This window comes from Halichoerus grypus, chromosome 5, assembly GCF_964656455.1.
Source record: "Halichoerus grypus chromosome 5, mHalGry1.hap1.1, whole genome shotgun sequence".
Classification (NCBI taxonomy): Eukaryota; Metazoa; Chordata; class Mammalia; order Carnivora; family Phocidae; genus Halichoerus; species Halichoerus grypus.
Window position 1 is genome coordinate 118,308,544 of NC_135716.1, and position 274,094 is coordinate 118,582,637.

Sequence of the window (274,094 nt, forward strand, 5' to 3'; positions counted from 1 at the left end):
CTTGCTTGGCCGAGAGCCTAATTCTCCCTCTCCCTCTGTCCCTCCCCCCACCCCCCACTTGTGCTCTCTCTCTCTCTCTCTCTCTCAAATAAAGTCTTAAAAAAAAAAGAATCTGGTTCTCAAGAACACAGTGGATGAAAGGGTTAGAATATCTCATCAGTATTCGCTTGCTTTATCCCACATTAGAGTCTCAGAATAACAATACTGACGCTATCACCACCAATTATGATTACTGAAAATAGTTACACTTTTTTTGAAATGTTATCCTTAGTCTCCTTGTTGTTGTTTTTTTTAGAATAGTTGCTTTATACCTATGTTGTCACACCATGACATGCGATGACATGCCATGCTCTCTTCGTATCAGCCCGCAATCAGTCTCAATTCAACAGCGAACAACATCTTCAGTTCTTAACCACCAGTCAATACTTCAAAATCCCTGGAATCACTTTGGCTGTCTCAGGAAGGGCTCAGGGGAACAATATTCTCTGCTTTCTTGCATGTTGATAACAGGTTGTGCTTTTTATACTTGAAAGTCATTTTGCTGGATATAATATTCTTGACTCATTTTCTTTCTCTGAGCGTCTAGAATATGTCATTATTCAAATTTCTATGGCATAAAGTGTTGCTGTTGAAAAGTCTGAAGACAATCTCTTTTCATTCCTTTTTAAGGCACTTGCTCTTTTTGCCTAGATGTCCAAAGGCTTTTTTCTTTTCCTTTAAAATCCAGTAATTTTACATGCCATGTTGGTCATCTTGGGTTGATAGTGTCAGTTACATGGTATCCTCTTTCATGATATACTTTCAAATCTTTTTTTTTCAAGAATTTTTTTCTCGAATTATAGTTTTTAGTATTCTCTTGCAGTGTTTTTTTCCTTTGGTGGCTCTTATTATCTGTACAGATCTTTTTTGCCTGTTTTAAGTATTTGTACTTTCTCTCCTTAATATCTTTTTGATTTTTAACATGTTCCTCTTTTTCACCTTCAACTTCTCTTAAGACATATTTATTGTGTTTATTTTCTTCTGTGTTCTTCCTAGTTCAGACTTCATATCTAAAATAACATTTTCTTTCATTCTTCATACTAAGTTCTTGAGTTCTGTCATCTCATTTCTGTGTTTTACTAAATCTAATTTATGCTGTTTTCTCATGTATCTTCTTTTCTGGATGTGTTTTAGCTTGTTTTGAAATAATAGGCTATTGATTTAATTTATTTTAAAGGCACTGTCTTTCTTGTGTCCTTTATTGACTGCTGGGTGTAATTCTGTTCCTTACTCTCTTTGTAATTATAACACCTTTCTTTGGGATTTGATCTTGATTCCTTTCTGTGGCTCATTTTTATTTAATATTCATTCAAGATAGCTTTTCTAACACCACAGAGCTCCCTCTTCTGTTTACTTGGTTTTTGTGTGTGTAGGGTTTAGAAAATGTGAAGGTTTGTTTTCTAGGATCTCCACAGTTTCCTTCCACAACTTTTATCTGTACCTCTCTTTCCTTTATCTCTCTTCTCTGTGTCCTGCTCAACTTTGATTCCACGTCTGAAAGGGTCTCCTCAGAATGAGTCCCTGTCCTAGGAAACCATTGAAAAGTTTGGAGCAAAAAAAGTGACACCATCTAACTTAGGTTTTACAAGGATCCCTCTGGCTGTTCCGCGGATGGAGACAGCAGGGAGAAAGCCCGAGGTAAAGAGGGAGGCCCGTTAGGAAGCGATCGTACTACCAGTATTGACAAATTGTATGCACGAGGAAAGCGAGACACAGATGGTTACAAGGTTTCCTCTGCTCTCCCAGAGTAGAGCGTTACTACCGTCCCTACGCCAAAATGGCACAGAGTGAAGGAGCAATTACCATTCGCTTATATGGAAAAAATTTTTGAGCGTCCCCAGACCCCAAAAATAACCTCTCTTAGGCTTTTCTGATACTTCAGGACACATCTTGCTAACAGATGCACGAAATAAATTGAGATAAAGCACAGATGCTCTCAGTTCAGAGCTGAGCCGCTGAGCATAGCTCCTGGGGAAGGAGTTTGGGGGCCGCTCTGCTTGTGGGGGGTTGGGGGGTGGGGATGAGGGTGGGGGGTTGGGGGATGGGGGTGGGGTTGAGGGGTGTGGGTGGGGTGAGGTTGGGGGGTGGGGGGTTGAGGGGTGGGGGTGGGGTGAGGGTGGGGGTTGGGGGTGGGGACACGCTGCCTCTGGGACAGCCCGCTGCAACATCCCCACTTAATGCTGCTTCCACTTTTCACTTTGTAACCTAAACGCGAGGATACTCTTCTGCTTTCTTTCAGTTAGCAGAAGCAGGTGCTAATGTAGGTCTTTCCCCAAAGCAAAGTGGTGTCATGTGACCTTTCAAAAAGCAGGGCATGCTCCTATAACTTTCCCTAGCCTCACAGCTGGTAAGCAGCGGACTAGACATTCAGACCCAGGCATTTCAACTTCAGAATCTGTAGTAGACAGTTGCCATCTGAGGCTGTCCCCCATGTTTCAGACCTCCTCTATAATTTTCATAGTTTTCCACATTATAAGCCCCAAAGCAGCATTTCCCAGATTCCCTTGGGGCTACAGAGCAAAGGCATGTAACTTGGGTTACACTCATCAGATGCACTCAGGTTTAGCAAATAATACGGGATGGTGCCTAGTTAAAATTTTCATTTGTTATTTTTTTTATTGAGATGTAATTAACTTACCATAAAATTCACCCCTGTAAAGTACAGTAGCACTTTATAATGCAGTAGTTTTCAGTATATTCATCATGTATGTGACCACCACCACTATCTAATTTTAGAATATTTTCATCACCCCCAGAAGAAACCCCATGCCCACTAGCAGTCATGTTCCATTCTCCCCTTCCTCCAGCCCCTGGCAGCACTAATCTCCTTTCTGTCTTCATGGATTTGCCAATTTGGACATTTCATGTTAATTATATAATATGTGGCCTTTTGTGTCTGGCTTCTTTTCACCTTAAGCAGAATGTTTTTAAGGTAGGTTCATGTTACAGCATGAATCAGCACTTCGTTCCTTTTTATGGCTGATAATATTCCATTGTATGGATATACCAAATTGTGTTTATACATTCATCAGTTGATAGACATTCGGGTTGTTTTTACTGATTGGCTATTAAGAATAATGCTACTATGCTGGATGCCTGGGTGGCTCAGTTGGTTAAGGGTCTGCCTTCGGCTCAGGTCATGATCCCAAGGTCCTGGGATCGAGCCCCGCATCGGGCTCCCTGCTCAGCGGGGAGCCTGCTCCTTCCTCTGCCTGCTGTCCCCCCTGCTTGTGTCCCCTCTCTCTCTCTAGCAAATGAATAAATAAAATCTTTAGAAAAAAAAAGAATAATGCTACTATGGACCTTCATGGGCAAATTTTTGTGTATTCACATGATTTTATCTCTCTTAAGTTAGATTTGAATTTCAGATAAATAATGAATAATATTTTAATATAAATATGGTTCAAATATTGCATGTGACAAACATATTTTAAAACCATTTGCTATTTCTCTAAATTCAAATATGGAATTCCATATCTTATTTGTCAAACTTACCCAAGGGAGGCTTGGATAAAGAAATGAGAAAAATGAGGCAATGTTAACAGCGAATTCTATCAAATAATTAAGAAAGAAATGATACTAATTCTACAGAATATCTTCTAGATAATTGAATCCCAATTCATTTTCTAAGGCCGGCGGCATTCAGGCAAAGACATTATGAGCAAAGAAAACACTGGGCCAATATCCCTCATATAAGCATAGATGTGAAAGTCCTCCACAAAAAATATTTTAAAATTGAATCCAAAAATACATTCAGAGGATAGTAGATGATAACAAGCCCTTGGATTCCTCAGTCTAAGCCCTGCTCGCCCCCTCCCCCCACCCCCGACAAGGACAGCCCTGGAAGCACCTCTCTGGAATTCAAGAGTATCCAGGATGCATGTTTCCAAAATCACTATTCTAGCGTTCAAATTCTGCCCATAGATCAAGCTACAGAGAGTGACATACTGAGATGGATTATTTTGTTTCTTTGTAGAATTCTTTTTTTTTTTTTCAGAATTAGTATTTTAAGATACCCTATCATAAATGGTGGTGTGAAAATCATAAATATACATAGGATGTACACATTTCAGTAGGACTATATCAAGGGTCTTATCCATGACATTTCAAGTTTGTAGGAGATTCAAAATCAAGGAAGACTATATTCTTCTCTGGAATATTAAGTTTTCCTTTTACATTATCTTATGGAACATTCTAAATCCTGTAATCAATTGGATTTTTCACCTTCTTTACCACTAGAAATACTAGAGCCAGATTTGTGGCTCATCTCTAGCAAATAGAAAAAGACATGGTTAATATTTTGTGTGCTAATCTTACCTTTGGCTTTGCTGTCCTCTTAACCTTAAGAGTGTCCTAGTAAATTTTTTTTTTCAAAATACATAATCTATAACATATGTATGTAAGATGTTCCAAATCCCTTGTAGAACACACGCTTCTCGTTCTGTGGGTAGACCAGCCAAGGTTTCTTTACTGGGTATGCTGATGACAGCAACTTGCAGGATACTTGACAGCCTAGATGCAGAAAACTATATGATATTTTAAATTACTATTTGAAGGGGAAAAAAAAACGATGTGTGATGTGATTGAATTCCAGAATTAGAATGTCAGGCTTCCAGCACAGAATTATATCTTGGAGCTCCCTGCTTGATTTCAAAGTAGGTACCCTTTCTCTTGGTTGATTACAAATTAATGGCAAATTCTGGTCCGTCTGGAATTTGCCATTTGAGCAAATTTTGAGGGGGGTGGGAATTTCAATAAGTACAGTTTTCCTGGACCTTTCATGTGTCTCTGTTAACTGTTCCTTAAGGCCAGGAGTGATACGATTATTGTGAAGAGGTAGCTATGGGTTTTGTACCTTGTTTACATTTTTTAAAGAGAAAAGAATAACCTCAGGGATTTGGCAAAGCCACAAAGGTTCATCCCATTTTTCCCAGAGTCAGTCTGCTTTAAAAAATAAACAAAAAATATAAACCCTGTAATGGTTAATACTATATGTCAACTTGGAGGATGCTTTCAGATGTTTAAAATTGGTGAACTTTTGAAAGCAGACTGCCCTCCTTAATAGCATGGGGCCTCATCCAATCAGCTGAAAGGCTGAATAAAACAAAAGACCAACCACCTGAAGCAAAAGGGAATTCTCCAGGCTGCCAGCCTGGACTGCAATGACGCATCAGCTCTCCCGGGCCTGCCAGCCCAGAGTGCAGGTTTCAGGCTCACCGGCCTCCATAATTACATGAGCCAATTCCTCGTAATAAATCTCCTTTTCTACATATACATGTATCTTATTTGTTCTCTTTCTCTGGAGAATCTTGAATAAGACAAACCCACAAACAAACCAACCAAAGTAGTGTTCCTACTTCAGAAATATGGAGTTAATGAATTCTACTTTTTGTCAATAAAACTGTGAGATATAGCACATATGGATCTATTTTTCATTTTGAGAGAAGAGAAAAATAAATTCTTTCGACATACTTGCAAGACTCCACATGCTTTCAGAATAATCTCCCGGAAATATTACTTGAAATACCACTGCAAAGAAAACATGCAAGGTTTGTTTAAATAGCATGTCAGAGATTATGTTTGGTTGTAAGGAGTTGAAACCTCTAAAGACAGCGGCTGGGGCCTATACAAAGGATGTATAAGGCCACCAGGGACGCAGGCTCCTCTGAGCCTCAGTGCCCCGCCACCTTCAGTGTGTGACTGTCTTGCTCATGAAGATGATGATAGTTTTACAGCTTCATACTAGAGAAGGGGTAAGGTGAAGGGCTAAAACTGCCTAAACCACTTCCTTTGAAGAGCTTTCTAGGGGAAGTGGCTCTGTCAGTTAAGCGTCTAACTCTTGACCTGGCTCAGGTCATGATCTCAGCAGGGTCATGATCTTAGGGTTGTGAGATCCAGCCCCACAGTGGGCTGTGTTCTCAGCGGGGGGTCTGCTTCAAATTCTCTCTCTCCCTCTTCCCCTCTCCCAGCTTATGTGTGTGCGCACTCTCTCTCTCTCTAAAATAAATAAAGAAAATCTTAAAAAAAAAAAAAAAAGCTTTCTAGAAGCCCTGCCTAGCAATTCTGCTTACAACTCTAGCCTTAAGCTAAAACTATGTGTCTTCCTCACTGTTAGTTACACAGGAAATGCAGTTGGGCTTGTCGTCACCTTGAACAAAATTGGGAATCTCTTGGTCATAAAGAAGGGGAGAACAGATACTAGTAGGCAGTAGGAGTATCTGCTACTCATAATTATGCTCAGGAACTATGAAGTAGTTTCTGGGATTTGAATTTGAATCTGGGAAGTAGATTCTGAGTTTGGGTGTCCCTGTGCCCTCTGAGGGCCAGGAGGAAATTAGCTAAGAAAAAAGTTCAGCTTTTGTCAATTCCCTGGTTACCTTCCTGTGGACATATCAGTCCTGAGAACACTCTTTAGGAGAACTGAAATGTCACCTTAAGCCATCAGAGAATCAGTGTTCTGTTCCTTGCTTCAGGGTGCCCCAGAAGGAGATGGCTAGGAGTGAGATGATGTGGGGTGGGGTGAAGTTCGCTTCCTTGGCATAGATGTGGGATCCAGGTTGGGGAGCCAATGGATATACTCTGGAAAATTTCTGAACTCTCTAATTTTTTCTATTTTCATCTTAGTGATCCAAGAAGAAATTATTTTGTATATTATATCAATAAAACTTCTATGAAAATATGTAATTGAACATTTTAATAGAATCAGACATTACTTAAGGAAGCATTTCTCAGCTTGGAGTTTGCAGGGACGTTTTTAGGGGCTGTGGCGCCATTTTCCTTCAAGATTCTGGACAGTACTAAAGTTTGAGCAACCTGCTCCAGTGGTTTTGAGCAAAGGCCTTTGAAGAAGGACCCACCTGGCATTGCTACTGTCCGTTGGCAGCTTAGTGCAGGCAGTGTGCTTGGAAGTGATGCTGAGACACCCAATCCTGGTGCTAAGGGTCAAGCCCTTCACAAAACGCTGAGTCAACAGGGACTTTAAGAGAACTAGTGATGGGAGTAGGTCCTGTACCAGGCATTTGGGGAGCTCCTGTCATTAGCAGAGGGAGCTGCCTGGGACATCTTCTGCTCTATGTGTCCGCTGTTGCTGAAGGGAGCCGCCAGGGGGCGCAACCTTGCTAACAGGAGCAAACCAACCAGAGAGCGGCAGATAAAAAGGCAGGCTGGATGGGAGGGAGCCCAGAGTGAGGTTACTGGGGACATGGACCGTGCTCTGTCTTATTAACTGCTGAATTCCTAATATTGGGCCACTGACCTGGTATACATTATTGACTTAATAGTTTCAAGAATGAAAGCATATAGGATGAATAAATGAATGGTGACCAGACAAAAATGATTAATATTTGGATTCACAATCATTTATCATCCCCTTTCCTGAGGATTCAGTTTCTGCCCGCTTAGCTTCTCCTCCTCCCTTTCCACCCTCTGAGGAGATGCCTTTCTTCGATAAACTTGTTCTTTGGGCTTTTATGATGAAAAATAGGGAGACAGATGGGGTGGGGGATGGAGTTTGGCTTACTGGTACACTGTCTCGGGGCAATTCCCTCTATTCTCCATGGATCCTCCCACTTTCCCCATCAGAACCCACAGGGATGATCACTAACACAGAATTCTATGGCTGAACACTGATTTCTTTGGGAGTTGTCCTCTATCCCCCAAATATGTATCTGTATAGTAATAAATAGGAGCCACTGGATCAAGAGCTAAAAATAATCTAAATAATGTGGTACTGGCAGGTAGAGGAGTTTTGAGGGCAAGTTTGAGGAGAGAGGCACAGGAGTTATGGCAGGGTGTGGGAAGTGGCTAGAAAAAGTGGAGATTTGAACAAGTGTCAACATATGTTAGGATCCCATTTAATGTTCTTTCAGAGATTTTCTTCACCTCCCAGAAAGCCGATAGAATTCCCTTTGGCTATGCTTCTTGAATGTTAAGACTGCTATGATAGTAAAGCATATTAACTCTGGGATTATAAGGATTACAGAGTAAATAAATGAAGAAACAAAAGGACGAATGAGGAGTGATGATGTCTCTTGTTCTGTCTCACATTCTAGTGTGAGTCATCCTTGACTTAAGGAGGAAAGTAGAGATTGTTAGCTTCCTCCTATGGAGAGAGGGTAATTTTCTATCAGGTCACTGAGCTCAGGGAAAGCCTGGAGCCCAAAGAAACTCTGGGAGAGATTCAAGCCAGGTGCAGCAATCTTGAGTTACAACTTGGACCTTTTTTTCCAACAAAGGATGTACCTGGGGAAAGAGATGCATCATGAAGTCAAACTTCAAAAGGAAAGTTCAAACAATAGAATAGCTATTGTGAGAAGAACACAACAGGACATAATATTTGTCTTCAGTTCTATCTTGAAAGTTCCCTGCCTTCAGAGAAATTCCTGATTAATATTAATTATTATCTCCTTCCACTTCCCTTCCTCCATCCCTCCCAAAGCTCAGGATAGTAACAATAGAAACAATAACAGCCTTTTGGATGAGGAGTTAGCAAACTCACAAAAGGAGAGAGCCAGGTGGTCATTGAATGGTGGGAAAGAAAGGGGAAAGGATAATCAAGTGTGGATTTGGGGGAAGGAGTTTTGATCAAATCCCAATTCTTGTTAGGGGAAGGATATGACTCTTAAAATTAGGAGTGGGGAAATGTAAGTATGGAAGGGCGGGGTTTGTATATTACAATCAAGGGGTGGACTGAAGTCAACATTAGTCGTGTTGCAGTCATGACAAATGATATTCTAAATTAGTCTCTGAACCACTGTTCCTTTTCGGAGAATTTCTGCATGGTAATTCACCTTTCCTCAGGTTACTTTTATAGCCTTCCTTGCAACTAGGGTGACCTTGACTCAGTTCTATCCATGCAAACCTCTTATTTAGAAGTGAGGAAAATTAAGTTCAGGTACAGTGAAGAATGGAGCCATTGCTGAGAGTGGCATTGGAAATATCCCACATTTAAAGGGTAGCCATGGCAGAGTTTCTGGCAGCTTATCTCCATCCCTATAGGGGTGAACTATTGTGTCTTCACTCGAGAAGCCACTATAGTGTAGTTTCAGTCTTATTCTGACTGCATAGCCTCCAATACGGACCTTCCAAGCTACCCTATATCTTTGAATATCCTTTTTTAAAGAATATTTCTTCTTAAACTAGCCAGAATGGATTCTGTTGCTTTTACTAAGAATGCTATTTAATTCAGGAGAGATAAATATACTCAGAATATATATGGATCTACAAATACACATGTAGGCATCTTTATAGCTAAATAGGTTAAAAAGGAAACCTTGATATAATAAACATGACTCACTTATCGGAAACTATGTTCCTCTCAGTTGTCCATTTTCCTTTCTTTTGTAAAGAGAAACAACTTCTTGTTCTTAAGATAGCTGACTTCTAAAAATATCAATGAATGATGTTTGAATAAGAAGATGAAGCACTGAACTTTATAAATTAAAAAAGTTTTTTTTAATGTGTTTTTAATTTAAGTCAGTTCTAGCTGCATCAAGAAGGGGCGTGGCCACGGCGGTGGCTTATACTGCCTGCCCCGTCCTGACATCTTGGCCGCGATCCATCCGTCAGGTTTGGGTCAGGGCTACAAGGTCGGCTTCAGACATTCTTGGCCAGGCCTTTGAATTAGGGATAGGATGTGGGTGGGAAGGCAAACCCTGAGATGGTTAAGCTGTCCCCTAAAACTAGTGATTATTCACTGAGAAAGGGTCATCTTGGTCTAGTCAGTCATGAGTCCCACAAGCCTAGCATGGAATAAAGAGGGAGACAGAAAGAAAGAAAATCATTGCCAAGGCACTGCTGGCCAGGAGGAAGGCCAGAGAGGATTCATTTGTGGCTCTGACACCCACCTTGCCCACAGGATCCAGCCAAGCCCATCTTGGCAAGGGCAGCCTGGACAGCACAACCGAACATGCCTTTGGTCTTCCTTCAACTCTTTCAGCATTTACAATTGTGTTAGAAGTGAACACTTAGTCCCCACTGCTCATGTGCCCATAGAGGGAAAAGAATTTCCATCCCACTGTCCAGAAGAAAAGAACATAATCAACTTCCCTCTGCCCCTTCGTTACCTCCTCCTCAGGGAAGGAGGAGGACTTACCAAATCCGTGAACTTGGTGATGGAACTGAGCACACCAGATTTACTCTCTCTCTCTCTCTTTTCTTCTGAGCTGCCAGCCTCCGAAGTCTGTGTCTCTCAGCTCCCCTGTGTGTCATAAGTTACAGGGCTTGTTCCTGTTATGGAAAGATTGCATGTGTGAGCCAGTCCCTTGGTGGATAAACCTTTAGAACAGGGAGAATTTGGGCAAATTCTACAAATCTAAAGCCATTTTTATGTATCCTGTATGTTATTTCTTAATTCATTTGAACTTTGGTGGGACCTAACACAGTGACAGATGTGAGGAAGGGAGGAACAATAATTATACCACCCTCAGCAATAGATCAGCTTGGCCGCCTTAATATCTCTTAACCAAACTGTTCAAACTGACTAATAAAGAAGAGACCAGGTGGCATACGGTGGCTTGCCAGCGTTCGTGAAAATGGGGGTATCTGATTACTTCCTCACAGATGGATGAGAAAGGAGTCTAGTGTTAACCTTCGAGTGGCCAGAATTTCTAATTCCAGTCACAGAACATGGCTTCCTGTACACTATCAACTCTAAAGCAGTAGGAGAAAAATACCAACCAACCACACCGAGAAGATGTAGGAACGGCGGTTGATGAGGACAGCTAGTTAGGGCCATACTCATCATCAGCTGTAATATAAACGTGGATTTTGGTGGCCCATCAGTTTACAGAGATTTGGAAAGACAGAGAAAGATGTCCACAGTGCATATGTTGGAAAACCAGGATGCCAGGTCTTTTCTGGCCCTATAAATAGATTCAGTAGAAAGAAGAAAGCGTAAAGTCTAATCCTTCTCCAATTAAGCCTGGGAAGATTAAAAGAGGAATTCCAAGCTATGAATTTAAACTCTGAAAGATCACTTTCATTAGAATTTCATATTTGCTAGTCAAAAATATGAAGAGGATGAAGCTGGAGGCAGATTTGCTGCCTTTTCAGGGGAAGAAGAGCCAACTGCTAAAAACGGAAGAAAGCCATAAATCTGGGCACTGGCCTCATTGGAAAAGTAGAAAACAACCTGTTGCGATTTAGTCCCTGGATTGAAGGCTCTGATGATATGATAGTGTGTATTACCAACACTCTGTAGAGAGTCATGTGAGAGTGACCCAGTTTGACCTGCAGTGCAACCCTGGACTTGGTAGTGAGGGACGCAATTTGGGGGAGAGAGGAAGACGCTGAGTTAGCAAATCATTTCCCCCCATCTCCCCTGTCTCTCCCCACAGGCATTCTGTGGTTCCACCCGTGCAGGCCGGGCCACGGTTCCCCAATTACTTGCAAACACCACGGACAGGTGCTTTATGGCTCTTAGTCAAAGAAGCTGTTCCTCAGTTATACTTTTTCCTAAGCAGATGGGCACGGACATAGTTTTCATCTCAAAAGAGGTTTGAATGGAGTGTGTCTATAAAACAGGGGCAATCCTGATAGTACAGTTTAGGTATTTGACAAGAGATATATCTTGCTTTTGTTTTATATATTGAATTTTTAAAATCACTAATCCCCAGAAGAAAGCTCACCTGAATCCCCACTTTGTTTAAATTTCATGTGGAAAGAGCTTTGACCCTTAACTCTTGGAACATTAGGCCATAGCAAAACAAACAAACAAAAAACCCCTAGTAATTTCTATAAGAGGACCTTTCTTTTTAACCAGTGACCTGATTCAACTGGCTGTAAACCCCATAATTATCACTAACTGATAGAAACTCGACAAAGAAAGTTTCAGCTTTTCACGTTGGTGGAGAACATGGATGATATGTAAGGGGAAAAAAATAACATTATTCTTTACTTTCAGGGAGCTAGAAATTCTGGGAATATGTGAGATTGTGAAGTAAGATAAATATGTGACCTTTTTGTCCCTTAACTGTTAGAATACAATGAGTTCTTTTTCTCTTGGTCTTTAACTTGGGTTAAGAGCTATAGGTTCAAAGAGATGTTTGTTTTGAGGAGGAGCTCTCTAATGGGTCCAAAGTGTAACCCAGTCTGAGTGTGTGCTGGTTCAGAAAGTGCCTTGTTAGTGTCATTGTTTTCAGCTGTGGCAGCAAAATTTCTTTATCTTTGTTGTTCACCGGATTTTCGTGAGAATGATACTTTGAAAATTCATTAGACCGGTAATAACACAATGGCATTTAACCTGATACTCAGATGGCCCAATGCCCTCACCGCCCGGCTCTGTTCACACAGTTACACACCAATAAAGGGCCTTTTCATTCTATTCTTTGCCTGTTCTCTGAAAGCCACCGTTAAGGGGCTTTTTTAGTCTCATGTCTCCTAACGACACATTTTTTTAGCCCATAATAACTAATGTTTCTGGCCAGAACCCTGGTTTAATGGGAAGTTCATATGCATAGACTGGTCAAGTTGGATCAGGAGATAAAGCACAGCCCAGATTCCTCACTCTTGCTTGTGCCTGAGCTCCTAGCACAGGGCCTGGCACAGAGATACTCACAGATATCTTATGAATGCCTAAGTCACTGAAGCCACCAGCAGTGCAGGATCACCAAACGTACAGCAGGAGGAGACGACTCAGAACTAAAAGCACAAGACTTACTTTTACTAGCTTCTATTTGGTCTTTCAAAAAAAGATCTTCCTCAAAATTTGCACCTCCGCCTAAAAATCCAAAGTGCACCAATCAGTGAATGCTATCTGCTTACATTTCTCCTGGTCTGCGCTTACTTGCTCTCACTAGTTCTGTTGGAAGAGGTTTTACGTCTTTGTGGAAAATAATGAGGCAGAAATCTCTGTGCTTGTAGGCCCACGTTGAAGAGTTCATCATTCCTTTGGGGGCTGAGTTAAAGGCAGACACTCAATATGACCGTCATTCTGGGTGTTCTGAAACCTGGCCATTCTGGATGTTCTAAAACTAATTATGAGAATTTGAAAAGGTTATATCACTCAGCTCTGTCTGTTTCCCATTCATGCATCGTTAGAATGGAAGGAAAAATAATTGAGATACTTATGGACATATTCCCCATCATCTCCTTTCCCCCTTTTCATCAGCTACTCTTTCTCTGTCTTCTCAGAGAAGGAATGTGATAGGAGGAAGCAGAGAAGAGGGTAGCTTTTCCAGTATTTGAGTTGTAAAAGGGCACAGAAAAATATGGGAGGGAATATAGTTGAGGAAGAGCAAGGGTTCCCCAGGTTGCGAGAGAAAGCAGTGTCAGAAATGATAGCTCCATGGGAAGTTGTCTTGTCTTGAAGAAAGGAGGCCCTGCACCAGCTCCTGGGCTCAGCCTGGACTGGGGAGCGGTGGAGGGGGATGAAGCTGGACAAAACCCCTATTACGTTGGTGAGGTGCAGAAGAAGAGATCAGTGTTTGCTCTCCCAGGGAGAACCTCGGAAAGTAGGAAAATCCCAGGGAAGAAGTGGCTTTGGAGAAGCTCACAGATGGCCCACTGGGGTGGGAACAGCAGTATGCGTTCCAAGGGCCTGAGACTGACCTAGAAGTAGGTTAGTGACCCACCCAACCTGAAGATGGGGAAAAGAGAGAACACAAAGGTGAGTGGGTCAAATGGGGTGAGGGATGTCTCAGCAGATGGTAAGTGTGAGCAGAAGTCTTGAGGATCAGATAGACCGCCCCCACCCCATAGACCCAACCCAACACTTGGATCTCTAGACACCTCTGCAATTTAGATACAACTACAGGGAAAGGTTTGAGAGTATCTTAGAACTGACAGGTTTTTCTCTTGTCTTGCTAGAAAGTGGTATTAAAAGAGACATTAACGAGGGCACATGATGTAATGAGCACTGGGTATTATATAAGACTGATGAATCACTGAACTCTATCTCTGAAACTAATAATACACTATATGCTAATTAATTGAATTTAAATTTTAAAAAAGTATTAAAAAAAGAGACATTATGTTCAGTTGTAGAAAAACAAAGCTCTGTTTCTTATACACTTGTATTTGTAGGCCAAGATTTAAACCCATTACATTTAAGAAAAAAAGAATTGGCTAACATTTATTGAACACTCATCATGTGGTGTACCTGGCATCGTTTTAAGTGCTTTATGTGTGTTAATTCATTTAGAAGAGAGCTCCTTTGTTTATGAACTTTGATTTGATTTTTATAATGTCCTTATATAAGAACATTTAAAAAAATACTATAGTGTAGGGGCACCTGGGTGCCTCAGTCAGTTAAGCATCCAACTCTTGATCCCAGCTCAGGTCTTGATCTCAGGGTCATGATTTCAAGCCCCATGCTGGGCATGAAGCCTACTTAAAAAAAAAAATACTATAGTGTGTTTCGTTTTTTAAAAATTGTATTTATTTATTTATTTTTTTAGTAGGCTCCACACCCAATGTGGGGCTTGAACTCACGACCCTGAAATCAAGAGTTGTGTGCCCTACCAACTGAGCCAGCCAGGTGCCGCACAATAGTGTATTTCTAACAAGAATAATTTCCATTTTACTATTTAGAGCTGCCTCATCTAAAAAGAGGTTTTTATTATGGATAAATTCTAACAAATACAAAAGTTACAGAATCCCATATACCCATCTTCCAAGCTTAATAACTATTAACCGTGAACAATCAATCACGTTTCATATTTTGAATCAAATCTTAGAAATCATATCATTTTCTCTCTATATATTCAGCATTTGTCTCTAAAAAGTGAGGCTTCATTTCATGAAATATCCAGTGTTTGAATATCCCCAATTGTCTCAAGACTTTCTTTTAACATCATTGAAGTCAAGATCCACACAAAGTTCACACATGGCACTTGGTTGATAGGTCTCATGTCTCTTTTATTCTTTAGGTTTCCCTCTCCTCTTTTATTTTTTCCCTTCTATCTTATTTTTTGGAAAATCCATGTCACCTGTCTTGCAGATTTTTCCACATTGTGGGTCTTGCCGATCTCTGCCTCATCATTAGCATATTCCCACGACCACTGCTGATTCTTGCAGTTCTTGCTAATCTTTAGTCTCATTTTTCTGACTCTTCACTCCATCCTTCCAGCTCTACATATACCTACAATATAATAGAGCCCTGACTAAAAACAAAACCAATTTATAACCAAGGTTTGATGGTGGGAAGAAGTCATCTTTATTTTCAACAATTCTGAAGCTTTCACCGTGAAATCTAAATCTCACATGTTTTGCTGAATGAGAAATCCCCACTCCCACCCAACACTGTAGTCTAACCAGACATTTCTTTGCAGATGACTCACCACTTGTCTCAGAAATCTACGTTTAAACAAAGGTAAACATTAATGCACATAAAGCATTAATTTGTCTTGGCTTTTGTGTCATACTCCTGTGTTTCTAATTTCATTTTGTTTACCGGACAATGTCTGGTGCCCTGGGATCTGTGATATGCTAATCTGCTCCCCATTCACTGTGGGATTGAGGTCATCCCTCAGGGAACAGGCTTTCATCTGATTAGACATATTGAATAGCTGATTTATTTTCATTCTGGCCTCTGTAGAGAAGACAGACAGTGGGCTCTCCCTTGGGAGAAGGTGGGCCTGGTTCTAGCCAGCATTTGATACCTCACAGCTGAGAACTCTTGAAAACAAAGCATGCGGGAGGGAGGGTGTTGTGTTATATTCAGAGCAGGTGGTTGCAGTTTGCTGATCAGAGAAGCCCTCCTCAGGCTGACATACTGTAGTTCACATGCGTGAACGCTGAAAAGGTACTATTATTATTTTAGCTTTGACCCTGTGGGTGATGGTAGCATTGACTTAGAGCCACTCTTTTGGCCTCAAAGTTCTGTTATCGCTAATGCTCTTTAAAGCCTAACTGAACTGTTAGGTAAGGCGTATAGGTGCTAGGCGGATAACTATGTCCTTAAATTGACTTTGTTATAAATAATTCCCAGTTGCATATAGCTTCCTGTCTATTTTATCTTTTGGGAGAGTACAGTTATTTTTATTGCATCTGAGTTCCAGTTTATAACAAATGAATTTGCAAGCAGAAAAAAGCTTAGAGAAATGAAAACCCAGAACCATATTACTGGAGAAAGTAATTACTGGACATTTTGTGTTTGAATGTTCACTTTTGAAGAAAGATATTGGTGCACTCAGAAGCCGAAACTGGTGAACATTGCTGGACTCCTTAGGTGAGGAGGGATATCAGAAGCTTGTGAGTCCATCTAAAACCATTGTGAAAATGCCTTTAAAGATTGGAGGGAATGCAAAGGAGGCCGCTGGGGAAGTGGGGAATAATACTTTACAGGCTTGGAAGTTTACAAAATGTTCTATCTTACATTTTCTCAATGGAACTTCATGACAACCTTGGGGAGTGGGATACTATGCCCATTTTTAAGAAAATAAATGAGGTAAAGGGAGAGTAAATGACTTGCCCAAGATCACAGAGTCAATAAGTAGCAGCATTTGAAAGTAGGTCTTTGGAGACCCTTTGCATGTCCCCACACCACAAGGCCTCTGCACTTCACTGGCTCAGCCTCCTTCCCCTCCCCCTGCCTTTCCCATTGCTTCCCAAGGGGCTCTGAGCTGCCTTTTCTGGTTTCTGGAAGGATGACAGGAAGTGGTTTTCTGTCCTCACTTTCTCTGGAAATACTGCTTAATATCAATCTGTTGACTTAACAAGGTATGCTTGGGCAAGCTGTTTCTCCTCCCTGGGCTTCATCCTTAATCCTTAAGATTTCATCTACTTGTTAAATGCTCTATGTTTTTATGGAAGCTTTTTTGTTTTGTTTTGTTTTGGTTTGGTTTGGGTTTTTTTTATTTTATTTTTTTATTAACATATAATGTATTATTTATTTCAGGGGTACAGGTCTGTGATTCATCAGTCTTGTTTTTAAATGAAAACTTAAAGCAAATAAAAATAATAGCTGCCATTTCTTGAGCACTGTTTGGAATTAGGGACTGCACCGAATCTCTTACAGGCATTGTTGCCAACCCAGGACAGCCCTGCAATATTGACTGTATCTTAGGGTAAGAGAAACTCTGTGGCTGCTCTCTCCAAATCTAGGCCCCCCCATCATCTCTCTCCTGAACCATCGCAGTAGCCTCTCAATTGGTCTTCTTGCTTTCACTTTCCCATCCCTCTTAGCCAACCAAAGCCCAAACTCTCAACCACTTCCCTCCTCCAGACTCTCTGGTAGTCAGAATAATGCCTCTCACCCCCAAAATGCCTATATTCTAATTCCTGGAACCTGTGAAATTGTTACCTTATGTGGCAAAAGGGACTTTACAGGTTTGATTAAGTTAAGGAACTTGAGGTGGGGAATGGCTTTTTGGCCAATTACCCTTGATTATCTGAGTGGGCACAGTGTCGTCACAAGGGTCCTGATAAGGCAAAGAAGGTGGAGTGGTGAAGGCGGGGTGGGAGACAGGGGGAGGTCAGGGAGGGATATGAAGATGCTAGGCTGCTGGTTTTGGAGATGGAGGAAGGAGCCACAAGCCAAGAAATGCTGGCAGCCTCTAGAAGCTAGAAAAGGCAAGGAAACAGACTCTCACTAAAGTTTACAGAGGAAGTATGGCCCTGTTGACACCTTGATTTTAGCTCCCTGAACCCATGTTGGGTTTCTGACTTCCACAACTATAAGATAATAAATGTTTAGGGGCGCCTGGGTGGCTCGGTCGCCAAGCGTCTGCCTTCAGCTCAGGTCATGATCCCAGGGTCCTGGGATCCAGCCCCGCATCGGGCTCCCTGCTCGGCGGGAAGCCTGCTTCTCCCTCTCCCACTCCCCCTGCTTGTGTTCCCTCTCTCGCTGTCTCTCTCTCTCTCTCTCTGTCAAATAAATAAATAAAATCTTAAAAAAAAAGATAATAAATGTTTATTGTTTTAAGTCACTAAGATTCTAGTGATTTGTTACAGCAGCAATCAGAAACTAAGACATACTCTCTACATGCTAACACATACGTACACTCCAAGCTCGTGCTGGCTTTGGGGCCTTTGCATTTGTTCCCTCTGCCTGGAGTACTCTGCCCTAAGATTTTAGAATGACCATTCTACCTGAAGAATCCTGCCTGCCTGTCACTCTCTGTCACATACTTTATTTTGTTTTTGTTGTATTATTAAGACCATCTGAAGTTACCTTCTTAACTAATTTGTTTCCTTTTTGTTTCACCCAACAGCAAGTATAAGCTCCATGAGAGAAGTGTCTTATCTGGCATTTTTGTTGCTATATGCCTGATGTCGGGGACATTGTCACACAGTGTCCCTCTGTTTCACTGTAGACAGTAGGCAATTTTGGAGGAAGGTTAGGAAAAGAAGTAGCAGAACATGTACACAGACTCAGGTCAGTTATCTACTCAATATTTATAAGATGGAACTATTTCCAAGCCACCTCCTTTCACTCTAGATGGTTTCTTCTGGAAACTTGCCAGATTTGGAAATGAGGGAGAAGTGAAAATATCTCACCGTGCCTTTTTCTTCATGGTTGCCATTTTGTTAGTTTCCAATTGGGGAAAAGAATGGATCCATTTTAGAGGTCCTTGTTGACTACAGCACTCTAAGGCTTTACTCTGTATACAGAGTAAATTCAATATTTATATTCTATTTTTGTAATTAGAAAACTTGAATGTCCATTTAGCTCCTTTCCAAGGGGTCACATCTAAAGAATAATGAAATTCAAGTAATTTCTTACAAATAGAGATTTCTCTCCTCTCCCCACTCGTATGAATATTAACAGAAACAGTAATGCCATGCATTTACATGGGGTAACATGGATCTTCTAGAACATGTCTTCTGACATTTGTCAGGGAAATATGGGTGTCAGTCTTTCATAGATGTCGATGAATTGTCCTAGGGTATCTCAAAGAGCTGGGAAATGTTAACAAGTGGAAGGGTGGCTTGGCTCTGAGGGCCTAGGGCAGAAGTTAGCAAAGGCATTCCCCAATCTCAGCATCATAGTAGTTGACCTAAGTGAGAGGTGAGGGAGGTGTAGAAGAGAAGGAGAAATGGCCCCAGGCATACCAGGCATATAGCACTCACCACTGATAGCTTCCCAGGGGAAGGAGTACTGTCTCTGAGTCCCTCCATCCAAAATCCCATGAATGGATCTCACTGGGTTCTGCGCCTGTCCCTTAACCAACTGCTATGGCCAGAGGGTGCAGTACTCGGTACTCAAGAGTACTGTAGGAGTCGAGACCGGGTCTCATGCTCACCTCCAAGTTTAGGGTCTGAATCAATGCCCCTTAACTGCTTCAAGGAGAGCTGGGGAGAAGTGCTTTCTTAAGGGAAACAAGATATTGTTACCAGAAAAAGAAATAGATGCTGGGCAGGCAAAAGCAATATATGTCCTCTACCTTCCCCACTTGCTAAAGGTGGAGTTTCAGGCACCAAGACTTGGATAAGGGAGATATTTTTGAAGTGCTTTTTTTGGGTCCTCAGATAACACCATATTACCACCAACCTACTTAAAAAGCATTAAAGAGCCATCTGGCCTGGGTTTGACTATTCTATCCATATTGCTTGCAGTTCTAGCTTAAATCCCTTGGCTTGTAAATCAGGTAGCAGCATTTAAATATGCTGAATTCTGAAAATGTTGAGATTATAAATAGTTCATCATATTTTATAAATGCAAACAGCAGTTCTGAGAACTTTAGCATCTCAAGACCTCCAGCAGGGTTTATGGGTGTTCCCGTCTTATTTTGTTTGTTTTTTATAGTTTAAAAAAAAGAGGACATTTTACTATCAAAAATTATTCTTATACTAAACAAAACATATAGCAAAACTTTCTGGACAAATAAAAACTTCAAATGCTTACTTTGGTTTCTTTCTTGTTTTTTAAAGTGATCTCTACACCCAACATGGGGCTCCAACCCAGGATCCCAACCAGCCAAGCACCCCTGCTTGCTTTTGTTTCTTAAGACTATGTTCATTTGAATATTTCAGAATGTATTCATGTTTTTTACTGCCTATACTATTTTTGTGGAAAGTGTGTCAAATTTAAAGTGAGTTATATTTAAGGTGTTATTCCTTATACAAATGAAAAGTGAAGGGTATTAATTGTATTGCTGTGATTGTGTCTCATGCGTTGCCAATTTGCAACCTAAATTAGATCCCTCTTATCTTTTTCTGAATTTTACCTTACAGGGCCCTTGCTTAATATTATTTTATAATATTTTATTTTTCATTATTTATATTTTATACATTGTAGATGATTGGACGAGGTATTGAAATTTATTTCACAGACTCTGCTTTGGTGACGGAATAAAATTGTAATCCAAATATAATACAATCATGTCTCCTACGATTTGTCTGCCAGCCACTTTTCCAGGTTCCTATTCCACCTTAAGAACTACATTACAGGTATCCATTGTTTTGATCTATCCTGCATCCCTTTATCTTTGGTAACAGCACCAGCCAGTTTCACTGCTCCTCCTTTACTCCACATGGTTCTGGTGGGACGGCTGATTGTGGTAACACTGACTCTAGGGGAGGATTTTAGTAGTGGTCCAGGCTTGTGTGGTTGACCACAGGCCTTAGGACACAGTGATTGGTCCAAGGTGGGCACATCACCTAAGCTGAAACAATCAAAATCTCTTACCAGAATTTCCTGGGATAGATACCATTCTCACCTCTTTTGGGGGGCAAGCAATAAGATAGTGCCCAAGAGCTACTGGCATCCATGTTCCCTACCTCATGGAGAAATCTTGTCTGCAGTAGAATAGAATGTGGTCAAATGTACTGAAGGAGGACGAGGTGAGAGAAGGAGACAGAGAATGTAGGCAAATATTTTTTCAGGACAATATAATGGACACAATAAAGGGCCAGGAGAGGTGAGAGTACATTTGTTTTTTTAAAGATTTTATTTATTTATTTGAGAGAGAGAGCGTGTGAGCGGAGGAGGTGCAAAGGGAGAGGGACAAGCAGATTGTGCACTGAGCATGGAGCCTGATGAGGGGCTTGATCCCATGACCCTGAGATCATGACCTGAGTCGAAATTGAGTGGGAGGGCGCCTGGGTGGCTCAGTTGGTTAAGCGACTGCCTTCGGTTCAGGTCATGATCCTGGAGTCCCTGGATAGAGTCCCGCATAGGGCTCCCTGCTTGGCAGGGAGTCTGCTTCGCCCTCTGACCCTCCCCCCTCTCATGTGCTCTCTCTCTCTTATTCTCTCTCTCTCAAATAAATAAAATCTTAAAAAAAAAAAAAAGAAATTGAGTGGGATACTTAACCGACTCAGCCACCCAGGCGCCCTGAGAGCATATTCTTTAATTTTATTTTATTATGTTATGTTAGTCACCATACAATACATCATTAGTTTTTGATGTAGTGATCCATGCTTCATTGTTTTCGTATAGCACCCATTGCTCCATGCAGTATGTGCCCTCCTTAATACCCATCACTAGGCTAACCCATCCCCCCCACCCCCTCACCGCTAACACCCTCAGTTTGTTTCTCGGAGTCCATAATCTCTCATGGTTCATCTCTCCCTCCGATTTCCCCCATTCATTTTTCCCTTCCTGAGAGCGTATTTAAAGAAGTAATTATAATGCAAGACCATGGACTCTAAGCTAGGTAAGGAGGGAGTGAGAATCTGAAGAATGGAGATAAACAGAGTGAAAGGACAGTAGGGTCAAATGAACAAAGTGTCTAGTGGAGTAGAAGAATGGTTTGAGCTGAAGTATAAGAAGGTACGTGCTGGAAATATAAAAGTAATATGCTTGAGGGCGCCTGGGTGGCTCAGTTGGTTAAGCGACTGCCTTCGGCTCAGGTCATGATCCTGGAGTCCCAGGATCGAGTCCCGCGTCGGGCTCCCTGCTCAGCAGGGAGTCTGCTTCTCCCTCTGACCCTCCTCCCTCTCATGCTCTCTGTCTCTCATTCTCTCTCACACAAATAAATAAAATCTAAAAAAAATAAAAAATAAAAATAAAAAAATAAAAATAATATGCTTGAAACTGAGATAACTGAGAGGTACAGTTGTAAGTGACAGGGACTAAGGTTAACCGTGGTTTGGTGGCTGAAGTGGTGTGACAGAAGAAATGGTCACTGCAAATAGAGAGGTTGAGAAATGGAGAGGCCAGGAGATTGGATGGACCATTCATGTAGGAGAATGGAAGAGAGAAAGACAGCAAACCTGGTGTTGAAATCTCCAAGAACTGTGTGGGAGTGACCTGGAGGACGGGAGAGGGCCAACGCAAGTGGGTCTGGAGGGAGGTGCAGTCTGATGGCCTCGGCTTCAAAGCAGCTGATCGGGGAGAGCAAGGAAAGGACCATGGTTTGCAAGTGTCGGGGAGAAGCAAGAAGAGTACCTGTACCACCTTCTGGCCCGGTGGTACATGGCGTGTGAGAGGAAATGGCTGCCACTCATGAGGGCTGCAGGGAATTCAGCGTCCTCAGGGAAAAGCCAGGTTTCCCTCCGAGCCAGAAGGTGAAGGGACTGGTCAGAGAAGAGTGTGGGTATAGGGGACTTTTCTGATGACAGAGCCATGTGGGGATTATGATTTGAGTGGTGAATTTGCCCTGGGAAACTTGGGCATCTTGAGGTCACCAAATAAACATTTAGACAAGATGGGGTACCCTGGGGGGAGCTTAAAGGGAGGGGATAATTAATTCTAATTATTCTCAGAACTTGACTCAGGCAACTCTTAGATGAGGAGAGAACAAGAATTAAATTCATTGGAATCCAGTTGATCCAATAATGCTGTCCATCCTTCTTCCTTAACAGCTGGAGTTGGCCCCCTTCCCATCCCCACTGAATCTGTCCTGACTTAGGTCCTCATTACTCCTTCCCTGGGTTATTATGGTTGCCCCCTAACAGGTCTCTTGCTGATCTTGCCTCTCTCTAATCCATTCTCCACATCTCTCCCAGAGTGTCTTTCTAAGTCACTCATTTAATCAGGCACCTTCTCTGCTCTAAGCCTGCTGAGGGCAGCTCTAAATGCTTCAAGATAAGATCCAAACTTCTTGGCATGGGAACGACTCTCAAGGAGTTGACCCTTGTTCTGTCCTGCAGCCTCATGGGGCCCAACTGTCCCACAGGCTCGGGCTATTCCCTTTGTCTGCAATGCTCAGCCCCCCTTTTTCACTTGATTATCTTATATTCATTCTTTTAAAATAGAATTCAAATCTTTGAAAGAGAATACAAGAAAATGGCCATCCTGGTTGTGCAGCCCGGTGGGGTGGGGGTGGCAGGTAGAAGGGGAACCTTTCATAGCATGACCCTTTTGTACATTTCAGATTTTATACTATATGAATGCTTTGCCTCATCTTTAAAAGTAATGGAATTTAGGAAAAACTTAAAGCATCAAACGGACCAAAAAAAAAGATACATGTCAGTGTTTCCTCGCTTGTGAAGTCTTCCCCAACTGGATGCTTCCCTCCATTGAGCTATCACTGTACTTTCCATGTTCCTCTAGCAAAGTGTTTATCATTCTATATTGTAATAATCTCAAACAAGTAAGCGGTCTTCGTACTATCATAGCCTAGAAGCTCCCGGAGGAAAGGGACTCAGTCTTACTCACTTTTGAATCTCTGAGGCCTTGCACAGCTCTGGTACATAACAGGTGCTTGGTAAAGGTTTGTTAAACTAATGAATGACTAGAACTTCTATGCAGAAGGGAAACAAAAGATATGGAAATAATCCTGGTTATTTTACAAATGATGATATAAGGCCTAGAGACGTTATTTATTAAGGATTGGTAGCAGAATAAAATTAAGAATCCAAGGAGTCTAATTTTGGCCCTAGAATAAATTGTAAGACTTGCACTTTAAGATAGCCAACATGGTGTGAATTGTATCTAGTTATTTGACCTGACGCCCTGGATTTTCAGGAAATTTCATATTTTTCAGTAAACTGCTGGTTTAACCTCCGAAGGACACTTTTATGTCTCAGGTCATGGGTCCTAAATTTGGCTTCAGAAATCATATAACCTGAGCAGCTCGTAAATTTGGCTTCAGAAATCATATAACCTGAGCAGCTCGTAAATTTGGCTTCAGAAATCATATAACCTGAGCAGCTCGTAAATTTGGCTTTAGAAATCATATAACCTGGGGCGCCTGGGTGGCCCACTCGTTTGGGTGTCTGACTCTCGGATCTGGCTCAGGTCGTGATCTCGGGGATTGATCTCTGCGTTGGGCTCTGTGCTTGGCGACGGGTCTGCTCGTCCCTCTCCTTCTGCTCCTCCCCAACTCATGCTCTCTCTCTCTCTCAAATAAATAAATAAAATCTTTTTTAAAAAATCATATAACCTAAGTAGCTCATAGGCCAGGCTTATATTGACAGAACTCACAGGAAAATCTTGTAGTACATTTCTTTATTTTAAATGTGGTCTTGAAAGCTGTGTTTTATGTTGTTTTCCTCAAACACACAGTGTGGTGGGCATAGCTGTACCCAGTGTCTGTAGAGATGAAGAACAGCATAGAGAAAAGTGCCCGCATCAACTCAGGGTGGTATATTCAGTTCTCATTTGTTCACATTTATTTGCTGACTGTCCAGGGCATAAGAGTAGTGACCAATTTTATTTTATTTTACATAGCAGTCATGTTTTTATGTGTAAAATGGTAGTATTAGTGATTACCTGGACCAGATTTTAAGTGCCCTAGGGAGAACTCCTGGGACTTCATGATCAGTGGTCTTCACACTTTGTGCTCACATACCTCCCTAACATAATTTTGAAAAACTTGTGTCCCTCCCACATTTTTATGTTGCCACCTATAATTTTTCGTCATAAACTTGCAATGGGTGTGGTTTCCGGTGTATTGCAATTCCTGAGATGTTAAAGTAAAGTTGTTTAAAGAATTTAAATCCCACATAATTTGTTACCTAACATTTTTCATTTAAATATATATGAACTAGCCCTTCTTTAAAACAGTCAGAAAATTTACATTTTTCCTTCTTCTTGAACTCATATTTTTACTCTATTTCCCCCACAGAATGGTTTCTCATTGTGTATTTTCATGCTTGAAAAATTTTTATTGATCATTACATCATTCTGCATAGTCGACATTTTGACTACATATTTACATAATTTTACTCCCTGTGATTCTAGGTTCCAGGTGTTAAAAATGTCTCTGGATGGAGTTATCACTAAGATTATTAGTTGTACACAATTGATCAAACGGTGGCTATATTAAAAATTGATAACTACCTTGAAACATAAAAAATAAGATTTTATTGGAAATGCATGTGTGAATGAAATGGAAGGGGCTTTTTCTTTTCCAGTGGATTTGTGGATGAATATTATTTATATTCTGAGTGTATTATTGAGATCTGCTCCAATTCTATTCATGCCTTTGACACTGTATAGATAGAAATGCTGAGGTACTTTGTTCACAGAAATAAGTAGATGGGACTGGAAGGAACTGCTGTAGTGGTGTTACCCAATTCTTTGACTTCCCCATTATGTGCCAAAAGTCATGTGATGATCTATCATTTGAATTAATTTTAATACTCTGTCAGGCGACAGTTGTGTTCGCCACTCATCATAGTTATCTCTTCCTTAACACTAACACGGGCTTCTAATTTTCCATGTTTTGTACACCTGGGCCAAGGCACCATAGGAAGGAGTGGGATCTGTGAGAATGACTTTCTTTTGTTAAGTAGAAAAATGGCAATTGTGGGAAGGGGGTAGAAAAGAGACCCCAAGCCTGTTCTCAGGCAGATACATTTTAGGAAAGTGTAGAAATTGAGGCCGGGGAATTGATTCCCTTCAAACTACCCATGCTCTGTACCACTTGGAGAATCCCCATGTACATGGGCAGAGGGTGGTGATCCCAGTTTAAAAATTACTCTTCACTAATAAGCAGGCATTGGAACAAAAATGATTGGACAGCACCAGAGATTAAGGCGGTCCTAAGAGGTTGGTAATGACATAGTGGTTAAGGGAAGGAGCCCTGTGAACCCCAGCTCTTAAATGTACCTGCTGTGTGATCTTGGACAAATTATTTAACGTCTCCCTGCTTAATTCCATTAATGCTTGATTTGGAAATAAAGGCAATAATGATACCTGCCTCATAGGGTTGTTGTGAGGATTAAATCAATTCATGTGCAAGGCACTTAGAAGAATGCTTGACAAATAGTAACCACTCAGTAAATAATCAGCCTTAATACTAGGAAATGATTAAATATGACATGAAAATGAGGGTGATAACTCCCGAGTAAGTTAAAATTTAATACTTTGCTATTACTGAAGTGAACAGGTTTAATTGGTAAATTAGTGGGAAGTGAAGTTTCCACAGCAAATATGTGGCAGAGCGAATATTCTTGCTCAGAGTTTGCACTCTTAACAATCAGGCTGTGCTGCTTTTTCCAAACACAAGTGCAACAAAAATAAATGAAAAAAGAAAGTGGATGAGTTGTAAAGTTATTCTCCCGAGGTCAAAGAGCAGCCTTATGTTAGGCAGAATTTATAATATGCTTATTTGCAGCGTGGAATGAAAAATGTTTGATATGTTCTCTCCTCGTCTTCCATAAGACAGAAAAGTTCCATTATTTCCATCTAGGACACGACACCTCCCCCCTACACATATACTTATTACTAAATATATCATCCAACTTTTGGTGCTTAGAGGTTTGGGGGTTTTGCCTTGCTACTGTTACTGGGGCTTCAGGCAGATCATGTTCATCAGTTTTATCTTTGTTAAATAAAAATTAGAGGGTTTTTTCAATATTATTTTATTTCTTTGGTATTTCTAATTGCCCCCTCCCTCCACCCCATTCTAAATTTGGGTTTTATGTTTGATAGCATATACCATAAGTTGAAAAACACAACAAAGAGCTTGAAGCCCTTCATTTGAATAACATCGACTTCAGGAACAGCTGCTAAGATAAAATAAATCCAAGAGAGCTCAGCAACCAAAATGCAATTGCTTTTCTTTTTAAAGGGACAGGCAGATTCACATGTGATTTTTCAGTCTTAAGCTGTTACTTTAAATCAATACCATATTTTAATTGATATCAGAGTTTTTCAAATCTGAAATTTGATGTGGGCAGTTTACCCAGCATAGAGAGGATTCTATTCTACTATATTTCAACTTGAGCAATTATTTGAAGATATCATTGATAGAGGTTTATAAAGCAGGAAATAAAATCCATCAGGAACCAAGCCTCCAGATTTCTTCTTCACCGAGAATGCAGGAAAAGAAACTTTGTCTTGCAAGATATAGATAATGAAATCAAAAGGAAGTTTAAAAGTAAGATAAAATTGAAATACTAGTTGCAGAATAAAAAGATATGAAGTATTTTGTTGATTGCAACACTCAGCCTCCTGTTATGATTCATATTAGAGAAAACTCTTCATTACAACAGTTATGCAAAAGTCTGGGTTTTATTTTTTATTTTTTTATTTTTTTAAAAGATTTTTATTTACTTGTTTGAGAGAGAGAGAGAGAGAGAGTGCACATGAGCAGGGAGGAGGGGCAGGTAGAGGGAGAGGAAGAAGCAGGCTCCCAGATAAGCAGGGAGCCTAACATGGGGCTCAGTCCCAGGACCCTGGGATTATGACCTGAGCCAAGGGCAGATGCTTAACCGACTGAGCCACCCAGGCTCTCCAAGTCTGGGCTTTACATGATAATATGGTAAAAGTCTTCTAAGGATATCCAGCATATTAGAATATGATCTTATAAAATGGATAATGATAGATTATTTGTTCTGTAAGGATGTCGTTTGCCATACAAAAAGATTTATCATAATTTTCTTTGAAACACCTGGTTTCACTAGGACCTTTAGAATATGATTTGATTTCTAAATGAATTATTTACACATGACTTTTCCTGAAAAATATCTATCTAAATATCTAAAGCAAGTACTAGGAAGAAAATAGTGTTGTCTAAAAATTTCAGAATAGCAAATCATTTTGTGAAAAGTTGTATTTCTCAAGATGCTTTAATTTTTCTGGTCTAGTTAAATTAGAAAAGAAAGAAAATATACTTTAGAAAAATGTTGATATCCTAGATACATATTTATAACTCAAATTATAGAAACTGTTCTACATTTTTCCCGCTTCTTTATTCTACTCAATCAATCCTTTGTTAATAACTCCAATACTTCATTTTTCACTTACTTTTTTGCTCACTTGACTGTTTGCACTTGTGAGACTTGAATGCATTTGTACCAATAAAATGACATATCATACCATCTGGTCACTTTATTCGAGTACTATCAGATAGGATGCTTTGGGCGGCAAGTAACAATCTAACTAGAAGTGACTTAGACCACAAAGCATTTACTGTTTACTAAATTGAATGTCCAGGGGAAAGAAGCCCCAGTAATGTCAACATGGACCTAGGCAACTGGGCTAGTCTTTCAGCCCGGAAAGTCTGACTCAAGAACCTCTGGTACACTCTACTTCTTCCCTACAATACTTAGACTGTCATTGTTCTGTCTTCCTGGGAGACTCTGAGTTCCTGTTGTGAGCAGGGACCTTATATCCCTCAATGCTTGGCACATGGTAATCATTCAATAAATATTCATTGAACCATTGAGGAAAATTTCAAGTATGTGGAGGGAGACTAGGACTATGTGAAATAAAAGGGTGCGTTGGTGCAGAATTAAATCAGCTAGAACTATTCAAGTTAATGCTGGATTTTTGTGCTCTGTGGTTTTTAAATAGGTTTCAGTATAACTAAAAAGCATTTGGGGTCATTTATAGTCCCTCTCCTACTTCCTTGAAGGGTCTTTTGTTGTGTGATCAGTGCTCTGGGTTTAAATTTGCAAGTTTAGAAGAGTAAAAGGAGCCAAATTGCTCTGAGAAAGGTTTAGAAGTCACTGTAGTCAGCAAGGTTAGGTTTGTGCATGTGTTTGTATATGTACTGGAGGGGCCGGGGCCGGGGGTGGTGGTGTTGAGCAAAAACAAGGTGGCTGAAGGAGACACCCAATGGAAGATATATATGATTGGTAACTTTTAATTTTTGTATTTTATTATTTTTTAATTCCAATATAGTTAACATACAGTGTTACATTAGTTTCAGGTGTACAATATAGTGATTCAACAATTCTGTACGTTCCTTAGTGCTCATCATAATAGGTGTACTCATTAATCCCCTTCCCCTATTTTACCCATCCCCCCAGCCACCTCCCTCTGGTAACCATCAGTTTGTCTTCTATAGCTGAGAGTCTGTTTTTTGGTTTGTCTCTTTTTTTCTTTGTTTTGTTTCTTAAATTCTACATTTAAGAGTGAAATCATATGGTTATTTGTCTTTCTCTGACTGACTTATTTCACTTAGCATTATACTCTCTAGGTTCATCCTTATTGTTGCAAATGGCAAGATTTTTTATGGCTGAGTAATATTCCAGTATATATATATGTATATATCTCTCTATATATATGCCACATCTTCTTTATTGATTGGTGAGTTTTTAAAAAGTGAAGTGTTATACGCTGTGTGATGAGACCCCGTAAGTTTTCAGTAAAAATATAAAAGTCATATACTTAGTATGACTGGATATTAAAGAAGATGAGTTTGTGTCAATGACTTGTATGGTCTATGTGTTTTACATCAGAATTCAGGACAGTCCCTCCTCATGCTCAAAATGCTCAAAATGATCGCCGTGTGTGTGTGTGTGTGTGTGTGTGTGTGTTACATGTGTGTTTGCTGCATTTACTAAAGGAGGTATGCTTCTCTCCTGGAAATACAGGGTTTGAGAACTACTCTGGTTGATACCTTACCACCTTTCTATGATAGTATCTTAACAACTGTTTGAGTGATTTATGCATAATTGAGTTTTACCATGGCATATTTTAAAATTAACAAATCGATTTTGGACTAATGGAGAGTTGGAAACCAAAGTGTTAGAGCTTAATAAAATTCACCTGACATCCTTGCTCAAAAAAAACCCTTTCAAACAAAAAATACTAGAGTAAAACACTCAGCTGACCAGACAAAAATCTAAAGCACTAAGAATGGGATACCTGGAAGATGATCAGGCAACTGTCTACTGTTCTGTGTGTTTGTGGGTGGCAAGGTGGGGTGGGCAGGTAATGTGGAGGGATAGTTTTCTTTTCTGGAAGTTTTCACCTTGGTGGAGATGAAAGGAAAAGGGGACTGCAGTGGTCTGTTTTCCTGCAAACGCACCAGTACTTTGTAAGTGGCACAGGACTGTCATTTCAAGCTGGACGACTGCTGGCCAAAATCCAAAGGAATTGGCCAGAAATAAATCATCTTTGGAAATGCAGCATGATGCAGAGATTCAGTCAGATAGCTAGGGGAGCCATGTCTAGCCAAGTATAACACCACCTTTTAGAAGTCAGAAAGCCGGGGTGCCTGGGTGGCTCAGTCATTAAGCGTCTGCCTTCGGCTCAGGTCATGATCCCAGGGTCCTAGGATAGAGCCCCACATCGGGCTCCCTGCTCAGCGGGGAGTCTGCTTCTCCCTCTCCCACTCCCCCTACTTGTGTTCCCTCTCTCACTGTGTCTCTCTCTGTCAAATAAATAAATAAAATCTTAAAAAAAAAAAAGTCAGAAAGCAGAGCTGGTGGTCTGGTCTCTGCCTTTCACCAGGCTAGCTGAGTGAAGATGGCCCCAGGGCCTTACCCCAGCTCTTTCTCCTCTACGGAGTGCTCCCACACCATCCCAGCCCACAGGGAGGACTCTGAAGTCTCTTGGGCCTTGAAATCTGTCCTACCCTATTTTGCAGTTAATTACAAACAGCCTTAAATTATCTCGTAAATAAGATGAGGCCACAGATAAGAGAGTTATTAGTACAATACCCAGTTAGACCTCGTTTATTCATCCTGCCACCCCTGGAAAGGTAGTCCTGGCCAGAACAGCAGAATTAATAAAAGTGTTGCCATTAAGGAGAAGTGACTCAGCCTATCTTCTCATCTGTTAGAGCATACAGGCTCTGACAAGAAATATTCTCCTCTAGGTCCAGAAATTGTTGTGGTTATTGAAATAATCCAGATGGTATGAATTGCAACAGAAAGCCTTTCTGAGTTGGTCCATTACTATCCAGATTTGAATATACACATTAGGAGAAGCTGCATGACCTAAATGTTTGCTGTGGTATGTGAAACACTGGTTTCTAAGGCACACATATGAGTAAATAGGGAGTGGATTATTAACTTAATACATATACTAAAGTCAGAGCCTATTTATTTCAGCGGAATGAAAATATTTTAAAATTACAGGAAGTCATACTTGTAAAAATCTCATGTATAACAGAAGCTAATGAAATGTGAAGCAGATGTTCCTTCCCTCCTATCTACCTCCCTCCCAATCTCACAATTAATAGTTTGGTTGGTAACCCTCCAGTGCAGGCACGGAGGGGCTGGGGCTGCAGAGACAAGCACAACCAAAGTCACTGTCTTCGTGGGGTTTGCATGCTTGTGGGAGGAGACAGACCGTAAGCAAGGAAACAGGTCAACAAATAGAACAAAGCCTGGAAAGCTTACTTTATATATGACACTGGGGTCTGAATGATGAAAAAGAATCAGAGTTTAAACCTTTGTGGGAAGAACCTTCTAGGCAGACTGAATGGCAGGTTCAAAGGGGCCAGAGGACCAAGAAGGGGACTGCTATGGCTCTGGCCATTTATGGGCCAAAGTGAGATTTCCAAGAGGGGGATGGGGGACAGATCATGTGTGTACGATTGGGTATGAAGTTTAATTTCATGCTAAGTACAATGAGAGGCCATTAAAGGTTCTTAACTGGGGTGGAGGGCAGAAAGGAGCTGATTTTCATTTCTGAAAGACTCTAATGTAGTAGGGGCAAGAAGTCTGCAGACAGTTTGAAAGTGATTCATTCACACATACACACAAGCATATAGTTTTAAATATATATATATATGCTTTTCCTGCAACTTTTTATTGGTGTACATTTTTAGAACTCTTTCTCTTTGAAATTATGTTCAGAGTCAGTTTACTGTCTGTCTTAGAATATCAAACACATCTTGTTTTTTGACCTTTCTCTATCTCCCCAAATGTAGTAACTTAGTTGGAAAACACACGTTTGGCATTTTTAACATGGCTGCAGAAAGTGTTCATCAGATTTGGCTCTCAATAACTTTTGGATTGTTCCAAAACTCAGATTGATTCTTAAAGAAAGAATTCTTTTCAACAAATTCAGTGCCTACTGATGTGATACCTTTTGAGCAGCATCAATGGACTAGGTCATCTATACAGCCCGCCAAGGTGATTACTTTGAAATGAAAAACATTCATTTGAAGTTATGTTATTTATTTACCAAATAAGTATTGAGCACCAACCACTAAGTACCAGGTACTGTTTTAGGCACTGGGGATACATCAGTGAACAAGCATGCGAGCAGTCTGGAGATAGGCAGAGCCAGGATAGGTTAATTCAGCCACTCAGTGATGTCTGGGTTCTGGGTTGCTTTTCCTGTATTTTTCTTGTTCTCCTCTCACTATTGTGGGATGTACCATAACAGCTCCAAACATGTCTTGCTCACTGGAGGATGGCCAAAGAGGTAAGGAAAAGACTTCTGGGTTCTCAGGGATAAAACTCTTCCCCCAAAGTCCAATACCCTCCCACTTCACATTATGTACTCACCAGAATTAAGTCATATGCTCAGCTCCTAAACTGGTGGTCAACAAAGGGGGACAGAGTATCAAGACAGGTGTAGACCAGTGGTTCTCAAAGTGTAATCTTAGGAACCCTGGGGCGGGGGACATTGCCAACACCCTTTCAGGGAGGGTGCAGTCAAATCAATTTTAATTATAATGCTAAAATGTTATTTGCCCTTTTTACTGCCATTCTCATATGAGTGTATAGTGGAGACGGCCTAAAATAGTACAACAGATTGAATTCAGCAGATATAAAAATCAAACTGCCTTCCATTAGACCAGACATTAAAGAAATCTACAAACTTTTAAAATCATGACATTCTTTACTATATTGGAGGAAAACAGTTATTTTCCATAAAAATGTGCCATTTATATTAATGTGTAATTTTTATTTTTTAAATAAACATTTTAAATTTAATTTCTACTATGGTAAATATCAATAGATACAACCCATATGAACAAAAGCTCTTTGAGACCCTCAATCATTTTTAGGAATGGAAAGGGTTCCCTGAAACCAAAAAATTGAAAACTGCTGTTTTTGTTTTTTTGTTTTTTTGTTTTTTTTCAGACAGATCGGATTCATCCTTGGGGGTGAGGGCGGGTCTGAAATTTCCAGAGCTCACCTCAGCCTCACCCAAACGTTCTTAGAATCCAGCTGTTAGTGGTTAGATCACAGAAGGGTGTGCCAGACGCTACTTACCGAATTGACAATCAAAAAGGCAGTGCTCTTCGAAGAGCGAGCACTGACTTTTGATTGTCAGGGGAAATGGTCAAAATGAAGCCTTGTTATGTCAAGAAAAAACGGTGACATTAAGTTGTTTCCTAAGATGGGAAGGGGTGTGGAATTTTGAGGGGTGGACAGTGGAAATTTCAAAACCCCTTTTGGGAGCAGGAGTAACTCCCTTCCGCCCCCATCAGTAGCCTAGGTTAGGGAGTTAGGTAGTCACTGGTAGTATTTGGTTTCCTCCTCCCCACTAGCCCTGCGCTCATAGCGTCTTTACGAAGATGGGCCCCTACCAGCCTCTTTGGCTATCGTTCATCTATGCTTACCAGCATCTAGCCAGCCTCCTGATGGCTTAGGCCAAAAGCAAAGAGGAGGATTTCATTGGACTCGGAAGTTGTCACCATGGCGTGCTCATTTTCTATCTCGATCTTTCATCCAGGATTGGGGGTCTGTGCGTGTAAACTGGGGGCGGGGGAGGTGGGAGCCATACTCCGTCCCTTGTTCTTCAGTGTTAATATTTCTTGTTTTTGTCACATCCTATTTAGGTTTCAAAGTGTCTCAGGAGCCTCCTTAAAATACCAAACCTGTTTCTACCCTGAGTAAATTCATGCACTTCACTAAAAACAAACAAAATCCATCAAAGCACATCTTTGTGTTTATAACTCGACTCCGAAGCCTGCGACTTCACCATCTGAGCCCTTTCCTTTCTCTGGCCCCTCTTCCTCCCTGGAGAATTTTAGGCTGACATGGAATAGGGGAGGAGCGGATCTGACCCCGGCTACGGGTGCAGCACAGGCATCCGTTCTCCCTGCACATATTTTACTGAGTGGGTGTGGGGCATTTCTGCATAAACTTGTAGTTCACGAGTGTCATTGGTTAGTATTCCGTCTTCTGCCCAGGTCCGTTTCTTTGCCCTAATTTTACATCTAACTTTCCCCGGGTTGGGTTGTGTGCATCCACAATTCCCAACGCTTGAACCTCCCTTCCCCTGGGCCTGACCTAATTCTGGGTGCCGGCTGTTGTTTGGTTTATTTCTCCACTTTTGCCAGCGCACGTGGGTCTTCTGGGAGCTTCACTTTTGCTTCTAGGGTGGGTGTTGGGGTTCACTGGGGCTCGGAACACGCGCCTTAAAGCAACCACGACCCGCTTCCCCCACGGAGCCCGGGGGCCCCAGCTCTGCGGGCGCAAGGAGGGGGCGGGGAGTAGGGCCCGGCCGGGTGAATCACAGGGCGTAACAGGTGCCGCAGCCGCAGCTGCGCCCGCATCCCGCTCCGGCTCTAGGGATGAGGTTTTCTTTTTCTCTAGGTTTTTTTGGAGGGGGGGGAGGAGACTCCGGGGGCCAATGCAGGCCGCGGTTGTTCATCGCCTAGCAACTGGCGGAGCCAATGGGAGAAGGCTGGGCCTGCGGCGCCGGCGGCGCGGGGGCGGGGTGGGAACCTTGCGAACCTGCCGAGGCAGGGGGTGGCCGCGAGGGGCGGAGCGGAGCCAGGCCGGGGGCGGGGAAGGCGGGAGCCCGAGGCCGAGGGGGGGCCGCGGGCGCGGGGCGCTGCGTGCCGCCGCGCCTGTGCGGGCCCTCGGGGCTGCGCGAGCCGGTCTAGGACAGCGAGCGGTGCCTCTCCGCCGCTCTCGGGGGCCGTGACGGTGAGAGCCCCCACCCCCCCGCGACGGGGATTGTGACGCGCCCGCCCGCAGAAGGGCGGGGGCGCCGGCGGGGCCTGGGGCGGGCGCCGGCGGGGAGCCGGAGGGCGGGTGTAGAGGTGAGCGCCGGCACCTGGCTCGGCGCCCCGCTTCTCGGCTAGAGGCTCGGCGCGGCCGTTGGGGCCGTTGGAGGAGGCGGGCGAGCCTTGACCCCGGCGGTGCCTGGAGGAGGAGGTGGGAGGTAGGTGCCAGCTCGGGTCCGCTCCCGCCGGCGGTCGCAGCGCTGCGCCCACGAGAGGGCTCCGGACCGCGGAGCCCAAAACCTTCTCCGGGATGGAGAGAGGGTGGCGCCTGGCGTGGGATGACGAGCGACGCGGGGACGTGGGGGAGAAAGGGATGGCCAGTTTGGGGCTGCGGTGTGTCGCTAGCGGAGGCTGCGGGGTTTGCGGGCTTCGGGATTTGTTGGGGCGAGCCGCAAGAGGCAGTCCTTAGAATGAGTTACTGAGTGGCCCGTGGCCGCTGCAGGGGAAGAGATCTAGTTAAAAGTCAAGGGGAAGAGCTTACATCCTCTAAAAGGCAGGGAAGTGTGAAAATATTTTGGTGTAGAATTTTACAGTCAAGAACGTAAACCGAATTGTGAGCTCCCTGCCCGCTTTTGAGCCAATGCTGATCGTCCTGTTTTGCAAGTCACTTGGGCCCAGGAAATGGAATCCGCTAAATAATTTGTGCTTAGCACTTGTAATGTGGGGATCTTTAGGTTGTTACCTCACTTCAAGGTCCATAGTTGTGATTGCCAAAATGTCATCTTGCAAGGCCGATGATGTAGTTCTTGTTGAATCGGAGAGAATTGAGCTTTCCCTTTGGGGGTGGGGAGCATCATGGGGAGAGGATTAGACAAGGCACTCCTCCAAGAGTGGATCAGAAGTGTAAGAAGCTACCTGCAGTTTAAGATTGTTGGGCTTCCCTAACGACACAGATTAGAGTCTGTCTCTCGAGTTGGTTGTGAATGATGGGTGCCTTGGAACATTGCGTTGCTCAGGAGGGATTGGTCTCCTCTTTAGGTAGAAGAAAATTCTGGTAGCCTTGATCCTGAACTGAAAGGTAGGTGTGACGTGACACATTTAAGAGACTGAATAAAATTTGAAAAGGATGAGCGATCTGGAGAGAGACAAAAAAATGCCTTTAGAGTTAAACTTTAAGTCAAGCTATCTTGAAATTTAGAAGAAGTTAGAGGTAGATTTAGGGACTTGGATTCAGTCAGCAAAAGTAATCCATCAAAACTCCTCTCCTAGAGCTATCATAACACAGAGGCCTAGGAAGCTTAGGTTATTCATTCACACTAACCAAGTAAAAGCTAATGACCAATTTGACCCTCTGTTGTGCTTGCTGTCAGTGAAAGTTCCTCAAACAAAATGGTTCTTTGAAAAGAGGATTAGCAGCTGATGGTTAAAATGAAGGCTCTTTTGGTGACTTGCGGGGGGCTTTTTCTTCCCTTTTCCCATCTGTGCAATGAAGATAAAAAAGCCCCAGGATTAAGTAACATGGGTGAAGCAGCTCGAAGATAACTGCAGAGACTGTTATTGTAGGATGAAATGTGAAGATCTCCTCATAACACATTGTGCCTTGTGACAAGACTTGTTAAAGCACATTCCCTTCCAGACGTGCTGAGGCGCTATATGAGAAACTACACTGTTCACTGTTCAGATGATTTGTCAAAAGCCTGAAGGCCAGCACAAAGATTATATTCTTGGGTTCCCCAAAAACCTGACCTAGCTGCTCTTTGACAAAGCTGGATATGACACGGCTTTTATTAAGGTAGACATTTGAGTGTCTTCTGTGTAGTACGCACCTACAGATTAAAAGGTGAGAGATACTGCCCCAGAATTGTGTGATTTTAATTCATTTCCCATCCTTAAATTGGAGGCATTCCAAAGCTTTTTAAGTGATTTTTGGGGGGCATTTTTTACAATAGTTGCGAATATGTCTTACTGGTTTGACCATTTGCTCAGGACACAAAGGGTTTTAATCCTCCGATGGGCTTTTTTGTGTCTTTGGTGATGGTGATTATGATTAGCTGGTAATGAAGGTACATGTTAATCTTGAATTCGCAAGTTAATGAGATGAGATAGAATAGAGAAGTGCACCATTCTTTATTGCTAATGGAGAACAACCTGAAATCTTTACTTTTGGTAGTGGGTCAATAGTATGCATAGTACCAGCAGATGTACTGAATTATGCTTTAATAAACACTAACAGAGCTGCTCCTTGCCGGGCCTGAAGAGAAAAAAGATGAGTGTTGCCTTGAGGAGTTTGTTTTTAGGAAATTAACAGTGTAGAAAGGGAGAGAGCAAAAATAGAAAATGAAAATTGCAAATATGAGAAGGCTTTAGAAAGGAGAATTTCAGCTGTGTCTTGACAGAGGAGAAGGAGTTCACCTGGTAAGTGCAGGGTGTCTGGTTCTGCCCAGTATACAATTGAGGAAGTCCTGGTGGATTGGTTGTTGGAGCCAGGTGGGGTGTGTGAGTGATAAGGTTAGAGAACAGGGCTGTGACATTTGACCCTAAGTGCTAGGGAACCTTTAAATGGTATTATCCAGGGGAATTATATTTGATTTTTAGAAGGGTATTTCCACCAAAATCAGTAATTTGAATAATCTGAAAATGTTCTGAGCATAGATGGTCTAAGTAGCTTCTGAGAGACATCAGCCCTACTCAGCAATTAAATACTTGAAAAATATTTTATTGAAGCCCCCAGAAACTTGAGGAAAACAGAAATGATTACTCATACAACCAACCTTTATTGAGCATGTTTTACTTTTAGGATTGGGGGAATAGGGATACAAAGATAAGTAAGATACAGCTCCATTTTCAAGCAACTTGCCATGCGGTAAGAGAAATAACAAAATTATTATGCAGTACAGAATCTAAGTGTCCTAAGGGCCATTAAAAAAAAAGTCAGGTTCCAGCAGTGTAGGATTCTGAGATGAGAAAAGCCACAAACTATCTTTCCCAAGTTAAAAATAAGTTCTTAAGTAGAAATTAAACTACAGTTAGCCAGTAATATTCACAGTTCTCAGGTTAACTCTTGCTTCCCACATTGCCCTCCCTCCCTCTAACTCTGCTGAGTCAAATTTTGGTTTTGACTATCCTACTATTAGCTACGCAATCTTGGGCACGTTACTATTGGACATTATCTTCTCTGTGCCTTAGTCTCATTTGTAAGTTAGGAATAATAATACCTACTTCATAGGGTTGTGATTAAATAAGAAAATATGTTAATTTCCTGAATGGTGCCTGGAAAAATAACTTAAATTTATCGGGTATTTAATATTATTTCTATTTGATATAAAAATGCTATAATTGAATAGGAAATAACAAGGACAGGATTTTTTTTTTTTTGAGGTGCTAGTAGATACGTGAGCATCTAATAAACTAATAAAGCCTTTCTACATTTAAACAGGTCCATTTTCACATTCTGTGAAACTAAGCTTCGTGAGCATATGATTTACTGTCTCCTTTTCTTATTTGCTGATCACTTTCTAAAATCTGATTTTCATTTTTACTGTTCAGCTTTGTCATAAAGTCACTAATGGCCAAATCCACCATATTTTTCTGTTCCCATCTCGCTCTTTCATGGCATTTGCTGCTGTTCATCACCCCCCCCCAATAGTTTCTTTTCCCTTGGCTTCCCCCCCTGGTTTTTATCTCCTGTATCTAGGTCCCCCTCACTCACCTGCTGCATGTTGATGTTCTTTGGGGTTCTTTCTGCTGCCTCTTTTTTCTGTATGGATTCAACTACCACATATGCTGATCACTCCTAATTCTGCCCTGATGTCTTTTGATCTCCAAGCCCTAGAGTTTATCCCTATTTGAATGTCTTATGAGGGCTTCTCTAAACGCAGCAAGTTCTACACTGAGCTCATTATCACCACATACTTAACCAAACCCGATTTTATTCACCTTACTCGCCTGTTCTCTTTATCTAAGTGACTGTTCTCTGTCTAGTACCAAAGACTGATTTTTACGTGAGAGAATAAATGCCTCCCTTTTGTATACTAGTCATCGTGTTTGTCAATCCAACTTCTGAAGTATTTATCTGTCCTTCACAATTCTCATTGTCATGGCTAAGTCCATCAACCAGGCCCTGACCATTAATTGCCTAGTTAGGTATAATATTTTTGTGCCAGGGCTGCTGAAAATGGAACCTTAATGTTTTGGAAACATCAAGTTGGGGGGAGATTGCTAGAAGAGTATTGCTCTAAAGAAATCATAGCACTATATATGAATTTAAAATCATGTATAGAGTTTAACGAGTGGCCAGTAGCTACTTATAATCCAAGATGGGTACCAGCCATTGCATATGCTTTTTATCTGAAAGTTAGTCTGGGTTATAAAGATCCCAGTCTTGAGTTTGTCAGTCCTTTGCCAGTAGATTATTTGCTTGTCTATACTTTCCTATCTAAAAGTTGGCACCTTTAACATTATTCTTTTATTCTGTATCCAAGTTTTAGAAGTATCCTTGCACATAAGATCTAGAATACAAACTCCAGAAGACATCCTAGAAATCATCAATAAATACAACCCATCATCAGCTGTGTTATTTTATAATGAAGAGTTGGGCCCACAGAATTTATATCATTTACTTGGGATACTTGTTGAGAGTCAAGAGAAGGCCAGGATCTGTGAGACTTTGGAATCATAAATAGCTAGTTTTTATTCTTACCTTCCATATTATTAAATAGGTGTGCTTTTATTCCTGCCCCCCAGGTTTGTAACTGGGCAAGTTACTTAGTCTCTCTGAGTCTCAGATTCTTACATCAATAAAATAGTGTTCTATCTCCTCCTTTCTGGGACCATTGTAAGGATGACATAGCTGATGACCCACATCACCTGAGAGTTGTTCTCTCCCACCAGTTTCTTGTAATTAACTAGTACAGGAGTTCCAATTCTTCACTCCTTATCCATGGATCCTGTGTAGATCTGAATGGTTTCATAGAGCCTCTGAAACTATAGCCAAAACTACCTGTTTTTGTACTTTTAGAGGAGGAGAGTCACTGGGTTTGGATTCTGTGACCCAAAACAGTTTAACTCCTGCCTTGGCAGTTGTCAGGCTGAGGACGCAGGGCTCTTAGTGTCTCATAGCCAAGACTGGGTAGAATTTAGAAGTATTTGACATATTTGAGGAACAGTGTATATATATATATATTTTTTTAATTTATTTATTGTTTTTTAAAAGATTTTGAGACAGCATGCACACACGACAGGGGGTTAGGAGCAGTGGGAGAGGGAGAAGCAGACTCCCCGCCAAGCAGGGAGCCCAATGTGGGGCTCAAACCCAGAACCCTGAGATCATGACCTGAGCCAAAGGCAGCTGCTTACTTGACTGAGCCACCCAGGCGCCCTTTATTTTTTATTTTTTTAATGTAGGCTCCACATGGAGCCCAACGTGGGGCTTGAACTCATGACCCTGAGATCAAGACCTGAAATGAGATCAAGAGTCGGACGCTTACCTGACTGAGCCACCCAGGCACCCCTATATTTAAAAAAAAAAATAAAGGACTTCAGGTACAAAGAGTTAGTTATATTGCTTGCCTTAGAACACATTCTCATAACTGATGTATTTACTTAGTTTTAATACTGAATACTACCTAACATAAGCTAGGACCTTAACAATAATCTCTATGTGACCATATGGACGTGACCAATCCTTTGCTCTATTTGTCTCACCTGAGGCAACTGTTTACTGACTTTTTTTTTTAAGATTTTATTTCTGTATTTGAGAGAGAGAGAGAGTTGGGAGAGGAGCAGAAGGAGAGGGACAAGCAGACTCCATGCTGAGTGCAGAGCCCGATGCGAGGCTCGATAGCCTGACGCTGAAATCAAAACCTGAGCTGAAATCAAGAGTCAGTCACTCAACTGACTGAGCCACCCAGGTACCCCTTGTTTACCGAATCTATATCCATTATTCCCTTGGTATCTTTTAAAACATAGTTTTATTGCGTCTATGAGTTTTCCAAACACATACACAGTTAACACCTATGTTACATGCCCTGTCTTCTGAGGCGCTTTTCACTTATTATAATCCTGAAATTCATCCACTTAGTATTTGCTGACATTCCTCTAGATTGTGTGCCACTGCAGTTTTCTGATTGCTGCACGGTATTCCGTTTTGCATGTATGCCACAGTTTATTCATTCTCCTGTTGATGGGTGTTTGGGTTGCTTCCAGAGTTATGCTCTTGTGCTCCTTGGCTCCTGTCAAGAGTGCCACAGTTTATGTTCATGCCTCTTGGCGCATAGATGCAAGAGTTCCTCTTAGATTTATACCTAGACATGGACCTGCTAGGTTGTAGAGTGGGTGAATAGGATATATGAATCTCACCTGCCAAATTTGTTTTTCAAAGGTTCTCCCACCCTCCAAGGTTTAGTAAGCCTTAGCCAGACATTCTCTAGGACTGTTATTTTCAACCCTCATTTAGTACTCTGGAACACTTACATTATTCCTGAAATCCATTCTTTAGCACCCTTAAGTAAGAATTCCTTTTGGTATTCCATATTCTAAACTGCATAAATAGAATATTAACTTCTACTGAAGCACATTCTATAGAGTATAGCCATGATCTCAAATTTGATGCATCAGAATCTCATGGAGGTTCTGTTAAAACACTGATTTGTGGGTCCCACTCCCAGAGTTTCTGAATCTTTAGACCTGGAGTGGGACTTGAGAATTTGCATTTTTTTAAAGATTTTATTTGAGAGAGACAGATTTTATTTGAGATCATGACCTGAGCTGAAGTCGGAAGCTTAACTGACTGAACCACCCAGGTGCCTGGAGAATTTGCATTTTTAACAATTTCCTAGGTACTATTGATGCCACTGGTCCTGGGACCACAATTTGAGAACTATAACCGATGATTGAATTTGGGCTGAATCATTGAAAAAGCTGCTACAGGTACATGATTACACTATTACAAATTCATGAGTTATGGTGGGGTTTTTGTTGTTCTTGTTGTTGTTATTTCCATGGTCTTTAATACATTCAGGAATAAAATACCAACGAATGGTAACTTTTTTTACTTGGACTTCTTAGCTGACTTTCAACCTTAAAAAGTAGGATAGATGTTAAAACAGTGTTTCTTTTTTGTTCTTAATCCTCTTATAAGAATATGGTGCTTTCCTACATGTACACTGGAAGAATTTGAAATTGGTGTACTATCTCTAAATTGTCATGCTCTTGATTCATATACTTAGGACCCCTTGCTGCTTCTCTGAGCTGGCACCAGTCAAGATTGAATTGAAAGCCCTTCTAAGATGCAGCATGGCTTAAGTGTGGATACTTGTCTGTCAAAGTAGTATACCTCACACTAATATGTCATTGAACTTAGTTGACATTTATTTAGCGAACATTTGACTGGATGCCACCATGGGTCATTTATGATACGTCATGGCAAAGCAGAGTACAAAGAATACGATGCCAGGCCTGCTGACCAGGGGCTCCGTTTAGGTGGTGGGAGAGAAGTTTCATTACAGCGAGATCCACGTGGAAGCACAAACAGAAGGGAATGGCAGTTCGGGGAAAGCCTGGCAATTTGACATCTCTATTCGCTAGATTTTTCAAAAATAATTTTTTTGAATTGCTATAACATTTAACGTTTGTCTGCTCTTACATAGTTCACATCCCAGTCACTCAGCTGAAATAATTACTTTCTGATTGTAATTTCATCTCAAGGTGACTTGGTAGAAAAGTGAGTACCTGTGTGTGTGTTCAGTTTGAAAAGCAGCTCCCATACTGTGTGTTCCCTCCTCTCCTACGGTAAAGACTGTAGGGGGTAATCAGTTACATGTGTTGGACTCCTTGGGTTTGAATCTTGGCTTTGTCACATTCTAGCTGTGTGACCTCGGGCAAGAAAGCTCTCTGGGTCTCAGTTTTGTCATCTGTAATGGGGGCGGGTAACTCTTTGGGCCTTTGTGAGATTAAACGAGTTAATACACGTAAAATGCTTTAAATTTTTCCTCATAAATGGTTTATGCTTAATAAATCATTATTGTTAGAATTTGGTAGAATTTCATTTGCTAAACCAATGGTTGTGAAGACCATGTGTGCACATTGTTATAGAAATGTAAAGAAGACATTTTGATATGAATAGCTCTACTCAATTCCATATTAAGTCCCATGAGAAATGTAAAAAACAGATAGTAGACTAAAAATTCTTTAAAGATCATCTAGTTCAACCTCCTTATTTTATAGATGTGGAAACTCAAAACCAGAGAAATGGTGAGGAGCTCAGGGTTGCTCGGTAAATCATAGAAGTGGCCCTGAGAACCTTAGCCCCTGACACCTGGTCTTGTGCTCTTTCACTATCGTCCTGTGGACCTTCCCTGAAGTGACAGTACCCTCAAAAACAAAGCAAAACAACAACTAACAATTCTTTTGGGGAGCCACGACCAAAACAGATGAAAACATTAGCAATAGAAAGTCAGTGTACAATGAAATATCAGATGGTGTGGCATAACTCTAAATACATACCTGTGTAACTTCATCAGCTGCTCTCCTGAAGGAGAGAAATACACCTTACTAGTTGCTTGAGTTATAGAAGGTCGATAGAGTAAGAACATTCTTTTTTGAAAAGAATCTTAATAGTTAAAAATCAAAGTCAGTCTCTCCCCTCTTTTCTCCTACCAAGTTTACATTATAATTAAGCCAGAGGGACAGTCCCCCTTTGCCAGGTCTGCCAGTACTCTGTCTGTCTTTCCTCTTCACAGCAGTGGGGTTTGGGGCCGGGGGGGGGGGGGGGGGGGGAGGGGTGGTGAGTCTTCCTTGATGGGCTAGATCCCCACAGATATGCTCCGACAAAGCAGGGCATCAGTGTAAAGACTGCATCACCTTTGCTTACTTGTATGCGTGAATATGTGGGAATGGTGCTAGAAGTGTAATTCATTGGTGGAAAGAATTTATCATTTGTCTAAGTTGGTATTTCCACTAAAGGGTAGGGGTGCTACTATCTGGGATTGAGGTGGGAGTGTTTCCACACACATTATCTCATTAATTCTGCATGAATCCACTGCCTCTAAGAATTTTACAAAATAATCCATGCTCCTAAAACACTCCAGCTATATCAAAATGTACTATTGAAGAAGTGAATGTAGGTAAGGTCCACCCCTCCCTATGAGAAATGTAAAAAACAGATAATAGACATCTGTGGATCTCATTCCACAGGATTGTCATGTTGGTAACAGTTTGTAACTTTTCTAGACCTTTCTCCTAAATTCAGGTAGTTTTTAGATAGTTTGATTTTAAAGAAAAATGGTGATCATACTATTCTTATTATCCATAACTTGTTTTTTTCCTTTGCTATACATGCAGATCTGCCTTAATAATCCCAAAGTAGCCCATGTTTTGGCTCTACCATCTGTATTGGCTTTTAACTGTTTGTTGATGGACATTTAGATTGTCTCCAGTTCCTTGCCATTACAATTTGCTTGCTCATTCGTGTGACAGAATATGTAGTAAGAGATGCCTAGAAGTATAATTGATTAGCGGAAAGATTTATGGATTGCAAATTTTTGTAGACTGCTAGATTGCCATCTAAAACTACAAACTACTGACCTCTGCTAAAGTTCTGTGCCCTTACATAATTGGTTATCTGAGTAGCTTTGGGACATTCGTATAATTTCTAACCAGAGAGCCAGTTAGAAATTTGCCCAACAGAGCTGCTTGCTTTTGTGCGTTAAAATACTGCGGATTGATTGATTAATCTGGAAATAAATATTTTGTATTTTTTGTTACTTATGCCATTCTGCCATTAATTTTGGTGTTTGAGAGTGATGCTGTTCATGCCCATTGCTGCTGCTTATCACTGTAATTGCCTTTTAAAAACGTGGATTTTTTTTTTTTTCTCATTGTAAGAAAAGTACATTCACTTAACAGAAAATTTGGGAGACACAAAAAGTAAGGATTACCTGTAATTATCTGTGTGCGTGGGTAAATACATAAAGAGATAAAGTCCCTTTTTCCTCACAGGTTGGTTTTTTTTTTTCTAGTTTTTTCTGTTCTTATACAAACTTCTGTGTTTATAGAGCAGAATTTATACTTATATGGATATACTCCTATGGTTTGGGCTTTTTTTGAAGACCAAATAAGGTCGTGTTAGATACTGTTCTGCAAGTTTTTTAGTTAACAAAATATCATGAAATCTTTCCAAGTTACTAAAATAATAGCAGCTAACATTTATTGAGAACTTGCCATGTACCCAAAACCCTGTGTTAAACCCTGCACATGCATAAACCTACTTAATAAGGTTATTAAATAAATTTTAAAACTCAGTGTGTTACTTAGTCATATGATAATCCTTTGAGACTAAAGACTGTTTTTACTCTCCTTTTGCAAATGAGGAAAATGAAGTCCAGAGATTTCTGTTCAGGGCCACTTCGTTTGTGGGTGGTGGAACTGGGGTTTGAAACCAGGTGGTCTGACTCTGGGTCCTGTGCTTTTAACCATTATAGCATCCTGTTTCTCATACTGCGGCAACGGTGGCTTCCAGGGTGTGTGTCAGAAGTTGAAGATATAGCTCCCAAAGCTACTAAGAGGTGGCTTTCTAATGGCAGGTTGTGGCCTGGAGCTTCATGGGATTGTATCCTCAACCCAAAGGGATGCACATGCAGTGTTTTACCGTCATCTCTTTACCGCAAGCAAATTGTTTTACCGTCACGAGATTGACGCGATCTCGTGTGGTCCTGGCCCAGCTGGAGGTACCGGTCAGTGAGTGGTGGCCGCTAAGGATCCCTGGGAGGAGGACTGGTTCCCGAGCTTCTCATCTGCGGCGGCAGCAGCGTGTGTTGGTTACGAGGATGGGCTCTCGAGTCTGGGGAGGGGGCGGCTAGCCTTTCTGTGCCTCGATTTCCTCATCTGTAAAAAGGAGATAACGTAGGATTGTTGTGAGGATCGGCTTCATAATACACGTAAAGCGTTGAGAGCAGCATCTGGCACATGTTTGTTACATCATTTCCCTCTCTGTCAGGTGTGCGGTGCTTAGTTTTCCCCTGTGACCTCATTACGTTCCCACAACCACCCTCCAAAGAAGACGGTGTCACCCCGTTTCCCAGGAGACCCGGTCACGACGGGACCCCAGCCTGTGTGGCTGAGGCCTGTGCGGCTTGCGCTGAGCGCGCTGTACTCCCGCGTGTCGGTCCCCGGAGCCGCAGACTCAGCCAGAGGGCAGGTGGTGGAGGCAGCGCCGCATTTTGCGTTTCAGCCATTCGGATATTTATTCAAATTTAAGTTATGAGGAGTTTGTTTCTGTGGGAAAGTACACTATTAAATTCTGCCACTCAGATGAATTCATTTAGATTTTAAATTTGTAAAAGGTAGATTTTCTAGGAAGTTGAATTAGTGTGTTTCTACATTGATGTGCACACCTGAATGGTTTTGTGTGGGGCAGCAGAAGTATTTATAATGGAATTAAAATCTGTAGTCTCCTTTGGAACAGTAATATAGATGGTGGTATTAAATTTTTAAATAATCATGTATTTGCTTTTTGAGAGTAATAACATCTATTTAAAATATGCGGATAACAATTTTTAATTTTTATGACTGCATTTGTAAGCTAGGAATAATATTTAAAGATTGAGTTTTAGTAATTTTATTTTCTTAGCCTGACAATTTGATAAGTCTAACTTTGTGAGATTTTAGCTAAGACTTTAGTCGTTAGCTGTTTGTGACAAATCCTGTGCAATATTTAGAAACCTAGATGGCATAATGTTACTGCTTCCCTGTATAATGAAAAGCTATTATTTTCTGACACTTGATTGAAGTTTTAGAATGCTGATTAGGTAGCAATTGTGCCTTCTCAAGTTTGAATTTCAAGTGAACTTGAAAAGAATACTTAAAATATTGTACTGTGTGAAGGAGATCTTGTAATCAAGATACTGCTTACGTTTCTGCTGAACTCTCATTCAGTTGGTAGATGTGTTAGAGATTTAGGAGATGAAGAGAGTAATACTTTTCTCCAGAGGACTCACATCTTTGGCCTCTTTTCCATTGCTGTTTTCCTTTATCCACCTTTGCTTGCTGGAGTGAACGTGTGGATTTGACATCAGTTATTGAGTCTCGTTCTGTTTAGATTAGTGGAGGGAAGACAGGAGTGTGAAACGTGCAGTGTGTGAGAGTCTAGCTAGGAACAATGAAACAAATCCGTAAACAGAGAACCGAGAGAGCCTTTGTGGAGGGGCTGATGGTGGTTCTTGTTCTGGGCTTGGGGAAGCGTTAAGTTTTGAGTTAGGTGAAAGGGGAAAGCACAGCCTGGAGGTGGGTGGGCCGTGTGCAGGAGGCAGTTCATTTTATAAATATTTACTGAGCATCTGCTTTGTTTCAGGCACTGATACAACAAAGATCCCTACCCTGTAGGAAAGCTCGTAACTTCCTGTAGAAGTTCATAAATGAGTGGGGGAGGCATCTCCCTGTAGTAATACGGAGTGATTAATTGTACCGCTAGGTGATATTGTCATAAAGCTGATTGTTGCACTTGTAGTGTATGGTGTCACTTTAGTTACGTTTCAGCTAGAGACAGGTAAATTATGGAAGGGACTCAGAAATGTGTATATATATATTTTAAAAACTTGTATTAGTTATCTATTGCTGCATAACAAATGACTCCAAAATTTCGCAGCTTAAAACACCAAGCATTTATTTTCCAATTTCTGTCAGTCAGGCATCTCGGTGCGGCTCGTGTGGGTGCCTGTGGCTCAGGATCTCTCACTAGGTGGTGATCAAGGTGTTGGCCAAGGTGGTAGTCATCAAGGTTTGACTGGGGGAGAATACTTCTAAACTCACTCCTGTGGCGCTGGGCAGCCTCCAGGGCCTCACTGGCTGTTGGCTGGAGACGTCAGTTAACCTTGCCACACCAGCCTCTCGTGACAGGGATCAGAGAGACAGTGAGTGAGTAATAAGGGATCCCAGACGGAAGTCACACCTCTTAATCACCTGAATTTGGAAGAGAAATCCCTTTTACCTCTTGCTGTAGTCTACTTTTAGAAGCTAGCCACTAAATGCAGCCCACAGCCAAGGAGTAGAGGTGCCCACAGGTGTGTACGCCAGGTAACAGGGATAATTGGGAGCCATCTTAGAGGTTGCCTTCCCCCCAGATTTTACAAGTGATCATTGTATATTGAGACCTTAAGACCCCTTGAGTTTTTTGGATAAAAGGAAGAGCAATAACCAGCCAAGGAACTTTTCTGATGGAAAAAAGAAAAAAAGAAAAACAGGTGTAAGTAACCTGAACCACAAATGTTTTTACTGAACATCTATAAACTTTGAGTTTTGATGTTGTCTTAAAATGGTAAGATGAGTTATTTCACCCTCATTAAACTTTCAGTAGAACTGATCTCATTTCTGAGAATTGTTTTTAAATCTTTTCAAAGCAAAGCGTTTCTAAGTGAGAAAAAAGCTGTTGTTTGTGGCGTAGCAGAGAAGTTTACAAGTATGCCTCAATATAAGTAGTAGGTAAGTTCCTTTAAGGATTGTATGCTCTGAGTGGAATGATTTCAGGTGAACTATGGGACTCGTTCTCTTAAAGAAACTTGATGGAAATCTTTTTTATTCTCCTTTTAACTCTATAGAGGTTTGTGTGAACAGTGTAGAAAGGTTACGTGGTGATGGAGTGAAAAAAGCATTTTTGAAGACAGATTTGTGTCCAGGCTTCACAACCAATTAGAAATGTGGCCTCAGGCAATCCTGTTAGCTCCCCTAAGCCCAAGTTTTCTGTCTATAATATAGGTAAATATATATGAAAGAAAGTGCTTTGACATGAAGAATGATAGACTTATGAAACTTTATTAAAATCTTCATTTCAGAAAGGGTACAATTATATTAAGGTCAAATGTCTCACTAGTTCCCCATTTTCTGTCAGGATTCTTTTTTTTTTTTTTTAAGATTTTATTTATTTGACAGAGAGAAAGACAGCCAGAGAGGGAACACAAGCAGGGGGAGTGGGAGAGGGAGAAGCAGGCTTCCCGCCGAGCAGGGAGCCCGATGCGGGGCTCGATCCCAGGACCCTGGGACCATGACCTGAGCCGAAGGCAGACGCTTAACGACTGAGCCACCCAGGCGCCCCTTCTGTCAGGATTCTAACCTAGAAAATGCTGTTAGATAATTCTTAAGGTCTGCGTAATCATTTTACCCAGGAAAGACCACACAGTACCCTTGCTTACTTACACCCGAGATATGGCAACATATTAGGGAAGCCAAAGTAGTTCCTCAGAAATAGTAAGGTAACATTTTTACTGAAATTATTGCAGTGTTACTGCAATTAGTAAGATTTTCTGTTATGTAGACTGACTTACTGGAATGTACATTGAGAAATACTTGGAATCAAGGAAGTGTATTAGGTGCCTATATACATGTTATTCACCAGGAAGGAATAAAACCATCTCTCTCTGACTTAAAGATTAGGAGGAAGAATTCTTATGGGTTACTTTATAGATGTTTTTTCTTACTTTAAGTTATTTCAGGGTTAATCCTCAACAATCTTAGATGAATGAAATGACTTTGACAGGGTGGCTAAATTGTTTAATCTTCAAGTTTTGCTCATAAAATTCACTCATGAATTTGTCCTCTCTTGGAATCTGGACAGCTTCCCTAACCAATGGTATAGAGAGAGAAATGGGGGTTACAGATTACTTGAACCAAAACATGATTTACTATCAGCTTCTTCCCTTTCTTCTTCTATAATGAAACTATAATAACAATGCTAGTTATAACCAAGTTTGTTCTTGTATGACTTGTCATGGATGCTCATGGTCTACTATGTAATGCTTTGCTCTGACTTGATTAATCTATAATATGGAACTTCATTGTGTGCTCCAGCACTCAGCTTTAACCGACTGAGCCACCCAGGCACCCCTCCAGCACTCAGCTGTAATGGAGTCCTTCTTGGCTGCTTTTGAAGCTTTCAAGCTGAAATGTACTTGTGACGGTATTAGGTTTATGCGAAGCAGAGATTCTTCTGTTACCTTTTTTCTTTTGAAATTAATACTGATTTCTTATAATATCTTTATAAAATAGTTTGTAACCTTCAACAATGAAATTTGACTGTGGTTGAGCTAGAATAGGATAACTTGCTTAAATTAGTCTCTTGGTTTCGGTTTGTATATTGATTAAGAGTCTGATTGGGTAACTTTTATCACAAACCTCCTAGTGTATAATTTGGTGCATCATTGAACAGAAGAGAATACATAGAAACTGTGAGATTGTGTGAAATCATATTCTGTTGGTAACTTCTTTGTTTCGTAGTGCTTCAAAGTGGAGTTTTGGTTTTCATTGTGAACATTTAACTAGACCTAAATATTTCACAGTTGGTTGTTTTTTGTTATTCTAAATTACAGGGCAGGGAACAATTCACTGTCTGAACCTGTAGATGCTGGAGAGCTAAATTCACAGAGGAAGAATAACTGACTGAAATTACAACTTTAAAGAATGGATGTATAGAAGACATTTTGGTGTTTGATCTTTCTGTATGAGGAGAAAGGCACTTAAGGCAGTGTTGTGTCTTATTTTAAAAAAACAGGAACAAGAAGGGCTTGGAAAAGTGCGTTTTTCTTCTGATCCTGTCCCTCCCCTCAACCTAACAATTACAAAGAATTAATCCCACTGCCTAGTGTGTTTTTATGAGGATATCTGTCTCCCAATTTTCTAAGGTGTTCAATTTTTATTAAGAGCAACAGTGCCTTTTGTTACAGGTTTTGGAATCCTGTCATTTATACCAAACAGATCTGTATCCAGATAATGATGATGATGGCGATGATGAAGACAACTAATATTAATTCTGTGTGCCCCATATGCCAGGCCATGTGTGCTGAATACTTCTTTATGTGCATCATCTCACTTAATCCTCTGGGGAAACTGTGAAGTAAGAGTCATTATTATGGCAGTTTACCAGTGAGGAAACCAGGGCTTGGAAGGGTTAAGTAACTTACCCAAGCAGAGCTGGGTTAGAGTAGATGGGTTTATTGTCCCTTGGATCTTGTTTTGTTTATGGCTACTATCTCTGGAAGCGAAAAGTAAAATCATTGTCTTGTCTTGGTGCAGACTGAACTTTTATCCTGCTCATCCTGTTGCTGAAGGCACCCATATAAGGACAGGGGGAAGTGCAGAATAGTTCAAGTTGCTCTTAGCAAGGCACATGAGTAGAAAAATAGCAAAACTCTGCGCCAGACTTGGCAGCCCCCTGTGTGTGTGTGACACTCTAACATGTACTACAACACATAGCATCATTTGCATTAGGATATCGTAGGCTGCTGTATGACCTAGGAATCATCCTTGATTTCTCTTTTGCCCATATTTCATTCCATCTTCAAGTCCTGAAGGTTCTATCTCCAGAACCCATCCCTGATTTATCCACCTGTGTCTACTCCTGCTGTTCTAGCTGTAGTGTAGAACTGGTCTTGCCTAGTTGCAGTGGCCTGGTATCTTCCAGCCTCCCACTGTCGCCCACCTCGAATATACTCACAGAGCGTAGAGTAGCTGAAGGGATCTTTTTCAAAGCCTAAAGAAGATCCTGTTGGCTTTCCTGCCTAAACTCCTTCAATAGCTTTTTGTTGCAACTTAGAGAAAATCCAGCATCCTACCCTCTCTCCTTGTGTACTGTGCTTCAGAGGTACTGGGATTCTTCATGGTTTTCATATTTACCAAGTTCATTTCCATCTTGGGTCTTTGTACCTGCTGTTTCCTCTGCCTGGGCTGCTCTGGTCACTGATCATCTTGTGGTTGACTCTATATCATTTAGGTCTCAGTGTCCCGGTGCAGCCTTCCTTGGTGAATCTGGATACCCTCGCACCAGTACTCTCATGTTACTGTGTTTTGTTTTCTTTATAGTCCTCATCACACTCTGTTATGTTAATTTATTGCTTAGTTATCTGTTTCCACCCCCACTAGCATGTGAACTTGAGGGCAGGGCCTCCCTTGTGCCTAGAAGAGTGTGCCTGGCATGTATAGCACAATTAAAAATCTATTAATGAAAATTTTCATCTCACTTCAGTATTACATTATGAATATTTCTCCACAATCTTTTTTTTTTAAAGATTATTTATTTGAGAGAGGGAGTGAGTGAGAGAGAGAGAGCATGAGTGGGAGCGGGGGTAGGTGGGGGATAAGTGGGGGTGGGGAGGAGTGGGGAGGGAGGAGAGGGAGAAGCCGACTCCCCCACCGAGCAGGGAGCCTGATGATGCGATGCGGGTGCTGGACCTTTGGGATCATCTCCTGAGCCGAAGGCAGACGCTTAACCAGCTGAGCCACCCAGGTGTCCCTATTTCTCCACAATCTTAAGTATTCAGAATAGGAGTTGTGAACTCTGATTCACAGTCCAGATCTGGCCTAAAGACACATTTGATTTGGCTTATTAAAAAATGTTGTTAGAAGGGTAGCTTACATCCAGTCAAGTGCCCGGATCTTAAGTGTACAACTTGGTGGCTTGTGCAGCCTTCTCTGAGATCACGATGCAAAAGGCTCTCTCACATCCTCCTCCCAGCCACGCCCCGTTCCCACAGGATACCTTGCATAATCTTTTTTTTTTTTTTTTTTTTTTTAGATTTTATTTATTTATTTGAGACAGAGAGAATGAGAGAGAGAGCACATGAGAAGGGGGAGGGTCAGAGGGAGAAGCAGACTCCCCGCCGAGCAGGGAGCCCGATGCGGGACTCGATCCAGGGACTCCAGGATCATGACCTGAGCCGAAGGCAGTTGCTTAACCAACTGAGCCACCCAGGCGCCCCCTTGCATAATCTTTTTAAGTAGCTTCTCAGGTTTACGAATTTCGAGATTTCACATAAAAATCCAGAATTCCAACATCCCTTGAAAGATGGAAAGATAGCAACACACGACCTGCTTTCTCTTTTGGCTGCAGTTTATTGTAGCTGAGAAGCAGGTGTCCAAAGCGGTGGCACGTGTTCTCCAGTTTGCCTGTAGTCATCACTCCTCCTTCTATCCCTGACCTTGAAATCAATTCCCAGTTGTCATTTATAAGTTCATTTGAATTTTTTTATGCTGGAGAAATATTCATTTCTTCTATTTTCTCTGTAAAAAAGTGGAAACATGATGGTAGGCTGAAAATGTATGTGAAACAGTTACATGAAAGGTTCTTACACTTAGTCCCCTTCATTCATATGTATTTGTTAACCACCTTAATTCCATATGGTTGTGTTTAAAGGTGTTCTGTTGTATAAATGTGTCATTTAACCAGTCTCCTGTGGAGCATATAAGCTATTTCCAGTTTTTTGATGTTATCAAGAACAATGTGTAGATGAATCTTTATACAAATCATTTTTTCTTTTCCAAGTTTTTATTTAAATTCCAGTTAACATACAGGGCAATATTAATTTCAGGTGTAGAATTTAGTGATTCATCACAAGTGCTCTCTTTAATACCGATCGTCCATTTAACCCATCCCCCCCCACCTTCCTCCAGCAACTCTCAGTTTGTTCTCTACAGTTAAGAGTCTGTTTGATGGTTTGCCTCTCTTTTTCCCCCCTATGTTCATCTATTTTGGTTCTTAAATTCCATATGCAAAAATAGGGAATGCTTCACAAATTTGCATGTCATCCTTGTGCAGGGCCATGTTAATTTTCTCTGTGTTGTTCCAATTTTAGTCTATGTGTTGCCAAAGCAAGCACAAATCATTATTTTATTAGGATAAAATGTTATAAGTGGTATTTCTAGGTCAAAATTTATTTCATTTGTAAGATGTGATACATATTGCCAAATTGCTGGTAGTAGTATGAATTGATGTGATCTTTCTGGAGAGCAGTGTATGGAAGTATGCTTTTTTCTACATTTGTGCCAACATTGGGAAGAGTAATTAAAATTTCTTTTTGCTAATATAGTTAGTAAAAACAAAAAATGAAAATGTTAGCTAAGAAGTTTTTCATCCTCTTATCTGTATAAATACTTTGTACTTTATTTTAGAGGATTTAATATAGAAATCTTTATCACTTAGTACAATGCTGTACCTTAGATTTATATTGTAAGTCAAATCATGTATCATGTACTTTGCAAATGAAGTAATGTGAATGCCTTGGTAGAACTTGTTAACCCTTTACTCCTGATCCTTAAACACATGCGTGTGCGCGCACACACGCACAGGGTTATTATTGAGCTCTACCATGTTCTGTATGGGAGTGTATGGAAATAAATAATGCAAAATCCTTCTTTTTACACATGGATTTTATATTTGCTTTTATATTTTTAGTTAAATGTTACTGTTTTACAATTTGCTTTTTAAGGAGATGCCTACATAGAAGAGTGACAGCAGCTGGACTAAATGTTTAGCCGCTGAACTGGTTCCTCAGGTAGCCCAGCCCTGGTGACTGCTATGGGAGAGTGGATGACTGTTACAGACCCAGATCTGTCTTCAGGTAACGGTCTAAAATAAGGGTAGACTAAAGCAGTAATTGTAAAGGGGAATTTTTAAATGAAACTATAAATAATTACCACAAATATCGAAGATGTGACTAGAGAGAGACATAAATAGTTGTAAAATATCTAATTTTTATTTTCAGAAAGTTTATCTGGGAAAACTAAGAATTGTGCCATAATTAGTGGGGTCCAGTGCCTTTGATAGATGATGGGTTTGATTGTTATTATTTTGGAGAGGAATGTTTATGCATTTGAAATAAATTTATTGGGTACATCAATACGTTGCTGCGATTTATTCCTTTAATCCATAACCTTTGACTCAAGGTGGTTTTTGTCTGTTATTTTTATAAGTCTGAAATACTATAAGTTAAGGTAGTATATTGTAGCTTAACATGCCTACTAAGGGCACTTTATAGTTGTATCTTTTTGAAAAAAGTACAGTTGACTCGAATAACATGGGTTTGAACTCTGTGGGTCCACTTATACACGGATTTTTTTCGATAAATGTACAGTCCTGTAAATGTATTTTCTCTTATGATTTTTTCCCTAGCTTGCTTTATTGTAAGAATATACGATACATATACAGAATATGTGTTAATCAACTGTTTGTTATTGGTAAGGCTTCTGGTCATCAGTAGGCTATTAGTAGTTAAGTTTTGTGGAAGTCAGAAGGGATACACAAGGGGGCGCCTGGGTGGCTCAGTCGGTTAAGGGGCTGCCTTGGGCTCAGGTCATGATCTGAGGGTCCTGGGATTGAGCCCTGCATAGGGCTCCTTACTCAACGGGGAGCCTGCTTCTCCCTCTTGCTCTGCCCCTCCCCCTGCTTGTGCACGCGCTTTCTCTCTCTGTCAAATAAATCTTAAAAAAAAAAAAGTGATACACAGATTTTCCACTGAATGAGGAGTCGGTGCCCCTAACCCCTGTGTTGTTCAAGGGTCAACTTTATGTAGTTTTCATGCAAAAAACAGCTTTGTCTTAATTTGAAAATACTTAAAAATATTTATATAATTCAAGATCTTTGGTAATGGAGATAGTTTGCTTTGCATATGTTTTATAAATTGTATGAGTAAATGCCTTTTATTCTTTCAGAAAGCAAAAATATCTGTCAATATACCTCAGAAACAAAGATGTCTCCATCAAGTTTATACTCACAGCAAGTGCTATGTTCTTCAATACCTTTATCAAAAAATGTGCACAGTTTTTTCAGTGCCTTCTGCACAGAAGAGAATATTGAACAAAGTATTTCATATCTTGATCAGGTAAAAAATTTTTTGTGTGTGAGAAGCAATAGCATAAATCATGTTATATAATAATAGCACATATCAAAGTTACGAGAAAAATACTTGTCAAGCACACATATGTTGTTATGTATTGGCCTGTTATGTAACATAACTAGATAGGCAAAGAACCGTGGTGATCATTTAGTTTGGATACATGGTAAACGTGTTTGTCAGGAGCAGGTTGGCCTCCACATCACTTTAGGGACTTCTCCACCAGGACTCTCTCCCTTATTTTACTGATGTACTAAGTGCCTGGCCCCAGGACACAGGCACTTGTAGAGCAGAGGCTAAAAAAGAGCCCAGTTCTCTCAGTTCTTTGTCCTTTGGGATATTTACAATTTTCTTAACTCAGGATAGTGTTCATTATTTCTGAGAAAAGATTTCTATCTTTTGTTTCTATACTAAGTCATCTGGTAACCAACTTTGAGGAAAACATTTTCTCCTACCAGGAATTGACTACTTTCGGTTTTCCTTCATTATATGAAGAATCCAAAGGTAAAGACACAAAGAGAGAATTAAATATAGTTGCTGTTTTAAATTGTATGAATGAGCTACTTGTACTTCAGCGGAAGAATCTTCTAGCTCAGGAAAATGTAGAAACACAGAATCTGAAACTGGGAAGTGATATGGACCATCTACAGAACTGCTATGCAAAACTTAAGGTAGAAATTGCATGTCGACCTGTATTTCAATAAGCTAACTGTCTCATAAGCTAAGCCAAGTGATAACAGTGTTTTCTCTTTAATATTTTTAGGTTTTTGTACATCCTACAATGCCTGAAGGATAGAGGTTATTCCTGAGGGGGTAACTGTGGTGGGCTGGAGGGGGTAGTTAGTGGCCTCCAAGTTATAAAAAGGCTGTGAGTTGTGGATGATACTTTAATCTTAATCAGAGAGACCTATGGAGGGTCTTATGAATTAGACTGATTCAGAGTTGTAAGCCCCTGAAGGCCGCAGTTCTGCATTAAAACTTTTTGTATGTGGGTAACCTTGGCTGAATGATATTGGTAATCCAGGCCTGTTTAGCCTTTCCTTCCAAAGAGTGGTTGCTTATTAGGACAGCCCAGAGTATAGAATGTTTTCCAGGAAATCTTCTAATTCAGGTTTGACCTAGGCCAAAATCCGGTATTTTTCTCTGGACAGAAATGTGTGTTCAGTGGCAAAAGTTGCCGATCTGTCCTTGAAGAGCTTCTAGATCTAGTATATGATTCATTCAATTCATTGAGCAAAATTTATTAAGTATTTTTGTGCCAGGTGCACTGGGTTTCACAGAGGACTGAACCCCAGTCCCAGCTCTCAAGATTGTAGTCTAGTGGAAGGAGATACATTGAACCATAATTACTTGCTTCGTTAGTTGTTCTTGGTGTGGGAGGTAAGAGGAGGCTTCACAGAGAGTTAACACTTGATCTCAGATCTGAGGAGTAAATAGAAATTTGCTAATGTTTGGAAAAGACATTCTAGGCAGAGGGTATATAACCTGTTTAAAGCATAGAGGTATGAGAGAGCATTTGACTTCCAGAAAATAGTCAGTCGCTCTGTAGGGGCTGAAATGAATGATGATGATGAAGAGCGATAGAGATGAGGCTGGGCCCCAGGCGTCTGAGGATGTGAGAGGCATTGTGCAGACACACGAAGGCACCAAGGAATGTAAGCGAGAGGAAGGCATCATGGGCATCATGTAAACATCAACCTGGCAGTAGTGTGGAGAAACTATGGGGAAGGTACAGATTTGTATTTGGGACGGAGGCGGAGAGCCCAGAAGGCTTGGTGGAAAGGACAGCTGTTAGGAGGCCTTAGCAGCTGCCAAAGCCAGAGAGATTTTGGATTTGAACTAAGGTCGTGCTGGTGGAGATAGAAAAAGTGAAATAGGAAGCAAACTTGGGAGGTAAAATGGGTAGAATTTTATGAAAAATTGAATTTGGGGAATAAGAGAGTCATGAATTTAAGAGACCGACCTGGTCTCTGTCTCAAGTTTACAGGGGATGATGATATGAGATGAGTGATGTAGGAGGGGGGTGTATAGATTTGCAGGGCTGATGGGGAGTTCAAGTAAAGTGTTGATCATCACTCAAAGTGAATCTGATTTGACATATATGGGACATAGCAACTGGCCCAGTGCCTTTAAGTTCAGTCATTCCAAATGGTCTGGCATGATAGGAAGTCACAAACACTCCGAAGAAGAGGGTGCCAAAAATTCTGACACCTTTAGAGTTATCCAAGGTATATTCCTAAATTTTCTAAATTCCTAAATCTTCTTGAGGTCCATTGTTATAGGGATTGTCCAAGTTGTTATTTGTGGTCAGTTATGGCGTAACTTGAGTGGTTTTTATATTTTATAAAGATAAGAGGATTTTAAAAATATGCCAATGGCCTCATGCAGAACTTGGCACATTTCCTCAGAAAATGTGTAGAATGTATTCAAAATGAACATCGTATCTCATACTGATTCCAGCAATGCTGCTATTCCTCTCTGGGAAAAAATCTTCAGAGCTTAGCACTTGGAAGGGAGAACGAGGGTCGTGCTGGAGTCCCACCCTTTCTGACCTAAAGGGTTGCTGCTCTGCTTGGTCACACGTCTTCTTTAGACTTAGCTCCGTATCACTTTGGTTCATTCTCAAAGAGTGTACCATAGAAGTGTTAAAAACTCCTAAAAGGAAATTTAAAAAGTGTCCAGTGGAAGCATCACTGGAATAAGTGAAGAGCCTTTCTAGGGCTCCACTTTGAAACTCATTTGCATAAACATAAAAATGTTGGTATTTTAATAAATTAAAATATTATATTTAAACTTAAATAAATTTATAAATTTATAGTATTGTCTTATAATAATTGTTTTAAGTAAACATTTTGTGTGCCATTAAACTGCAGTTTTAGCTAAGAAACCCTAGTATGTGTATGTTGTTTTTACTAATCTTTGAAGAATTCATTTGCTCCGAGTCCTGTGTTAATTTTAATCACAGTTGCATGTGGATGTTCTAGGAACAACTGGAAACCTCCAGGAGAGAAATGATTGGGCTTCAGGAAAGAGACAGACAGTTACAGTGCAAGAACCGGAATTTGCATCAGCTACTGAAAAATGAAAAAGATGAGGTGGGTTATCAGTTATTGAAGATGAAGTTTAAATAAAATTTTTTTTTTTATTTGATGTGACCATACCCCACTTTAAAACAAGAACATTAATTCATCCTTTGTCAAACTGGTATGGTGGACCTCTGTGTACAGCATTGCAGCATATTTAACTGAGATCAGGAGCTCTCCCTGGCACCCCCTACCCCAGGTGGATTCATGGGGCTTAGTATATTAGTCCATAGCTTGTGACAGCCGGTGTCCTCTACTGTCTGTCCTGGACTCCAGTGCATTGTCACTTTTTCTCAGGCACAAGGGTGCTTTAAATGCGGATCTTTTATTCCCTGCCATACCTATACTTAAATCTGGCATGCCTCTTCTTTCTCTGTATTAAATACTGACATTGTTCATCCCATCAAGCAATTAATTACTTGACTAGATGGACACAAGAGTTATTGTTTAGGGGAAAAAAAAGCAATTCACATTTAAAAATCTTATTTCTGATTGTTAAAGACATCATAATTTTAATCTCATTTCTGCTACAATGGCTAGTTAGTATTTGGATCTATAGAGTTAATGTGTTTGAAATTATGATTTTTTAATTTATATAAGAAGAAACCATTATGTTCTTACTGCTCTGCAGTTTGATCCCTGACCATGTGATAACCAATAAAAATATATTTATATTCAGTGTTGTATATGTGTTTTTTGAACTATAATTAAGGACTTTTAGGGGAGCTTATTTCTTTAATGATTTTATAGTGATTTAGACAGATTGTTTTGTCATATTTTGACTATTTAGTAATGTAGTTAGTGGATAGTGAAATATCTTAATTAAACTGCAAGGTTGCTTATGCATTTCCTTGAGTTATTTCACAGAAAATTTTGACATGATCTGCAGATTACACCTAAGTGATTTGAATATAGTTAATCTTTAGTAAGAATTAAGTTAAACATGGTCATCTCCAGCAGAGATTAGAAATGTTTGTATAGACTAGAACACACTTCCTGTCAAGGGCTGCCTGAGAAGCCACAGTGGATCTAAACCTTGAGCTGTAGGGCCTGACGTATGGTAGGTACTCAGCAAATATTTGAGTCGGATTCTGTCTGCTGTGTGGACTTACTCTAATTTGAGAACTGTTTATGATCAGATAAAAGCAAACCTGTGTATGTGCTGTGACGTGCTGTGGCTAATTTGTCACAGATTGATAAGGAATAAAGTGATTCAAGTCAGTAGTGTAAGGAAGTCACTACAGGTGATCAGATTAATTCTTGTTTCAGACGGAGCTTGAATCACTTTAATACTTCACAAGTTTCTGGTTTCTAAATGATCAGCGTCTATATGTAGCATAAAAGTGGTAGAAAAATAATTTAGGAAGTTAGCTCTAGAAATTTCAGAATTAAAAAATAAAAACTTTGTGATTCACTTAATGATACTTTAAAAAGTGATTTCCAGTGGTTATTGAGAAGGAAGAATAATCCTAAAATAAACTATTTTATGAGGAGGTGAATGCTAGTACTTCTTTTCTTTTTTGAATTTACAAATTTTAACTGGGGTTATCAATCATAAAGGGATTCATTTGATGGAAAATGCTTTTTTCAGGTACAAAAATTACAAAATATCATTGCAAGTCGAGCTACTCAATATAATCATGATATGAAGAGAAAAGAACGTGAATATAATAAATTAAAGGAACGTCTACATCAACTTGTTATGAACAAGAAGGATAAAAAAATAGGTAAGAAACAACTGGTTAAGATAGAGGAAAATAAACAAATAAGCTAATATGCTAAGAAATAAATGTCAGTAGTTGGAGCAGAATACCTCATGAAGTATTTTTATGCTTTATGTAATTGTTTGTGGATGGTGTGTATCCATATAAACTAGAAATCGAGATAACTCATTAGTGAAAAATAATAATTTCGCTTCCTTTGTTGCATGTAAGAGTTACATTTCTTTTTAATATGACTGTTGTACTTCCACAGAGGAAAAACTAAGCCAGGGGATATTCTGATCTTCCATAGCCAAGAACTGATCATATGAAAAATCACGATGAGTTTCTGAGTATCAAAACAAGTGTGATTTTAGAATTGACTTCATAAAATTATTCATCTGACCAAATCATTTACATCGGTTCCTTTTAATAAGTGTGGCTGTGCATATTTGAAGCAACCAGTCTGAAAGATGGACTGTGAATGTTATGCTTATGTTTGTTCATAAGGTGTACTTTTTTCTTGTGTCATTCTTTTGAAAATCATTTGGCAACTTCATCCAAGTATGTGCATAATTTCAGGGAAATCACATAGATGAAAAAGTAGAAACACACACACACACGACCGGGGCCACGCAGATACAGTTTTGCTGGCCTGGGAAGATGCAGCCCAGGAAATCTATGCACTGATTTATCGAACAGTGGTTTCCAGGTGGACCCTAACCGCCTTGTACGGTAATGCCCTGAGCTGCGGTTTCCGAAGCTGAGCTTGGTCGGACTTGCTGACACAACAACTGCTGAGCCCACGTCGCAAGCTGTGAGCAGGCCGCTCGGTGTTGGCTGCCTCACTGCTCATCTGTTCAGCAGAGCTCTTGCAGTTAGTCGGCTATCTTCTTTTAAAAATTCCTGAAAAATGAAAGTGTAATAAGCAATTAAGACAAGGTTGGAAAATCTGTAGGTAATCAGATTTAAATTTCATTGGTTAACCTCGTGTTCATTCATGAATTATATACAGAGCAGGATGAAATGCTGGAAGTATAAAATGTAACACCTAATTAGAGAAGTTTATTAAAGGTGGAACTCTGGTAACAGAGCCCTTATTTTATGGGAGTCTGGCTGTTTCCTAGTCCATACCTAACTGGAAGTGACAGGCTCATAAGGATTTCATCAAGTCTAAAATTACAGCAACTTAGTGTCATCTTACTTCCTTCTAATGCCAACTGCGTCCATCCCCCTGGGACAGAAGAGAAATTAATACACAGGGGCCTTGACTCCTTTGATGACGATGACAACACAGGGCTTGGCAGGCTTTTTCTGTAAAGATTCTAATAGTAAATATGTTCAGGTTTGTGGGGTCTGTAGTCTTCGGTCACAACTTTCCATCCCTGCACTTGTAGCATAAAACTATATAAACAAATGGTGTGGCAGTGTTCTAATAAAACTTTATTTAGAAAATCAGGCAGCTGGCCTGCAGGCCGGAGTTTGCCAGCCCCAATGATAAAGTTAATAATGATAATAAAATAATATTTACAAGTACTTTAACTGTTTTAACAACTTCTTTTACTGTTCACAACAACTTTTGGGTAGATACTTTCATCATTCCCTCTGTATTGTTTCTTTATCAATACTTTAGTTGTTAAATAACTGGTTAAGGTCTCAGGGCTTATCAGTGATGGAGAACTGGAACTTGAAATCTGGGCTGTTTGAGCCCAAATCCTAATCTACACCAGGTTGACTTATGTCTCCAGTGTGTATAGAGTGTGTTAGGGTTTTATACGCTTAAACATATGTATGTATGTAAGAATTGGTTTTGTTTTGCATGTTCATGTTTGTAGCTATGGAAGTTTTAAATTATGTGGGGAGAGCCGATGGAAAAAGAGGCTCCTGGAGGACGGGTAAAACTGAGGCCAGGTAAGGTCCAATTTAAATTGATACATTTCATCAGCATTTTCTTTCTGTAACTGCATTTTCATACTGACAGTTTCTTTCTCAGGAATGAAGATGAAATGTATAAAATTCTCTTGAATGATTATGAATATCGTCAGAAACAAATCCTAATGGAAAATGCTGAACTTAAGAAGGTTCTTCAGCAAATGAAAAAGGAAATGATTTCTCTTCTTTCTCCCCAAAAGCAGAAACCTAGAGAAAGAGCAGATGATAGTACAGGAACTGTAAGTGGCTCTTTCCTCTCTAATACAGTTTCGGATTGCTAAGTCGAACAATTCAGACATTAGCTAGGTATTCCCAGTGGGGACACCCTTGGCATTTTGGACAGGATGCTCACTGCTGTATTGCCCCCAGTCACTGTGACGACAACAACAAAATGCCCCTCTATGTTTCTAGACATGGCCTGGGAGATGATGGAGGTGACTTTCCAAGGACTTACTCTGTGCCACACACTGTGATAAGCACTTTAAGAGCACGGTCTCATTTCATTCTTCTAATCTGATGCTTTTCATACCATAATTATCCCCATTTTATAGCTGAGGAAACTGAGGCACACTCGTCCCATTGGCCTTAGTATCACACGTGGCAGAACTAGGATTTAAATCCAAGTCTGTCTCACCCCAGAGTTCATGTTTTTAACCACTGTGCTGAGTATCCTCTAAATACTTTAGGTATTGTGTACTTAAGCAGGCTTTACTTTCAGAGTGAAATGTTTATTAACTTTGGGAACCAACTAATCATTCAGTAAATTTGCGGAATATAAGTTATGTTCTGGTCCCTGGAAAGAAAAAGCTAAAAGGATTTTGACTTCCTTTGTCTCAGTTGGGGCTGTTATGACAAACTACCATAGACTGGGTGGTTAAGAACAACAGAAATTTATTTTTTACAGTTCTGGCACTGGGAGGTTCAAACTCTGGCTGCCAGTAGGGTCAGTGTCTGGGGAGACTGTGTCTTCCTGGTTGCACATTGCCGGCTCCTTGCACCCTCACCCTGCCATGCCGGAAAGAGGAGGAGAGCTCACCTGAGTCCCTTTTTAGGGGCACTCGTCCCATCCACGAGGACTCTACTTTTCATGACCTCCTCACTTCCCAGAGGCCCCACCTCTGAATACCCGCACACTGGGCGTTAGGATTTCACCATGAATTCGAGGGAACATGAACATTCAGTCCATTGCATCCTTCAGGAGGCTCTTTTGGGGAGATGGGGCATGTGCAAAAGTAATTGTTACATATCTTAGCAGTAATAGGGTGGTACAAACGTGCTGAACAAAGGAATTGTGGCAATCAAGAAGGCCTCACGGAGAAAGGGATATTTGAGTTGGTTCTTTAAAAATAAAGTGGGTGTTTTGGGGGTAGAAGCATGTGACACAAGGGGAGTAATACGTGCAGAGGTCGGGAAAAAACAAGTCCCATATGGTGAAAATTTCTTTTAACTTAATTGCTTTCCATGTTTAAATTCTGGATTCAGGCAAGTGACTAAAATCTGAAAATAACATTGATGGGAAATGCTAATTATCAGCAAGTCATCAGAACTTGTTTTTTAAACCTATGCGAGGGGATTATTTACCTTATGGTCAGTCTAACTGATAAGCCCATCCCACCTTCCAGCTCTTTTTTCTTTCTTTTTTTTAAAAAGCATTACCTGAAGTTCTTTGAAACTCCCCAGTTCGGGACCTGCTTGACCTCCGCCTTTTCTCTCACAGTCTGTCACTTTTTGTTGTGCACATGCACAAATACTCTCCAGAGTGAGCAGTTTCCGTTACTCCCGCAGCGCGTTCCGTTTTGGGCCCTGCCTTTACTAACATCCCCAGCCCGTGTGCAGCACAAGTCAGTAGTAAGTCAAGGACCCTCTCTCCTCGCCACTGCAGCCAGGGCGAGTATCCTGTGTAGTTCTTAACAATTCAGCTGTTTACCTTTGGAGAAACAATACTCTCAAGTGTATTTCTTGTTTTTAAAAGATCTGTTTTTCTAGAATTTTTTTCTCTTACAATTTAATTCAGTCCTTCCTTTCTTTTAAGGATTTTGGAGCATTATAGCAAGAGGATAAGATTAACCTTAGAATGCCTAGGTAGCCTTGAGGTTTCATTAATTTGTTATTGTGCTTAAGTATAGCCAAAACATATACCCAAAATTCAAGTTAATTTTTTATTTTCATTTTGTGGTTTCAGAGTTTCAGTCTGGACAGTGTGAAGCAATTATTGTTCATTTTTTAAATAATGGATTTATAGTATTCTGGCAGGTTGTAGCTCCAGAGGCTTGATTGGCAAGAATCAGAGTCACAGTGAGCTCCGTGCTGGGCCTTTCCCCAACCTGCTTCCCATGGGAAACCTTGACCTCTGGCAGCCTTTGCTGACCTGGGGCTATTGATACAGCTCTCCCGGCTGAGTCACTCCCTCATTCCTGCTGCACCTGCCTGTGGGAACAGTCTAATCAGCGTTTCTTTCATCTTCGATAGGTTTTCTTTTTTTCCCCAGCAAGATATTTTATTGTTCATATTAGGGAGGTATATTTCTGGAAGTATATCACTTTCCTGGATGTTAACAACAAATTTAGGACTTAGCAGATTATTATGCAGATATACACACACACACACACACACACACACACACACACACACACACACATACATATACACATACACACACATACATTATCTATGTAGCTGCAGATTATTTTGACATAATATATATTAGTACTGTTTCCCTATGTTCTTTATCCTGCTTTGATTCTATGTGATTCTGTGTCAGTGGTTTTCTGTATTTTCCTATGATTTAATGTCTTGGTAGAATAAAAAGAAAAATAATCTCTAGTTTTATTTTTTTAAATTACATGAGAAAAATAGGATTCACAGTTGCTTACTTTGTAGATAATCTCACTGGTGGTTTATTTACTTAAACAGCCTAGGATTAGAGATAAGTTGATCTAACTTCAGATCTCAGTTCTACCTCTTGGCTGTATGATAGTGGGCAGTATCTCTACTTCTCTAAGCATCATTTTTCCCACATTGTAACATGATTTGAGGATTAATTAGCTTGTGAGAGCTCTAACACAATACAGGACAAGTGGTGAATAACTCTTCCTCACACAGCTCCGTGACTCTTGTCACTAACCGTATTTGGATTCAGATTCACATTTGAAGAGACTTGAGTTGGAGAATTTCTGTTTCTAATATTAGGTCATATATGCATAAGATACAGCACAGAAATGCTTTTGATAGGTATCTCTGATGATCAGTTTAATTACTACTGCCTGAGTATCTAGAGCCATTTTAAGATACTGGTCTTTCCTTTTCATCTCTCTTGCTTGTAGGTTATCTCTGATGCTGAGGAAGATGCTGGGGAACTGAGTAGGGAGAGTATATGGGACCTTTCCTGTGAGACTGTGAGAGAGCAGCTTACCAACAGCATCAGAAAACAGTGGAGGATTTTGAAAAGTCATGTAGAAAAACTTGATAACCAAGGTAACTTCTCACTGCGTGCAGAGTGAGTTGTGACACTCAGCTCTTAATTTCAGTCACTTGGAAAGTCACGTTAGGGGGTCAGATCCTGAAGTACTTGAGCTCAATTTGGTGGTTTGATAATCAAGCTCCTATCTACTTCTGGAGGTGAGGTTTGAACCACACTGGGAAATACTTTGCCCCTCCGTGAATCTTTCTCTGAAAAGAGGATATTACGTATCTCCATCTATTCTGAGTGCAGTGTACAATTGAATAAAGTGAACTGAGTCTCTTACTGATCTTGGGAATTAAGAATTATTAATCATGATATGGTATAAATATGAACCTGTTGCTTATCATTCCTAGGTACTTGCATACTCCTGGTTCCTAATTTATTTTTAAATTATTTTCAAAATAATAAATGTTTAATATAAAATATCAATTAGGAAGTATATGAGGTAGAATATTCAGGTTTCTGTTCCCTATACATGACACTTAACAGTTTGGTGCTTATCTTTCTAGACTTTTTCTGTAGGCCTTTACAAAATATACATTTTTTAAAGATTTTATTTATTCATTTGACAGAGAGCACAGGCAGGGGGAGCAGCAAGCAGAGGGAGAGGGAGAAAGCAGACTCCCCGCTGAGCAAGGAGCTCAATGTGGGACTTGATCCCAGAAGCCTGGGATCATGACCTGAGCCAAAGGCAGAAGCTCAACTGACTGAGCCACCCAGGCGCCCACAAAATATTTATTTAAAAATATATAAAAAATTGGGGTGCCTGGGTGGCTCAGTCAGTTAAACGTCTGACTCTTGGTTTCAGCTTAGGTCATGATCTCAGGGTCATGGGATTGAGCCCCATGTGGAGCTCTGCACTCAGTGGAGAGTCTGCTTGAGATTCTCTCTCTCTTCCTCTCCCTCTGCCCCTCCCCCTGCTCATGCTCGCTCGCTCGCTCTCTCAAATAAATAAAATCTTTAAAAAATATATAAAAACAAAAATTGAATATTACATATTTTTACTACACTGCTTTTTTCATTTAACAGCGTATTATTTTAGACACCATTTCCTGTCACTATAGATAGTATAGATCTACACTGATGAATGTGTTCTTAATATTTTATATTCGTTAAAGTTTGCGTTCTTTTAAATCAAGAAAATTAAGGTTTCTGCTCGGTAAATGAAGTCTGTTGAAAGAAAATTTATTCTGAATGTCAAAAGTCACAAGGTAACTCAATTGTCTTTAGTAGTAAAGAGTAATCAGCAAAATTTTGTACTAAAATTAATATACATGAGATTTTATTGATTTCAGTTGCCATCTCTTAGTAAATGGCAAGTATATTTGGACTTCCTGTTTGTTAAATAGGAATTTGCAAGATTTGTAGCACTGCATTGATCTTTGAAGAAGAGTCAAAAGTAGTTTATGGATTTGTTAATTATTTTTCTCTTTTGTGAATATAGGTTGTCCATTTTTTTTAAAGATTTTTTTTATTTATTTGAGAGAGTGAGTGAGCAAGTGAGAGAGAGAGCACGAGCAGGGTGAGGGGCAGAGGGAGAAGCAGGCTTCCCACTGAGCAGGGAGCCCAATGCGGGGCTCGATCCCTGGACTCTGGGATCATGACCTGAGCCAAAGGCAGATGCTTATAGGTTGTCCATTTTTAATTAGGACATAGTCTTGAATAAATATGGATTACAAATTAAATGTTCATAGTAGAACTATTAGTAAAGATATCATTTTAGTCCAAAAATAGTACGAATTTGTAGTTGTCATAAATCCCTTATAATAAGTTGCTTTGCTTTTTAAATTTTTTCATAGTGCTAAAAAAAAAAATTTTTTTTTCATAGTGCTAAAATACTATAAATATAGTTGTATTATTATAGCTTATGAAATTTTTAAAGGGCAAAGGGAATAAGTACCTTTTAGAAAACCTATGAGATTCCAGAAAGAAATTCTGAGAGCCTTGATTTTTAAATATAATTCAAAAAACACCATAAACTGAGTGGTGTAAAGCCTATGTCAAATGACTGGTTTTATGTTAGTTTCAAAGGTACACCTAGAAGGTTTTAATGATGAAGACGTAATCTCACGACAAGACCACGAACAAGAAACTGAAAAACTCGAGTTAGAAATTCAGCAGTGTAAAGAAATGATTAAAACTCAGCAGCAGCTTTTACAGGTAAATGTGAGTTGCCTTTTCAAGCTGTTTTCCCATGAGAATGGCCAGGATTTTACGCCTTACTAGATTTTTATTCCCGTTTCTCAGAAGATCTGTAGTGTTTGTCATTTCTCTGCTCTAAGTTCTTCGCTTGCTAACAGGTAGAACGCATGCCATTCCTCAGGCGGGGCTTCGCCGGCTGCAAAATGAGAATCCTCCGTTGACTTTCTGGTTTTCCATCGTTTCTGTCCTTCCCCTAAAGTATGACCCTGCTTCCCTTGCTTTAATTTTAACTGGGAGCATTGCAGGGACCCTCTGGAACTTACTATGTTTTAAAATTTAATAGCAGCAGCTGGCTACTGCATGTGATGATGACACCACCTCACTGCTCCGAGACTGTTACTTGCTGGAGGAAAAGGAGCGCCTCAAGGAAGAGTGGTCCCTGTTTAAAGAGCAAAAAAAGAATTTTGAGAAGGAAAGACGAAGCTTTACAGACGCGGCTATTCGCCTAGGATTGGAGGTATTTTCAGCAAGTAGCTTTCCTTGTAGAGCTTTTGAAAGTTCTGGGAGGCCCAGCGGAATGCATCCAAGTTCTGCCTTTCATCGTTTCCTTGCTGTCCAGTTTGTTTTTTTGTCAAGTAGTTTACCAGTGATCTTACAAATAACGTGAACTGGAAGGGATTGGAAGCACGTGAACTACTTTAGAAAGGGTATCGTTCTGCCTTTACCAGATTTGGGAATTGAAACTTTTTTTTTTTTTAGAAAACCATAAGCCTCCATTATCCCCTCTGGGTTGGCTTTCTGCTGGTAAGTGTTTAGCTTCCCACAGGAGATCTTTCTTGGACATTTGTGACCTGTCCACTGTCAGTAGGTGCAGCGTCAAAAGACAGTGCAACGGAGAGCCTGTTTGTTGTGTAAAAAGGAGGGAGGGAGGGAGGGGCGTACAGAACAGAAGTTCTCCCCACCACCACCCAGCGATGCGTGCAAACACTTCCACAGCTCGCTTTTTTACTTAACGATGTATTAACCTACATGTTTCCCTTTCAAAAATTATAGAAGTAATGTGTGAACATGTTTTCAAAAATAAAAACCCGCACAAAAAGCCAAAAGTGAAAAAATATCACCCATTCTTATCTCCAGTTTCATTCCTTCGAGGTAACCACTAAGTTTGTAATTCTTCTGGGAAGTATGTTTTTAACCTTAATGTACTTCAGCCTTTTTTCCTTGATAAGTCTGTTGATTCCCCTGCTGTGAAAGATAAAAAATTTCGTATCCTTATCCTACCTCCCATCTACACTATTTCTCACCTACATATGTGACTTTTTCATTATATTGTTACTTTTTTAAAATAACTTTTTAAAAATGGTTTCTTCTGGTTGACTTTTTTTTTCTTTAAATAGAATGTTTAATGCTTCCATTCCATGTCTGCTCCCCTTGAGACAGTATCAGTTTGTCCCCACAATGAAAGATGAAGACATTCTTGGGTTCACCCTTGTTCCCTTTCCCTTGTCCCTCTACTTCCCAGTTTTTGTCTCTGCTTTTCTTTCTCATTGTCAAGTGTTAGCCTGTGAGGTAATCCAGTTGTAAGTACTTTGTGCAAGATTGAGACTAACATTTGAAAGAACACTGATATCATCATGATTCTGTAAATGTTATTCATTCTCTAACCTAGTAACACATTTGGCCACCTAGGAAATAGTCTGTTACTAAGAATCTGCCGTCTGGGAGAAAATCTTTCATATATCCCTGTGTAGTGAATCCTTTGACTTTTCTTTGTAGCTCCTTTATGATTTCCTGACTCACATTCAGCTTATGTCTCATGTTATCTTCTTTCTTGGGTTCCTTTTTCAATTTGCTGTATTACTTTCTTGAGTAATTTTTTTTGTGAAGTATTGTGTGAGTGAAAAATATTCTGAATTCTAGAATATCCAAAAATACATTCATATGATTGGTTTGGCTGGATATAGAATTTAGTTTCCAACTTTTTTCCCTCAAAACTTATTCCATTTTTTCTACTGTTTGGTTTTACTAATGAGGAGCCTGATTAATATATAACCTACATATACCGTACTTTGTGGATATCCTGCTTTGTTTTTTCCTTCTCTCCTTCTTCTGTCCTTTTTATATTCTTAAAGTTCTAACATTTTACTAGGCTGTATCTAGGTGTAGCTTCTTTTCAGCCTCAAGACACTATATTTCTTCAATTTAGGGATATTTTCTTTGATTCTGTATTTTTTCCTTCTTTGACTTCTCTTGTATTCTGGAACACTTTCATTAGACAAATGATTGGTCTTCTGACTACATCTGTAGATTGACTTTATGTTCTGAGTTCGGGGATATTCTCTCACTTTTAACTCTTCACTTCATCCACTGAGTTTTTATTTTAGATTTATCTTTTAAGTTCTCTCATGTCTTCATTTTTTGCTTTTCCATGTATAGCACTATATTATTTTACAGATGTTCATAAATCTAATCATTTGTGTTAGAATTTTTTTTTAAAAGGGTCTCTTGAACTGTTATCTGTGGTCAGTTATCTTGGCTGTTTTTCTTTCATGCTCTTAGTTTTCTTCAAATGTCTGGTGATGCATAATTTTGTATTAGTATTTAGGAATGAAAGACTATATTCTGTTTAAGTAGCTAGCATGGATGTCCTCCACAGCTGTGAAAATCTGTCTTATCAATAGCTAACTTTCTCAGAAAATTTGCACCAGCATTTTCTCCTAACTTCTGGGAACCTGTTTCTGGGTCCCTGTCTCCCAGCCTGTTCCAAGAGATACTCCGGCTACTTTGTGTACCGCCCCCAGCTCTCTGCAGGAGGATCTGTCTGCCTCTGGGCTCTGGGGCCAGTGGGGCCAGGGAAGGATGAGATGGAAGCGTGAAGACCTGAGGGCTGAGAGAGAGTCTAGGATGATCGGCCGGTGGGAAGGGGAAGGTCTGACATGTGCCCTCTTGTGGTTTAGTGGTGGTGGCTGCTGATGCTGGTAGGTGGTTAGAGGCCCAGAGCGATGCCCGGGGAAGTCACAGCTCCTTTTTCTCAAGTGATTCATTTGCAGTGGGTATTTTTCTGTTTTTTTGGTAATTCTATATAATGTTCTGTATGTTCAGGAGTTATGCTAATATGCTGTTTTTTGTTTTTGTTTTTGTTTTTTTTGCATTGTCCATTTGAGTTTACTCAAAACGGGTGTGAAAATAGTGATGAGTTGGTTTATTAGGTGAAATGGGTCGTTTTTTATTTCTTAAATATAATTTTCTTCAATGAAATTTTTCTTAGTTTTCTAGGTTAATTCATTTGACTTACAAAATCTTTATGATAGCCAGAAAGCAAACACCAGCAGCTGCAGAAGTGATGGGAAATGCCAACAATGTGAATGTTGAAATGTTGATCAATATTTCTTTGGTTTGCTTGTTACGATAGAGAAAGGCATTTGAAGAAGAAAGAGCCAGTTGGTTAAAGCAACAGTTTTTAAATATGACTACCTTTGACCACCAGAACTCAGAAAATATGAAACTTTTCAGTGCCTTCTCAGGAAGTGAGTACTTCATTAACCCTTTAATCTGAAAATGCATGTAAATAAAATACTGTCCATTATTAATGTAAAACTTTGGAGATCACCAAATATTTTAAAAACTAGATCCTTAGATGTTTATGGAATATGCATAAGAGATGGCGAGATTAGCCAGACCAGAGTCAGGGGCTGGAGTGGCCACCCACATTAACTTGTTCTACCTCAGACCTCACTCCCCTGCAGATGATCATCAGAGCTAATGTCCTTCCCCTTGTTTGCTACCTCACCATAGGCACTGCCTTTGTCCACATTCTGTCTTTTCACAGGTTCTGATCGGGACAGTCTGACAGTGCACTCGAGGCCACGGCAGAAGAAGCCTCACGGTGTGTCTAACGGGTCTCCGGTTTGCACATCCAAACTTACCAAGTCTCTTCCTGCTTCTCCTTCTACTTCGGACTTTTGCCAGACGCGTTCCTGTGCATCTGCACATAGGTATTGTAGGGGGTCTAGCAGGTGGTCTGTCCCACTGCTGGATCTGCACTGCTGGGGGCAAGTAGGCATGTCTGTAGTGTTAGCAGCGGGAGTGGCTTTGGAGAGGGATTTAGTAGATTGATTATTCATTGTGCAGATATTTATTGGGTGGTCATCATATAAGGACACCTGCTGGTGCTGGGAATACAGTAGCGAATGAGGTGGGTCTGGTTCCTGCCTGCTGGGAGCCAGATCATATAATGTTGTTCCTTTCATTTCACGTCCAAAATACAAAATAATTAAAGTACAGTCTCATTTACAGGAATCGCTTAGTATTTTGAATTCTTTAATTTTGTTAAATAGAAGGATATTTTCACAGTCTTTGCAGAGTATATATTTTAAAATTTCTTTGGCTATGCCCATTTTATTGGTGTTGAAGGGCAAAGAACTGAGAAAAATGTCCTCATCGTGATTGGTAAAGATCTGTGCCCAGGGATGACAGGGTCAAAAAAAGTTGCTCCCCTTCCCCAGGAAACCCATATATTTCTATTAACGGATGCATTTTGGTACTTTTCTCTGTCTCACGTTGTTAAATCATTTTCTAAGGTATAATGTCAATATTTTACCTCAGAGCCTATTCCAAGATTAGTGAACTGAGCACATAGAACATTCCTAGTGAGAGAGGAATAGAAAAGAGCAAAGGGATACCTTGGAAAGTGTGGTGGTGATCTTTCCTCTTAACCAACGTAGGAGACAGTGTCACGGGGGCCTGCGTGTTTGGCACGTGCCCGAGAGAGCAGGGGTCGGGGCTCTGGCACACTAGACCTGTGGTAGTGAGAGGCTGATGTGGACCTAAGTGTTGGAAGAAACCCACTAGCCCTTGGACCAAGAATTGTTGAATAAATGAATTTCAAAACAAAAATATGAAGCCCTGTATATATTGTTGATTTGTAAAAGAATTAGGACTCTAAACATTGAGGGGCAAAAAAGAGCGTGGGAAGAGTCCTCTAGGCAAGTGTAGGGACCCCAAAGGTGGGACACTGGTGTGTTTGTGGAGGGCAAGTGGTGTTAGCGAGCAAGACCAAGAGGTGAGAGGGGTTGGTGGAAGGTGGGCAGGGGTCACATCCTATAAGGCCCTGGGTGAGTAGATGAGGATACAAACTTTTTTATGTAAAAGTTCAGATATATACAAGTGTCGAGAGAATAAGGTCATGATGCCCTGTATACGCATCACCCAGCTTCTCTCATGACCATTATCAACTCATGGCCATGTTGTTCATCCAGAACCCCGCTCTGCTGCCCCCACACACATGCACGTACTTGACATCTCATTTGTAAAGTAGTTAGTCGGTATCTGTTAGGTCAGATATTGTTCTAAGGGCAACAGGAAAAGCACTGGAGATGTGTAAGCAGGAGAGTGAAAAAAAAAAAAGTCTGTTTGAAAAGATGACTCTTCTCTCATGTGGGAAGCAGACTGTAGGAGCCCGTGTTGTGAGCCAGAAGACGTGGTTAGGAGGCTCCCGAGGAGTCACGGGGAGACGGTCGCCATTTAGACAAGGGTCGTCACATGAAGGTAGACAGGACGGGATTTGGAATATATTTTGCAGTTAGAGCCAACAGATTAACTAATGGGTTGAGTATGGGAAGTGAGTTTGATTTACAATCAAAAGGTACTGTAAGCTCAGAGTATTTTCTTATACAGAATGTTATTAAACTCCCAAGTTTGACCAATCCGAACAATCTATATAAATAACACAAATTCTAGTCACCAATTTCAAATAATGCATTCTGTATCCGAGAGAGAATATAGCAGTTGCCTCGATTATTTTTATGTCTCTACAATTCTTACTTTTTAATCTTATTATTTTTAGTTAAGAAATATTTGACATAATAATCCTTTAGGACATTATTTTGTGCTTAACAAAGGTAAGTCCAGCATTTAGTACCTACATCACAGGGTGTTAGGAGATTTCGGTGATGATACATACAGAGCACTTAAAACAGTACTTAATACATGTAAACATATATGGATTGTAAAAGTGCTTTTCTCTCTCATGTAGTCCGAGGGCGAAACAACATCAGTGGCATAGAAACAGAATTTTGAGCATAAAGAAACTCCATTGAGCTATTCATGTTCATGGTCACCGGGCTCTGAAGATAAAACCTAGAAAGAGTTGTGTTACTGGTTACCAGGGGAGACGCTGTGGAGCCTGACATAGTTCTCACAATTTTAAGTTATTTGGTAAATTTGGACTCCTTGCTCCTGAAGCAGCTTGGATCTGGGTTTGTAATAAGATCATAGCAAAACGAGTATTTGTAGCTAATTTCTACAGCAACAACCTCATTTCCTCCTTCACTGTAGAATGGAATCTTACACAAAGTAATTCGGGTACAAATTTATGGAGAGAATTTAGTTGCTCCTTGATCCCATCTCGTCTGAGATGGCAGGGTTTCTGAGGGCTGAATTATAAGCAAGTTCCTCTTTTTTTTTTTAAGTATTGGCAAATAAGCGTAAGTAAAATTTTTAATTGTTTTGGGTTTCGATTTTTAGAATTAAAGCAACATTTTTTTTTTTAGGATTGCCACACTGACGTTGAGTTAGTAAACCAAAGACACACAAAATGCACATTTGGGGAAAAAAATGTACATTTGTGAAAAAAATTACATAAGATATTTGTTGACTTGCCCCGTTAGATTTGAAAGTAAATCATTTAGGCAGATTTTTTTTAACATTTTACTTGAGAGAGAGAGCATGAGTGGGGGAGGCGGTGTGCAGAGGCAGAGGGAGAAGCAGGGAGCCTGACCTGGGGCTCCATCCCGGGACTCCAGGATCATGACCTGAGCCGAAGGCAGACACAACCGACTGAGCCACCCAGGCACCCCAGATTTTTCTGTTTTGCGGCTGGCCACAGAGCATACCTCTCAGATTGTGTCACTGAAGGGTAGCAGCTGTGTCTGTGTCAGCCACTAAGATTGTTACTCCGTGACACAATTAATTGAGCATTGGTTTAAGCGCTTAATGTGTGTTAACTCAGTTCCACCCAACCCTATGAGATAGATACTATTATTTCCATTTTACAGCTGAGGAAGCTGAAGAACAGTGACATAGTGAGCTGAGCGGTCCAGCTGGGATGAGCTTAAACCATCTGACTTCAGAGTCCGGACTCCTTACTGCCTTTGTAGGCACTCGTTAAATAGCTGTGTGGGTGAATGGCTGGGTAGAGGAAAGCATGCATGAGCAAATGGATGTGTAAAGAAGAAAACAATAAAGAGATTATAAAATAGTGGCCGGAAGATGGGGACATCGGGGGACACGAGCTTTCAAAGCCCACATGTTCTATCTTAGGCTTCAGTTGTGTAGAGAGCTTCAGAGTAGACCAAAGAAATAAGTAAGTAGATGGGTAAACAGATAAATAGGTGGGATATATAAGATAAAAGTGATAAATTAGACCATTTTGAAACACTTCTTTGTTCCTAATCTGTGTGTCCTCAAAATTTACTTAGCATAGGACAAGGGGGCACTTTGAATGTAGGCCTTCAGGCAGAGCTTAAGGATAAAAGGAGGAGGAGATGATTATTAAGATCTGTCTTTTCCCAACAGTTCCATCAATGTACTGAATATAACTCCTGAAGAAACTAAACCAAATCAGGTTGGAAGAGAAGGTACAAATCAGAAATGGAGCATGGCCTCAAGACCTGGATCGCAGGAAGGTTGCTACGGTGGGTGTTCCTCGACCTACACAAGCTCCCATGTAGAAAAAGATGACTTACCTTAGACGTGTGGACTGGAATTGTTCTCATCAGCACGTTCATCATATTTCCCATCTGAGCTGAAACAGGGTGTGTCATAAAGTCAGTCATATCTAATGATTGAAGATGGTCTGAGGTGTTTGTTTGGACTTCCCTGCCCCTCCCCCAAAGAGCTAAAATGTTGAATCTATTTAAAAGGATATAAAAGCTTTGGATATGTATTTTGAGTAACAGAAGCATCTGGTTCTGTGAATAAAGGAATGTATATGTTTGGATGGAAACAGAAGCACTAGAATAAGTTTCCTCTTATAGGTATTAAAAATAGCACTTTTAGGAAACTGATTATTGTAAATGTTTAATTTTGTCTCATATATAGTTGGCGTTGAAAGTTTAGCCTTTACTTGAATGTATACTGTAGATTTTTAACAAAGCAAGTTCTATATTTATTATGTTTAGTGTGATTTGAAATTTCCTCTTTCATATGTTTTAAATAAAGTGAAATTTATGTATGTTTTGTACATAGATATACACGATTATGTTAAGAGGCTTTAAGATTTAAAAATTTTACACATCCATATTATAGTATTTCATGCCAATAACATTTTTTAGTGGTGTTCTGTTTACAGATGTATGAGAGCCATTGCCACGTTATGTTCAAGAATTTTTTGAATGCATCTGAGCAATAAATACTCAAAAGCTGTTCCACAAAGCTGACTTCTTTAGATAATTATCATTGCTAACCTGACATTTCTGAGATTTCTATAGCAGTAGACTTTTATCTATAATTTTACAAGGACTTCTGATGGTAGGTAGTACAGGCCAGATAACAACATACCTTTGAATGAAACAATTTAAGAATATTGGTTTAAGATATTTGGGAGGTAGAAGATATTTACGGTGATATTTTCTTTACTAGGTGGGGACCAGTACTGCAACATCTCTACCAGCTCGGGCTTGGTATAGTTGCCAATAAATTCAGGGTGTTAGCTGCTAATGATAAATCTGACCATCCGATTTTATCTTAATATTCTCCTCCCACTCTGGACAAACTTGTGTCATCTCGCTTTCAGAACTGATTGCATGTTTCTTCATGTCGTTATTGATGATGATCACCGTAGGCCCAGGACTTTTACCAGAAAGCTTCAGCGCCTAACCCTGTGTGTACGTAGAAGCCTGCACAGATCGGCCTGGCTAGATCCTGCAAAGCTTGTCTGCCTTCCCGTTCTCTAGTCAGTTCAGCCACGGACATACACTCACTCTTATGGCTGTTCCATTCATCATCTGAAAAATAGTCTTATTTTTGTCGTCCATTCACTATATATGAGTTTGGGTAGCAGCACCATTTTTTCAGGGCTGATAGACTGAGTGTCTTACGTTAATGAAACCACCTGTAACAAAATAACCCCATTTATAGTCTCGAGAAGCTGGCTCTTAAAGCAGCCACTCACGACCTTCCGTTTGATGCATGGTCACTTCTTCACGGTTTAAAATATTAGAACTGATAGAAAATTTCTAGGATCATACCATATTCCAAAAGAAGAAAGAGCTGAGCTTTAATTTTTTTTTACAATTGAGCAGTCACGTGATCAAAGAAAGGCAATCAAATTTTTTAAAAATAGTCCATGATACATTTGTGAGGAACTTTTTTTGTCAGGGGTTTCCATGATATCCTTTGCCAGAAAAGAACATTTTAATGTTTAAAGTAAATCTTACTCCAGGGAATAATGCATTCCATGACAGTGGATTTCTACAAAGGAGCATCTGTTTTTTGTTGTGTTTCCATTTTAAGTTGGTTGAATTCTCATATTGGAAAGAAAAATTCCTTGAGACCTACTTTGAAATCTAAGGTGTGAAAAAAAAAAAAAAAACCAGTAAAATGAAAGCCAGGTTCATTGTATTTTTGATAAAAAGTCTGCATAGATCTGCTAGAAGTCGTATGTTTGACCTAGCAGCGTCTGTTTTGCTTTACTGTAAATTCCGACGCCAAAGGGATTCCCAGTCATGCTAAACTTCCCAGGTTATTGGAATGGTTTCTGTGTTGGAAAGCTCCTGACTTCACACCTGCAACTCCTAGGATTTTGCAGGTACTTATAATCCAGCTATGCTGCGGTCTTATATTCAGCCGTGATTAGATGATGGTACCACAGGGAACCTTAGGTTTCAAGTCCTCCTGATAAACGTTTTCTTGTTCATCAATATGTAAATCTGGAATCTTGTACCTCCTTTGTTTTTACATGGCATCTGTTTTGAATTCCTCTTTTCATTTTGAATTTTCAAAGGACAAAAGTGGCAAAGAAAATTTAAGGGAAAGGTTTTATTTCCTACTCTTAAACTTTTATATCTTGAATTTATGATGATGAGAAACATAGAAGAATCATCATACCAGAAAATTAAAGGATTAAAATTTAACTTAATAAGTGGGTTTTTTGTTTTTTGTAGAAGCAATGTATTAAATGTTTAGATTTGCAGAATAGTCCACAGCAAATTGTTTTCCTTATGGTATAATTAAAACACTTGTTACTTAAAAAGAGTTCCATATTTCCTACCTTAGCTTACCAGACTTGTGCGTAGGTTTGTGGTAACATGGCTTTTGTAGGAAAACACGTTCCGTGGTGCATGACGGGATGCCAGGAGGTCTTGAGTGTGTATGACCGGAACAGTGTAAGCCAGCAAGCCCATCATGTGATTGCCCTGTTGTAAGAATCCTCAGAGTATGTTTCTCGGTTGGGTTTAAGGTAAGTATGGGTCACAAAGGCTAGTAAGTACACTTTTCCCTGTATTTGTCCTTAATTTGTATCAATCTTTTCATAAGCATTTATGAAGTACCTGTTGTATGTGAGGGCTTATGACTACGTTCTTAGACAGCTAAGGGCACACACTCCGCCACCGAGAGCCTCTGAGTTGAATGGAAGACTGGCTATCTAAACCTAAGTTAGAACAAAGAATGGTAAACGCTATCCAAGCATTCGGTCTCTTAACAGAACTTGGACTGGTTTTTCTGTGCATGACAGTGACATGGCTGGCTTCCAGTTAAAGAGTCTTTACATTATTTCCTATGGGAAGTACTGTGTAATTTATCATTGTTTTGTTTTGCTGGGTTTTCATTTTGTTTTCTACAATCAAAATAACTGTCCTGCAGGGGCACCTGGGTGGCTCAGTCGGTGAAGCGTCTGCCTTCAGCTCAGGTCATGATCCCGGAGTCCTGAGATCGAGCCCTGTGTCAGCTCCTTGCTCAGTGGTGAGCCTGCTTCTCCCTCTCACTCTGCCTCTGCCACTCCCCCCTGCTTGTGCTCTGTCAAATAAATAAAATCTTAAAAAAAAAAAACGAAGATTTTCTCCCCACAAGAACATGTATTACTATGTAATAGAAAATGCATTTGCAGAGATTTGGGGCATGTTGATAAGGATACTAAAATAGGTTATTCTAGTCCTTTTCTAAGTATATTTTTCAGGATGGATATAAAAATGGAGTGGAATGTTAATAAATTATCTGATTAACAAAAACTATTTCACTTGACTGGTTAAGATTTTAAATTCTTAACATTTACACATAACTGAATTTAGAGGATTTGGAAGGTACTGTAATGTCAGTGATAAGTCCCTGGTAAAGGTCCACCTCAGTATTCTTATATTTAAGATTCAGAAATATTTGTACCTAGTAGGATGCTTGACACATGGTAAGAAGATAATTTGTTAACAAGAAATAAAAAACACTAATTAAATTTAGCACAGTGCCTCATTGGCATGAATACACTATCAAATTCTCAAGAGTGTAAGAACCTTGTTTTATGATTTTTGGGGGGGGGGGTTGGGGGTGGGAGTCCTATTTCCAACCCCATCTAGCTTAGTTCTTTGTGCGAACTATTAGGATAGACTGGGCCATGTTACAAATAAACACGAAGTCGGTGTGGCTCAATACAAAAATTTAACTCTTGCTCATGAAATTCTTGCTGATGTGGATCGGGCAGTCTTCCTCCATCTTTAGGTATGATAGCCCTCGGGAACATGTGGCCTCCAACGTTGTCAGATCAGGAAAACTGCAGACTAGCAGGTGGTGCTAGATATTTTTACAGACCAGACTTGAAAGAGACCGGCCTTCCACCTACTCTGCTTTGTCCAGAACCTAGACATGGGACCAACCTAACCTCCACCAAGACAAGGAGCTGTGCACAACGCAGCCATGTGCTGGGCGCTGACAGTTTGCTACCTGAGGCAGGTGCGTTTGATAGCTCATCCCTTCCGTTATTTACTTACATAACCGGCAAGACCTATTACTGGTGCGAGGGATTTATCGCTGATTAGGAAAGATCAAATATTCTTAATTTTGGAAAAGAATATATTTTAAGGAATATATTTGTATTGTATTTAAGGCTTCTTTTACCTTCTCTAACCTTTTCATTATCATGAAAAGTTTTGAAGTGTCCAGATGGTAGTTTTATAGTTACTAAAATGCTCAACATTCATGTTCTCTTTTGATTCCTTGAATAACAGAATATTAACCTTCCTAAGAGTTAGTAACAGACTCAGAACCCAAGACACATAGCTAATAATTGGTAAAATTGAAACTTGAAACCCAGATCTTTTGATCCCTAAATTTCCAGCTTGTTCCAGATGGCTGCAGAGCCTTTTGGTATCCCTTTTTAAGTGAAATTGTTCAATTTTTTTTTTAATTTTATTTATTTATTTGACAGAGACACAACGAGCAGGGGAACACAAGCAGAGGGAGTGGGAGAGGGAGAAGTAGGCCTCCCGCGGAGCAGGGAGCTCGACGTGGGGCTCGATCCCAGGATCCTGGGATCCTGACCTGAGCCGAAGGCAGACACTTAATGACTGAGCCACCCAGGCACCCTGAAATTGTTCAATTCTTAATCCATATCCCGCCATTCTATAATTTTCTGCACCAAAGCTATTGATCATTCAGTCCGGGTGCAAGGCTCACTCTTGTTTTTGAGAATGGTTATCATGGCAATCCCATTCAGAATTGAACATTTACCTTTTCAAGACTGGGGCATTAAGGATCTAATTGAAATAGCTCATTGCACATAATACTCTAAAGGTCACTGAGGAATCCCAGGATATACGGAGACACTCTGCTTTTTCTGCCCTGTCTTGGTCCACTCTTGGCCGTGTTAGGGTCTGTGTGCCATTTCCCTCCATGACTACAGTCACGATGACCAGAAGCACTTTTATTGTGCACAGGTAATAAAGAGAATTTTTAAATGTCACTGTGTGGTGAAGCAGGGGCACTCATGCAGTTCTAACTAGCAGGGGTGCAAAGCAATGGGGGCATCACGCCCAGTCCCTGTCACAGCTCCCCGCTCTGCCATCTCAGCAGGAAAGCCATCACAGTAGGCAAATACATGAACATGATTGTGTTGGCATAAAACTTTAGTTATGGTCCCTGAAACTGAATCCCATGCAATTTTTACATTCCTCAAAATATTCTTCTTTTGGGGGTGACAGGAGTGGGCTTGACCCGGCATGGGGTCACCATCCCAGCTGCTGGACTGGTCCCAGCAGCTCCAATCCCATCATAGCAAACTTCTGCCTGACCCCGTGTATAAATGACGGAAACGCAATTGGAAGTAACAGGCAAAAGGAGAATTTGGCGGCTTGTCTTATAAATCACAGAAAAAACACTGGTGACGTGCCCCAACAGAGCAGGATGCCAAATCTGTGGTTGGAAATACAGGGCAAAGGGTCCCTCCCATCAGGAGAAGGAGTTGGCAAGGCCGGTGGAGGCTGCCGGGACCCCAGGCCCATGTGAGCGGAAACCCAGTCCTAGAGCGGTTCTCATCCACAGCCATGTGGTGAGAAATTAGTGACAGGAAGGTATTAATGCTTGCAAATGAATTCCTTTTTTCAGTGTTACTTAGAGCATATTCAAGTATATCCCTATTGTCATTCCCACACACTTGCACTTCATTAGGTTTCTTGAGAACAACAGAGGTCTGTTGGGGAAAAACAAAAACCACTAGCCTGGGCAGCAAGACCGCGATCAAGAGAAGGCCCACTGCACTAGTCCTGCAGGAGCGCAGAGCTCCCCACCCAAGAGACAGAGAGAGAGAGGCACACATACAACGTGCTCCCAGGCTGCCAATGGGCTGCTCGTGATGGTTTGCTCCAGATCGACATGGTTCTCAACCTACAGGTTGAAGTTCATCGCTTCTGCCTCAAGTTCACAGAATATTTTTCCCACTGAGGCTTAGAAAGAGTCATCCAAAGCTTTTCTCCTGGCCCACATTTTCTCCTGGAATTCCTCGGAAAAATGATCTGACCCGTTGCTGGCTGACCCTGGGCAGGGGAAGGAGATCCGAGAGGAGGTCCCCACAGCCAGGGTGTTGGGATTCTATTATTTACTTTCTGGAAGCTGCCTGTGCGTGCCACGCTCTTAGGAGACGCTAGGGCGAAGTAAAGCGAGAAGAATGGAGGCAGTGGTGTGGCGGCAGGTGACAGGAGCAGCTCTGACGATTCTGCCTTTAAAGCCCACTTTTTGTTCTGTCGATATGAAGAGGGGAGAACAGGCTATGTCTTCAAACAATCGCCTGTGCAGAAATCCTATCTTCAGCTCCCCAAAGCTGTGTGTGCTTTCAGAGGCTGAACTACTGTTATGTAACTGGCTCAATTTCATATCTGGGGAAAAGCAGCTAGCACTGGCTCAGTTTGGTGAGGCTTGTTCTCGGAGCCTGGTTTTCTTTTCTCCCCCAGGGCAGGATAATACTTTACAACATCTCTGTGTTAGCAGAGTTCTCTATCCCAGCTGTCCCCTGCTGCAGCTAGAGAGGATGCTCGGGAGCGGAGGGTGTCTGAGGAGCCTGCAGCAGAAGCGCTGGGCCCCAGGGGTCCTGCAAGGTGGCTTGAGCCCCGGTCCCAGGGACTGGGCATCGGAACTGCTCCTCGAACCCGTGGACCCAGGGCCAGGACCTGCAGCCTGCAAGATTCAGCCCTGGGCGCAATGGATCGCTTTCTGGGGAGTGAAAAAAAAAAAAAAAAAAAAGCTGTTTATCCTCCTCCGCACCTGGGGACTTAACTTTTTCTCTTTCAAAGGGAAGAATCCTAAGGGCTCAGTCTCTGAAACTGATGAAGAAAGCAGCAGTGTGCCCACCTGAAAGCGTTCGGTCTTTATAAAGTTCAGGTCAGAGTCTCTCTCCAAACAGTGTCTTACAGAGATAATCATCCCACCAGTTCTGAGAAATGTAGAAAGAATCTTAATTTCAAGTGACTCATTTAATATAGATGCAGCCTATTAAGTTGTCTATTTTGAAATCTCAGTGTATAAAATCTTCAAATGGCTTCTAAGAGTGTTCAGCTCTGTTATGGCACGTGAAGAGCATTATTAAAAAGATTCTAAATGCATAAAGAATAATGGGCTCACCCTCCCACTCTGGAATGTTTAGAGCAGAGTCTGAGATCCTCTACCCCTTTCTCGGTGTCTCCTGCATGGGGACAGTGTCACACCCCGGAACAATTCCAAGAAAATGCTCCTTTCCCATCTCCTGTTAGAGATGGGGCAAGGACGGGTTGGTTATGGACTATACTCCAGTCCTGGCCTTGTCATGGCCAACCTGTGTGCCTTTGGGCAAGTTGTTCAACCTCTCTGAGCCTTGTTTTTTTCCAACTGCAAAACAGACGGTTCCAGCTCAGTCCTTGAATGACAAGATTGAGACAGTGCCACTGGAAGGATCATCTAGTGCAATGTCTCCTCCACCAAGCTGCCCATACTCCTAGCTCAGAGGTTTCAACACTGATGCAGGAGAATCAAACATAAGGAGGTACAGTGCTTTCAGGTTGAGAAAATTTGCAAATGTAGCTTCAAGGCTCTTTTGGGCCCCACAGCAATCACGAAACATAACCTCCAGTTAACATTACTATTCCCTGCTAGAGATGAACAAACTGAGATTAGGAGAGGTCAGGTAATCTACTCCTAAGCACACTGCTAGTACGTAGCATAAGAAGAACCCAGACCTTGTGGCTCAGTTGGTTAAGCGTCCCACTCCTGATTTCAGCTCAGGTCATGATCTCAGGATTGTGGGATGGAGCCCCATGTCGGGCTCCTGCTTAAGATTCTCTCCGTCTCCCTATCTCTCTCTCTAAAAATAAAAATAAGAAGAACCCAGGCCTTTAACTCTGGGTATTACAGATTTTCTACCTGATTCCCCAAAAAAGACCACCAGGTCAGACCAGCATGGCCCAGCCAGTTTAACCAGTGTCCCCTAGGTGGTGGTGGCCTTACTTCCTGAGCCTTTATTTTCACCCAGGCAGAACTTGAAGGGGAACTCAGCCCTTCTTTGTGTTCCCACAGGGGAAACTCTACTAGGCATTGCTGAGCAGTGTGGATCTCAGGAGATTTTATTTCACTTCGAGGGAGCTGAAGGCCAGAGGATTTGACCTTGCATCCCCATGCCCCACAACATCCTCACCTCCACAGACTGGCCTCCTACAGTCCCCTCTCTCTGCCTCAGCCCAGGCCAAGTAACCCAGAGAGAGGAAGGGAGGAACACCTGCGATGCGCCATGTAAACTCTGAAGCAGATTCTCTACTCCCAAACCAACGACTGTAATCCGACAGCCAACCACACCCAGGAGAGAGGGACAACTTCCCAGTTCCCATAAAGGAGAGAGTTGCTTGGAGGCCCCAGTCTGGCTGGAAGAGGGGCAAGTTGTCATGAAGCTGCATTTGTAGAGCAAGCACGCTGTTTGTATGATGTGACAAAGCATGTGGAGGAAAACGAAGACAAAGTGACCAAAGAGACTTCAGCGTTCTGCCAGGTGCACGTATTCCTGCTGGAGGGGCTCACAGCCTAGAGGCAGGAGACCACACAGGATGAGTCAAACAGCGGCAGGGAGAAGCCTGGGAGAAAGTGCCGGGCGGGAGCTGGAGCCACACCGCGTGGCCAGACACTCTCTTAGAACCTTCTAGTTATGTAAAGCTAACAGGGAGACCAATTTTCCTTTCCTCCCCACCCCACTGGCCACTGCCGCCTACTTGCTCCCTGTAAAGAGAGGGAGCTTTAGCTTATGTGCCCCCCAGCTGAGCCGAAAAAAGATAAGCTTCCTTGGGGCTAGATTAACTGCTTTATCAAGCCAGGAGGCAGCCAGGCCTGGTTTTTAAGATAGGAGGCCCTTACTCTCTGCCCTTTGGCCTTTCTGGCTTCTCTTCCCATGGGCCAGTTCAGCACCAGGCGTGACTTCTCCAAGAGCATTGCTGTTTGTTTACATACACACTCACCATTATACATACTGTTGGATATGGGGGAAAAAACTAGACGAAAAACACTTTAAGCATGTACTTATCTTTGAATGGTAAGATTAAAGGTGTTTATGATTTTCTGTGCTTTCTTTTTTTTTTTACAATGAATAAGCATTCTTTTGAAGAATAGAAAATAATTGGTGTTGCAAACAAAAAGCCAACCTGAGAGGAGGGAAATACGGATGGACAGGCAAGGCGGTGAGAAAATGGAAACCCCAAACCAAACCAAACCCAAACCAAACCTTAGAAAACCAGGGCAGGTCCCCGAAGGGAGCGCGTTCCCTCTGCTTGCTGGCTTCGGAAGCCCGCAGCCCCTGCTGCTGCCGCGCTCCGCCCCGCGGGCTCTCACCTGCCCCGCACCTGCCCGCCAGAGGGCGCCCTGGGGCCGCCGCCCCGCGTGCTCCCCCGCCGCTCACAGCCCCGGGAGGCGGGCGAACCGGCGCGGAAGCGAGGCACCCGGCAAGGCGAAGCGGGCTCCGGGCCGAGTGGCCGTTGGCCGATGCGCACCACACCTCACGCCGCCGAGCACAGGTAACCGTCGTCCGGGCCCAGGGCCGCCCCCGCCCCGGGTGCAGTGCCAGCGGCCGGCGGAGCCGGGCTGCCGCGGGCGCCTCTGGCCCGGGCTCCTGCGCCGGAGTCTCCCTCCCCGCGCGCTCTAGCCCCGCGCAGGAGCCCGGCTCACCTCTGCGCCCCCACGGCACACCCAGGGCAGCTCGCGACTGGACCCCACTACTCCCAAGAGTGATTGCTCTGGGCTTTTGCAATTTAAAAAATTAGGGAAGTAAAACATACGTAGTAGTATGTAGTTGTGACAAATCCATGTCTGTGTATATTAAAAAATCAGCCTCCCTTCACCAAATCTTACCGACTCCCCTCTCCATAAATAACTAGTAATAGGTTTTTTTAAGATTTTATTTATGACAGAGAGAGAGGGGGAATACAAGCAGCGGAAGCGGGAGAGGGAGAAGCAGGCTTCCCGATGCGGGGCTCGATACCAGGACTCTGGGATCATAACCTGAGCCAAAGGGAGACGCTTAACCGAATGAGCCACCCAGGCGCCCCTAGTAATGGGTTCTTAAATGCACTTTTATCCATGTAGTAAGTCTATCGTTGTAGCTATCTGTATGTTTGTCCATCTATTCATCCATGCCTGGAAGAAGATTCATCAAAATGTTAACGGAGGTAATTTATAGATGGTAGAATTAGAACGATTCTTCTTTTCTGAATGTTCTACAGTGCAAATGTGTGTGGGAGGAGAGTTGTTACCATATTTAAATCGCATCCACTCTTAAGGCTGCCCTGACCTCTACATAAAGCGGACTCATGCCCACTGGCCGCTCGGAGCCTCTTGCGTGGAGAGATTCAGCATTACCACGTCCCGGCTTCACCAAGCAGCACTCCGGGTTCCCTAGTAACAGAACCCAGGGTTGAGTCTCCGTGATTAGTGACTATGATGGACTTCGCTACTGCCTGCATTTTTACCAGTTTCCGATTCCTCGGAAAATGTTTGCTGCTGGCTTCTGGGAAATAACAATAGAATCACGATGATGGTTTTTATCAAAACTCTCTGGGTCAAGAACCTATTCGAAGGGGCATTTTTTTTTCTTTGTGATTCTTGAAAAGTGATTTCGAAAATTTTCTTTGATTTTGGAGGGCAGAGAACCCAAGTTCCGATTTAAAAGCTGGTTCTAACCAACCCTGAATCTTTATTGTCTTTGAGAGTTATGTAGCAATTATAAGTCTCTTCCTCTCTCCTTCCTGGTTTCTAAAAAGCAGAAAAGGGTTTGGTGATCGGTTTAAGAACGCGGAGCCCAAACAGGTCTTTCGAGGATATTTTTGAGGAGCAGATGTGTGCAAACCCGCGCAAGGCTCCCTTTTGAAGCTGCTTTGCAAGGGTGGTCTGGTTTGACTTTTGTATATATAACTGATTTATTAAAAATACATATATTTTAAAAACCACAACTTTAAAAATAATTAAAATGTTTAACATTTTGGTAATCAGTGGAGGAAACAAACAAACAAAAGAGCCCTATTTAAGCTTTCCATTCCCTGGTGATCAACCATTTCCAATAAATTGTTTATTGAGCACCTGTTTCAGCACCAGCCAACATGATCAGCACAGGGTGAGAGAGGACAGAGAACCAGACCCCCCCCCCCACCTCCAATCCCCAAATCTCAGGGAATCCACAGAAAATCTCATTTGCTTCCAAGCCTGTGGGAAAGGCCTAATAGAACTCCAGGGATTCCCAGACTTTGACATTTCACCAACAAATAAAATTCCAAATAAATTTAGGGACAGTGAAGGTGGGCCAGGTTTTAATTTTGCCAGGTAAGGTCATTCAAAAAGAACCTGTCATCTGCTGTCACTACTGTTTCTATGAGACAGGACACAGTGACATAAAAAGGACATGATCTCAGAATAAAGGACTGTCTTAAAAAATAAACTTCACTTTATAAAACATTTTACCATATTTTCTTTAATTTTTCATGTTTCCAAAGTGAAAATGTTAGCAGCTTGCATTTTGCCTATTTTCGTGTCTTAGCCACTAGAGCATGAGGACCATAAATGAGTCTTTATTTGATAGGAGGTTTTCTTACACTATTTTTGGGCCATCATGTTGAATATCAGTGAACACTGCCAAATACACTGAGGTGAGATATAGTAGACATTTGGCTGAATTTATACTAATTCCTAATTTATACTAATCCTAGGATCCTACACTAATCCGGTACCCAAACTTTCCAACTTAGACAAGTATACCATCATTTATTTTATTATTTTTGAAATTTTATTTTATTTAAATTCAGTTAATTAACATATAGTGTATTTTTAATTTCAGAGGTAGAGATCAGTGACTCATCAGTTGCATATAACACCCAGTGCTCATTACATCACGTGCCCTCCTTAATGCCCATCACCCAGTTACCTCATCCCCTCACCCACCTCCCCTCCAGCAACCCTCAGTTTGTTTCCTAGAGTTAAGAGTCTCTTATGGTTTGTCTCCCTCTCTGGTTTCACCTTGTTCCATTTTTCCCTCCCTTCCCCTATGATCCTCTGTTTTGTTTCTTAAATTCCACAAATGAGTGAAATCATATGATAATGTCTTTTTCTGATTGACTTACTTCGCTTAGCATAATACCCTCTAGTTCCATCCACGTCAGGCAAATGGTAAGATTTCATTTTCTGAGGGCTGAGTAATATTCCATTGTATATAAATACCACATCTTCTTTATCCATTTATCTGCCAATGGACATCTGGGCTCTTTCCATAGTTTGGCTATTGTGGACATTGCTGCTGTAAACATTGGGGTGCATGTGCCCCTTTGGATCCCTACATTTGTATCTGTGGGGTAAATACCCAGTAGTGCAATTGCTGGGTTGTAAGGTAGCTCCATTTTCTACTTTTTGAGGAACCTCCATACTGTTTTCCAGACTGACTGCACCAGTTTGCATTCCCACCAACAGTGTAGGCAGGTTCCCCTTTCTCCGCATCCTCGCCAACATCTGTCGTTTCCTGTGTTGTTAATTTTAGCCATTCTGACGGGTGTGAGGTGGTATCTCATTGTGGTTTTGAACCACCATTTATTTTATCTTATTTATTTATTTTATGATCTCAAATTAAAAATTTATTAATGTGCAGTAGACATTAGTTAATGGGCAGACAAGTACTAAAGTAAGAAATTGAGTAAAAATTGACTTTTGCCATCACTACAACCAAGCGTCTTAAACCCCTGCTATATCTATACTAGATAACCATACTTACATCTATGTCTATATCTACATTTAACTCTACTTGATCAATCACCTTGATTATTTTTTGGTCAATCATCTTGAAATTAAATATTTAATGTATGCCTATCTTGTTTATGTTAAATGTTGAAATGTAGCGATCCGAAGGGGCACATGCACCCCAATGTTTACAGCAGGAATGTCCACAATAGCCAAACTATGGAAAGAGCGAAGATGTCCATCAACAGATGAATGGATAAAGAAGATGTGGTATATATATATACAATGGAATATTATGCAGCCATCAAAAAACCCGAAATCTTGCCATTTGCAACGATGTGGATGGAACTAGAGGGTATTATGCTGAGCGAAATAAGTCAATCAGAGAAAGACATGTATCATATGATCTCACTGATATGAGGAATTCTTAATCTCAGGAAACAAACTGAGGGTTGCTGGAGTGGTGGAGGGGTGGGAGGGATGGGGTGGCTGGGTGATAGACATTGGGGAGGGTATGTGCTAGGGTGAGCGCTGTGTGTAAGACTGTTGAATCACAGATCTGTACCTCTGAAACAAATAATACAGTATATGTTAAAAAAAAAAAAAGAAGATAGTAGGAAGGGAAAAATGAAAACCACCATTTATTTTAATTTTAGATTGCTTTTGTTGTTCCTGTTGGGTTTGGACTTTAAGTGCTTTCTAGATAATTGAAGGCCCTTTTACTTGGATTCTCATCAGTTGAAGACACTTTGCTAGTGACCACCCAAAGAATTGAGCATTTTGATATCATAGTCTTTGGCTGAAAGTGTTTCCCAAATTATAATCATTGCATTTCAAGAAATCAGTGCTTTGAAAGTGGGTTATACTAGCCAACTGCTTAAAATGAGAAGGGGCAGGGGCAGCAGATGTTGGTGGGGAGGGGAGGTGGTCAAGGATCAGAAGCAGTGGAGAAGGGCAAGGACAATAAGAATCAATTGAGGAGCAGCTGGGTGGCTCAGTCTGTTAAGCATCTGACTTTGGCTCAGGTCATGATCTCATGATCCTGGGATTGAGCCCCCACGTAGGCTCCAAGTTCATCGAGGAGTCTGCTTGTCCCTTTCCTTCTCCCTCTGCCCACCCCCCCACTCATGCTTTCTCTCTCTCTCAAATAAATAAAAAAAATCTTTTAAATAAAATCAATTAAAATGAAAGGGATGCTATATACAATTTTTTTAACCCTTTCTAGAATTGAAGCAGATACTAGGACCAACAGTCATCTCATTTCTTGAAAGCAATCCAAAAGGGCATTAAATCACCCAGAAGTTGAAAGCTGTTTGTAGGAGAGGGCTCCCCTGATCTGCCATCCCTTACCACACGGATCTCAACCTGCCGGCATTGCCCAGGCCCGAGGCCTGGCAGCATAATGACAAGACAGCTCCCTGGATGGCGAGGGAGGCAGGAGGTTTTCTGGGCACAGGCTCTGCTGTATTAGAGTAGAAATGGAAACCTCAACCTTAAATATGACTTTTCCCCCCCAAACCTAACATTAGCTGGTGTTCAAGTATTTCAACCAGGGAAAGCAAAAGCTTTTAGTGGTTTCATCTTATCTTGAAATGGAGAGTTTGACCCAGGTCCTGGATATCTGGGAAAAGGATGCAACCTGAGATTTCTTGAGCTTCTATTTCCAAAGAACCTTCCATCAGAATGGACTTTGCAGAGAATGCACACAACTTTGGCGCTCCCTGATCTTCATCCTTGACTCTGTTCCCTTATTCTTTTTTGGTCAAGCCATCCCAAATCCTGTCTGCAGCTGTCGGACCCACCCACTCCTGGTTGGTACTTTTATCCCTGACTTCTTTCCAGAGCTCCAGACATGTATTTTTGTCAGCTTGCTGAACATCTTGCACCCAACAGGCGCCTTAAACTCAGCATATCCCAAATCAAACTGATCAATTCTCCCTGCCACTGACGGCAGCCTCCTTCACCTTCAGCCACATTGTCATTTATCACATTGCTCAAGTTGAGAACCTCAGTGTCATCCTCAACTCCATCCCTGTCCTTCACCCCCATTTCCTAATTGCCACCAAGATCCATCCTCTCCTGCCCCCCCATTTCCTGCTCTCCATTCTCTCGTCTTCACCCCACTGTTACTGCCCTGCTCCGGGCCCACATTGCCTCTCACCTGCACTGGGGAACTGTCTTCTCACTGGTCTCGGGGTCACAGTAGCACCCCACCAGAACCTGTCTGCACAGCTGTCAGGGAGATCCCTGGGAAACATCACTCAGTTTCCATCTGTCTCTCGCTTAAACCTACCTGACCGTTCTCATTGCCAGGACGACAGCTTCCAAACTACTGGTCATGCCACACCAAGTTCTTCCCACCTGGTTCCCAGCCGTCCCCGTGTCTTCCTAGGACACCTGCCACCATGCATCCTGCAGGAGAGACTACAGTCTGCCCCCAATGTATGTTCTCTCCTTCCTGATTAAAATCATGACAATTGCTAATACAGTATAGTCTTTCTTGCCGTCCAATATGGCCAGGTGACAAAGTTCCGGATGCTGGAATGTAAGCACAAGAATCATGAGAGAGTTTCCAAAAATTTTTGCAGGAGGGATCTAGAACATGTCCTTTACTCCTTTTCTGTTGCCCCCTTTTCCATCCTGCAGCCTGGAACAAAGGTGTGATGGCTTCCATTTTGGACCAGGAAGGTGAGGGGCACACCCCAGGGCAGGAGGAGCAGCAAGCTGGAGGGTGCCGTGGAGCAGAATCGACACAGCCCTGACTACCTACCTCTGGAATTTTCTGTGGGAACCTGTGGCAGAACAATGCTGCCTGCTGCGGGGTCTAAGCTGCTCTTTGGACATTCCTCAGTAATTGTCCTTCGCTGAGTCGTGCTCACTGGTTTACAGATCTCTCTAGCCTGGGAGCTCCTCCAGGGCTGCGGTGTAAGCAACTGCGTGCACGTGCCCTTCTCTGCCTTCCTCTTGGTCGGCTCAGTTTGGCACAGACAGAGCAGGCATCCAGGAAACGTTTGCGGAGCTAGTGAGTATTGATAACGGCTCCGAAGAAAGCTCCCTCCCCTCTCAGCCCGTAGGGTTGACAGTATAGACTCCTGCCGCGTAGCAGCCGAGGGCAACTATGTAACCTCCCTGTGCCTCAGTTTCCATCTCTGCCGAGTGGCTCGGTAGCGCCTCCAGCGTGTTGGAGGACTACATGACCGTTTCAGCGAGGCACTCGGCGCGGGACCGGCCCACAGATGGATGGGGCAAACAGCCGCGGTTAGCGTTTCGTGGTTGTCTCTCTCCCGCATGCTCGCTCCCTCTTCTTCGCTCCCCTCCCTGTACTTTGCTTTTCATTAACATTTCAAATCAAAAAACAGCTTCTGAGCCCCAGGACTGTGCCAGGACAAACACAGTCGCCACTCTCCCCCCCGCCCCCCACGCCGGGGAGGGGAGCTCGCTGGCTCTGGGGGAGGCAGACACAGAAACCCGGAGCTGCAGCAAGGCTGAATGATGGAAGTGCTCACCGCTTCCCTGGGAGCACAGGGAGGGAGGCAGTCACCGTGGGCTGGGGGAGAGGCGGAGGACCCGGCGAAATGGGAGTGGAGGTGGGGGGAGAGGCGCCTTCTGGCAGAGGTGGCCAGCACGGTGTGGTCCGGGAGCTGCCAGTGTGGTTCAGTAAGACTAGGCCCCTGGTTCTCACACCGGAGCATGCGTCAGAATCCCCGGGAAGCCTTGGTGAAATGCAGATTGCCAGGCCTCTTTACCAGCATTTCGGATTTATTAAATCCGGAGCAGGGCATGAGCTTTTGCATTTTTTTTTTTTTTTAAGATTTATTTGTTTATTTCAGAGAGAGAGTGCGCTCAAGCGCCCTTGGGAGTGTGGTGGGAGGAGGGGCAGAGGGAGGGGGAGGGAGAATCTCAAGCTGACTCGGCCACTCTGCGCTGAGCTCACAGCCTGAGCCCAACCAAGAGGCGGATGCTTAACCGACAGAGCCACCCAGGAGCCCCCCTGAGCTTTTGCATTTTTAACAAGTTCCCAGGTGGTCCTCCTGTTCCTGGCCAGGGACCACACTGTGAGCACCGGGAGTGGGAGTGGGGGCAGGAGTGGTGAGAAGTAGAGTGGGCTTCACACGCCGGCTCGGGAGTTTAGATTCTGTGACAACAGTGACAGAACTATGGAAGCGGTTTCAGGAGAAGAGCGTACAATGAGACCTGTGTGGCCCAAGTAGGTTTTAAGGGCACACGACTTCAGAAGGGAAGACGTGAGGAGTTGAATCCAGGTGAGTTGCGGGCGGCCTGCGTCCTGCTGCGCGTGGGGCCCCGCCCCGCCCCTCGCCCCTCGCTGCTGCTTTCTCCTGCTCACAAAGGAAGAGGTGCATCCCTTTTTTTCCAGGCTTAAAGCCTCCCCTGGCCTCCAGGCCATCATGCTGTCTCCTCTGGACAAACCGTCTTCCAAACACCTTCAGCCTCTCTCCCCCCCGCCCCGCACCCCTTCCAGTTGGGCATCGTTGAAGCCAAACCTTCAAACACATAGGAGCTCCCAGAATCCCACTACCTAGGAGCTTCTTTTGGCTGCTATTCTTGATAATTTTTAAAAATATATTTATTTTGTATTTGAGTACAGTTGACATACAATATTACATTAGTTTCAGGTGTACAACATGGTGATTCCACAAATGTATACAACATGCTACGCTCCCTTGCAGCTCCCATCTGTCCCCATAGGACGCTATTACGATACCATTGACTCGATCCCCTGTGCGGTGCCTTTCATCCCTGTGACTTCTTCATTCCATAACTGGAAGCTTGAGCCTCCCACCTTATGCCCCTTCGCCCGCTGTGCGCATCCCCCCACCCTCTTCCTTTCTGGCAACCATCAGTTTGTTCTGTGTACTTAATGGATCTGTTTATTTTTGTTTGTTTGTTTATTCATTTGTCTTTTTTTAGATTTCACATATGAAATACTGATAACTTTCCTTTAACCAAAAACTTCTCAGTGAATGGTCATCGCGTGTCCCATTTCTTCACCCCGGGTCCTGACAGCACCCCACCCCCGCCCCCAGTCTCATTGGCACCTGCCTAAACAATGAAATGGTAACTTGTTTTTCTTGTTTGCTTTAACAGCTTCACCACTTCTCCCACCAACATGTCTTAAGAGAACCCACATACAGAGCTCTGGTAAAAATAGTTAATAAATGTGGAAAATGCCTCAACAGAATTGAATTTTTAAGCCTCCAGGCCTTTATTAACTTTCCTACTGCAAAACAGCTTACAGGAGATCTGTACGTGATGAGAATATTTTATTGTCCCTGAGTTAGCAGCACAATCCAGTTTGTCCGAACTGATGAAATTAGAACAAAATGGAGACTTATGTAAAGTATAATTCCACAAAGATATTATATAATTATATAGTATCATTCCTGGTCTATGTAGGGCTCAGTTCCTTAGAAACAGGACTTATTCACCTTTGCATTAACTACTGTAATGAAGTGTCCCCCCCCCCCGCCCCCCATGGATTGTCCATCATTTGTTTCTACATTTTGAATTTTTTTTTAAGGCTTGAAATAAAAATGGGTCCTGTGGAAGTCTGGGAGCAGAAGCAAAAGCTGCTCTTAAAGGTTCTTCATTCAAATGTTGTAAACAAAACACGGAACCTTCATGGAATCCAGTTCAAGCTCTTGAATGTATAACAGGGATTGGCTTCTCTCCTGAAGAGGCCGTTTTCTGAATGTTGCTTATAGCCAGAGACCTCACATTTCTGTTTTGAACTTTTCCCCTTCTTCTGGACCATTCAGATATTCTGAAATGTCTCCAAAATGAATTTCTGACTCAGGCGCTGAGTCTGTGTGGCTCATAATGTCAATGAATCAGAAGAGCTAGGAAGTTACAGAAACCAGAACAGAGAGGCCCACTTCTTATTAGTAAGTTCTCCCCTTTTAAATATTTCTTCTCCACTTTCTTCCTGCTGTGGCTTTGCAGAAATCCACAGCTTTCTCAGCTGTTCATGTTCTGGGAGCAAGAATAATGTTTCTATTTTTCTAGTCAAGGAAAATACCAGCAATTCTTCCATTATCAGAATCTTCTCAGGTAAAGGGCCTCTCTTCTCTCTCTCTTTTTCTCTCTTTTCTAGAGAGAGAGTGAGCATGCTCAGGGAGAGAGAATGTTAAGCAGGCTCCATGTTCAGCGTGGAGCCCGAAGTGGAGCTCCATCTCCTGATCCTGAGATCATGACCTCAGCCCAAATCAAGAGTCTGATGCTTAACCCACCCAGGCGACCCCAGCAACTTCCTCTTTTAAACACAATTCTGGATTCATTGACTTTATTTGGAGAGAGGAACAGAGCAGAAAGATCACAGAAAGCCTGTGATCTTGACTCCCAAGCCCCTCTTCCCCTGGATCCCTCAGAGAGCTCGCACAATGGGAGGCTCATCCCCAACCCTGCAGGTAGTCTGTGCTGCATTCTGGAAGGGAGCCCCAGAAGCCTAGTGGGACAGCTGAAGGAGGGGTGGGGAGAGGACAGGTGGAGGTGTTTTCTTCCCTTCTAACTCTGGTGACCCTCCCCAAATTAGAAGAGAAAATTGCTCACATTATTTTACACCTGAGGCAATCCAGTGAAATCCAAGTGTTAACCTTTCTGGTTTAGTTGTTCTCTCAAGTGCAAAGGTTTTAGAAGCCAATGAAAAACTGCCAGAATATTGTCTCTTTCACTCTGGCTCCTGCCAACTTAATTTGAAATTGGCTTTCTCAATTCTCCTTTTCTCATCTGGGAAGAACCCAGACAGATTTCTGCCTGCAGGTGATAAAATCCTGCCCCACCTCCACCCTAGATCTGCTTCTTCTAGTTTAGGTTGGGAGGTTGGCTCAAAATGACAGTGGGGACGACTGTGGCCACTGAGGATTGTCCCAAGGGCAATTCAGCTGCTGCCCAGGGCCTGATGGTTTTCCTGAAGACTTGCAGTTTTTCAGAAAGGGAATGGTAGGGAACTGGGGAGAAATGACAATAAATGAAAGCCTAAAATGCCCTGGAATTCCTTCAGGTAAGACATCATGGAAATATTACCAACTCTTTGAAAGTCATCCCAAGGTTTAGCATAGGGCCTGGCACCAGGCAGATACTTGCTACATATTTATAGGATGAATGAATAAACAGACTGCTAGAATGAACTAAATAAGCACCTGATAAATACTAGGGATGTTCTTTATATTTTATTTCATTTGTTTTGCTCTGAAGAATGTCTTAGCCATTTCCCACAATCTTGTTTTCAGATTTAATCTTGTTTCCAGTTTGATGAATACAGTGGCCACTGGCCCAAAACCCCTTCATAGCATCAGCAAAGGTGACTGCTTTAATGGCATTCCATCGCTCTGAGGCTGTTAAATTTGAGCATACCAGTGGGAAGGTTGGAAACATTAATGCCTCTGGAAATATGTGAAACATTATCAAGAGCCGAGGATTCTACACGTTGCATGCGACTATCAGGAAAACAATCGATGTATGACCTGCAGAGGTGGGTGTAAACGCCCCTGCCCTGGGCTTGCTGACATTCCTTTCAGCTTCCCCGTGAAGATGATCTCATGAAAGGTGGAGATGGCCAGGGGTCATTCCTTTCTGAGACCAGGTAGAGCTGGTCAGATGACAGAGGTTGTCAGATGACAAGTGGAGATGATCAGGTGACATTCTTCCCAGCTGCGGGAGAAGATGATCAGATTGTTTTTCTCAGATTGTTTACAGTAGGCATTTGTAGAATTTGCCCACCCAATGTGCCATCCAGGAAGACCCCAAGCACAACTGGGTAATTATAAGCAAGACCAGGGATGTCAGCCCTTGCCAAGGGAAGGTTATGAAGAGCAGTGGGATAATGTACATGAATGTCCTCCGGGTCTACACTCGGGTGGGTCCCAGGACTAGAGCTCCCTAGCACCTTCCCAGACCAGCAGCCCAGGGGCCATGAAATCCAATGCCCACTCTCTTGAATCAACGCCATACTGATTTGCTCAGTGGTTTTCAAACTGTGTCCTACAGTTTGAGATGTTCTGCCCAGAATATCTGGCAGGGGGTGAGGTATGTGTAAAGCTTCAAGCACCCCCATTTCTAAATTGAACAGCCCTGTGCTTTGTTTTTTAATTGATTTTGTATGGTAGGTTTCCTCTCTTCTATTAGAAGGTAATTCTTCATTTTCAAGCAATAATGATAGTCTATGAGGCCAAGTATTAGGGTTCTGACAGTTCTAACATGGGACCCTGCCTCCTATAGGCACTTAACACATGTTCATTAGAGGGGAGAGGCACTGCTTTCTCTGAACTTCATTTCCAAATCACAACACTTGGGCCTGAGTTTCCATTCTTGTGACTTTCACTGACAAGGAAAACTGAAACCAACCTGAAGTTGGACCTTTTTTTTTTTTTTTGCTATTGTTTACCGAAACCAACACCTGTTGTTTATTGAACACCTAGCTCATAGTAAGCACTCAATGAATGTTTGTTGAATGGATGAGTAATTAAATGAAAGATGTTTAATCCTATGCAAGTTACTTGCTCTCATTTGTAAAATGAGCCTAAATCCACCTCCTTTGCAGTTTGTGGTGAGGAGTAAATGGAAGAAGATAGGTGAATTGTTTAGCACATAATAGAATCAAATGTCATTTTATTCTCTTCTCTTTCACATAATCAGTAGATATCCCGAGTGTATTTAGTGGAGGTGACCTCATAAATGAAGAAGCAGGCAGTGAAGAACATGTTGGTGGCCACCAGCCGCATAGTCGGATGAGGGAGGATGGCCATGTGCACTGGCCTGGTGTAGCTCCTCATGGCCCCCAGCGACATTTTGCTGGAAAAGGATAATCCACCATTCTGCCCTGTCTGAGTTTTCATTTGCTGCTTTGGACTTTCCTGCTGGGCTTCAGGCAGAGGCTGTGATGGCGTCAGGAAGACTGGCCAGAATGATCATATAAGAAAGTAAGCTCTCGTTGGGGAAGATGGTGGCCAAGACAAAAGTTCTCTTTTGGATGAGTTGTTTTTAAAATCTGAAAATACATTTCTGGGAACTTGAACAAAGTGGAAGATTTACACAGAAAAAAAATCTGAATCAATATATGAACAGATAAATAACCTGGTGTATGATCTGCCTACAGACAGTAATGGAACCCAGAGAAAGTTGAAAGTGATCTCCCTACTCCGTAAAGGCCTCTTCTTGCTCTGGATACAGCCATTCTGAATGCTCCAAAATGGGCCATGTAATTTCCAAGAGTTCAGAGCTTCCCCTACATCAAAGCTGGCACTTCTTTGTCATAGTCTAGGTTTCAGCATAGGGGAATGGATATACATTAGAAACATAGTATTAAACACTGCTGTCCTTCAGTGAAACTTTCTGCCTCTCAGGGCTGATTGTATCTACACTGTGTGTGTGTGTGTGTGTGTGTGTGTGTGTGTGTGTGTGTATTTTACTTCAAGGTGAAGGGAAATGGGGGACAGCTTCCTCCTAGTCCTAAAAGATTTCCTAAGAGTTTTTTTTTTTTTTAAGATTTTATTTTATTTATTTGACAGAGAGAGAGAGAGACAGCTAGAGAGGGAACACAAGCAGGGGGAGTGGGAGAGGGAGAAGCAGGCTCCCGGCCGAGCAGAGAGCCCGATGCGGGGCTCGATCCCAGGACCCTGGGATCATGACCTGAGCCGAAGGCAGACGCTTAACGACTGAGCCACCCAGGAGCCCCAAGATTTCCTAAGAGTTTTAAAGATATTGTGCTTTATTCACAGACTTTGCATCTAGTCTGGATATAAAAATTGCTTTTATCTATGCACTATGCCAACAAGAGTGGTTTCATAATTTGAGAGGGCTAGGTTAGCTTAACTACTGAGCTGGAGGATGATATGTATATTTCAGATACAATGTAGGGATCTAATTGTTCAGTTTAAATTGGGTCAAAATGCCAGTAAAATGTTAAATTATTTTCTTTAATTTTTAAAGAGATTTTATTTATTTGTGAGCATGCATGCAAGAGAGAAAGAGAGAGAGAGAGCACAAGCAGGGGGAGCGGCAGGCAGAGGGAGAAGCAGGCTCCCAGCTGAGCAGGGAGCCCGATGCGGGGCTCCATCCCAGGACCCTGGGATCATGACCTGAGCTGAAGGCAGAGGCTTAACGACTGAGCCACCCAGGTGCCCCAAAATATTAAATTATTTTTATACGATATTCTACCATGCCATCTGTTTTCTCCCTGTAAGTTCACACCGGCACACCACTGTAACATCTGTCAACAAAACGGCCTTGAACTGCATAAAAAAACACAAGTAACTTTGTCTATGGAAGTGATGCCCAGATAAACACGCAAACAAAGAATTTCAGGTTGGGCGTGTCCTCAGCTCAACATAAAATGGACTAACGGTATGAGATATTTTCTAGTTATACTCGCGTCTTTAACAAACCTCATTTGGTTGATCTTCAAGAGGTAAGAATGGAATCTTAGAGAAGGCCATTCCACCTGTCGCATCAGAATGGTTAATGACCCTCTTGGTCAGGTCATCATTTCCCACGCCCTGGGGCAGTGGTGTGCTGATGAGCTGCCTCGCAAAAACAAAAACCAAACCAAAAAAAAAAAAAAAAAAAAAAAACAAAAACCAAACCAAACCAACAACAACAACAACAAAAATCAATTCTGATTGATTTGTGGTACTTGCCACCTTCCGTAAAATACTCCTCCTGCCGTGGCCGGCGTTGAGCTACCAGCAGGGACTGGCTTGCAAACTCCCGTACTTAACAGTGAGACGCGGTGAGCTGGCGGGAGCCGCCCTGCCACACTCCCACCCCGGGGCCTTATGCCTGCTCTTACTTCTGCCTGGAACGTTCCAGAGACCTTTCTCCTTGCGTTGCAAACTGGTTCTTCCGCTAGCATTATTGGAATCCTCTGGTGAATTAAACAGTGATATAAAGCACTTGGAAGAGTGTCTGGTATACAGTGAATGCTATTTAAGGGATGTTTATTAATATTCTTTTCCTTCACTGATCATCAAGACCAAATTAGGAGTTCATCTTGTGTGTGCGTGGCCTGCTGTGCTTCTCCTCGTGTGGTACCCTCCTCGTGGGGTACCCTCCCCCCCCGCCCCCCCCCCCCAGCACTATCCTGGCTTCCTTCTGACTCTGGTTGGCTCAGGCTTCGTAATGTTTGCTGTCGCATCCCTGGCTAGCACAGTGCCCAGAAACTGGGAGACACTCAATGTATCCTTGTGAAATAATAAGCTGCTAGGTCATTGAATCTGTTGTTTACTACCAGCGTGAATTAGAAATCAAGAGGGTCAGTGTGCATGTCAAGAAATGATTATGAGGAGCAGGTAGAGGGGATGATGCAGTGATAGCTAAAGAAACTCTGTTTTCTGAGGCTGTATAGGCTTTATTTGTGTTGACAGAAAGGGTATTCTTTGATCGGAGTAGCCAAACTGACTATGACTCAGTTTGAGGTCTGCTGGTGTTGTCATCGACAATTTCGTTATCATGCAGGGTAGTGACTTTCTTGGCATTACAAGGACGCTTGTAATTTCAGGAACTCTCTATTTTTTTCAAGATCCTTATCTTATGTATGTGTCTTTGGCGGGGGCAAGTAGGTAGAGGTTGTCTCTAAAATAGCTCTAATGAAATCTTTTTTTTTTTTTTGATTGACTATAAATGCTTCTTAACCACTTTGGAGTTATGGATTCCTTTAAAAGAGTTTGATAAAAGCTTCTAACCAGAAAAATGCTCTGTGCACATGCATACACCAATCTTACACACAATTCACTTGTGCACTTCCAAAGAACCCCAGTTTAAAGCTTCTGTCTTCATACATTTTGTCTGATTTATCTTCATGACAATTCTTGAAGTTGGTAGGGGTGGAAGCAAAGAGTGATGAGTTCATTTGCCCAGAAAACTTAATGGTAGCAATTACATAATTGACCAAGATAACATAAATAACCTAACCTAGCCATCCAGAGTGACTACTGCAAATTGAAGTGCTATTTTAAGGGAACTTGCTTTTATTATGAGGTAATATCTTCATTCATTCATTCATTCATTCATTCTTCCAAGGTTTTATTTAAATGTAAGTTAGCTAACATATAGTGTAGTATTAGTTTCAGGGGTAGAATTTAGTGACTCATCAGTTGCATATAACACCCAGTGCTCATTACATCACGTGCCCTCCTTAATTCCCATCACCCAATTACCCCATCCCCCTGCCCATCTCCCCTCCAGCAACTCTCAGTTTGTTCTCTGTAGTTAAGAGTCTCTTATGGTTTGCCTCACTCTCTGTTTTTATCTTTTTTTACTTTTCCTTCCCCTGCCCTGTGTTCATCTGTATTGTTTCTTAAATTCCACATATGAGTGAAATCATATGGTATTTGTCTTTCTCCGACTGACTTATTTCACCTAGCATAATATACTCCAGCTCCATCCATGTCATTGCAAATGGCCAGATTTCATTCTTTTTGATGGCTGAGTAATATTCCATTGTGTGTGTGTGTGATATATGTATCACATCTTCTTTATCCATTCAGCAGTTGAAGGACATCTGGGCTCTTTCCATAATTTGGCTATTGATAGTGCTGCTATAAACGTTGGGGTGCATGTGCCCCTTCAAATCAGTATTTTTATATCCTTTGGATAAATACCTAGTAGTGCAATTGCTGGGTCAAAAGGTAGTTCTATTTTTAACTTTTTGAGGAACCTCCTTACTGTTTTCCAGAGTGGCTGCACCAGTTTGCATTCCCGCCAACAGTGTAAGAGGGTTCCCCTTTCTATGCAGCCTCGCCAACATCTGTTGTTTCCTGTGTTGTTAATTTAAGCCATTCTGACAGGTATGAGGTGGTATCTCATTGTGGTTTTGATTTGTATTTCCCTGATGCCGAGCGATGTTGAGCATTTTTTCATGTGTCTGTTTGCCATCTGTATGTCTTCTTTGGACAAATGTCTGTTCATGCCTTCTGCCCATTTCTTAACTGGATTATATAGGTATTTTGGGGGTGTTGAGTTTGATAAGTTCTTTATAGATTTTGGCTCCTAGCCCTTTATCAGATATGTCATTTGCAAATATCTTCTCTCATTTAAAGGTTGCCTTTTAGTTTTGTTGATTGTTTTTCTTCACTGTGCAGGAGTTTTTATCTTGAAGTCCCAGTAGTTTTTGCTTTTGTTTCCCTTGCCTCCAGAGACCTATCTAGTAAGAAGTTGCTGTGGCCAACGTCAAAGAGGTTGCTGCCTGTTCTCCTCTAGGATTTTGATGGATTCCTGTCTCACATTTAGATCTTTCATCCATTTTGAATTTGTGTATGGTGTAATAAAGTGGTCCAGTTTCATTCTTCTGCATGTGGCTGTCCAATTTTCCCAACACCATTTGTTGAAGAGATTTGTCTTTTTTCCATTGAATATTCTTTCCTGCTTTATCAAAGATTAGTTGACCATATAATTGTGGTTCCATTTCTGGGCTCTCTATTCTGTTCCACTGATCTATGTGTCTGTTTTTGTGCCAGTACCATACTGTCTTGATGATGACAGCTTTGTAATAGAGCTGGAAGTCCGGAATTGTGATGCCTCCAGCTTTGGTTTTCTTTTTCAACATTCCTTTGGCTATCTGGGGTCTTTTCTGGTTCCATACAAATTTTAGGATTATTTGTTCCAGCTCTGTGAAAAGTGCTGGTGTTATTTTGATAGGGAGTGCATTGAATGTGTAGATCGCTTTGGGTAGTATAGATATTTTAACAATATTTGTTCTAATCCATGAGCATGGAATGTTTTTCCATTTCTTTGTGTCTTCCTCAATTTCTTTCATTGGTGTTCCATAGCTTTCAGAGTACAGATCTTTTATCTCTTTGGTTAGGTTTATTCCTAGATGTGGTTTTGGTGTAATTGTTAATGGGAGCAATTCCTTGATTTCCCTTTCTGCTGCTTCATTATTGGTGTATAGAAATGCAACAGATTTCTCTACATCGATTTTATATCCTGTGACTTTGCTGAATTCATGTATCAGTTCTAGCAATTTTTTGGTGGAGTCTTTTGGGTTTTCTACATAGTATTATGTCATCTGTGAAGAGTGAAAGTTTGAATTCTTCCTTGCTGATTTGGATGCATTTTATTTCTTTTTGTTGTCTGACTGCTGAGGCTGGGACTTCCAGTCCTATGTTGAACAACAGTGGTGAGAGTGGACATCCCTGTCGTGTTCCTGACCTTAGGGGAAAAGCTCTCAGTTCTTCCCCATTGAGAATGATATTCGCTGTGGCGTTTTTGTTATGGCCTTTATGATGTTGACGTATGTTCCTTCCATCCCTGCTTTCTTGAGGGTTTTTATCAAGAAAGGATGCTTTATCTTGCCGAATGCTTTTTCTCAATCTATTGAGAGGATCATATAGTTCTTATGCTTTCTTTTATTACTGTGGTGTATCACATTGATTTATTTGCAGATATTGAACCAGCCCTGCAGTCGAGGAATAAATCCCACTTGATCATGGTGAATAATCCTTTTGATGTAATCTTGAATTCTATTAGCTGGTATCTTGTTGAAAATTTTTGCATCCATGTTCATCAGGGATATTGGCCTGTAATTCTCCTTTTTAGTGGGGTCTTTGGTTTTGGAATCAAGGTAATGCTGGTCTCATAGGATAAGTTTGGAAGTTTTCCTTCCATTTCTATTTTTTTGGAACAGTTTCAGAAGATTAGATATTAATTCTTTAAATGTTTGGTAGAATTCCCCTGGGAAGCCATCTGGCCCTGGACTCTTGTTTGTTGGGAGATTTTTGATTACTGATTCAGTTTCTTTGCTGGTTATGAGTCTGTTCAGGTTTTCTATTTCTTACTGTTTCATTTTTGAGAGTTTATATATTTCTAGGAATTTATCCATTTCTTTCAGACTGGCCAAATTGTTGGCTTATAATTGCGAATAATATTCTCTTAAAATTGTTTGTATTTCTGTGGTGTTGGTTGTGATCCCTCCTCTTTCATTCAATTTCTTTGGGTCCTTTCTCTTTTCTTTTTGATAAGTCAGGCAGGGGATTTATCAATTTTGTTAATTCTTTCAAAGAACCAGCTCCTAGTTTCATTGATCTGTTGTACTGTTGTTTTGATTTCTATATCATTGATTTCTGCTCTAATCTTTATTATTTCCCTTCTTCTGCTGGTTTTAGGCTTTATTTTCTGTTCTTTTTCCAGCTGCTTTAGGTGTAAGGTTAGGTTGTGTATTGAGACTTGTCTTGCTTTTTGAGGTAGGCCTGTATTGTGATATACTTCCCTCTTAGGACTGCCTTTGCTGCATCCCAAAGGTTTTGGACTGTCGTGTTTTCGTTTTCATTTGCTTCCATGTATTTTTTTTTTAATTTCTTCTTTAATTTCCTGGTTTAACCCATTCATTCTTTAGTAGGATGTTTTATTATTTTTTTTTAAGATTTTATTTATTTGAGAAAGAGAGAGAGCATGAGCAGGGGCAGAAGGAGAGGGAGAAGCAGGCTCCCCACTGAGCAGGGAGCCTGATGCAGGGCTTGATCCCAGAACCCTGGGACCATGCCCAGAGCCGAAGGCAGACACTAAATCTACTGAGCCAACCAGGCACCCCTAGTAGGATGTTCTTTAACCTCCATTGGCTCTTTCCAAAATTTTCCTCATGGTTGACTTTAAGTTTCATAGCATTGTAGTCTGAAAATATGCATGGTATGATCTCAGTCTTTTTGTACTGGTTGAGGCCTGATTTGTGACCCAGTATGTGATCTATTCTGGAGAATGTTCCATGTGCACTCAAAAAGAATGTATGGATGAAAAGCTCTGAATATATCTGTGAAGTCCATCTGGTCCAGTGTGTCATTCAAAGCCACTCTTTCCTTGTTGGTCTTCTGCTTAGATGATCTGTTCATTGCTGTTGAGTGGGGTATTAAAGTCCCCTACTATTATTGTATTATTATCAATGAGTTTCTTTAAGTTTGTTATTAATTGATTTATGTATTTGGGTGCTCCTAAGTTGGGGGCATAAATATTTACAGTTATTAGATCTTCTTGTTGGATAGACACCTTTATTATGATATAGTGTTCCTCTTCTTCTCTTATTACAGTCTTTGGTTTAAAATCTAGTTTGTCTGATATAAGGATGGTACTCCAGATGAGTAATATCTTAACCATTTTATCAAGTCCTAGAACCTTTTGCAGTTTCATTTGGACACGCCATGTTGGGAATTGTCATTGTCATTCTTGTGTTCATTGCTCACTGTTGCAAACAGACAACTGGATGAGTTTTTAATTGGCCCAAGACCTAATAAATGTATCAAATTCAATCTTTTCAATTTTATAATAAAAACTGCACACCAAATACAGGTGTTATCAATCTCTGAGCTTTCTCATGTTTCTGCTAATGGAGGGTGGGTGTTACAGAGAAGGGCAACAAAAACCATTTAGTTTATATTTTCAGTTCATTTTGGAAGCTGGTTTCTTTTCCTAATTTTTTTCTTGCCCATGCAAATAGTTTGATGCATTTCTATTCCCTGGAAACAAATCATGGCAGTGGACGTAAGCAAGTCATGTCATCTCTAAAAGGAGGGATTAAGTTTGGAGTTTCTGATGTCTCTTCTGTTTCTAACATTCCATGGTTGTCTGATTCTGTCTTGGAGACTTTGGGGAGGCAGGAAAAGGCCAACCAGGATTAAACATGTTCTTTAGATAATCAACTGTTTGCACTTGAGCAATGAAATATGAAAAACTTCTGTTCTCAATCTCTTACCAAGTTTCACAAGAATGGTGAGAGGCTGATCTCTAACCATGTTGTGGATAAGTAGAGGTATCAGAAATGAAATACTAAGTCTTACATCATGATGCGCATTTCAGGAAGAAAAATGGAATATTCTGAAACAAAATATCCATGTGAATGACTTTTCAAGGGGAAAAATATAAAGAACCTCTTCACCAGAATTAGAATATTTCTTGGGCATCGACACGGCAGACACACTGCTGCAATGAACCTATTTGGAGATGACAATGTTATAAGCATCTTGAGAGGTAAGTGTGACTTAAAAAAACCCCAGCAATATCATCAATGAGTACAGTACCATCAAGCTTCTTTTCTCTAGAAGTTAATTCTATTTATTTAAAAGGATCCTCCAGGATATAATTTTGAATGTTGTCAGGAACAACAGGAGTTTTTTTCCCTTATGTCCAATCCTTCCAAATCCCTGGAGACAGCATAAACATACACAGTATACTGTACCCCTGTGTGTTCAGGGGGAAAAAGCTTGCCACTCACATGGTACCAGATATCTGAGTTAATTCTCCATACGTCCTGTGACTCACTTTGTAACAGTAAACAAATCATACTTAAGAATGGAAAAATCTGAGCGATGAGAGATTGGAATTATCTGGAGCCTTGGCTGCACAGCTTGAAAGATTTTTTTTAGAGCTGTTTTAGAGATAGCTTACCTCTATCCTCCTGCCTGTACACATATACATAAGATAAGGATCTTGAAAAAGCAGGGAGAGAGCCCCTGAGTATACAGCAAACCCAGAAGAAGGAAAGATAGTTCCAAAGAAGGAGCTAAGTCCAGCAGCACAGGTTGTGATGGCTCTTTATCTCCATACAAGGGAATGTTCCAGCCCAAGGCACTCTTCAGCAGTTGCTCAGGGGTCAACAAACCACTCACAACTGCCTTTCCCAACACTTACCTATCTCTTACCAGCTGTGTTGGCCAAGTTATTGAACCTTGCTGGGTTGTTCCCTCATCTGTAAAAGAGGAAGTAGTAATAATAATGACAGTAGGAATACATACTTTGTAGGGTTTGAAGATTAAATAAGATAATGAATATTAAAAAAAAAAACAAAAACCTGTTAGTATTATTCCTAGCACATAAGTGCTCAGTAAATGTTATCAAAAAGTCAAGGACCTGAACTTCAGTCTGCCCCCAGTGCTATGTTTTCTGGGTGGGAAGGAAGTAGTGACATTCACTTATCCACTTCACAAACATCTATTGACTGTCTTTTATGCATCAGACACTATTCTAAGTAACAGGAATTCAGAGATGAATAAGAAAAATTAAATCTCTTCTGGATGGTTAAGATGCCACTAAACGAATAAATATATGTTGTGGTTGATGAGTACTTTGAAGAAAAATAAGGCAAAGTAGGGTGATTTCAAATGAGGAAGAGCCTTTCAGAGAGGCTGCCCAGGAGATCTATGGGGAGGTAAGAGATGAGCAGAGGCCTGAGACAAGTGATAGGCAGAGGCTTGAGAAGCCTGGGGAAGAGTGTTCAAAGCAGAGGGAATAGAACCTGCAAAGGCCCTGAGGGAAGAACAAGGTGGGGACATCAATGGGAAGAAGCTGCCAGCAAGAAAGACTGAAAGTAAATGGCAGGCAAAAGCCTGCACTGTAGAGCATCAGAGGTCATGGTAAGGACTTTGGATTTACTTTGGAATGTGTTGGATAAGGATACAATAAAAATGATTTACAATTTCAAAAGAGAATTCTGGCTGCTTTCGAGGGGATAAGAACAAAAGGATTCAAATAGGGGCTCTTTCCGCAGGCATGGAAAGAGCTGATGGTTATTTGGGTTAAAGTGGTGATGGAGGAGGCGAGAAATGTTTTGGGGGAGAGTTTGAAGATGCTGGTTAGACATGGTATGTGAGAGAGAAAGGGGGCTTTGCCTGAGCAGTCTGGTGATTGGCTAGGGGATTACTGAGGTGGGGACACTGGAGCAGAAGCAAGTAGGGGGTGGAAATCAGGAGCTTAACTTCGACAGGGTGAGTTTGAGATGCCTGTTAAATGCCCAAATGCCAGTATGAAGTAGATCATTAAATGTGCAAATCTGGAGCTCAGGTGAGGGGTGATGTTGAAGATAGAAAGCTGGGGTTCATAAGCATATAGGTTGTATTTGAAGTCATGGGACTGGATGAAATCATTCAAAAAGTGAGTATGGATTAAGAAGAAAAGAGGTCCAAGATGGAGCGCTGAGATACCAGCACAGAGGTCAGGAAGAGGAGGGCATCCTGTGAAGAAGGCTGGGAAGGAATGGCCATATCCCCACTGATGGTAGCAGATGCTGAGTCCTAGGATGGGCTCCTTTCTGGCCCGCAAGTCCCATGGCCTCATCCAGGCCTCAGACCAATGCAGCCTTTGCCACAGCCAGCAATAAATTTAAAGGGATTAATACAGAATAAACTTAGGGCATTGTAATACTCAAGACATATTCATTAAATAGTATGTACGAATGAATGAATAAATGAATATTGACAGATTTAATTTTATTCCTCTTTAAATATTTACAAACCGTTACTTGCATTTGATTTTTCTCCCTGGAGAGAAGATTGCATTTGCTTCATTTTAAGGTCTGTCAGAGGCAATTTTTGCTAAAGCCAGAAATTTTTTCTATTAGCTTTGATGGCTTAAACCTTCCAGAACTTTATAAACTAATAATGAAAATATTTGGTTCTTAAATAAAGGGATGTGCAAAGTTTATATCTTACAATTTCATTGAATAAGATATTAGAGGTACCATCTACTAATAATATGCATTTATTCATTTCATTATGAAACCAAAACTTACATAATACTTACATGTGCAGAACACACTCTTAGCTTTGTGGAGGATCTGGTAATTGATACTCCAGTAAGAACAGTAATGAAAATTAGTATTAATATGTATCAGGTACAAAGGACTTTACATGCATTTCCTTGTTTTCATGATTCTCCTAGCATCCTGTGAGAATGAGACTATTGTTACGTGTTTCATACAACATAAAAATTCATAGACCACATTCTTGTGGTCTAATGATTAGAATTAGGCAGAACTGAGATTTGAACCCAGCTCTGTATGATTGCGGAGCTTGAACTCTTGCTCACTCTGCTCTGTGACCCCTTTTCATGAATCATCATCATCATCATCATAAATATCAATTTTACTTATAGCATAAAACAGAAAACATCATACAAGCTTGGCCAACATAAGCATGTGTCTCCAACCAAAACAACATCGCAGTGAAATTCTGGAATTCAGACCGAAGCTGGAGGTAATCCCATTCAAGTTTCTATCAAAAATGGTAACGTTTTCTGTGACACCTTCTGGAAAGCGCGAGCCGGAAGGTGGGGACATGGGTCTCTGGACGAGGCGCAAGCAGCACACGAGGAGGGGAGGTGGGGGGACAGCGCCCCAGGGAGGACCAGAGCGGCAGCTCTCCCGCGGGCAGGGTCCAGCCGCAGCAGCCGCAACAAAGTCGCAGGCACAGGCAGCCTGGGTATCCCCGCCGCCTCCCCAGCAAGAGCAAAAGCAAACACTCTTGGAAGAAAACAAACCGCAGCACAGAGGGTCTTGGGCAAAACGAGCCGTAGTACGGAGAGCAGGGACAGCCGCGGTGCAGCGTCAGCAGCAGTGTGCACGGCGCCAGCCAAGCAAACGCGGTCAGGGGCGGGGAGGGGGGCAAGGGAAATCCTTGGCGTCCTTACAAAGGCAAGGGACTAAAGTTGGTGGTAATCGTGCCCCAGTTCAAGGATTGAGCTTCACATATCTATTTGCAATATGCTAGAGAGGTACTGTATCTGAATCTGTGACTAGTCACTGGTCGTGTTTTAATGAGATAATATATATATGTATTAAAGTGCATTGTGGACAGCGACATGGCAGCTAAAAATAATTACTTATACTGTTGCTGTTAATGATGTGATAGTGATCACAAATATTATTAGTATTTAAAAGCGTAATTTAAAAACTCCATACCAAGGAGACTATTGGTTATTTTGCCATTATTAATTCAATATGTAATTTAAATGGGCCCTGTTTCCCATCCTTTTGGATTCTGTGAAAAGTCACCATATGGTAAGGTTCTGACCTCGTGAGGATAACCAACTGGACTTTATCTAATAAATCTGAGCTCAGTGAGGCTAATCATTCTGTTTGTGATTCCATTGCTTTGCCCCCTTCCTTTGCTTTCCATAATGATTCTGCCTGTTGTCAGAATTCTTAACATGATCATTTTGTTGCCCATTACTAGCTCTTTTAGTTTTTTGTTAGATGGCATTTAATGAGGCTTCAGTTTTGATTATAGAGTGGATACTTTTAAAAAATTTTATTTGGCTCTGTTTCTCTGCTTAAAATTACAGCTGTACGGTGTCCTGTTTCATCAAGCGGTATCATCCGTAGCTGATTTCCCTTTGCTCAAAGATTCCACTGGAGAGCTACCAACTAAAATTCAAATTGTCCCACAGATATAAGACAGGTCTTATTCCTCAGTGAATTCCAATTCTGAAGGAACACGTCTTCCATTGATGAAGAAAGCAAGCAAGCCCTAAGCAGGATCACCCAGGCAATAGAGATGGGACTCACGGAATGTACAGTTATGGCCACAGCTGTTTCTCGTTCATGCTAGAACAGCTCATGACACTTTTTTTTCTTGCACTGGAAAGGGACATTAAAAAAAAACACACACACACACCTAGGAGCCAGGGTTAGAAAACTTAATATTTTAATCAGAATTTTCAACTATAAGAACTTTAAAATTGGTTTTGAAACAAAAACAGTATGCCATAACATTGCAAAATACTCTTATTGCTTAGTAAAAGCACACTATAAATTATAAACTGTTTTCTACACGTTTGATGTTATATCGCGTAAAAGCCCAATTATTTCTGAGGACTTGGTCTTCATTCAAAATAAGAGATAACACCACCAAAGTTTTAGAGACAACCCCCTGATGTACACATAAACTGTCAAGGAAATATTTGCAGACTGTCAGAGGCATTTCTGTCCATTCTATGAAAAGATTTTGCATCCTAGTGTCTTCTTGAAGTTTATTCTGGTTGCTTTTGGATTAAAAATGAGAGCTGTGAAAAGCAAAGAGAGGCAAAGCGGCCCTAGGAACAGCCCCCAGAGCGTCAGCAGTTCCAGGGACACCTCTGTCCCTGTTGGTCCCCGCTGTTTGGCAGCAGGTGAGTGGACACCTTTTCGGCGCTGTCCATGCATGCAGACAGAAGCCATTTTAAAGTGTTAGGGTGACAGGTTGTCAGCTTTTTTCCTAAACTACTCTAATTGGAGTACATGAGGACACATTGTCTCTGAGTCTCTGCATGCAAGATGGACTGGCTCCAGTAAGATAGGATTTCAAGAGATGGATGTAAAGTCCTTTCTACATTAAGCAAATTGACTGCATGCGTACAAGACGGAAGAGAACCGGTTGAACAATACTTCTGTCAAACAGACGTAGTAAGAGGGTCATGAATTTGTTACGAGCCAAGAGGTATATCGCTGCCCAGAAAGCTAAGATGTCATTACTGCCCCCAAAGCACTAAGGCATGTCAACTCATAGGAGGTAACAATTTTGCCATCTGCTGCATTGGCCGGATCATGCCTGAGCTGGAATGCACAGATTAGCTGTGCACCATGTCCTTAAAGCTCATCAAAAAAGGTTCCCGGTGGATGGTGAAAAGTTTGAAAACTATGTTATATGAGGAACAGTTGAGGGAATTTGATTTATTTAGTCCAGACAAGGAAAAATTTGGGAAGCAGAAGAGGAGGAGATATTGGTTGTTCATCTTGAATACCTGAAGAGTACCTTGTGGAAAAGCTATTGGAGTTGTTCTGGAGGTCCCCCCAAAGGAAAACCCAGGGCCAATTAGGGTAATAGTAGACAATTTCCAGCTCAAGGTTAAGAAGCTTTTTGTAATTATTACTTTCCCTACAGTAGGCTGGGCTGCTTACTCAGTGGGGTGGTGACCTTGTGATACTGGAGGACCCCAGTAAGGGCTGAACACTACTGAGTATGGGAGGGGAAGATGGGTGTAAGGTGGGACTCTGAGAGCTTCTATTCAAAGTGTGGTAAGAATGGCCCCTGGAGATTCTGGGAGCTATCCTGGCCTATGCTGCACACTCTTATGGTAGAGTCTTGGATTGTGTCACCCTAATGGTGACTGTTTTCTCCATCGCGGCAAAGCTGACTGTAGTCTTGTTATCTAATTTAAGTCACCATCTACCAAAATAACACTGCTGTGTTGCTGAAAATGGCCCTGGGTTGCTGTGTTCCTCCATCTGAACTGATGATTCTTGCTCAAGGGCAGCGAGGGATGGGGATCCCAAGCATGTGACCGGCCTGAGCCTTGCTCTTCTCAGCTGTGGGATGGAGACTGAATAGCATACTTAAGATCGTGGCCTTTGGAGCTACACTGCCTAAGTTCAAAGCCTAGCTCCACACCTTACTATCTGTGTGAAAGTGTTATTTAACTTCTGGTGCCCCTTCATCTGTAAACTGGAGATGACAATAGTTGAGTCTGTCTCATGGGTTGTTGTGAGAATTAAGTGAGCAAAGGGGTATTACCTACTTTGAACAGAGCCCATTGCTATTTTTATATTCCATGTGTAACCTATCTGCCCCAAGCCGACACCTGTCCCCTTATTTTCAGACAACCTCCTCCTGTTCCCCCCCTTGACCCTGAATTCCTGAGGCTCCTCTTGCAGTTCTGGAACATTTTGAGGATTTCTGTGGTTTAAATTGGGTTGTTTCTCAGCTTTCCCTACTGTTGGGGTATGGCGTACTTACCTCTCGTGTTTTCCAGCTTCCAAAATTATGTTGCTGTCACCTCCTTGTCCTTATGGGCTTCAGTTTTTATTGTAGTTTAAGCACGAGATGAAGCAAAATTAGATGTTTGTATTTGACAAGATGGAAGAGCAGGATAAAAAGTTAGAGACCTTAAAGTGCTGTTTTTCAAAGCTAGGAGGGCACAAGATACCACAGAGATCAGGGCACTTGTGACAAAGCCTGATTAGGACACTAGGAGGTGGAATCTCTAAAAAGTAATGAAAAAATTTTAAAAAGATTATAGTAAATGATGATAAGCTGCATGTCTTCTGACCCTTAATACAAAGGAAAATTTTAAATAGCAATTGCCCTTGAAACTTTTAGGAGAAAACTTGCATTCTCTGTCCCTTGAATTTGTAACTCTCATCCTGTCTTTAAAATGTAACACTCCAGGTGATAACCAAAACATTGCCCACAGGGACTAAAGAAAGAAAAGGTGGGGGAAAGGCTTTTTCAAATACAGACTGCTGAAAATGATAAGGAAAACAACTCTGTAGGGAGGGAAAGGAGGAGAGGTATGAGAAAGGTATAAGGAATGAAAATACATTTTTACTGAGGGGAAAAGTAAAAGCAATATTGTCCTAAATTGAGTTTGGTTTTTTAGAGAGGAAAAACGTAGAACAAAATCTGAATGAAAAAGAAAGTTGTAGAAGGTTTGTGAAGGGGAATCTTTGGAAAGGAATTTTATGGGTGGTCAGGACTGATGAAGATTGGAATAAATGAGTTTAAAAAGTACACTGGTATAAGATTAAAATGTGGTTTTCTCTCTATTAAAAAGACAACATTTTCTTGTATTGTTGGTCTGCTCTTGATAAAAAATTATAAACAAAGTTTTATAATGAATTAAATTAAAAAATGATAAACAAAGTGTATAGTTAAATTAAATTAAATTAAAAACAAGGTTTGTAGGTGTTGTCTTTACCAGGTTTATAAGAAACTCCCATCAGATCTTTAACCATGGCCATTTTTAAGTCTGTCACTTGCAGAGTTGCTGTTTTCCTCAGGAGATTCATGGAAAAGACTTGGACAAGTACAGGTTTCTGGTAACCAGGATCAATCTGCCTTCATGTAGGAGGGATGATAATAAACCTTTTAAGTACTCCCCCAAGGCTACCTGCATAGCCCCACAATCTGTCATGGGATGGTGGCTGGGACCTGTCCCTGTTCTCCTTCCTCACGTCAGTAAAATGTACATCAGTGGGCATAATGTTAACATGCAGAGATTTGCCTCTGCCATGGGACATCTTACAGGCTCTGCTGGGGACTCTGCCAGGGAAAGGAGGGGCAGTGAAGCCACAGAAAAGTCAAGGCCCAGGCACTGCCGTGAGGTTTTGGGTATCATCTGGTCGGGTAAGACTTAACGTTGTCCCAAAAGTTATGATTGATAAGGTACAATCCTATCCAACCCCTAAAAATGTGAAGGAGGTGCAAGCCTGTGTAGAGATTTGGGGGTTGGGGAGGACTTTTCTTCCCTACCTGGCATAGTGCTTCCATCTCTTATTCTGCCGGGTAAAGAAAGGGCACACGTGGGACTGGGGATCAGAGCAGCAAGCTGGTTTTGAGAAAGCAAAAATACTAGCAAAGCCGATTAAAGCTCTGGGCATCTCCCAAATAGGGCTAACACTTGAGTTAAATATGTCCGTGACTCCAAAGATACGGGTAGACAGAGGGGAGAGTGCCCCTAGGGTTTTGGTCCCAGTTCTGGAAGGGGACGAAACCCAATATACCCCATAGAGCAGCCGCTCCTAGCAGGGTACACAGCGCTCCCCCCCAGGTAGGGCCTCTCCCACTGCAGCCGCTGGGTGGAGCTGAGTGGTCTGGCCAGTGATCACGCAGGAGCCCTGACCGTTAACCCTTTACACTGACAGCTGGGCTCTACCAAAGGGATTAGCTCTATGGCTTGGACAATGCGAGGCCAAGGGGTGGATGATTACGAATAAGCCCTTGTGGGGTAAAGATGTGTGGGAAGACATTCGAGTCCACCTGCAAGATCTTGTCTGAGGCAGGCCTCTCTGTTTTCCACGCCACAGCTCATGAGGCACCGACCCCCCGGCAATCGGGAAGCTGATGCCCCACGTCAGGCGCAGGCCTTAGCTAATGAGCCTTCGTAGGGACAGCAGGTTGGGTGCACAGAAAGAACGGCCATCACAATGCCCGGGTGGGATGGCATTTTGTCAATGATGCCAAGTTGCCCTTGGAGTACAGTGACTTCACTAAGGAGGGAACAGGCTGTCCTGTGTGTTCTAAACAGCTCCCAAGGCAACTGCTGGAAGAATCTGGGGCCATTTGCTGCAGTCCCCAACCGCTGAAGAACTGGCAAACTGATTATATTGGCCCCCTCCAAGTGAAGAGTCCACATATGCCCTGGTTTGTGTGCACACTGCATCTGGCCTAACCCAAGCTTTCCCTTGCCGCTGCGCACGGCAGGCTGCCGCCATTAGGGGATTAGAGAAACTGAGAACTATGTATGGGTAGCCTCATCAAATAGATAGCAACTGGGGAGTCACATTTTGAAGGTCATGATATATAAGACTGGGCAAAAAAAAAAAAAAGACATCAAATGGAGGTTTCACCTCCCCCATGATCCATAAGCAGCAGGGTTGGTAGAGAGAAAAAATATTAACACAGCAGATTAAATTAATAGATAAAACCACCTTCGGCAGGTAGACTAAAGTACTGTCTAGGCTTTAATACGTTTGAATAATCAGTGAGTAGGACCAGTTGCCCCATATCCCAGACTGGGGACCCCTGACAAGGCCCCCAACACCAAACAGGTGTGGACGTGACAGGAAACAGCCCTTGCTCCAACTCTCAACCATGGGTCAGCATGCCATGCTGCTGAGAACACCAAGCCCCGTCATGCCTGGGAAAGGAATGATCTACTGGAATTTGCAATGGGGCATGCTGACAGGGCTGGCGAGTTACTTCACATTCCTGGGTGAGGAGGGACTACTCATTCTCCACTGGGATCCATTGTCCTGCTGCAAGCTGGACCTGTTGAAATGCACTGTGCCTGAAATGGAACAGACACATTGAGAGAGAGGAGAAGGCAAGGGTCCTATTCTGGCATATCCTGTCCCCAGTCTGTCTCCTCATGCCTGACACTGCTGCCGCCCTGGCCAACATGCACAGTATGCACAACTGAGGCAGACTCCTAAAGCTGCCAACCTCCCTCTCTCCTCAAGCCCAGGTGGGCACTGTCTCCCTGGTACGGTTACTGGCTACAGTCTTCGTTCCCTCCACGGCCTTGGAGGATGGTACAGCACGTGGAGAAACCCTGGCTGAATTCAGTCAGCAAGCCCTGAATGATAGCCAAAAAAATCTGTCCTTACTGAGCACTGAAATGACTCTAATGAGAAAAACTGTCCTCTAACATAGGATGGCCTTGGACATTATTCCTACCTCACAGGGAGGCACCTGTGCCATTATCAAAACTAAATGTTCTCAGCTCCTACCTAATGAGTCTGCTAATGTATCATCCTTATTAAATCACAGGAAGACACAGGTGAATGCCCTGAGTGATCCAACTCCCAGCCTAGAGGATTTAATAAATTGATGGTTTGGATCCTGGGGCTTTTGATAGAAAGAGTTGTCACTAACCTGGGGAATTATTGTCTTCATCTGTGTTTTCTCTTACGTGTACCTGTATCGTCACTATGGCATCTGCCTCCAATGCCCAGATAGCCACCAAAAGAGCCACCTCCATGTTAATGAAACCCCTTGCTGACCACTCAGGGCTCATTGTGGAAGAGGGAGGCACATGAGATTGTAAGAACTGGTCACCAGGGGTGGAGTGTTGGGAGTGTCATCAAAAAGACATGACCGCCGATTGACCTGTGAGCGCTCTGAGGCTCCTCACCCCTTCGTCTGTCCTTGGAATGTGGGTTCCGCTGGCCTTTCCTGCTCCCAAGGGCTGCTCCAAGGACATAGCCTTGAGATGGTGATGTAGTATTGAAAACACCTGCACGACCTATGTGACTGAGCCCAGTTGGGGCCCCTTTATAAAGCTTTTTAAGATCTGGAGGGCTGCCGCTCAAGACAAGCCTCGTATGTAAGCTCCACTGGTCTTATTAAAACGGCCACCTGCCAACCTGGAGTGACCTGCCTCTTTCTTCCGTCTCTCCCTGCCCTCTGTGTGCGGGGGCCAGTTTCAGAGCACACCAGGAAAGCTCCCGAACCCCCTCCCCCATTCCAACCATGGTGCTCAGTCATCCCTATCCAGGTCCCCTACTTCTCCATTTGGGGGGCCCCCTCCACTTTCAAACTGTACAAGGAGTACAAAGGGCCATGACACGAAGGCAGGTGCAGAGTGTTGAGGGGGTATAAACGGGACTGATGATGTTGACTTGATTGAGTCAACAGGTCTGCTGGGGGCCCGAGGCACTGGCTTGCCAGGGCAGGTGTTCAAGGCAGCCTTTCTCCTTCACCCCACCTTCTTGTCCCCATTGGCCAAGACTGCCCAGCCCTTCCTGTGTCAGCCCCTCCCAAGTCCGCTCTGCCCCGAGGCAGGGGCCGCCTTGCTGAGAGTCTCCACCGGAGCCAGCAGGTGGAGGAACCCGCTCCCGCCGAGGAGTGGCTGCCGTCATGTCCCCGCCGCAGCTTGGTCGCCTGTGCCTCCTCGCCCGCCTACCACATGGCGTCCCTGGGCTCGCTGTGCTGCTGCTGCCATTCTGGGCAGGGGCCCACTGCCCTTGCCAGGATCCAGCGTTGTGCCAGCCCATCACCCAGCACCGTGACTTCGAGGTCAGTGCCTCTCCCTCGCCCTTTCGGGTCTGGTCCTTATGGCCTGGTAAGAAGTTAGAGTAAAACTCAGCCCTACGAAGAGGTGGTGTGGGTGCAGTCACCAACTTTGACCACTCCCTGAGGGCCTCTTCATGGATTCCTTCGTCGTGTGATGAGGAAATTCCGAGAGGTTGAGGCAGGTGTTCAAACCCAGGTCTGACCCCCAAAGGCAAGGTCCTTCCATTGCCCTGCAGTGCCTCTCGGGGGGCACTCTGGACATACTAGCAAGGAGGTAGGATAATGAGGTATTTCCTAAGTAGCAAGTTCCACCGTTTTCTAAGAGAATGAATATTTAGCATCAGAGAATCTCAGCACTCCAACACAACACTGGAATGCAGAATGTTCTACTTACCTTTGCTTTTCCCTATCTACCAGCCCTTCTTTTAGGCGCCTCAAAACAATCCAAGAAGGATGGTAAAAATAATTCTCCTTGTACCCACCTAACAATTTATAAGGCTTTGGGGAACTTTAATCAAACACCCTTTCACAGGCAATGTGAAAACCACCTGACCCCTAGAGTTTGATGACTACAACAGGAGTTGAAGGAGGAAAGGCTTAATCCTGTGAAAAATAATAGACGGAAACCTCCTTTAACTTTTTGAGGAGCCTCCATACTGTTCTCCAGAGTGGCTGCATCCGTTTGCATTCCCACCAACAGTGCAAGAGGGTTCCCCTTTCTCTGCATCCCCACCAACATCTGTTGTTTCTTGGGTATTAAAGAGGGCCTTGTTACGATGAGCACTGGGTGTTGTGTGTAAGTGATGAATCACTGAATTCTACTCCAGAAACCCATATTGCACTGCATGTATGCTCACTAACTAAAATTTAAATTAAAAAAAAAAAAAGGAAGGAAACTTCCTAAAGTAATGGTCAGGAGGCCAGGCAGGGGGAGCGCTCACCTCCTCCTCAAGTACAGACCCAATAGGGAAAGCAGGGGTACTTTGCAGGTGGTGCTACTTTACTACCCTAACAGGGAGAAGAAAGGCTTTCCTCCTTTCTGGCAACAGCCCAACCAATGAGACATCGTTACAACTTAGCCAATCAAAAGCCACTATACTTCAAACTCCCAGTTTACTCCAACTGATGTTTTGTTTATAACAGTCTTCCTAACTTCCCCTTTTCCTCCAAAAGGAGTGTTTTTCTTCTTTGTTTCGTGGTTTTGCTGTAGCTCGTTTGTCCTGGTTTGCAATTCTCTGCTATTCCCAAATAAACACTTCTTTCCTGGTAAAATAGCTGACAGCTTTTTTTTTTAAGGTTAACATTACTTAGTGATCAGAAGTGGGATCCAGAGAAGATCCCAGCAGCTCTGGGGCTGGTAAGCAAACAGGTGCTGGTACCCACGGAGCCTGTGCTCATTGCTTTCTTGCCGACCCTGGGGTTTGAGGGTAAGTTTTGTTCCGGATTTCAAGCTCCATGCTTTGTGTTTGAGTTTTCCAGACATTATTTGGGATTTGTTTTAAGGCCGTGTTTTTGTTTGTTTTCTGAGAGTACTCACTTGGGCCCTTGGTAGGACTCCTGTCTGGAACTGGACTGTTCCTACTGGAACTGTGTTGGCCTTTGGTCTGATTCCTTCTGGAACCAGGCTGTTCTGTTGAAACTGCTGTTTAGGAATTTTTCTCTTTAGAGAAAAACCTTCAGGAAATGGGATCCCAGTCATCAATGCTTTGAGGGTGTCCCCGGCCAGGCTCTGGCCAGTTTTGTTTTAAAACTATGGTCTCAGGGCACCTGGGTGGCTCAGTCAGTTGAGCGGCTGCCTTCAGCTCAGGTTGTAATCTCGGGGTCCTGGGATCAAGCCCCGTGTACGGCTCCCTGCTCAGTGGGGAGCCTGCTTCTCCTGCCTCCCCCCCGCCCCGCTCGCTCGCTCACTCTCGCACTCTCAAATAAATAAAATCTTTAACAAAAAAACTATGGTCTCTCTCATATGCATTTATAACTAAATGGACTGACTTAACCAAAATGTAGAACATCAATGGCCATTATGGGGAATTTCGATCTCCCCAAACCTGCTTTACTCGAAGTTAGCTATGGCTCCAAAACAAAAAACTGAATGGGATGCTTATTTTAAATGGTACCTCGAGGCTTCCAGATGTTCTCAGGATTCTAAGTTTGCATCTTTGAAAGATACTGTTTCTAACCTAACTGAGGCAAACAATTGAAAGGAGTCTAAATGGCTTCTGAGGGCCCCTTTCCCTCCCTCATCTTCTTTGCAGACATGAATCTGTCTTCTCCTTCCTCTCCTGAGCCTCTTAAAAACCATATTCTTTATTTTTTTAAACTTTATTTTTTATTTTTTATTTATCGGAGAGCGGGAGAGAACACATGAGTGAGAAGGGCAGAGGGACAGGGAAAAGCAGACTCCCCACTGACTGCTGAGTAGAGAGCCCAAGGTGGGGCTCGATCCCTGGACCCTGAAATCATGACCTGAGCTGAAGGCAGATGCTTAACCGACTGAGCCACCCAGGTGCTCCAAAACCTTCCAAGTTTTTTGTTGACCTAAACAAAACCCAAGTTTCTTATGATCCCTTATTTCTTATGATCCCCCTTATAAGGCCGAATTGTGAGCCATAAAGTTTCCTAAAGTGACTGAGTACCCCATAAATTTGCTGAAAAATTTAGCATATTCAGACTTCATATCTCAGATTTATATCAACTAGTCCACCTGCTTAGTGGTGAGGACCAGGCCAAATATTGGATGAAACTAACCCTAAGGTAACATCCTGATGGTGATTTAGAAAAACTCCAAATTTTTGACAAGATGCTAGAACACTCACGGGAAATCTCTACTGAGCAATTAGAGTAGCTTTTGTTAAGCCTGCTGATTGAAACAAGATTCAAGCTTATACACAAAAGCCTGACAAACCTGTTTATGATTATTACAATCAACTCCAAATTGTATTTTAAGAATATTCTGGTCTTTCTGTAGATGTTGAATCCATCTGGGTAGCATTTCATTCTGTTTATTAATGGGCTTAACTGGGACCTTTCTCTTTTAGTTAAAAGGATCAGGATGAAATAAGAAACTTACCACTCCAGATTTAGTTAATTTGGCAAATCCGCTCACTCACCTCCTTGATGAACCACCTAAAAGAAAGACTGCTAAAAATCTCAATTTTCAACTCCAGCAAATGAAGGCCGCTAAACAAAACCCAAATCCCCATAGTTTCTGTTGTTACTGTTCTAAAGAGCCAGGGCATTGGGAAAAAGAGAGTTTTATGAATTTAAGCATTCTTAAATGGTACCTTCAGCCTTCTCGTTGGCCTTTCCAATGTCCTCTTAATTCCCGGTAACAGAGTTCCAAGGAATTATAGGGGCTCTTCTCAATCCTCCCTCTTAATTGGCTTCAGAGAAACCACTCTCCAGACTGGAAATGAAAATCTGTTTTTTCTGATACCAGAACTACACTCTCAGTGCTTAACCCCACTGCTACAGAGCAGCCCCGGCCTTAGAGCACTAGAACAGTTCAAATAGTGGGGGGTCTCTAATAAACCTCAGCAAGATCCTGTCTCTGAACATTTTCCCTTTTGTGTAGGCCCTTTGAGACCTACCCTTTTTCTCTTTAGTTATTCTACCTCCATTTATTGGGCTGAGATTTCTTAGAAAAGTATCATGCTAATATTTTTCTCAAATGGGAGAAATAATTCTAGAATTTGACAATGGTAATGAAAATAGCCAACCAAGGAAATTAAATGACCCTTCAACATATTTTATTTATTCGTATCGGCTGAGCTACCATCCTTTTTATGGGCAAAAGCCTCAATTGATACTGGCAAAATCCCCAATGCACCTCCCATCAAGATTCAAATAGATCCCTTAAAACCTCTCCCATAATTAATGCCCTATAAATAAGGCTCTCAAGGAGACATCAAGTCCATAATAGAATATTACAATGCTCGGGGCTTCATTGTCTCCTGCAGTAGTGCCTGTAATACCCCTATTTTAGCTATGAGAAAACCCAATGACAAGGATGGAGGTTTGCCCAAGACCTCCAAGCAATAAATAACTTTGTTATTTCTTGGCACCCTGTGGCTCCTAACCCCCTCCCCCATTTTGCCAAGGGTAAAACTGCAAACATTTATACTATTGTTATGTTTTGGGGGTAGCTCATGACTTTGGAATATTATGGGGACAATGGGCTGTCCTTATCTCTAATGGAAATAAAATTTAAAATGGCTCCTATGTCCAAAACTTATTAGAAGCCATATTTTTGTTGACTGCCCTAGCTCTGAAGGTTCCTGGCATTTCAGACTCACTCCCTGGAGGACAAAGTAATCCACCTCACTATTTCTGCCAAAATTGCTCTTCTCAAGGAAATCATTGGCCAGACCTCTCCCATAGCTCAAAGGGATGTTCTCTCAAATGATAATTTTGGAAAAATTGACCAGAAATACCCAACAATTGGCCCTAGAGAAGGGAAAAATATTGGAAATCTAATAATTTTTGGCTCCATAAAAAGACAACTCTGTTGTGGGCCAAATAACACTATGGCCCTACCAGAAATTCTAAATTTCCTGTACTTAACCACTGTACATGCATTGAACAATTAGTCTGCTGACAAATGATAGCATTTATGAACAAATTTTGGTGGGGAAAAGTTAATGAGGCTTTCCAAAGTGCCTACCATCCAGAGAAATCTGTTCCTACAAATGCATTTTAGACAACTTCCCCTCTCATGGATAAATATATTTTAGTCATGGATAAATATATTTTAGTCATGGTTTGTGTGTTTTCTCACTGGACCAAAGCTTTCTCTTCTAAGTCAGGCCAATGCTTCTGTCAGAAAAGATTATACCTGGGGCACCCCTCTCAGATATCACAGTGATCAGGGAACCTATTTTACTGGTCAGGTTCTATGCTGTTTGGCTGGTTTTACAACACTTTCATTGTGCATACTGTCCTCAATCCTCAGGGTTAGTCACATGCACTAATGGCACTATTAAGATTCAACTGGCAAAATTAATAGAGATCCTCCAAATACCTTGGCCTAAAGCACTGCTGTTGGTCCTCTAACTCTCAGATCCACCCCCATTTGAACTCCTCGCTCTCACCCTTGTAATAGTCATAGGACATGCAGTGCACTTTGCCCTGCCTCCTCTGACCCACAGTTAATAAAAGGAGATACATACTTCAATATTGTAAAGGTCTAATTGCTTCTATTAAAAATAACTATACTTTGTCATTTAAAATTTTTTAAATTCCAGTATAATTAGCATACAGTGTTGTATTAATTTCAGGGTGTACAATATAGTGATTCAACAGTTCTGTACATTACTCAGTGCTCATCATAACTGTATTCTTAATCCCTTTCACCTATTTTACCCATCCCTCCATCCCTCCCCCTCTGGTATCCATCAGTTCTCTACTTTTTAATTTTTTAATTTTTTAAATTTAATTTTATTATGTTAGTCACCATACATCATTAGTTTTTGATGTAGTGTTCCATGATTCATTGTTTTAGTATAACACCCAGTGCTCCATGCAGTACGTGCCCTCCTTAGTACCCATCACCTGGCTAACCCAACCCCCCACACCCCTCCCCTCTAAAACCCCCAGTTTGTTTCTCAGAGTCCATAGTCTCTCATGGTTCGTCTCCCCCTCAAATTCCCCCCGCTTCATTTTTCCCTTCCTTCTCCTAATGTCCTCCATGCTATTCCTTATGTTCCACAAATAAGTGAAACCATATGATAATTGACTTTCTCTGCTTGACTTATTTCACTTAACATAATCTCCTCCAGTCCCATCCATGTTGATGCAAAAATTGGGTATTCATCCTTTCTGATGGCTGAGTAATATTCCATTGTATATATGGACCACATCTTCTTTATCCATTCATCTGTTGAAGGGCATCTCGGCTCTTTCCATAGTTTGGCTATTGTGGACATTGCTGCTTTGAACATTGGGGAGCATATGGCCCTTCTTTTCACTACATCTGTGTCTTTGGGGTAAATCCCAGTAGTGCAATTGCTGGGTCATAGGGTAGCTTTATTTTTAATTTTTTGAGGAACCTCCACACTGTTTTCCAAAGACGCTGTACCAACTTGCATTCCCACCAACAGTCTAAGAGGGTTCCCCTTTCTCCACAACTTCTCCAACATTTGTCTTTCTTGCCTTGTCAATTTTTGCCATTCTAACTGGTGTAAGGTGGTATCTCAATGTGGTTTTTGATTTGAATTTCCCTGATGGCTAATGACGATGAACATTTTTTCATGTGTCTGTTAGCCATTTGTATGTCTTCTTTTGAGACGTGTCATGTCTTATGCCCATTTTTTGATTTGATTATTTGTTTTTTGGGTGTTGAGTTTGGGAAGTTCTTTATAGATCTTGGAAATCAGCCCTTTGTCTGTAGTGTCATTTGCAAATATCTTCTCCCATTCTGTGGGTTGCCTCTTTGTTTTGTTGACTGTTTCCTTTGCTGTGCAGAAGCTTTTTATCTTGATAAAGTCCCAAAAATTCATTTTTGCTTTTGTTTCACTTGCCTTTGGAGATGTATCTTGAAAGAAGTTGCTGTGGCTAATGTCGAAGAGGTTACTGCCTATGTTCTCCTCTAGGATTTTGATGGATTCCTGTCTCACATTGAGGTCTTTCATCCACTTTGAGTTTATCTTTGTGAGTGGTGTTAGAGAATGGTCGAGTTTCATTCTTCTGCACGTGGCTGTCCAATTTGCCCAGCACCATTTATTGAAGAGACTGTCTTTTTTCCATTGCATGTTTTTTCCTGCTTTGTCAAAGATTATTTGACCATAGAGTTGAGGGTCCATATCTGGGTTCTCTATTCTGTTCCATTGGTCTGTATGTCTGTTTTTGTGCCAGTACCATGCTGTCTTGGTGATCACTGCTTTGTAATATAGCTTGAAATCGGGCAACGTGATGCCCCCAGCTTTGTTTTTCTTTTTCAACATCTCCTTGGCGATTCGGGGTCTTTTCTGATTCCGTACAAATTTTAGGATTGTTTGTTCCAGCACTTTGAAAAATGTCATTGGAATTTTGATCGGGATGGCATTGAAGGTATAGATTGCTCTGGGTAGCATAGACATTTTAACAATGTTTATTCTTCCGATCCATGAGCATGGAATATTTTTCCATCTTTTTGTGTCTTCTTCAATTTCTTTCATGAGTGTTTGTAGTTCCTAGAGTATAGATCCTTTACCTCTTTGGTTAGGTTTATTCCGAGGTATCTTATGGTTTTTGGTGCTATTGTAAATGGAATCATTTCTTTAATTTCTCTTTCTACAGTTGCGTTGTTAGTGTATAAGAAAGCAACTGATTTCTGTGCATTGATTTTGTATCCTGCCACATTACTGAATTGCTGGATGAGTTCTAGTAATTTGGGGGTGGAGTCTTTGGGTTTTCCACATAAAGTATCATGTCGTCTGCGAAAAGAGAGAGTTTGACTTCTTCTTTGCCAATTTGAATAACTTTTATTTCTTTTTGTTGTCTGATTGCTGTTGCTAGGACTTCTAGTACTATGTTGAACAATAGTGGCAAGAGTGGGCATCCTTGACATGTTCCTGATCTTCTGGGAAAGGCTTTCCTCTTTTCCCCATTGAGTATGATCTTCGTTGTGGGTTTTTCATAGATGGATTTTATGAACCTGAGGAATGTTCCCTCTATCCCTATACTCTGAAGAGTTTTAATCAGGAAAGGATGTTGTATTTTGTCAAATGCTTTTTCTGCATCAATTGAGAGGACCATACGGTTCTTCTCCCTCCTCTTATTAATGTGTTCTATCACATTGATTGATTTGCGAATGTTGAACCACACTTGCATCCCAGGGATAAATCTCACTTGGTCGTGGTGGGTGATCCTCTTAATGTATTGTTGGATCCTATTAGCTAGGATTTTGTTGAGAATATTGGAATCCATACTCATCAGGGATATCGGTCTGAAATTTTCCTTTTTGATGGGGTCTTTGCCTGGTTTGGGGATTAAGGTAATGCTGGCCTCATAGAATGAGTCTGGAAGCTTTACTTTTGTTTCTGTTTTTTGAAACAGCTTCAGGAGAATAGGTATTATTTCTTTTTTGAATGTGGTAGAGCTCCCCAGGGAATCCATCAGGCCCTGGACTCTTGTTTTTTGGGAGGTTTTTGATCACTGCTTCAATCTCATTACTGGTTATTGGCCTATTCAGGTTGTCAATTTCTTCCTCTTTCAGTCTTGGGAGTTTATAGGTTTCCAGGAAGGCATCCATTTCTTCCAGATTGCTCAATTTATTGGCATATAGTTGTTGATAATAATTTCTAATAATTGTTTCTATTTCCTTGGTGTTAGTCGTGCTCTCTCCCCTTTCATTCATAATTTTATTAATTTGCGTCCTTTCTCTTTTCTTTTGGATAAGTCTGGCCAGTGGTTTTTCAATCTTATTAATTCTTTCAAAGAACCAGCTTCTAGTTTCATTGATCTGGTCTACTGTGTTTCTGGTTTCTAATTCATTGATCTCTGCTCTAATCTTAATTATTTCTCTTCTAATGCATGGCTTAGGCATCGTGTGTTGCTTTTTCTCTAGTTCTTTAAGGTGTAAAGTTAGTTGGTGAATTCAGGATTTTTCTATCTTTTTGAGTGAGGCTTGGATGTCTATATATTTCCCCCATAGGACTGCCTTTGCAGTGTCCCATAGGTTTTGGACCAATGTGTTTTCATTCTCATTGGTTTCCATAAATTGTTTAAGTTCTTCTTTGATTACCTGGTTGACCAAAACATTCTTGAGCAGAGTGGTCTTTAGCTTCCAAGTGTTTGAATTTCTCCCAAATTTTTTCTTGTGATTGAGTTCCAGTTTTAAAGCATTATGGTCTGAGAATATGCAGGGAATAATCTCAGTCTTTTGGTATCAGTTGAGACCTGATTCGTGACCCAGTGTGTGGTCTATTCTGGAGAAAGTTCTGTGTGCGCTCAAGAAGAATGAGTATCTGTTGTTTTAGGGTGGAATATTCTGTATATATCTCTGAAGTCCATCTGGTCCAGTGTGTCATTCAAAGCTCTTGTTTCTTTGTTGATTTTCTGCTTAGATGATCTGCTTATATGTCTATTGCTGAGAGTGGAGTATTGAGGTCTCCTACAATTAATGTATTATCAGTATGACTCTCTATTTTGTTTAACAGTTGGCTTATGTAGATGGCTGCTCCCATTGGGGGTGTAGATATTTATAATTGTTAGATCTTCTTGTTGGATAGACCCTTTAAGAATGATATAGTGTCCTTCTGTGTCTCTAACTACAGTCTTTAGCTTAAAATCTAATTTGTCTGATATAAGAATTGCTACCCCAGCTTTCTTTTGAGGTCTGCTGGCATGGAAGATGGATCTCCATCCCTTCACTTTCAGTCTGGATGTATCTTTAGGTTCAAAATAAGTCTCTTGTAGACAGCATATGGATGGGTCCTGTCTTTTTATCCAATCTGCAACCCTGTGCCGTTTTATGGGACCATTTAGGCCGTTCACGTTAAGAGCGATTATTGAAAGATATGAATTTCTTGTCATCATGTTGCCTGTGAAGTCCTTGTTTCTATAGATTGTCTCTGTAAATTTCTGTTGTATATCACTGTTGGGGTCTTTCTCCTTTTATAGAACCCCCCCCTTAATATTTCTTGCAGGGCCAGCTTAGTGGTCACATATTCTTTCAGTTTCTGTCAGTCTTGGAAGCTCAGCATCTCTCCATCCATTCTAAATGACAGCCTTGCCAGGTAAAGTATTCTTGGCTGCATGTTTTTCTCATTTTGTACCCTGAATATGTCTTGCCAGCCCTTTCTGGCTTGCCAGGTCTCTGTGGATAGGTCTGATGTTATTCTGATGTTCCTTGCTCTGTACGTGAGGAATCTCTTCTCCCTAACTGCCCTTAAGATGGTTTCCTTGGTTCTAAGATTTGTGAGTTTTACTATTACATGCCAGGGCATTGGCCTGTTTTCCTTGATCTTGGGAGGGGTCCTCTCTGCCTCTAGGACACGAATGTTTGTTTCATTCCCCAGATTAGGGAAGTTCTCAGCTCCAATTTGCTCTAATATATCTTCTAGTCCTCTCTCTCTCTCCACCCCCTCAGGGATCCCAATAATTCTGACATTGGAACTTTTCATGGTGTCACTTATTTCTCTGATTCTGTTTTCATGGATTGTGAGTTGTTTCACCCCCAGTTTCTCCCTGGCTTCCTCTTTTTCCTTCTTTTCTATCAATTGGTCTTCTAGATTACTAATTCATTCTTCTGCCTCGCTTACCTTAGCTGTTAGATTGTCTAGTTTAGATTGAATCTCACTGATAGCATTTTTAAGTTCTGCCGATTCAGCTTTCATTTCTGCCCTTAGAGACTCTGTGTTGCCATTATCGATTTCTCCATTCCAGCTATTGTCTTCGTAATTGCTACCCTGAAGTCCATCTCCGACATCTTGATTGTATCTGTATCCATTTGTAAATCTGTGGCAGAAGTCACAGTCTCTGAGTCTTTCCTATTTTGGGGGTTCCTCCTCCTAGTCATTCTGTTGAGGGGTGGTTGAGGGAATGTACAGAGTCCAAATTATTGACCACAACCCAAGCAAGATGCACCTGTTTTATAGGGACCTTAGGGTTGTCGGCCTCTTGTTCTCCCAGCCTATCTTCTGGGGGAGGGGCCTGCCTCGCTGTTACTCAGGCAACCCTGTTTGGGCAGAGTTGCTCTGCCCCCTGTGGTGGGGGATGGGCTCAGTGAAAACTGTTTATGGGGGGCTTTTGTTCTCTGGAGGCTTTCCGCGTCTCTTCTGAGAGTCAGAGCAGAAGAGATCGTTTCCAACCCTCTGCCTCAGAACAGAGAGATCACAGTCTGTTCCTCAGTGAGCTCTCCAGGCCACACTATCTCCATTTCTGTCTGTGCTGCTATAAACTGCAGCGTCCTGGGTTTTGCGCCCCTCAGCAGCACTCCCAGTCCTTGCCTCCAGATCGGGGCTCATCTCTGCCCTTTGTGCTTCTAAAACAGCCAGGCACCCCCAGTTCACAAGCACAGCCCCGCCCCTCCAGGTTTCAGCTTGGGGGGCTGCCCTAACATCCTTTCCCCGCCGCTACCTGTCTGCGAGTCTGTGCCCCATCCCCAGCGCGGGAGGCTTTCGCTCACCAGCAGTGCAGGATCCCCACGGCTCCCTCCCTCTTCCATTTATCTTCAGATATGTGCCTGTGGAATCACGGCTCCCCACTTCATACCTTGAAACCAACCGCCTGCGATATTTGTTTGTAGAGATCCAGATATATCTTCTTACATCTCGGGCTGATTTGGTGGGTGTTCAGAGTGGTCTAGTAGATATCCAGCTCAATTCAGGGGACCAGTTGGAATAGGGTCCCCTACTGCTCCGCCATCTTTATTCTCTGGTCTCTATTTACCAGGGATTTTTTTTGTCTTTTTTTTCTTTGTTTCTTAAATTCCACATATGAGTGAAATCATATGGTATTTATCTTTCTCTGACTTATTTCCCTTAGCATTATACCCTTTAGATCCATCCATGTTGTTGCAAATGGCAAGATATCATTCTTTTTGATGGTGGAATAATATTCCAGTGTGTGTGTGTGTGTGTGTACACGTATACGTGTGTGTGTGTGTACACACTACACCTTCTTTATTCATTCATCTATCGATGGATACTTGGGCTTCTTCTATAATTTGGCTATTGTAGTAGATAATGCTGTAATAAACATGGGGTTGCATATATCTTTTTGAATTAGTATTTTTATATTCTTTGGGTAAATACCCAGTAGTGGAACTGCTACATCCTAGGGAAGTTCTATTTTTAATTTTTCGAAGAAGCTCCATACAGTTTTCCACAGTGGCTGCACCAGTTTGCTTCCCCACGAAGAGTGCATGAGGGTTCCTTTTCCTCCACAGCCTCACCAACACTTGTTTCTTGTGTTTTTGATTTTTGCCATTCTGACAAGTGTGAGGTGATATCTCATTGTGGTTTTGTTTTGCATTTCCCTGATGATTAGTGATGTTGAGCATCTTTTCATGTGTCTGTTGGCCATCTGAAAGTCGTCTTTGGAGAAGTGTCTGCTCATGTCTTCTGCCCATTTTTAATTGGATTATTTGGGGTTTTGGTGTTGAATTGTATAAGTTCTTTATATAATTTGGATACCAACCCTTTATCAGATATATCATCTGCAAATATCTTCTCCCATTCAGTAGGTTGCCTTTTAGTTTTGTTGATTATTTCCTTCTATGTGCAGAAGCTTCTTATTTTGATGTAGTCCCAATAGTATATTTTTGCTTTTATCCTCTTGCTTCAGGAGATCTATCTAGAAAAATGTTACTACGACCAATATCAGAGAAATTACTGCCTGTATTCTCCTCTAGGATTTTTATGGTTTCAGGTCTTACATTTTATCCATTTCAGTTTATTTTTCTGTATGATATGAGAAAATGGTCTGGTTTCATTATTTTGCATGTAGCTGTCCAATTTTCCCAATATCATTTGTTGAAGAGACCGTCTTTTTCCCATTGCATATTCTTGCCTCCTTTGTCAAAGATTAATGTCTATATAATTGTGGGTTTATTTCTGGGCTCTATTATTCTGTTCCACTGATCTATGTGTCTATTTTTGTGCCAGTACCATACTGTTTTGATTACTGTAGCTTTGCAATATATCTTGAAATGTAGGATTGGGATACCTCCAGTTTTGTTCTTTTTTTCAAGATTACATTGGCTATTTGAGGTCTTTTGTGGTTCCATAGAAATTTTAGTATTATTCTAGTTCTTTGAAAAATGCTGTTGGTATTTTGATGGGGATTGCATTAAATCTGTAGATTGCTTTGGGTAGTATGGACATTTTAACAATATTGGTTCTTCCAAGCTATGAGCATGGGATATCTTTCAATTTGTGTTGTCTTCATTTCTTTCATCATTGTTTTATAGTTTTCAGAGTATAGGTCTTTCACCTCCTTGGATAAGTTTATTCCTAGGTATTTTATTATTTTTGGTGCAATTGTAAATGGGATTGTTTTCTTAATTTCTCTTTCTGCTACTTCATTAGTGTATAGAAATGTAATGGATTTCTCTATTGATTTTACATCCTGAAATCTTACTGAATTCATTTATCACTTATAGTGGCTTTTTTGGTGAAGTTTTTAGGGTTTTCTATATATAGTATTATGTCATCTGCAAATAGTAACAGTTTTAGATCTTCTTTACCAACTTGGATTCCTTTTTATTTCTTTTTCTTGTCCGATTGCCGTGGCTAGGACTTCCAGAACTATGTTGACTAAAAGCGGGGAGTGTGAACATCCTTGTCTTGTTCCTGATCTTAGGGGGAAAGCTCTCAGTTTTTCACCATTGAATATGATGTTAGCTGTGGGTTTTTCTCATATAGCCTTTATTTTTTGAGATATTTTCCCTCTAAATTTGTTTTCAGTTGAATGGATGTTGTACTTTGCTGAATGCATTTTCTGAATCTATTGAAATGATCATATGGTTTTTATCCCTTCTCTTGTTGATGTGATGTATCATGTTGATTGATTTGTGAACACTGAATCACTCTTCTAGCCCAGGAATAAATCCCATTTGATTCTGGGGAATGATTTTTTTAATGTATTGTTGGATTTGGTTTGCTAATAGTTTGTTGAGGATTTTTTGCATCTATGTTTACCAGAGATATTGGCCTGTAGTTTGTTTTCTTTCTTTCTTTCTTTCTTTCTTTCTTTCTTTTCTTTCTTTTCTTTCTTTCTTTTTTTGTAGTGTCTTTGTCTGGTTTGGGTATCTGGGTAATGTTGGCCTCATTGAATGAATTTGGAAGCTGTCTTTCCTCTTTTATTTTTTGGAATAGTTTGAGAGGAATAGATATTAACTCTTCTTTAAATGTTTGGTAGAATTCACCTGTGAAGCCATCTGATCCTGGATTTTTGTTGGGCATTTTTTGATTACTGACTCAACTTCATTGCTGGTAATCAGTCTGTTCAAATTTTCTATTTCTTTCTAATTCAGTTTCAGGAGGTTATATGTCTCTAGGAATTTATCTATTTCTTCTAGGTTGTCCCAATTTTTGTCATATATTATATTTCTGTGTTGCTGGTTGTTACTTCTCTTTTATTTCTGATTTTGAGTCTTTTCTTTCTTTTTTTTTGATAGTTTTGGCTAAAGTTTATTAATTTTGTTTATCTTTTCAAAGTAGTGGCTCCTGATTTCATTGATCAGCTCTAATTTTTATTATGTCCATCCTTCTACTGGTTTTGGGTTTGCTTTGTTCTTTTTCTAGCTCCTTTAGGTGTAAAGTTAGGTTGTTTGAGATTTTTCTTATTGAGACAAGCCTCTGTTGCTCTAAAATTTCCTCTGAGAACAGCTTTTGCTGCATCCCAAAGATTTTAGATGGTTGTGTTTTCATTTTCATTTGTCTCCATGTATTTTATTTCCTCTTTGATTTCTTGGTTGACCCTCTCATTGTTTAGTAGCATATTGTATTACCTCCATGTATTTGTGGTATTTTTTCTTGTGGTTGATTTCTAGTTTCATAGCATTGTGATCAGAAAAGATGCATGGTATGACTTCTATCTTTTTGAATTTGTTGACTTATTTTGTGGCCTCACATGTGATTTATCCTGGAGAATGTTTCATGTGCCCTTGAAAAGAATGTGTATTCTGCTGTTTTAGGATGGAATATTCTGAATATATTAGATCTGTCTGGTTCAATGTGTCATTCAAAGCCACTGTTTCATTGATTCTGTTTAGATAATCTATCCATTGATATAAGTAGGGTGTTAAAGTCCCTTCCTATTATTGCATCGCTACTGATTACTTCGTTTGTTATTAGCTGCTTTATGTATCTGAGTGCTCTCTTGTTGGGTGCATAAATGTTTACATTTGTTATATCTTCTTGTGGGATTGTCCCTTTTATTATTATATAGTGTCTTTATCTCTTGTTATAGTCTTTGTTTTAAAATCTTTTGTCTGATGTAAGTATTGATACCTCAGCTTTCTTTTCCATTTGAATGAGAAATACTTGTCCATCCCTTCATTTTCAATCTGCATGTGTCTTTATGTCTAAAATGAGTCCCTTGTAGGAAGCATAGAGATGGGTCTTGCTTTTTTTTTTTTTTTGGTAGGCTCCATGCTCAGTGTGGAGCCCAATGTGGGCTGAGATCAAGAGTCAGATGCTCAACTGACTGAGCCACCCATGCACCCTGGGCCTTGCTTTTTATCCATTCTGTCACCTTATGTCTTTTGATTGGAGCCTTTAGTCCATTTACATTCAAAGTAATTATTGATAGGTATGTACTTATTGCCATTTTGTTACTTGTTTTTCAGTTGTTTTTGTAGTTGTTTTCTGTTCCTTTCTTCTCTTGCTCTCTTCCCCCACAGTTTGCTGGCTTTCTTTAATGATATACTTGGATTCCTTTCTCTTTATTTTTTGTATATCTATTTCTGGTTGTTGATTTGGTTACAATTAGGTTTATATATAACATCTTAGGCATATATCAGTCTATATTAAGTGGATAGTCACTTAAGTTTGAATCCATTCTGAAAGCACTAAATTTTTACTCTTCTCCCCTTCATGTTTTCAGTATATGGTATCCTACTTTACATCCTTTTATTTTGTGAATTCCTTGACTGATTTTTATAGATATACTTAATTTTACTGATTTTGTGTTTCCTATTTTTCTTACCCTTTCCACTCAAAGAGTCCCCTTTAACATTTCCTATTTCTATAGCACTAGAGTAGTGGTGATGAATTCCTTCAACTTTTGTTTGTCTGGGAAACTATCTTTCCTTCTATTCTGAATGAAAACCTTGCGGATAGAGTATTCTTGATTGCAGGTTTTGTTTGTTTTTTAGCACTTTGAATATATCATGCCGCTCTTCTCTGGCCTGCAAAGTTTCTGCTGAAAAATCAGCTGATAACCTTATGGGATTTCCCTTGTATGTAACTGTTTGCTCTTGCTACATTTAAAATTCTCTGTTGACCATTCCTTTTTACCATTTTAATTACTGTGTGTCTTGATGTGGACCTCCTTGGCTTGATTTTGTTGGGGGCTCTCTGTGCCTCCTACATCTGGATATCTGTTTTCTTCCCAAGATTCAGGAAGTTTTAAACTATTCTTCAAATACATTTTCTGTCCCCTTTTCTCTCTCTTCTCCTTCTGGGATCCTATAATGCAAACGTTATTATGCTTGATGGTGTTGTTGAGTCCCCTTTCATCTATTTTCATTTTGGGTTATTTTATTTATTTATTTACTTATTTAGTCTCCTGTTCAGCTTGATTGCTTTCTATTACTCTGTCCTCCAGGTCACTGATCTATTCTTCTGTTTCTTCTACTTTACTATTTATTCCCTCTAGTGTTTTTTAATTTGTTATTGAGTTCTTATTAGAACTTAGATAAAAGAACCTGATTCGTTCTTTTTGATGTTTTCTGTCTCTTTGTTGAGGGTCTGACAGAGGTCCTTCACTCTTTTCTCGAGTCCAGTGAGTATCTTTATGACACTTTAAATTCTCTATCAGGCATATTACTTATCTGTTTCATTTAGCTCTCTTCCTGTGGTTTTGTCCTGTTCTTTCATTTGGGACATATTCCTCTCCTCATTTTGACTAACTCTTTGTGTCAGTTCCTGTGTTAGGAAAGTCAGCTACATTTCTTGCTCTTGAAAGTAGTGGCCTTATGAATAAGAGGTTCTGTGGTGCTCTGCAGTGCCATGTCCCCTGTTCACCAGAAGCTGGTGCTTCAGGGATGCCTCCTATGTGTGTTGTATGCACCCTGCTATTGTGGCTCAGCTGTGTTTGCCTTCAGTCCAGTCATCTGCAATGGCTCTTTTTGCCTGTTGTGGGCAGAGCTTAGTACCTGTGTTGTTAGAGGGTTAGTCTGGGGCTGCCTTTGGCTTGAGTTGAGTTTGACCAGGTGTTTTCCAGGGATGCAGTAGCATGGAACTATAGGACACTTTTCCTGTGTGGTCCCCTGAGAAGCTTTGTTTGGTGGCCAGGGCCATCAGATGTCTGCCCCTAGCCTACTGCTGGGGCTGCAGTTGGACTGGTCTGTGTAGTTATCTTCCCCTCTCCCAAGGGCAGGAGTCATTTTGGAGTGATGCTGGCCCCTGTTGGGGCTGCTTGTAGACTTCCACGTTTGTGGCACTTTAGATGCACTTGGGCTAAGGTTGTATTGGAGGGGGAAGGTCTGCAGGAGAATGTGGGGGCAGGATGCATGGTGCCAGCAAGGTCTGTGCTGGTCCAAAGTGGGAGAAGAGCTGCAGCCACCCAGGAAACCTGCCAAGGCCAGCCAGTTTGTGGAGGGGCAGATCTACAGAAGAACGTGGAGGTGAGGCATGCTGTTAGCAAGCTAGGTAGAGAGTGTTCCCACAGCACTGTCTTCTGCAGTTGTCTGTGTATCTAGACTAGGGGAGGGAAATGGCACCTACCAGCTCTTTTGTTGTTAAAGTCGCCCAAAGATCCCTGCCCCTCCAACACACACTATTATTAAGTAAATCTCCTTCTTGTATACCCCTGGTGTTTTTCAAACTGCTGCTCTATGCTGTGTCTTAGAGGGGCCGTTTGGTGTGCTGTCTCTTTAAGGGTGAGAACTCAGTTTCCTATTGCCTTCTGGCTCTCTCAGAGCCAAGCCAGCTGATTTTTTTAAATTCCAGGTATTAATCCCCTTTGATTGTAAGAACTCATGAAATTTGGCCCCTCCCATTTTCAAAGCCAAATGTTATGGGGATTTGTCTTCCCAATGTGGGTTCCCTGTGCCCGGGTTGCCTGGTATGGGGTCTGCTCCCCACTGCTACCTGTACCTATGGCAACCCTCCCTCCCATGGACAGTCCTGTGGGTCAGATTGGCTCCTGACCACATCTCCATCCTTCCTACCCTCTTTGATGTGCCCTCTTCTTTTATATTTAGCTGTGGAGAGTCTGTTCTTTCAGTCTTTCGGTCATCATCAGGGCTCAAAAATAAGCATACTTAGGTAGAGCAATCTTATCACAATGCACTCTCAAGAGATTTTGTGGGATGAAAAACACCTCCATAAAAAGTCTTCTGCCTCACTGGGAAGACCCTTATCAGGAACTGCAAACCAACCCTTGTGCCACGAAACTCCAGGGAATAGACTCTTGGATTCATGTAACACACCTAAAGAAAGCACCAAACCATAACTGGGCCTGCACACCATCTGATGACATGAAAGTAAAGATTTCCTGGAATTGAAGCAGATGATATCTGATGAGACAGATTTCCCAAGATGTCTGGACCAGGCCTGTATACCTTTTCCTCACCATTGATGCTTCTTTTTTGTGGGAAGACAACACCTCCTCTGCACTTCCCAAGCCCTTGTGGAAGGCAGAAACCTCTTCTTTTGATTATAGCTTTTTGGAAACAGCTTCATCATGATCCTGGGACAAATTAGTTTTTCACTTGCTTTATTTTTGAAGGGTTAGAAAGTTCAGAATTCATAAAAGTCCTTCATCTGAACTATTAACTGATTTTGGATTCTTATCCAGATTCATGGTTTCTGATTTTGCAACCACAGACTGTATTTTCAATAATACATTTGATTCCAAACAGTCTTTTGAGGTAACAATACTATTGTAAAACATCTTTGAGGTTGTGCTGTTTTGCAAAAAGTTCATCAGCTATTGCTTCATGTTTATATCTGCACTGTAACTTCTCAAGATGCCTCAGTTAAGTCTTTTAGTGTGGTCTTGTAGTATTTATGATTCTGTGTTCATGGTCTCTTTAAGTGGAGCCTGCCAGGAGGCATACATGGCTCCAGGTTTGCCTTCATAGAATCTTTCTCCCATAAGTTGGAATAAGTGTCAATAAATATTTCAGTGTCTACTTCCAGACCTAGAGTCCTGGTTTAGAACTATTATACAATTTGGAATTGGTATGTTACTTCTGTTTTGTATATTTGTTTATTTTGTTGCCTGTTAGACTTTAAAAAAATGTTGTCTCCATTAATGTGATGCTGGCTCAACCCTTCGAGATGATTTCCAACACCTAGGACCTTGAGTAGATACTACTTTAGCTGGGAGTACCTGAGAGTTTCTCCCTCCTAATCAAATGTGAGTAACATAGAAGTACTTTCCCTCCAATATAGGATGTGACAACCAGGGGAAGATCCTTCCTGGTACTGAGGGACAAAACCACTAAATGTGGAAAACTTCCCTCTTGATCAGTGATGTTTTCAAAAAAAGATCAAAAGTGGGAAATGTGAAAATTAACAAAAGGAAACCTCATTTAAAATGGAGTTGGGAGGCCAACAGGGGGCGCTGTCACATCCTGCCACTCATCAATTGCAGACCCAAAAAGGTACCCAAAGAAAAAGCAGGGGTACCTTGCACGTGAATACTACTTTACTATTCTCAGCAAGAAGGATTTCTTCCTCCCTCAGTAAAGCCCAGGTAATTAGAGACTGTCACAACTCAGCCAATGAAAAACCACTATATTTCAAGTTTCTAGTTTACTCTAATTGACTTTATTTATAATAGCCTTCTCAATTTCCCCCTTTCCTCTGTAAAAGAGCATTCCTTTCCTTTGTTCTGCAGATTTACCAATGCTATTGCCATAGCTTGCTTGTCCTGGATTGTAATTCTCTGCTATTCCTAAATAAACTCAGTTTTTTGCTGGTAAAATAACTGGCAGTTTTATTTTTAAAACTAACACAGTCCCAAGGGCAAATCTTTTTTAAAGACTGGGACAATTTCCAGTTCTTAATCTAACAGATTTTGAAGCAGAGGCATTTAAATGCCAGTAAAAAGGTATATATACATTGCTTAGGAGAAGAAGTAAAGGTGGTAAAGTGTTTGTAAAGAACCTACTTAGTGTGGAAACCAAACATCTGACTTATTTACTGTAGCTCCCAATACCTCTCTGGGCATTTGGAAAATCAATTATTCAAAGAAGCAAAATTTTGTTCATTCATCTGTTCATGGTAAATGGTCTTTTTTGCTACTGACCTATATTCTTCAAACACAGATTAGACTACATTGCTCTTTTCACCCTTATATTTTCAGTGCATTCATCCAGTTATATTTTTAGGATTTCTATTATATCACAAGCTCTCAGTATACAAACTTAAACAATCTAAACAAATTCAATCTTAATTATCAGAATTAAAATAGGGGATAAGGTGGGGCGCCTGGGTGGCTCAGTTGGTTAAGCGACTGCCTTCGGCTCAGGTCATGATCCTGGAGTCCCGGGATCGAGTCCCGCATCGGGCTCCCTGCTCAGCAGGGAGTCTGCTTCTCCCTCTCCCGCTCCCCCCTCTTGTGCTCTCTCTCTCTCTCACTCTCTCTCTCAAATAAATAAATAAAAATAAAATCTTTAAAAAAAAAATAGGGGATAAGGTTTGTGATGGAAATATGAGTCTAAAACCTTCAAAACAACGGGCCATTCCAATTTCACATTCTCTACTTTTTATTTTAGTGGGCAATTGCCTAGGAGAAAAATGGGTTATGCATAGTTAATTCGGAAAAGTAAAAAATAAAAATGTAAGGAAAATAAGAAAATTAAGAAATGTCTGGTTTAACTCTTATACCTAGTTCTCTCCCACCCCTCACCCATCCATTCTCCTTACAGTGACCCAGGGATTACTGATCTCTCCCCCTTTCTCATTTGTTAATGCAAATCTTATGTCCCTCCTCTGCTTAAAACACTAATGGTTGCCCATTCATCTCAGGATAAAATACAAAATCCCCAGTGATCTACAAAGCCCTACTTGATCTTGTCACTACCTACCTTACTAGTTTTATCTGATTTCATGTACTTTTAGGATTTCTGTGCTCCAGCCACATTGATATTCTTTTGGTTCCAGAAATTCAGAATTCTTCTGAGGTATTGAGACATTTGCCCTCCTTTGTTCCCTCTGCTGAGAATGCTCTTTTTGTTTATAGGTAACCCTGCATCGTGTCTAGGTCATTGCTCAGATTTCAGTTTTCCCCCAAAGTGTGTAGTTCTGTTTTCCTGCCCTATCAGCGTAGCAGGCCCCCTTTATATGCTGTCATGGATGCCTGCATTCTCATGCAGCCCTTAACACTCTTGTAATTGAACAGCTCATGGACCTAGTCTCTTTAACTTCTGTCACTAATGTCTAGCAATATACATTCCCTAAACCTTACTGAAATTCAATAAATATTCGCTAAATCAATGAATTAACACCTTATTTGGAATAAAATGATGAGACTTCTGTGCTTCTAGAATTATCTGGGCGGGGGTGGGGGGGATACTGGTGAAACATAACATCTACCACCTTAGAACTATTCTAAGAAGTCTGTCTCGCCAAAAACCATTCATAGTAAATGCAGGATCTGGTATATTTGTATAGATGGAGTAGCTCCATCTGCAGCAGCCAGAAACAAGTACTAATCAACCTCCCTTTCTCTTACTTTACTCATTCATTAGTAACAAAGTCCTGTTAATTTTGCCCTTAGGATCTTCCATATCTGTTCATGTATCTTATTTATCTCTGCCTTTCTACAAGTTTAATTTGAGGTCATCATCATCTCCTGCATAGATTCTTCTAACAGCTTTCCTCTTAGTTATTCTTTCAGTTTTAGCCTCTGTTCCCACTTCAGCTGAAGGTATTTTTCTAAAATGTATATATAAATGCATACCTAAAATGTATACATTCTCCTTTTAAAACGCTTTCCCTCAGGATAATGTACTAATTTCTCAAGAGGGCTTACAAGGCCTTTTATAACTTAACCCTGCCTACCACTCTTTGGTTCTTTATTGCTATCTCCTGCCAAATTCAAGGTGTCAGCTATACCTAATACTTACTTATGCAATCACCATGTTTTCTCTGCCTCCAGGTCTTGGCTCTTTCCACTATTTCTTCCTAGCCCTACTTTTGAGGCCTGGCTAATTTTTCCCACCACCATTTATATTAGGACACCTATGTCTTGTTTGTTGTACTCTTAATGCCTGGCATATGATCAGTGTTTAATGTTATTTTGGGTGGTCAGCATTGTATTCTTCTTGGTTTAAGTGATGATGCTTATCTTTGCTGTTTTGGCAGGTTTTTGTTTTTGATGTTGGAAATAAAACTTGGAAATTTTATGATTGGTCACAGATTACAACTGTGGTGATTTTTGGAAAATATGACCCAGAACTTATGTGTTATGCTCATTCACATGGAGCCAGAGTAGTGCTAAAAGGTGAGTTACAGTTTTTACCAGATGTGTCCAGCCAATTGGTATTTACTTGCATTGTTTGCCATCTTGACTTTCCAAATAATTCCCTTTTCATGTTTATCTGGTAAATTTTTTATCATCCTAAAATTAATCTTATATCCTAATTCATTTCACAGATAGTTTTTTTTTAAAGATTTTATTTATTTATTTGTCAGAGAGAGAGAGAGACAGCAAGAGAGGGAACACAAGCAGGGGCAGTGGGAGAGATAGTTAAAATAACTATAGGGCGCCTGGGTGGCTCAGTCGTTAAGCGTCTGCCTTTGGCTCAGGTTCTGACTCTGGAGTCCTGGGATCAAGTCCCACGCTCCCCGCTCTGCGGGGAGTCTGCTTCTCCCTCTGACCCTCCCCCACCACCATGCGCTCTCTCTCTCTCTCATTCTCCCTCTCAGATAAATAAATAAAATCTTAAAAAAAAAAATAATAAGCCACTATGATGTTGAGCAAAATGTGAATCCTAATTAGCATGATGACTTTTAGTTAGTCATAGTCTTCAATTTCTACTTCTAATTTGAGAATTATATTACTAATTATTCATAATGGTTATTTTGGAGATTGAGTAATGACTTTCTATTATTTCAGTATATTATTTCTCTACTTCAAAAACTTAAGTTGGGGGCTAAGTATTCCAAAATAATGAGATGTTTTAAAGGTTTTGTGAAATAAATGTCATTAAACTGCAAAAAGCATATATGCACAAAAGATGTATATTTCTTCCATAGGAGATGCACCCTTAAAGAATATCACTGATCCTATTTTCAGAGCATCCTGGATAGCTCAAAAAGTTAAGTTGGCCAAAACACAATATATGGATGGAATTAATATAGACATAGAGCAAGAAGCTAATTGTTTATCACCGGAATATTATGCATTAACCACTTTAGTCAAAGAAACCACAGACTCTTTCCATCGTGAAATTAAGGGATCACAGGTAAAAGTTCATTTGTTATTTTTTGGATCTCCTTATTTTCCCTATCAAAATGTATTCATGAAAGTGTGACTAATAGAATCTCAGCTTTACTGAGTAGGAGAGAATTTCAGCACATATATCCTAAAAATGTTTTCTGAACTTTTGAGGTTCTTATTAGAGTTTTATAGAATTTTAAGGTGCTCTGTTCTCTGTCCATATGAAGACACAGCAATGAGATTGTTCTCCCTACTTGCCTTGCAGCAGGGTTAGAGATACTAAATAGGCAACTGGATCAGCAAGAATCAGGAAGTGCTTAGCTGTCCAGCCCTGCTTTCACTAGGGCAGGACAGAAATAGCTCTTGCCTAAGAGTAGACATAGTTCTGGGGAAGTGTCTCACTCACTTCATAGGCTCTGAATTACTTGTAAAGCACCTGACGTCCAAGAAAGCTCTAAGTACTAACTCCACATAATTTGACAGAGCTATGACAAAGCCTTCCCCATTGCCATAGTGAGCATGATTAGAGCAGAAGATCACAGCAGAAGGCATCTTGCCAGGCAATATATGGGTAATAAAAGATAATGTGGCCCTGGATCAGTGATCTCAAACCTGACCACATATTAAGATAACCAAGTCTTTCTTTTCTTTCTTTTCTTTTTCCTTTTTTTGAGAGCATGCATGCATGCAAGCAGGCAGGGGAGGGGCAAAGGGAGGAGCAGAGAGAATCTTAAGTAGGCTCCATGCTCAGCACAGAGCCTGGTGCCAGGGCTTGATCTTATGACCCTGAGATCATGACCTGAGCCAAAATCAAGAGCCAGACACTTATCTGACTGAGCCACCCAGGCACCCCAAAATAACCAAGTCTTTAAACACACACACACACACACACACACTGCAATGAAGCAAGTCAAATGAACTTTTTGGCTTTCTAGTACATATAAAGTTATGTTTACTCTTTACTATAGTCTATTGAGTGTGCAATAGTATTACATCTGAAAAATAATGTAAATACCTTAATTAAAAAATACTGTATTGCTAAAAATGCTAACCATCATCTGAGCTTTTCAGCAAGTTGTAATCTTTTTGCTGGGAAAGGGTCTTGCCTTGATGTTAATGGCTGTGACTGACCAGGGTGGTGGTTGCTAAAGGTGGGGGAGGCTGTGGCAATTTCTTAAAATAAAACAAAAACGAAGTTTGCTGCACTGATGGACTCTTCCTTTCACAAACAATATCTTTGTATCATGCAGTGCTGTTTAAATAGCATTTTACCCACAGTAGAACTTCTCCCAAAATTGGAGTCCATTCTCTCAAATCTTGCTGCTGCTTTATTGACTAAATGTATGTAATTTTCTAAATCTCTTGTTGTCATTTCAATGATCTTCATAGCATCTTCACCAGGAGTAGATTCCATCTCAAGAAACCACTTTCTTTGATCATTCATAAGAAGCAATTCCTCATCTGTGAAAGTTTTATCATGAGATAGCAGCCATTCAGTCACATCTTCAGGCTCTACTTCTACTTCTAGTTCTCCTGCTAGGTCTACCACATCTACAGTTACTGCCTCCATGAAAGTCTTAAACCCCTCCATGAGGGTAGGTCCTGTTCCAAACTCCTCTTACTGTTAATATTTTGATTTTTTTCCCATGAATCACAAATGTTCTTAATGGCATATAGAATGGTGAATCCTTTCCAGAAGGTTTTCTTTCTTTCTTTTTTTAAAGATTTTTTATTTATTTATTTGAGAGAGAGAGAGCACATGAGGGGGGGAGAGTCAGAGGGAGAAGCAGACTCCCTGCCGAGCAGGGAGCCCCATGCGGGACTCGATCCAGGGACTCCAGGATCATGACCTGAGCCGAAGGCAGTCGCTCAACCAACTGAGCCACCCAGGTGCCCCAGGTTTTCAGTTTACTTTGCCCAGATCCTTCAACGGAATCATTGTCTGTGGCAACTGTAGTCCTACTAAATACGTTTCTTAAATAATAAGATTTGAAATTTGGAATGACTATTTGATCCATGGGCTGCAGAATGGATGTTGTGTTAGCCAGCATGAAAACAACATGCATCTCATTGTCTATCTCCATCAGAGCTCTTCAGTGACCAGGTACATTGTCAATGAGTAGTCATATTTTGAAAGGAATCTTTCTTCAGTAGCTCTTAACAGTGGGCTTAAAACATTCAGTAAACCATGTTGTAAACAGATGTGCCCACATCCAGCTTTTTTATTCCATTTATAGAGCACAGGCAGAGTAGATTTAACATAATTCTTAAGGGGCCTAGGATTTTCAGAATGGTCAATGAGAAATGGCTTCTACTTAAAGCCACTAGCTACTTTAGCCCCTAACAAGAGACTCAGCCTGTTCTATGAAGCCTTGAAGCCAGGCATTGACTTCTTTCCAGGTATGGAAGTCCTAGATGGCATCTTCTTCCAATAGAAGGCTGTTTTGTGTATCTTAAAAATCTGTTGTTTAGTATAGCCACCTTCATTAATTATCTTAGCTAGATCTTATAATTCACCACAGCTTCTATATCAGCACTTGCTGCTTCACCTTGCACTTTTTTTTTTTTTTAATGGAGAAAACTTCTTCCCTTAAACCTGATGAAACAAACTCTGTTGCTCCAAACTTATTTTTGCAGCTTCCTTACTTCTCCCAACCTTCAGAGAATTTAAGGCCTTATTCTCTGGATTAGGCTATGGCTTAAGGGGATGTTGTGGCTGGTTTGATCTTCCATCCAGACCACTACAACTTTTTCCATATCAGCAATATGGCTGTTTTGCTTTCTTATTTTTTTTTAATTTTTAGTATTTTTTATTTTTTTATTTTATTATGTTAATCGCCATACATTACATCATTAGTTTTTGATGCTTTCTTATAATACATGTGTTCACTGGAGTAGCACTTTTAATTCCTTCAAGAATTTTTTCTTTCACAACTTGGCTGTTTGGCACAAGAAGCCTAGCTTTTGGCCTTTCTCAGCTTTTGACAAACTTTCCTCACTAAGCTTAATCATTTCTAGCTTTTGATTCGAAGTGAGAGACGTGTGACTCTTCCTTTCACTTGAACACTTAGAGGCCATTGTAGAGTTATTAATTTGTTCTAATTTCAATGTTATTGTGTCTCAGGGAATAGGGAGGCCCAAGAAGAGGGACAGAGACAGGGAAACAACCAGTGGGTGGAGCAGTCAGAACACACACATTTATGTATTGTTTGCCATCTTATATGGGCATGGTTTGTGGCACCCTAAAACTATTACAATTGTAACATTAAAAAAAACATTATTTGAATTCTTTTAGCGTGCTTTCTTTACTGCCTAGTTGCTTGGAGGCCCCACTACACCCTACTGTCATTACACCTATGTTTAAAACTCCTTTTCTACACAGCGCCCTGCTCCTGGTCGTTGTATCTGTCCAAATATATATCTAGCTCAGTCATCTTAGAACTGTTATATTTCTATAAGTGTCAAACCCTATGTTCATATATGTAAACAGGTCTTTTTTCTTGGATAGTATGAGGCAAGAAAATATATAACCAAAAAAATGGACATAATCATATTTGATCATGTTACATAAAAAGGCATGTGTTTTTCCGCAGGTAACCTTTGATGTAACTTGGTCTCCAAAGTGCAAAGACAGGTGCTATAATTATGCTGGAATTGCAGATGCTTGTGACTTTCTCTTTGTGATGTCTTATGATGAACAAAGTCAGGTCTTGTCAGAATGTATTGCAGCAGCCAATGCTCCCTATAAAGAGACATTAACTGGTAAGAATCCACAAATGATCACTTAAACAATAAGATTATTTTAGTATTTCTAAGTCATTTGTATACCTTTTCCATTTATAAAGCTTCCTTGAAACATGAATATCACTTAATTTGGAGAGCTTTCAAGTTTACACGTTCTAAAGTTTTCACTTAATTCTTTTAAAAATCTTGTGGGATAGGTGTATTATTAATCCTCTATTATAGATCAGATGATGAGCGTTAAGTTCTCATTGCACTGCTTATATTAAGGTATTATTTAGTTGGGACTCAAGCAGCTGACTATTAACTTCAAGTCAACACTCTTGTCCCAAAATTACATGAAGGAGATATTTGTTTTTCTAGAATTTGACAGGATATTTTTGCTGAAATAACCATTAAATAATTTAATAGCTAAGATAGTTATAATGTGAGTACCTACTATGCATGATTGATAGAGGACTGTCTTACTTGGCATTTATTATTAGTGCCCATGCTATATTAAAAATGATGTCACTTCTGTCATTCATATGATGTGGGCTTTGCATTAGCCTTTCTGAAGTTTGGTTTGTATCCCATCAGCCAACTGAATAAACAATTGCTTGCTATCTTTTGGACTCAAGTGAAATTTTCTGGGATAATTGGCCCTGATTTAAGTGTTGATTAATAAAAACCTTTTAATTTAGAGATAAAGTCTTAAAGTCTTAAAACCTAGCCTTATCACATCCAAGTTAACAGTCTGATCATATGCATATGCTATTTAAAAATAAAATAAATGTTACAGTTACAAAGCAATTATTTAATCCAGTGTTCCCAAACTATTTCATAAAGGAGATGATAACTATTCTATCAATAAAAGGCTCATTATCAACTATGTTTGAGACCTGGATATTTAATAGTACATAATTAACTTTAAAGGCTCTGAAAAACAAATTTACTTAAACATTCTAGATAATCTTGCAATATCTTTTGGTGGGAAAACATATTTTGCATTGGGCACAAAAGGGAATGACCAGGAATTTGTTCATTTTTCTCATTGCCATAACTACAGATTGAGGGGACATTTCTTGTCCCTCGCTGTAATTCTAGAAAGCACAAGTGACGGGCACTTGTGTGTGCCTTCGGCTCAGGTCATGATCCTGGGGTCTTGGGATCAAGCTCAGTGGGGAGCCTGCTTCTCCCTCTCCTGCTCCCCCCCGCTTGTGCGTGCTCTCTCAAATAAATAAAATCTTAAAAAAAAAAATTCTGAGACCATCCCTGCCAGAAAGTTTATGAACTTCAGAAATCTCTGCAGTTAATAGACAAAATTAACATGCTTTCTCCTGAAATGTCATTCTTCCCAGAATTAAATTTTGTGAATTTTTTGCTTCAGTTTGATCTTTTGAATGTTTTCTATTATTCAAAAAGAAATCATTTATTAAGTGATACAGAATTTATAGTTCTTAAGGGATGATGTTTATAATGTCATGTTAGGGAAACACTGTATTAGTATTTTGCATAAATGTACCTGGTTTTTCAAACTTCAATTCTGAATGGCTGCATAGTTTGTATAAACCCATTAGAATATAAAAAGAAAAAGTTTTTTCTTTCTGCTTTTTCTGTCCCAATTTGATTAGGGTATGATGACTACATCAAGATAGGCATTAGCCCTAACAAACTTGTAATGGGTGTTCCCTGGTATGGTTATGATTATACCTGTCTAAATCTATTAGAGGTAAGTAAGGATTTTTCTTATATAATTTTTTTCTTTCTATTCTTTAAAGCCTGTTTTGTTTCATATGTAGAAGTTTGAGACTAAAAGTAGAGTTTAATTATTTAATCCCATGGAAGTTTCTGAGTGTTACATATTTTAATAATGAAATTTAACTTTTATTCTGTATAGTCAGTCTATTTATAGTATACGTTTTATTTCTAATATAGTTTTTCTGATTTGCTTAAATCTATTACACGAACATTTTTGTATTTCTAGGATTGTGTTTGTACCATTCCAAAAGTCCCTTCCTGGAGGGCTTCTTGTGGTATTACCTCAGGACGTCAGGTGCCCTATAAAATAATTATGAAGCAAGTAAATAGTTCTATTTCTGGAAGCCACTGGGATAAAGATCAGCAAGCTTCTTATTATAATTATAAAGTAAGACTTTTCACAAATTATGAACCTTTATTCTATCCATTTTCTTTTAGGGTACAATATACAGACTACTGTTTACATGAGTAAACTTGTCTAATCAAGTACTTTACTTTGCCAGTGAGGAGGTCAAGTTATAGTAATAATGGAACTGCTCTGCATGGGCCACTTGTCATTTTAGATGGTGTTATATCACAAACAGGATTTCCTTAATAGTTGATAATTATGTATGATAACTGTGGCTTTGGGCCAAAATAGGTTACTAGCTCTGTAAGCCTCCATTTCAAAGTAGCCTAAGGATTCTGATGAGGCTGTTTTATAGGGAGGCATGACGCTGAGAATAAGAAATGCATTAGTGGAAAATGGTATAAACTATGTGATAACAGAAACACTGAAGAAACACTACCTGACAGGCTTGCTCTGGTCATTTAGATAAATAGGAATTGCTATATCAAATAGGCAAAGAAAAGTTACATTTTTCATAATTGACCTCTAGCATAATAAAACTTTTCTACACCTCAAAAATCTAACTACAAATCATCTTTGAATTTACTTTGGATTTTGTCACTGTAAAAGGAGCCCTAAAATGTCATGATGTAAGTTGATTTCAGTAAGAATTTATATTCTTTAATAATCTGGTAAACATTTATATTTCATTTTAATTGTTATACAGGCATGTACATATATATCAATTACATAGAAAGCTTTGATGTAGAGCTTTCTAAATTTTCAAAATTCTATACCTATTCATTAACTAGGCTTGTAATCTATATAACTAATTAAGATCCATATTAAATTAGGGTATATTATACTCCTGTCTTTGCCAAACAGTGTAACAGTTTACACTCTGACGTACTATGTTTTTGTTGTCCCTGACTAACCTTCTTTAAAGTTTTAGAATTCAGGAAACATTTTGATAAGCCTTTGAAGGCCATTCATTTAATGGCACTTTAGACAACAATCTAGTTATAAAACTATTTTGTTTCTCTTTCATTTATTGTAAAATTCCACAGCAACCAAAATCAAATTTCTTGCTGTGACTGAAGAGAATCATTCTGCTTTCTTATGCGCTTTCATCATGCACTCAATACATATATATGCCTTAATCATGCATACGTTAATCTTACATTTACTCAGTTTTTCACCCTTCACTATTTTGAGGCATTTGAAATTTCTTAACAGTATCAAAAAGGCTCAAAGTACTTGCCACAATAGTGGCAAAATTCAGAGACCTATGACTTTGGGTTTGCCCCCAAATCTGCAAAATTAAGTTCTATAACTTGCCTTTAAATAGTTAATCACAATTTAAAGTTTTAAAGAACATGAGATATGCTTGTAGTAAATGAGTCTACTATACTTAAATATGCCACAGTTTATTCATTTACCAAGTGAATAATGTCCTTTAATCTTAGGGGACTACTCCAATTCCAGTGGTGCTACCATAAACATATTACTGGCATCCACTGACAATTGCCTTTGAAAGTTTCCCAGATGTTATATAAAAATCAGTAAATTATTTGAAATCACAGTTCATTCTATTTTTTATTTCCTATCTTTTCCCCTTTTCCTTAACCCTTTTGCCTAGTTCTTTTTATCCCTTATCCAATAGCTTACCTACCTTCTAAGAGAGACTGTGTTAGTACTAGATAGAGGCAGTTGATGCTGGGGAGGACTTTACAGGCTAGTTTATGGTTCTTAATTCTGTAAGACCTATTAAAGGAGATATTTTCCCCACCCATTACCTTTTGATTTGGCTGATTCATCATGAACAAAATCATCCGCTGAGCTCCTAACTGAGTACATTTCCAGGAACTGTAGGGAGTACCAAAAAATGCATAAGCTGGTTTTAGAGGACCATAGCAGTGATCCTCGTTAACTAGATCTGTGTATCAGAATTACCTAATGGGATGGCAAAACACAAATATATGTCCTAGTTCCAACCCTGGAATATTTTGATTAAGTAGGTTTCATGTGGGTCCCAGGAGTTTGTAATTCTTGGTTGATAATCATCAGATCAGACCAAGGAAGGAATCTTAGGGCCTGAGAACATGAAAAGGACTTTAAATACAGTACAGACTACATTACAAAGCTCATTTGTGTAATCTCTGCTGTTGTGAAAGTACCACAATCATATCTAGAAAGTATCACAAACAGAACCATGGAAGCATAAAGTACTGTGCACTAAAATTTCTATTATTTCACTGTATTCTTTTTGAATCATTGGATTTAATATTCTACTGAATAGTTTAATTTATTCTTATAGGATTCTTCTGGCCATTTTCATCAAGTGTGGTATGATAACCCTCAGAGCATTTCTTTAAAAGCGGCATACATACAAAAGCATGGCTTACGAGGCATTGGCATGTGGCACGCAAATTGTCTTGACTATTCTGGAGATGCTGTGGCCAAACAGCAAACTGAAGAAATGTGGAAAGTCTTAAAACCAAAGCTGTGACAGATAATAGTTTTGTCAAACTATTAAGATTTAGAAAAATAATCAGTATAAATCAGTTTCTTGAAGAGATAAAAATGTACACATTTTTGTCATGTCATATATTTTAGTTATTCTACTTAAAAGCAGATAAAGAAATGCTTTGGTTGTCTAAAAACAAAGGTAAGAAATCAACTTACTATATTATTTTTCTATGTTTAATACTATAATTAGGAAAAATTGTTTTCAGAATTTTATTATGCTAATTTAAAAAAAGTGGAAATTATTTGCTCAGAGTAGATTTTTAAAAACCTAGACTATGAGAAGCCATTTGCTCTATACTTTTTGTTCAATAAATTTATTTAGGTTCATCAAGCTGATGCGAAAAATTTTTCTGTTCCTGATTTCATATAGTACTCAAGTTCTCTGATGCACTTCAATTAAACTCACAAGCCTCCGGGTGGGGGGGAAAGGATTAAAATACAAGATAATATTTTGAATTAGTAGGTTAGAGCTACCTAATATTTTTCACCAAAATTATTTTTATGAAGTTAGAGGAGAAACTTTCATTTATGAACATCTATAATTTCTTAGTTTATATATGCATTTTACTTTTAATTATCTAAAGACATTGGTTTCTCAATTATTTTCTCTGCACAATTAGAATTTTTCTAAATGTACAGAGGTCTCTGTTCTCTTAGGGCAATTAAGAATATTGTGTTACACTTATATTAGTTCCTATAAACACAGATTAAAAATCTGCATCCTTGAACTCTGGGCTTACATAAATCTGTCTTCCCTGTATATTCTCTCTGCCTTCAAATTGGAATTATTGAGAATATTTCATTTCCTATTTACCCAATTATTTATGGCAGAGGAAAATTCCATAGTATCTGTTGAATTACTACTATTGTCTTTGTATTTCTAAAATTTTAAATTCTTAGATACTAATCTGTATCATAGCTCTGGATGTAAGTTCAATATCCCTATTTTATATTTCCAGATTGCTTTTAATTAAAATACAATGAACAAACTATCTCTAAGACTATTTAAAAAAGCTTCAAAACTAACTAAATAGCCACCGGTTTGCTTTTTTACATCTAATAAATATTTCCTGAAACACTTTGTAAAATCCACATGAAAAGTGAAAAATATGATTTATATAAAATATCGTGCCAAGGAGAATAATGGTTAAATTTTTTAACAAGTTTTAAATTAACATACCTAATTGAGATTGTAAAGATGTGTTAATTTTCTTCTGTGCCAGTTTAGCTTTCAATGTGCGTAAATCTGAAACTGCTTGTTTTCTCACCTATAAAAAGAATCACCTTTCAAAAATGAACTTTGATCTTACCCTTCTAAAATTGAGAGAGGCCTAATTGAATGCTGCTAGTGAAAAGAATCTAGAATTGCATTATTCAATACAGTAGCTAAATGCCACATGTAGCTACTTATAGTAACAAATCATAAAATTTAATAATCAGTTCCTCAGTTACACAACAAGCTACATTTCAAGCGCTCAATATCCTCATGTGGCTAGTGGCGGCTGTATCATTGCAGATACAGAACATTTCTATCATTGCAGAAAGTTCTGATTCTAGAAAGGGGTCATTATTCATGTCATAGAGCTATTTCTGATAAAGAAGTGAACTCCGAGCTTTTATATAATTATATATATATATGAAAATAATCAGCATGAGATAATTACCCCCAGAACGGGTAAAAAAAAAAAAAAATTAAATGGAGCTCAGAGTTCAGTGGTTTGTCAGATTTATGGATGACTCTAATATATGAAAATTACTTTTAAAATACTGAGACTATATACTGATTCAGAAGGTCCTTTTCCTTTAAATCTTAGGGAAATTCTACTAATTTTACTTTGGCCTTGTTATAACATGCACCTTTACACAGGATTTAATTCTTGCATTTTTTTCAGTCCTGCTCTTGGTTGTTAAGGTAACAATTTTAAGACAATCCTTACTATCCTTATGCTATTGATACCCAAAATTAAAACACTAAAACAACTTATTTCAAGATAAATGTTTATCTGATTAGGAAAAATGCAAATTACCTTAACTTCTATCATGAGTTTCATTTTGTCAGTATCCAGTTTTCTCTTAAGTTGGTCAATTGCATGCTGTACTTCAGTGATCTGGATTATAAGGTAATTCTGTGTGAAATACATAAAGACATCCTTATTTAGTATAACATCTATTTTTATTTTTAATTGCCTTGTAAACTACGAAGTGATAATACCAAAAAAGCAAATCATAAGAATAACCTATTGCATAAAATAAACTCATTGCTTTGGAGTAAATTTCTTATGTCTCAGGGACCACATTCTCTTCTGTTCTACTACCTTTATTCATGTTTTATAAAAATAAGTAGATATCTGTACAAGTTGCCATTAAATTAGCACCACAAAGGCAAGAACTATTACTACAAAAGGAAGATACTAGGAAAGCTTTTGAAATTGTCATTATACTTCATTAGCTGCATCAGATTAGTATTACTTAAAAATAGTTAATGAAATACTATATTTTACATAAGAAGCCTTTTTGGCTATTTTTGTTTAGAAAAGTTTATGAAGTACAGTGGTCAACAAAACTATTTGGTAAAACAAAAAATCAGCTATGCAAAATAAAAAGTATCAGCTAAAATGGACAAACCATTACTTGAACCTATTTGAGTTTTACATTAGATTTATCTAAAATGGTAAGCTTTTACTCATAGAAACAGATTTGTGGGGGTGGGTGGGTAGAGAATAGGGGGAAATGGGTGAAGTTCTGAGGGTATAATGTCCAGCATGATAACTATAGTTAAAAATATTGTATTGTGTATTTGAAAGTTGCTTAGAGAATAGACCTTAAAAGTTCTCATCACAAGAAAAATAGTTTATAACTAAACATTGTAGTAATCATTTCACAATATACACATATATCAAATCATGTTGTATACTTTATATCTAATGTTATATGCCAATTATATCTCAAGAAGACTGGGGAAAAATAAAATAGCAAACTTGTACTATTTCATCATGTCTAAAGTTAAATCCATACTTTTAATCATAATTAACATACAACCTTTTTTGGTCAACCAACAAAAATTGATAAATGGCCTCTAGAATTTATTTGTTGTATATATATGGTAGAATCACTCAATTAAAAAGTAAACTTCATATTTCTGACCTATCAAGGTTCAATACTATCAAGAAAAAAATCAATTTAATAATTTCCTTAGAATATTAATACCTTTAGATTCTGTGGGTCTTACTAACTACTCCCCAGCTAAAGAAAAGGAATGTAGTGCATACTGTTGATCCCCTGCCATATTTCATCAGGTATTCATCTCTTTTCCATAGATTCAAAGAAAGTGACCCTATCCCCAGGTACAGAGGTAGATCCCAAGTAGTCTAAGTTAGCACACAGCACTCCCTAATAACTACTATTAATCCAGGTTAGGCCTGGCTGAACCCCCATCAGGCTAAAAGAAAAATTTTATATATTCTTGTTTGGGAGGCATAGCCCTACTAGCCATTGGCAACTCTACTTGTACCATGAGGAAAAGCAGTCTTATTAAGAAGCCAACACTGAAAATAATAGGGAAGAACTATTGGAAGCGCCTAGTCTCTTTAAAGATATCATTAAGCTTCTGATTATATCTTTTCAGCACCCATTATATGAGATCATAAATTTTCGTATTGTTTAAGTCAGGTTAAGTCAAGGTTTTGTTACCTGTAGCCCAAAGCATCCTACATATGATAATACTAATAATGATAAACCATGTATTTTGAGTAGAATTCTCTAATAGGAGGGGAACACATTTAGTAATAAGTACCTTAGAGTCTGTGATGTTTGCCAGATTCTTTGGTCTCATCTTGATCTCCCTGGCTTCAAGTTGCATGAGCAGTTTTTTATAGTAAAGTTCCAAATCTTCTCGAAGTTTTGTTAAAACCTCCTCTAATGATGCTGTAATTTTCTTTGTTTCAAAGTATTTTTTCTTCCAACCATCACAGGCTACAAAAAAAAGCAGACTATAGTGTGAGTCTGACTAAAGGATTAAACTTTTCGATCTGGAAAGGACACGAGTTAATTTAAACCCTTCTACGACCCTACCCTTCTTCCCTCATTCATATGTTGAGGAAATTAAAGCAAAGACTGAAATGTTTATTAGATAAAAGGATTTGCCTTACGAATATAGTAGTGATAAACACAGGAACCAAGTTCTTTAAACTTGTAATTTCTGAAAAATCTTGATTAAAAATACTACCTATAGAAAATGTGTCTATTTTGATCACTTTTTTCCATAATCTGATTTGAAGTCATTAATTAAAATGATAAACAGAAAGGCACAATATTTTTTCAGCCCCCCAAATATGTTTTATAAAATAAGCTGATTCTGATTCATCACTTATTAAAATTATTCCAAATATATCTCCAAGCTTCTATAGGGCAGAATTTCTTAAACCTGAGCCCCTTAGTTGAGAAAATTAGAAATTAAATACTGCCAATTTAGGGAATCACTTTGACACCAAGGAGAGTCTAAATACAAACTTAACAGGAACACAAACTGTATGCTATATATCAGAATATGCATATGTTTAAAAGATTATCAAAGAAATGAAAACCCCAAATTTAAAAAGTCTATATGGTGATTTGATTAAAATTCAAGAGTTTATTTCCCTCATGCCTTATATCCAATCTCTCAGCAAGTTCTATTGGTACTATGGCCAAAATACTTCCAGCATCTGGCACATTCTACCTTCTTCAAAGTTACGTCCCTAGTCAATCCACTATCATCTATTTTTTTTTAAGATTTATCCTGAGAGCGTGCACACGTGTGTGTGCAGAGGGAGAGGGAGAAGAATCTCAAGCAGACTACCCACTGAACGCAGAGCCCAACATGGGGCTCGAGCTCACAACCCTGCGATCATGACCTGAGCTGAAATCAAGTCAGATGCTTAATTGACTGAGCCATCCAGGCACCCCACTATCATCTTCTGAAAGTACATTATGTTTCTAACTGGTCTCCCTGCTTCCATTCTTGCCCCTCTAACCGGCTATTCCATACAGCAGTCATTCTGATCTTTTAAAAATATTTTTTAAATCATATAAACCTCTAGCTTAAAAACCCAACAATGGCATCCTACCTTACTTAGAATAAAATCTAAACTTCTTGAATTGGCCTATCTGTTCCTTGCTGAGCTTTTATTTTCCTCTACATTACTCTGTATTACATTCCAGCCACACTGGCCTCCTTTCAGGTCCTTACTACTGCAACCTCATTTCCATCTCTAGACCTTGACATTTTAGTGTTCCTTCTGTTCAGACTGTTTTTTTCCCCCTCTCTTTACCTGCCTGCCTCCTTATTAATCACATCTTAATGATATCGCCTCAGTGATGCCTTCCTTGAAAACCCTAGCTAAAGCATCTCTCCTGCCCCATCACCCTTTACTATGCTTTTTTTTTTTTTTTTTTTTTTTAAATGGACTTCTGAGCTCTGGTCAGTAGCTGATATTGTCTTATTTGTTTACTGTCTGTCTCCTCCCATTAGAAGCAAGCTCCTTACGAGCAGGGCCTTGTTTATCTTGTTTGCTGCTATATCCTCAGCATTTAAAACAATGTAGGGAATGGAGCACACAACCTCAATAAATATTTGATGGCTGATACATGCCTTTTATCTTGAAACATTCCTGTTGAAATAGAAAGTGAATGATCATTCTCATTTTATAAACAGAAAAAGGGAGGCACAAAGAGGAGAAATAAGTAAAAGACTGATCTGGTATTAGAATCTTGATTTTTAGTCCATTACTCAAAATCTATGATTTTTAGTCCATTACTCAAATTTGTCTGATAAAATCACTTTTAACAGTACAAAAAAGCTGAGTCATTGCCACCATTTCCAGGATAACACTTAATATTATGAGGTGGAACCTGCAGAATTATCTCCTGAGATTGCCTATAACCTTCAGTCAGTTCTAGTACTGAAGCAATAATTTTGCTATAAATTGAGGATCCTAAAACCAGTTAATTCCATTTATACCTTTTATTCATATAATCCTCAAATACAATCCAAAATGCAGTCCTTTCAAACCCTTTAACATCTCTCAAACCATTATCCCATACTTTCTCCATTCTGGCTCATTTTTTCCATGTCTACCACTCCTAATAATACTTGTTTCTAATTCTGTTGCAGAAAACTAGCTGCTTTTCTACCTAATTTCTCTCATTCCTTCAATTCACTCATTTAGGTTAGCAAAGTAGATAGACACAGAGCACAAAATGAAGCATGTAGGGAGGACTAGGATCCAGAGATTGCTTCTAGAGTAAGTGATATCTAAGCTGAGATTGAATGACTAGTAGGAAATAGCCAGGTGAGCTGGGAAGAGGGGAGACAGAAGGAAAAGATGTAGTTGACAGAGGGAAAAACATGTCTGAAGGCCTATAGCCAAGAGGAGGCACATTTCAGATTCTAGCATACTTAACACTTTTCCTGGAAGCCTTTCTTGATCTCTTCCATCTAATTTGGGTGTTCTTCCTCTGTACTCCTCTGTGTACAATTCTGTAATTCCTTTATCATGGCATCATCAGGATGCATCATTTTTGTTTTCTTGATTATCATTTCCTCACTGGACTATAAGCTCTTTGAGGGCAGAGACAAAATTGTGTCTGCCTATTATTATCTCCTGAGTCCCTAGAACAGTGGCTAAATTCAGTAGACAATAATGAATAAACAAATAAATGAATGTCAGTTATAAAAAATTTTGAACTTAAATTTTAAAAATCTTCTGTAAAGCATGCCAGTGATAAAAGATGTAATAAACTTTACCATGATATCGCTTCAATTTGCTTTGTTCAAATAGCTTTTCAACTTTTTTTATTAGTTCTTCTCTAATTCTTTCCAGATATCGTCTTTCTTCCTTTACTTGTTTCATTTGTTCAATAATCTTCTCTCCTAAAAGGTAATAACCCATCAATGTCTAAAAGCTAAAAGCTGGGAGTGTAAAACTTAAAAGTAATTAAAATAGCAAGAGTAAATTTTACCCAAAAGTCTGTTTTTTTTGCTGCAGTATAGCATCTGCCACTATGGAAAATACTGAGGAGTCATTTCAGTTTCTAACAGAGATACATAAGGGGATTTTCAGATAAGTAAAGAATATCATATGTCTCTTCTACATTTACATATATGCGTAGAAATTAGGTAAAGTTAAAGTAGTTATGCATCTTGGTTTAATTCTTTTGGTAAATTTATCTTGGACCTAGACTTATTGTCCTTACATGAAAAATGTGTGTGTGTACACACATATATATTTAAAGATTTTATTTATTTTCAAGAGAGAGAGTGTGTGCATGAGCAGGGGCAGAGGGAGAGGGAGAGAGAAATCTCAAGCAGACTCTGCACTGAGCACAGAGCCCAATGTGGGGCTCAATCTCACAACCCTGAGGATCATGACCTGAGCTGAAATCAAGAGTTGGATGCTTAACAGACTGAGCCACCCAGGTGCCCCAACAAATGTATATTTTTAAAAGCACAAATATTAGTGATTAAACATATGCAGTAATTAACATATAATTCACATACTTTAAAATAATGTAACATTTTTGTGGTAAAATACACATAATAAAATTTACAGTTTTAACTATTTTTAAATGTACAGTTCAGTGGCATTATGTACATTCACGATGCTTTGCAGCCATCGCCACCATCTAGCTCTAGAACTTTATCTTCCCAAATTGAAACTCTGTACCCATTAGGCAATAACTTCCCATTAATAGTTAACTTTATCTCATAGAATCATCTGTACTTATAGTGTCATCATACTTACTTTCAATCTGTAATAAAGAGATATCAGTTATTCCGGGAGAAAGAGCAGGTTGACAAGGAAGTGAAGGAAAATCAATAAGATCTGGTAGGGTGATGCACTCTTTTTTACCTATCTGTAAGCAAACATGAAAATCAGTAGGATTTGGTAGGATGACACATTACTTTTCACCTATCTGTAAGCATTTGATAATTCACAACAGCAATGCATTTTTTTTTACTCATATGGTGACGAACTCCCAAATCTTTATTTATAACTATAGAGATTCTCTCTTGTGCTCCAGCTTCTCCACTCCACTATTCCTTGGATATTATACACAGGCACTTCACTTAATAGGAAAAAAAAAAAAGAATCCATTAATCCTTCCTAAACATGATTTCCTTCCAAGATTTCTTAGTTACATGTTACGATTTTAAAATTTTTCTAAGATGACTATTGATTTTTTTAAAATTGGGTCAACTTTGATAATTTATATCTGCTTTGAAAATTAGAATATGTATTACATTTTCAAATTTTAGCATATATTTTATTCTCATATATTTTATCTGCTCTGTATTTGTTTGTATCACCTTTACCTTTCCTAACTTTTGTGTTACCACCCTTTTACGATAAACTACCTTAAGCCTTACCAATGTTGATGTTTCTCTCACTAGCACTTCATAGATCTTGAGCTGTTTTCAATTCTGCTAGGTTTTTTACTTCTGTAACTTCTTAGTTTCTTCTTCTATCTTCATTAAATCCTTACCCCTTTGTTTTATTGTTCTTTTCCTAGTTTTTAATGTTCAGGTTCCAATAAGATAATGGCAACCACCTAAATTACAATCTCTCCATATATCTTCCCAATTACTATAAAAGGAAAGCAAATAAAATTACCCATAATTTATGTCTACAGCATAACTAGGACACAGACTCCTTTAATCTACACATACTTTACTTTACATATAAGTGGGGAAATAAACACCCTAGACTAGCAGAGTGTGCTCAGGAGCCCACCTACAAGCATATGTGGACTGTGCATTAGAGATTGCTATACAAAGATAACACAATAAACAACCATGATTTAGTCTAGAAGGAGAGGGCCCCACATGCACAGAAGAAATACTGAGAGTAAGGATAAGATCTTGTAAGTCAGAGCACTTTTGATGAGGAGGCCAAAAGAAACGGATTATAAAATGTAGGGGGCCAGAGGTGGTAATCATGGGAAGACAGCTTCTAGAGACAGAAAAATACTTTGGAAGAGGTGTTCCCTAGGGCCAGGTGGTAAGAGAAAAGAAGAAAGTGGCCAAGATAACAGCTCTGCTGAATTAAATTAGTAGAAGAGAATTCAAAGAAGATAGACACCAAAGACCCCATTTAAGAAATAAATAGCTGCATTTCGCTATATCAACAGAAGAGGGAGCTCCTTATCTTAAAAGCAAAAGAACCACCAAACCACCACTCCCTGTTCCTCTGTAAGAACACCTGTTATTATTACTTATATGGAGAAATCCAACACAAGTAAACATAATACAAAATAATCTAGCATCCACACAAATTTACTTTTTAAAAACCCTCAAAACAGAACTAAGACAAAACAGGCAGCCATGAAGCAGAGAAAGACTTAACAATACTTCCAATATAGATTAAATGTAATTAAGCAAGCATTTGTAGATACCAACAACACAATAAATCAGGAATTTTAAAACTCAGAATAAAATAGGAAAAACAACAGGAAGATATGAAATGAAAGTTGGCTAAACTGAAGAAAGAAATTAAGGGAAAAACAAAATTGTTTCACAAATGAATAAATTAGCACGTATCCAAGAAGGAACAAATATGGCGAAAAAAAGGATAGTGGAGAATACAAATAAAAAGAGCAAAGAAAATGAAACACAAAAATATAGTAAAATATATCTATTTTACTATTTTTATTTATATCTATTTTAGAGAAAGTAACATATATAAAAGGTAAAGAAAAAAAGAAAACAATAGAATGGATCTACTAACTGAATTGTTTTCTGAAATTATAATTTTAGAAAACATTCCTGAAATAAAGAAGTCCTAATTTTCACACTGCAAGGATCCACTGTGTACCCAGAAAAACCTGACCTAGAATTCTCAATTGAGATACAGTCTGGTAAAACTAGTACCCATTAAAGGACTCCTCTGGCCTTCTAGACAAATATAGGCAAGCTAGTGTACAAAGAAAAGAAAACAAGGCACCACACTTATTAGTAACATATATAAAACAAGACATCAGTAGAGCAACATTTCAAAGAAACTGAAAGGAAAAAAGAACAAGCTATCCTTCAGGTAACAAAATTCTATAGCGGGGATTAACAAATTTTGTAAAGGGCCAGAGAGTAAATAATTTAGGCTTTGTGGGCCACATATGGTCTTTGTCATGATTCTTCTTTTTTTCAATTCCTTAAAAATGTAGAAAACACTCTTAGGTCCAAGGCCTTACAAAACAGTCTGCAGGCCCTAGTTTGCTTAACTCTGCTCTAGACAAAGTTTTAAATGTGGAAGAAGAGAATATTATAGTGAGGTGCTCTTTTAAATTGAGCTTAATCCAACGAAGAGATGATTGAAAAATCTGCAAAAGAACTGGCAGTAAGTGTTGAATATATTTAATTACAGATCTGAGACTAAAACAAAAGCTGAGGGGGTAAGACTAGAAGTATGGTATATAAATGTTATATTCTTTGACACAGTAGAAATAACACAATTAAAAATACATGAAAGAAGAAAGGAGATTTTTTTGATCCCCCTGAATATAACAGGTAGGAGTCAGTGGATAATTTTAGAGGTAACAAAAGCGGAAGCATACATTTTTAAAAAAGGAAAAAGACTAAGAATACTAGTATAAATGTATTAGTGTAAAGGTAAGCACTAGAACAAAAATACAACCTTCCTAAAACGAGGAGGGGGTGAAAGTACAAATAAACTACACAGTAACTCACAGTAACTGTAACATAAAATAAAATGACAAATCTCAGGACAAACACATCAGTCCTATCAATAACATAAGCAGACATAACTCACCTATTAAATGAAAAATATTTTCAGACTGTCTCACAAAGCAAAACCCAACTCTATCTAAGCTGTACATATAAGACATACCTAGGGGTGCCTGGGTGGCTTAGTCAGTTAAGCGTCTGCCTCCTTTCAGGTCATGATCTCATGGTCCTGGAATCAAGCCCTGTATCGGGCTCCCTGCTCACCAGGGAGTCTGCTTGTCCCTCTCCCTTTGCTCCTCACCCCAGCTCATGCTCGCTCTCTCTTGCTCTGCTCTCTCTCTCAAATAAATAAATAAATAAATAAAAATCTTAAAAAAAGACATACCTAAAACAAAGCAATTCAGAAAGGCTGGATAAAAAGTGGGGAAGGAAGATGAGGGTATGCCAAATAAATGTATACAAAAAGAAAGCAGGTTAGTATCTTGATTTGCAATAAAGAAGAATTTGGGCCAAAAAAAAGCATTAAAAGGGTCAAAAAAGTGCAAAAGTGATTCTAGTATTCACATAAGAACTTCGTGCCAAATAACATACAGAAATCTAAATAAATCAGAAACCACAGGAGATGTAAGGATAAACAGTAACACACTAATAATAGGAGATTCTAATATACCATTCTCAGTCTAAGACATAGCAAGAGAAAATAATATGGATATGGAAAAAATAAGGATATGGAATACTTAAGGCATTCAGCAAGGTAGACTATAGACAAGGCACAGAGTAGAAGATACTTGCAACATACATAAGCATCAAAGAAATATCTTTAGAGTACTTAAAAAAATTATACTAATCAGAAACATATAGCAAACAACTCAAAAGAAACACTTGAAAAGGTACTTTCAAAAGGTTACCAAAATGGAGTCCATAAAAATATTAAAACATGACCAACTTTATGGATAATCTGAGAAATTAAAATTCAAACCATGGATAGCATTAAGCATCCACTAGACTGACAAAAATTTTAAAGCATGAAGATAGCATGTTTTATTAATATCCAGCAACAACAGAACAATTATTTGCTGAAGATGATGTTCCTTTTGCTCCAAAACCCAAGGGCTCTGAGCTGTGATCCCCCTCCTAGGGCTTGTCTCAGACTCCATTCAGCAGTCCAATCTACTACACATCAGGCAGCACTGTATGCGCTGGCCGTTAAAACACAAGTGGCAACACTGCTTGCAATCTCTCTCAGATCACCCTTTGAACCTTCTCTTGCTTTGGGCCCAAAGTTGGCGTCTTTTAGATTACTTGATTAAAAACAAAAAACAAAACAAAAAATCTGAAGCAGCACATCCAAATGTGGCAAATCTTTCTCCAAATTCAAGAGGTCCATCAAATGACTCATTCTCAGTGATAACTAGGGCAAGATATACTAACCTAGCTTTCACTTAAAGGGCGTACCTCAACACGTCCCACCCATACCATGGAACACCCAAAAATTTCACTGAAATGGTAAGCTCCTGAATTTTCTTGAGGCTTATCTCCCATCCTATAACCTTGAATATTTTAAGCTGCAGTTTTGTTTCAATTTAAGTATAAATGTTGTTGCAATACTGCATTTAAACAAAAACTTTAAAATCATACCTGATTGTCCTCTGTTCTAATGATATTAACTCCATCATCTTCATTTTTCCAAAGAAATTGACTTAAAGGGAATGACAGATTTGAAAATCATATTAAAAAAAGATTCCATGAATATTATTCATTTTATATATCTTATTTGATATTCTATAAACACAAATGTAACAGTAAAACCTTTTAAAAAGCCTGAGACCATAGCATATTATTTTTCAAACTCATTAATGATCAACATAAACTACATTTAGTTTGAATAAGAAAATCATATTCAATTATATTACAGCTAAATTCAAATCACATTGCAATGTCTATAGCAAAGTAAAATAAAAATTTTGGAAACATATTTGGTTTGTAGTTCTTTTGAGAATGATTGTTTATAAAATCCCTTATCTTAACTTCAAAAGATTATATGCAAAACTGTTGTCTAAATACTATAATTCTGAATGAAATGATTCCATATGAAGCTCAAGCACACTGGTTAGTTTACCCATAACCAAGAATCTAAGTGAGGCAGAAAAATTCTAATAAAGGCAAATAAAGACAAATTTTTCTGTCATTACTCTGCCCTTGATGATAAAATAATTACAATGGAAATAAATTTAAGGGATAAATTATTCATTATATTAGAGAGGAATGTTCGTATATAACAGTAGAGATTAGAATCAAGGTCATTTTAACTAAAAATATCACTAATTTCACTCATATGTTTGTTCTAATTAGAAGCCCTTATAGGGCGCCTGGGTGGCTCAGTCGGTTAAGCGACTGCCTTCGGCTCAGGTCATGATCCCAGGGTCCTGGGATCGAGTCCCACATCGGGCTCCCTGCTCTGCGGGGAGCCTGCTTCTCCCTCTCCCACTCCCCCTGCTTGTGTTCCCTCTCTCGCTGTGTCTCTGTCAAATAAATAAAATCTTTAAAAAAAAAAAAAAAAAAAAAAGAAGTCCTTATAAAAGTACCCTGGATATCTCACTCTTTCTTATAGACTATGATATGTGGAATCAACATCTAAACTAATTACCTTTTTTTGTTGCTAAAATAATCACTATTTGATTCTCCCAATGATCCTGGAACTTCAGAATTTCCAATTTGATTTTTTCCAGTCTGGTTTTCTTTTGGAGTGGCTTTTCCCCCAGCTGATGTTGCTGTTCATCCATGGCAAATAAAGTTCATAATATTAAGAAAATAGTAAAATAAAATTTCATACAAATATATATATATATGTACATACTATAATCTTGTCCCATGTTTCAGAATCTCCATGGACTCTACAATTCATGATATAAGGCAACAATTTCCAAAGTGAATTTCATGAAACAGTTTATGTGAAGAATTCTTTGGTCAATTCAGTTTGAGAAAAAACGAATACCAGGAATATACACCGCCCCCCCCCACACCCCCTGCAGGATTTCTCTGTTTTTATGTACAATGTGAATCTGCAAGATGGGGGTAAGTTAGGTTTTATTCAAACTTAATTGTCTTCAGAAAGTTTTGCCAAAAGCATCTTTTGAAACTGTATTGAGGAAATTTCCTTGGAAAATGCTGGTATAAATACAGAGCATATAATGTCATTTGTTATTTCACATACATTTCTATTTATAAAACCTCCCTTCATTTTAACAAAATTTCCCCATATAGGAAAACTATGCAATGTCTTTAAAATGTTAACATTGATGTTCTATATGATCTATATGAACAAAAGATCCATGAACCTGGCAGTGTTAATGCAGATATTTTTCCTGTGGATAAATCAAATTTTTTAATTTAGAAAAAATTAATGAGTCATGTTAATAATTGAAAAATCATTTATAAGCGTTGCCACAAAATTTTGCAACTTGAAGCTCATACTGATTTTAGTCTAGTAGCTACATTTCCCAGCTGGTACATTTGAAATAGTTTTTTTAGAACAACAAACAGGGATTTTCTAAACGATATATATGACGCAAAATGAACAAAACCCAGATATATCAGCTATTTAAAAGCTAATAGTAAAATACCATCCCCCCACCCACCCAAAGAAACAACAATGCAAAATTCAGATTTTGAGTAATTGTGATAGGGATATGGCACATGTATCTCGTTCCTAGTAACAGCTTAGAGCATGATGACTGCACCATTCAATACCTCTGCAATTTAATGACATAAAGAAAGGTCTATTCACTTTTTAAAAAATCGTAATAGTGTTTTGAGAGCTATAGTAATATATGCACAAAATGTTATAGATTCAGAGAAGAGGAAGTGATAACTGTGAAACTATGTTTTGAACTGTGAGATGTTTGCCTGACAAAGAGAGTAAGAAGAATTTAAGCAAAGAAAATGGCATTTGCAAGATACGGAGTACTAAAATATGCCTCATTTTTGACAATAGTGAAAAGTTCAGTATGACTCTAGCACAGTGTTATAAATAAAGCATGGGCTTTAGTCAAACACGGCACTGTCACAGCAGGTGTTACTTCTCTAACCCAAGTTTTCTTATCTCTAAAATGGCAGAGTACATGTCAAGCACGCAGCACAGCACCCAATCCTCAGGAGTCTCTTGACTTCAAGTTCTGATTTCAGTTCCACTGCATTTCATAGTTCAGGTCTTTATTACCTCAGTCTATTCTCCATAATGTAACGTAAGTTGTTTTTCCAGAACTGAAATCCAATCATGTTACTCCCATTAAAACAAAGCAGGAAAGAATATCCAATGGAAAAAGTCTCTTCAACAAATGGTGTTGGGAAAATTGGACAGCCACATGCAGAAGAATGAAACTGGACCACTTTCTTACACCATACACAAAAATACATTCAAAATGTATGAAAGACCTAAATGTGAGACAGGAAATCATCAAAATCTTAGAGGAGAACACAGGCAACAACCTCTATGACACCAGCCATAGTGACTTCTTACTAGATATGTCTCTGGAGGCTAGGGAAACAAACAAAAAGAACAATCGGGATTTCATCAAGATGAAAGCCTTCCACACAGTGAAGGAAACAATCAAAACTAAAAGGCAACCTTTGGAATAGAAGAAGATATTTGAAAATGACATACCTGATAAAGGGTTAGTGTTCAAAATCTATAAAGAACTTATTAAACTCAACACCTAAAAAATAAATAATCCAGTTGAGAAATGGGCAGAAGACATGAATAGACACTTTTCCAAAAAAGACATACAGATGGCCAAGAGACACATGAAAATATGCTCAACATCACTGATCATCGGGAAATACAAATCAAAACTACAATGAGATATCACCTCACTCCTGTCAGAATGGCTAAAATCAACAACACAGGAAACAGATGTTAGCAAGAATGTGGAGAAAGGGGAACCCTCTTACACTTTTGGTGGGAATGCAAGCTGGTGCAGCCACTCTGGAAGACAGTATAGAGGTTCCTCAAAACATTAAAAATAGAACTACCCTACGATCCAGCAATTGTACCACTAGGAATTTACCCAAAGGATACAAAAATACTCATTCGAAGGGACACACGCACCACGATGTTTATATGCTTATAGCAGCATTATCAACAAGAGCCCAACTGTGGAAAGAGCCCAAATGTCCATCGACTTATGAATGGATAAAGAAGTTGTGGTGTGTGTGTGTGTGTGTGTGTGTGTGTGTGTGTGTGATGGAATATTACTCAGCCATCAAAAAGAATGAAATCTTGCCATTTGCAACAACGTGGATGGAGCTGGAGTGTATTATGCTAGGTGAAATAAGTCAGAGAAAGAAAAATAACATATGATTTCACTCATATGTGGAATTTAAGAAATGAAACATATAATAATGGCGGGGGGAAGGCAAACAAATCATAAAACAGACTCTTAACAACAGAGAACAATCTGAGGGTTGCTGGAGGGAAGGTGGATGGAGGGATGGGTTAAATGGTGATGGGTATTAAGGCAGGCCCTTGTGATGAGCACTGGGTGTTATACATAAGTGATGAATCACTAAATTCTACTCCTGAGATTAATATTACACTGTATGTTAACTAACTGGAATTTTTTTTATTTTTTAAATTTTATTGTTATGTTAATCACCATATATTACATCATTAGTTTTTGATGTAGTGTTCCATGATTCATTGTTTGCGTATAACACCCAGTGCTCCATTCAGTATGTGCCCTCTTTAATACCCATCACCAGGCTAACCCATCCCCCCACCCCCCTCCCCTCTAGAACCCTCAGTTTGTTTCTCAGAGTCTATAGTCTCTCATGGTTCGTCTCCCCCTCCGATTCCCCCCCTTCATTTTTCTCTTCCTACTATCATCTTCTTTTTTTTTTAAAACATATAATGTATTATTTGTTTCAGAGGTACAGGTCTGTGATTCAACAGTCTTACACAATTCACAGCGCTCACCCTAGCACATACCCTCCCCAATGTCTATCACCCAGCCACCCCATCCCTCCCACCCCCCAACTAACTGGAATTTAAATAAAAACTTGAAATAAACACAAGCTCAGATGGCTTCTCATTGCCTAAAAATTCCTTAGTTTTGGAACCAAGGCTCTTGCAGTTCAAGTCCCTACCTACCTCTCCAGTTGTGCTTCATGGTACTTCTTCCTCCCCTTCTACCCCCAAACTATAGTAGTAGTAGTAGTAGTAGAAGTAGTAGTAGTAGTAGTAGTAGTAGTAGTAATGACAATAGCTAAAAGTTACCGAACCAACTACCACATTAAGCAAATCCTGAAAGCTCCATTCATATCATGATCTCTGTAAAGGAAGCCTCCTGGCATTAGGCAGTGAACAATCTGCATGGCCAAACATTTGCAACCCTGGGTTTGCAACCCTGGGTTTGAAGTCAGAATACAAAGTGTTCTCTATATCATCTTAAAGAACTTGGACTTTAAGTAGTAATTAATGAGTCTTTCAAAGGTTTTCAAGCAGGGAGATAAATAATCCAGCCTGTAACAAGAAGAATGATGCTGACTACGTTCTGGAGAACAGACTGGAAAGCAGATTATAAGCAAGGAGGCTACAAAATGGTTTTCAAGGTTCCTTTACTCTAACAATCTATTATTCTACAGTGAGGAATATTTCAAAGCTTAAAGTCTGAACAACTAGAAGAATGATGAAACCAAAGAAGTCAAAAAAGTATACTTGTTTGGGGGCAACAGTAGAGTCAAGTATTAAACACATTAAACACAAAAATGTAGAGGTGTGCAGCACAGACCCATGGGAAAGAACAGAAGATATCTAATGGAAGGGAATACCCATTTCAATATGAAAATGAGTAAAGCATTACTCTTGTCTCCTTCATTAAAGGACTTGTAAAACACACTATGCACATTCTTAACAGCTATATTTAATAATATCATAATGTTAGACCTCAGATATTTTGCATTCTCATGCACCACAAAAGAGTAATTTGGCATTTTTAAGAAACTGCACAACAACCAACATATGGAAAAAAATTAAGGAACTTTATCTCACATCACATGTAAAAATTAGTTCCTGGTAGATTAATAAACTAAATTGGAAAAGGAAACCACAAAATGTTACATCTCAGGGCAGAAAAGGGATTTTTTAAAAAGACATAACTACCCATAAATAAAAATGCCAATAAACTTGATGATATTAAAATTTAAGAACTGCAGTTCCATTTCTGCTTAGGATTATAGAAAGATGAAACAGTGCTCCCACTTGAACAAAGAGAAAAAGGTAAATAACCTATAAAATAATAACTTTTCTTGAACTCATTAGAGAATTATAGTTGCAAGGAGCTGAATTCCAATTCCCTCCTAGGAGAAAATTGTTTCATCTTTGGCAGACCACAGGAGGAAGGAGTAACTACTATTAAAAGAAATAAGACGAAAACAGCTAAAATTTAAAGGAATTCTAAAGGCCAATGTAGGCTAGCAGGATAGTTTAGAATCTCTGGAATCCTCAAACACAAAGGAAAGTCAATACTTAATAGCAAGCTCCTTTCCATGTGCCTGTATCATACTTACAGGAAAGACTGGGGGTAGAGCCGGAGACCTGAAAGAGCCATCATTGGCACATAGGAGAGAAACCCCTTCACACAAAGCAAGACTTAAGCCACTGCGGGGAGGAATAGGAAACTCTCCCATCTCAGAATCCACACAAAAACCTATTGGCTCTCATGGAGGAACTGAGGCAAAAGCCATCAGCTCTAAAGGGGAAAGCAGGTGACTCTCCTTCCAACAATATTAGCTTTGAAAAGTCTTATCACTGGGGAGGGGGTAGGAAACCCTCTCATCACCAGTCAGAGGCAAGGCCTAAAGGAAGGGTAGAAGCAAAAGCTGTAAGGATCATCTCGGGCCCAGGATCATGCACTGATACAAAGCATAGGTTTACTACCACTGGGTGGGGGGAAAAACTCTCCTAAATATAAAAAGTCATTCTTTCCCTTACTTTTAATTTCTTTAAAGATAACTAACAACGTAAAGTAAAAATGGTAAAAATTTATTGTGGAGTTATACACAGAAGTACAATGTATGACAACAATAGCACAAAGGAATTGAGGGAGGAAATAGAAGTAATACTGCTATATGGTTCTTATATATGAAGTTGTATATAATTTGAAAGTAGACTTCAAATTAAAAGTGTATTATGTATACCTTAGAGCAAGAGTCAGCAAACCTTTTCTTAAAGGGCCAGATACTAAATATTTCAGGCTCATGGACATTTGGTCTTTATCACAACTACTCAAGTCTGTCATTGTAGTATAAAAACAGTCATTGAAAATATGTAAACAAATGGGTATGGCTGTGTTCCAATAAAAGTTTATTTATGAAAACAAGCCATAGGCGTGGATTAAAATAAAATAGGGGTGCCTGGCTGGCTCAGTCAGTGGAACATGCAACTCTTGATCTTGGGATTGTGAGTTCGAGCTCCACATCGGGGGTAGCGATTACTTAAAAATTAAAAAAAAAAATTAAAAAAGTATAAATATAGGTATTTGCTGACCTCTTCCCTATAGCAACCACTAATAATTTTCTAAAATGAGAAATAGTGGGCCAATAATGGAGATAAAAGTGAATCATAAAAAACTTCTCAATCTAGAAAAAGGCAAGAAAATGGAAAAACTAGGAAGATAGAAGACATGAGACAAATAGAAAACAAATAGCAAGATGGTAGATTTAAAACCAACCACATCAATAATTATATTGAATGTAAGTGGTCTAAATACCCCTAGTAAAAGGCACAGATTGTCAAACTGGACTGAAAAGTAAGATCTAAATATTTGCTGTCTACAAGAAACCCACTTTGGATATTCAGTAATAGATAAAAGAATGGAGAAAGATACACCATGCAAACACTAATAAAGAGAAAGCTTGAGTGACTATATTAATATCAGACTAAATAAACTTTAAAATAAAGACTATTACCAGAAATAAAGAGAAACATTACATAATCACATTGGGGTCAATTCATCAAGAAGACACGATAATCCTAAATGTGCATGCATTTAATAACAGCTTCAAAATGATGAAGATGTCAACACAATCCTTGCAACACTTAGAGCATGTTGACAAAATTTAAGAATTCCTTTCATCAAAAGAATCATAAAGATAATAAAAAGAAAAGCCATGAACTAAAATCTAGAGTGAATTAACAGACACACACACACAGACACACACACACATATTGTGGAAAAAATATATATGTATATTAAATGAATCAATATTTAAAAGAAAAATGAGCAAAACATTTGAGTGAAGGCAAATCCAAATGGCCATTAAACATATGAAAACATGTTCAACCAAAGAAAACCATTAGAAAAGAAAAATAAAATATTTGGAATTAAAAATTCAGTGTAAGGGGCGCCTGGGTGGCTCAGTCGTTGGGCGTCTGCCTTCGGCTCAGGTCATGATCCCAGTGTGGGATCGAGCCCCGCATCGGGCTCCCTGCTCTGCGGGAAGCCTGCTTCTCCCTCTCCCACTCCCCCGCTTGTGTTCCCTCTCTTACTATGTCTCTCTCTGTCAAATAAATAAAATCTTTAAAAAAAAAAAAAATTCAGTGTAAGGATTTAACAGCAGATGAGACACAACTAAAGAGAGAATCAGTAAAATAGATCTGGAAGAAAAATCTGCAGAAATTATCCAAATTGTATAGCAGAGAAACAGGAGACAGAAAATATCTGATAGAATGGCAAGTTATGGTTCAATAGAACTTTCAGATGTTGCTGCTGGGTACAACCACCTTGGAAAACATGTGGACATTATTTAGTAAAGCTGAATATGTACAAACAATGCCAGTGCTAGGTATACTCTCTTGATATCCTTATGCACATGTACATTTAAGAGTCATGTACAATAATGTACATAAAAGCATATTTGTAATTCCCGCAAACTGGCAACAAACCAAATGTCCATCATCAGAATAAGTCAATTATGGTACAGTCATATAATGGAATATTATACAACAATGAAAAAATGAAATGGTATTTTATGTGAAACGATTGAATCTTGCAATGTTGAACAAAAGAAGCAAGTCAAAAATAAAATACTTTCAATCTTATTCCATCTTAATGCAATTCAAAACATACAAAACTAAATTACTGTTAAGGAATACATATTTAGGTTGTAAAACTATAAAGAAAACAATTATCTCAAAAAAATCAAAGTAGGAGTTATCTCTAGGAAGAAAGAGGATGTGACCAGAGGAAGACACACAATGTTTAAAAGTTCTTATAAGAAAAAGAATAACAACAAAAAACACAGCCTTAGAAACAGCCATTAAACTTCTAATAAAAAAAAAAATAACAGGACAAATGCACAAAGCACTTAGAAAAATGTTGCTTGCAGCAGTATTCATAATAGCAAAAACACTGATACAGTGTTGGGTACATAAGTTATACCACAAGGAATTCTATAATGATGTAGATCTATATTTATTGATAAGAAATATCTACAATATATTCTAAAATACAAGAAGAGGCTCTAAGAGGGTTTGTATCTTCATTTTTAAAAGTTAAAAATATTTATTACATACAAGAACTGAAAAAAATAACTAAAAGAACATAAACCAGAATACTAACAGAAGCCATCTCTGGATGGTAGAATTATTTTTAATCTTAATTTTCTTCTTCATAGTTATTGGTGTTTCTAGAACTTTTTTAAAATGAGCATATGCTGGCCAGCATACTTTTTTGGAGTAAAGCACCAAGAAATTAATACAATTTAAAAACTACACTTGTATAAAATTCAAGGGTTAAATACTCCCACCAAAGATTTTTTTGGGTTTTGTGCAAATATCTGGACAGTAGCCCAGGATATGAAATATGACACTACTCACAGCTTTATGTAGGCAACTGCCCACTTCATCAGCCACTTGACCTTGTACTTTTCAGGAATGCTGGGATTCTACTCTGAATTTTTTTCCCCAGGTATTTTTCCCCTTTAACCTTTAAGTAATACCATGACTGGAAAACAATATTTAACACTGTAGCAGAGATAAGCCTAAATCAAGGAGGTAAAGATTCTCACTGAGCATCTCACTGGCATCAAAAAAAATAGGTGGATCTCATCCACATGTCTCATCAGAAATAATAAAACACATCAGAAGGGTAAATACTAAAGAAGGTGCTAAGTTTGAACTATCATTGGATATAGCACAAACTTAGAATGTAAGAATGGCTATAATTGATGATGGAGAAAAATGAACTGGTTAAGAACATGTATATTTTGCAGCTGTAATGGATGTTGTCATTAATTGGAGGGGTTCATTTATAAATGTTTAGTATATTTGCTTTTCCATCACAAACAGTTTATTTCCTTATGCAATATTTTTTCAGTAAGTTCTTATAGTATAGTTCCAGCTTTATTTATATGTTTAATTTTGTTTATCTACTTTTTAAGAACTGAACTATCAGTACATTGATGAATGTAATCATATAAAAATTTATGATTCTTTGAAATACAAATGTCCCCCAGCATTAAAGTTGATTTGCTTTGGTTTGATACAGTTATTGTGGCTAAGATCCTTCTCACTTATAGTAATAACACCAAGGTTCTATGCAGTGATCACTTCCTTTCTCCTTTAGCCTTAACTTTATCTGAAACTATTATAAAAGAAGGTAGTAGAGTTTATTTAAGTGTGATAAGTATTTTGATTTGGCTTTTAACATAGTAAATTTTTTTTTCTCTCACTTGGTGAAACTATTTTTAAAAATCCCCAAATGGAATTGTAGCTTTCCTTTTATACTGCCACATTTGTGTAAGGCTAGATTTGTCCAGAATTTGCTCACAGACCTGACTACTAAAACGTACTATAATAACCTCTTTGTTTTTCCCATTCCAGTTGAAATCACCTTCTTCCTGATTTTTGTTAAGAAGCTCTTTCAAAGTGTTTACTAAAAAACTGGGATCTGTTCCAGGTTCTTCGTTCAACAAAGTTACACTAAGTGGTCTGTGGATTATTCCATCAGCCTCAGCAACACCATTATTAGTCTGCCGCCCATCTAAAGAAACAGTTGATGCTGAATAAATATTTCCTAAATGATCCATTATAGGAAGCAAATATAATTCTGGTTGAAGAGCCTAAAACATACAGGAAATTAAAGAAAAATTAGTTTGTAATTTAAAAAACAGTAAGTTAAAAAAATTAACATAAGTTTAAAATGTCACATTACATACATATGGAGGAGCAAATGATTTGAGTTTCAGTTCTGATTCTTGCTTTACCTTCACCTAGAAATAAATGACAAAAAAAAATAAAGCTTTTGTAAGTTTTCAATTATTTTTATTCCTTTTTTTTGCAGAAGGCACATACCTGTGACATAAAAATCAAATCTAAAAGCTGATAACTAAGGCTAGAGTCTAGAAAATGTAGAACATAATCCTATTTCTATTCACTATACAAAACATAAAAGAAATTCTATGTCATTTAGTAGTAAGAATTATGGCCATCACTTGCATGGACTCACTATATGCCAAGCACTATTTTAAGTGCTTTACATATACTAGCTCAGTTAATCTTCACAATTCCATGTGATAGGCACACATATTATATATAGTTCACAGACAATAAGATTGAGGAAAGAGAAGTTAAATAACTTGCCCGTGATTTTATAACTAGGAATTTTCCAAACTGGGATGCAAAACCAGATAATCTGGCTCCAGAGTCCAATGTTGTGTACTTTATTTCCTAAATATACAACCCACAGAGTTCATTTGTTATCCATCCATCCATCCATCCATCCATTCATTCAACAAATACTAGGGCATACTATGGGTCAGGCAGACCCACACTATGGGTCAGAACTATGGGTTCTATATGGTGGGAGATACAATGGTAAACAGGGCAAAGTCCTTGCTCTCATGTAGCTTATATTCTACTTAAGAGAATGGATGTTAAATAAACGTGATTTAGGATAGTGATATGTGATTTATGAAAACAAAAAACTGATGTAATAGAGAGCAACTTAAGAGAAAGAATATCTAAAAACTAGGTGGTCAGAGAAGGCCCTTTTGAAAAGATAATACTTGAGCCTGAGACCTGAATTATGAAAAGAAAAAGCAAGTTATTTGAAAATCATGGGGAAGTAATTTCCAGGCAAGTGCAAAGATCATAAATCAGAAAGGAGTTTGTTGTATTTCAGGACCAAGGATTTTTGTGTTTGAAATGGAGAACCAAGAAGAAAAATAGCAGCAGATTTCATCTGCTATTCCTTAGGCCCTCTGTATCTCTGGCCTAACCACTGCAAAAGTCTCCTAAAGTCTCCTAGTTACAATCCCTGCCTCTAGTCTCTGAAGGCTCCAATCATGTCATCTTTTGCTCAAAAACTCCAATGCTTCAGAAACAAACAAAACTCATTAATCTGGCATTCAAGACCTTCAACAAATCACTTTACAACTTATTCTCTACTATTACGTTTTACACCATGTTCCAATAAAAAAGGAAACATTTACTCTTTCTTAGTTGCCTGTTTTTCCACTTCTGTGCTCGTTCTATTTTCTCTGCTCAGAAAGCTTTTCCTACCCAACATTTTTGCAAGATCAAATATTTATCTTTCTTTTTTTTTTAAAGATTTCATTTATTTATTTGAGAAAGAGTGAGAGAGCAAGAGAGAGCGCGAATGAGAGGCAGAGGGAGAAGCAGGCTCTCTGCTGAGCAGGGAGCCCTGAGCAGGGAGCCGGATGCGGGGCTCTATCCCGGGACTCCGGGATCATGACCTGAGCTGAAGGCAGATGCTTAACTGACTGAGCCACCCAGGCGCCCCCAAATATTTATCTTTCAAGATCCAAACTGAAAGTTCTCTATCTCCCCTCTTCTCCTGCTGGAAGAAGTCCCTTTTTCTTCTGAATATACAAAATACGCTATTTTAATTATTTATGTATTCTCTCTTCACCACTACAGTGAATACTCTTTAAGGGCAGGATCCATATCCAGTTCTTTTTTCTCATTTTGCTTATAGAAAAACATCAATAAATATTAGGACTTCAGAAGTTGATTTAAATTATCTTTATTAAGTTCTCTTCCAACATAGGATTCTGTGATTGATATTTTGTATTTTAGATATTATGAAAAAGAACAAAAAGTTAGAATTGTTCTTTTTCTTCCTTGTTTGAGAAAAACTTAAAGATGAGTAAATTGATATTTTACCATCCTGAATAGAATTCAAATGACAAAAACTTCATATTTAGCTGCTGATCCTGAGAATTCCCATAGCAAATTCCTTTACTTTGGGAATGCTTTTTTTCCCCATTATCATTCATTATTTAATTTGTCCAATAAACATTTAAATGCCTCTAAGTGCTAAACACCTTGTTAGGCACTGTATAAATACAATTGTGAATAAAATAAAGTCCCAGCTCACAGGGAGTTATATGAAAATTTCTTTGATAATCAAATATAGTCTAATGGCAGAGTCAGATGTTACATAAACAATCACAAATACATACTAATGACATAATATGTTAATTAGAGTGAAATAGAAATATACTGTATTTTTGTTTAATATAGAAAATCTTCATTAAAGAAATAAACCTTATGTAGTTGAAAGAAACCAGAAACTTTGAGATCTGATAGCTTGCTGGATTAAGAATTTCAGCTAGGAAAATTCTACTTAGAAAATCCTGCCATTAAATCACAGAAACTATAAACAGGAGTGTTCAACAGATAATAGCTGAAACAAACAAACAAAAAATTGTTGGAGTCCTATCATTTCACATCAAATGAGGCTAGCTGTGGCCCGAACAATGAGGACCCATTTTTGTCCAGAACAGAAGTACTTATTTAAATGTTTTAGGGGGCGCCTGGGTGGCTCAGTCAGTTGAGCGGCTGACTCAGGATTCAGGGTTGTGAGATTGAGCCTATGTCAGGCTCGCATTGAATGTGAAGACTGCTTAAGATTCTCTCTCTCCCTTTGCCCCATGCCCCACACCCACCCCCCCAGCTCATGCACACACATGTGCGTCCTTTCTCTCTCAAAAAAAAGTTTTTAAACACTCATTTAAATTTAAAAATATATATTACCTACATAATCACATTTTAACTTTGTCTTCCTTTTCTTCCCAAGGAAGTGCACACCCCAAAATATCCCCACCATTTTAGTGCCCAATAATATGCCAATAAGACCCATTTCTTTCTTGATGATCTATGTATTTAGTGATATTTCCATTTTGTTATGATTGATAATAGTTATCCCATTTATAGAAGCTGGGCTGACAAGAAGCTGAGTTGATAAGCATTTAAAAAACATAATTTATGTTTTTTAATCAAAAGGAAAAAAATAAGAAAACTTACCACAGCTAGATTATTTCCAATGCATTTCAGAAATAAAAATTTTTCTGCAACAGCATCCTCTCCAAGGAACTCACCAAGTCGCTCTCTCAGCGCTTGTAAAGTAAGGTGAGGAGATACTCTGAAATATCATGATATTGCCTTATAATGTAAAATGAAATAGGTTTCAGCTATACTACAAATTCTATAACATTAGTCAGCTATCTCAAACATAAATACTAATTTAATGTATCATATATAGATCAATATATTGTGTTTCTACATTGTGTGGCACTTTGTAAAACTTCAGGAAATTTTTAAAAAATAAAATGATTATGCAAATAAATACTGTTTATAAAAGTCTTTTCTGTACTGAAAAGGAAAATGCTTGTCTACTTTTCTCATCATCAACACAGAAGGATACTCAACTGTATTATTAAAAAAAAAACTTTGCTATGGAATTTATATACTTTTATACATATATTAAAGAATGATTTAGCCACAGATATTTATTTTGGAAGTTTGACAGGATTAGTTAGTGCTTAAAAATTTCTTTGATAATCAAGTATTGTCAGACTCCACATCTTTGCTCATTAGGAATACTTCACTCTTCAACATCTAAAATTTAAAGCCATCATTTATGCTACTGTTTTGAGTTTTTGTTTTTCTAGGATCTTATGGGAAACATTATGTAATTAATTCATTCAACCAAAAAATATTTATTGAGCCCCCACTATGTGTCAGGCATTGTTCTAAGGATGGGAATATGGCAATCAACAAAAGAGACAAAAATCTCTGCTCTTATAGACTTTATAAATCTAATGGTGGGAAAGAAAAATAGACAAACTGAGAAAACATATAATTCATAAGACACTGCTAAGTATTATAAAGGAAAATAAAGCAGGGAAGGGAGGGTAGCTACAATTTTAAATATAGTGATCAGAGATCTAAACAAAAAAGTAACATTGAAGTAAAGAGCTAAAGAAGAGACAGGAGATCTAATGGCAGAAAGAGCATTCTAGACTAAGAGAACAGCAAGTACAAGGGTCCTGAGGTAGGTCCATGTCTGATGTGTTCCAGAACAAAAACAAGGCTAGTATGCTTGAAGTGATGGGGAAGATAAGGAATAATGTCATGTGTGCTTCATATATGTATATATACTTACATATTACATACATGTAAGTGTATGTACACATATAATCTGTTTCTATTTTGAAACAGTTCAGTGAAAAAAGTCATTGTGGATATACTGATTTAATCACTATCCACAGCTCTTCAACAGGTTTCTAAATACAGATAATTTCTCTCTTAATTCTCTTTGTGTGTAATGATAGTAATACACCAGTTATACCCTTTTCTCTGGGTGTCAGTGACACCTGGCTAAGTGACATCTGTTTCTACAGTACTTATTAACTGTTACATAGCATTATTTATTGATAGTATTAAGTTAGAAACTGGATCCATCACATGGACCAGAGTTTTTCACTTACAACTTAAATTTCCAAAAAACATTTTTCTTTGCAGAAAAAAAAATTGCTTTTCAGGCACATTATAATATGACCACAAAATACTTGCCTTATAAATCCAGCTGAAATGAATTTGTTAACAACTTCTATTGAAATGGTATTTAGCTTATAGTTCCACGATCCTTCAGGGACATAGAAAACATGAAGTTCCACCAACTGAATAAATTGAGAAGAATGTCAGTTAAAATATTTTTAAAGTGAAAAAAATAACTGATGTTGTCTAGAATTTTAAGCTTAATAAACATAATTGAAATAAACATGGAATACATGTATCCTTCTGAACAAACACAGAAAACAAAATGAAGAGCCAAAATTTTGGTTAGTTGGCTACTTGGCACTTGGAGCACATCTTCTCCTTAAAAACAATGTCATAGATGTGGTCCTAGGGTACCCTAACATCTCTGAATACAGTGTTCTTTCTGTGGCTTGAAGTAAGAGTACGAGACCACCAAGATCAGTTTTCTGGTTACCAACCTTTTCCTTTCCCCTGATCCCTACCTACTCAGTTCCGTTGGGGTGATCTTGTGGAATCCTTATACTTTACATATTGTCTCCCTAACATAGTTGTGATAATTGCTAGTTCTTAGCAACTGCAAAGTGTGAATACTGTGGTTTGGGAAATATTTTTGTTTCCCAGAATTCTAGGAAGAACCTATTCCTGATGGTGATAGGGAAGGAAATGGTTGTTCTTACATAGGTCATGTCTGTCAGCTTAGCTTGCCTGTCCTTATAAATACCACTTTCTTTTCTATTAGTGTTTTGTTAAACCTCAATTAGAATCCTTCTCTTTAGAAGAATATTTAGATTATTACAACAGAAACAGAACAATTATAGCAAATATTCCTATCCTTTAGTCTAATGATGTTATTCATTGCATATTAAAATTTAAATGATTATGCTCTACAATATTAAATATCTGAGAAAAACTTTAAAAAGTTGAATATGACCTATCATTAAAAATAGAAATTTTTACAGGAGATAAAATTCATTTTTGAACTGAATGTTTTGCTCAAGTTGTTTTTATAGACCAAGTAAATTATTTCTATGTATTTGATACATGTATAGATCTGATGTGAAGTTTGCCATATGCTATACTTTGAACACCAGAGCATTTAAAAGATAATTCCCTAGCTATATTATACTATTCTTAGCTAACACTACACTATACTATTAATACTAGAATATTTAATAGTTACACAATTATATATTTGCAAAACCTTCAGAAGACTTAAATATGACCTTATCCTTTATATAGATGCATTAATAACTTATAGGAAAAAAATATTTATTGAACTAAACATTTTACTATTCTTATAAACCAAGTAAATTCTGTCAATATTTTTTATAATAATTCATGAACTATAAAAGTGTTTGTACAAATTTCATAATTAAATGAGTAGGCAATACAGAGAAAATATAGCTAATAAAACATTTGTGTAAAATAATTTATAGTGAATTTGTATTTATTCATTCCCTCAGCAAATATTTACTGAATGTCTACCATGTGCCAGCACTGGTCTAGGCAACAGGAATATGCAGTCAATAAGACAAAGATCCTTGCCTGCATATAGTTTTACATTCTAATGAGGTATCAGGATAAGAAGAAGGGTGAGGCAAGTGAGGCACTCACCTCAGCTACAAAATTTAAGGCTGTACCAAAACCTCAGTAATCAAGATAAATAACATTAAAAAAAAAACACTACTCAATGCAAAAAATTTCATGATAAACAAAATATCAAAAATTTAAATAAAGACAGAATTTAGTACTACTATTAGAGCCTTGAGGAAAAAGGAAAAATACGAACTTCAATACATGTTTCTTAAAAAAAAAAAAAATACATTTCTTAATGGTCAACTTTTTCCAGAATAACCAAGTAGTTGAAAAAAATACTGAAAATATCAAAAGTATATATTAAAATTCACATTATTTTAAGGTCAAATATTCTATTTATATCAAAACATGAATTTATTATAATTTTACCTTCCTGGCTCTCATGGAAGCAAGCTCATCAGTAATATTTTCATCAAAACTATTAACCATTTAAAAATATACTAAAAGGTATATTTAGGGGCACATATTTTGCCTTTTGCCTTTTGCCTCAGGTTCCAAAATGGCTAGGCATAGCACTATCAGATTCTATTTCTATTTAAAATGTTGCTTTCATGGATCTTTTGCATCAGTTTTCCATTAAAAAAAAATCTTGTATTGATTATTTATCTTAATTATGGAGGTTTTTTGTGTGTGTGCCCCTTAAATATTGCACCCAAGGCAAGTGACTCATTTGCCTCAGACTAGTCCCAGGCCTGTGAGGGACACAGACAATAACCACTAAATATAAAACACTTCTAAGTTATATAGTACATGAGGAAGGGCTACGTACTGGGGAAAAGGATAAGAGCAGGGTAAGGAAAATTGGAAAGATAAAAGGGGAAGCAGGTTTCAGTTTTAAATAGTCTGGGTAGGTCTTATAGAAAAGGTGAGATTGAAGTAAAGATTGCAGGGGAAAAAACAATTAGCCAAGTGATGATGCAGAGGGAAAGAGTTCCAAGAAGAGCTAAAGCAAAGGTCTTTTTTTTTTTTTTTTTTTAAGATTTTATTTATTTGATAGAGAGTGGAGTCAGGGGCAGAGGGAGAAGCAGACTCCCCGCTGAGCAGGGAGCTAGATCCCAGGGTCCTGGACTGAAGGCAGACATTTAACCGCTTAACCAACTGAGCCATCCAGGCACCCCTAAAATAAAGTCTTAAGGTGAGAGTGTGCTAGTATGACTGAAGCAGGGAACAGTAAGAGATAAAGTAAGAAAAATGAGGAAGACAAGGAACAAAATAAATTGGGTTTTCCAGGCCATTGTAAGATCTTTCATTTCAGAAAATGGGAAGCCAATACAGGGTTTTAATAGAAGGACAACATCTGACATTCATTTTATAGTTTTATTTTAATAAGAAAAATTCTAAACATACATACAAATAAAAAGAATAATACTATGGGGCGCCTGGGTGGCTCAGTCGTTAAGCGTCTGCCTTCAGCTCAGGTCATGATCCCAGGGTCCTGGGATCGAGTCCCACATCAGGCTCCCTGCTCAGCGGGAAGCCTGCTTCTCCCTCTCCCACTCCCCCTGCTTGTGTTCCCTCTCTCACTGTGTCTCTCTCTGTCAGATAAATAAATAAAAAATCTTTAAAAAAAAAAAAAAAAGAATAATACTATGAATACCCAAATACCTACTATGTAGATTCAAAAGTTAACATCATGCCACATTTACTTTCTCTCACCCTCTCTCTCTCTTTTTTAAAGGCAGACTGCCACGTGCAGTGCTTTATTTGGATGTGTCTTAAGTCTTAGAAGCTTGACTACCCTACCTTCTCCTACAAATGGACCTTGAGAGCTTGTTTGGAGGTTCTAGCAGGGGAGCACAGCTGCTCGTATACCCTTGACTGAAGAAGGGTGCTCCTTTATGGGGGAAGGTCCTCCTCTTCAACCCAGCATGCAGCTTTGGGAGGGATGCACATGGAGCTGTGAGGGAGGAAGAGGACACCCACCTAGCCAGCCAGATCAGCCAAATCAACCTTGGCGATCAATGGGCTGACAAATGTTGCAGATTGTCCTCACATCCTCTATCCCTTTCTTGATAAACCATTCAAAGTAAATTAGACATTGTGAAAATATACTCCTAAATACTTTGGCAGCCATCTTCTAAAAATAAGGATTTCTCCAACATAATCACAGTACCATTTTCACATTTAAGAAAGTTAATAATCCCTTAATGTAAAATAATATCCATTCCATATTCAGATTTCCTCAATGTTTTTTCAATCTACAATCCAATCAAGGATAACACTTTGCATTTGGTTTGTCACATCCTTAAAAATCTTAATCCGCAAATTCTTCCAGACCTGTTTTCTTTTTCCCCTTCTTCATGGCATTAACTTTTTGAAGAGACTGGGCCAGTTGTTTTAAAGAATGTTTTGCATTCTGAATTTACCTTATTAACTCAAGATGTCATTTAACTTAATTCTCCAATCCCTTTTTTTAAAAACATAGCATAGTAGTTTCTTTTTTAAGATTTTTTAAATCATGAAGTGTATTCTTCAATCCCCATCCCCTATTTCCTCATTCCCCCAATCCCCCTCACCTCTGATAAGCATCGGTTTGTTTTCTACAGTTAAGAGTCTGTTTCTTGGTTTGTCTCTCTCCCCTTTTCTTTGCTCATTTGTTTCTTAAATTCCACATGTGAGTAGGATCACATACTATTTGTCTTTCTCTGACTTATTTCGCTAAGCATTATACTCTCTAGCTCTATCCATGTTGTTGCAAATGGCAAGATTTCATTCTTTTTTATGGTTGAATAATATTGCATTGTATATAAAGACTTCTTCTTTATCCAGTCACCTACAAATGGACACTTCAGCTGCTTACATAGTTTGGCTTCTATAAGTAATGCTGTAATAAGCATAGGGGTGCATGTACTCTTTTGAATTAATGTTTTTATATTCTTTGGGTAAATAGTAATGTGATTACTGGATTGAAGGGTAATTCTATTTTTAATTTTTTGAGGAATCTCCATACTGTTTCCATGGTGGCTGCACCAGTTTGCAGTCCCACCAACAGTGCAAGAAGATTCCTTTTTCTCCATATCCTTTCCAACACTGGTTTCTTCTATTTTTTATTTACTTTAGCCATACTGACAGGTATGAGGTGATATCTCATTGTAGTTTTGATTTGCATTTTCTTGATGATGAGTGATGTTGAGCATCTTTTCATGTGTCTGTTGGCCATCTGGATGTCTTTGGAGAAATGTCTGTTCATGTCTTCTGCCCATTTTTTATTATTTGTTTTTTGGGTATTGAGTTGTATTAGTTTGTTACATACTTTGGAACACTAACCCTTTACTGGATGTTATCTGCAATATCTTCTCCCATTCCATAGGTTGCCTTTTAGTTTTGTTGATTGTTTCCTTCACAGTGCAGAAGCCTTTTATTTTGATGTAGTCCCAATAGTTTATTTTTGCTTTTATTTCCCTTGCCTCAGGAGACATATCTAGAAAAATGTTGCTGTGACCGAGGTCAGAGAAATTACTCTCTTCCAGGATTTTTATGGTTTCAGGTTTTGCATTTAGGTCTTTAATCCATTTTGAGTTTATTTCTGTGTATGGTGAAAGAAAGTGGTCTAGTTTCATTCTTTTGCATGTGGCTGTCCAGTTTTCCCAACACCATTTGTTGAAGAAACTGTCTTTTTCCCATTGTATATTCATTCCTTCTTTGTCGAAGATTAATTGACCATATAATTATGGGTTTATTTCTGGGTTTTCTGTACTATTCCATTCATCTATGTATTTTTATGTCAGTACCATACTGTTTTAATTGCTACTGCTTTGTAATATGACTTGAAATCTGGAATTGTGATTCCTCTAGTTTTGTTTTTCAAGATTGCTTTGGCTATTCGAGGTCTTTTGTGGTTCCATACAAATTTTAGGATTGTTTGTTCTAGTTCTGCGAAAAATGCTATTGGTATTTTGATGGGGATTGCATTAAATCTGTAGATTGCTTTGGGTATTATAAACATTTTAACAATATTTGCTCTTCTAACCCATGAGTATGGAATGGCTTTGCACGGTCTTGAATTTCTTTCATCAGTGTTTTATGGTATTCAGAGTAGAGGTCTTTCACCTCTTTGGTTCAGTTTATTTCTAGATATCTTATTGTTTTGGTGCGATTGTAGATGGGATTATTTTCTTAACTGCACTTTCTGCTGCTTCATTATTAGTGTATAGGAATGCAACAGATTTCTATACATTGATTTTGTATCCTGTGACTTTACTGAATTCATTTATGAGTTTTAGTTTCTTGGTGGAGTCTTTAGGGTTTTCTATATATAGTATGTCATTCACAAATAGTGAAAATTTTACTTCTTCCTTCTACCAATTTGGATGCCTTTTATTTATGTTGTCTAAATGCTATGGCTAGGACTTCTGGTACTATGATGAATAAAAGTGGTAAGAGTGGACATCCTTATCTTATTCCTGACCCTGGGAGAAAAGCTGTCAGGTTTTCAGCATTGAGTATGATGTTGGTTGTGAGTTATTCATATAAGGCCTTTATTATGTTGAGGTACGTTCCCTCTAGATTTACCTTGCAGAGTTTTTAACCATGAATGGATGTTGTACTTTGTCAAATGCTTTTTCTGCGTCTATTGAAATATGGTTTTTATCCTTTCTCTTATTGATATTACATACATGTTTATGGTTTTATGAATATTGAATTACCCGTGCATACCAGGAATAAATCCCACTTGATTGTGGTGTATGATTTTTTTTAATGTATTGTTGGATTTGGTTTGCTAATATTTTGTTGAGGATTTTTGTATCTATATTCATGAGAGATACTGTAGTTCTTTTTTTTTTTATGGTGTCTTTATCTGGTTTTGGTATCAGGTTGATACTGGCTTCATAAATTGGATTTAGAAGTTTTCTTTCCTCTTGTATTTTTTGGAGTAGTTTAAAAAGAATAGGTATTAACTCTTTAAATGTTTGGTAGAATTTCCTTGTGAAGCCATCTAGTCCCGGACTTTTGTTTTCTGGGAGTTTTTTGATTACTGATTCAATTTCATTGCTGGTAATTAGTCTGGTCAAATTTTCTATTTCTTTCTGCTTTAGTTTTGGTAGGTCATATGTTTCTAGGAATTTACTCATATCTTTTAAGTTGTCCAATTTGTTGGCATATAGGTTTTCATAATATTCTGTTACAATTGTTTGTATTTCTCTGGTGTTATTTCTCCTTTTGCATTAGTGATTTTATTTGGGTCCTTTTTTTTTTTTTTAATGAATCTTGCTAGAGGTTTATCAATTTTGTTGATCTTTTCAAAGAAATAGCTCCTGGTTTCATTGATCTGTTCTATTGGTTTTTTTTTTAAGTTATCATTTATATCTATTCTAATCTTTATTATTTCCTTCCTTTTCCTGGGTTTGGGTTTTGTTTTTCTTTTTCTAGCTCTTTAGGTGTAAAGTTAGGTTCTCTGAGACTTTTCTTGCTTCTTGAGGTAGGCCTGTATTGCTATAAGCTATAAATTTTCCTCTTAGGACCACTTCTGCTGCAGCCCAAAGATTTTGGGCCATTGTGTTTTCATTTTGTTTCCATGTAATTTTTGATTTCTTTTCTTCTGAGATCCCTATAATGCAAATGTTATTATGCTTGATGGAGTCACTGAGTTCCCTAAGGCTATTCTCAATTTGCATAATTTTCTTTCCTCTCCTTTGCTCAGCTTGGTTACTTTCCATTACTTGTCTTCCAGGTCATTAATTGTTCCTCTGCTTTATCTAGCCTGGCATTTATTCCATTAAATGTATTTTTAATTTCACTTACTGTGTTCTTCATCTCTGATTTTTTTTTTAATCTCTTTCTTAAGGGTCTCACTGCTGTCCTCCACTCTTTTCTCAAGTCCAGGAACATGTTTATGATCATTACTTTAAATTCTCTATCAGGCATATTACTTACATGTTTCACTGTGGTCTTTTGCAGTGGTTTGGTCCTGTTCTTTCATTTGGGAGAGATTTCTCTGTCTCCCCATTTTGTTTGACTTTCTATGTCTGTTTCTCTGTGTTAGGAAAGTCAGCTATTTCTCTGGTTCTTAACAATAACAGTCTTATGAAGAAGAGGTCCTACAGTGCCCTGCAGTGCAATGTCCCATTCCCCAGGGCCTGGAGCTTCAGGGAGTGCCTCCTATGTGTGTTGCATGTGCTCTGCTGTTGAGTCTTGGCCTCTTTTTCCTTTAGTCGTCTGCAGAGGCTCTCTTTGCCTATTATGAGTATCATTTTGTCCCCAGCAGGAATGGGGTGCATTTTAACAAGGTGTGTGGTCATCTGCTTATGAAATAAAACCTGCTCCTGCTACTATCAGAAATGCATGAGTCAGCAGATTTGGTGCTGGCAGGGTTTGCACTGGGGGAAGAACCTGCAGCACCAGGTCTGAGGCAAGCGGGACTGGGAAGGGCTGATCTGCCAAAGCACAAGGGGGCAGGGCTTGGTGCAAGCAAGTTAGGTAACAACTGGTTCCTACAAGTGGCCACTGTTTATTCTGGAGGGTGGGGGAGGGAAATGGCACCTACCAGCTCCTTTGTTCCTGGAGGGGTCTCCTGGTGATCCCTGTGTCTCTGGGCTATGCTCTGAGATGAGCAAATCACTTTCCTTCCCCCAGCGTTTTTCTAACTGCTGGTTCTACCTTGTATCTGCATGGGCTGTTTTGTGAGCTCTTTATGGGCAGGGCCTCCACTTCCTACTGCCCTCTGTCCTCTCCCAGAGCAGAGCCTGCTGACTTTTAAAATTCCAGGCTTTAAGTCGCACTGGTTGTTAGAACTCAAGAAATTCAGCCCCTCTCATTTACAAAGGCAAATATTACAGGGATTCGTCCTCCCTGTTTGTGGGCTCCCTGGTGTGAAAATCTATTTTCCACCCCTCTCCATACCACTGGTTCTCTGCCCAATGAAGATGGCCATGGTCCATTTTGCTCTCAGACCATGTCTTTGCCCTTCCTAACTCCTTTGGTGTGGCTTCTTCCCTGCCTTTAGTTGAAGAGTCTGTTCTGCCAGTCTTTTTCATGTCATTTTCTGGGTTATTTACACTGATATGAATGTTACCTAGTTGTATCCATGGAATGAGGTGAGCTTAGGGTCCTCCTATTCTGCCATCTTCCCAGCCAACCTCATTTCATAAGCATTTTTGAAATGAAGTTCTCTATCTCTCTGTACAGCCTTCAACTGATGCAAATTAGTCACCTAGGGGCATAAAACTTTATAAATGGTGCCCTGTATTTCATATTGCCTCACATTAGGACACATATAATGTTATATTTGCAAATTTTGCTATGTTTAGTAACTATTAAAGGGATAATAGATTAGGTTGTAAGGGATAAGAAAATGGAAACTGTTATGAAGCTATCAGAATAATTAAAATGTGAGATGATGGGGGTGGCTCACTCCAAGGTACTAGCAGTAGAGATGATGGGAAGTGGGCAGATTTTTTATATAATTTGAAGCTAAAGTCAGTACACTGGAAGTGAAGTTTAAGAAAGAAGTAAAACTCCAAGGCATTTGGCCTTAGATAGTCAAAGGATGGACTTGCCATCACCTGAGATGCAGAAAGTCAAATAGAACATGTTTAGGGGAGGGGGAAAAGATTCATAATTCAGTTTGAGACATGCTAATTTTAAGATGTTTACTGGCCATCCAGGTGGAGATGTCAAGCAGGCAGCTGAAAATACACATCTGCAGTTTGGGAAAGAGGACTAGATTGGGGATATAAATTTGGGGTCCTTAGCATAAAGTTGGTATTTAAAGCTATTATACTGAATGAGATCATCAAAGAATAAGTGCATTTACAGAAGAGAACAAAGAGCTGGCTCCTGAAATTCTCCAATATTAAGAGATCAAAAAGAAGAAAAACCAGGAAAGAAGACTGAAAATGAACAACAAGTAGAAGGAAAACCAGATATGTGTATGCTAAAAGGAATTATGTCAAAGAAGAGTGATCAATACTGTCAACTGTTTTGCACAGATATATCAGAATATGTGGGGTGAGAATTAAACAACATATTTAGTGATGTAGAAGTGAATTTAACAAGAGCAATTTTGGTGCAGTAGTAGAATGAAAGTGATTGCAGTTGAAGAGAAAATGGAGAAGGTACTGAGGGTATGAAAAGGTACGAAATAGTTGTCTAGAACAGTAGAAAAGTGAGTGAGCAGAAGCTGGTCTGTTTGCCTACCAGCAAAAGGTTCTCGTTTAGATTCATGGTCATGACTTTAAAGTGAGAACAGTCTTCATGTTGGTATACTTTTTTTCCAGTCACGTTCCATTGCTGGCATGGGTATAGCATAGGTGAAGAATTCAATAAACCAGGGTTTTTGTTTTGCCAAGCAGTATTATGAAATGAGAGAGAGGCAAAGAGTCAAAAGTATAAGCAAGAGAGTAATCAAGACTGCTCTGTGGTATTTAAGCTATGGTATTTAAGCTGTGGTATTCATCACAAGGTGAATTAAAAAAAAAAAAAATTAGTGATAGGATCAATGCACTGGGGGTTCCAGTACAATCAGCTAGAGATAAAAGAACTGTAATAAAATAACTATAATCAGACAATGAGATACACAGTGGAGTTAATATCTAAAACTTTATATAATCCATATTTTTTCTTTCTCAGAACTCTTCAAAAGCAATGTTAAGCAAGTCTTTCTTATATTTTAGTTTAAAAGATTTTCTTACCTCTGAGGAGGAAGGTCGGCTTGGACTGAGGGACATATTCACCAGTGTCTGAATGGGGTAATTATCAGTTGGAATTTTGTGGGGTTTTTTATCTTTCTTCATTTAAGTAGTATTTATAAAGGTTGTAACAGATTTTTGACTTAAGATAGCATTCCACTCATTTCTGGTTTCTGATTCATTCGAAAATGAAAAGAAAAACACAGAAGGCTTTAAAATAGACCAAAAATGAAAACTTAGGAATGTATACACTCTTATTATAGTAATTTGAAAAGACATATTACTAGTAAGTAGGACTGGGGATGCAATAAAATGAACATATATCCCATACACCTAAATAGAGTGCTAACTTAAATTATGATAGACTTGTGATCAGGGCATATTTTACTATTCTAAACAATTCATTTTCTCAAGTTTGAAAATTAAAGTTAAATATATATGGTATTTTATATAAAGTAGAACTATGTTTCTGGAAGTGGAAAGACTAAATTTGTACAAATGGCTATAGAATGATGAAAACCATTTTACCACATGTATTTCTTCCTAGGCTTGGATACCTCAATAATAAATGTGAACAATTATTCCAGATGAAAATGCCAGTCTTTAAGTATTTTAAGCTATGTTTGTGTATTGTTTCCTGTATTTTTCCTCTGAGGATTTAGAACAGTTTACAAGAATACACAGTAAAATTTAAATTATATAAATATATAATAAAAATTAAAAAATAAGGGAGCTGAATTACTGTAAAAAAGAATTATCAAAGTTGGACAATCCTTAAGGATACAAAAAGATACCGATACCAGAACAGAAGCCTTTCCAAGATTCCAAAGCACTGCTCCATCTTGATTTATATTAAATTAGTGAGTAAATAAAAAAAAGCGTAAAATTTCTGTAATTTGGTACTGATTACAGCTTTATGAAATCATACCAGAGATCACTAATTGTTCTAATGGTATCAAAATTTAAAAATTATACCTGGGACAAAACATCTTTTATTTTTATTAAAAAAATCAATGAAACTAAGAGTGGGTCTTTGAAAAGATAAACAAAATTAATAAACTGTTAGCCAGATTCATCAAGAAAAAAGGGAGAGGATTTAATAATATCAGAAATGAAAGAGAAGTAATAAACTTCATCACAGAAATACAAAGGATTATAAAAGACTACTATGAGAAATTATATGCCAACAAATTGGACAACCTAAAATAAATAAATTCATAGAAACATACAATATGCCAAGATTGGATCAAAAAGAAAGAAAAAATCTGAACAGACTGATTACTAGTAACAAAATTCAATCAGTAATCAAAAAGGTCCTAACAAACAAAAGTCAGGGCACCAGGTGGATTCACAGGTGAATTTACCAAACATTTGAAGAAGAGTTAATACCCACTCTTCTCAAACTTTTCCAAAAAAACAAAGAGGAAGGAAAACTTCCAAATTCATTCTACCAGGCCAGCATTACCCTGATACTAAAACCAGACAAAGACAATACAAAAAAGAGAAAACCACATCTTCTACAAGATGTTAGCAAATGAATTTCAAAATTAAAAAAAATCATTTACCACAATCAAGTAGGATTTATTCTAGGGATACAAGGGTGGTGCAATATTCACAAATCAATCAACATAATAAGTCACACTAATGAGAAAGTATAAAAACCATATGATCATTTCAATAGATGCAGAAAAAGCATTGAGAAAGTACAACATCCATTCATGATAAAAACTCTCAACATGATAAGTTTAGAGAGAACATCAACATAATAAGGCCACACATGAAAAAGTCACAACTAATATCACACTCAATGGTGAAAAACAGAGCTTTTCCTCTAAGCTCAATAACAAGACAAGGATGCCCACTTTCATTGCTTTTATTCAACATAGCATTGGAAGTCCAGGCTGCAGCAATCAGACAAGAAATAAAATGCATCCAAACTGGTAAGGAAGAACTTAAACTGTCCCTATGTATATATGACATGATAATATATATTATTTATAAAAAACCTTAAAGACTCCACTAAAAAACTGCTAGAACTGATAAATGAATTCAGTAAAGGTGCAGGATACAGAATTAATAAACAGAAACCTGTTGTGTTTCTATACAGTAATAATGAAGTACCAGAAAGAGAAATTAAGAGAACAGTTCCATTCACAATTGCACCAAAATGAATAAAATACCTAGAAATAAGCTTAATGAGTGGGTGAAAAACCCATACTCTGTAAACTATAAAACACCGATGAAAGACATTAAAAATAACACAAAGGGAAAGATACTGCATGCTCATGGAAGATTTAATATTATTCAAATGTCCATACTACCCACCCAAAGCAATCTACAAATTCAATGTATTCCCTATCAAAACATCAACAGCATTTTTTATAAAACTAGAACAAATAATACAAAATTTGTATGGAACCACAAAAGATCTGAAATCGCCAAAGCAGTCTTGAGAGAAAAGAATAAAGCTGGAGGGATCACAACCCCAGATTTCCAGATATATTGCAAAGCTGTAGTAATCAAAATAATACGGTACTGGCACAAAAAGAGACACATAGATCAATGAAACAGAACAGAGAGCCCAGAAATAAAACAATGATTATATGGTCACTTAATCTACAACAAAGGAGGCAAGAATATACAATGGGGGAAAAGATAGACTCTTCAACAAATGGTGCTGGGAAAATGGGACAGTGACAAAAAAAAAAAAAAAAGAAAGGAAAAGAAACTGGACCACTGTCTCAACCCATACACAAAAATAAACTCAAAATGGATTAAAGACCTAAATATGAGACCTGAAGAAAACATAGGCAGTAATCTCTCTGACATCAGCCTTAGCAACATTTTCCTAGATATGCCTCCTCAAGGAAGGGAAATAAAAGAAAAAATAAATTATTAGGCCTAAATCAAAAAAAGCTTTTGCACAGTGAAGGAAACCATAACAAAATGAAAAGGCAACCTACTGAATGGGAGAAGATTTTGGCATATGATATATCCGGTAAGATGCTAATATGCAAAATACATGAACTTCTTACACAATCTACACCAAAACCACAAATAATCCAACTAAAAAATGGGCAGAGGAACTGAATAGATGCTTTTCCAAAGAAGGCATATAAATGGCAGCAGACACATGAAAAGATGCTCAACATCACTAATCATCAGGGAAATGCAAATCAAAACCACAATGAGATATCACTTTACACATGTCAGAATGATTAGAATCAAAAAGACAAGAAACAAGTGTTGGTGAGGATGTGGAAAAAAAGAATCACCCATGCACTGCTGGTGGTAATGCAAGTTGGTGCAGCCACTGTGGAAAACACTATGCAGGTTCCTCACAAATTAAAAATAGAAACACCGTATGATCCAGTAATTCCACTGCTAGGTATTTGCCAGAGAAAGCAAAAACACTGATTCAAAAAGATATATGTACCCCTATGTTTATTGCAGCATTATTTATAATAACCAAGATATGGAAGCAACCCAAGAGTCCACTGATAGATGAAGATGTGGTATACATACACACAATGGAATATTACTCAGCCATAAAGAACGAGATCTTTGGGGCACCTAGGTGGCTCAGTCGTTAAGCATCTGCCTACGGATCAGGTTATGATCCCAGGGTCCTGGGATCGAGACCCACATCGGGCTCCCTGCTCAGCGGGGCACCTGCTTCTCCCTCTCCCACTCGCCCTGCTGGTGTTCCCTCTCTCGCTGTCTCCCTCTGTCAAATAAAATCTTAAAAAAAAAAAAAAAGAATGAGATCTTGCCCTTTGCAACAACATGGATGGAACTAGAGGGTATTATGCTAAGTGAAATAAGTCAGACACAGAAAGACAAATACCATATGATTTCACTTATATGTGGAATCTAAAAAAGAAATGAATCAACAAAAACTAGATGCTTAAATACAAAGAACTGAGGGTTGCCAGAGGACCATAAGGAGATGAGTGAAATAAAGGGGATTAAAAAGTACAAACTTCCAGTGATAAAATAAGTCATGGAAATAAAAAGTACAGCATGAAAAATATAGTCAATAATATTGTGATAACATTGTTTGGTGATAGATGGTGAGTATACTTATTGTGGTGAGCACTGAATAATATATGAAACTGTTGAATCATTATGTTATACACCTGAAACTATATAATATTGTATGTTAATTATACTTCAGTAACAAAAAACAATCTGATATTAAAAAATGGGCAGAGGAGGGTTGCCTGGGTGTCTCAGTTAAGCGTCCAACTCTTGATTTCGGCTCAGGTCATGATTTCAGGGTCCTGAGACTGAGCCCCACTAGATGTGAAGTCTGCTTAAGATTCTCCCTCCCTCTGCTCACATTCTCTCTTTCTCAAAATAAATAAATAAAATCTTTAAAAAAAAAATGGGCAGAGGACCTGAACAGGAATTTTTCCAAAGACAACGCACAGATGGCCAACAGACATATGAAAAGATGCTCAACATCACTAATCATCAGAGAAATCAAAACAAGGAGATACCACTTCACACCTCTCAGAATGGCTAGTTTCAGAAAGACAAGAAATAACAAGTGTTGGCAAGGATGTGGAGAAAAAGGAATTCTCATGCACTGTTGGTGGGAATATAAACTGGTGCAGCCACTATGGAAAACAGTATGCAGTTTCTTCAAAAATTAAAAATAGAAATACCATAAAAAAATAGAAATGCCTACCATCCAGTAATTCTACTACTTGATATAACCCAAAGAAAACAAAAACACTAATTTGAAAAGATATATGCACCCCTATTTTTTTTAAGATTTTATTTACTTATTTGAGAGACAGAGAAAGAGAATAAGGAGGGGGAGGGGCAGAGGAAGGAGGAGAAGCAGGCTCCCCACTGAGCAGGGAGCCTGACGTGGGGCTCCATCCCAGGACCCTGAGCTCATGACCTGAGCCAAAGGCAGACTTTTAACAGACCGAGCCACCCAGGTGCCCCCTACGAACCCCTATGTTTATTGCAGCATTATTTACAATAGCCAAGGTATGGAAGCAACCCAAGTGTCCAATAGATGAGTGTATAAAGAATATGTAGAATATTACTGAGTAATGGAATATTACTCAGCCATGAAAAAGAATGAGGTCTTGCCCTTTTCAACATGGATGGACCTAGAGGATATTATGCTAGGTGAAATAAATCAGAGAATGACAAATACCATGATTTCACTTATATGTGGAATCTAAAAAACAAACGAACAAACAAAACCAGAAATAGACCCATAATTTTAGTGAACAAACTTATGGTGGCCAGAGGGAGGGACGTTGAGAGGATAGGCACAATGGGTGAAGGGGAGTGGGAGGTACAAGCTTCCAGTTATGGAATAAGTCTCCCAGATGAAAGGTACAGCATGGAATATAGTCAATGGTACTGTAATAGCATTGTATGGTGACAGATGGCAGCTATACTTGTGGTGAGCAGAGCATAATGAATAGCTGTCAATTAAAAAAAAATTCTGGGAAGCTTTAATTATTTCATTATGACATGAGTAAACAGGGGCACCTGGATGGCTCAGTGGGTTAAGCGTCTGCCTTCCGCTCAGGTCATGATCCCACAGTACTGGGATCGACCCCACATCAGGCTCCTTGCTCATCAGGGAGCCTGATTCTCCCTCTACCTCAGCCTGCCGCTCCCCCTACTTGTGCTCTTTTTCTCTTTGTCAAATAAATAAAATCTTCAGGGAAAAAAATGAGGAAACAAGAGGCTAGGCGAAGTTAAAGTGGCTTGCCTAGGAATACCAAGGTAAGTGGTGGTGCCAGGATTTACACCTTGGTTTATAACCCTAGTCATTACATCTATCGTATGAATTAAGTAATATACTAAAGCACATTGTACATTTTTAAAAAATGATTTAAACTATTTAGTAAATAAGTTAGGTTTTGTCAATTAGGGCAAATTATATGTGGATTTTCTCACCATACAAAAAATCTGTAACGTCTTAGTGATTAAATTATTCACGTTTATTGAAAACATCAGTGTATTTGTTGATGTACTTGAATCGTTGCATAGGACACACCTGTCCTAAGTGCTGCGCCATAATAAATACGTTTCCATGGGTGAAACACACTTTGCCTGAGTCTATTTTGCTTGATTAGATCCTACTGTTTCTCTCTCCAGAAACTCCTCTGAAGGTCAATTTCAGGCAGCAGGTAATGAGTTACAACTGAAATGTAGAACAAACTTTCCCGAAACACACAAATGTATTTTGATATAATAAGCGTTAATCCCCCAAATGAAATGGATAACAAGAGATGGGTGTAATCTTCAGCAAGTACCTTGGCTTGTTCACAACCTCTTCGACAAAACCAAGAGGTAAGAGGCGAAAGAAGCCAAATCCTGAGAAGCGCTTTTCCCTAGCGAACCAGCACCCCTGCTCCCCGTCGCCCCGCTCCTCCCCGGTCAGTTACAGCAACCTCCGTGTCCTTTTTCGGCCTCAGGGGTCTGATGGCGGGAAGCTGGCTGAGGACTGGCCGCCCGTTGAACAAACTCGAGTCACCCAGAGACACGTCTCTAAGGAGACAGGGTAGGGTGTCAGTGACTCGCGCCCGGTACTTCTGGCGTCCATACACCTCGGCTGGGTCCTTCTCCTCCCTCAACTTCTGCCACCAACGCCGTCAGGAAAGCTAGAACCTCCTTGTCAGCCGGCCATCACGCCTTTTATAAACTCCCTCAAGCACCTGACTTCCCTCACCAGTCCTCTTCAGGGTCCCCTCGGGTCTTGGCGGCTAATGACAAACTTTTTTTTTTTCTTTTTTACCTTTCCAAAGTCGGCCTCTCGGGAGAGGAAGGAGAAAACTGGCGTCCGGTCGCGCTCGCGTCCCGCAGCTACTCAGCCCACAGTCCGCTCCGCCCCTTCTCACTCCCTTCTCCCCCTCCCTCCGCCTCCGCTCCCCGCCGGGGTGAGGAGCTGGAACTGAACGCGGAGGAGGAGCGCGCATGCGTGCTGCGGGTGGAGCCGCTGGGCAAAGAACCGGAAACTTAAGAGACAAAGTTCCGAGCCCCGCCCCCCGCCGCGCTGCCCCACCGTCTGGCCCAGCGGACCCACGAACCGACAGATCCACGCACGGACGAATCTGCCCGCTCTTGAGAGCGCCATGTCTGGTTCCTCCAGCGTCGCCGCTATGAAGAAAGTGGTTCAACAGCTCCGGCTGGAAGCCGGGCTCAACCGCGTGAAGGTAAGCGGGGGCGGGCGGCCGAGGGGGAGGGGAGGGCGGAGGCGGAGGGTGGGATCGGGAGGCCGAGGTGGCTGGCACTGGCAGCACTCGCGTCCGGCTCCCGCTTCCCTTGCGGAGGGCGCGCGCTCGGCGGCGAGGATCCGGGAGCGGCCAACTTTAGAGAAGTAGGGGCGCGGGTCGGCGCTGTGGTTTGGGGGGCCGGTTAGTGCGCCCTTCCGCGGCCAGGGCTTTCCAAGGCGGCTGGTCCCGGGGCTGGACTGCGGCTTTCCGCATTCCGTTCGCCCTCGTCTCTCCCTTCGCAGTGACTCCGTGGCTGGCTTGGGCAACAGCTGCTCCTCCGCGCGCCGTCCGCACCCTTCCAGTCCTCAGCTTACCAGACTCCACCCTTTCTTTTCACTGGACAGTTTTATCTGACTCTTAATTCAGAACCAATTTTCTTTTCATGTCAGAACGTTCCCAAACCCACTCCTTTTAGTACTAGATTCTTACCTCCAGCTCTTCTTATCCACCGAACACATACTTGAAAATCAATTTTTGCAAACGCAAACTTTAGGTTAAAGAAGCATGTTTGTTTTCAAAACGTTCCCAGTGTCTAAGGTTACCACTGGTGCCCTGTACAACCTCGTACAAAGCGTGCATTGCATACCTATTTGGCACAGTTTGCTGGGATATGACCTTGGGAATATCTGCTGGTCTGCTCTATCTTAGTGAACAGGGTGGTCAAGTTTTATTTGTTTTGCCGACTGGTTAACACTGACCTTGGGCGTTTACTTTGGGGGAAAAAAACCTTTTGTGTATGTTGGTAGGATAACCTGACATTCACATGCTATTCCAAGTTTCTCCTGATTTTTAAAATTCTAAATGGATTGGCTTCTTTCTGGCACAGGTCAGCTTACAAGTGAAACTCTTCTTGTAATTATAAAAAAAGAAACAGAAGAATATAAATCATGCACTCCGTTGAAAGAAACGGCCAGTTTCCAAGATGACTTGATTGTGTACTCATCAGGCTAGTCTTTACTTCTCCTTGAAATGTTCTGTGGAGTAAGACAGTCTCCCATTTACCTATTTCCTTAAATAGAAATGTCAGGGACCTAGCTTACTCAGTTGTGGTCACCTCAGGACGGAAGGGAAATTCCCATCAGTTTTGGTGTGGGATTCCCCTCCCTTCCTGGCCTTAAGTGCTGTAGACTCCATTGCTGTTTGGAGCCCATTTCTCTCATATCCAGATACTTACTTCATCCCAGTGGTTTATGGTCACTCTTGGCTGGATTTAACTCTGAAATTTGTTTCTTAACCAACCATTACGTTATCATTTCAGGTGTGCCTTTACCATAGTTGGAATGGCTCAGGAAAGAAAAAAATGCGGGGGTATGGGAGGCAAAAGAAAAAAAAAAGGTTGGTTGAAAGCAGTAAGTGTTCAGTAGGGGTACTTAGCCCTTGTCACAAAAGAAAATGAGATGGAAGTCCTCAGACTAAAGTACTTGAGGGTTTTACCATGAAAACCCCAGCTACTGCAGTAACTCTCCAGAGTGATGCCTGTTCCCTATACTTCATTTCTTCAGGAGGCTTCTGGTCAGGAGCCTTAAAGCCACCATAGGTGATTTGGTTTTAGAGTTCTCTATCTCCTGCTAGGGGCTGTAGCAAGGAAGGGAGGGCATCCCACCTTGGGACTTTTAAATGAGCTTTTCTTTAAATCTGTTGTAAAATATGGTTAGTTCGATTTTATTTTGTGTGCCTATTTTATCCATGACTATGCTAGATGCTTTTTTGGGTGTTCTTTTATTTTTAAACTAGCACAAGTTTACTGTTAAACCTTTGAGTACAGTTGATAGAAATGTTCACAAATGCTTGACAAACTCTACCATGTGTAGGGTGACCATACGTTGTTTCACCAACCCAGGACAGTTTTGAGAGTTAAAGAGGGCAGTAATAATTATGCCAGGATTATAGGGTTTCAACCTCCTGGATGGTGATTATTACAATGCTTTAGGGGCTAGCAGCTTGTTTGAGTTTTAGAGTCTTTGTCTTAGTTCTCCCCACTACTTAGAATTCTGATTGGTTTCTCACTGATAGTTACCTGGCTGGTTCTCTTGTCTTTGAGATCTCAAGTTTAAATACCACCTCCCCAGAGACACCTTCCCTTAAGGCACGATCTAACCACTCTTTTTTCCAAAGAGCTCCTTGTCTGTATTTTCCTCTGAACTGTCACCTCCGTAACAAGGACCTGGCTGTTCTTAGGTATTCTCAGTGCCTAGAATATATTTGGCACATACTAGTGCCTGAGAAGTTTGTGAAAGGGAATTAGTTAAGTTGGAGCCTGCCTCCCTTTTAGGCAGAAAATGAATACTTTATCCTTACTGCTAGTTAATGTGAATGAAACCAAGTTTTAAGATTGTGCAAAAATGATACCATGCATACTCCCCACTTTAGCTACACCTTCTTTTGGTGGGTAAACAGGGTGGCCATTTTTTGTAGCACTTGGTTATCAGGTATTTACATAATACTTTACACAGTTGCTAAATAAACCTATGGAACTCAATTACTCTGGACTGTTGTATAACCCAAATATACAAATAGATTTCAAGACTTGAGATTCATTTCAGGATCATGTATCCTTTTACCAGGTAAATGTCTGGGATACAGCAGTAATCTGCAGGATTTCTTCTTATAGAGAGTATTTGTGATGCTCTTACCTCCCTTTCACAGGCAAACGCCCAGCCGGACCGGACACCTGCTCTCACCCTCCTTGGGGATAGTTGAAACTGAAAATAAATGATTATTTTTCCCATCTTCCTAAACCCAAGACTGAGGATATTGTATTCATTTGGTACATCTTTTAGTTATTCATGTTCTACATCTGAACCATTCGGTTCTTTATTTTGGTATTCTACATCACCTTATCAGTATACAAATAGTAGACATTTAAGTGATACTTAATTCCTTAAGTCCTGTTTGAGTGGCATTGTATATGTATATGAAAATTTTTAGAATCACATTTAAGCAAATACACTGCTTTTTAAAGGCAGGCTGCTCAGTGAAGTTATTAAAATAATTTGAAGTTTGCTATCAGCCTTTCAGTCGCATGACACTAAGCAGAAAGTTGTCACTGTTCAGTTTCGTAACCTTAAACAGCAATGGTACATAATACCAAAACAATGAACTGAATGGTTCAGATTTAGAACATAATGTTCATTCACAGTAGCATTTTTCCAATAATATTGCTTTCAACACAAAGTAATAGTTGGCTAGAATTTTAACGCCTTTTGTATTTGAGTGTATGGCTTTTAGTAAAAAATATGTTGAGGCTCTGAAGGTGGAATACATCTGAAGATTATTAATAAACTAGCAAGATAGGTTTTATTTTGCAGATGTACTGAATCATTTGATGCTTTTAATAAGCAAGCAAAAGAAAACATAAACTAGTCCTCTGTACATGTAGTGTTTTGAGTATGAGCTCAGTATATATATATGACTGTTGACCTTCAATTAGTATATATCTTTTGACTTAAGAGAAGTGTTTATAGGGGCGCCTGGGTGGCTCAGAATCTTTAAAAAAAGAGAGAAGTATTTATTGCAGGTATTTCAAAGATTTGAGGAAACCTTCATTAAAACATTCTCGCTGTGATTCATCAGTCTTACACAATTCACAGTGCTCACCATAGCACATAAAAAGAAAAAAAAAGACGACCATAGGAAGGGAAAAATGAAGGGGGGATATCGGAGGGGGAGACGGACCATGAGAGACTATGGACTCTGAGAAACAAACTGAGGGTTCTAGAGGGGAGGGGGGTGGGGGATGGGTTAGCCTGGTAATGGGTATTAAAGAGGGCACGTACTGAACGGAGCATTGGGTGTTATATGCAAACAATGAATCATGGAACACTACCATCAAAAACTAATGATGTATGGTGATTAACATAATAAAATAAAATTAAAAAAAACATTCTCGCCTCTTCCCACTACCCTCTCCTTTTGTCTTATACAGGTTTCCCAGGCAGCTGCAGATTTGAAACAATTCTGTCTGCAGAATGCCCAGCACGACCCCCTGCTAACTGGTGTATCTTCAAGTACGAATCCCTTCAGACCCCAAAAAGTCTGTTCCTTTTTGTAGTAAAATGAATCTTTGGATGGTAAGTTGCCTTAATATTTAGACAGTTTAAAAAAAATCTGCAGTGTTTATGGGATGACTTTTAAATACTACCGACTGATTTGGATTAATCCTGATGTCTTTTCTCTAATAGAACCCAGCTATAACGCAGCATAGCAAAGAATTGGGAGTTGGGAATGTAAGAGAAAATCAAGAGATCATTGAATAAACTGACATTTGTAGTGGGGAATAACAGGTTTTACTCTTTATTCTTGTTAAGTAAAGATAGAACGAGAGAAATGAAGTGTATGAGTTCATGGTGGCAGGCAGCGGATTTGATTTCAGAAGATTAAGAAACTAAAGAATTTGCTGGTTTAAGACATGTGTCTGTATATTAATCTGTACCTTCCAGATCAAATGTCAATGTGTGCAAAAGTATATAATGTTAATCCAAGAGAGTTGTGACCAAAAAACATGCTGTGGAGAATTTAAAATGTAATCCAAGGGTGCTACACCTTTTATAAATACACGGTACTTTAGTCAGAGGGTTTACTCACCCGTACTGACCTATGAGAAGCAACCTTAAAATAATAGTGCTTTAAAAAAAAAAAAGTGTGGCACACACCCTTTACAAACATTCTAACTCCTCAAAGTTCAGGAAGCTGCTTCCTAAAATACCATGTTACATAGTTGTGCCCTCCCTCATTAAGCTTTGTAGATTTGGTAGTATCCAGGAAGTCAGCATGTTTCCAGTAAATAAAATGGTTAAATTGGTTAAGATTTTGAAACACCAGAAACCACCTTTGAGTAATAGGTTTCCCATGAGGAAGTCATTCTTTTTAACAGCTTAACACGTTCATTTTGAATAGTTAATTGTTCTTTGCCTCTAGCAATATTAATTCTTCATGGCAGTTTTTGGAAATTTCTTATTTTTATGGCTTATTAAAGATTCTTTTTTAACCTCTGTTCCCGTTGTATTCACTTTACAAAGAGGTTTATTTTCATTTGATATAAAATACTGTTAAGAAGCCTGGCTTCTTATCTGGCTGTTAACAGTTTCATTTCACAAGAGTCTACAGATAGGTGTTTAAATGACTTGCTCAAAGTTATAAATATAACTAGGATCAGAACCCAGATTTCAGAGTAAAATAATTGCTACTAATCCTGGCAGTATAATAAAACAAATTTGTAGGTATGATTTGAAACACCTTGGTCCAGGAAAAGGACATTTGGATGTAAAAGCATTTCTTCTCAAACTTGAATGTATCTACAAATCACCTTGTTCAGAAGCAAATTCTCAATAGGTCTGAATTCTAGGGGTGAAGCATTTCTTACAGACTCCCAGGTTATATTGATGCTGGTGGTCCTGGGTGGCCCACAGTGAAATGGCCTGGATGCAAAGAATCTACAAGTCAGTCTTAAAAATACATAGTTTTGATAATTTAAATTAAGACAACATAGATAATTTAGTAGTAGATAGAGTACAAGGAAAATAGAAATTACCATGATCAGCACACCTAGAAACAATCACTGTTAATAGATTAGATTTCCTTTTAAGAGGAAGAAATATTTATGGGCAGGTTTACAATGAGGATCACAATATGTACAGTTTTTTTTTTTTAAAGATTTTATTTATTTATTTGACAGAGAGATAGAAGAGCACAAGCAGAGGGAGTGGCAGCAGAGGGAGAGGGAGAAGCAGGCTCTGCACTGAGCAGGGAACCTGATGCGGGACTCGATCCCAGGACCCTAAGATCATGACCTGAGCCGAAGGCAGACGCTTAACCATCTGAGCCACCCAGGCGCCCAATATGTACAGTTTTTATTCTGCTTTTAAAAAAACATTTGAATTTTCTTCATTAAAATTCTTTGTAAACGAGATTTTCAATGGTTATAACTTAAACATCATTAAATATTGAGGTTTCCAAGTTTGAAGCTACACTGAGGCAAATATCTTGGTACTCCTATGTATAGTTTACCTGTTTCCTTAAGATCGATTTCTAAAGTAAAATTATTTAGGGGTGCCTGGGTGGCTCAGTTGGAAGCTTCTGACTCTTGATTTTGGCTCAGGTTATGAGCTCAGGGTTGTGGGAAAGAGCCCCGTGTTGGGTGGAGTCTGCTTGTTCCTCTCTGCTCTCTTCCCCCTGGCTTAAAACTCTCTCTCTCAAATAAATAAAATCTTTAAAAAAATAAAAGTAAAATTATTCAATAAGGAATGACATTTAAAATTTAATAACACTTGATAACTAGGGGCAAACTTTCCACCTGGACCTTGAGAATACTTTTTTGTTGAGCTCTTGCTAAACAACCCTCATTTTCTGCCTATCTAGTTTTTTAAATTTGTATTAATTCAGATGTTAATTGAGGTTAGACATTTTGTTTTTTCACCACTGATTCTGTTTAAGCTTCTTGAACATTTTTGTTATAGAATATCAGAAATTTTCAAGTAAGTAGAGAACCATGTATCAAAAAATTTTAAAAAGATATACTTTTTCTACCTTTCCATATAGATAACTTACTGTTTAGGAATAACTGCTGTATTATTTTTGAGATTTGTGTTGATCCATGTAAATTGTTTTAACTGCTGTATAGTATTCAACAATATGTATAAATCCTGGTTTATCTATTCCCCTATTGAGTTACATTTAGGCTATTTCTAGTTCTTTGCTGTTAAAACACCACTATAGTCAATATCCGTGTACATGTCTCTCTTTAAGTGTAGGTTTATCTAGGTAAATAGAAGTGGGATTGCATCTTTTACCTTAGTAGATACAGCCAAACTGCTCTCATCAATGCTAACTGCTCATTTTCTAGGGATGTTCAGATTTTTCAGAATTTAAGAGAGTTTTACATTAACTTTTTTTTATTAGGACATAGAGTGTCTTTCGGAGTGATCCTGGCAAGTTAATCTTTAAGTCTGTTGTTTATAAACCAGAAGTGATTTGTACTTGAGAGTGGTTGTGAAAATTAAGAGGAAGTTACATTTTATACATCACAGAGATCTCCTGTTTCTCATTTTTTCCCCCTAGAAACCCTGCGATATGTCTGCTTTTTAAAAAAAACAAAACAAAACAGGCTTAGTTTGGGGCACCTGGGTGGCTCAGTCATCCTGATCTCATTGGTCCTGAGATCGAGCCCCAAGTCGGGAGTCTGCTTGGATATTTTCTCCCGTGACCCCCCCCCCCCAGTTGCGCACACACCAGCACTGGCTGTCTCTCAAATAAATAAATCTTTTTAAAAAATAAAACAGGCTTAGTTTAATTGAAAGCACTTTATAAGCTCATATGCAAATAAATACGCTTAAAGTAATAGAAGTGTATTACTTTTCAGAAAAAACTATTGTGCTTTGGTACTGTACCCTAATTCACTCTTTCTTTTCCATTTCAGGTTTTCTAAACCACTTTTCATGAACCAGTGAATATTCAAAGGAGAACTAAATTTGAAGCCTGTACAAAAGCTTATTATCCCTATAACACGTGCCATACTATATAAACTTCTACTTTTGTCAGTCCTTAACATCTACCTCTCTGAATTTTCATAAATTTCTATCTCACAAGGGTAATTATTTTATATACACTGGCAGCAGCATACAATAAAATACTTAGTGTAAAAGTTTTTTGGTTAATTACTGGTATTAAATAGACTATGTATTAATTTATTTTGAATACCTAAGATATGTGACAGTTTCCCATTGTCATTAAGAAGGGGTTAAGTTTTAGTGTTTTCTCCTACCAACTCATCTCACATAATTTTATGCCATACATTTATTTGAAAGACTATAGGGAATTAAAGGTAAGTTGCAGACTTCTGTATTCTTTCAAGGTCAGGAGGAAGCTGCTAGTACTAGTTCCTACTCATGAGTTATTTGCAGGATTAACTTTGTTTTAATAATAAATATTTCTAATAAACTCTTGTGTAGGGTTATTACCATTCCACCTAAGAGTTAATTACTTCTTAAAAGATTGCATTCCTAATAAGGACAGTAAAGACTGGACATAGGAATTCCATTAGAAAATGCTAAGAAAAACTTCAGACTTTTAAACATTTCTTGAGTGGAATACTATAGTACAATGTAATGAGGTACAAAGTATCAAGAAAAAAGGAACCAAAGTTTAGCTTCAGTAATTTGCAACTGTTAAGTCCTTGGTAAACCATTTTGCTTTAAAATTTTTACCATTCTGAAAGGCTTAAGGAAATATTAAAACATCCCAGAAGCCTGGCCTCCCAATATGTATTCATGCAGGAAACAATTAAAGTTATGTGCCAGATCCAAGATTAGGCTGGTAGAAAACCAATGGGTTAGTATCTACCAAGGACTGTATTTTCTCTCCAGGCCACGTGTTCCATGAAAGTACGTATGGAAAAGTTAGTTTGAATCTTGATTCCAACTTACAAGTACCTAGAAATAAGAGAACTTTTAGGAAACTTAAACTGCAACTTCTAAATTCACCAAAATGACTTTTATTTGTATTTGCTACATAGACGGTGAATGGTAATTCATGGCACTTGATATTTTGTCCAGACATGAAAAGGTTTATGAAACCAGTAAATGACATTTTGAAAAGGGTCTTCCGTCATAAATCCAAGATTGGCCTGTTTAGCACAATTTAATACTATTCCTTCAGTATTTTATAAATGGAATTTTCTTCTACTTGTATCCATTTCCCGGGGCTGAAAATTAGGAAAAAAAAGTAAACAATTTATAGGTAACAATGCTTAAAAAAAAAAAAACCCTTTTGGGTCCATTTCAGAGACTGAATAGTCTAGGTCTAATAAAGGTATTAGAAGTTACTGTTCTAATATGTAGGTGTATAATATACATGTAAAATTTTGAAGTAAAAATACCTAAGTGAACTATTGCTTACTAGAAAAGAGACAGGTTTTAAAATATTGAAGTTTTCATTTCTGATTTAAAATCTACAAACTTTACAAAACCTCTATAGCAAAAGTTTTCAAACATACAGCAGAATCGTAACACTGGCTTATAAATGGAGTGCTGGGCCCCACTCCCTAAGATGCTGATTTGGTAGGTCTGTGGGCCAACAATTTGCCTTCCTAACAGGTTCCTAGGTGATGCTGCTGGTCCACTTTGAGGACCACTGATCTTTAGGATAATTCAAATGAACCAGGGTTCATCACCAGAGCAAAATACCCTATTAGAGATTGGTTTTTTCAAGCTTATGGAGGTCAGAAGCATAGCTTAAGATATAAGCACTCAAAGCATAAAGTACATGGTTTCCTCCTCATTCCATTCTTTTAAAATGATCTAAATGGCTTTTGGAATAAGGCACATACCTTATGGACCCATTCATACTCTCCATATTTAGAATCAAAGGTTCCTTTCTGAAGAGATCTTAATTTTAAGGTAAAACGTGGTCCAAGTTCCTGAATTCCCACTTTCTTTTCACTCTTGAATATGTACCTTCAAAGATAAATGAAAGAATTAAGGGAAAACAGTCTGAATGAATCAAATGTAATTTCTTTAATGTGACAGAGTTCAAAAGATAATTTATTTCTCATCTAGAATACTTGTCACAATACATTAGAAAACATGTTTACATTGAAAATATATTTCATGATTTAAGTCAAAGTCTAAGGAGTTAAAGTACCTTCCTCACCTATGAAATCTGAAGAAGATATAGTCCCGTTGATTGTGGAATGTGGCAACTTGCCTCCCAATAAACTGAGGATTATGGGGAAAGAGAGATGCAAACATACGTCCAACAGAATGACCCAGTCTCGTTGTAAAGTTATTCAAAATTATTTCAGGTATGTGTTCTGTAGGGTCCTTGCCTCTTCTCTGGAAAAATGATGAAAAATATCACAATAAGGAATTAATCTATATCCTGATACTGTAAGTTCAAGTTTCAGAATTTATGTGGCAAACTGAAAAATTTTAAAGGTATCTTTCTTAATGACAAACTACCACAGATGACTTACCAATCCCATGAAATAGATCTAAAATTATTTTAACATACTGTGACTGTACCAAAAAGTCCTACTAGAAAAGTAACCGTTTTCATAGTAATGAAGGCTATTGCCTGTCTGCCATAACTCAATTACAATCTCATAAGAAAACTGCCAGTAGATTAAAACTTGCTTTAAGCAGAAGGACAAATGCCATTATAAAAGCAATTCGATCTGTAAGTTAGAGTTAACTAAGCATATACTGCAAGGAGACCAATGCCAATCAAGGAATGAATAAAACTTACCTTAATTTCTTTACGCAAACGAACACTGCTCATTTTGAAATGAGCAGTTGGGCCATTTGGCAAGTGACTTAGAATTAATCCATCTGTTCATAAAGCTAAGAACACATTGAACGCTGTAATTTAAATCTTAAATTGTATAAATAACTGGTCTGTATGTCCAAAGGCTCATAAAATTTGTAGCTAGGTGAATAGGTAGGTACATGTATGCCTCTGGGTTAAGTTTCTTACCATACTCAAAACTAAAGCCCCATAAGTCAACCCAGTATTTCAAAAAAAGATTAACCTATAGTACTCCCACTTTTTCTCTTCACCGTATGATAAATGACTCATCACCCTCAAGAGGGTACGTTGGGTATTCAACAAAACTAGGCAAAAAGAGCTTATGTCCACTACCCTAACAGTAATAAGATGGGATTCTAGCATAATTTTAGCATTGCAAACAAAAAGTTTACCTCCATGTTCAGAAGCCTTATAACCCTAAAAATGCACTTTCATACATAAACACATTTGTATGTATATTTTTTATACATTTGTAGGGTTAGTATATGCTGTCAGCTTTGAATACTGTCCCCTTAGAGACTCCTAAGCTCTCTTTGAAATCAAAGTTATTAGTGTTTCTCGAAAGACAAGCTCTTATTCTTGGGATTACTGTGCCACAAATTAAAATCAACTAATAACCATTTACTACTGATTGTCTACCACAAACAGAGACTTCTGGCAGACATACTAAATTATAAATGAAGTATACCTACAACTGGCAGGGTTAGCAGCCCAAGGGCTTTAAAAGTCTGGAATGCAGCTACCTTATACAACATTCCTCAAGTCTTTGTAACACAACTTGATTCTTCCAAATACGGAACCTTAAAAGGAGATCAGAATCAGACTATTCCAAATTATCTGCACACAGTTTTACAAAAACAAATGTTGCCATCTTTTTATAAAGGCATCAACATTCTCCCATTAGCCCATGGGTTATCTTCAACTTCCTCCTCCCTTTCTTACCAAATCCTATTTACTGCTTTTACCCTCAAATTAAGGACTTCCATAGCCTCCTTTTTACCCTTACTGCTATTCTCTTAGTTGAGGTCCTTGAGATTTTCCACCTACATTAAAACAGTATCCTAGTTGGTCTGACCTCTCTCACCATTCCAAGTACATTTTCTAATAGACTGTAAATCAAGTTTATATGTAATAAGGTATGGGATGCAACTGTCATTTTATCTACCATGGTTTCTCATGCTAAATGAAAAGCAAACTAGATACACCTTGAGTCTTGACAGCTGTAGCTAATTTCAAACTACTCTCACAACTGCTCATCTACAAAACAAAAGATACCAATACAGCTCTCACGTGGCCCCAAATCACCTTTCTAATCTGTCTCCCTTTATGCCTATGTTTCCTAACTGGTAGGCACACAATCTCTTATACACCATACATATTAATGCTATTACGTATTTTTTGTTCATGCTATTTCAAATACCTGCATTATTTAACTCATCTATTAAGACCCACTTAATGAGTGCCTTTACGTTTGTTATTGTTTTATATACCCAGGTGCCCCCATGTTGGGTGCGTATTTACAATTGTTAGATCTTGTTCAACTGTCCCCTTTATTATGATACAGTGCTCTTCTGCATCTCATTAAGTCTTTGAAGTCTAGTTTATAAGTCTGATATAAGCATTGATACTCCAGCTTTTTTTTTACATTCATTTTGCTTCTCCATCCCCTTTCAATTGGCATGTATCTTTAGTTTAAAATGGGTCTCTTGTAGGCAGCATATAGATGGGTCTTCTCTATCCATTCTGATTGGAGCGTTTAGTCCATTTACATTCAGAGTAATTACTAATAAATATGTATTTAGTGCCATTTTATTACTTGTTTTGTCATTGCTTCTGGAGATTTTTCTACTCTCAAGAGTCTCCTTTAATACTTCTTGCAGGACTGGTTCAGTGGTCACAAACTCCATTAGTTTTTGTTTGGGAAACTCTCTCTCCTTCTATTCTGAATGGTAGCCCTGCTGGATAGAACATTCTTGGCTGTTTAGATTTTCCCCATTCAGCCCTTTGAATACACCATGCCACTGCCTTCTAGCTTGCCAAGTTTGTTGAGAAATCTGCAGCTAGTCTTTTGGGTCTTCTCTTGTAAGTTAGGGACTTCTTTTGTCTTACTGTTTTTTTTTAAGATTTTTTTTTATCACTATATTTTGAAATTTTAATTACAGTGTATCTTGGTGATGGCCTGCTTTTGTTGATTTTGATGGGAGTTCTCTGTGCCTCCTGGATGTGGATGTCTATTCCCTTCCCCAAATTAGGGAAGTCTTCAACTATTATTTCCTCAAATTTTCTGCCCCCTTTTCTCTCTTCTTCTGGTACTCTTATGAGTATTGTTATGTTTGATGGAGTCACTGAATTCCCTAAATCTGTTCTCATGTTCCGTAATTCTTTTGTTCAGCTTATTTTCTGTTATTTTGTCTTCTATATCACTTATTCATTCCTCTGCTTCTTCTAGCCTTGTGTTCACTGTATCTAGCCTGTTTCCAATCTCAGTCATTGCATTTTTCGTTTCTGACTCTTAACTCTTTTATTTCTGTGGTAAGGGCCTCCCTGAAATCTTTCATTCTTTTCTCAAGCCCAACGAATATCCTTGATTGTTGCTTGAAATTCTCCAGCAGACATGTTACTTATATCTGTTTTGCTTAGATCTCTGGCTGTGACATTATCTTGTTCTTTCATTTGGGATAAATTTCTCCATCTGGCATTTTGTCAAAGTCTCTGCCTTCTTTTGTGTTAGAAAAGCTCGTTATGTTTCCTGCTCCGAAGAGTAATGGCTTTAGGAAGTAGAGGTCCTATAGGCCCCAGGGCCTGGCACTTTAGAAAGTGTCCCTGGTGTGTGCTGTGTGTGCTCTACCTTGTGTTCTGGCTGCTCTGTCCTTCAGGCCAGCTGTCTGCAGAGGCTCTCCTTGCCTGCAGTGGGCAGTGTTTGGTCCTCGGCCAGAATCTGGTGAGTTTTAACTAGGTGTGCTCTGATCTGTTTGTTAAATGAGACCTGATACTACTTCCACTAGATCTGAAGCCCTGCAGAACTCTTTGGTCAGGAGACATGGTGCTGGTCTTCTGGGGAAGGGGCTCACTGTGCTGGGACTGAGGCAAGCTTGACCAAGAAGGGCAGTACTGTTGAGGCCTACTTCAAATGCCACCTCTTTTTACACAGTTAAAATTAAGCTTTAAATCTCAGCTGTCACTGTTACTTAACTTTAGCACCTGTCACTTATTTGACTTATAATCATGTAAATGACTTTCTTCCCAACTGATCTGCTAACTCTTGGAAGACAGATTTGTTTCTAATAAATACTAGTGCCTACCACATAGCAGATAATCAGTATTATTTGAATTCCTTCCTACTTCTCAAAAATTCACCACAGGTTCAATTTCATGAGGTATAACCAAAAGTATTTCTGGATCATTTGCACACTGAAAAAAACCATGAAATCTCAGGATACTAAGAAGGTAAAGGTAATTTCCTCCAACCTAAATCAAGACTTGACTCCTTCCTAGAACATTCCCACTAAATTGTGGTTTCTGTCAAAAGAAAACTACAAAATCCAAAATTATCAGTTCCTAAGTACCTGCAATGTACAAAAAGCTTTACTACTTATGTTATTGCTGATTCCTAACATAAACCATGAAGAATAGGAGTCATTATCCCTATTTCAGTAACAAGGAAAAGAGGTTGAGAAGGGTTAGGCAGATTAGCCCAAATTTCAGAGCTAGGTGGCAGATCTTACTGGGTGGGATTACACCTGTGCACAAGCCCTAATGCATAGAGGCATTCTGTTATGAAGACTGAGGTAAAACTGACTTTTAGTACCCAAAGGCCAAGAATGCAAAACAGCCTACAAGCCGCCAAAAGTACAGCACAAAGACTTACCTAGCTCAAATTTCCATTTAGAAATACTGAATAGAGGATGTAGGTCTCTCCAGAAAAAACTTCCATGCTTTCCCCTATAACATTTACTAAAATGCCTACAACAGACCAGGCATTAAGCCTTGGAAACATAATACATTTAATGTGATCTTTGTGGGAACCCTAAAGATTTAGCTGTTATTTCTTACTTTAAGATAGGAGAAAACCGAGTAGCTAAGAAACTTGACAAAAATTACAAAGCAGCAAGTAATGAAGTGTATTTGACATCACATCTGCCTGACCCAAAGCCACTATACTACAGTTTACATAGTTGACAAAGCTCTTTTCTAGAGGAAATCAAGTTTATATCTCCATAAATTTCCACCATTTGGCACTACTCTTTTACAGCAGCCCTTCCAGTATCTTGTCATGCCCCCATATTCTAATTTCCCACAAGCCGAATATCCTCAATTCTTTCAACTTTTCTCCAAGTGTCACCATTAGGAATCATGACTTATTATTTGTAAGCCCATGTTAAGTCTCTAGGAATCACACTGCCATTCCTATTATGTGCCTACAAATTATTCTCCCTTTAATTATTCTACATGTTTTTTCTGGATCACAGCAAATACTAACTGGCAGTGCTCTCCCCCTCCTCCTTCCATTTGCCTGTCTGGTATCTTCCTCAGAGTTAGCAAAGTCGCATTTACAAGTTTGTGCAGATATTCTTTGAAACCAGGATATCTGACCTTATTTGGTTTCTAGGCCTTATCTGAAAATCTTTTTAACCAAGATGGACTTCCAATGCCCCTTACCAATGTCCTTACTAGTCTTAAAAACCATTCTCTGTTAAGAGAACACAAAAGCAATTTAGGAGTCTACTTTCCTAGCTTCTTCCACCAACACTTTGCCATCAACTTCATTACTACATATCAATTAGAAAAGAAAATGAAGTACCTTTGAAATTATAAAAATCAACATCCAGGGGCACCTGGATGGCTCAGTCAGTTAAGCGTCTGCCTTCGGCTCTGGTCATGATCCCAGCATCCTGGGATCGAGCCCCACGTCAGGCTCCCGCTGGAGCCTGCTTCTCCCTCTCCTTCCTGCTTGTGCTCTTTCTCACTATCTCTGTCACTATCTCTCTCTCTCAAATAAATAAAATCTTAAAAAAAAAATCAACATCCAGGCAGGACTATACTTATAAAAATTCTATTCATTAGGACTTTTAAAAACTACATAATTCTATACTCAAAACCTACAATCATGGGATACCTAACACATGCATATGTGTGTGTGCATATATATATATATTTATGTGTATAGGAATATAATCTCACACTTGGGTTAATTAGCCTAGTTATTTCCTTAATATAAATTTGGTCTATGTACTGATGGCACCTTAATGATCTGAAGGTGTCCAATATGGTAACCAGAAAAATATTAATATATTTTGGGTAAAAAGACAATACAATTTTATAAGGAAAAGAGAACATAAGTCTAAAGGCAATAGATGATATAAGTGAAACTTACGAACCTATATAAAATACCTCAACCAAAACAAAGATACAATGTTTATTGAATTGATGAATGCCTGCCAGCAGCCTTAAAATGGTAGTAATTTTTTAACTGCCAAAAAATAAGAGAGGAACACAGACCTTGCCACTTTATTTTGGGAAACAGTTTTAAGAAAGCAGAAACTACATTAAAAACATCTCTTCTGGAATAGTTAAGTATTCAAGAGATTTTAGTTATTTTGGTACATTAACCCACAATCCAAGCCAAATTATAATATGGCCAACAAAACATCACATTAGAAAGCTAGTTTTAGCCTATTTTAGTCTCTGGAAAGTAACCTGTACAAGTGGATAATGTCTTTAACTTATATTGAAAATAATAAGGCCCTAAAAGTTATTTAGGTTTTTAAAACATAGCTTTTAAACTATTATAAAAAAAAAAAAAGCAATGTTCATTGATTTAAAAAAAAAAATGTTATTCTGGCAGCAGCAAAGTCCTGTCCCTATTTTTTATGAATCCTTAATAATTTTAATAATTTGACCCATTCAAATGATCATCTTCAAAATTAATGAGCTCACAGGGGAGCCTGGGTGGCTTAGTCAGTTAAGCTGCTAACTCATAATTTTCGCTCAGGTCATGATCTCAGGATCCTAGGGTTGAGCCCCACTGCCTCTGCTCCTTCCCCTGCTTCATGTGCTCTCTAAAAATAAATAAATCTTAAAAAAATTAAATTACATTAATGAATCACAGGCACCATTCGATAAATAAGTAAAACAGCAGCAACAACAAAAACAAACCTAGGCATCTTTATGTGCTCTTTCATCTCCAAACAGGACAAAAATACCTTGGGTTCATGTGACACAGTCACCTCAGATCTGAGACTCACAGAAAAAAGGATAGAGTATTCTTGGCATCTGGAACAGTAGCAAATACATAATATGGGCTCAAATATCTACCTCAAAAATGTAGTCCTGTGATACCACCCCTGGTAACATAAAATCTAGCCATATCTAACTACTTGCAGATCCCCAACTGGGTCAGCTCCATCTGCCTTTACAAATAGTATATCCGCACTGGGCACTCTTCTTCCACCTTATCTACCTCACTCACCCATATTCACCTTGACTGAGCTTAAGCATCTTTTCTGTCAAGTCCTTCCTCCCTGATATCCCCAGGGCAGATTTTACCAGAGTGTGCACTGTATTTCTCTCTTTAATTGTACTATCCACTCTCCATTTTTGTTAGTTTGCTTACCTATTCTCTCCTACTAGATTATGAACTCCCTGAAGCTCTTGTTTATCTCTGCATCTTTTACTAAGGATTAAACTAATGTCTTGCCTATAGCATTTACTTGATGAATATTTGCTAAATGAAAAAAAGTTCATAGAATCTTAGATATGTAATTTTCTAGCTTAAAAAATTATGTTCTTCAAGTTATAGAAAACATTTCCTTATTCTTTCAAATATATTTTAAAAGGGGGTGAAGGTGAGACAGGAAAACTTCTTTAATAAAGAAAGGATACTTGGTGTTTTACGATCTTCATTAATAACGATCAGATCTGTGAAATCTCTTGAAATGCACTGTGGAATAATTTTTTTCAGAGCCAGTCCTCTTCTGTAATAAACATGTGAGTTTGGTATAACTGTGGAGAGCTGTTCACAGAGTCGTACTGTTCTCTGCAAAACAAAATAACAGAAATCCTCGAAGGTGAAAAGGAGTAATTCTTATGTGGAATACACTTATAAAGAAAAAAGCAATGATTAATATACGTGTTATTAATAAAGGGCAAGGGTAGGGAAGGAATGATATCTGAACAGTATTTAATCCTTTATCAAAGGCCAATCATCCTAAAGCAGTGGTTCTCAACTGGGGGTGATTACGCCCCACAGGAGGACACTTGGCAAAAATGGTTCTACCTGGTGGTAGTGGTAGGGGTGGTGGGTAGTGGTATCTAGTGGGCAGAGGCCAGGCATGCTCCTAAACATCCTATAAGGAACAGGACCACCCCCATGATAAAAAACGATGCAGCCCAGAATGCTAACAGCGCTGAGGCTGATAAACTCCATCCTGAAGAATCATGCTTCGAGAAGCTGTATCATTATCACAGTATTAATTTTATTTAGCTTATTCACAGGTATTATCTATGGCAATTACTAATAATTTAACTCAGATCTTCTGAAAGGAGTTCTTTTAAATAGTCTAAGCAATGTAAGAAAATTAAGAATTCAATAACTATACTGATTGATATGTTTACCCCATGAGGTCTATCTGATGTTGTGATGAGAATCTTGGGAGAAGTTTGTCTGTTGAAGTAAGAAGCAAATTCATCTGTAGCTTCATCATAAGCAACCTGTGAACAGAAAAAAATATAATCTTGTATCAAACAAATACTCTACTAGGCCAAAATTTTAAAAGTAGCTCCAGCAGGATTCTATGACACTGACTACCTTCCTAGCTGATAGGGGATTTAAAGAAAGCCAAGAAGGACTTATATTAATGGCAACATGAATAGGCTGAGTGATTTTCTATTTGTAGAATACAAGTATAAAACTGGAAAAAATTGTCAAAAAACAATTTCAAGACACAAACTGAGCTGTGTTTATTCTTCTGAAGATTATTTATTTATTTGAGAGAGAGAAGAGTGTGTGAGTAGGGGGAGGGGCAGAGGAAGAGGGAGACAATCCCAAGCAGACTCCGTGCTGAGTACAGAACCCAACACAGGACTCGATCTCACAACCCTGAGATCATGACCTGAGCTGAAATCAAGAGTTGGGTGCTTAACCAAATGAACCACTCAGGCGCCCTGAGCCGTGTTCATTCTTGAAAAATGGCTAGGGCTAGGGGCAAGGACATCAGGAATCTTACTTAGAACTATTCCATTTCTTCCATCAACATGGCTGTGAAAATAGTAACTTTATCAACTTTAGGTCTGATGGTAGGGAAGAACCAGCAATCTTGAATCCAAGGGTGGTGGATTGGATTGGGGAGAGGTGGATTTGAAAACCATTGCTTTGCTAGTCCAAGGTTACTGGGCCAGTTCAGGGTAGGTGTGGACCAACCAGAAATGTAAAGGAGAGCTAAGGAAGTGAAAGAGCCACAGAGGGGCTGAGATAATCTCCACAAATCCCTGGCTAACAGCTGAACTACACATGGAAGAGTTCTAAGAAACCAATTCACATGAAAGGCGAAGGAGACTTGAGAACTGGCTGCAACTTTGAATGCAATCCTCAACCCACACCCAGCTCAGTTGATAGAAGTTGAGAGGCTCAAGGTACCTCAACACAATCTCTGCCCAAATCACTGGCTTACCATTAAGCCATACAAACTCAGAGAGGATCTCTAGGGAGGCAGGTTAAAAATAACAATAAAAAAAACAAGTAGATACACACATTGCTGTTAAAGGAAATTCAACTTTTAATGTTTGTGGGCCCTGCTCCTGGGCTCCCAAGGAAGCCAACTTTTACCAAGGTTAGAATGACTTCACCAAACTTCAAAGCATGGGCTCTATTTCTGCCCCAAGCACACACTGTGTATCTACTCTGTTAACAAATAACTTTCTAAAAGAACACTTTAAACTAAAGATGAGTAAAAATCTCCCTAAATTCCATTCCCATACCTCCAAAGCCTGCAACCTTGCACATACTAAAAGCATAAGATAAAGTTTGTAATTTTCTGAAATGTCCTTTGTCATGATGCTTTGTAACTCTTGATGTAACAAAAAATATATATAACCCTGTATTAGATGTTCATTCTCCAGAGTACTCTCTTCTTTGTCAAGACTGTATATCCTGAGCAGCTGTCCTCACTGGGCTCACCTGCTTGCTTTCCTTTCTCTCTCTCTTTCTCTATTTTTTTTAAGAAATTCTAAAAGATTTGTTCATTTTGCATTGACAGTGCTACTGATGGGGAGACAGATTCACTACACAGTTTAAATCTAGGCAAGTTACTAGAACAAAAAAATCCGTAACTCAAAAAATAAAACAGTCCAGAACTACTGTAATATGTTGTCTAAAATGTCCAGCTTTCGGCCAAAAAATTAGGTATTTAGTATGACCCATAATCAGGAAAAAAGCAGCCAATAAAAACTGTCTCTGACTGGGCCTAGATGTTGAATTTAGTGAAAATTTCAAAGTAGCCATAATAAATCTCTTCAAGAAATTAAGAGAAAAGAGGAGCTTAATGTGGATCTAAGATGGCAAAAGAATCAATGAATTTGAAATTAGATTAATAAATATCCAATCTGAAGAATAGAGAAAACAATCATTAAAAAAGGAGCAAGGGCGCCTGGGTGGCTCAGTTGGTTAAGCGACTGCCTTCGGCTCAGGTCATGATCCTGGAGTCCCAGGATCGAGTCCCGCGTCGGGCTCCCTGCTTCGCAGGGAGTCTGCTTCTCCCTCTGACCCTCCTCCCTCTCATGCTCTCTGTCTCTCATTCTCTCTCTCTCTCAAATAAATAAATAAAATCTTTAAAAAAAAAAAAAGGAGCAAAACTGAAGAAACTTGTAGGACAATGTTAACCATTTCAGTAGTGTGTGAAAAGGAAGTCTCTGGGACGCCTGGGTGGCTCAGTCCATTAAGCGTCTGCCTTCGGCTCAGGTCATGATCCCAGGGTCCTGGGATCAAGACCCACATTCATCGGGGAGCCTGCTTCTCCCTCTCCCCCGGATCCTTCTCTCTCTCTCAAATAAATAAATAAATAAATCTTAAAAAAAAAAAGGAAGTCTTTGAAGGAAAGAGAAGGTAGAAAAAAGTATTTGAAGAAATAATAGGTGAAAAATTCTTAACATACAGCTACAAGCTCAACAAACCCCAAATAGGATAAAAAGAACAATAACCTAAACACATCAAAGTCAAACTGCTAAGAGCCAAAAACAGAACATTTTGAAAGAAATAAGAAAAACCATGTGTAGGTGAACAACTATTAAAATGGCTGATGTCTCATCAGAAATTATGAAGGTCAAAATGTAATGGAACATGTTCCAAATACTAAAAGAAAAAAAAAAGTCAACCAAGAATTCTGTAATTTGCAAAATTCTTTCAAAACTGAAGGTAAAATAAGCGTATTTTTAAATAAACCAAAATGAGATAATCAGCTATTAGATCTGTTATAAAAACAAAAACATAAGGAGATTCTACAAACTGAAAGAAAATGACACCAGATGGTAACTCAGATCCAAGGAAAAGAAAGAACAGTACTATAAATGGTAAATACAAAGGTAACCACAAAAGACTTTGTGTGTGTGTGTGTGTGTACACTCTTAATTTTTTTTTTTAAAATGAGATTATTTAAAGCAGAAATTATAACACTGCATTTATAACATAGACAGATGTTGTATATATGACAACATCATAAACAAGAGTGGAGGAAACAAAGCTACACTGGTGTAAAACCTGCTATACTTTACCAGCATCGTGTCTGTATTTACTTGAAGTAGATTGTGATAAAGTATGCTGTAATTCCTAGGGAAACTGCTAAAAGAACCCTAAATATATAATTCAAAAGATTAAGAGGAATTAAAATAGCATACTAAAAAATATTTTTTAATATAAAAGAAAGCAGTCAAGGAGGAACAGAATAAAAATAAAGATATAAAATATGTTGAAAAACAGCAAAATGGCAGAATTAAATATAACTACATCAATAATTAACATTAAATACTAATTGTCAGACTGAATGAAAGAGCAATATCCAACCATATGCTGTAAGTGACATTTTATTTTATTTTATTTTTTTTTTAAAGATTTTATTTATTTATTTGATAGAGACACAGCGAGAGAGGGAACACAATCATGGGGAGTGGGAGAGAGAAGCAGGCTTCCCGCTGAGCGGGGAGCCCAATGTGGGGCTCGATCCCAGGACCCTGAGACCATGACCTGAGCCGAAGGCAGACGCTTAACAACTGAGCCACCCAGGCGCCCCGTAAGTGACATTTTAAATTCAAAGATACAAACTGGTTAAAAGTAAAAGCATGAAAAAAGATATACCATGTGAACAGTAACCATAAGAGAGTTTAGATGGCTACGTGTACATGAGACAAAATAGACATTAAGAAAAGAAATGCTGCAGTGAACAATTTAAGGGACGGGACAATAAGGGACACTGGATTACTAGTCAGTACATTAGGAAGATACAGTAATTATAAGTGGACACATACCTGAGGAAAAGTAAAAACAAAAACAAAAACATTTAAAAATAGGTATGTACCTAACAAAAGAACCCCCAAAAAGACTTGAAGCAAAACTGAAAGGAATGGAAAAAATGAATAATTCGAAAATTATAATTAGAGATTTCAATATTCCTCTTTCAGTAACTGATAGAATTAGAAATTCAGCAAGTATATAGAAAATATGAACAACACAATCAACCAACTTAAAACAACTATCTTAACACTCCACTTCAAAACAGCAGAATATACATGTTTTCCAAAGGAACACAGAATATTCTCCAGAACAGATCTTGCCCTAGAACACAGAACAGTCCCTTTACTTGAAAAGGACTAAAATTAAACAGAGTATGTTCCAGAACCACAATAAAATTGGATTAGAAATCAACAGCAGAAATATATCTGGGAAATCCTCAAGTATTTGGAAATTGAGCAACACACTTCTTATTAATCAATGAACCAAAGAAGAAATCCCAAGAGAAATTAGAAAATATCTTGAACAGAATGAAAATGAAAACACAACAAACATATCAAAATGTATGGACTGTGGCTAACGCAGTGCTTAGGAGGAAAACCATAGCTTTATGTGATTATATTAAAAAGAAAGAGAAGTATAAAATTAGTAACGTAAGCTTCCATTTTAAGAAACTAGAAAAAGAAGAATAAATGAAACCTTAGGTAAGTAGAAGAAAAGAAGTACAAGGATCAGGGGAAAAACTAATGAAATAAAATACACCAAGCAAAAACAAAACAAAAGCAAAACCAAAAACATGAAATTACAAGAAGAAATCAACAAATCTTTCATTATAAGAGATACCAAGATTTGAACAATAAGGAAGGACACACATCTTAAAGCTTGTGGGATATACCAAAAGTGGTACTTAGAGGGAATTTTGTGGCCTTAATTGCTCATTATAGAAAGGAAGTTGAAAAATAATCAAATAAAAAGAATAAACTCAAGGGAGTAATAGGAAATAAATGATAAGATAAGGTGCGATATAAATAAATTAGAAAACAAAGTTTCAAATAGAGATGATCAAAAAAGTAGTTTGAAAAGAGTTAACAAAACATTTTATCTCTGGTGAAAAGCCCAAATAGATAATATTAGGAATGGAAAGGAACATTACTGCAGTCTCCCTTATATACACAGATACACATATTCCAAACAAAGTTCTGACAAACCAAAACAATGTGTAAAGGATAAAACATCTTAATTAAATTGAATTTATCCCAAGGATGCAAAAGAGATTTAACATTAGAGAATCTATTTCATTTCCTACATTAATACAATAAAGGAGAAAAACTGCATACTCATCTCAATATTTGCAGAAAAAGTACATCATTATCTCAATATTTGCAGAAAACGTTATCTGGTAACATTTTACATGCAATCATGATAAAACAAACAACCCCGCCAGCAAGAAAAGAATAAATGGATTTTCTTAACTTATAAGGACAATCTACCATTAAAGATAAACATTAATGATGACATGTTAGAAGTATTCTCTTTAAAATTAGGAACACGGCACAGATAACACTATTGCTATTTCTATTTATTTGACATGCTGGAGGTTCTAGTCAGCACAAAAGAAATAAATTATTAATGGACTGAGAGTTATTTGCAGAAATGATTAGCTAAACATGAAACGAAAACGATATTTAAACAAATTATTAGAAACGAATTTAGGTAAACTGTTTAGAAGATCACAATCCAAAAATCAATGGCATTTTTATAAATCAGCAAATAATTCAATTTTCAGAGATGTGATTTACACTAATAAAAAACACAAGATACGCAGCAATAGCTCTAACAAAATTTATGTATAAAACTTGCATGAAGAAAACTATATTCATTGAAATGCATTTTCAGTAAGAACACCTATCTAAAAAAAGCAATATATAAATAGAACCCCTAAGTTATCTGCTTTAATACAATTTATAATTTTATATGGCAGACCAAAGTTTCAGAGAGAGAACGTTCCTGAAGAGAGAGATTAAAGGATGGGGGTGGAGAGGGGCATTCTGCTCTAACAGATATCAAAACTTACCATGAAGATAAATAATTAAGAAAATAAAGAAGTCATACAGCAACAAACTGACCAATAGTCCAGAAAAAGGCCAAGTATATATGGATACTTGATTTATGAGACGGCATTATAATTCAGTGGGAAAGGTTGTACTATTGCAAAAATGGTGCTGGGGAAACTGGTTACATATGGTGGGGGTAGGAAAAGGGGCAGGGGAAGAAAGAAAGAAATTGGTTTTCTTTCTCATGCCAAACGAAAAAATCGATTCCTGGTGATTACGTACATAAATGTGAAAATCAACTCTTCAATTTTTTTAGGAAAAAAAATATGAGAACATATGATCACAGGATAAAGATTTCTTAAATAAGACCAAAAAACATTAAATATTTAAAAACCTTAAACTCAACTATATTAAGGACTTTTATTCACCAAAAGACAGCACAGAAAAAGTAAAAAGAGCATCCACAAATTGGAAGATACTTAATAAAAGATTAGTATCCAAAATATAAAAAGAAGTTCTACAAATCAGTAAAACATACTATAGGACAGAAAATTGGGCAAAAGACATGAGCTGGCATAACTTTAGCAAAAACACAGTGCATACATGAAAAAGATGCTCAACCACATTAGGAATCAGGGAAATGCAAACTCAAACCACAATGAGATAGTCCTTTATACTAGGCAAAGTACTGGTCAGAATGTAGAAGTATTGGTCAGAATGTAGATGACCAGAAATACTATCCTTAATTCTATGCAAGTGAAAAATGATACCACTACTTTGGAAAACATTTTGGCACCATCATGTAAAGTTGAACATTTACACACTTCATGACCCAACAAATTCTCCCCTAGGTAAATATTTAGGAAGTTTTTACATATATGTAGCCTCTAAATACCTATGATTTCCAATTTATCTCCAGCCAAGACCTCTTCCATATCTCGTCAATGACAATTCCATCCTTCTATCCTTCCAACTGCTCAGGCTAAAAACCTCAATACCATCTTTGAATCCTCTTTCTCTCATATCCCATTTCCAATCTATCAAGAAATTCTAGTGGCTCTAATTTCAAAATATACCTGGGGAAAAAACCCGAATCAAATTGATTCTCAACACTCATTGTAATCGCTGTAGCCCAATAGCCCAAGTCATCATCATCATAATCTCTTTCTTGGATTACTTCAGTAGCTTCCTAAGTATCTATTTGCCTCTCTAATTACATTCTCAGACAGCAACCAATTACTATTAAAAAACTAAGTGTGATCATATCATTCCTCTGTACAAAACCATCCAAAGGCTCATTTCACTAAGTATAAAAGCCTAAGTCCTCACGATGGTCAACAAAGCCACTGCTCTGCCCTCTGCTCTTCCCAATACTTTCCCTGGCACCTCTTCTAGAACCCTGTCTCTTGCTCACTATATTTCAGCATACTGGCTTCCTTGCTGTTCTTCAAAAACATACTAAACATGCTCCTCCTGCCTTAGAGCTTTTGCATTAACTGTTTATGCACTAGTTTTTACACTGGCCATTCCTTGGAAACAAGTGGGGCAGAACTGCAAGGAGGCCAATTTCTTTATTGATTTACTATTTATTATCAAAAATGGCTAATTTCTTTACATCCTTCAAGTCTTTGCTAAAAGGTCATCTTCTCAATGAAGCCTACTCTGACCATCATTATATAGAACTGCAACCCTAACCAACAGAATGGGCAATAGACATGAACAAACAACTGATTAAAAAGGAAAGTATATAAAATGAACATAATCATGAGCAATTACTAAACTCATATTAAGTGACATTCCAAAAAATACCTGGACATTAAAAGCAAAGAAAGTCCGAGGAACTGTTCCAAATTAAGGGAGGTTAAAGTCATTATAATGGAATAAAATGCATGAGCTGGATTTTTCTTTTGCTAAAAATGACGCCATTTGGACAACTGTAGACATCTGAAATAAGATGTCTAGACTAGATAATAATCAATGTTAATTCTGTGATTTTGATAACTATACCCTGTGTTTAAGAAAAACACACTTGTTTATAAGTAAAATCCACTAAATTATATAGGAGTAAACAGGCTTCAGGGCTGCCATTTACTCTCAAGCATTGCAGACAGAATACAGAAGAAAAGCATGTGTGGTACAATTTAGTATTTAGGAAATCTAGGTGAAGGGCATACATGAATTCCCACTTTTCTATTAAGTCTGAAATTATGTCAAACTAAATAAAACGTACATACACACATATTCCTATATATATAAAATTGCAAACTCTCTCTACTTCAGGTAGTCCTGAATCTACTTTACCCAATTTTTTTTTAAGATTTATTTATTTTAGGAGGAGAGAGAGAGAGCACATGCATGCAGGAGGAGAGGAAGAAAGAAAATCTCAAACAGACGCCCCGCTGAGCACAGAGTCTGACTTGGGGCTCGATCTCACAACCCTGAGATCACGACCTGAGCCGAAATCAAGTTGGACGCTTAACTGACTGAGCCACCCAGGCCCCCTCTTTCACCCTCCTAACACATAATTTATTTTATTATGTTCACTGTTTGTCTCTCTCCCTAGAATGTAAGTTTCAGGTGGGCTGATATTTTGTGTGTATATATGGCAGAGTGTTTGGTGCACTGGTGGGTCCCAAGTCCCTAAAACAGATCCCAATACACGGCTGGCAATCAAACATTTGCTGGAAGATTGACAGACTGATTGAATGAATGACTATATCAGGAAATGTTAAAGAATGTCACTAACAGTACTGTTTGAGAGCAAATATAACCAAAACCAAATGTGCTTACAAAAAAAAAAAGTTTAAAAACGCTGATTCTCTCACTGTACTGTCACCAACTATTTAAAAGGAAAATGTGAAAAGTGACAAGTGGGTATTATCTTGAAGCGAAGAGTTTTATGAGGACACAGGAAGTACCACCAAATGTTATCCTTAAATCAAAATGTCTAATACTACAAAAATCTATAGTATGAGGAATGCTTTTCGAATGATATTAAAAACAACAGAAGCACTACACAAGATACTAAATGACAAAAAGTTTACCTAGGCATAAAATATCATATATTTCTAGAAAATAAGTAATCATTGCCTTTTTCTAGAACATTTGAGAAATTCAATTATGAAATAATCTATAGCAAATAATATGCCAACATTATAGCTGAATCAGTCCATTATACAACTTCACCAGCCAGTACTTTAAGTATCAATATATGAACAAATGATTTATCAAATGTGGCCATCCAAATTTATTTAAGACTTGTAACATTACCTCTTCATCATTAGGGTCTACTACAGTTTCATCATATACTCTCTGGTTGTCAATGGTCTTTGGTATAGGCTTTGGTGGAGCCTAAATAAAAGAAAAAAAGATTAAGTTTTAGAAGCAATTTACATTAATAATTTTGCATTCTGATTGGGGAAGAATAACAGAAATTTGCAGATAATCCAAAAACTGAATCTGTTCCTCACTTCCACTGCTACATCAATCCTAATAATAATACTGAGTAAGAGGTTTTTAACTGAGCAGAAACATAAACATCCTAGAAGAATTGCTAACTGAATGAAATGACTTAAAACCATGCAGAAGTAGCTGAAAGAAGAAAGTGGAATTAAAATAATTATCCACTAAAAAGTTTATTAAACAGAATGAAAAAAATTACAGTTGACCCTAAAACAACATGGATTTGAACTGTGCAGGCCCTCTTACATGCAAATTTTTTACAGTGCAAGACTATAAATGTATTTTCTCTTATAATTTTCTGAATAACATTTTCTTTCCTCTAGCTTATTTTATAGTAAGCATGCAGTATATAATAAATATATAAAATATGTGTTAATTGATTATTTACGTTATCATTAAGACTTCAGATCAATAGTAGGGTATTAGTAGTTAAGTTTTTGGGACTTTCAACTGTGCAGGAGTGGAGATGGTCTGCAACCCAACTGCCATGCTGTTCAAGGGTTGGCTGTACAAAGGTATATCTACCTTTCCAATACTTCCAGAAAGCTATTCAGAAATAAGTAACGAAAGCTACAAATCTAATCTGCTGAACTAGTAATTCTAGTTTGAGGCATTTATGGTAAGGAATGAAAGGGAGGAACAATTTATATAAAGAAATATACAGTGTCACTATTATTAGGGGAAATGAACAGCAAATAGGGCAAATATCCAACAAGAGGGTAATGACGACACTTTAACATAATGGAATACTGTTAGAATTGGCAACATACATACTCAGCTTAGACCAAAAAGTTGTGTAAATGAAATGCTAAGGAGCAGGAACAAAGAATTGTAAGCATACACTGACTAAAACAAATTCAAAACATATGTATGCTAGCAGAGATATGAAGAAGTATGATCTGATAAACTAGGATTTTATTTTTTATTATATTCTATGAACAAATATTAAGTTTTAAAAGTAATTTCTTAAAGGAGGCAGTTCTAGGAAGTCATCTTTCAGTCCAAAAAACAAGAATGGTGAAATTTCCAAATGGTGATTGGCATATTTGCTGTAATTGACTGATTACTGAGAGTTAAGAGACTAACGTTACTTGATAGGATTCTGCAAGTCAAAACAGTCTAATACTGGCAAGTCTGGCAAGGCCTAGACTGGGGAGCTTCCCCATTCCCAAAGTCAGGAAGATGAGTTTCTGTCTCTCAAACACATAAAATTAAGTAAAATAAGCACGATGAAGCAGACATACCATTTATGTGAAATTTTGAAAAAAATGCAAAACATCACTATTGTCTTCATTGTTTAGGGACACAAAAAAAGAAGTGCATGGGAACAAAACATGGCAATTTCATAAGTGGTTATTTTTGGAAGGGAAAGCAATCAGGAAGAAGCATCCAAAAGACTGAATATTATTTGCTAACGCACTGTTTCTAAGCTGAGTGAAGAATAGAAAGGGGTTTGTTATACTATTTTATTTTCACATCTTTTATACACTGGGAATATTTTATAATAAATTTAAAAGAAAATGATACAACATAAATATCAGGAAGCATTCCTCAATATAAGACAAAAAGCAGATGGCTAAAAATTTTATTTACCTTGTCACCAAGAGCTTCTCTCTCTTTCTTAAGTTTTTTCTTAATTGCCAACTTTTCCTAAAAAGTTTAAAGCAAAGAACAATATTGAGAAACCACCAGTTATATCACAAACACATACTGAAACTATACATTACTAATGCTATGAATACTTAAACTGAGCAATCTTTGTAATGTAGTAAACATCCTGACACAGATTTTCATACCTAAGTTATTGTAAACCAAATAAGCCGGCCAATCAATAAAAAATAAACATCTTGCTCCTTCAAAAAAATCTAAATTGGAAAAAAAAAAAATCTAAATTGGCAAGTCTGAATATTTAAAGTTTTACTAGCTTTATCTTTTACTATAAAGTCTCAATTTAAGTAAAAATGTAAAACGTATACTTAAATAAGTTAAGAAGTTTTTGTTTTATTTTGCATTCCTAACAAGTTGCGTTCTAAAGAAATCCATGGTTATGCTGCTTGTTTCTTTTGGAAAGTACTAAAAATAAATGACAATGGGAGATACGTTTTCAGATTGCTTCCAATGAACCACCATTAGTTTTCCATAAATCTTATAATCAAAATATGCTTTTAAAATTATTAAGAACTTGCAAGGTGAATTACAATTGTACTGTAAATCTGTACCTTCCGGAGATTTCTAAACAGAATGCTTAACACACAATACAAAGTACTCTCCCCCCACCCCCCAGTGCCTATCTACCCTCCACCCATCAAGTTTCAGATTATGGTGTCAAGAAGTCTTCTAGGAGACCCTTCCCGCATACGCGCTCACCTAGAATGAGTTAGATTCTCTATGTACTCCAATAGCACTTTGGCGCTTATAATGAATAAGGCACAATCCACGACCTCAAAAAAATCTAGTAAAAGGAGACAGGCAAGTAAAAAGAATATTATGTGTGTAACTTTTATGACGTACAAAAATAAACAAATGGTTGCTTCCAATTTCAATTTAGCCACAAATAAGCACTGTGACCTTGAGCTTTATTTATCTCCTCATATTTATCTCCTAGAACAGTCTGAAGGCAACGTTGTAAATACAGTTACTAGAAACTTCACAGAATTAATTTCGGTAAGAGTTGCTGTCTAGGAATCAGAGAAGCATCACTTTGGGTTTATGCAGTGCCCGTTTTACAGATTCTAGGAATCAACCAAAGTTACATGGACTAGGCGAAGCACAGAGATGGGAGAATTTCGCCTTCCAGGTCAGGAGGCGTATTTTCACTGCTAGGAGAGCGGGACTTCTCGCTTTCATTCTCAGAGGGGGAACCTAGAAAGGGGCTAGAAAGGAAGAGAAACCTTGACGCTCAGGCAAAAAGCTGAACCTAGAGAAAGTCTCCAAAACAGTGCGAGGGGACCAGGACACAAGAATATCCCCCTCACTGGTCTAGATTAATTACCGTCTCCACGACGCCAGGCCAAGAGCGACCACGCAAGTGCTATTCCCCGCCCCACTGCCACACACGCGCATAAATGACGCGGCGCATGCGCCCTGCCGCCTCCGTCCCGTCCTACCTTACGCTGCTGCTGTTTCCACCGCGTGAACATTAAGTGTCGCCGTTGTTTGTTCTTAATTTCCGAAATGCTGAAACCCGGGGGGAAGGCAGCCGCTTTCGGGAGTTGGACCCCGCTTTCCGGCGCCCCATCCTCCGCGGCTGCAGCCTCCTGAGGTTCTTCGGCGGTCGCTTTCCGTTTCAGGCCTTTCTTTCCTCGGCTGCCGCTCTTATCCCCGGCTTTCGCCATGGTGTTTGCTTCTAGGCGTCTGTACGGAAACGGAAATAGCTTACCCTTGTGACTCCCTTACTTAATCTTTTACTTCCGGGGTCAGGAAGTTCTTAAAGAAAAAGGTGGACTACTACTCTGTGATCTTTAGCCATTTAAGAAGGTGGCGGAATTTAGGGGTGCCTGGGTGGCTCAGTCGTTAAGCGTCTGCCTTCAGCTCAGGCCATGATCCTGGAATTCCAGGATCGAGCCACTCATTCGTCCCCTGCTCAACCGGGAGTCGGCTTCCCTCTCTGCTCCTCCCCCTGCTCATTCTCTCTCACTATGTCTCTCAAGTAAAATAAAATCTTAAATTAAAAAAAAAAATGGTGAAATTTAGCTTTGAGAAAAGTTTAGGGGGCTTGCCCAGCTGTAAGAATACTGAAATGATGAGTTTGTAGAATCCTTTATTGAGCATCTACTATGGGCCAAGCCCTCAAAATATTGGAACAAAACAGCCTTTGCTGTATAAAGTTTATGTCCTACTGGAAGAAGACCTGAAATGAGCACACAAATAGTATGGTGAGCTAGAAAGTAACACATGGCATGGAGAAAATAGAATAGGATAAAGAAAGATGAGAGGGTAAAGGGGCAGGTTGCGCCTTTTAAATAGGATTGTCAGAGTAGCCTTCATTGAAAAAGTTAAATTAAGCAAAGATTTGAAAGAGGTAATGGGTAAACTATGCAGTTATTTGAGGGAAGAGCTGCTTATCTGAGTAAAGCTGGTTATCTAGGAGAAAAGCTGCCCAAGCGACAGAAACATACAATTCCAAGACTTGTAGTCTAGAGCAAGCATGGTATGTTTGTGTAACACCATGGAAGCTAGGAGTAATATGAGAAAGGAGGAGAGTAGGTGGGGGAAGGGTTTAGACGTAACAGATTGTGTAGGATTTTGTAAGAACTTAGGCTTTTATTTTATGTGAGATGCACATCTCCTGGAGGATTTTGAGAAAAGAAACAACATGATTTGACTTACATTTTGAAAGCATCATTCAGGCTCTTCTTTGGAGAATAGACTTTATTTAGGGGAAGGAAAGTGAAAGGAGGGGAGAAATGACAATGGCTTCAACTAGAGTGGTTCTAAGGAAGGTGGTGAGAAGTGATCAGATTCTTTTGCAAGGTGGAGTTCCTGATGATTGAATGAAGTGCATGAGAGAGAGAAGTCGAGGATGACCCCAAGACTTTTGAACTAAGCGACTGGAAGGATGTGGTTACCATCAGTTGAGATGAGAGAGACTTCAGGTAGAGCAAATTTGAAGGGTAAGATTAAGATTTCAGTTCTGGAAATAATTGAGTTTGAGACACTTAGTCAACTGATTGTTGTTTTCAGTTGGGACATATGATTCTGCAGTAGGAGAGAAAGGTATGGACTAGAGATAAAAATTTAGTAGGAGTTGTTGGCATATAGATAGTATTTCAAATCATTATAGTGAGTGTGGATAAAGAACTGAAAAAGAGAAGAGGACCAAGGACTTATCACTGGAACAGTCTTACATAAAGAGCTGGAGAGAAAAGGAGGACCCAGTAAAAGAGAATGAGAAAGGAAAATGAAGGGAGTGTCATAGAAGCCAAGTGAAGAAAGTGTTTACCCAATGGTTAAATTTTTCTGTATTCCTCATTTTAATTTTATGAAAATGTCCTCCAGAGACAAAAGAATTCCTTTTGGTTTATTGTTAGAAACTGCCTTAATTTGAAATAATATGTTTCAGTATTGACATCGAGTGTTTTGATAATCCAGCAGTGTGGTGTCCATACTGCATTTTTTACCCATTTAAGTTCTTTTAAACAGGATATTGAAAACATCAAAACTGCATTCTCCAGAATACAAACTCCATCAAAACCTGCTATGAAGCCGTAAGTCCAAAATTGTGATTAGAAAACTAAAACCATCATCCTTAGATACAAAACTGGATCTGACTTATGCAATACAATAGAAAGGAAAAAATGTTGAGCTTTAAGATCCCTGACATATGGGTTTGGCTGCAATAAGCCATAAAATATTATGTCTCTTATTTAAAGAGGAATAACCAGATCAAAAACAAGGAGGAGGGGGAAGCAAGAGGAGACAAACCCGCCTTTATTGAAAAAATATAGACTGAAAAAATATTTTGGAAGTATCTTCTAGTCTTAATATTATATCTCCCTACATTTAATATACCCTTGCCTCATAAAAACACAAAATAATCCTGAAATGGATTTAATTAACTTTTAAATTTATTCAGAGGTACCATACAAATGAGACCATAGCTGTTTAACATAGAGACTTCCTATTGTTCCTTCATGGCTTATTTGTAATAACAGTTGTGTAAGTTGAATGAAAGGATTTCTGTGATCAGAATAAAATCTTTCCTCTGAAGAAGTCACAAAAGCATTGGTCAATTCAGCAAATATATATTTAAGCTACTCAATAAATGAACAGTGTGCATGAATATGATGGAAACAGTGGGCTCTATGTTCAGGTCTGTGTTCAGACCTTTACTCAGTCACCTAGATGCTATAAAATCTCAATTAAATCACATAATCTCAGTGAGCCTCAATTTCTTGATCTGTAAATGGGGTTAATTATATTGCCATGTAGAAACACATCCAATAAATGCTAACAAGCTGTTTTTATAATTCTAGGTATAAGAGATTATGCCAAACATTGTGGAGAAAAAAAGACATAATTGCCTCAAGTAGCTTATAGTTTAGAAGACGTTGAAGCACAATTCTAGTGTGTGTATTGAATAGTGGTCAGTGTAGAGTGCTTCCTAACTCAATGTCCATTTCAGCCATTTGCTTTTTCCCACTAATTGCTTCATTGTCTGCTATTTTTAGGGCACATTCCCAATAGAGTATATGTTATTTTAAAATGAAACACTTATTTTAAATATTTAATAAATATTTTTTTGCTTGTTTTAGTTCTGACATATGAGATACCCTGAAATACAACTCTTGGATGCCAGATGAATTCAATGATCCAAACTAATAAATGACCAAAGTTCTGTTCAGAATATTGGGTCTATCATTTTACAATATGACTTAAGCTCTTTATATCACAAAAACTATTCCAAAGGCACAAAATATGAATCCATTGCATAAGAACAAGGGGCACCAGTTTGGGGGTTAGAAGATGTTTTATTTACAATGTGGTATAAACCTTTGACAAACACAAAGTAAATTAATGCTTCCTGAACTTGAATTATGCCATATAATTTATTGGTAAGAACTGTTAAAGAAAAACCAACATGAAGACCACAGTTTGAAAATATGCCTAGACCAGCACTCGTAGTCATGTAACCAAAACTTGAACTATCCTGATTTCCACAAAATATTGATTGACCTAAAACAAAACTTAAGCTTTTTTCAGGTCAATGTCACTTTATAGCTTCCTAGCCAATCAGCCACATACAATTAAGCTTGCACAGTGCTACTACGCTGAAAAGACTAAGTTTTTAGTAACCAATCACAATTTTTAAAAACTCCCAATGTACTACCTCATTCATGATTTATAAACTGAGCTGTAGCTGCTAAAAGCTGAGCTCCTAACCCCTTTTAGCTTGAAGTCTCCCTGTTGGTGTGTGAACAGTTTTGTTTCTTGCTCAATAGAATGTTCGTATCAAATAAAGCTCTCAGAATTTTCTTTTGACAAGAACAATAGACCTATTACGGAGCTAGTCTCTCATCTGTGGATGTTTCATAGGTACCCGAGAGCTGTTTTTGGCACTTCAACTACTTATCTCAAGGAATTTTGAGAGTTCTCTTTTTTGTTTGTTCTATACTTTAAGTTATCTAAGTGATTAATGAGGTTTGTTTCTCAGGCTTTACTGACCCAGAAAGTAGGTTGAAAAGTTATTACAGGGATTTATAGTGTCAATAGGACTCTCACAATAGCCGCTCTCCTTTGAAAGAAGTTAAAGTCAAGAAGAATAGAATCAGTACAATTTTGGGAGATGTTAGAGTCACTCCCCCTCCTACCGGAAAATGAATTAATGACTCAAACATGAAAACTTTTCAAATATTAAAAACCTGAAGAGTAATCATATGGTGAATACTGTCATCTCTGTATACTCCACACTATGAAAGAGACATAATGCATACGCTGGCCTTTCCAGAAACCAGAAATATATTAGGAAACCAAAAGTTTTCTTCCAGAAATAAGTCTTCAGATTGTGACTTTGGAATATTTTCTCATCATTCCCGGTGGCATTTAACTTTTTCCAGCATATTTTAAATTTGGTCATGATGCTATAGGATACAAGGGCAGTTTTTGCTATATTTTCCAAGTAGCTTGATCCTTAGCAGTAAGGTGAGCTGCTTGGATAAACAGATTTCTTTCTGCCTGTTAATATTTCCGTAGTGTATATAGTTCCACATGTGTCTTGTCTGGTGATACACTTTTACTTTATTTTAATTTAATTTAATTTAATTTTATTTTTTGAATTAAGTAGGCTCCAAGCCCAATGTGAAGCTTGAACTCACGACGTTGAGATCAAGAGTCGCATGCCCTATCAACGGAGCCAGATAGGCACCTCTGGTGATACATATTCTTGACTCTTACCTCACCAGGGAAAGCAACACCACAATCACATTTCAGTTTCACTAAAATATTATCTCCTAAAATGATTTCTGATTGGTTGAGTTCATCAAAGGAGCTTTTATTTATATCTTTGGAATGTATATGGTGTCTCTGGCTTATGTTTCTGATAATGGAGTAACCATAAATACAACTTAAATAACAACCTGGAATGGCTTTTACGTGTCTAAGAATTTTTTTCTGTTGATTCATTCATTCAACACATATTTATTAAGTCATACTTTATGCCAGATCCTCTGGCTATAGCAGTCAAAAAGAAACTACTCCCTGTCATCAAAGAACTTCATTGGGAAAGACAAACCAGTACACAAGCAAATCCAAAAAGTGTAAAAGTTTCTATGACTGCTACTTTGTTGTATAGTCAAGACCAAATTTAGAATTACACCTTCTCATGTCTTCTAAGAGCCAGATTAGGTGTATTTGTAAGTCCCTTGTTGGTAGCTGAGGATATATTTTCCATAAAAATTAACCTATATGTAGTGATTAGATCACCCAGACTAAAGACACAAATATTTGTTTCTTTTGTTTTCAGCCAATACTGTTTAATTTTTCTCCATATTTATGTTTTAATTTTCCATAACCTTAGAAAGGATTACTATGTGAAATAAAATATTCTCTACTATACATTTCACAAACATAAAATATAACAAACATTTTGGGCAATTATTAGAGACACAGTATTTAAAATGAAAGGGGCTCCTGGGTGGTGCAGTCGGTTAAGTGTCCAATTTTTGGTTTCAGCTCGGGTCATGATCTTAGGGTTGTGAGATGGAACCCCGTGTTGGGCTCCACACTCAGCGCAGAGTCTGCTTAAGACTCTCTCTCTCTCCCTCTGCCCCTCCCCCTGCTCCCTCTCTCAAATGAATAAAAGAAAAGAAAGGTACACTGTATATTAACTAACTAGAATTTAAATAAAAATTTAAAAATATAAAATAAAATGAAAAGTAATGAAGCATAGTCCTTAGCTTAGAGTAGCAAGTCTTAAACTTTTTGTCTCAGAACTCCTGTACACTCTTAAAAATTATTGAGAACCCCAAAGAGTTTTTATTTATTCAGATTATATCAATATATACCATGTAGAAATTAAAACTGAGAACAAATTAAATATGTATTTATATATCTAAAAATAACAAACTCATTTTATGATAATATACACACTCTATGGAAATGACTGTATTTTCCAAAACAAAAAAAAATTAGTGAGAAGAGTGACATTTTTTACATGCTTTGCAAATTTCTTTTATGTCTGGCTTAATAGGAAATAGCTGGATTTATACCTACTTCTGCATTTAACCAGTTGTGACATACTGTTTTGGTTGAGGTATATAAAGAAAATGTGGCCTCAAACATGTATGTGGCTGAAAAAGGGAGTATTTAAGTGCTTTTTCAGTTAACTATGGATATTCATCTTTGATATTACACCAAAAATTGAGAAGTTTTAAGTTTCCTAAAGGTTCATTGTACTGTGTAATCTGAAATCATATCAACAGACTATATGTACTCTATCACATTAAAATCTATAGGTCTGTCTTGCATTTTGAATGGATCTTTTACCCACGCATGACTTTGTAACATCATACATTTACTGGTCATTTGAAAACTATTGGTTCACTGAGTTATGCATATCTTCCAAAAGTTGACACATTTCATTATACAACATCAAAAAATCACATTTGTTAAAATCACTGCAAATCTCATCAGAAGTCTTCAAATACTGGTACTGGTAAGCTGTCAAGCTTACAGTGGTAGAGAAAAGTTTCCCAAAATTCTGATTTTCACTGGATGGGGACTTTCTCCCACCTCCCCTACCCCGCAACCCCCATTACTGATGACAATGCAGGGGCTGGAAGCAGGGGTTTAGGGGAGTTGTGTGTGATGAGGGCCTTTCCTTTATCTGTGGACCCCTGAAAGTTGGCTTACTTTTCCGTTGCCACCATTAGTTAGCAAGAGCAACGTTATCAGAAGACCTGAATATATTTGGTCTACTTACAGAGGCAGTCCAAGGACTGCTTTTTTTGGGTTCCTCCGCCCTCTTAATTTGCGCAGGATATAAGCTACCAACCCACCATAGGATGGATCATAAGGCAGCATCTTGAGGGATCCAATGTTTGTACCATTTGTTGCTTTTGACTGAAGTGTTTTTCTTTTCTGATCCACCATGGAAGAGAATGTGTTCTCATGGTCTCTCTTCTCCTGAGGCAATCAACAAACCTTTTCAGTTTTTCTGAAGTTTCCTTTTTTTTTTTTTTTCTGTAGCAACCAGATCAAATAGAAATAAAAGACACCTTGGGGTGCCTGGGTGGCTCGGTTGTTTAAGTGTCCAAGTTGTGGTTTCGACTCAGGTCATGATCTCAGGGTTGTGAGATCAAGCCCCAAGTTGGGCTCTGCACCCAGCAGGGAGTCTGTTTGAGATTATCTTTCTCTCCCTCTTCCTCTGCCCCTCCCCTGCTCACATGTGCACGCTCTCTCAAATAAATAAACAAATCTTAAAAAAAAAAAAAGAAAGAAAAGACAACTTATTTATCTTTTTACACTCTAGTAGGGATGATAAGATCTTATATAATGTTGGTCTTTGCTTTCACAAAAATTGAAAAATTGCTAAGCTTCATTTAGGGGAAATAACAAATGTCAGTAGCTTTCTTGAAACTTTATCACAAGAGCCAGGAGGACCTCTGGAATAGAGAGAGGTAAGGAGATGGATGATCGGTCTGAGGAACTGAAGATTTGTTTATGAGATCGGCATTAACAATAGTGATATGGGCAGAAATTGCAAAATTGGATTATGCTCTTATCCTATGTATTTTTTCCCTATGTCATTCTTACTAGATTGATACTAGGCTGAAAAAGTGGAGATTAGGAATAAAAGGCCCCTCAGTAAGTGATCAGATTCCAAAAGTTCCACCATGTTCCAGTTATACTCCAGGGAGATATTATTAATTTAGTTTCCCTATAATTATCCCTTCTTTATTCTAAAGCTTAGAGTTCAGGATGCAGATTGATATATTCTAAAATTTGCCTTAGTTAATGGCACTCTTTCTATGACAGAGACATGCTAAAAAGTTCCAACGTTCTCCAGGGATCCCTGGATGCTAGAACACCTTGTATTTGCTAAAACTTTGCAAAAGTGGGCCAGCAGCAATGGCATCATCTAGAAGCTTGATAAAAATGCAGAATCACAGGGTCCATCCCAAGATGAACTAAAAGACCCCTAGATGATTCATAAAGATGTTAAAGTTTAAGAAACACTGCTGAAGCAGATGTGTGTTACATCCCTCACCCCTATTAATTTCTATTGATCAGCCAGAGGACTTGTTTCAGGCCACAAATTTAAGATTTATTTATAATGATATTTTACTATTGTTAAGAACAGTATTTTGTTATTTTAAAAATGATTGCATTCCTTGAAAGGAATACAAATGGTGAAAACCATTATGGAAAACTAATATTTTTGTTTTATTTTCCAACTTAGTCCTTGCACAGATTTGGAATGAGATTTAACAGATTCCCTATCGGACTGATAGGCAACATATTAATCTAGGGACCTATATTATACCTTGTCAGAACAAAATGACTTTACTTTTCTCTCAGGCAACTATCAACAAAAGTGATTTTCAAAGTGTAGTACCAGGACCAGGAGCATCCACGTCTCCAGAAATCATGTTAGAAATGCAGATGCCTGGGTTAACCCAGACCCTTTGAATCAGAGGCTCTGGGGACAGGACTCAGAAATCTGTGTTTTAATAAGCCCTCTAGGTGATCCTGATGCATACCCCAGTTGTAGACCCACTTGTCTTGACCCATTATTATCTTCTAATTCATATAAGCAGAGTATTTAAGGTTTTGTTTCTCTAGTGACTGTGGTAAGCTTCCCTAGCTGGAAACCCAATCAGCCTGTATCTGTGTCTTCATATAGGAAAATGTAGGTGCCCACCCTATGTGATACCAAAAGAATAATTCTCATGGATATCAAAGAATACCCTAACAATTATGGTAAAGCTCATATTGATGCAATCATAGCCTTTAAGTAAATAAAAGAGAGATAATGACTGACCATAAGATCATGCTTACTTCTTGCTAAAGTTAGTTAGGAACCTGACACTGTGGTTTGCTCAGGTGGCTCTTAGACTCTTGATTTATTTTTATTCCTCCTCACGTTAATATTCTGAAATGATTAGCTTCATTGCCGCCAAATGGCTGATTTTTAAATCTCAGCCGAAAGACGTTAAAGTCTCTTTGCAACGTGGTATATGGATTAAATCATGGAACTGGAAAAAGACATTAGCAGAAAATTGAACGCTGAATGAAGTCCAAAGTTTAGTAATAGTAATGTGTCACTGTTGGTTCTTAGTTTTGAGAAATGTGGTATGTCAAAGTAAAAGGTTAAGATTAGGGAAAACTGGATGAGGTTGTATAGGAACTCTCTGTATTATTTTTGCAACATTTTCACAAATCTAAAATTATTCCAAAATTTAAAAATTATTAAAAAAAACCTCATCAGCTCTGCCTGACCCTTCATTTAACAAAGCTGTTGAAGTATTACCAGATAAAAGAAATTAGAGAACTGCTCTCCACCAACCCAGGCTGCCCATGTGTCAGGTGGAGCAACATTGTTTAATTTGTTTCCTTGGGATGCCAGCAAGAGATGACTACTAACAGCCACCAAACACATTTGCTAAATATATAGGACAGGCTATTAAAGCAGGAAATGTGCTTCCTTTACTCTTCATTCCTTGAACTTTTATGTATAGTTCCTACTTGAGTACTTTGTACTTGGTGATATGTTGTTTTAATAATAATCCTCAAATCATTTCATGGATGACTGTTCCCATCCACCCCCGCCCTCCTCCAGAGCACTTAATGCAGTGCACTGCAGGAAGTAGGCATTCAGAGCTCAGATTTCTCTGACTAACTGACTGACTCAATGTGCTACCTGTAATTATATTTTAAAATTTAATCAGGGCAGTTCTAGGAACTCAAGGGGATAAAGTCAAAATCAAGTATTCAAGTTAGGTTTGCATAAATTGTCTAGAATGAATAGACTTCATCAAAACTTGTCAAAATGCAGAATTTGTCAGTGGAAACCAGAATATCAAAAATTTAAATCATCCATATGAGATACACTCAAGACTGAAGGTGAATAGTTCGTGGTGAAGTTAACATTTCTAAAATAAATTTTGGGCTAACAGAAAGTTACCAGTCTTATTTCTTCCATGCTTTTTGTTTTATTATATTTTGCTTTTTAAGGTAATTAAGGATCACAAATATTGTCTTGCTGTGGCTCTTTATATGTGTTGAGAAATTCTGAAAAAGGTGTGTAATAGAAGGAACCATTTAGCTCTCTGATATTTGTTTGTAGTATTTCTGTAAACAAAAACCAAATCTACTTAAAAATATGACGAATAATGATACATTTAACATTAGAGATTTTCAAAATGTTTCCAATATATCATCTCACACCTTCTAAAATTCTTATAAATAGATGCAAGGTAGGAATTATCACCATTTTTCCAATGGGAAAATGGTAATTCAAAGAGATAAAAAATAGCATCCAGATTAAACCACAAATTATAATTCTTAGGCCATTGCTCTTTCAACTAATCATGAGTCATGCCTTTAGATCCATATTTTTTAGAGTAAATTATTAAATGAACACAACCCCATACATCTGCATATAACTCATTTTCTTTTCTTGACTGCAGTGAATGATCAGGAACAAAGCACTTGATGAAGTGCCGTGTGGATCCTTTAAAAGAGTCAGACACACGAAGTTTGAAGTAGTGAATGTAAGAGCAATATTTGTTTTACATTGAACTACTTCAATGTGTTTTCTCTTGCACATATGGTAGAGCTTGATACAATTTTGGCAAAATGAGTTCTTTTTTAAAGATTTTATCATCTATTTGAGAGAAAGAAATAGAGATAGCAAGAGAGAGCACAAGCATGGGGGAGAGGGAGAAACAGGCTCCTAGCGGAGCAAGGAGTCCCAACATGGGGCTCGATCCCAGGACCCTGGGATCATAACCTGAGCCAAAGGCACTCAGGGGTCCCGGCAAAATGAATTTAAGCTAAAAAAATATAAACATTTGATGTATTGTTTCCCATATATGTAATTAAACTAGGGAGACTTACCTCAGGGGTTCCCAATTATAGAAAATGGGAAAAATTATCTTTATGATACCCTGAGGTGAGGTAATAAATTGAAAATTATTTGGTTGACACAATTACAAAATTGTTGGTCTAGAGACCAGGAGAATGATTGATTTATCTTCCCGGTTTCTTTCTCAGGAATAAAAAATTTTTCTCAGGAATAAAATTTTACATTCAAACCATTCATGGGGAGCTTTAAAATTTGAGCTGCTAAAAGAAGGTTTACCACTTGAACTGTTAGAAGACTGTGCCTTCTAGCATTGTACAAAATGAGGACGCACCTAATGCACTTGACATAGCTGAAAAAAGACACGCCCTGCAAGGGCCTCTGTATAGTTCTCTGATGTGGGAGGAGTCACCTCTTTTGATATCTTACCTTAGCAATGTACCCCACAGCCTCTTTTTTTTTAAATTTTATTATGTTATGTTAGTCACCATACAATATATCATTAGTTTTTGATGTAGTGATCCACGATCCATTGTTTTTGTATAACACCCAGTGCTCCATGCAGTACGTGCCCTCCTTAATACCCATCACCGGGCTAACCAATCCCCCCACTCCCCTCCCCTCTAAAACCCTGTTTGTTTCTCAGGTCCATAGTCTCTCATGGTTCATCTCCCCCTCCAATCCCCCCCGCCCATTTTTCCCTTCCTTCTCCTAATGTCCTCCATGTTATTCCTTATGTTCCACAAGTAAGTGAAACCATATGATAATTGACTTTCTCTGCTTGACTTATTTCACTTAGCATAATCTCCTCCAGTCCCATCCATGTTGATGTAAAAGTTGGGTATTCATCTTTTCTGATGGCTGAGTAATATTCCATTGTATATATGGACCACATCTTCTTTATCCATTCATCTGTTGAATGGCATCTCGGCTCTTTCCACAGTTTGGCTATTGCGGACATTGCTGCTATGAACATTGTACCCCACAGCCTCTTGGTGTTGGGGTCCCCTCACTTGGGTGTGGCTTTCTTGGGAGGATACCAGCAATTTCTTCAAGTGTGGCTTTCTTCTCTGGTGCCTTCTGGGAAATCTGAACATCTTGCCACCCCAACTGATGCTACTTCTCTTTGTTCTCCAATTCTTGTTTTTCTGCTGAGAGCAAGTCTATTGCCTTAGTAGATGTCCAATTAGCAATGAGATGCTTGTATCTTTTTCTTGAAGGCTTTTTCTTGTCTTTACAATTAATTTGGATTTTCTAACTTGGCTTGTGGGAGGGAAAGAGGCACATCATTTGCCCCCAGGGACTCCCTTTATGTTCCTCTAGTATACGTGTGTGCACATAGGCACATGCACACACACACACACACACACACACACACACACACACAATGCAGGGGAGAAGAGAGAAGGAAAGGAGACTGATGCCTGGGAGAGCAAAACCAGTTCTGCTGCATCTCATTAACCCACTGGGTATCTTTAGATGATGGAAGTTCCTTGATGCCTGTTGTCTTCAGCTTTGGAGCTTTGGTAGCAATTCTGAGAGCACAGAGAGAGAACAGTTTACCATCCTGAAACACCAAATATGGGAGATGAGGGAGAAGAAAGTCAAGGGTGATTCCACATGTCTGACCTAGAAAATGAAGGGATGGTGAGACAGGGAAAAGTCAAGAAAGGACCAGGTTGTCAGGGTAGAGGAGAGGCCCTGACTTTGATTTTGCATGTTTCAAACGTGAGGTACTTTTTAAACATCTAGCTGGAATTATCAACTAGGTAGTTGGACAAATAGCCTGGTGCCCCAAGAAGTCTGAGATAGAAGTAGAAATTTAGGAGTCATTGTTGTATAGATAATAATTGAGGGCATCAATATGCATGTAACCAACACGAGAGGATATAGCATGAGAAGAACAGTAGGTCTAGGACTGCTCTTTGAAGAACTCCAACAGTTAAATGTTGAATAGAGGAGGATAACTTGGGAAAAGAGACTGAGGAAGAATAGTAGAAGAAAAACAAGGAGTGTGTGACAGAATAGAACCCAAGAGATAAGAAGAATCATCAACATGTTGAATGTTGCTGAGAAATGAAGTAAGGTGAGGACTAAAATGTCCATTGGGTTTAACAACCTAGAGACCATTGGTGACTTAGTGACAGTCCTTTCAAGGGAGTGCAAATGGAAGTTAGATTGAAGTGGGTCTGAAAAGCAGTGTGTAGTGAGAAAAGGAAGACAGAGTAGACAAATCCTTTCTCAGTTTGTTTGTGGAGGGGAGGACAGTGACAGGGTGGTAGTAGGGGGAGGAGGTAGGGTTGAAGGAGAATGTTTCAGAGGTGAAGAGACTGAGTATGTTTGGAAGCTGATGCAAAGGATCCAGTACAGAGGGCATAAGGAATTGAACACATGAGAGAAGGCACTTGGGATGGGATCCAGAGCACAGGAAGAGGACCAACCTTAGATAGGAAAAAGGAAAGTGAGAAAGGGTGGGTGCAATTTTACATAGATGTGTAGGTTTCAGTTTGGGAAACCGAGAGAATTTCTGACCTGTTGAGGTAGTAGAGGTGAGGTCATAGAGTGAGATTTTAGCTAACTGAAAACAAAGACTATTCATTATTATTGCTTTACTATCATCAGTGGAAGCCTCTTAGATTCCAAATTCCATTTGACTAAGGCATTTTCCAAGGTGACATGTCCCTCTCACCCTCCAAGACATCCTCACATATTGTTCCAAATGTACTGAAATAACACAGTTACTTTTCTGTAGCCAGTAATCTCATTTCACTCATTAATATACATCCCAGCAAAGCTAAACCCTAAGAGATTAGGGAAGAGGAAAATATATTTCAGTGATTTCAGGATTCTTAAGGCTTAATTATCATTAAGATCACTCAGCTTTGACCCTGGACCTTAAAGCCAGTGCATATTTTCATGACCACAAAAATATCAATTTGTAATAAAAACTACAGAAATAAGTTTGGATTTTCAAACATCTTCCCATATAAACAAAGTGACCATTTGGAAACATATCTCATTTATATCATTTTTACTGAGTGACCAGCATGCTTAGAAAACCAGGAAAACCAGTTTTATCTAGCACCAGCTTCAACTGGACTTACAGACTTAGGTGAGTAGGCAAATTACGTAAATTCCCTTTAATGAAAGTCAGTTTTGGAGTAAATGAGTAGACTCTGATACATGGCTGATTAATAAACCTTGTAGCTCTGATCCTAGGAAATGAGACTGACTGAAAATTTAAATAATGACTCATGAACCAACTAGATTCATTAATTAGTTCTAATTCCCCATGTTAAGTGGGGCAAAAAAATTGTTTTTCAGAAAGGTTGAGACTTTTTCCTGCCTTCCTTCCAAACTAAAAGGCAGCCCCCTCTTTTTTTGGCCACTCAAATTAAGTAACTCCTTTGGACTCATATTTGATTATTTTCCAATTACTAAGCTCTTATGCAAGAAAGCATATTCAACTATCCCTGAGTGGATTTGGATTTGTGTTTATTCTCTGCCCCCACTTATTTATCAATTCCTTAAGAGTCATTCTCAATTACAGTGGTTTTGAATTGTTTCTTATGTCCTGATAATTACTTCACCAAGAACCTGAATCTTACGATGATGGTTACGTGCATTCTGTTATTATACTTCTCATTTACTATATTATTTTACTGACCAAAAAATTGTGGTAATATGGTAAGAAGTACATTTTATTGCAATAATAATGGCAGCTAACATTTATTTAGCACTGTTCACATGCCAAGCAGTGTTCTGAGTGCTTTACATCTATGACTCATTTAATCCTCTCAACAGTTCCATGCGTTGGGTACTATAGTAAGCCTCATTTTTATAGATTAGACATTTGAGGCACAGAGAAATTAAATATCTTGCCCAGAGTCATTGGACCAGAACCAGGATCCACATGCAGGCAATCTGGCTCCTGTACCCATATTCTTAGGGGCTACACTATAAAACGATCCACTATATGAAACCAAGTGTTTCACTAATTAAGTAAAAAGATGATAATATTTTGGAGTATACACTTTACCACTACCGATGTGAAATGAAGATAAGTAAAAATTTGCAAAAGTAAATAAAGCAAATAAAGTAGGCAGAAAGTGGTGCTTGCAAGTGGACATGGGGATTAAGGAAGAATGAATATTTGGAGATTTTAATAAAAACCTTTTGTCTTACCTAGACCACTTTTCTCTGCCTACTGATGGTCGGCATACCCCTACTAGAGACTTACTCCTTTAGTTGATATGCTGCATGACTCTCTGTTAACGCCTTCTGTGGCAGAGTGGGTCCTTGGTGAATATTGGTGTCTGATTGGAAAGTTCATTAGTTCATTCAACAACCATCTATTCAGAGCCTACCCCCAAAAAAGCTCATAGATCTGTAGGAGAGATAAACACATACACAAAGAATTACAACACAGGAGAATAAATTTAAAAATAGAAACATGTGCAAGATGTATAGTAGGAGTACCAAAATGAAGAAGAGAAGTAGTGGGGGGAAAGGGTGATAGGAATAAGAAGGCATCAGAGAGGCATTCCTAAAGAGGAAATGTTTGAATAGGGTGAGCGAGTTCTCCAGGCAGACAAGGAATAGGGAAGGCAATTCAGAGCAGAGGGTGTGGAACATGTAAAGACTCATAGATATGAAATAGGATAATGTGTTCAAGGAACTGTAAGTCCCATAGTATTACGGGGACGTAAGGTTCAGGGAAGGAAGAGAATTAAAGATGAAGCTGGAGGAAGTTGCAAGGACTAGAAGAACAGGAAGGAATTTGGAACTTTATTGGAAAGAACAGAGTCAATAAATGGTTGTAAGCAGGGAAGTGACAGGATGTATTGAATGCTCAGTCAAAATGAGCTCCAACTTCTTCCAATTGACTATCACACATGAATAATGTTTTAAGCAGTAATCAAGCATATGAGATTTTTGTGTATCTTAAGGGCCATCTGTAGTGGGAATATACTGTTTATGACTGCCCAGCCTCCATTCTTTCCTTCTTCCATTTTTTGGTAATAACACCTTGTCTTTCTTTGGGGTGTTAACACTTCCCCAATGCCTACAATCGCCTACAATGATCAAACACGCTGTCAGACCCTCCTTAGCTGAAAGTTGAACAAAGGATCTGAGGAAGCTTCCTTCATTTTCTCCAGGAGCTTAAATTTTGCGAGGAGTGACTCGAGGATGAGAAAAGATTATAGCTGACTCACTTGCTGTCAGCACCCTGGGGGAAGCCCATACTTCCTGTTATCCAGGCCTCCAAATTTACCTCAGTCTTCCGCTTTCTGAAACGAGGTGCTCCCAGATTGCTTTTGATTCTTTGAACTTCCCCATAACCTTCCAATGAATTCCATTTTTCTTGATGGTAATACATTCTTTTTTGCTCAAACCAGGTGTAGTTTGCTTCCAAGCCAAGAACCTTGATTTATTCCTCACCTGTGGGGATGCTCTGCTTACCTTTACCTACTGAAAAATAGCTTGAAATTTGGTACTAAGGTTGTTGTATTCCCACAAGGTTAGATAGGGCAGGCAGCCCTCTCCTCTGTGGGTCTTGCTGCGGGACTAGTATGCTGGCAAGAAGTAGGACTAGGTTTGCTCTGCTCTCAGAACCTGCAGACCTCTTCCGCTCACATTCTCTTCTTCCCTCAACCACCAATGTGGAACAAGGGAGATCTCTACCTGTGAAAATCCTCTTTCCTTTTTATTTCTGGCCAAGACAGTTTTTCATGTTTAGCATAGAGACTTTCATCTCCCTCCTAAAACTACTATGTTCTCCCAAGGTCCTAGAAGAGTAATGAAAGATTTGAAGGCCTCTTCTACTTTCCACTTTGCCTAAAAGCTACTCAGAGCCAATAAACACATAAATTTCTATGTCCTTGAATTGGGAAAACGGTTGGAGGTAGGTAGAAGAAAAATGAAAAGACACAAAAGAAGAAAAGAAAAGAAGTTCACACTTTAAAACACCCCAGTAGTTTAATATAAAAATAGTGGTACCTTTCAAGACATCTTTATTATCACTTTGTTGTATTTTTTGTATCTTTTGTTTTACTTAATATTTTACTCATGAGTGTACATTTATTACCAGATGTATTAGATTGTCTTCTTGGGTCTATAGTGGCTCCTTTTAGTCAGTAAAATGCCAGCAATGATTATGCCTGTGTCCAAAGGTGAACAATCTTTATGCATTTTCTAAATCATCTGAAAGAACTCTTGGAAGCCACTCTTCCTTCCTGTCAGAGTGTTTGGGACACAGCCTATCCATCTTAAACATTGGCTTTCAGGTCACTGTCAAGGTGTTGTCTTAGTCATCTTTTTCATGAACACCTTCTGACGTCTGCCATTCCAAGCTTCCTGTATGCATTTATGTGAATAAAATCCAGATGGGCGGGTGCATGGAGGTACAGTGACTGTATTTTATCACGTGTCAGGACTGAAATTTAGAATGGTGGACTTCCTTTCCTAAGTGTCCATCTCTGCCACATTCTGCAATATTTCTCACCAGCTTATACAGATCTTTTCATAGAACCAGTGCTCAAGGGAGAAAAACAGTTCTTCCTCTAATCCTGATCATATTCTCATTCTCCCTTTGCATGTTGTTCCTTCCTTCGACCCAGAGATTCGGGGCCTTGCCATACATAGAGGATGGAGGCGAAGAGGAGGTGTCAACAGAAACACATAAAGTAGCACGCATGCCTTCTCTCCTTCTTTCACATTTGCATCTCCACCACCATCCATCTCCTGCCCAAGCCTTTCTCACACAGAACATTTCAGCTTACGAGGGACATTTCACAGAAGTCACCATGGTTTTGAACATGTTCTTTCAATATACATATTAGAGTTATTGCTCATCATTACTTAGGTTCTTCTAAACAGAGAACTACTTCTGACTGCTTTCTCATTACCAGTAGTAAAGTTATCCTTCTTACAGGATGACCCAAGAGGGGAATCAAGATTTGAATCCACCTCTTGCTACCATCATCAGATGGAGGTAGCTTGTACTCTTGACCTTGTAATGTCATTTTCTATTCTTGTTCATGTTATATATATATATATATATATATATATATATATATGTAATTATATATCATATATAACAAATATAAATATATATATATGATTTCTTTTAACCTGTATGTCCTTAGAATTATTTGAAAACTTTTGTTTGACTTCTGCTGTTTTCTTTGGATATGGATGTAACTGATAGTAATATAAATGGTACTTTGCTCAAGAGGGATGGCAAAGAAAGCCGAGTTCGTTCCTTTTATTGTAGGCTTTCCTTCTAAGGAGAGGCTACACTGAGGTGAAGGTAGCATTGTTATGCTACCAAACGTTACGTGATCGTGGTGTTCTGGTATTTTGTTATTTTTTAACTTTCTGATATAAAAATAAATATCTCTCTTCTTTCATCTAGTTACCTTAGAAGGGGAGGGTGAGGGGTGGCTTCATCCAATGATGGCATTTCTTTCTTTGGAGATTTGTTTTAATAATCACCTCGGCTTTGATGTCTATGTTTCCGTATTTGTTGCCATTCCTTGATGCTGGAGGTGATTTCCCTCATAACCTTTTAAACTCATAACTTTACGACCCAGAGGCAAAGGACACGCTTTGTGCCTGACTATATTATGAGACACCTGGGTTTGTCTGACCCATCCCTCCACAGGTTGCACCACCCAGGACACTATGAAAATGAAGTCGCCACTGACTGGAGGTCAGCAGTACTCTGCTGGGTTCAGACGAACCTAAACCAACATGGAACCCCAAAGGCCATCCTGTAGAGGGTCATCTCCGAACCTCCTTGAAGTAAGTTTTCAGCCAGATTATTACTTATTTTAGTATTGGTTTTGAGATGCTACGTCATTGGATTTCTAAAAATTTGATGCTTGGAGATAGAGGGATAGACAAAATAGGTGAAGGGGATTAAAATGTACAATCTTCTAGTTGTAAAATAAGACATGAAGATTTAATGTACAGCAGAAAATAAAGTCACTAATATGCAACAACTTTGTTTGGGACAGATGGTAACTACACTTGTTATGGTGGTCATTTCATAATGTATATGAGTATCAAATCACTATGTTGTACATTGGACACCTGAAACTAATATAATATGGTATGTCAACTATTCTTCAATAAAAAAATTGATGCTCAGCATAGAAGCGTGAGTGTCTAAATGTAGGACTTCACAGAATGAGGGTGATCATTAGTAGGCTCTCCCTTCTTTTCTCTTTGTAAGAGCTTCTTTTTTCCTTTGTTGATATTTTAACTCAGGGCCTTGGGAGAAACACTTCCTAGGAATTACCTCCATTTTATTTTGTTACAGTCTAGCCAATAAGAAAAAGGAGAGTTGAAGGGGAATGGAGATGAAATTTAAGGATTGATTAAAAATATATATACATTTTAAGTTTTATGTGGCTCACTACTCATCTTTATACAGTAATCTATTTGATTCTCACAGGTTACCCCAAATATTCTTTATCATTTATTCATTCAACAAACATCTATGAAATTAGGCACTTTGCAAACAAAGAGGGAGAGATTTCAACCAGAACGTAAGCTCCACGAGCACAGGACTTTTGTCTGTTTCCTCCACTGCACTCCCTAGCACTCAGAACGTGCCTGGCACATCGGAGCCGCTTCATAAATACTTCTTAGTGAATGAATATTAGTGTGTGGTGTTGTTTTTGTTTTTTTTTTTAAAGAAATTCATTTTGGAGTAAGAGTTGTCCTAAGCACGTTTGGCCTGGAATTGTGAATAGCAGAAGGTCCATCATTCAGAAAAGGACCCCAAAGAAGACTTGAAGATCCAAGTGTCAGAGGAGGCATGCTCCTTTATGTTCAGAGGGGTGGCTATTTTATGTTCCAGGTTGGATTTGCCTCAAAGGAGGCATGTGGTGAATTTCATCTTTTCATTTTCGCTCTTATTTGGAAGGTATAAAGACTCTGATTTATAAAAACAATGAAGTTGTTTTATTTGTTGGGTTTTTTTTCCTGTGTTCATTGAGTGCTTATCTCTAAGGAATTCCAAGATCATTCCCAGACGGTTGTGTTAACCTGGTAACTCAGCACAGAGGTGTAAGCAGAGCCAGCCCTCGGGGCGGGCAGAGTGTGCTTCTGCCCAGAGCTCCTCAGGCAGTCACAAGCTGACTCTCACTTCAGTTTCTGTGTTTGGATTTTGTATTTGCTGTTCCTCTATTTCTGTATCCTTTTAGGGCCAGTGGTAAAGAGAGGGGGAATTGAAGATAGGGATCTGGGATGTGGGTGGAGGACTTGGCTGGCACCCTCTCTGTCACCCACTTTCTTTCCTGTCTATCGTATTCAGGACATCTTTTTTCCTCTTTGCTCCTCCAGCAGCTGAGTCAATATGGGGAGCAAATGCAGACTTGGCCAAGGGCATTCCCTAAGTAGGAGGATACTATCACCTCCGTTTTGTGGTCTTAGGAGTTGAGACTTCAGAGTGACTTTTCCAGGTTACACTGTGTTTGTAGTCGCAAGACCAGAAGTTCTGTCTGAGGCTTGAGCCATTATACTGCTTTATAAAAAGCACATAACACAGTCTCATACTTTTATATTGCAATTGAAGTGTTATGGGATTTCATTTTATAAGGACCTTAAGTCTAACACATAAATCTCTCTCTGGTCAGGGAGGCTTTGTATTTTGGGTTTGTTTGTTTGTTTTTTTTTTTTTCCAACTCATTCTGAGTTCATCCAAGGCAAATATTTCTAAATCAGCCAGTTGGTTAGAAAAGACACTGGGGTGTACTGGGAAAAACTTAAGACTGGGAATCAGGATTTTGGTTCTGGATCGGACTTCATGGCTACCGAGCTGGATCCAAACTCTGTGCCTCATTTTCTTGGTTTATAAACTAAGGGAATTGCATGAATTGAACTGTAGCAGCGCATTCAGCTCTAATGTTCTGTTTAGGCTCCAGACCTTTAGTCCTTCTTTCTACCTTCTTGAATAATGGAATATAAAGTGTGGGAAAGAATCCTACCATCGGGTCCCTTAATGTTAAAGTTAAGTCTGAGCTAAACTGAATCTAAACAACCTCCTTAGTTTATAGAGGAAGGAGGTGAGAACAGAAAAGTCACATTACTTGTCTAGGTCACACAACTAATTAATAGCCAAAACCTGACATTTTTATCAACTGAGAATTTTTTTCTCAGAACAATTCTTCTCACTATCTTTTTATGGTGGTGGTGGTGATAATGTGTGTAGAAGAAACAGAAGTTTTCACAAAAAGGTGGAACTCCTATTTCTGCTAAGACGGCATTGCCTATTAAGATGTTCCTTGTATATCTCACCCCAAAATATTGGTGACTATTGGGGCACCTGGGTCGTTTAGTTGATTAAGCATCCGAGCCCCGTGTCAGGCTCCATGCTCAGCATGGAGTCTGCTTGGGATTCTCTCTCCCTTTCCCTCAGTCCCTCCCCCCGTTCATGTGCATGCTCGCTCTCTCTCTCTTTCTCTCTCTCCCACTCAAATAAATAAATAAATCTTTAAAAAAAGATATTGGTGACTGTTGTGCAGAGGTTTTGTTGGTCACTTAAAAGTTAAACACAGGGGCGCCTGGGTGGCTCAGTCGTTAAGCGTCTGCCTTCAGCTCAGGTCATGGTCCCAGGGTCCTGGGATCGAGCCCCACATCGGGCTCCCTGCTCAGCGGGGAGCCTGCTTCTCCCTCTCCCACTCCCCCTGCCTGTGCTCTCTCTCTCGCTGTGTCTCTCTCTGTCAAATAAATAAATAAAATCTTTAAAAAAAAAAAAAAGTTAAACACAGACCGGTAACTCCTGAAGAAATAGACCAACCTGTTCTTTAAGAAACCAACAACTTAAAATTTTTTTCCTTCTCACTCGACTTTTAAAATCATGTTCATTGTTCACAAAGTAAAAGAGATCAGAGAAATCTGTTTGGAGAAGCAAAAACCAGGAGTTCCAGTCCAGCCTCTGCATGGGTATTAGAAAAATCTGATGGATGAGTAGCGTGAGCTAGTGTGAAAATGACAACTCTATCTCACACACGGTTTTCCTGCTCCGGAACGAGTATTGTCTAAGTACGAACTCACCTGGCTCTCAGAGGCTGGCTCTTCCTGACTTCTCCATCTCTTTGATCGGTGTCACTCTTCTCCAAGTTACTCACACTTCAAACCTTAGTCATCTCTAACCCTTCCTCCTTCTTTGATAATGCTGCAACAGTCTAAACTGTATGGATTCCTCCTTTGCAGTATATCTTACATCAGTTTTCCTTCTTCATTCCTATTATTTTTCACATATGTCACATAAAGTCATATTTTTTTAAAGATTTATTTATTTACTTTAGAGAGAGTGTGTGTATGAGCAGGAGGGGCAGAGGGAGAGAGAGAGAGAGCGGAGCCTGACACGGGGCCCGATCTCACAACCCCGAGATTATGACCTGAGCTGAAACCAAGAGTTGGACGCTCAACTGACTGCACCGTCCAGGTGCCCCATAAAGTCATATTTTGTGAGCAGTTAAGAACATAGGTTTGGAGTCAAGCAGAACTAGGTTTGAGTCCTAGCTCTGCCACTTCCTGTCTATGTGTCATTGCTGAACCTCCCTGACCCTTAGTTACCTTCCCTGTAAAGTGGGGAACACAATTGCACTGGCCTCAAAGGCTTGTTGTGAGAATTAGCTGACAGAATATATGTACTCAGTAGAATGCCTGGCACATAATCAGTGTTCAGCACATAATAATAAATGTCACTGCTCAGCTCTCCTAGTTCATTCTACTTTCTGCCCTCCGGTTAATCCTCTTAAAGAGCAGCTCTGACATTCTCTCTTCCTTACTCCAAAGAAAGGCTTCATCACAAGGTGACTAAATGCTGTCCTTTGCAGTCGGACTGCCTGCGTTCCCATTTACTAGCTGTGTGATCTTGGGAAGTTTCTCAACTTCTCTCTGCCTCACTTCTCTTATACGTAAAATAGGGATAATCATATCTACCTCAACAGGGCTATCATGAGGTTTATATTATTTAATATTAACAGTTCATATTTCAAAGTACCTGGTACATAGTATGTTAATATTAATTTTTGATAAATAAAAACTTAGGCTGACTTCTTTTATTTCATAAGCATGTTCCATATTCATTTCTCTGGTGTTGCTCTTCCTTTGACCTGGAATGCAAGGTGGTTTAATGGAAAGAGTACTTGCAGCATGAGGAGAGTAGCACGTTTCACTTACATGACAGCTTTGACTTAGTAGTAGTAGTAGTAGTAGTAGTAGTAGGAGTAGGAGTAGAAGTAGTTACCTAGATTACTCACAAAATATTCTGAGGCTTTGTATGATTTCAGTGTGTGAGTGGCTAATTGTGCCTCCCATGAGCCCTGAAGGAGAAGTGGAGACACATGCTTATATTTGGCCACAACAAAGAATTCATAGTCATTTATAAGAATCGCAATACTTTCATAATAAAAATATACAGTTTAGGGTGAAAGATACACTTTCTTAATGCTGACGGCTAAAGAAAATAATTCCCCATGGTGCTTCAAAAATAGTGCTTTTCTAATTGTTTTATGTAGTCCTCACAGCATTCTCTGGTAGGTACTGTTATTGCCCTCAACTCCTTTTCACAGATGAGAAAGCAAAGGCACAAGGAGGTCAAGTAATTTGCATGAGATCATGCAATTCATAAATGGTAGGTCTGTGATTTGAAACCTGGTCAGTCTAGCTCTGAAATCTACACCTTTGACCATTATACTAAACACGACTCTTATTGTAGGGCTTACTTTTTAAGTATATCCAAATTAATTTGAAAATAAGGTAACTCAATGCAATTTGAATAAATTTGATGCAGTTTTGGAAAATTAATTCTATAAAGACCCAAATCATTGTTCAGATGTATATCCCTCTGATGGTTTGGTTTGATACAACAAGAAGATTGAGAATATCCATCTTGGATTCAATGGATTCAAACCACTCAGAGCTTTAGGGTGGCACAGAGGTTTTACTGGGGGTCTGTCAGTGGTGTGTGGGAAAAGGGCTCTAGCCTCCACCCCCATTTCAACCAGGGTAGCCTTATTTTATTTATTTAAAAGTTGGGGTTCTAAATATGATTTATTTTGAAGAAAGCAATCTTTGCCTTTAAAAAGTGAAAAATCACTGATCTAGAGAAATAAATGTATGGCATATTTGGGAGGCAACTCTTATTAAATATTTCTGGTTGGTGAGCTGCCAATGTGAGTTTGGCAGCAACGTGTATAAAATCATATTTTTGGAAAGAAACTGGAGTGCAAATAATGTTGCAGTTATGGTCAGGAACACATTTTTTTCAGATATACATTTATTGATGGTTTGTGGCACAAAGGGCAATGATAATATTCTCTAACAAAACCTGGAGTGCCCAACTTGGGCTCATATAATAGTCACTAAGATGTTCTTGTACTCACTGGCTCATTTCTTAAATTCTAGTGATTTATATGTTGAAACTAAGTATTGGGTCTCCTTGTAAACACCCCGTTTCCTTATCTTTATTGTTACTCAAGAGCACCTATTTAAGCTCTCTTATTCATTTGTAATAGAAAAAAAATATTATAACTGGCCCCAATGGATTTTGTACTCTCTTGACTGTTCAATTTTTTGAAAAATCCTGCTTTTTAATACTAAGGCATGCCCAGATTATCCTGAGATTGGAAAAGTTTCCTGTAATCAACTTTTTGTCAAATTAAAACACATGTCAACCTTGATTTGGAATAGAGGAGAGAATTGAAGAGGAAATAAGTAATGATTGGAAGAGTGCTCCTTGGATTTATTCCTAAGAATCCAGGGAGAGCTCTAAACACATCTGTTCTTCTCCGAATCAACTTGTCAAAATGCAAGTCATTGGGTCATCCAGGGTCCTGAATTAAGCCTTCAGGTTTATTGCTAACAAGGGAAACAAAGGCAAACAGGAACTCTCGGGACTTCATCAGGATAAAAAGCTTCTGCACAGCGAGGGAAATAATCAACAAACTAAAAGGCACCAGAATGGGAGAAGATATTTGCAAATGACATATCTGATAAATGGTTAGCTTCCAAAATCTATGAAGAACTTATAAAACTCAACACCCCAAAAACAAATAATCCAGTTAAAAAATGGGCAGAAGACATGAATAGATACCTTTTCTAAAGAAAACATCCAGATGGCTAACAGACACATGAAAATATGCTCAACATCACTGATCATCAGGGAAATACAAATCAAAACTACAATGTGATATTACCTCACACCTGTCAGAATGGCTAAAATTAATAATACAAGAAACAGCCGATGTTGGCCAGGATGCAGAGAAAGGGGAACCCTCTTACACTGTTGGTGGGAATGCAAACTGGTGCAGTCACTCTGGAAAACAGTATGGAGGTTCCTCAAAAAGTTAAAAATAGAACTACCCTATGATCCAGCAATCACACCACTAGGAATTTACCCAAAGGATACAAAAATACTAATTCAAAGGGATACATGCACCCGGATGTTTATAGTAGCCTTATCAACAATAGCCAAACTATGGAAAGAGCCCAAATGTCCAACGACTGATGAATGGATAAAGACAATGTGATATATATATACACACACACACACACACACACACACACACACACACACACAATGGAATATTACTTAGCCATCAAAAAGAATGAAATCTTGCCATTTGCAATGATGTGGATGGAGCTAGAGTGTATTATGCTAGGTGAAATAAGTCAGTCGGAGAAAGACAAATACCGTATGATTTCACTCATATGTGGAATTAAAAAACAAAACAGATGAACATGGGGGAAAAAAAGAGAGAGGCAAATCGTAAAACAGACTCTGAGCTATAGAGAACAAACGGAAGGTTGGCCTAAATGGGGGGGGGGGCTAAATGGGTGATGGGGATTAAGGAGGGCACTTGTTGTGATGAGTGTGGGGTGTTATATGTAAGTGATGAATCACTGAATTCTACTCCTAAAACTAATATTACACTCTATGTTAACTAAGTGGAATTTAAATAAAAGCATGAAACCAAAAAAATAAATAAATAAATAAAAGGAGTATGCCTAAGAAATATCATGTCTTAAAAAAAAGGTACAATTCTATTAGCAACCAGTATCATAGGAAACAGGAGTGATTGTGGTGCTAATTATTTAAAACTTTGAGTAGTTTGTTTGGTCTTGGAATGTGTTGCATTATTATCCTGTAGTGGATTTTCCTTCCTAATTATGATTGGCTTTAAGCGGGTGGTATTTATAATGACTTTAGTTTGGGAAGTACCCATCAGCTGGGAGTGGGCTGAGTGGATTTGGGAGAATGCTGATAGCAGCGGAAAGCCAGGCTGGTATTAACATTCCACGTAGAAAATGTACCAAATAGTAATTCACATAGGGAATAATTGAGAGTTGATTTCACAAGCAAAACCCATTACGCTGGTTGATTTGTGACTTTGTTCAGCAGTAACTCTAATCTCCATGGCATACCTTGTCAATATCTTTATCTCTAAGAGTGAATTAATAAGATACTGATAGAGCATGAGAAGGGAAATCCTTAGCACTCATACTAGCACTGACAACAAAGCCCCGGTTAGGTGCAGACTTAACTTAAATGAAGTAAGACTCTACTTCCTGCTGAAACAAGTTTAACACTTGAAAATGTGTAGACTATAAAGGCCTGCTTTTTTCATTTAAAGTTACCTTTTAAAAGCATTCTCGGAAGAAAATCTTATCGGAGATCCTGTGGAAGGCAAAATCCTGATCTGAAACAAGGTTGTATTGAGTGAACATTCAAACAGAGCACCTTCCAGTGGGGTTTTATAAATATATTTGTGTTGGGTTTCTTGCAGCAACTTTCGTTCAGAAGGTAATGAGTTTCGGAGAAGTTGAACAAATAGTTATATGGAAAATTATGCTGGTTCTGTAGTGGTTTTGGGTGTATGATGATGATTCATATCCATGACTTAGCTAAAGAAGTAGAATCTTTAGTTTTTCTGAGCAACACTGCCTCCTTGTGTAAGAGAATTACCTTCCAGCCCATTAGTCGATATAATTTTTTTGGAAAATATTTTCATTTGAATTAAGTGGCTTAAACAACCCAAACCAGGTAGGGTGCCTCATTGAAGAAAACCTCTTTGTGGCCATGCTTGATAATTTCCATTGATAAGATCAACTGTCTTTTTTTTTTTTCAGGGACTGTTTGCCCAATTTGACATTATCTATATTTTTTTGCTTTTACTTCTAATCTCTCTCATTATGCCTTTAAAGTGATAGAAAGGAATAAAGAAAGTGGATGAAATACAAAGCAGTATTTTTTCTACTCATTACACCATCTTTGGAAGTTTTTGTGGGAAGATAGAAACCTCTGGGTAAATGAAAAATATCTGCTAATCAGAAGCTTCAAATTACACAGGTGTTCCAACCGTATCAAAAGCAGTTGATCCAAAGTAGTAAAGCCTAATGAATTGAAGTTCCATATTTTCTCACCTTTTTTCTATTTATTCTTGGTTCAGGAGATTAGTGCTATTTGACTTCATGCATTTCATTCAACAAATATCTATGTGTATTTGTTAGTTACCAGGCACTCTTTTAGATGGTGGGGATACTGCAGGGAACAAAACAGGGGACTATCCTTCTTCTCATGGAGCTTATCCTCTAGTGAGGGGACAGATAAGAAAGATACTAAGGTAAAATATATATTATTTTAGATGGTGATTAGTGCTAAGGAGAAAAAAATAAAACAGAGGAAAGGGGTCCAGAATGTCCAGAGTGAGAGTAATATTACAGTGTTAAATAGGGGAGATGTTAGATACCGAGGAGGTGACATTTGAGAGAAGTTGTGGAAAAGCAGAGCAAAGCACAAGGATATCTGGGAGAAGAATGTTCCATGCACAGGTAACAGCAAGTGCAAAGGTCCTGAGCAGTGTGTGTGTGTGTGTGTGTGTGTGTGTGTGTGTGTGTGTGTCTGGCGTATTTAAGGCCAGTGTGGTTGGAGCAGAGTGAACAACGTGCAGGGGCATAGAAGATGCGGCCAGGCAGGAGCGTGCAGGCTATGTAAGGATTTCGGGTTTAGGCTGCTGTAGGGTTTTGAGCAGAGGAGTGAGATATTCTGACACCTCTTTTAATAGAATAGAATAAAAGCAGATAAAGGTAAAAATAGAATGGATGGCTAGAAGGCTGGATTTTGGGTTTATAATCATCCCATCTTCTCTGGAATATGCACAGCCTCATGAACCAAGAATTTGTTAGTAAAGTACAGGGTGCTTGTCATGATCAAGGTTTGTCATTAATAACAACCGTATATATAATAAAAAAGTTGAACACTAAGAAGGGAATAATTTTTTTAAGTATTCAACAGTTGGCTCAGCAGTAATCATCAAGGAGATTGTTATTTAAACAAGTGAATGATGAGATTTGGGAATAGACATGTAAATATGATTCTAATTAACATTCTGTGTTCGTAGAAACATATCCCATTTCACAAAATCATGACTTAGAAAGAAATTTAGAACATTTAGGAGTAGTTCATCTTCTGAAAGAGTAGGCCCTTCTTGACTGTGTCAATCTAGTCTAAAAATTCCAACTAGGAAGATCTTTTGACAAGAAATGGAATAAAAACTTGCTTTCTTTTCTCTCATGTATAGAAACTCAGCCTTCACACCAGATCTACTTTCCAGAAAAGTCTTTGTTTACATTGCAATTGTTTTTGTTTTCCTAGAATTACTTTAAATGCACTGCATTGCCACCGCAGTAAATTCAGTTTATTTTTGTAATTAATTATTGGAAAACTTTAACATTGTCACCCCAAAAGCTAGTCCCTGGAAGTAAACTGTGGTTTCTATATACACTGCTAGCAAGCGGCTTAGCACATTTTTAGATGTACAGAGATCCCTACACAACCCTTCCACAAAGGAATCCTTGATTCTGGGTATTAAAGTATGTAATAATAGTGATGATGTTCAGCTAACACCAATGTGAATATACTCAAGGATTCACCTCCTGCCCCCTTGAAGACTTTATTGGTGGCCTCAGGTCAGGAAAGCATTCAATGATCCCACGGCTTAATACTCACAGAAATTTTCCATTATTGGGACGCCTGGGTGGCTCAGTCACTTAAGCGTCTGCCTTCGGCTCAGGTCATGATCCTGGGGTCCTGGGGATGGAGCCCCATGTGAGCCCTGACTCATAGGGCTCCCTGCTCATCGGGGAGCCCGTTTCTCCCTCTCCCTGCCGCTCCCCCTGCTTGTGCTGTCTCTGTCTCTGTCAAATAAATACATAAAATCTTTTAAAAAAATATTTTTCATTGTTTGTTCATTCAACACTTATTTATTCAACACCTATTATGTGCAAGCTGCTGAGGGAATACAGCTATTCAAGAATCAAAAGAAATAGCCTAATACATGTCTGAATTATCTTCAATCTATACTTTTCTACGAATAATAACTCTACCTCTGTCCTTAAGGTTTACTATTCATAAGCTCAAAATGAATCCTGGTCACATAAAATATTACAAAGATAGAATGTTACCTTCTCTGTATTGACCCTGGATTTGAGAATCACTGTCTTCTCTCTTCCTCAGGCTTAGAAGAGACAAGGATCTAATAATGGCCCTTATCTTTCCACTTTGCATCCATGCCCACAGTTCTTTAACATTTATTTCATCTTATCTAATTGGAGTTGCTGATTTCCTCTGATTAGCCAAGCTTGTTTGTTTGACACAAACCTAGTATTCAAAGCTTTGAGGAATTTTTGTGAATTCTAGGAGGGATTACCACCTGTGTCCCCTTAATTCTGTTTCCTTGGATACCAGAAAAAAATTCAAGCTTTTTGCCTAAACTGTGTATAGGGCCAGTCTTAGCTAAAGTATGGAATTTTCCTAGGTGCTCATTGCTTTGTTCTAGGCCCTTCTCCTTTGCAGGCTCTCTGCGCCCCTGTGATGTCCCTAGGCAGTTTGTGCTTCTCCTCAGGCTCATTGATAGGTCCCTTTCCTCCCCAGAGCAATCTGAACCTCTCCTAGCTGCCGTTCCTCTTCAGTCCTCCCTCTAGAATCTTACAGGATAGATTTTTGAAAAAACAAACCCTTGTGGATCTCCTTAAGCCACAGCAAATCACAGCATTCCACTTTGGGGGTGGCTGCTCTATAGATTTATAATCACAGCATATTTTTAAAACTAGAAAGAACCTCACAGCTTTTCTATTTTTGTTTTTCTTAATTAGCATGATCTTTGCTTAAAAGAAACCTTATTTAGAAATTTAGTACATGAAAGAAGTAAAAGTAGAGCTGTGCTAGACAGAAGGGCAATGGGTCCCCAGCCTCCTCTCGCTTCTCCTTCTCACCCTCCATGTGCCCAGAGCAGCCCAGAGCATAAAGACCTCCTCCACTCTCCCATAAAGACCTCTGAAAATGGCCTGATTTGCTAGAAGGGACTTGTCCAAGAGCTTCATTTTGTACTTCTTCCTGCCTCTCAGAGGTCTGATCTCTGTGCTGATGATATTGAGGCTGATACTTACCTGCCCCCAACTTATGTGGGGGGTGAAGAGCCAGCCCCCTGGCAGTCCCAGGGTTAACAACACCTCACCAGCGTGTCATGAGGCTAGGTTTGATGGATAAGGGTCCTTGAAACTATTCCAAGAGCCTGCATTCAAGTGCTAAGTTTTTGCTCATTACAACATTGCACTCTTAAAAATATTGAGCAAAAAATAGAGACTTGTGAAAATGTCCTCCTTTCCAGTGACTCTGGGGGGGAAAGCACGTCCCTGGGAGTTTACAGAGACATGAAACATTCCTCATTCTCACTCCAGCTTTTGACCAGCGGAATCCAGCTGCATCTCCTTTTGTATCAATTATCTCTGTCCTCGGAGGAATCTGAGCTCATTTTCATTACTTTAATGGAAGTGGAGGGAGGACTGGCACGAAGCTGATAGTGGTGATCCGTGTTCGGAGAGGTCTGTGTTAGAGAAGAACAAATTGTTTTTACTTACGTGGCCCACATGACAATTTAGGACGGATGGAAGATAATCAGGAAGGCTTGATGTTGGCAACTTCATTTAGTTTAGGCTCTGATTTACAAATAAAACCCTATGTTTAACGGTGAGGGAAGGGGAGGGGAGCAACGAAGGCTCCTTTGTTTTTCCTTGCTGGTAATTCGATTTTGCCCGCTTATTAGACCACACCCTTCCGGGGAGGCTATGGGGTAGAGGAGAAACACAGGAGCTTTCAAGTCCTTTATTCATTTCTTTTTTTTGTCATCACTTTATGTTCTCTCTTCCTTCCTTTACTCCTTTTCTTAACGATATTTTTAGGCTCCTAAAATGTGCTTGGTGTTGTTCGCTGCTGGGGACACAACACTAAATTGTACAATATTGTGCTCATGGCCTGGGGGAGATTCGAATTCCATCTTTGTACTCCTGAGCGATCTTTTTTAAAAATTTTATTTTATTATGTTATGTTAGTCACCATACATTACATCATTAGTTTTTGATAGTGTTCCATGATTCATTGTTTGCGAATAATCCTGAGCAAATCACTTAAACACTTAGAGCTTCTGTTTCATCTTTTGTAAAATGTGAGTAACTCCTTAGGAGTAGCAACAATTAAATGGGAATGAAGTGAGATAATCTATACAAGTTACCTCCACAGAGTGCCTGGTACAGAGTAGGAGCTTAAAGGATGGGAGCCTATTACAGATTCCCCTCGTTATAATCATAACCTGATATTTAGGTTCAACTTGCCACATTCTATGAGGCATTCTCTCAGGGTTTTGGCATCTGGATTTGGTTTCATTCTGCCTTCGAGAGTGTCATGAATGTTCCCCTCCAGCAATTCATAGACCAGCAATTGCTCCGTCCCAGAGCTCCTGAGTTCTCAAAACCCGTTCCAGACTCCAGCTTCTGTCCTTCAACCTCTTTAAGTTTACATTCTCAGTGAATGGGCTTTTCAGTCTCTTTGGTGTCTCTGGATCTCATCTTAGTTTCCCAAACTGTCAGCCGAACCCCTCCACCCTCTCCCTTCTCTCCACACCGGCTTCGTTTCCTTTCATGTCCCTCCAGCACACCACAGCCGGACATTCAGTGCCACAGTCTCACCAAGACAATACTGTCTTGTCCATTCCCTTGGCCTTGGCAATCTAGAACCCTGGAGCAGCCCCATTACTTAGAGTTTCTTCTCATGCCTTTGGTTTATGTGTTGCTGCTGGAGAAAAAGCACTCCACTGTGTCGATGCTCATGTCCTTCAGTTTATGTTTGCAGTCTCACTGTCCCCTCAATATTGCCCAGGGAGTCTTTTACAAATCTTTAGTAGAAGATTTAGTAGGTTTGATTTTCCCTTTCTCTTATGGCAACTCCTCTGGCAGTAAAAACCTTTACCTGTCTTCTTAAACTCTCATCTCAGTGTGGTCCTCCAGAAATCACCACCCCCTGACCACCATTCAGAAGTCATCTGCACATCCTTTCCTGCTGTCCAGCTGTCCCAGAAGAAGATGTATTCTACTCTTTTAAAGACTCAGCCTGTAGGACGCCTGGGTGGCTCAGTCGGTTAAGCATCTGTCTTCGGCTCAGATCATGATCCCAGGATCTTGGGATCAAGTCCTGCATCAGGCTCCTTGCTCAGGGGGAGCCTGCTTCTCCCTCTCCCTCTGACTCTCCCCCTGCTTGTGCTCTCTCTTTCTCTGACAAATAAATAAAATCTAAAAAAAAAAATTATTAAAACTCAGCCTGTGCTCTTGATCCTTTCCCTTCCCAACTTCTCTTGAATCTGTCTGAACCACTCATTCTTATCTCTGTCTCTCCCGCTTCACGGGCTCTTCTTCATTACCCTCCAAGCATATTCAAGTCAGCTGGTCTTAGGGAAGTTTCTCCTGCCCCACTCTCTCCTGTGGGCACCATCCTTTCTCTCTTCTACTTCCCTGCCAAATTTCTCCATAGTGTTGTTTGTCCTCATTACCTTTACTTTCTCATTTATCACTAAATCGGGCTTTTGTCTCCACCATTATACTCTTTTGGGGTCACCAGGAACCTCCTAAATAACAAAGCCAATGGTTTCTTCAAGTTCTTAGACTTGCTGGTTTCCCTTTGGCTTTTTACACCGTTGACTTCTTCCTTCTTGACATTTTCTCCTCCTTCAGTCAATCTGTTAATTTCTCTTAGTTCCCTGCCCCCCAAAAAAACCTGAGGATTCTGTCTCAGTTTCCACTAATGCTTCCTCTTCTGCCCATTCTTTAACGATTGGTGATGTTCCCCAAGTTTCCATGCTTAGCCCTCTTCTTTTCATTCTCTATATTTTCTCTTTGGATGACCTCACCCACACCCGTGACTTCAACTCTGACATATAGGCTGTTGATTTTTAAGTCTATAACTTCATTTCCCAATCCCTCTCTTGAACCCTACTCCCTCTGGTCATAGCTGACTGGATAGGTTGCAGGCCCTTCAAATTCAGTAGGGTGCACCCACCCCTCCATAATCTGACCACCAAATCCCTGCCTACTTTTCAGCTTTAATGTTGGGGCTTTCACAATTTCCATGGTGAAAGAAACTAAAACTTTGTGGATTTCTCTTTCTTTCCCCCCTCTCCTCTATTACAAGTAACTAGTGACAAGCAAAAATCACTAGTTAATATTATAAGCAATTTCCTGCCCTGGGCCTTTTCAGAAATTCAGATGGCACCCAAACTGCTTAAATGATCAAGGTGAGAAAAGTCTTACTCTCCAGGCTCACCCTGAATTAAAGACATAAAACAAAGAAATAGCCCCAAGCAGAGAGAAACCTGGCACCTGGCCAGAATTTGCCTTTCAGTGTTGTCATATATAACAGGAAAGAAACTATCCAGTGCTGTTTCCAATGTTCTTGAAATAACAGTTTTACAGGTAAAGTCCTAAGCTATTTACTAAAGATAGTAAATAAAAACAAAAAACGTTTTGTTTAAAATTGAAAAAACAAAACAAAACAAAAACCCAACCTGGCTTCTCGGCCAGCAGGGGGAGCACTACTACTTTGCTCTGGGAAGATTTTCACCAAGGCAACAACTGTCTTTGATAGAGACCACATCCTAGCAACAAGGAGGAAGAAAACAACAACAACAGCAACAATGATATGATCAATACATTTGCTCCCTCGTGGTTGAAATTGTTAAAAATAGCTTTTTTTCGCCTTTGTAATTCAATAGTGTTTGCTTACGGAGATGTCATCTGCTGTGTTTTCATCCTGTCTTGCCTTTTGGTCACATTCCAATTAGAGAGAGAGGTGTTTGTTTAATCCAGGGGCCAGGGTTTCAAATGGGTCACGGAGGCTAGTGTTACAGCACCTGGTCAGTATTTAGGCAGTGTCTATGTGACACAGAAACAAAGGCACTGATTTGCTCATTTTATTGAAACTGGTCAATGCAGTGAGAGAAATTAGTCAAAACCAGGTTTCTGTCTAAAACGACCTTTTGTTTGAGTGAATGGATTCAAGGAGATGGCAATGAGGACATGGTGTCCTTCCCACACTCAGCTGGAGTGAAGCCTATCAGACCGGGTGGCAGCCCCGTGAGAAGGAAGAGTCAGGAGACCAAGTCGCATCTGGATTCTGCTCGTGACCACGGACAAAATAGTTCACCTAACTGTGTACCACGATTTCTGCTTTTAATAACATCACACACTTTTGTGAAGAGGAAATGATATGGTAGATTTGAAAACACCTCAAAAGATCAGGAAATAGCTATATAATAATTTACACAGAAGATCTAGTTTGACACGTGTCTGTATGTATATAGGCTTAGATGCATGTATAGTGCCTGTGTACCCCATGTGGGTGTAAGTACATGCACATATATGTATATACGTGTGTGTGTATACATATGTATGTGTATAGCTAAATCTCGTTATAGCTCTATGAGCTATATATAAAATCTATATCTCTCTGTACAAATGCAATCTATACACACAGGAGGTAAACAGGTAAGGACAATTCTTTCTGAAAGTATTACACTGTTTATAATAATTATTCCACCCACTCACTGAGAATAATAATAACTTACAGGCAGAAATAATAAAGAATCCAGGATTCTTGATAATCGTTTACTTCCTAAAATTTTTTTTAAGATTTTTAAAAAATTTATTTATTTGTCCGAGAAAGAGAGAGAGAGAGAGCACAAGCAGGGGGAGTGGCAGGCAGAGGGAGAATGCGAGCCTCGATCCCAGGATCCTGGGATCATGACCTGTGCTGAAGGCAGCCGCTTAACCAACTGAGCCACCCAGGTGTCCCATACTTCCTAAAATTCTTTACTGGTGAGGAGAAGTTTGTATCTCCTATTTCCCATGCACGTTTTATAAGGAAAGAATTAGAGGTGATGCTTTAACTAAAGCTTATAATACACGCCCATCCTTATCTAATAATATACCTGATTAAACACATTGCCAGTTCACTTTTCCTTCGTCTTATCTGTACCCTGAATAGAAGCATGGCATCAAAATTTTTTGTAAGCGTTTTGAGAGAAATAGATGACAAAAATATACATGATTCTGAATAAAGAGAAATCTAGTTCATTATGATAAAAAGTGTGCGTTTTATTCACTTAGTTTCTAAAATGGCTGGGTTTTTTTTCAGTAAATCTTTCTCTTTTTCCAAATGACAACAAATAATTTAACATATAACATTAAGATTGTTATTTTTCTAAGTAGTGATTTTTAGGGAAACGAAGGGATGGCTTTCCTTTTTTTCCCTTAAAATTCAATTAGCCAACATACAGTACATCATTAGGATAGCTTTCATTTTTACCAATATATTCTTCCATCATAGAATGCAATTTGATCTCTTTGATCTACGGCTGGTTAACTCAGAGGTTAACCTAAACTGTGAGGTTTAGATTTACTCACTACTATGGCCACAGACTGATCTCTAATCCTAAATATTCATTCATGCTACCAATTATTATTGCTGTCCAGATATGAGACCAAAGAAATGTCATCTGAAGAAAGCAAAACCATTTGTATCAATAAGAGGACATCAACTCAAGTTCCTTACCCTACCTCTAAGTATTTTCAGTATCATCTTGGGACAGCTCATTCATAATTAAATTTTATATTTATATAGTACTTAGGAAAGATTGTAGGTTGAAGAATTTTAGGTATTGTAGTTGAACCCTGTAGGAAACCTGATATCATACCAGACACAAAGCTGAAGTGCAGTGAAATATATCCAGGGCAGGGAACTAAATATGCAGTATTTGAATCCAACTCTTTTCATTTATCACCTTTCAGCACTTAGACATGTCACTTAACATTGTCCAGCCTCCATTTTTTTTTTTAAGATTTTATTTTTATTTATTTGACAGAGAGAGAGCACAAGCAGGGGGAGCGGGGAGAAGCAGGCTCCCCACTGAGCAAGGAGCCCAATGTGGGGCTCGATCCCAGGACCCTGGGATCATGACCTGAGCCGAAGACAGTTGCTTAACCAACTGAGCCACCCAGGCGCCCCTCCAGCTTCCATTTCTTTATGGAATTGGGGGGAGAAATACCTATCTCCCAGTTTATTGTAGGGATTAAATAAGATAATATACGTAAACTACTTAGCATAGGGCTTGGCACAAAACAAGTACTCAGTAACTACTAGCTGCCTTTATCCTTTTTGTCATTATTATGAATCCTACTGAAGAAGTATTATAAGAATGAAATGAATATGGAATAAGGACCATATTCTTTCTTGAACTGAAAATACTTTGTATAGCATTAAGCATTACGTTTATGGAATATGTTACTACCTTACTAGGAGGAAATGATGCTAAGAAAAGTTAAATGATTTCTTTTTTCATTAATTTAAAATTTGCTTGGCATGTTATTGTATATTATGCACAAAACACTGAGATAGGTATCAAAAAAGTCTTATAAGGGACTTCCTTTTCTGGGTCAGATGTAGTAGACCATGGCAGACCAACACTCCTCCTCATACAATTAGAATAACCTATTATAAATGACAAAAATTGTACTTTAAAGGCATCAGGTTGCTATGAAATCACTGAGGATTACATGCACTAAAATTCCAGAGACAGCAAGAATCCTTTCTGTAGTGAGATGACACCATCTGATAATTTTTTCCCTAGGGTGTTTGCTGTTTAGAGGGTTGGGTGAGGGGATTGCTTACACAGAGAACCTCTACTGGGGCAAAGAAAAACCAGTTAAGTTCTTAGCAGTTATAAAAGGATGATGTGACAATAGGGATGATGTGACAGATAAGAAGGAGGAGCCTCAAATGCATGACTGATTTCTCCCTTAACATAGTTGCTGAATTCCGGTACTACACAGGAGACTACAGAGCTAGGGTAAAAGCTTCTAAAAGACAGACTTCACTCCAAATGCTTAGAAATCAAAGGCCCTCTGGGGAGAACCTTGTTTCAAAATGCTTCTTGTCTCTCCTTAAGACATTTGCCAGATATTGAAGTTGTGGGGGACAGGTAGGTAGGCTGAAGAGGTGGGCTGGAATTTCTGAAGGGCAGGGCTGGATCTCCTGCAATCTGTCAGGGCCAAGAAGACCCTTAGGCTCAGAAATATAAGCCCAGGAGAGCCATGCCCTAGGAACAAGGGGCAGGTCAGAGGTAGAGAAAATCTTAGTTAAATTGCAATTCAGACCCAACACATCTCAATTTCTCATGTAACTGAAGGAACCAGCCCTTACCCTCTCTGTCTAACAGAGAAAAATGGGGAACCTTCCCTGGTAGAAGGTAACACTTGGACTCTCTGTGATATTTTTATGTTTAATGTTTGGCATATAATATAAAATTAATAGACATGTGATGAGCCAATAAAACATGGCTAATAGCCAAGGGACAAGGCAGATAATAGAACTAGGCCCACTGATGATCTAGATATTGAAAGGACTATAAAATAATTCAGAGCATAAAGTGGAAGACAACAAAGGAACCAACAATTCCAATACAGAATAATAAATTACTTATGATTGGGCTATGATTTGCAAGGGAGTGTCCTCAGTCAAGAGAAATTATCCTGTTTCTCTCTTATCCTAATGGAGGGTGGTGGTTAAGAGTAGGGGAAGAATGGTCTTTGGCTTGCACAACAGAACCAGGACCTCATGTCCTGGGTAGTGAGTGAGAATAAAACCAGATTACCAAATGAAAAATTCCAAAGAGAAGCCAGGCAGTACAACACAGAAGTTCTGGGATCAAGACCTGAAGTGTGAAGATGAGGACTGAGGCCCTATCCTGACCCAATGTGTAAGTAAAGTAGCACACAGTAGGCAGGCTGAGGGGATAGATAGGAGAGATATTGAGGAAGAAGAATCAAGAAGTGGTGTTTATTTGGATGAGTGGAGGATGGAAAGGGAAGAATCTATTATGTCTCTAAAGTTGGGTGACTGGATGAGTGGTTCCCAAACAGGAAAAAACAGAGGAAGAGCAGGTCTGATGAGCAGAAAGGAATCTTGAATACAGGACCTTTTAAGTGCCATTCCAATAGAGATGTTTACCATGCTGTTTTATATGCTCAGATGCATGTAAACACATACATAAGTGAGAACTTTGTTAGAAACATAGATGCGGGTGTCATCAAAGCAATAGTGGATAAGACTGCCCAGGGAGAATGTTTCAAGTGAAAAGAGATCCAGAGATAGAACCCTGAGAAATATTGACATTGAGGGGAAAAGGAAACTTGAAAGGAGACCCTGGTAGGACAGAGGTAGGAAGAAAATAAAGCAGAGCAGTATCACAGGGATCTGGAGGAAAGCATGGCTTAAGAAGGGGGCACAGTGAAATGTGCAAATGAAAGGCACAAAAGATACGATTAAAACTTTATTTTTTATTATTTATTTATTTATTTGAGACAGAGAGAGAGAACACAAGTGGGGAGGAGAGTCAGAGGGAGAGGGAGAAGCAGACTCCTTGTTGAGCAGACAGCCCAATGTGGGGCTTGATCCCATCCTGGGATCACGACCTGAGCTGAAGGCAGACGCTTAACCAACTGAGACACCCAGGTGCCCCAAGATTAAAAGTTTAAATAGAGAGCACTGGACGTTAGCAAGAGAAGATTCCTTGGACAAGTGGCCACGAGATTCAGACCATTCTTAAAAGTTTGATTATGAAGGAAAGGAAAAGGTCAATTCTGGGAGGGGGTGGGGTGCTGTAGGTGTAGGTGCTGTAGGCAGGTTTTTTGTTTGTTTTGTTTTCAAGACAGGAGAAACTTGAACATGCTTAGATGCTGAAGAGAAAGAGAGCACGTGGCTGAAAATGTGGGAGGAGATAAATAATGGTATCAGGTCCTGGAAGAGGAAGGAAGTTATGGAATTTGATTTAAAAATAGGTATATATATATGTGTGTGTGTGTGTGTATATATATATTTACATATCAGTAAGACTGTATAAGATAAAAATCAATTCTCTCTGGATGGGACTTTTCATATAATAACATAGAATATACCTAATACTTTAAGTGGAGGTACTATTAATAGCCACATAGTATAACCCAAACTTAAATGATGACTTTAACATTTTATCTTGAGAAGTGATTTTTCCAAAATGCTTTACTTTGCCTTCTTAAACAAAATGTTCTGAACCTAATTTGACCTTTGCTTGATGATTCATTTTGAACATCAGTCATTGTCCAATGCTATAATACCGCCAGGCCCTCAGGAACATTTGAGGTCCTCCGGGCTGTTAGCCCAATACTAAATGGCTCCAGACAGCTGTGAATTTAGAGCTGTTCTGTCTTCCCACCCTGTCATTTGTCACTTCTCTGCAGTTGTCAGTGTGTCCTGACTCCCTGCTTTTCGTGTGTAGCCGAGATCAGCTCCAGCCATCCCCAAAGTGCAGACACAGACCTGGGCCAACTTGTTTAGCCTGTCAGGTGCCTTCATGCAGAGCCCTGGCCCGAAGGAACTGGGCCTTCCTGCCTCGGGGTCCCTACCCGTTTTTCAGGTGGGAGCTGAGGAAGCTGCCAATCTGACTTCTTGGGTATAGAGACACAATGGGCAAGCCCTACAGCTTGGTGGAGCCTCCCTGTGGTTGCCAGGCACTCTTCTTTCTCCTGGAGGTGTATACACCTGAGTCCTCAGGAGGCTCTCATTAAACCCTCATCTGCATATGGTCCTGAGCTATCGGGCACTGCTCTAAATGAGTCATGCAACCTGACTAGTGTCTTACTTCTGTTTTTGTTTTCCTGTCAATGGGGCCAAATTATTTTGTCCCTGGTAAAATGGCTAGATTTTTACAGCTTCCTTTCCTGCTCTCTAGGAACTAACCCCAGACAGATTAGCCCACCGTCAGAAGCTTTGTCTAACACCCCTGGTGGGAGGTATACGTCTTTCTTTGGCGTACCTGCACACACGTGCACACAGAGGCAGAGGTGGGTGATAACTGGGTCTGGACACTGACATCCATATTAACTGCAGGATGGTTTCCCTCTACTTTCTCTGGCTCCTTCCTCGTTCCCGAGGTCTCCCATAGACAAGAAGGAACTGGCACTGAGGAGTCCAGAATTATGAAGGAAACCACAATGCACTCCAAAATATGCCATTTTGGCAGAGGATTATTTCGAGCTAAAGGCACTTGAAAAACGGCCAGCTCAAGAAGGGTGCTCTGACCTTCCCTTTTCTTCCTAAAAGCAGGAGATGAAACTCCCATGTGAAAGATGTCTTCTCTGTACCTGGAGGAAAAAAACATTCTTATCACCAGAATCAGGTAGTTGAAGCTGAGAGAATTCTGTACAAACAGACCCTGTTAAAATGACTCTTTTCTTTCCTTTAGCTCCCCCATATTTTTAGTAACTTTTCCACAGTTGTCTCTAATGACCAACCTAGTATAAAAGCATTTAGGTTTTGCCACCATTTTGGGTCTTCATTTCCTTACAAAGGCTCCCATGTCACATAAAACTTACATTAAATAAAACGTGTATGATTTTCTCCTGTTAATTAGTTTTATGTCAGTTTAATTCTTAGACCCAGCTGGAGACTCTAGGAAGGTAGAGGTAAAGTTTTCCCTGTCTTCCAATTACCTCTGGAAAATGATAGCTTTGCCTCGGGAGGAAGGGGTCAGATTTTTCTGTTGTCCTCTCCTTTAAAATGTCTAGTAAACCTCTAGATGCAGAGGCTTGTATAATTGTCCATCAGGCACACACATACAGGTAGGATCACATTTTCAGAGGCCCGTGTGATGTAGTCAAGGCTGTTGTCAGCAAGCCCCAGTGGGTTTCTTAGCAGTTGGTTGCCATTAAATTATCAATGGCAAGTGTTGCCATCCAACATTTATATGGCGAGACCCTGCCTATTAAGTGTGCAATGATCATTGAGTCGCCAATAAGGAGATCCTGGAGGCTGTACAAGTGAAAATAGTTTTCTGTTTCTCTCTCCCTAAAGCAATTTTTTCCCTTGGGTGTTATGTAATGAGCTCTGTAGGAACAGCTGGTTATGGTGGTAAAATCTACTTCCAAGTAGGAAAGTAAAAAATTTAAATCGATAAGAACCAGTTACATTTGATTAAAAAAATACCATTTTTTGTGTAAACAAATATGTGTATATATAGATACATAGAAAAATCATTTGAAAAAATGTACTTAAGAGTATTAACAGTAGTTTTGTATGGGTGATGACAGAAGTACTTTGAAAAGTATTCACTGGCTCTGTAACGTATAATTTACATATACTCATTCAAGATACATACAATATACAGTTACTTTAAGCATACAACTTGAATTTTGACAATGTATACACATTTGTAATCGCCATCACAATCAAGACAAAACATGTGCATCTCCCCCCTGGAAGTTTCTTCATGCCTCTTCTAATCGATGCCACCTCCCCCAACCTCCAGCCCCAGGCAATCTCTGATCTGCTCTTTTGCAGTACTTTGTACTTTCTTCTTTTTGTTTATCTGTGTATTGTAATATTCTTCAATGAACACGTATCTTTTTTTAATAAGAAAAAAAGTTTTAAAACTAAAAAAAATTTAAAACTACGATAAAAATTAGGAAAGCAATGCAAAAAAATGTATCTATAAGATGAAGTAATTTCAAAATTAATTGATGTATTTCTCCCTGGGTGAATTTCCATTTCCTGCTTTGCTCCCTGACTCTAAAGGACCTCCCCCTATTCCCCCCACCTACCCACACTCTCCCAAATCAGCAGCTCACCACCCCCTCATGAATCCATAGCCTCTAGGGGTTATGACAATCTTCTCATCCAAAATGGAAAACAGTGAGACAACCCCCTTTTTTCAGAAGGTTGTACGTATGTGACATTGAGAGCAATTTATTGTTTAGGATAATTCTTTAAATTACTCCTTTTCTTTCACTTCTGTTTGAAATACCTCCCAGTCGTAGAGTGATAATTAAACATAGTAGAAGCTTCACACAGTCCAAACATATTAAAAAAGATTGCCTTCCTTGGATGTCTCTCCTGCCAAACCACTGGAAACATTTTGAGACTACAGGAAATGAAGAAAAACGGTGGTGAATGAACTAGACAGGATCTTGGGATTAGGTATGGTGCAGACCTAGGAAGCTGGTGGCTTCCCTGTCTACAAACGTGATGAAGGAGATCCTAGACTAGATATCGGGTACACAGAGTGCTTCCATGGAAGCCAAAACAGATGATCAAATATTGATTGAACACCTGCCTGCCTAATATCCAGATACAAAGTCTTCCTTTGTACGAGAGTACCATGTACACTTCAGATGATGTAGTCTAGAAACCCTGATGAGAACATACCGTTTTATTTAGCTAACATGGCCCTAAGGGAGTAGGGAGGGATGCAATGTACATTGCTTGCTTACCTTGCGTAAGAACGTCACATATGCTACTTTTCTTAATTTTCTCCAACTCACAGATGAGGAAATCGAGGCTTTGAGGGGTTAAGTAAATCACCTGAGGCTGCATGGAAAGTGGCAGAACTGGAATTTAAATCTCCAAAGCCCTGCTCTCCTGAAGCGCCTCCTTGCTGTTTGCTCTGCAAATAATGGTGGCAGCACCCTTTAGTTGGCTTGTTAATGTTGCACTGAAAACATTTGTGAAGAATTTTCCTGGATGTTTGGAAGGTTGATGGCTCTACTTCCTCTTCTCTGAGAGCATTTCTTTCTTCCATTCATTTCTTCCTGATTCCTTAAGTGTGAGATAAAGTAAAAAAAAAAAAAAAAGACTGGCTTTTATTTGTTTGTCTTTTTGTTACTGAGAAAACACTATCACCATGGAGAAAGGGAACAATTCAAATAAAGGGCATTCTGTGTTCCTTTATTTATGCTCACCTGTGAGACTGATTTCTTCATGGAATCGAGTAGTTGGTCGAATGCACTGCCGATGGAGCCTTTGCTTTTCCCTTAACCTCTCAGTTAGTAAGATTGATTAATATCGTTAATATTTGTTGTTGTTCTGACAGTTTAAAATGGAAAATGGGGAAATTCTGTATGTGCTAGGTACTAAGTGTTTTACATAGATTATCTTATTCCTCTCATTAACGTTCTTGTTCTCAGTTTAGAAAGTGGCTTAGAGAGGTTAAATAATTTGTTCAAGGTCACACTGCTGGTAATTGCTCAAGATTGGCAGAACCGGGTTTCAAACCCAGGCTGTGTGATTCCAGAGCTGTTACACTGTGCCATGCTCCTTTCCAAATTCAGCTGGGCTCTCAAGGGGTAGCATACTGAATTCATTTAAATAATACTACTATAGTTAACATTTCCTTCAAAGAGCTTTGGAAAACATTGGGGAAAAAAAATCAAGCAATATTAGAAATAAATGAGTCAAGTGCAAAGAGAAGAAAGAGAGGCCAGTTGACAGGAAGAGGCATGAAATGGGGTTAGGGCCAGCAGGGATCTTGATCTCTAACCATCACTGCTTGAGGCAGGGAGTTGTGGTGATGCTTCAAAGGGGATTCAGCTGAGAGTGATGAGGCATTTTAATTGTCTGGCTGATGTGTGGCTTCTGAAAGTCTTTTGCAAAGAGAAGTGTCACAAAGGGTGGGAAGAATGATATTAAGGGATGGGCTTTTAAAGTGATTATTTGGAAAGAAATACATTCGTTTGAATGTCTAAGTGCTGGCAAGATGGATAAGAAATCATTTTAATCCCTTTATGGTGCTGTCTCAGATGGGTCTGGTCACATAAGGTTATAACTGGTCTGGATGGAGCATGATTCTAATAAGGTCACAGCATATAGTCTTAGAGGCTGTCTGTTTATAATAGAGGATATCTTTTCCACTTGACCATGATCAGCGAGCCACCTGCAGGATACTGGTGACAAAGGAATCTGCGCGAGAGAGTATGTGCAAATCCATGACCATCCTTACACAAAGGCTTGTATTTATCTTGCCAGTATTCAGTGATGGGATCCTTTATGGTACATAAGCAAATATTTATTGAGTACTTAGTATATGTTGGGTTCTCATTTGGAAATACCTATAGTTATTATTAATTTAGAAGTGAAATCCTGACAGCTTTTTTTTTTCTTTTTTAAATATCTCTCACATTCATCTTTTCCTGGTTTCACTTGTTACTGTCTTAGGTCAGGACCTCTTATCTCCCATCAGGATTATTGTGAGAGCCACCTAAAATGGAATAGAATAGAAATAAATTGTTTTAGGGTGGAAGGGACATCATTTAGTCTAAATCAGTTTCAAGGTTCAGACCTTACCAGAGACTAACTTCCCTTAAATCACTGTCTTTATATGATGGTTACCTATCTTCTCAAGAATTCTCAGGTTTTTCCCCTTGAGTTCAACTCCTAGCCTGGCTATAAGGTCCCACCTTGCATTGTGGCCCTACTGTACGTGTCCAGTCTCATTTTTTTCTCAAGTTCCTAAAGTACATCCTCTCCTTTAGTCAAGCCTAACTCCTTGTGGTTCTCTCCTCAGGTCTGCCTCTGAGACTTTGCTCATGCTATTCCTTTCTCCCAGAATATCTTTCTTTCCATTCCAACTGTCTAAATTTCACCTGTCCTTGAAGAGCCCTTGATGTCTACCTCTTCAATGAAATCTTCTTGACTGTTCCAGTCTTCATTAATTACCCGTCTCTGAACCAATAGTGAAATTATCATGCATCCCACAATTTAGTGCTTAATTATAAAATTTCAGGATTGAAAATGACTTTAAGATCATTCAGTTCTACCTCTCAATCTATGTGTGACTCCCCTCTACCACAGCCTTCCCAACAAGCTTTCGCCCTTCACTCAAACACATATCTGGCAGATCTTGCCATCTATACATTCATTCATTCAACTCATATTTCCTGAGCACTCAGTATTCCAGGCAGGGAACAAGGGACTGGGGATTTGACAATGAACAGGATGCAAAAATCTACTTTCTGTCATGAAGATAATGTCATATAGTGAGAAATACTAAAATAAAATAAATAAAAGGGTGTTGCATTAGAGAGTGCCTAGAGATGCTAACTTAGGGTGACCAGAAGAGGCCTTTTAGAAGAAATTACTTTAATGCTGATGGCCTTACTGATGAGAAGAGCCTAGCCATGTATACTTCTGAGAGAAAAGTTTTTCGGACAGCGGGAACAGCAAGTGCATGCCTTGGGAAGTGGGGGTGAGTTTGGAGAGTTTGAGGAGTAGGAAGAATGGCAGTAGGTGAAGTGTAGTGAGTGGGTGGGAGAAAGGTGAGAGAGTGGCTGGAGAGTGAGCCCGGGTTATAGGCTGTAGAGCTCATAGGTCATAGCAAGAGGTTTGGGCAACACAGCTTGTATTTAAATTGAGCGGAATGTGGCTCACGCTATTTTCTATTCCTTTATCCTGGCTCTGCCTCTAGATGTTATATAGAACAAATGTAGACCAATCTCCACAGAATAGTCTTTTATATATTTGAAGATATTTATCCTGTCCCCAGTGAGCCCTTTTAGAGATAGACATTTCCATTTCTTTCCACTGTTCCTTCTACTGTCTCAGGATCCATACTGTTCTGGCCAATTTCTTCTACTTGTCCTCCAATCTGTATTCCTCATAACAGTGATTATCTAGGTCACCAACACAGGATAGAGTATGTCTATTTCCTTACTCTTTCTAATATGTCCTATTCATACATTTCAAGATTGTATTAGCTTTTTCTTTTTCTTTTTTCAGCCATTTGCACTGTCTAGTCATGTTGACTTTTTGCCTAAACCCCTGGATCATTTTCTATATCATTCGCTACTAAATTGTACTTCCCCTCAACCCACACCTCTGTGATGGCCATTGTGCAGGGTTTTTTTATTCAAGGGCAGAGTCTTACATTTATCATTAGTATATTTAGTATTACCTGATTTAGCCCATTACACCAGCCTTTCAAGTTCCCTTGGGATGGAATTTCATTGTCTGCTGGATCTGCTATTCCTCTTACCTGCTTGTCATATACCAATTCAATAAATGTGTTTTGTGAATACTCACTGAAGTCATCTAAAATGTTTATGGAACAGGGCTAAGGCCAGACTTAAGTATAAGATTTATAAGGGCAGAAACTGTCTGTTTTGTTCATTGTTGTTCCTTTTGCTCACCATAGAGTTCAGTACAGAGTATGTTTGATGGATTAAATTGGAAAAAGTGCTTGGGTATGACTCCAAGAGCTTCCTTTCAAACTGACACAAACCCACTCTTTGAGTAATGCATAAATTCACTGGACTGTACTCAACATTCACCCAATGTTGTTGTCTTTTTTTTTTTTTTTTTAAAGATTTTATTTATTTATTTGACAGAGAGAGAGACAGTGAGAGAGGGAATACAAGCAGGGGGAGTGGGAGAGGGAGAAGCAGGCTTCCCACTGAGCAGGGAGCCCGACGCGGGGCTCGATCCCAGGACCCTGGGATCATGACCTGAGCCGAAGGCAGACTCTTAACGACTGATCCACCCAGGCGCTCCTCAATGTTGTTGTCTTGACCGTAAGGATATCAAGAGCGACATTTGTTTGTTGCTGCCCAAGGATACTATACCTCTTACAACCTCATGATCCACTGGTCTTATAACTCTTATCAAAAAGGGAAATGAGGTAGTCAGAGATGCCTGACTCATAGAGAACCTAGTTCATTCTTGCACCTGCAGATTTTCTAGTTAATTGTTTGGTAAGTGCTTAAAAATCTGGCCCTTTTAAGAGCCACACAGAAACATCCTGGGGATTACATTTAAGAACACACCTACCACTCGATTTTATAAATGAAAGTGACATTTACCTCTCTTCTGTGTTTATTTAGTGATCTCTGGTCTTTCAGTAGTTTTCACTGTCATTTATTGAGCCTGGAAACATGAATTCACGGTGGGGCGCTGTGTGCTCTCTGAAGATTGCTTTGCAGAGGCCTTGATTTAGTTATTCCTGATCATTTTTTCCTACCTTTTTAGTTTAAATACCATTTATCTTTACTGAAAAGATGGAAGTAAAAGAGACAAAAGTTGCTTTGGTTTTTTATGGGTTTTTTTTTTTGACATGCACAAACTCCTATTAATTCCAATGTAATCCTGATTGAATATAAGTATAAAATATTTTTTGTTAACCTGAGCATTTTTTGCAACAAATTTCATATTACAGTTTCACATAATTCTGTACACAGATTGGTGACATTCTTATATTCTTTGTTCAATGGGCTTTTTCTCACATGCTTTGCAAGTTATAGAAGAGCCTGTGAGAAAACAGGCTGTGTATTTACATTGCTTTCTCCTTTTCTTCCTCATGGAGAAATCATATAGTCAGAATTTCTTTTTGATCTTAAACTCTTGAGCTGTATTCTCTTTAAGAATCTTCTGCTATGGAATCATATTGTTTTCTGTACCTCAATCTCAGACTTTCTAAACTTGAACTACATTCAACTTTTCTTTTTCTGATGATCATCCAGGGACACTTTTTTCCTGGGGCACCATTTCTTTCATTTCACCAATGAACTCCTTGTTTGCAAGTCTTAGGTTCAGAGTTGAAATTCCTCTGGTCATTTCATCAACTCTTTGGGAAATGCAATAGTGTATTTAGCCACAAATTAATCAAAAATTATTTTAGCTGAATGAGACACTTAGTAGATGTCCACATATTTGAAGCTATCTCATTACTCTTTTTTATTCTTTCCCACCAAATCCTTCCTATTTATTCCCTTGAAAGTACATTCACCATGCCATGCTACAATCTCTAGTGTACTTCCTTTATGACCCATATTCTGTGTTAGTATGTAAAACATCTGAGATTGTGGGTCTGTGAGAATTGTGTATGACCCATCTCTCAGTTATTTTTTTATTATTTTATTTATTTTTTTAAAAGATTTTATTTGTAAGTGATCTCTACACCCCACGTGGGGCTCGAACTTACAACTCTGAGATAAAGAGTTGCATGTTGACCAACTGAGCCAGCCAGGTGTCCCCCTCAGTTATTATCTTAATTGAAATGATTTGGTACTACCCTTGCACTGTCATTCTTGTTTCTACATAACTTAAATGAGAATTGTTTGCCTGCAAGAAATAGGTACCTACTCAAACCAACTGAAACTAAAAATGGGATACTTAATGAAAGAATATAGTGGTATATCATAGAATATGTGACTAGGAAAAACAGCTGGGCTTCACAGGAACTCATCTGACAACTGGACATTTGGAATTGATATTACTCTGTGCTCCTTTGAACTCGGGGTGCATCTGCATCATTCTCCAGCTTCTGCAGCCCACCATTCTCTGCTTCAGCAAGCACAAGGCAGGCGATGGTGATCTTATCTCCAGTGGACATAACCCTCCAGATCAAGTGCTCAAGCACCAAGACTCAGTTGTGGTACCCCTACCTCAAACTATTTTCTGAATGGTATTGCCTTGGAATGCCATATGGCTTATTTTCTTTTGTGTCACAAGCATTTGGAGTTGGAGAGGAAAGGGTCACATGATATAGACTGGGGAAAATAGCTTTTCTAAGAAGCTCACACCTAAGAAGGGTGAGGGCACAGTAGAAATGATTTGGAATTACCATGTTAGAATTGCATCTTCAACCTAATTATTGCCATAGGTTTATTTCTGATTTTAATTTCCTTCCTCTGCAATTACATTAAGTAGTTTCCAACCAAATACAATCTTATACTTCTTTGTAAAGTACACTTCCATCTTAGACATGAGTCTTTAATTCCAGTATTTTAAACCATTCATTGATATCTCCCTTATCCTTCTCTTCCTCCCAAAGGGAATCAATGAAAACATCCCCTATAACCTCAAAAGTTTCAGTTTCCTTCCAATGATGTTATTGTCCTAAAGATACTCCCCAGTGTCCCTGTAGGAATCAGTTTGATTGGGTAATGGGCTTGGGTATATGCTTGAGAAAGATAGCAATACTAATTTCTTTGGTCTGCTGTGGCTACTCCTAAGCTCCATCACAGGGAACTACAATACCAAGGTATATTCCTTCCTCTCAAGATCAGTATTTGATATCCTTGAACTCCCGGAGCTGTTCAGTTCCTTTCCAGCATATTTTCCGTTCTCAAGGAGGGTCTAGGCACTGCCCTTCTCCCCTTCACTGGGAAGCACATCCTCAATGTGCATTGCCAGTAGGCCAACATCTTCTTTTTCTTCTCTCTGTCACATTCTTGAACTCTTTATTCTATGGATTCTGATTTTGATTCTACTCTCGTTCAGATTCTCTGTTGAGCTTGAGATAAAACCATTTTTCTAGAAGGTCTGGCTTTACCTTTGGGGGGAAGCTCATACCTACTGTGTGTATTTTTAGCCCAATAAAATTTCTTCTTCAATTGACCTTTGCTTTCTCTTTTTCCTTTTCATTCATTCCTATTTGTGCTATTGGATCAAGTTCTGACTCTCTTCACCTTTAAAGTCAGGATCTTGTACTTTTTAGTTTTTCTTTTAATCCTATTTTATTGGAATTATTTTTGCTCAGATGCTCTCTGTGAAGATCAAACCTCTTCATACATTCAAGCATGTAAGTTAGCTAGCTAGTGTTCAATATCCCCTTAGCTTATCTTTGCTTCTGACAGGAAGACAAATTCAACTTTTTCTCTGCTTTTCATTGAACAGGTGCCATTATGTCCCATGAGTTTTGGTTGGCATTAAGACATCATATATATGTTATCCTATTTTGCATCATTTTCTTTTATTGTCTCTTGGAAAAGAAGTAAAGAACATAGCCTTGGAGGTCAGATAGACATCTATAATATTGGGCAAGTTACTGAAGCTTTGTAAGCTTCAGTTTCCTTGTCAGTAAAATGGGGATATAATAATTCCCACTGCATAGTATTATTATGAAGATCAAATAAGAAAATATGGGTTGACCGTTAACTACATAGTAAATGCTCAATAAGTGCTGGCTTTAGTTATTGTTGTGATTACTCTTGTTAGATTGTAATTTTCTTGAAATTGGGAACCATATTTCAAATTTTATTAAGCAACTAGTACTTAATGCAAATTTATTTATTATTTAATAATAAATTAATATTAATAAATAAATAATAAATTTATTATTATTATTTACTGTTTATTTATATCATAGTTATATTTAGTGATTAGAACTCCCAAAATGAAACACACTGGAATGAAGATTGTTAAATTTGATCATGGTTTCTTTCTTTTTTTTTTTTTTTTTAGATTTTTATTTATTTAACAGAGAGAGAGAGCACAAGTAGGCAGAGCGGCAGA

General features: G+C 39.1%; 5 protein-coding genes, 1 long non-coding RNA gene and 1 other non-coding gene across 26 annotated transcripts; 4 read left to right on the forward strand and 3 right to left on the reverse strand.

Moving 5' to 3' along the window:
• Nucleotides 1-34,735: 34,735 nt before the first annotated feature.
• SSX2IP (SSX family member 2 interacting protein) lies at nucleotides 34,736-76,308 on the forward strand. 5 transcript variants are annotated; one of them, XM_036108865.2, is made up of 14 exons: nucleotides 34,736-34,887; nucleotides 54,152-54,283; nucleotides 55,374-55,543; nucleotides 56,014-56,226; nucleotides 58,540-58,650; nucleotides 60,230-60,365; nucleotides 62,174-62,249; nucleotides 62,320-62,509; nucleotides 65,594-65,744; nucleotides 67,757-67,893; nucleotides 68,219-68,392; nucleotides 71,288-71,402; nucleotides 71,705-71,870; nucleotides 75,451-76,308. In XM_036108865.2, the coding sequence occupies exons 2-14, from the start codon at nucleotides 54,241-54,243 to the stop codon at nucleotides 75,623-75,625; spliced, it is 1,857 nt and encodes a 618-aa protein (XP_035964758.1). In that variant the 5' UTR covers nucleotides 34,736-34,887; nucleotides 54,152-54,240; the 3' UTR covers nucleotides 75,626-76,308. The 5 variants fall into 5 exon arrangements, with proteins under 5 accessions (XP_035964758.1, XP_035964761.1, XP_035964762.1 ...); XM_036108868.2 differs by having other exon boundaries at nucleotides 68,222-68,392; XM_036108869.2 differs by having other exon boundaries at nucleotides 62,332-62,509.
• On the reverse strand, nucleotides 53,437-53,542 carry LOC118546213 (U6 spliceosomal RNA). Its single transcript, XR_004922487.1, has one exon. It is a non-coding gene; the product is annotated as a U6 spliceosomal RNA (small nuclear RNA).
• A 3,160-nt stretch (nucleotides 76,309-79,468) lies between the features above and the next one.
• LOC118546205 (uncharacterized) lies at nucleotides 79,469-84,926 on the forward strand. Its single transcript, XR_004922485.2, has 2 exons — nucleotides 79,469-79,815; nucleotides 83,902-84,926. It is a non-coding gene; the product is annotated as an uncharacterized LOC118546205 (long non-coding RNA).
• A 327-nt stretch (nucleotides 84,927-85,253) lies between these two features.
• On the forward strand, nucleotides 85,254-148,638 carry CTBS (chitobiase). Of its 11 annotated transcripts, none has more exons than XM_078072829.1 (14): nucleotides 85,277-85,379; nucleotides 91,225-91,600; nucleotides 93,508-93,654; nucleotides 95,826-96,067; nucleotides 97,231-97,514; nucleotides 105,376-105,546; nucleotides 108,445-108,545; nucleotides 116,456-116,843; nucleotides 138,806-138,944; nucleotides 139,700-139,908; nucleotides 143,477-143,645; nucleotides 145,238-145,335; nucleotides 145,591-145,752; nucleotides 148,010-148,638. In XM_078072829.1, exons 8-14 carry the CDS (start codon nucleotides 116,685-116,687, stop codon nucleotides 148,199-148,201), a joined length of 1,128 nt encoding a protein of 375 aa, XP_077928955.1. In that variant the 5' UTR covers nucleotides 85,277-85,379; nucleotides 91,225-91,600; nucleotides 93,508-93,654; nucleotides 95,826-96,067; nucleotides 97,231-97,514; nucleotides 105,376-105,546; nucleotides 108,445-108,545; nucleotides 116,456-116,684; the 3' UTR covers nucleotides 148,202-148,638. The 11 variants fall into 11 exon arrangements, with proteins under 11 accessions (XP_077928957.1, XP_077928955.1, XP_077928947.1 ...); XM_078072821.1 differs by having other exon boundaries at nucleotides 116,463-116,843; XM_078072828.1 differs by having other exon boundaries at nucleotides 97,234-97,514; nucleotides 116,463-116,843.
• SPATA1 (spermatogenesis associated 1) lies at nucleotides 143,055-192,939 on the reverse strand. 5 transcript variants are annotated; one of them, XR_013448102.1, is made up of 16 exons: nucleotides 192,783-192,939; nucleotides 186,011-186,180; nucleotides 175,818-175,924; nucleotides 174,267-174,384; nucleotides 171,155-171,208; nucleotides 170,830-171,058; nucleotides 161,586-161,709; nucleotides 160,577-160,637; nucleotides 156,003-156,114; nucleotides 155,006-155,131; nucleotides 152,015-152,193; nucleotides 150,249-150,347; nucleotides 149,402-149,489; nucleotides 147,646-147,786; nucleotides 147,489-147,558; nucleotides 143,055-143,625 (listed from the first exon to the last, which is right to left on the reverse strand). XR_013448102.1 is itself a non-coding variant. In XM_078072818.1 (15 exons), the coding sequence occupies exons 2-14, from the start codon at nucleotides 186,110-186,112 to the stop codon at nucleotides 147,536-147,538; spliced, it is 1,422 nt and encodes a 473-aa protein (XP_077928944.1). In that variant the 5' UTR covers nucleotides 186,113-186,180; nucleotides 192,783-192,939; the 3' UTR covers nucleotides 143,055-143,625; nucleotides 147,489-147,535. The 5 variants fall into 5 exon arrangements, 4 of the variants coding, with proteins under 4 accessions (XP_077928944.1, XP_077928945.1, XP_077928943.1 ...); XM_078072818.1 differs by lacking the exon at nucleotides 147,646-147,786; XM_078072819.1 differs by lacking the exons at nucleotides 147,646-147,786; nucleotides 149,402-149,489.
• A 43-nt stretch (nucleotides 192,940-192,982) lies between these two features.
• On the forward strand, nucleotides 192,983-200,912 carry GNG5 (G protein subunit gamma 5). 2 transcript variants are annotated; one of them, XM_078072832.1, is made up of 3 exons: nucleotides 192,983-193,200; nucleotides 194,519-194,595; nucleotides 195,907-196,059. In XM_078072832.1, exons 1-3 carry the CDS (start codon nucleotides 193,120-193,122, stop codon nucleotides 195,974-195,976), a joined length of 228 nt encoding a protein of 75 aa, XP_077928958.1. In that variant the 5' UTR covers nucleotides 192,983-193,119; the 3' UTR covers nucleotides 195,977-196,059. The 2 variants fall into 2 exon arrangements, with proteins under 2 accessions (XP_077928958.1, XP_035964773.1); XM_036108880.2 differs by lacking the exons at nucleotides 194,519-194,595; nucleotides 195,907-196,059 and adding exons at nucleotides 197,186-197,330; nucleotides 200,675-200,912 and having other exon boundaries at nucleotides 193,005-193,200.
• An 813-nt stretch (nucleotides 200,913-201,725) lies between these two features.
• On the reverse strand, nucleotides 201,726-223,950 carry RPF1 (ribosome production factor 1 homolog). Its single transcript, XM_036108879.2, has 9 exons — nucleotides 223,680-223,950; nucleotides 222,166-222,222; nucleotides 220,381-220,461; nucleotides 211,174-211,269; nucleotides 210,442-210,595; nucleotides 203,500-203,582; nucleotides 202,906-203,087; nucleotides 202,583-202,709; nucleotides 201,726-201,958 (listed from the first exon to the last, which is right to left on the reverse strand). The coding sequence occupies exons 1-9, from the start codon at nucleotides 223,905-223,907 to the stop codon at nucleotides 201,917-201,919; spliced, it is 1,050 nt and encodes a 349-aa protein (XP_035964772.1). The 5' UTR covers nucleotides 223,908-223,950; the 3' UTR covers nucleotides 201,726-201,916.
• Between the last annotated feature and the right edge of the window lie 50,144 nt (nucleotides 223,951-274,094).

Excerpts from the sequence above, each read along its gene's own strand:
- SPATA1 (XM_078072817.1), bottom strand. The coding sequence starts at position 186,112 with ATGAAGAAAGATAAAAAACCCCACAAAATTCCAACTGATAATTACCCC. Across the intron at positions 171,059-171,154 it reads AATCATTTGCTCCTCCATAT|GCTCTTCAACCAGAATTATA; the intron begins GTATGTAATGTG and ends TGTATGTTTTAG. Across the intron at positions 143,626-149,401 it reads ATCTTTACAATCTCAATTAG|GGAGCATTGGCTGCTGCAAT; the intron begins GTATGTTAATTT and ends GTCTCTTTATAG.
- SSX2IP (XM_036108865.2), top strand. The coding sequence starts at position 54,241 with ATGGGAGAGTGGATGACTGTTACAGACCCAGATCTGTCTTCAG. Across the intron at positions 60,366-62,173 it reads CAAGAAGGATAAAAAAATAG|CTATGGAAGTTTTAAATTAT; the intron begins GTAAGAAACAAC and ends TCATGTTTGTAG. Across the intron at positions 67,894-68,218 it reads CTCAGCAGCAGCTTTTACAG|CAGCAGCTGGCTACTGCATG; the intron begins GTAAATGTGAGT and ends AAAATTTAATAG.
- CTBS (XM_078072831.1), top strand. The coding sequence starts at position 116,685 with ATGTCCCCGCCGCAGCTTGGTCGCCTGTGCCTCCTCGCCCGCCTACCA. Across the intron at positions 138,945-139,699 it reads AGCCAGAGTAGTGCTAAAAG|GAGATGCACCCTTAAAGAAT; the intron begins GTGAGTTACAGT and ends TTTCTTCCATAG. Across the intron at positions 143,646-145,237 it reads CTATAAAGAGACATTAACTG|GGTATGATGACTACATCAAG; the intron begins GTAAGAATCCAC and ends CAATTTGATTAG.
- RPF1 (XM_036108879.2), bottom strand. The coding sequence starts at position 223,907 with ATGGCGAAAGCCGGGGATAAGAGCGGCAGCCGAGGAAAGAAAGGCCTG. Across the intron at positions 203,088-203,499 it reads GTTTGCGTAAAGAAATTAAG|AGAAGAGGCAAGGACCCTAC; the intron begins GTAAGTTTTATT and ends TCATTTTTCCAG. Across the intron at positions 202,710-202,905 it reads ATCTTCTTCAGATTTCATAG|GTACATATTCAAGAGTGAAA; the intron begins GTGAGGAAGGTA and ends TTATCTTTGAAG.
- GNG5 (XM_078072832.1), top strand. The coding sequence starts at position 193,120 with ATGTCTGGTTCCTCCAGCGTCGCCGCTATGAAGAAAGTGGTTCAACAG. Across the intron at positions 193,201-194,518 it reads CCGGGCTCAACCGCGTGAAG|GTGTGCCTTTACCATAGTTG; the intron begins GTAAGCGGGGGC and ends TTATCATTTCAG. Across the intron at positions 194,596-195,906 it reads AGGCAAAAGAAAAAAAAAAG|GCAAACGCCCAGCCGGACCG; the intron begins GTTGGTTGAAAG and ends TCCCTTTCACAG.